This window comes from Falco peregrinus, chromosome 1, assembly GCF_023634155.1.
Source record: "Falco peregrinus isolate bFalPer1 chromosome 1, bFalPer1.pri, whole genome shotgun sequence".
NCBI classification, from domain to species: domain Eukaryota; kingdom Metazoa; phylum Chordata; class Aves; order Falconiformes; family Falconidae; genus Falco; species Falco peregrinus.
Genome location: NC_073721.1, coordinates 86007371 through 86267215, shown reverse-complemented (window position 1 = coordinate 86267215; position 259845 = coordinate 86007371). Strand labels below are relative to the sequence as shown.

At 37.9% G+C, this 259845-nt stretch overlaps 2 protein-coding genes and 1 long non-coding RNA gene across 14 annotated transcripts in view; 1 reads left to right on the top strand and 2 right to left on the bottom strand.

Annotated features, from left to right (window-relative positions):
- C1QTNF4 (C1q and TNF related 4) overlaps positions 1 to 1627 on the bottom strand; it is a 20149-nt gene extending 18522 nt beyond the window's left edge. Inside the window, exon 1 of one of the 2 annotated variants that reach the window (XM_027793247.2) lies at positions 1512 to 1627. The gene's annotated coding sequence lies outside the window, so the exon portion shown is untranslated. Of the gene's footprint in view, positions 1 to 784; positions 1009 to 1511 lie in introns of those variants that run through there. The other variant, XM_055796385.1, reaches the window with a different exon arrangement.
- A 27157-nt stretch (positions 1628 to 28784) lies between these two features.
- FUT8 (fucosyltransferase 8) lies at positions 28785 to 216317 on the top strand. 11 transcript variants are annotated; one of them, XM_055796312.1, is made up of 14 exons: positions 28785 to 29025; positions 73561 to 73719; positions 84921 to 85032; positions 117553 to 117629; positions 123921 to 124091; positions 153100 to 153525; positions 163077 to 163192; positions 163337 to 163502; positions 170444 to 170558; positions 184318 to 184555; positions 202147 to 202393; positions 203609 to 203785; positions 210796 to 210946; positions 215357 to 216317. In XM_055796312.1, the coding sequence occupies exons 6-14, from the start codon at positions 153323 to 153325 to the stop codon at positions 215672 to 215674; spliced, it is 1731 nt and encodes a 576-aa protein (XP_055652287.1). In that variant the 5' UTR covers positions 28785 to 29025; positions 73561 to 73719; positions 84921 to 85032; positions 117553 to 117629; positions 123921 to 124091; positions 153100 to 153322; the 3' UTR covers positions 215675 to 216317. The 11 variants fall into 11 exon arrangements, with proteins under 11 accessions (XP_055652287.1, XP_055652280.1, XP_055652304.1 ...); XM_055796347.1 differs by having other exon boundaries at positions 28786 to 29025; positions 153100 to 153174; XM_055796305.1 differs by lacking the exon at positions 123921 to 124091.
- LOC129783841 (uncharacterized) lies at positions 103725 to 109397 on the bottom strand. Its single transcript, XR_008745867.1, has 2 exons — positions 106074 to 109397; positions 103725 to 105888 (listed from the first exon to the last, which is right to left on the bottom strand). It is a non-coding gene; the product is annotated as an uncharacterized LOC129783841 (long non-coding RNA).
- Positions 216318 to 259845: the final 43528 nt, after the last annotated feature.

Below are 259845 nucleotides of genomic sequence, written 5' to 3'. Positions count from 1 at the left end.
CAGGAACTCACCGAGTGTCTGCAAGAAACATCATTGAGAGACGCTGACCCACTTCCCTGGGAGATTTTAGGGAGCGGGTTGAGATGACTGTGGGGTTGCTAAGTACACAAAGAAGGATTAAACTAGATCATCTGACATAAAATTGTACATTACAGAATCAATTGCACACGTTGCTCTTGGGAGAGCCCTTGGGACGCAGTTCCCCCAGCAAACTGAAGTAGAGATCCATGCGAGGTTAATGCCATTTCCCACCTGAAAAACTGCCCCTGCGGGAATTTTCCAGGACGCCCTTTCTCCCGGCCAGCCCTGGGAGGCTCTCTGACCTCGGCTCCACGTGAAGCGGGTCAGAATGTCATACCGTGCCCTTTCTCACATCGACTCCAGTTATTCAATACTGGAAGCAAAAGAGGCGAGGGAGGGTCGCTCGGCCATTCCTCGCTGCTGTCCGGCCTCTCGCGGGGAACGGAGGGGGAGCGCAGCCCGCCCGGGCGGCCGTCGGCGCCCTGCCCGCCGTCCCGAGGGCCGGGGGCTCGGACACCGCGGCGTGCCCGAGCGCCCGCCCTCCCAGGATCCGCGGCCGCCGCCGCCAGAGCCCCGACGGCCCCTCAGCCGCCGCCCGGGCACCGCTCCGTACCGACGGCCCCCCGCTCCAGCCGCCGCTGGGGCCGGGCCCACCCTCGGCTCCCCCTCCCATCGCCCCGTCCGGCCGAGGAATCCCAGTGCTGGCCCCCGGCCCTTCAGGTGCAGCCCGGCCCCGCCGGCAGCGGCTCCCCCGGCACGGTACCTGCGGCCGCCCCGCGGTGGCGGCTCCGCGGCGGCGGCTGGCGGCCGTTGGCGGCGGTTGGCGGCCGTTGGCGGCGCGGGGCCGTTCGCGGGGCCGCGGCGCTGCCTGCGCACTGACAGCTCGGGAGCCGCGGCGGCGGCGGGGGCCGGTGCTGGGGAGGGGGCTCCGGCACCCGGGGCTCCGGCGCCGAATCAGTGACGGGAGGAGGGCCCGGGGGCGGGCGGGAGAGGGGAAGGGGAGGGGGGCTGCGGGGCGGCGGGGCTGGGAGCCCCTGTTACAGCCGGCGGCAGGTCGGCCTCCGGGAGGCGACGGCGACGGCGGGCGGGGGACGAGTGGCAGCGCCGGCACGGGAAGGGGCGCCGGGGCGATGCGGCGGGGCGAGAAAGCCGGGCCGGCCCCCCCGCTGCCTTCCCGGGAGGGGAGCGCGCTGGAAACCGGCGCCGCGGGATCGTGCACCAGCCGTTCACCGCAGCAGCGCCTGCGGCGGCAGAGCGGGGCCCGGGGAGCGCCCGGCGCCGCCCCCCTCCCGGGGCAGGCCGCGGCGGGGCAGCGGGCGGCGGGAGCGGGCAGGCCGCGGCGGGCGGCGGGGCAGAGCGCAGTCCCCTCCGGTCCCTGGCGAAGCGCCCCCCGGGGCAGCGCGCCCGCCCCGGCGGCCCTCGGGCAGGCGGGTGACGGAGAGGCAACCTCGGGGGAAACGACAGTGCTGTGTTTTTGGTTCATGTCTGACCTTCTGCTCCGGAGACGTGTGAGTCCAAAACCTTCTTTACAGACCGTCTGTGTTACTGGGTCCGGCAAAGGCTCGCATCTCTCTCCAGAAGGCTTGGCTTGCCTTAGATCATCAAGGATCAACAAGGCTGCTACTTGCTCCTTTGAAGGTCAGCATTGATTTTTGCTGACAGCAAAACAGCAGGCTTTTCAGGTTACTGCTCTATGTTTAAGAGCACATTTGGGGTTTTGAAAAGCATGTTTATTGTTAGCCCTGTAAAATCTAATGTTGACTTTGAGAGTGATGTTAAGATCTGAATGTTTAAAAGAAGTACTAGCTCTCCAGCACCAAAGGTCTTTCACTCTCCTATAACCACCTACTACGGAAGAAATCTGGATGCTAGTGTATTCCTCTCAGTACTGATGGGGCACCTGGTAATGCTTCTCCTCGAGGATGGTCCAGCCTTCATTGCCTTGTGTTGGCATGCTCTGCTTTCCAACCCCCACCTCCACTCACCACTCACCACCGGGGCTTTCCCCTGTTGCAGCAAGCACTGGACACATTCGGATCAGTTTTCACACTTTCCACTCCGCTCCCTTCCTCATGGAGTGTCAGGTGCACCCTTGTACCATCCCCACAACAGAAAGCAAAAGAAGGGGTGTGGGGTAGGGGTGTGGGGTGGGGGGTGGGGTAGGGGAAAGAAAGAATAGCTTTCCTCAGCAAGGAAAAGGACTGGCAGATGGAATGACCAGAAAGCCATTTGCTTTTTTGTGCAAGGACACAGTTTATGACATAACAAGAACTTCCTTCCACTCTTCCACAATAGCATGTCTAACGTGGTGTGCGCATCATATCAAATGCCTGCCACCACACAAATCCTGCCTAGCTCTCTATCCACCAGTGTCTGCATCGTCCCTGTATCTTTTTCCTCCCCTCCTACAGAGCAAAACAAAGGGAACGATGACAAGAAGAATGAAACATGAGAGAGTTACAGACTAACCCTCATGTGGTTCTGGTAACAGCTGTCAGCTGAACAGAGTATCCTGGATGGCCTCACATCCAGCTGGTACTGCTGGCTAAACATTTTGTGCTCTCTTTAACAGCTTCTTTACACATTTCAAAGGACAGATTACTCAACACCCAATTTACTGCTCCTGGAGGAGCGAATGGACCACTGACTCCCAGGAGATGAGTATGCTCATCTTGAGCATAGCCCAGACAGACGCATTCCTTTTAATCACCTAGCAATGATAGCAGTGATGACTAATTTTTCAACGGTATGATAGAATTGCCCTTCTAAATACATATGTTGCCTCTGGGGTCAAAGTGATTGAGTACTAAGGTACTACAGTACTATAAACCAGCATACATTTTGCGTTGTCCTCTGTAATCCAGATGGGCTGTGCTCTGCTTTGCCTCTGCCAGTTGTGCCTGTGCCTCTGTGAGATTTTCTTTCTCACTAGGGCAATACTGCTACATGTCTTCTCTGTCCCAGCTGGGGAGAGGCAGAGGGCCGAGAAGTGGGCTGTTTTTCCCTGGAAAAGTGTTGAAACAGAGCAGAGCTGCCTTATCTGTGGGTCCCTAGGAATGAGGCAGGAGAAGGCAGAGCTTTTGTGAGGGGAAAGGAATATGCTTCCCAAAAATGGCAAAGGGAAGAAGGAAAAGCTCCAGAGCTCCTAGACCATCTCATACTGTTGCCTTCACTGCAGGTGAAAGTCTTGCCCACAAGGACATATCCCTTGAAGCCTCGTAGGTGTACTGGAATGCTTTTTTGCTGTTAGTATCATGAAAATTCTTATGGCATAAGTCATTAATAAATGGCAGCCTTAGATGTGTAAGAATCAGTGTTACACAGCTCAGTTCAAGGCTCCATGGAAGAGGATGATCATACTTGTTTTAAAACTGATTTCAGTCACTTGCACTCATGATTTCACTCATTCATTCACTCATACCCACAAGCACCAAAAGGTTTGCTCAGGACTCTGTGTGTGTGACATAAAGGACAAGGGATACTAGCTATTGAATCCTTGGTATGTCTCTTAGGTTTGCTTACAACAAACCGTAATTTGGACAAGCTCTTTACATCCTCTGGGAATCGAGCAGTCACAATGGCATGATTATGGCCTCAGTTTTGCATTCTGCATCCTCCCTAATTCTTAGGCAAGGCTACTGCCCATCATCTTTATTTTCTCATTCTAGGTATCTTTATTTCTGCCTTCCTGTTGAGAGAAAAGGAGCAGCTCGTGTGACATATTGAAACCTTGTTCCCATTCTCCTGTTATCAGACCCCAAGCTTTCTGCTGCTAAGTCATCTTTGATGTGACTTTATTGGGTTGCAGACCTTCTGGTCTTGATGTATGCATATTCCTTATTACCAGTTTTATTTCTGTACCCTTTTTATTGATTGTACTCTTAGTAGTCACTATGTGCCATATTTTTAATCTCTGATCTGTACTGTATCGCTCTAAAGATGAGAATTGTCAAAGTAAATAGTGATTCAAACAAGCCCAAGGATTAAAAAGTTTACCACAAGAATATGTAAAGACTTACCAATAGGTAAACCAACTTACAGTGGGACAGTATAAGGGTAAACAAAATAAACCTATGTGGTCCATTTTTGATGTCGTAACAATTAACAGTGAGGTGCCTCAAAATTCTGTATTAGGCTGCTGCTGGTTTGTTTATTACTAACCTGGAAATGGGATGATCAGCTGTTAGCAGATGGCATCACTTGACTTACAATGAAGTCTCTCAACAGCAAAGAAAAGGCATCATCAATGACTATCATGGGTGAATAACTAACAGGATTTTTTGAGAGACCACGTGCAAATCCTGTTCTTGGAAATGAAGGGATTTGGTGAGCTTCTGTTGGTTTGTTTCTTTTCATGGTCTGGGGTTCTATGATTCTTAGTCTCCTTAGGGGACATAAGCCTGTAATTTCCTTTAGAAGAATTCAAAGCTTGAGCCTTGGGGTCATTGATCGTATCAGGTATCTGGAGTGTGTTGTGATGGCAGAAAGCCAAGAAGGGAGATATTTTGGCTTTGTTGAAATCTGGAGTAGGTCCATCTAGAAAGGTAGGTCAGAGGGAAAGTATGATTACTTATGTAGAGGAGTAGCTCTATGCCATGTGCATGAATGAGGAGAGAAGAACAGATGTGATCAGTACTGGATTTGCTATCATTTCCTTTTTTGCTAATTGAAAGAGACTTTGGGAGCATGTGGTGCAAGCCAGCAGAAATGCAGCATAGGTTATGTTCATGTGATTGAAGTGTAATCCTGGGTACAGTAGGAGCACATTAAAATTCCTTGAATGACTAGGTTGGGAATCATTGGCAGGGGTCACAGAGAAAAGGGTCAGCAGCAGGAAACCACAGAAAAGCAGAAGCCCATGTAGCTGACTAGCAACTTATGACACAAGGTGAAAAAACATCTGGAAACCACTCAACTTATCCCATAGGTGTTAGACTCTCAGCAAGTCACTTGCTGAGGAACTTATCTGGCAAAATGTAACAGAAGATTGCAGGAGATATCTGATAGGAGTTCTTGCAGGAAGGTGAGCAATAGCTGCTGGTGACTTCATGAGAAAAAAGGCAGGTCAAGCCAAAAGCACAGTGATAACAGGGCAGCATGCTGCAATTTTGCTGTACTTGATAGACACAAATGCTGATCTTTTTCACTGGAGAAGCAGCCAGGAAGACACAAAACTGACAACAGGAGAAGAAGGTAGAAAAAATATTGTTGGAACTCAATGTATGGCACACATAAGGTGTCAAAGAATTTAAAGAGAAGAAATATTTTACTTGCTTATCTCCTAATGCTAGAGCCGGGGAAACAAGGACACACAAAAAAAGACAGTTCTTGACGATAAAAAGAAATCTGATATAACTGACAACACTGAAATGTCAGAATGATTCTCATGACTGGAATGTTGAGGGCTCACATAACCTGTGTAGGAAGGAAGGTGTGGTATAATTCCATGAGATGTGAAGTTCTGCCAAGCATTTCACTATGATCAAATGCAAAAAGAATGTCAAAAATCCTGAAATAAACTAAGTATTTTCCCTTATATTTGAAGAAGTTAATATATGTCAGAAAGGTATACAGCTCTGAATACTACTGGGACATCTACAGACACGTACATCTACAGGCCTTGTATATACTCAACAACAGATTAACTGACACCACAATCAAATCTATCTAACTCAGGAGAAACAGGCAAGTAAGCAAACAAACAAACAAAAAGCCAAACAACCGATTTAAAACAGTTTACCTAGAAACTAATCCTTATCCTACTACCAAAGAAGAAAGCACCACCTTTCCAGGTATTGACTTTCCCCTTTATTTTTCAACCTTTGTCCCTTTTCTTTAAAAATATTCTGGAAAATTTAATTCTGTCATATATCAATAAGATACAAGTGAATATCATAACCAAGTCTTAAATGGTTATATTCTATAGTATTGTCCTGGTGTCACCTTCTAAAGATGAAGATCAGTTAGCATATGCAGGTATGAAAGATTAACAATACCATTGTACTTGCATCCATTCAGAAGCCTAAACAAACTCCCACAATTTCTAGATAGTAACTATGTAAACAGAGGTGCAATTATTTCCTTAATGCATAAATATCTTAACTAAAATGGTATGCACTGACAGCTAAGTTCTGAGTGGTTTTAGTGCTAATAAAATCTGCCTGAAATCTAGAAATTACAGATCATTTTACAAAACTATCTTTTATATCCAAATGAAGATAGTGTAATTATTTATTTTAGGCACAGAATAAAACCATATTGAAGTCATCCTGTTCTTGGTGTGTAACTAAATATAGGTACTATTGGTTTTCCTGCAAGTCTCTTGAATTAAATTCTGTATTATGTGGACGTTCACCCACAAAAGGTGAAAGAAATTGTCAACTCTGAGCTGTTTTCCAGAAAATCAGAATGTTAAACTCTTGATCCTCACTCTAAGAGACTAACCAGAATGTGAGAGTCAAAGAAGCTGAGAAAAGTCTTTACAGGATCGATCAACCTTTTCAGTAACTGAGTTTTTCAATATTTCTGTTTGGCAATCTGCATGTTATCAGAATGCTACCATATTCCTCACACCTGTGTGTGTTTAAGATTTGATTCTTCAATTTTTTTAAATTCTGTAAAATTACAATTTTTTATTACTATCAGCTCTCCTTTAGGCATCCTTGGGATTCAAGATCCCTCCTTATCAGTTGAAATTATAAACCAAACATCCTGCCAAGCTATTTTTACCGGTAACAGCACACCTGGGAAGTTCTGAACCTATGTGAATGTAATGGACCAATGGCAAGCAGTGCTGGTCTAAGCAATAAACTCTAACCTTTTGCGATTTTTTTCTTGTCCCTCAGATGTGCTCTTAAAAGCTTCAGGGTGAGTATTTAGGCTGTCATGTTGTAAGCCATGTTAGGAAACGGATTTGTCTGGAAAATAGTCCAAGAAAAAAAAAAAAAAAAAGAGTGTGGTTCATCACCTGGATGAGTTCCCTGGTCCTGCTCATTGAGCATTTCCACAAACTGTTGTCCTGGCATGTCAGAAATCAGGCATGGACAAGGACAGCCTGAGGCAGTGTTGCCAATAGAAGAAATGTTTGTCAACCACCATCGTCAAACAGCCTTCTGGAAATATGTTGGGTCTTTTCATGAGGCTTACATAAATATTCTGGATGTGCTCAGGTTGTTCCTTCAACTGCCTTACATGGCTGCAAAACTACCCTTTCTCTAAATTTGATCACAGGCCGATGATCAGCATGCACAAACACTCCAGCTCTTCAAGACAGTCTTTTTCACTTCCACAGTTCTCAATTTAGCACCTAACTGTGCCTGTTGAAATAAGCTACCAGTCTGCATGTGTGATAAGTCACATTATTTTGAGTGAATAATGACACAACAAAAGTGTCTGCAATAAATCGCCCCTCTACACTACACTGCCCACTCAACAGAACACAGCCATGAAGTCTCATTTCTTGAGTGATGATTTCTTCACTATTTTTGATTTCAAACAGTGCTGTGAAATAGCAGACTCCTCTTTCCCTTTCCTGTTAAATCCAACTTTGATGGAACCCCAGATATTCATAACAAAGTCCAAGTCATTCACCACATGTATGTTTCTGTAAAGAATTGGTGATTGTAGGGCAGCACTAAACTCATTTTTTTTAAAAAAATGTGAACAGTATATTTCTTGATGACATCTCCTAATTTGGAAACTACCTTCTCTGTCATTCTTGAGACTTTGATGCTATGCAAGATGGGTGCAAGTCAGTTTAATCACTCAAAAAATAGTTTTCCTTCAAAAATTCCCTACACAACTGCTATCTGTGGTTATACGTATTTAACTCAAGAGGCAAAAGAAGGTAATTTTGTCTTTCCACCTGTGCCAGCTCCTTTGTCTGCAAATGAGCTTCACTATTTGATTCAAAATATTTTCCTGATATTCAGATCTCTAATTGAAATCATAGGATGAACTTAACACACATTCCATTCAATATAATTTATGAATAACTTTATTTTCTTGTTATTCATTCAAGCAAAAATATTGAAGTACAAACTATATTCCATTTTCTTCTAAATACCCTACATAACTGGACAGAAACTGTCGTCATGCCTTACTTCCTTTGCAATTCTGCCCCTGCTCCCTGCAAAAGACTACTGTGGTTTTGATTTGCTTCTCCATTGGAAAAGGAAGCTTGATCAGATTTCTTCTATTTGGTAGTTTCTAACACTGTATATAGTATTTCCTTGTATTAAGCTGTTTAGAACACTTGCAGTTCTGAAAATCCCAAACCTTCACATTCAAATGTTTAATTCCTTATGCAGAATGCTCCAGTCCCCCTGAAATCTCGCATGTGAATCACGCAGTCTCAGATTGTTAGCTATACAGTTTTCTAAGCAATTTGGACATGCAGAGATTGCATACAAAGAAGTGATAGAAATTATAGTGTGTGTAATTTTACTGTGCACTGCTTAAAACTACAAAGAACTCCATATTTTTCAGAATGCTAAGTGCTTAATATTGAATGAACTGGATGTTTGTTGTAAACGTTTTTCTCAGTAAAAACTCAGTTTCTTTTAAAGAAATAACTAATACCTTGACCTTGAGAGAAACTTCTTTTCTGTTATTGCCATTCTCGAATACATCTCTTGGATATCTGCATTCCTGTTAATTGTTTGGAAATTGTTTCTTCACACCCAAGCATTTAGCCCACAAATTCATGTTTGTATACCCTAAAGCTGTATCATTTTAAGGCAAACCTGTTCTGCTAAACTAAAAAATGCCCATCTCAATGTATACAATGAAGTGCATGTGCAAAGCTATGCATACTACTCCAACCAAAGCTTTATACAGGCTGACTTTAATGTTTCTTCCTGATTATCAACATATTCTACACCTAGCTTCCTCTATAATACTTCAAACTATTGTTCCAATTTACTTAAATACAATGGCCCATAAATCTCAGTCTCTCAACCCAAATGTCTCCAGTGAATTAAAAACAGCCCCCACAGTAGCAATGAAATGTCTCCTGTGACTACTCATCACAGGAAGCAAAGTCATTCTTGATGAATTCTATCAAGTTAAGCTACAGCAACCACCAGCTTCTTTCTCGTCATTCAGCAGCACTTCCATGTTAAAATTCCTGTCAGTTACATGAAAAGTCTGCCCCTCTCCAGGGTGTATCAAAGTTCAAAATAAAACAAAACACATCCAGTTCTTCGATATTTGTCTCCCCAGTTCCATGGCTGCAGGCAATCTCTAAGTTCTGTGTTTTCTCAGTCATTTCCCTTTCTTTTAGATTTCTGTAAAATGCTTTTCCCTCTCTCGCTTCACAGAGACGGTTGTTGGCAGAGGAGCCTAGGTACTTGTTAAGCCCTCCAGCTCTCTATATAACAGGACACTGTAGAGAAAAGCAGGTATTTCATGTGGCAGGACCTTACATGGATTGTTAGAGATAAGTGTTCAAAACTTAGCGATCTGAATTATTATGTACTTCAGTGATTTATCTCTAATAATAGTACAGTGTCTTCCGATACACTTGCATGAAGTTCACGTCCAAAGGGACTCACACATCACAAAACCAGGTTTCAGGCAGACTGCTGGCCTGGCAAGTGGTTCCTGTTCCAGAGAAAGGACGTGTGTTGTTGTCTGAAGTGCTGTGCTTTCTCTTGCCCTCCCTTCTTTCCTCTTGCACGTGGTGACAAAGGTGTGTTTGTTGGTGACTGATGCCAGGGAAACAGAAAAGGATCGGGTGATTCCTGTGTGTTCCTGTTCAAACAGCTGCCCACCCGCTGATTTCTTGTTTTTCTTTGCTGTAATGACTACACAACAACCAACCACACAGCTATGCCTGTATGACTGACACGACTAAATATGCTTCTGCTGAAGTGCTTTGTGCTGATTTATGTGTATGTTCTGGAAGTTTTTCCCCAGCTGTTAGCTTAAGGCACACAAGCCCTGAAGCCTACACCTTGAATCCTGCGTGTCCTGTCTACTTCATGTCCCAGCTGCCGGTTGGGCAGCCTATTCTTAGATCTCCTCTATGCTGCCAAGTCCTGCAATACAATTACCAGTAATGGGTTTTGCCTGTCCTTGAGCCTGCTGTGGAGTGACACGAGAAGCTTCAACTTTCTCACAAAACTCAGCCCTCCTGGGGGAAAAAAGTGTAAGAAAAGCCAAATGGTCTAATTAGCTTCAGCCTCACAGTCTGCAAAGGACAGACATCAGACCTGCTTGCTGCAGGAAGAAAGAAGGTTATTTCTCCATCTCCTCAGGGGCTCATACATTTCCCAAGGGAGCAGAGTTTAAAAAGAGACAGATAAAGAAATAAAGGACAAAGAAAGGCAGCTCAGTTCCCTCTTTTCTACTTTTTCTTTTCTCCTCAGAAGTTGGGATTTCTCCTTCTTGGCTCATCTCCTAGTGGTGCAGCAATTCAGCAAGCAAGTAACAGCTGCAAGATCCAGTGGCTGGAAGGACCACAAGTGCTGGTCTGCTAGCACAGGAGAAAGTCACTAGCTGCCTAGCTTCTGGAGAGGGCTAGCTATGGTCCCACCACTTCAGAGAATGAGATCAAGACTGAGGCAAGCAGGCATTACTCAAGTTTTTTCCACATCCACCTTGGAAAACCTGTTCTCTAGACTCTACTTTCCTTTCAACAGCAAAATATAAACAATGTCTATAAATGCCATGTAGGCATTGCCACTGTTGAAAAATCTTGAACCTTGATATATATGATCAGTAGCATGCTTATTCTGCAAGTAATTCCAAAGGCCTCTGTGGAGGTTTCTTGTGAAATTAGGAGCAAGTCTCCCTGAGTAAGAAAATCAGAATCCATTGCAAAGTAGAAGTGATTATAAAGCTTCCTTTTATAGTCTATAATTAAGGTATGCTTACTCGAGAGAAAGATTAGAAACCTGAGGATCCTGGAAGGTTAATGGAAACTCAGTTATGCCTTTTTCTTTATATATAGTATATTTCATTTCCCTTCTAGTTTTTGTCTTTTTAGTGAAAGGATTTGGCTTCACATATTTACAGCAGACTGGAAACAGGAATAAATGCTTGACAAAGCACAAAACCTAATGCTGTATGTCACAAAATGTAAGTAAATAAATGGTAAATATAGCCAAAGGACTTCTGAAAATGGTCAAACTCACTGAAATGTCAGAGGGTTATGAAAGGTTTATAGTAGGTACTTGAAAGGCTCAACCTTTAGTAACAAAACTGCTTCAGAAAAACAACACGTTCTGAGACTCAGAATCACACATCTTAGAAAAGAGAAAAATTAAAGAGGGCAACTGAAAATTTTATAAATGTCTGGAATGTGACAAACCTACATCTTTTAGCTGGTCATCTTTCCTCTGACTAAAATTGAACAGAGAATAGTTTGTAGTTCATCAGCATCATCTGCTGGATAGAGAAGGGAATACATTTTGGAAACTGCAAAAACTAGATATGATATATAGCAGTATTGTATTTGGCAAGCCATCCAGAATAGGCAGAACAGTTCAAACTCTTTGTTTTATAGTATCTCACATTTGCTTTTCTTTCTGGAATTTTTCCTCTGGTAAAACATGGGGATTAAATAGGGATTTTCTGCCTAAAATTCCTAGCTTCATGTAGCGGAAAGAGCTGCGCAATAACTGTAGGAACAGGAGACATTCTAAAATTACAATATTGGCATTTAATTACAAATGTAACATTTATTAAAAGGAGATTAATTACTTTAGCTGTAGAAACAATTCGAGCATCTTTACAATGAAACCCAGAAAAATAACTCACAGTCAGAAGGCAGCAGTCCAAGTCACCTTAGAAAGAGAAACAGAAACTGGGCTATGCCAGAAAAACGTGAAGCACAGTGGGAAATAGAAGTATTGAATGCCTTGGCTGCAAGGGATGTCAGGTGTTAATTTGGCAGATTGAAAGCGGGATGTACTTCACGTGCACAGAAAAGACAGTTAAACAATAACATCAGCAGAACTCTACAGGGTTTGTTCTAAATCTCTCCAAAACTGAACAGATGTTGAGAATCATGAACAGCTATAATAGACACAGATCAGTTACTATCTTATTACTAGATACATTTTTCTGCAAGGCCAATGCTGTGTTCTCAGCAGAAGGTCCTGTTTCTCACAGAAGGGCAGCCGTGCTGTGGACTGAAAAAGAGTTACCACCCTGCAGCACTCTCTGCCATGCCAGGGCACAGCAGACCCTTCATGAGTGGGGGCCTGCTGCAACATGAAGGTCTTCTGATGCTACAGAGGAGCCAATGGAGCCCCAGTACTGCTGATTCTTGTGAGAGAAATTCTCATTCTTTGGGTTATGCATTAATTACTGTCTAAAATTGTGTAATTCTGAAGGATGGGTCATTTCCTTCTTCCTTGTGTACAAAGAGTCTCTCAGAACTGGGAAGCTATTACTTTGACTCTTCCTTATGCCCATATTGCCATGGCTCATGGGGGTTCAGAGTGAAGAAAAATGTAATTTCAGGAACACAGAGATGTTACAACAGAACAGATGAGGACATCTTTAGTCTGCTGTCCCCTATGACAGGAGACAATTAGTATTGTTACATTTTATACTGTGATTGCATCTAGTACATCCTATGTGGTGTAAAAAAACCCATAAATTGAGTAGTTATTTGAAATACTTTTCTTTCTAAACACAGAAAAAACAAACCCATAAATGCTGGAAAGGAAAATGACATCTTACAAAGTCATAAACTTGCATTATATAACACTGCACCACAGCCCCAGCTACTGATAGCTGTGTATAGATGTGATAGATGAAGCACTGTGGTCCTTTTAAATGCTCATGAATATACATAAATAAACACATACTCTTTTTCTGCATCTTGCAGCAGGAGTTTTGACTATATAAATATATTATGCTTTAATAAAATGATTTTTCTGTATGTTTTTAACTTTTAATTTGTAGGGTTTTTTTATATTTTATTTGTTTATTTCTGTTTATATATGCTGATACTTGCAGCTAAGACAAAAATCTGCAGGAGTTGAGAATGGTGGCTATCCAAGTTCTGGTCCTTTATTAAGTCCCCCAGAGATCCTTGTAAACCTCCCCAGCCTTGACTGACTTAAACAATTGTTCTTTTTCAGCATTTTTGCCACTCCTTCCGCATATGCTTTCCTTCCAAAGCTTGTAGAAGCTTCACAGAGCCTCAATTCTTTTGAGGTGTTTATATACAGCAATATAGCAGGCAGACAGTCTCAAACTTAAAACACTTAGAGCCCTATTGACAATACAGAGTGACAATACAAAAGTGAATTCAAGAAACAAATGGTTGGAGGTGAAGAATAAGGAAGGTCAAGTAATAATAACATGAGCATGTTCTGGTGACTGCCTGTAATTCTATGTAGTTTTTAGTTGCCTAAATGTACTTAGTTGCTATTCTTTCATATAAGGTTGCAGAGGTGAATTGCAAAAAGGGAGCTAAAGGAGACATTCTTTACTTTTTCCATGACTCATCATGTATCAAGGTCAATGTAACAAACCACTGAGATACCAGTACAAGTTACAGAATAAAATAACAGAAGTTGGAGACAATGGTAAAATGAAGGGGTTGATCAGTGATGGTGTATGATAAAAACACCATTATAGAGAAGGGCACTTATAAATAAGTTCATGGAGCTGAGGAACAGAAGTAGAACCTGGAGTAGCAGAGGAAGAATAGCACAAAGGAGATTGGCAGCTGAAGAAGCAAACAGGGAAGATCATGAAGTCATCAACATTTTGAATGACACTGAGCATGTGTGGCTCAGGAGCAGACACTCTAGTTGTAGTGGAATGACTTGTATGACAAATATTGACATTTGGTCAAAGAATATGGGAGCAGATCTTAGATTTATTATGAAGGTAAACAGAGCATGAGAGAGTCATATAAAAATCATGGTCTGTATATAAAATCATGACTATACAGAATGGCTAGGAAAGTGACTGAATCAGTGTGATTGTCAATGAATGATCATTTAGGTCTTGATCAGCTCAGGTTATGAGCAAGCCACGGAGAGGCCAAAGAGAGGACTGCACAGAGGGAGAATGGTGAGGAGATGGGAGCTAGATTTTTGAGTCCCCGAGCTGAAACCATGTCACAAAGAAAAGAGGCAATGTTACAGAAAAGATTCATGTTGGATAATAGTTGAAAAAGAAGGAAAGGAGAAAAATTATTCATATGGTTTAGAGTGGGGAGAAGCATCAAAGAAGGAAAGTAAGGTGAACAAGGGATGCAGGGATTTCAAGAAGCAGGAAACAGTGGTTTTAAAGGCTCAAAACAAGGTGAATAGGGTAGGAGTTGAGACCCTAAGATTTCCTCAGGACAGCTGATCATGTGAGGCTAGAACACAAAGGCTCCCCTTTATGCACCAACTGAAACCTTTCTCTCTTTTCTGAGGGCATGACCCAACGATTCAGTCCTTCCTTTTGTTCAGAAAGGCAACTAGCATGAGAGAACAAAAAGAAAAATAGCTAAAAATATACAGTGAATCATGGAAAATTATATCTGCTAAATTTCACAGTGTACTGCTATTGCCATAGTTACCTTGGTTGCTAGATTACCGCAAGCTGTTTCTTTGCTAAATTTTCCTGGAAGCATTGCCAATTTTCAGTTTGGTTTCAACATAATAGTTTAATAAAGACTAACTCTGAAAACTCACATTGCCTCCTTCTATTTCTTTTTTGCCACCTCCCCCTTTTATTCCCCTTCCTAAGTCCTTAGCAAAGAGTTTTCAAAGGCATCTTTTGCCAAAGGTGCAAATGGACTTAGAGTAGGATTAGCACAATCTGTTAGGTTTCTGGCTCTTGATTTCCAATTCGGTGAAATGTAAGCCTCTGTTGGAAAATGAAGTATTACTTACAGCTGCTTTCTTTGGTGGTTTTTCTCATTCCATCCAACAGAAAAGTCCAGCTTGTCAGTGGTACAGGACCATATATCACAAAGCAAGAAAGTAAACAATAGTATGAGAGGCGAAACATGAAAAGACACTTTACATCTTTGTTTTTCACTGTTTTCCAAAACTAACAGCTTCCAACCGTGATAATAATCCTCAACTTGAGAAAGGTAGAAACTATAAAGAATGAAAGGGACTCAACCAATGAACTTACTTAGTGACAGCTTCTTTCTCACACATTGCAGAGCAGCATTTCACGTGTGCTTTGAAAAACAGAGCTTTGTATTCTGCCTCCAGATGTATATAACTAGTCCTCTTTTTTTTTCCTCTTACCTTGTGAAAATCCCAGAAAATTAGCATAGGTAATGTATAATGCTACAACAGAAGACGATCTGACTAAAAAAGTAGGGAAAACCTTGTGAGTTAGATTCACCATTGCTGTTGATGCCTGCTTGGTAATGCATAATGAAGCACACATGCAGTGTCACGCTTGCAGAGCAATGCTGTTGACCTTTTCCATCTAGAAGTGGAAACACGTCCAAAAGAATGGTATCCTTCTGGCAGATGTACAGGCTCATGAACTAAGTGACATCTTCTAATTGGTATCCTCTGGCCAAGGAGTCATAAAACCACGATGGTCACAACCAGACCACATTTGGAAACAGACAGATGATTTTGTCTGACGTAGCTCCTTAGAATGTAAAAACTGAATGCCTCTCATTGTAGACATCTAGAAGGACCAGCAGTTATTCATGTGGAATATCAAAACTATTCAGGGGAGAACTTTTGACAAGAGAAATACCAGCTTGTTAGAGACAGGGGGAAAAAAACCTGGCTGCAAAACCAGGAAGTCACCGTTTGGCTTGATTCTTGAGCATCTCAAGCCAAAAGCTGACCAGTCAAAGAAACAACTTTACGAGTCATCAGATGCAGAAAGAAACTTTCATGCTTGCCAGCAGCACACACATAAATGCAAAAAGGATGTACAATGGATATGTAATCTCTTGTGCTTTGAGAGACAGAAAAAAACAAGTTAAAAATAGAGCTGAAGGCAGTGCTTCTGGTACAAAGAGCTTTTGGAGTCAAAGCTCTTAACCTCTTAAAATATGATTTAGTCATCTACTTATACTTATTTTGGGTAATACAAATTTAATTCCTGCTGCTACATCATACTTTTGGAGATCCTGTGGTTAAATCATAAATCATTATGTTTCATCTACAAAACAGGTCAGTAATATTCTTTTGTCGCTGTGTACTCCTTCTGGATGGTGAAGAGGAACTCAGTAAGTTCTCTGAAAGTGAAGATGTATTTCCTCTTAATAAACAAACACACAAACTTGTACCAGGAATGAGTATCAGGGAAGACCTGGCAGGAATCAAATACCATGCAATAAGACAGGAAGAGAGAGCAGGTGTACAAAATATACATATAGTGTCCCTTGAAAGTTTCTCTGTAAGAGTGCTTCTTTTGGTGAGGGAATTTGGTATCACCATACAGTTGTACAGTGTACAGTTGTAGACTGAGAGAAACTATGGAGAGTAGGAGTGTGATTGCAGACTGACTGAGCTCTGGGATAGGTTAAAAAAATCATAAAATACTGGAATGATTTTAAAAAGAAACAAAAGTTGTAAGCAAGAAGCATATTCAAATCTGAGCTCTTTCAAAGGAAAATTATAGTATACATCCACAAGTAGGTCAGCTCTGAATCACTAATTTACGAATCTCTCTCTAAACATATTTACACAGGTAGTTTGGTGTAATTTCTATCTCAAATTTCCTCACATCTACTCTCAAAGTAAGTTCATTTACCCTTGAGCAAATGATATACAAGGGCTTACTGTTCCAGTGCTTACACACATGCTGTTTCCTAGGAATAAAGTCTAAGGAACTTCTTCTTAACACAGAAATCTAAAATGAACATTGGATTCAGGTTCCTTAAAGGAGAGGTCATCTTGCATTTAAATTAATCTTTCAAACTCCCCTGCACAGTAAGCATCCATTAATGTTGCAGGATGATGAGCTGTCAGGCAAAATTAAAAATCTCTCCCAGGTCTACAGTACACGATGCAAGACCTGTCCAGAACTATCAGGAAGGAATCCTGGGGTTAAACATTCAGTCATGGCCATCTTTTCATAATGAAACATGTAACAAAATTAGAGAAACATTTCAGATGCTAATATTTAAAGGTGTATTAGAAGTGAAAAGCTAATATTTTCACAAACTTTGATAGTCTGTGCCTTCTTCCTACCCTGTGCAGCCACATAAAATTGTTACAATTCCTCCTACATATTGTCTCCTTCAATCAGTATTTCTTGTCAAACTATGTGGCCAAATGACACACAGTGTGCTGTAAAAGAAAAGGAAGATTTCCAAGAGAATTATCGAGCTGATAGATTGGCACTCCTCCTTTGTCTTTTAGAATTGTGTTGACTTTGAGGGGGAAATCCTATTTATGCAAATGATAGTCAGTGTAATAACATTTCTGAAGTCACACATTTTCGGTATTTTGAGGGACAGAAATGAGGTTTGCGTTCACTGGAATTCTTCCCAACACACCTCAAATCTAAAACTGTGTGGCAACTTTCCTTGCAAGTTACTGGAAAAGGAGAAAACAGAGAACCAGTAAGGTTTCTCCATTTGACCCAATCGAGCCACGTTCCAGGGTGGAATAATTCAGATGGAGGCCTCCAAATTAGTGGCTGCTCTTATTTTTTTTTTTTTTTTATTAGTCTGGTTTGCTTATGCAAGAAAGGTCATGTAGTCATGAGGAGAGGGACAACCCCCCGACCAATTTAAGAGGTGTTAGCTAGCTAGGGAGTCAGCCTGAAGGTCCTGAGCAGAGAGTTGGATCAAATGTAATTGCAAACTACTAACATAGTGAACATGCTGCCCTTTGCTCAGCTTGGCAAGTAGAAACTGGGGGAGCAATCTCTATGTGGAGGTACTGAGGGAGTGGAAGAAAGGAAAAAAATCCAAGGACAGAGTTCTGTACGTCACTATGCTCCATTATTTCTGCTACCAAGAAAACAAGTTATTTGCTAAAAAGATAGCAGGCCAGTGGCTTTTCTTGGCACTTCTCTCACTTTTCAGAGTTCTTTGTTGCAGAGGAGTGAGTAGAAATGCAAAACATTCTGTGCTTAATGGATGGCTCTTACTGACATCCAAAAACGTACAGAAATCCCCAAGCAACCAGATTACCTCTTGAACTGCAGGACAATCACAGTGAGCTACCTTTAACACTGCAACTTGTGTTTTGTTTCTTTCAGTCCTTCAGTCCCTTGGCTAAATAGGTTGCAAATATATGAGGCTTGACCTGATCCAAAATGTTCCCGTCATCAGAGGACAGCAATACATTCAAGCAGGCAGATCTGCACAAGCTCCAACAATGCTTTTTGAATTGCTACTAATTTTAGGCAGTTACAGAATTTACAGGCTTTATAGTCTGATTAAATACTTGAAAAGCTGACATTTTAAGAACAGTATACAAAAGAGCCCTTATAATTACTACAACTTCATCTAACAAATTTTAACCTGGAGAGGGCCTTGCAAGTTTGGATGTTAGAAATGATTCAGTATTGGATTTCTCATTTAGAAACTCAACTAGCAAAATTTTGCTATTAATCAATACTTAAAATTTAGGCTGAAATGCCATTTCATGGCAAAAAGGATTCAAAATACAGAGGAAATCAGGAGGTAAGAAATTCTAATCCCTCTCTCTCTTCCTTAGTCTTGAGAGAACTGTAGTTTATTCATAGGATTTTCTGAGAAGGCTATGTGCAATAGTAAAGACTTGATGATCCATTAAGTCCTTTCTTGTCCTATGCTCATAGGAGTTTAATTTTACCAGAGCCAGGGGACAACATGGAACCTTCAACAAAGTCTAATCTCTGCCTGAAGAGAACCACTTCTGTAGTTGCTTCCAGACCATAGCCCTTGTTAACTGAATCCGTTGTCTAGGAGATGTAAGTCAGCAAAAATATTTTAAAATTTTACCCACAGATGTCAAGCAAGTTTTTAGAGGAGGCACCTACAGCAGAACAGTTAATGCCAATAGGCAATATCATCCCCAAATATTTCCATCATGTATAACATAAATTAACAAAAGGTTCTGTGAGAATTTTCTGAGCTCCAAGTTGAAGAAATCAAGCTTTATTTCTTTCATGGAACTTTAAAAGGGAGATACTGGTTTCTCTCATCCCTTTAACTGCTTCCTGACAGGAGCAGGCAGCAGGGTTTGGCATGTCAGTTTCCAAGGTCATGTGTGGCCTGTGCAGCACAGCATGGTGGCCCTGGCCCAGCCAGGGCTGCCCCCTCACCACAGGGCAGGGGGCAAGGCATGAGCCTGCAGGGCAGAGTACTCAGCAGCCAGGGCCCAGCCCTACAGCACCCAAGCCAGGCAAGCAGGTCAGAGCCAGGGAAAACAGCCAGGCTCAAAGTCAGACCCTGAATGGTGGCTGAGAGCCCAGAGCAAACTCACACCAACATGACAGGCCCAAAGCTGAGCTGTAGAGTCAGTCTGCCATGTCAGGGCCTAAACCAATAATGCTAATAGGCATAGCTATGGCACAAACAAGAAGCAGCACACCTGCAACATAGCCCAAACCAGGACTGAAAGCCCAGGCCTGATATTAAATGCAGACCTCAGGCCCAGGGCAGGGCTGTGGGTGGAGGAGGCCTCAGATGAAGCCTGTCAGAGCCATCAAAGCCTATTAGTGCACTAGGCCTCATAGTGCACAGGCCCTGACAGACCTCAACACAGGACACACCTGAACCATATAGTGTGTTGCCCTGGAAACAGATGTGCTTTTATTGGCACTTTGCATATAAGCAGGAAGATGGCCAGCAGGCTGGATCTCCTCTCCTGTGAAGGCATGCTGAGGCAGCTAGGGTTGCTCAGCATAGAGTAAAGGCCAGGCCCTGCCCTGCCCTGCCCCAGGGAGACCTTACAGCAGCTTTCCAGTACCTAAAGGGGCTGACAAGAAAGCTGGAGAAGGATGTTTTACAAGGGCATGTAGTGATAGGACAAGGGGGAATGGCTTTAAACTAAAAGATGGTAGATTTAGAATAGATATTAGGAAGAAATTCTTTACTGTGAGGGTGCTGTGCTGAGGCACTGGCACAGGCTGCCCAGAGCAGCTGTAGATGCCCCATCCCTGGCGGTGTTCAAGGCCAGGGTGGATGGGGCTTTGGGCAACCTGGTCTAGTGGAAGATGTCCCTGCCCATGTAACTAGATGATCTTTTAGGTCCCAAATGATTCTGTGAACAAAAATTCTTTTACTTTCTTCTGCATGTTTTTCTGGGTGGTTATCAGTCTGAAAGCCTTGGGATCTATCTTCTACCTTTCACGGTGACTATCAGTTAAAGCTGGTTGAAGGTGAGCAGGTGTCACATAAGGACAGGTATGGAAAGGCTACCTGCAAGAGTATGAAAATCTACTGAGGGGTAGGGTTTTAGGCTGGATCACCATTAATTAGATCACAAAAAACTGTTAACATGAATCCTGGATGCCTAACACCACCACTTGTTTTGATAGTGTGGCTCTAAACAGCCAGAGATGTTGCCATCTTTCCTAAAAATGGAATTCACTGGGGCAATGGTTTCCTGAATGAAAAAAAAATTAACTGATCTTACAGGCACTTCCCTTAATAGTTGACACATTTCTGAGATGGATAACATGCAGTGTAAGAGTTTGATTAGAGCAAGATCTCTGGAATTAAGCTTAATCATCTTGCTGAACAAAAGAAGCTGACCCCTTCTTCCCGTGTGTGCTCTGTCTCCATTGCCAAAAAGATGTTGCTCCAAGTGGCCTCACTACAAAGGCTCTCCACGTTCTGCCTTCAAGGCAGCTTTGTCCAGACTGCTCTGCTAAATCACAGTGGGAAGCAGATTAGGTGCAATCAGGCTGAAAAGCTTTGAGCCACGAACATAATCTGAGATTACTGCTGTTCTCCCCAGGACCTGTGCAGCATTAAAGACTGCAGATAGTTTCTTACCCTTCTTCAGCCTTTACGTGGTTTCACTGAGCTGCACCTCACATCGGGGTATGAGAATGACGGATGCACTGAATGGATGAGACACTGGAAAACTAATTTCTGAATCCACAGAGATGGGGAAAGCATGTAATTCAGGGTATTTAAACTTTGGAAGTGTTAGAAAAAAAGGATTATTTCTGTTATGTGGAACTGTCAGTAAATACACTGCATGGTTTTCACATTTCTATGTTGCATTTCCTACTCTATGCAGTAGATGGCAGGAGCCAATCAAAAAAATCTCACTGCAGTAGAAGTAAGTTGATCAGACGTTTGTTAGATTCTCATGGCTAATTTAAAATAATTTTATAGCAGCCTTTTTACAGTTTTGGGCATTCTTAATGCACATAATATTTCCCTTGTTGTAAGGTTTAATTTTTTAATATAACTTGTATTATTAAAAGTTCAATCTTTCAAAATTGTGTTGATATTTCAATTTTTTTTATGAGTGCTGACATTTACTGGACAAGTTTCATAAACTTATTAACTTAAACTACACTTGAGTTTCTGGTTCTATGATGTGAAATATTTACTTACATGTTATTTGCATTTGATTCCATCAGTCATACTACAAACAACAGAAGAGAAACATGCTTAAGGCATTAAAAAAAGAGAAAAAAATAAAAAAGGAGAACTAATCATAGCAAGCATAGGTCCAAAGATTCAGTTGCAATAGATGAACCACTCTCCCCAGATTTAATAAAAAAGAAAATATTTTACTTTCTGACTATCAATCCAGATTCCTAATGAAATATTTAATGTTTTTTTTTTTTTTAAAGTGGTAAGCAAACTTGTAACTATGAGGAGTATAGCAGTCCATTCTCAGAATTAGTTGCTCATTGCATTTTACAATCCAAAGAGATATAGCACAGAAACATAAACAAGGATTCTAAGAATTTCTTCTTTGAATTCAGCATGGTCCAGATGGCAATCCAGGGACTATGTAACACACCCAGCTCATCTCTGCTTCCTGAGAGGAGACAAGCATGTGTTTGATAGTGTGTGCTCTTTGCCCAACTAGCTGAACACCTCAGCTTATGCTTGTAGAAGTCAGAGGCATTAAGACTGAATTTCCATGGGAGAAGAGAGGGAGGCTGCAGCTGTGCCTCTTCTCAAACAGGAGTGTGGCCCAGCACTTAGAACCCCCATGTGGCCTGTGAAACTGCCACCTGTCTTGTGTTGCTGGAGGGATTGAATTGTGTTGCTTTCAGATATCAGAAGAACAGGTGGTTAATTGTGCAAATGTGAAACCAGGCAAGGATTAAAATAAGTGTTACTTTAACTGAATCTGGATGTCTTGTAATGCCATTATTTCCAGCTATCACTGCCTGGATTATTAATTATCTCAGGTGTGACTCAAACATCTGGCTAAAAGGAAGAGATACCACCACCCCTTTTTTTCTGTTAATAAACAAAAGTTCCCATTAAAGTGGATTACCAGGGCATTGACTGTTGATGTAAATTTGCCAATGCAAACTTAACTGATAAATCTGGTTTAACATACATGAGGAGTTCATAAGAAACAATTTCTTCCTCTTAAGTACAAAATTTTGAAACATACTTTCTGTTAAACGCACTTGCACACTTGTAGACAAGCAAGCTCACTCTATGGGCCCCCCCTGGCTTCAGCTGTCAGAGCCTCAGAGCCTTGGACACAGCATTTGTCCCCTGCCAAGGCTTTGGTCTCCTGTGCCCGTGGCCAGCTCTGACATCTGCAGCTGTAACCTGGGACGAGACCACGGTGCAAGGAGCTCTATGAGACAAAGCCGAGAGTAGCCTCACTGGAGGCATCCTCTTTGGCTCAGGCCCTTCCTCAATCCTTGCCTGAGCTATGCTGCAGCTATGTAGACTGGCCACGTACCTTCTGGAGATGGATCCACTGATTAGAATCCCTGGGTTGCCTTTGATCTGTTACATCTCTGAAGACTTGTCTGGCAACCACTGGATTGTCAGCTGACCTTGCGTAGTGTCACCGGAGTTGCTTGGGTACGGTGGGACTGCACCCTTTTTGGTGAGGGCACTGCCCTGCCTGCCTTGCTGTTACCCTCAGCTCCCAGCTCACATTGCCTTGCACAGCAACTCTCATCTGCTTCTCCCTCACACCAGCTCACTGTAACCAACTCTTAAGGGTCTTTTCTAGTGAGACAGTGAAATACAAATATAATCTCAATTACAGAATGTGTAGTTACTTATACCTAATAACTGACATAGTTTCAACAGTGTACCAAAGCAAAACGGTGTTGAGAAAACGCTTGAAAATCTGCTCAAAGTGCTCATCTTACACTGAGTCTGCTAAATCTCTGTGATAAACTGAATAATCCTAGACTGCATCATTTTCCAAGCAGGATCCCAGTACTGTTTTGGCTATTTTGTTGCTCAGCTGCTGAAGGCAGAAATATATTTTGTTTACATTCTCTCTGGCATAGGAAGGTACCTGTTCTCATTGATATGCTATAAAGAAGCTGTAATATATTTAATCTAGGCAAAGGGGAACAAAAGACAAATGTTTAAAGCCATGATTACTTTTCCTCTAACCTTTGCTGGGCATGAAAGAAGCAGTTTGTTTAAATCCTGTATGATAAATTTATTAGACCTTCAATGAATTATTAGCATTATTAACTTTAGCAAGAGAATGTTGGAGTTTTTGGAAGACAAGAGAACAATTTGAGGAACAGTTGGTAACATGATAAAGTGGAGTAGAACTGAAGGCAGACCTCAAAAGCCTCTGATATGTAGCGATGGTATTTCTCCTGGGACGTGTAATCAGTGACAGTCATGTTTATTATATTATTGAATTTCTATTAATTATTGAATGACTTGTAAGCTCAGGAAGCTACTGGGCACTGCCTGGTACGCTGAGTCATATAGACAGTCACTGGTTAAAAAGGTATTTCTCTCATCTCTGCAGCTCCTCTGTTCTAACAAAGCCATACAGGTCTCTGGCCATAGTGCTTTCAAACTCTAAAGCTTGTCCTTCAAAATCAAGCAAATATATACAGATTTCCTTGCAGTCTGTTCAAACATGAGAGCCATCTCGCCCAAAAACTTGCAGTTCCTCACACTGGATCTGTTGCAATGTTGTAAAGATGTAATTTGGGACACTATGATGGGAGCCTATGACCCATGAGACTGAGACACCATGAAGTCTCAAAACTCCAACTAGAGAGTTTGTCTGTTAAAAAGTGAAGTTCAAGCACTTACCATTCCTGTTAGATAAGTCTTCAGAATATAATACTGTTAATCTGATGCCATTTTGGTTTGGAGGCCACTGTCTTGATTCTTATTTTCCAAGATTAAGATAGCCTGGATTGAGAGCTCTTTGATGAGTAAGGCTGGAAATGAAGTGGACCTCTTGTCCCGACCTCTAGCCCCTGGTGTATCACTGCTGTTTGTAAACCCTTCAGCATGGGCCAAGACAAGTGTGGTCCAGAGAGCTATTTCTTCTTCTCAATGGTGAAAGCCAGCCCATTTTGGCCTGACCAGATGGATGTTACTTATTGGCAAACTTGGTGCCAGTCATCTGATTCTTTCTAATAATTGCAGAGTGGCTACCATTATCTCAGTTTTACTATTTTTATGCAACTATATCAAGCAACCAGATATTGTGAAACCTTTTGTTTCCTGAGCTAAACCAAGCAGTCTTGTGGTATGACTGGGTGTGAGATAAATAAAATGTTCCACAAATAGGTCTTCACACTACAGATCCTCCCCAAATCCCTTACATATATATTTCATTTCCTTCCTTTAGTGCTCTGTGAAATACCCTCTACTCAACAGTTTCTTCTTCTGCTACTTTCTCAAAACTATAGTTTGCCTGGACACAAGATGTATTTTTAAAAAGCTTTTTCAAATCACTTAGCTTCCTGAAGCCCTAGTGGAAGTGGGGAAGGCGGTTTTTTAATGAGTCCTGAAGGCAGCATAGAGGCTGCACTGACCAAAAAATCAAATCACATTTTTAACAGAAATTACTTCCTTAGTCTAGCTATGATCTTTTTGTCCATCCTGAACCTTCCTCGCCTATACTCAGGCTCTCTTTCTGTCTCTCTCCACCTTGATCTACTTGCATAGTTCCATCAATTTTAGTTGCAAAACAATATCTACTAATTTAGCCAGACAGTACAATGTTGTATTGAACAGCCTATTATAGCAGCTTTGTGTCAGACTGACAGTATTTCTAAACTTACATCATGAGATCTATTGGAAAACCTTAGAAATTTTGGAGGACGTGATTTTGGGGGTTTATGAGTCGTTAAGTATAGCTCAGATCATGTGAACTTGGAAGAAAAATACGGAAGAAAGCAAGGCCACATGCAATGTATTTGTATTGCTGGACAGAACTTTAAAGAAGCAAAAATAAAATTCTCTATGTTATTTTCAGACAATTTTTTTTCCTGATTTAAAATAGTTTCTTAAATCTACGTCTATGAAACTGAAAGGCTAGTGGATAAATTTCACCTTATGCTTCCATCAAGACTGCTATTCACACAGAAAGAGAATTGAATAGAAGACTGACTATCTCTACTTCAGAGATTTTTGTATTTCTAAACTATCATTAAAATGTCACAATCCCACTGCAGTCCTGTTCATGTCAGGGTTTCCTCTCTTATCACAGCAGTCGGTAGGTTTGGGATCTTTGCTTTTATTGCCATTGTGCACAATTTAATACCATCATCAGAGGAGGATAATGATTGCACATTACAGAAACTTTTTGTGTTTTCAGCTTCATATGCCAGAGTGTAACTGAATCTATTGGTGATTTAAATTATTCCCTTAACTTTTTGAGGTTTCAAAAAGCTGTCTGCTCTTCCTCCAGTAATAATTACAGATATGGCAAATCAGCGCACTTCCTCTGAGTGATCAGAAAGACCATATTTACAGACAAATGCAAGAGAGAAAGGACTAATAAATTTCTGTCAAATTTTCACACCTCGATGCTATGACAGGTCACTGGCAATTTTTAAATGAAAATTTATTATCAAAGTTCATATTAATTTGCCATCTCAGCCCCTGGCAGAGGCCAGAAGATTAACAGATCTTGCAGAACAAACTTTTTTCATGCTCTTACAGGTGATCTCTCCTAATCAGTACAAAAGCTGAAAAAGACTGGATGTGGGGCCCTGCCATCCCAAGGGCCAGTCAGAATAACCTGGGGGAAAGCTGGGCAGGCATGTTCAGTGACACTTCGTGCACTAAGCTGAGATTCAAGCTAACTTCCTTGGGAGCAGCTGGAGGAGCAGTCAGAGTAATTGTAGGGAACTGGGAGGTATTTGTTTAGATGTTCCCTATGCCATTGTCTTGCCTTGGAACTCAGAAGACATTAGACACCATTCTCAGTCCCAGGGCAGAAGGGATGATCCGGAAGACATCAGTACTACATCTTACAAGAGTTATAGGTGCTGTCTTGACACTGTGAGTCAGGAACCTCCCAGTTGCTTCTTTGCCTTTCAGAGGAAATGGGAAAGCCCTTCTGTCATGGTTTAACCCCAGCCAGCAACCAAGTACCACGCAGCCGCTCACTCACTCCCCTCCCAACCCCAGCAGGATGGGGAAGAGAATCTGAAAAAAAGGTAAAACTCATGGGTTGAGGTAAGAACAATTTAGTAATTGAAATAATATAAAATATTATAATAATGATAGTTTTAATAACAACAACAATTGTAATGAAAAGGAGAGGGAAAGAGAGAGAAATAAAATCCAAGGGAAAAAAAGGGAAAAAAAGACTCAAGTGATGCACAAGTGATGCTTGCCACCCACTGACTGATGCCCAGCCAGTCCCTGAGCCGACTGTCCCCAGTTTATATACTGAGCATGCCATTCTATGGTATGGAATATCCCTTTGGCTAGTTCAGGTCAGCTGTCCTGGCTATTCTCCCTCATAGCTTCTTGTGCACCTCCTTCCTGGCAGAGCATGGGAAACTGAAAAGTGCTTGACTTAGGGTGAGCACTACTTAGCAACCACTAAAACATCAGTGTGCTATCAACACTATTTTCATGCTAAGTCCAAAACACAGCACTGTACCAGCTACTAAGAAGAAAATTTAACTCTATCCTAGCTGAAACCAGGACGCCCTTCCTACACCGCAGGAGGTATGTCAGGGAGGCGGCAGCTCAAAACTCCAATTCTCTATTCAGTGGCAGTGAAAGCTTTGAGTTTTCCTGGTGGGGCATCCTGGAGATGTCATTTCCTCTTCTGTGCTTTTCAAAGCCTTGAAACACTTCCATCTTTGTCTGTGGTGGACAAACACAGGAGAACAGCAGAATTTGAACAGTTTGCAGGAGTATACTGTTCTGCAACTTACTGTCATAGCTGTACAAGGGCAGCAAAGTGCACAAGAGACCAGAGGTATGTGCATATTGGAGCAAAAGAATGCCACAGTGCACCTGAGAGCTTTCAGATCAGTAAAGGGACTTTTTGTGTCTGTGCACTTAATGTATTGAAGGTGCAGGCTAAATATGGCTCATGAGCAGTTTCCTGTCTCTGAGACAGGGAAGCATGCTGTGACATTTCTTGTCTTGTATCTACACTGTAGATACCTGAAAAACCAAAGACGTCCAAGGCTTTCTAGCTGCAGTCTTTTTTGGCACCAACTTAATTCTAAATGGCACAGTCTTGAAATCATTGAGAATTATTTTTATAGGTTTAACAGAAATGAGAATCATTATCTCTGGACCTGAGTTTGGACAGAGACTTCTGATTCTGGACTCAGCTGTGGCCTAGTTTGGATCCATGAGCTCATAGTTTTCTAACTATGTTTTGCTAGTAAATTTATGTTTCTTTGTGAGTGTAAGGAAGACTACTTAGCTAGTCCTTGATAGTTTTGTTCCCCGTGTTGTCAGCTTATCTTTCCTCCACCTCTGAAATTGCCCCATCTATTTGATTCCCAGGATTTAATTTGTAAGACTCCCTATTCTTCCGAACAGACAGGTCATTTCTATAGCCAAACTCACTGTTGTTAGAAGACCTTTTCAGAGCTCATTTCCAGTTCTGTTACGAAGAATTTATGGTGCAGGTTTACTTTACGTTTTATTTCCAATTCCAAGCCCTAACTGTTCTCACACAAACCCTTTAGATGCCTAGTTATATGCAAAGCACCTCTGTTTGCGTGCTGATACAAAGCTATGAAATATCACTTAGATTATTCTTAGGGTTCTTATTAATGGAAGGGATCCTCCATTCCTTTGTAGCATTCACTGTCCACAGCTTAGTCTGTGACTCCTCTGCAATGAATGCCTGTCATATGGAGGTGAAATGACCTCTAGCAATTTGACATTTGTTTCCTGTAAGCTTAAACCCTGATTATTCAAAAAGCCCTTGCATTCTTTCCACCCGCATCAAATACTCCTCTCACGTCAGATGACTTCATTTATTTCCATTAAAGATGAAAGCCCCAGCTTTATGAGGATGTGGTTCAACAAACCCTTTTACTAGCATTTTTTTATCCAATGGGTTTGATATAAATGCATGCTCTACGATAGGTACTATCCCCTTTCCTTTTCCTCCACCTTAGTTGCAACTTACCAAAATGGTACAGATCAACCTTTTGCTGTACTTTTTTTTCCCTCTTTACTTCCTACTCACATAGAAATATGGGGCCATGTAATTTTTTATGCATATATTTATGGACACATTTACTTTCTTAATTAAGCTATTATTTTATTTTAAGAGGATGCCATCACTATAAAAATCATACTAAAATGTTAAAGTTACCAGCTAGTACTGAAAGAATGAAAATGATTTACTTATTATTAGCGGTGTTTGTTTTTTCACTCATCTCAGGATATGCATGCTGAAAATAGACTAGTAAGTTTCACTTCTGCTTAAGACTTCACTTTTTCATACTTTTACATTAGAACAAGGCCGCTTTGAATAGGCTGCAAACACAGCAGAAAACAGTATTTGCCTTAGATTCTCTATGGAATTACAGAGTAAGAGCCAGTTCCCAAAAACTGTTCTGTGTATTTTGGGTTTCACAGAACCAAAGACTTGGTGTTCTACCAGAACACTGAGTTTTAAATTATCATCCAAAAGGTGCATCAAGCTGCTTGTTGATATTTTATTTCATTGTACCAGAGGAAAGAAAACAAAGGTAAAGTGAAATAGATTTTAATATTTTCTGACTTCTTACATGTGCCTGAGTTGTAAGATTGTCTATCTGAGAAGTTCCATCCTTTGGATGCTGCTGAGTACAAGTTTGTACTTCATTCAGAATAATCTATGCCTCAATCTGGGTTAGTATTAATTACATCTTCAATCTGGCTTGTGAACGCTAAACCTTGGGTAGCAACTTGGCTGTGTAGTAGGGGCTTATCCAGCCAAGTAAACCCAAATGGCAATAACACCTGTGAGTTTTGGGCTATTACAAATGGCTCATTAAATCTCTGTTAGTGTTGAAATGCATTTCTGATTGTAAGAAAAAGATAGGACATAGGCTGTTGTTGCAGATATAGATTTATCTAAAACTATGTCAGGGTCTGCCTGGAGCAGCATCTCTTCTCTGATGTCTGTTGGCTGCTCTCTGCATGCTGCGAGGGAAAACTAACAGACCTGCAGGTAAGAGGGGGTGATTACTCCTGAAATCTTTTCCTCTGATTTGTTAGTTTAGCACAACGTCTCGCTTTCTTCCCTGCCTATCCTGCAGCTAGCCCTGTCTTTGTAACAGTTGGTTCCCACCACAAGGACAGCACCACAAAACTATTTTGGATCATCTTCATTTAATGATAGTCACTCTGCCCATGGAATCCAAGGAGCCAAAGTAGCTTTAGAAGCTCTTGCATAGTAAAGCAGCAACTAAACCCCCTGGTGCTAAAAAATTTTTGCTTGTGAATATAAAAATAACAATCCCTTTGCAAAACTGATTTTGAAACACATCTGTCTGTGCAAGGACAGTCTTTAATCTCAGCAAGAGCGACAATCTCACATGACATGTAAACCAGTGATGGAAGTGCTGAAACACTTTTTTTTTTGGGTTTTTTTTTTTCTGAAAAGATTGTGTATTTGCCCTTCTGTATAGGCTACTGGAAGGGTAAACTTCACTTATCTGATCCTCTGATCCATCTTATGAACTATATGTTCACAAGCACATATAATAAATTAATTCTTCACATCTTTGCACAGAATGGATGCATCACATGCCATATTAGGAGCTTTGTTGATAGGGAAGACAGATGGAAGATTTACTTAACACATGAGCAAACAGTACATGCAAAGGATCTGCCCCTGTCCAGGTATACTTTCAGCAAAGGCATCTTCTGGAAATACAGATCTGAATATTCTCAAGAACAGTCAGTTGTATATTCCCTGAGATCTCTTTTGCTGTGGAAGAACTATTTCAAGTTTGAAAAGGAATTGGTAAGAACTGGTTCCAATTTGGTTGTTTGAAGTGTACCTACCAAGCCTGCAAGAGTTCCAGATTTGCTCTGGAAGAAACTTCTGTTTACCACCAGCTAAAGTTGTAGATATGATGCTGAAGCTACAGGGACATGATTTTCCCATAGAATATAAATAAGGGAGGAAATATGGATTTCTTGAGTAGGATGATAAACAGATCAATACTACATGAAAGAGATATTGATACGTATGAAATTTATGTAGTGAAGCAAGCTCCTTTTATAATTTCAAAATTAACAGAATTTCACATTGGAACTTAAATAGATTTTATTTAGCATAAACTGAAATTTTACAAGGATGATCAGAAGAAAGCAGAGATTTAGAGCACAAACTGGTATGATGTCAGCACTTCAAGGAAGAAATTATTAAGGCAGGCATTTTACTAAAAGAGGAGTGAGTGATTATCCTAGTAGCACAGACAAGAAGTAACTGCTGACTTATAAACTAGCCATCTACGAAAAAAAATGTAATCAAATGAGAAGTAGCATTTCATTCCACTTGAAAGGAGCATTCAGATAAGATACAGGGCCATTTAATATGATACATGTAATTGCTTCTGAAGAGAATAAACAAAGAACTGATCTATATTAATGAATACCTGCAAAAATCATAGCAAAATCTGGAGAAGGGGTCTTACTTTGAGAATGATAGAGAAATGTATTTATGGCTAATTGAATTATATTCTAAAGTCATGAAGCTGTGAGAACTATTGAATGCTGATTTCTGAGATAAAACCAGAATTTGTAAGGCAGGAAAATTGGAAGGTTCTGAGGACTGACAGGGAGCACCAGCTCTCAGCCAGAATTTCAGACATGCAGTAAGATCTACTGGTTCCAGCACAGCCTTTTCTTGTTAATGTGTCCTCAGAATAATAAGAAAGCTGAGAGAAACATCACTAAAAGAAAACTAAGCACGACAATACAAAATTCAGATTTACTGCTATGTTGATCTGCAAGATGAATATGGATTTTATTTTGCAAGAGATCTCCAAATATTAGGTGTGCACTTAGACATGGAGGAAAAAGAATACACAAAAAATCTTATCTGGCAGATACACCGAATCTTTAAGTCAAACACAGAATTAGAACAAGTTTTTCCAAGAGCTACAGAATAAGTAGAATAAGTCTGATTTCTTATGGTTCTGTATACTTTGTACAACTTCCTCCCCCCAGCAATAGCCCTAGCCATCCCCAAGATCTGTGTCTGGTCCAGAGACTGGCTGGCTTTGAGCCATTTGCTAACAAACAGAATGTGTAATGGTTCAGTTCTTCCTGCCTCTCCCTTGGGTTTCTCCTGCCTACCACAAGACATGTAGAAATGTAATTAACCTTGATACTTCCACCATTCTTTTAAATTTAGACACCAAATCTGAGTCCCAACTTATATAATACTTTGTGGGAGATGGATTAAAGACAAACAAACATCTTAGGGAAGGAGTTGAAAAAAATCTTGGATCATCATAAATATTGTAACATCAGCTGTTGTTCCTGTTGTTAATTAAGAAAGTCAAGGATTATTAGGTACATGGGGAATAACAATTGATTCCTCAGATTCCTGACTGTAGGAAAAAAAACAACACCTACTTTGCAAATTCCTGAGATTCTTGGAACAGATTGTAGCAACAGCAGTGAAAATACTTAGTATATAACTGCATAAGTATATGAAAAGCTATAATAAGTGCCAATGGTTTGTGTTTGTCTTTTCACATTCTTGCCAAAGATCGGTTTTCCCTCCAAGGACATTACTGAAAAAAGCTGACTGTGAATGTTAAGGCCCTACAGCTACTGCTTGGAGGAACAGGCAGAGTAGGAAAGAAAGAGTTTAACATACTCAGTTGATGCCTTGGCTGTTACTCCTACAGAAATGTAAGGAATTTTGTAGTGGGATGCATGCATCATCCCATCACCCTTTCATAATATTGCTTGACTGACTAAGAACTTGTTCCAATAGGTAGATTTTATGTTGCTTACCTTTCAGTTATACTGAGGACTGTTAGGACTTACATGAATTTTCTGGATGTCAAATACCTTGTTAATAAATTACTTTTCACTGGAGAAGTCTTTTCTATTACTCCTGAATTCCCTAAAAAGAAAAAGATTCAGGATTTACCAGATGAGTCACCAGTGAAAAAAAAGAGGACATTCATGACTGGTTAGCATTATACAATGGAGAGCAATCTGCATTTAAAACTTCAGCCATTAGGAGCTTGTATTAATGAAGGGCCCTGATACCCAAGTTGATAAAGGACTGGTCCCAGGCAGATTTTGTAGAGGTGATATATGTACTTTTAGATGTCTTGCCATATATCACAGAGCTAAGCCTTGTATTTCAAGAGCTGGAATTTGACATTGCAATTGTACAGGTGTTAGTAAATCATTGCCTGTCATCTTCAGAGAGAAGTAAAGATGACAGCCACCGTGGGATGGGGAGCAGTCTACTTTACGTTATATACAGTGAATGCAAACTGAATTGAAAACTGATTAAATGGTGCATGGGGTACTTTTCATTCTCTCCTTTTACAAAGCATGGTAGATCTATAGAAGAAATATAATAGGATGTTCAAATCTATAATATTAGCAATTAATGCAGGGTACCCATGTACTCTGTGTAACAAAGCTAGAAAGCCATTTGGAGCATCCTGAGTTTTCATAGCAGGATACCAGGGCAACATGACAACTGGGGGAGAGACTCCCCTTGGAAATGAAGGCCATTGTGTTGCTCAGAGCCTGAAAATGGGATTCCCCCAGCCGTGGGAAATATCTGCATAGTTACCCTCCCCTCCCCTCCCCCCCAATAATAAATCTCAAATAGTGGTAAAGAGTTGCTATTGTGTTTTTTGTGCAACAGAAAGTTCTGAAAAGTCTTCACACACAAACACTGAAACGTTCTGGTGTGGCTTGGCCTGACAGTGAAATACATCTTTTTGGAGTTTCATGTGTCCTTGAGGCATGAAGTTGCAGAAGAGGACAAGAGATCATCTTCAGCAAACATCACCTTCCTACTCTTGTGATCACTTCAGTGCAAAACCCTTAGGAAGCCAAATCAGGGAAGCCAGCCCTTCAGGTTAACATAAAGGTGTGAGATGCCACAGGTGCCATGCCAGCTAAGGCAGATGCAGGAAAGACCCAACAGGGAACATTTTCACTGGAACAGTGCAATCCGGGACTTGCTGGTGAGGGATGAGGGTGGCAGGGTGCTACTGTCAGAAGAGCACAGCAGCTAATGTGGTGTCAGCCCCTGCCATCTGAGACCGAGCTGTGCCTATCTCTGTGGCACTGCCTCGTAGTGGGCCTTTCATATTCCTGACAGCTTCCAAATTCATTGAGCTTAGGTGGTGCTGTCCCCATGCCTGCTCGGCTCACTTGGCACAGCTGTTCATGATGTGCTGCCAACCCTAGCGCATTTTTGCCTCTCTTCTCCCCATCAGCTGCTTCGGTGTAGGTGGGGTGCCCGGTGTGCCCTGTCCCACTCACTTGCCACCACTGTGGCGGGGCTTCACCCTCCTCAGGCCTGGCTGTAGGCAGAGGGAGGGGGCATAGGCGCTCCCTCTTCTCTCGGTCACGCAGCAGTGTGAGGGAAGGAAGAGACAAGGATGAAGAGGCCGTGAGAGGGAGGGAAAAGCCAACTCCTTTTTACCAGAGCAGAGAGAGGGAAGCGCTCCCCTGAGCAACAGGACAGTTCCAGCTCCCCTTCCCTCATGGCTCAGGTGGAAGTGCTCCTGCACCCCACAGGTACCAGAACAGGGAGGCAGGGCAGGCCTGGAGCAGACAAAATTCCTGCAGAAATGGTAGGACCACTGTCTAGTTTGTGGGGAGATCTGGAAAAGCATATGTTTGCACTCTGTGCCCCTTCCCTCAGGGGGCAGGGGTGGCCGGAGGGGAGAGGCCATCTCCCGGACCCTCTGTCCAGCCCCTCTGCCTCGCTGAGCCTCCTGATCTCTTTGCTTCCCAGCAGATCTGAAATCACCCTTTTCCTTTGCAAAGATCACAGAGAAAGACAGGGATAGAGGTAATCAAAACCACAGATGAGGTTTCACTGAAACAAGACGTGCCTCGCCTCCCTCCTGGTTTTCTGAGTGGCTTGCAGATTACTTCTGGGCTCTAGGATTTTCACTTCACAGATTCTAAGGACGTGTCTTTTCATTGCCAACCCTGCAACAGTGTGACCAGAATAGTGCCACTGCTCCTGCTGCCCTTGCATCAGGCCAGCAGTGTCTGCCTGAAGCAGGTCACCCTCTCCCGACTACTGCTGAGTGCGCTGGGCCAGGCTTAAATGAGCTCTGTTGATATGGTGTGGCAGGCACCTTTCCCCAGCTATAAGGAAAATAGGAGTATATTTTAAGAGACACTACCGCAGTGGGCTATAATAATTTCTGCTAAGAAAAAACCACTTTGAATGGCCAAAAGTGGGTAGATATTTTGAAATGGACTTGGTTAGGCTATTGCAAATCTGTGAATAAAAACTGGGCCTAGCAAAAGAGTAGTTTCAAATAATGTGAGATCAGGAGAGGTAGCTGCTTCTTACTGAATGAGTCTCTATAAAAAAAGTAATTGTCATCTGTTTTCTGCTGCTTTCCTACAGAGAGGAAAACATGGCAGTGTTATGGTACAAAGCAAAAAATGTTTCTCGACCAAGCTGAAGGTTTGATTGCAAGCTTTGTGCAGCTGATTGGCACAGACAAGCAAAAACATGCTTAGTGCTGCAGTGGCAAAACCCATGCAATTGATGATTTATGATCCAGATTCAGCCTCTCAGCACAATTTACTTAACTTGCAACCTCATCCCAAATATTTCCTTCCTGAGGACCCCTTGGATACGGCCATGTGCCCCACCTTATGCTACAGAGAGGTGTACCCACTTGGGAAAAACACAAGGACGTGGATGTGAATATTGGTCATGGAATGGGGTATGTCTGGACTGCGTTCAGTGTGCTGGAGATGTTTATGCTGTGGGAAGACTGGCTTTTAGCCAACAGTGGGAGAGCTTTATATCGATTTCCATTGGTAGAGGCTAGTATTTTCACTATCTGTTTTAGCAAAAAGCCCTGATACTGTTAAGGCATCTTGTGTCTGGATATATAGTGTGAGTCTACATTTGTCTTTGGGTTTCAGCTGTCCTGTCAGCTCAGCTGCAGACAACTAATTAGTTATTTGTGGGGGAGAAGGAAAAATCAAAGGTGACTGGACAAGCTGGTGGCTAAAATAGTCCCTTCTGTGCTGCTGGCTGTAAAAACTAGTGTCTCAACTATCACACTGCTTGGGCACAAGATGTGCCTCCAAAGAACAGGAACAAGTAGATTATGACCTCATTTGAGCCTCAGATGGTGGACATTCATGTCTTACACATATGAAAATTTAGTCCAGTTTTTAGAATTATCTCAAAAAATGCAAAGTCTTTGAGTCACTGCGGAGTGAATTGCTTTCTTGCCTCTGAAGCTAGTTATGTCAAATGACAGGTGAGGTTCTCTGTGGGAGGGCAAACTTAGACTCCCGTAGTTCCTGCTGTGCCTAGAAGTCTGCAATTGCAATTATTTTATTCCTGTGTTGTTGATGTCAATAAGGGTGCTCTGTATGAGCACAGGAAGACTTTAGTTGCCTTTACTGCTGTAGATACAAATAAGCACTGATCTGGGGCTGCTGTCACCCACACTAAGCTTCCTGCAGGCCTGCAGGAACAGGGAATTGCTGTAATAATATCTTCTCTCACCTTGGCCACATTCTGCCTCCCAGCCTAGCTCAAGGAAGCTGTTGAAGGTTTAGCAGGCCAGGCTTACACTGGTTGTGGAGACTTGTTATGCAGAAAGCATTTTTGTGGGTTCCTTTTCCACCCATCATTGTGGTCCCACCAAAGATGAGCTGCAGCTGTCAGCAGGTCCCAAAGCTGTAAGAGTAACACTTTCCACCCTTTCTAAGTCTCAGCATGAGAAAGTTTAGAGAAGCAGCGTGGTCTCTTAGACACCATGATATCTAAGAGACATGGATTAATTTTCTGACTTTGTTTTCACTTAGGGCAAAATTTGTCTGTGAGATTTTGATTCTAATCCATGTGTCAAAGACTTTTTTTTAATAACACTCGCAGAGCTGGCACCAACATAATGGAATGTCTAACTGAAAAGGATCTGTATTTCTCTTCTGCTTTATGTATTTTTAAGGCCTATATGATTGCTTGCCTGATGTGTACAAAGAGACCCCTCTATGCTCAGCTGAAGTAAGACACAAGCACACATGTACCTAGTCATGCCTGCTTGGGAGTAGGTGGTTCATCTTCCTCTGCTGGGCACTGCCGCACCACCTGCCTGCTGGCCCTCAGGGTGGCTCTTGGGGCTGTGGAGCCTTTGGCCCTGGTGCTGGGTGGCCAAGGAGGTAGCACATACAGTGAAAACACAGCTTGTAGCACGCTATTGACACAGCAATTTAGTGCACTGGAGATACAGGGCATAATTTTACAATATTTAATTTCCATTAGGTGAGTGTGGCAATAGGAGTGTGATCATTGTTCTTTGCCTGACTAATTATCATCTCCATGTGTCAGCAGCCTGTCTTTTATCCATTCTGACAAAAAATAGAACCATTATTTCCAGAACTTTATCAAATGTATTTCTTAAGGGTGAATAACTTGCTGTCATTCACCCTTCTGATACTTGCCTGTTCCATGATTAAAAAAAAAATAATCCAGACTTTCATGCTAGAAAATAATATGTTGTGCAAATCAGAGATCACCTGGACTGACACATATTGCTTGGGAAATTTCTGTTGGAGTTTTCCATGTATATATCAGGCATTTTGGCTTCCCATTACAGTATTGCCTCCCTTGTATCAGTCTCTTGTCCTCACTTTTTCAAGGTAAAGGACACAAAAGACGCTAAAGCTAAGCAGTCTAGAAGATATTAGAGGGTAGAACACTATAGAAATTCTGGCCAAGTAATTGTAAAAAATCTCAATGTATTTTACTGAAAATCTGCATCAAATTCATATTCTTTGTCCTTGCCTTCGAGGCTGTAAACAACTCTGCCCACACATCTTTCTGCCTACAAGTCCACATGTTGTTTTTGCCAATCTTGTCTCTCAGCTGCTCCTTTTGTGTCTCTCCCACACAGGATTTTGTGCCGGGATTCCTCCACACCCTAGGGCTTCCAACATCTGTGATATAGATGTGTGTGTATATATATATATATATATATATAAAAAACATATATTTACGTATTATCATATGCATGTATCAAATATGATCTCCCTTTCAATTGTTCCTTAAAATTGACATCTTTCTCCAAAGGGGAAGGGTCCACTACTCCCTTCACTTACTTTGTGATACATAAATTTATTCTTGAATGAGAACTTTGCATGTCTGCTTTGTAACTCTGGAGAAAGGTTTGCATTTATTTTTTCTAAACCATCAAATATGCTTAAAGTGACATGTATATGATAAGGCATAATAACAGATGCAAGTGAGTTGCTCACAGTTCCTGAACTTGGAAGGACAACTACAAGTAGCCTGAAGCTAAAACTCAAACAGTTTAGGCTACCAGTCAGGGGAAGTCCTTACAGATGTTTCAAAGCTGTATGTAACATTTTGGTAGTACAGAGAACATGCTGGCAATTGCTCCAGGAGGAATTTATAGAATAAGAAATGTGTGGTATAGTAAGAATCTGTGGAGTGCTTTGCCAGTGACATGCTGATGATGTCAATCCTGATGGGGTATACTGGCAGGGGGACTACCAAGAGGTTATCTATATGATATAGGCATTTCCCCACATACATCTCTAGTATGAAGCTGAAAGAACTGCTGGCTGCTCATTAGGGGTTTTTTTTGTTTGTTTGGTTTTTTGTTTGTTTTTTTTTTTGTGTGGAAGCAAAGTGATCTGGGGTTTCCCACTGCAAGAACATTCAATTATACAATTCTACCTGAATGCTTTCACCTGATGCTAAAAGTACTGCACAAACTGACCAAGAGATTATTACTAAAAAGGACTTCCTCTCACTGATCTTTTCCTCTTCCAGTTTGGTAACACTTCAAATATAATTATCCTTACCGTTTGGCCTATACAATCATTTGTCTTTATGACTTGAAAAAAAACCATTGCTTTTTCATTTATCTGAGCCTCCTAAAGTAGTGAGAAAAATGACAGTAAAGCCAGAAGTTAGACAAGGAGACTGAGGAACCAGTGAAATAGCTTGAAGTGCATCTGCTTTTGCAACATGAAGAATCAGGATGACAGTCTCCCTTTAAGGGCATTGAGAAATATTCCAAACACTTTGTGTTAGAGAGGATATTGTGGTTTTGGCTTTTGCAGAACTGTAATTGCTTTTATTTTTTGTGAAATGAAAACCATGTGAAAATTTGGAGCTGAGCTCCTTGGCATCACTGCCCTCAATTTTTTTGGTAGACTATTTTAAAATTACAGCTTGGGTTTTGTCCCTTTAATTTATTTTTTTACCCTGTCATCATGCTTTACTACAATTTCATGAGATCTGTGCATATGTAATCTTTGTTTTTATGTCAATTTTCCATGAAAAATAATTTTAGAGTTGCAAAGCTAAGCATCCAGAATTAGAAAAAATAAGATTAAATCAATAAATTATTTTTCCAGAATATGTCTCCTCTGCTTTCCCTATTTATTTTCAAGATCTCTTGATTTTAAATTATATGCAAAGTATGCTTTGACTCCATGGGGAAAGATGTGCATCCCTGTGGAGCTGCAGTGAGTCATTGTCAAGAAAAACTGTGCATAGGTCTCCCAAAAACTTGACATCTATTTTTGTATAGAGTAGAGAAATTAGAATGAACTGAAAATGTTACTGTGAGAAAGTACATCATGAAAGTTGTGTTGCTCTTTTTGGGAAGTTAGAGGAAATTCTGGGGTGGATAAAATGATCCTTTGCAGTGTTTGCAGAGGACATTATGCAGCAGTGCATGCTGTGTTTGTGGCACAGGGTGGTTTCTGTAGTGATGCTGCAGCTTGGCCCAGTCCAGTCATGATGGTGCACATTGCAGTAGCTGTGTTAGGTAGCAAGGCAACGACTCGGTTTTGTACCTGTTGGTTCTTAGCCCCTTGCATTCAAATGCGATGTTTCGTGTTACACTGTGACTTAAGAACAATTTCACTTCAAGAAGCTGTCACGTGCCAAAATGCAGTTAAGGTAGGAAATGTAAAGGACGGCTATCTAACAGCAGCAAGGCTGCTGAACTGGCATATTGGAAAGGTTGGTTCCCTTGCACGTGCCAAAAAGGAGAACAGATAACCCTTCAAAGTACTAAACAGTATTATTAAATGATCTGAAAGGACTTACATTTCCTGAAGACCCAGGCAATGGAGACAAGGAAATCCACAACCCACCTGATCAGAGCCATCAGGCATATCAGTTTCTGTAAGGATAGTCAGAAAAGATTGAAATATAACTTATTCCTGGAGGTTTCAACTATCTTTTAATGAATAAATTTATCTCCAGCTGGTGGGTGTAAACAGGCTAGTGGAGCTGAGCTTCAGTACTCTCACCAAGAGGTTCCCACAATTTGAAAAGCTGATAACTTAGGAGCTGATACTAATGCACATATTTCACTGTGGTGCAAAGCAGAAAGCAGTCTGCCAAAGGATATGTGGCTTGTCGTACTGGTCTGAAAGCAGTAAAGGAAAAATACACAGGTTCTTGTAAGAACATTTGTTTTGTTTTTGTCTTGGTCCTTGAGTTGACCAGTGATTGCCTGGAAGGCTCAATATTTCAGTGACATTTCTGTAGCTAATCAAATATCTCTTCAGGGCCTGCCTTTGGGGAAAGCATAAACATTGGCTCATAAAGTTACTTTGTATACCTCATAGATAATGCTTTCTTGCCAGTATTTGAAATGTTAGACTGGGGGGTGGCATATGGAGTGAGCCCCTTCAGAGTGGCATGAAGTCTGTCCATCCAAAAACTGCAACAGCCAGCGGTGGTAACTGCGACTATGATAACTGCTGGTGTTAAATCTGACATTAAAGACTTTATATTTTGATACAGATGGATAACCCACATGATGCTACTACTTTACTATGTGTTTACAGACAGTAGTGCCCTGTGCTTCTGTTTTCCAGCTGTGCAATAGGGTTGTTTTGTACATTATCAGCTTGTTGTGAACTGTAATTCATTCTTTGTGTGAAGAACTTTGAGAGTCTCTTGGAATAACTGAAGAAATGCCAGGTATTAGAAACACTTAACGTGAATTATTTTATCACATCATTGCACTGCCAATTTGGTCATTACCTTGTAGTCTATGCTTAATGCTTTTGAGAGCAAGTTATAATATCCCTGTTAAACGGGAATGGAGAAAGGTGTGAGATCTGAATGCTTTTCTTGCTCAAAATACGTCTGGAAATTATTCAGTTAGTCAATGAATGGTATTGTCAGCTTGCCTTTATGCTAACATACCTTAAATCATTCATTTTTGGTACTCCTTCCTCTCCTTCATCAGGTTTTTCTATAATCAACACTGTCTTAATTGCATTTCTTGCTTCTTACTTGAAATGCCAGTCCTTTTGCCTACTCATTTCTGACCCTGAGGTAAAGGGGAGGTGTCTCAGCTATGAAGCCAGGATCCTCCTATGTAGTGGGTTTGCTGACTTCGTCAGAAAGCCTGGACTTTTGTAACTTATGATCTGTGGTTATGCAGTCAGTTCAAGCTAGCACAGGCCCATGCTTGTCATGGAGAGTGGTAGCCCTCCCATCTTCCATGCTTCTGGAAGTGTTTCTCTGACTCCCTTGATAAGTCACTAGCATTTGTGTGGCCACATAATCTAAATCAGGAAAGTAATCTAGTTTGTCTTTTCCCTCTCCACCCTTTTCCACTCACTCCTCTCTCTTCTCTTCTGTCTCCTTTTCCACTTCTTTTTTTTTTTTTTTTTTTTGCCTTGTTGTGACTTACTTTGTCCCTTTTTCTGCCAGACCAGGTGCCTGATCTAGTTCACCATGTACCTGTGTGGGCTCATATACCAAGACAAGGGACATACCAAGACCCCCACACATGGCAGGACCATCTCATTCAGCACTGGCATACATTTAGGTTACATTAATGTGACTGTGTAATCACAGAGAGAATTGTTATAGGACTAATGCTTTTCCAACCCTGACCTCTTTAGAAGAAGCAGAAAGCTGTAGAAGATGCTGTCACTGGTGACAGGAGTCACCACTTGCTTGACACACGTACTTGCTTTTGAAACCTGGGAGATCCAGGAGTTTCCAGGATGCTGTGGAATATACATATTGATTTAGCCCTGACTTTTTTTCAAACTGCAAAGGCAAGCATAAAAGGAGGGTCCCTAGACTCAACTGGGATAATTGTGATGGTGTGAGGGTGAGCAGCCATTTTAAAATGTGACAATTTGATGTACCCAATGTGCATTGAGAGGCCTTTTCAGATTTCCAGCTTGAAATGCAAAGTTGCCTCCTTCCAGGACAAGACAATGACAAAGGCATGTTACTCAGGAGAAGATTAAATAGGATCTAGAAGAATGGGTTGGAGCCTAATTGTAGCCTTGAAGGATAACACTGAAGATCCTAACCTTCTCATTCCCTTTTATTTCTTCAGGTTTATTTATTAAATTTTCAGTGCAGTGTGGGTAGGTGTGCATATATTGTCAAAGGAGCCATCAAGGACTGAGGGAAAATGAGGGGACTACCACAACAGTCATTAAGGAAAACCGTGAATAATTACAGATCCTGCCCATGAAATATTGAAACATTTCATGCTCCTAAACTGGAGCACCCAGGGTTACAGTGAAACTGATGGAGTAATTAAGAGCTAAGCATGTTGAGGGTGTTTAAATATTAGAATGATATGTATACACAGCTCAAAAGACTAGAACTATTTCCAGAGTGGGAAAGACATAGAGAAGAAGATAGACTCAATTAAGAAAAGTAATGCTTGGGCTAGTTGTCTTTCCTGATGAGCTCTGCTGCGCTGCCAGCAGCCTTTGAAGAGAGGTATTGTTCCTTATATATAGGGCTTAAAAAGCATCAGTGGTCTGGAAGGATCAATAGCAAATGTACAATAGAGAACAGTCTCACAGTAGCAGGGAGCTGGAATGCATCAGCAAATGACTGTTTTCTCACTTTCTGAAATTACAAGCTGCCTGCAAATTTTGGGAGAGGTTGTTAAACAATCCCTAATAGAGTAGTTTCTTCTGTAGCTAGTCAATTTGCTCACCTAATCATGATAAAGGCATGCGGAAATTAAATCCTCAGTTACATGTCTTAATTTTTCTCATCTAGCACACAGCAGCATAGGTTTTTACCTCAGAACTACCGCTGCTACAAGAATTGTAGCGACAGGGAGAAGTCTAACACTTGGGGTACTAATCCCCAAATGTTTCAGTGGATTTTTAAAAAAGGAATTTATCAACCCTACTTCACTTTGTCTTGTTCCCCAATCATAACATTTACACTCTGAAATTGGAAACAAATACTTGAAATTCTACATAATGCTTAAACAACTAATTGACCTGACACTCTGGACTTCCCATGTGCTTTGCCAAGCTATGCTTTTGAATAATTTACAAAAAGAATGGAAATAAACCATAAAATATTAATCAGGCTTTCTACAGGACATAAGTTGAAGGGTTTTATTTAAGTTGCAAGTGTGTTAATTTCTCAGACAATCAGTATAACTCTGTCAACATGACTAAACCTGGTTTGCAAGTCTGCCATCTTTCATCTGAAAGGGGCTTTTTGCTGGAATAGTATGTTACAGCATTCCAGACTTAATGTTGCTCCTGCTCCACTGGCATGGAGCTTGCTGTGTCTGAATATATTGTTGAGTCTAATAAAGTAAATGTAAGAACATAAACCCAGCCATACCTGGGTAGTCCAGTAGTCCAGATAGGTCAATATCCTGTCTTTAACAGTGGTCACAAATAAGTGCTATTTCAGCAAATGACAAGTTCCGTGATCTTGGAGACAGTAGGTGGCTGGACGACATAAATGGCTTACAGTGATAAATGTAAAAAATTATTTTCTCTATTTAGAGAACTACTTTTGGTAGAGGAGCTTGGCATGTTTTAATGTGTTTTCCTATTAGGGAAAAAACTGTTTTAATTGTCATCCCAAATGAATTGATCATTGAAAATCTGTGCAATTGCTAGTTTACTGGAATGTCCCCCTCCAATTCTTGAATGCGTATGTATCTCCCATTTTATATAGAGAGAGTAGTCAACTTCTGTGGTTCGAAATAGCAGCTGGATGCTAAGAGCATGTTTTTTTTTTGAGAAATCAGTGAATATTGACTGTTGGGAAAAAGCGCCTTGCAATCCCAACCTCCGAGTAGTCTGCTTTTGTCCAAAAGTATTAAAGATAGATCCTCTTTATGAATTTACTTTTTGTGTGAATTCCCAGGAACAACTACTGTGAGAGGAATGCTTGTGTTTAGTTAAGTCTGACCAACCTTTTGTTTTTCACTTGTCTTGTGAAATATTGAGAAGGGCACCTGTTTATTCTCTTTCTCAGATAGATAACATCTTATGGGTGGCAGTCATCATAACCTCAAAAATCACTACTCTGTTTAGGAGGCTGAATCAACAATCCTTAGTAGGCATCTCCTAAGACTTTTAAAATTGAATTAATGTAAAGAATGTTGAAAGTATTTCTGATTTTATATAGTTGGTTTATTATTCATGTCCTTTACCTATGTTTGCTTTCACCTTTCATTTTTAGATGGTCAGATACATTGTCTGTGTTCTGTTCTCTGCCCACTCTTTCTCAGACCCCATAGGAGCAGAGCTACAGTAGCAACACTGTACTGATTCTGAACTTAAAACTTACAACCAATAAAAATTTTCACACATGTAGCCTGAAAGCTCAGATTCTCCATCGGTATGTGTAGGGGGACATCAGGAAAGGTGGTGAGAGTTTGAAGTCCCAGTATTCTGTGGATGATACCCCATTCTAGGCTGCCTAATATTAGCTGAAGCTATCATGATCTCATAGCTTTCAGTTGCCCTGAAGAGATGAGCAGCTGGCTCTGGCTGAAGTTAGATAAAAAAGTAATGAAGCTATGGAGAAGAAGTGCTCAGACAGAAATGCTCTTCCCCAATAACAATCACTCCCATTGAATGCAAGCCTTAGGGTCCTCTTAGCCTGTACTACACAATCAATAGCTGTGGAGGTGAAAAATGTTAATTATCATCTGTGGCTGGCAAGGAGATTGTGCTGAATCCTATTAATGTAAAACTGGCCAGTGTGACTGATGTAGTTCTAAGATACAGACTGGAACTATTGTAAGTATTAATATATAGGAGCAATTTGTCATGGAATGAAAGGGAAAGATTGAAAAGGGCAAAAATCTTTGAATATGCAAAAATTTGAAGGAGCGGGAGACTGATTAACTAGACTGTATATCCATTAAAACTGTGATAAAAAGTTATTGTGATGGAAGAACCAGCTTAGAGGGAGATTAGTGATGGAGCTTCCAAAGGAACAGTTCTGGGACCAATCCAATTTGTTGTTTTCCTTATGATATTGACATAAACCCAAAATTATGCTGATGAAATTACTGGTGGCCCAAAGTAGGGAGATACCATCAGATAACAAACTGGGAGATGGTACAGAAAGAACCATATGACCTTAAGGATCTGAGTCTGAGGAACAGGCTGATTTTAAATATTTCTAAGTATTGAGATCATTGCATAGAATTAATATGTTGGGGTCTGCAGCGGGTCTGCAGATAAGTTAGTTGACCTCAAAGACTTAGCCGTGTACCTTTAAGACAGCCACAAATTGTCAGGTATGTAAACAGGATGTGAAAAATCGGAACTTAGAACTGCAGCATACGGGCACCTACAGCAACAGCAAACAGCAAGCAAGAAGAAGGACACAAAAACCTAGCAGGGTCTAACACCTGCACTGTCTAAGATATATAAATAGTTTGCATAAACAATAAAGGCCATTTTGTCCGAACCCAGCCACGCAGACATAGTGTTTCTTTTAAGTCCACCTCGACTTGCGTCACCACATTAATAACCAGAAATTTTGGGACATGCTCAGAGTCCGTGAGTTGGAAATGACAAAGGGGCAGAAAGATGAAGGATATCTGTCAGCTGCCAGTGTAATAGAAATAAAAAAAGTAAGTGCAATCTTAGGACTGGTATCAAGCAAACAAAAGAAGAAATAAAGTACTAGGAGTAAAGGACAGGGCATGACTGTGTAGACTTCTGAGCGAGCATGTTCAGGAGACAAGAATGAAAGCAAAACAGATGATAATGGGAATGGAGGCTTTATAATACAAAGAGGATTAACAGAGTTTGTCTGGTTTAGCCTCAGTAAGCCAAGGGTGAGAGGGCAGAGGTTCTGGAAACTGATAATGGACTCTAGGGAAGGCAGACATGAGAGAAGAAGAGATCTTCCAGCTAAAGGGCAATGTTTGCATTGGAACAGATAATACAAACCTGCCAAGAAAAACTGAATGTCCTTCTAATTTCCTGACTTCTGACAATCAGAACAGTGACATTCTGGGACAGAATTTCAAATGGACTTGTGGGACAAGAAACACAAATGGTTTTACAGAATCACAGAATCACAGAATGGTTGGGGTTGGAAGGGACCTCTGGAGATCATCTAGTCTAACCCCCTGCTAAAGCAGGTTCACCTAGAGCAGGCTGCACAGAATTGTGTCCCCGCTGGTTTTGAATGTTTTTAGAGAAGGAGACTCCACAACCTCTCTGTTCCAGTGTTCTGTCGCCCTCAAACTTCCTTCTTCTTTTTGAGTTTTGCCAGAAGCTCCTTGATTACCCATGCAGGCCTCCTGCCCCCTTTGCTTGATTTCTTACTCCTAGGGATGCACTGATCTTGAGCTTGGAGGAAGCGATGCTTGAATATTAATCAGCTCTCTTGGAGCCCCCTACCTTCTAGAGCCCTAATCCATGGGATTCCTCCAAGTAGGTCCTTGAAGAGGCCAAAGTTAGCTCTCCTGAGGTCCAGGGTTGTAATCCAACTTGATGCCCTGCTTCCTCCATGCAGGATCTGTTCAGGTGGGAGATAAAAAGGCTGTTAATGATCCCTGTTATTGCAAGAACCATATAATACAACCTTCTCCTAAATGGATCACAGTCCTTCGTAAACTGTACTGTGATCCGTTTAGGAGAAGGTTGTATTATATGGTTCTTGCAATAACAGGGATCATTAACAGCCTTTTTATCTCTCATCTGACATTAAAAGGTCAAATTTGTGTTTCCAGCAGCAGTGGAAGCAATAAAACCTGAGATTTTTGTCTTGGGGTAGGACTCTCCTGTAGACCCTTTGGTGTCTGAAAAGAGGCTACTTCCTGCATTCCTGCATTTCTCTACCTGGCTGCCTAGTTTCACAGTCCTAGTAAGGAATCTATACTCTTTGATGGATTTGGTTGAAACTGGCTAACAGGTTTTTGGCAGAGATTTGTAATAGTACGAAGAAAATGACTCATTTCCTTTGAAAAACAGGCCAAACCCCAAAGCTGTTGGGGGAATAGATTTCTTATGTTAGGGGTGATTCAGTTGGAGGGCTTAAACGTCATCAGACCCAATTTGCCTTCCAGTAGAATAAACACCTCACTGCTCTGACAGACTCTCTGGTAATGGGAAATTGTATAAGCAGCCTACTGCTCCCCACTGGATCCCTTGTCCTGTCCACCTGGTTTGCTCTTCAGATGCACAGGAAGAAGCAAACTGTTCCATAATAAAGCTGAGTAGCTTACTTTCTTGTCAGAGGAGGAGTGGTACTCATTGTTCTCTGGATCATGCTTTATCTTCAGGGCTAAGAAACACAAAATCCAGGAAATGCAAGGTGGAAGGAGAAGTAATTAGTAAGTTACTGTACTTGACTCTCTTTATTATTTACAAGCAAAGGCTCATGAATGAAGCTGCCCAGAAGCTGGCTGCATTTTCATTCTGAATGAAAAATATAACCTTTAAAAAACTGATTTTGGGGTTTGTCTTCTTCTAGTCCCCTTTAATTTAAAAATTACTATTTGAAATTTATGGTCATGTGATCCTAGCCTAAATCCCAGGTAGAGACTGGTTGTCATTTTTTGTGCTCTTAAATGAAGCCTCTGTTATTTTTCGAATCTCCTGAACTTTACACCAAGGGAAGCAGATGGAGAAAACATTACTTCAAAAGCATTGACATCCAGCACAGACACTGAAATACTGAATCCTGAAGAATATGCATTTGTGGCTTTTCAGTTTGCTGCCCAACCTGTCTTCTTGCCTCCTCATCCCTGTGACAAACGCTCTCAACCATAAACCCATAAATGTATGGCTGTTATGTGTGGGAGGGAGCATGGAAGGAAGAAGTAGTTAAAGGAAGTGTTTGAAGGGACCTGGATTTATTCCTTTGTTGGTGTAACTGTGGAATGTAGGAATGATAGATGAATGTCAAATTAGAATGGAAAGAATGCAGGTGGAAAAACAAATGGGTTGGGTAGGATTGGTTGTGAATACAGGTATGTGAATACATACCTTCCTGGCTTGGAGATTACCAAGCATCCTGAAGTACTGCTTAGTCAGGTCTTTGTGAGCCTGGAATGCAACTCATCGGCTGTTCTAAGTAGGCAGTGATAACATGCACAGCATGGAGCTGCTGTACGCCTGACAACCGGTTTAACTTTTGGTGCTGTTTGTGAGTAAAGCAAAGGAAGTATTTGTGCTCACACAGGAAAGGTGCTATATGGATGGAGATGATATGCATGGTTTAGGCCGCAGTTTCAGAGTGTCTATGCATAAGATCTGTTTCTGCTGCCAGTACAGTTGTGGTAAAAACTTCACAGGCTTCATTACTATAGGAGCAGCTTCTTTCTGAGAACAATAAGAATTATTAGTAAATTGCCACTCAAGCCAATATAACTAGGTATTATTAATGACTGATTTTGCATGTCATGTTTACAAAGTAGTCCAAAGAGTTTTGAGATTCTAAGCAGCAAAACCAAGCCCTTCAATTATTCTTTTCTGTCATTCACTTAGAATAATGTTGGAATACAGCAGTCTAGTTGTGAAAGACCTTCTAGGAGATACTGCAAAATACTTTAAGGACACAACAGACTACACTGGCTCCAGTTGGTGATGGATTCTGATGCTGTCTGAATGCTTTAGCTAAGGCCTCCTCAAGCGCCTTAATCCTAGTGCCTTTAACAACAGCTCCAGCTCTTGAATCAGCCTTGTATCCACATTCCATCCTTGAATATCAGCTCCCCCAGAAATGTGTTTTAATCAAAGCCTCTTCTCAAAATAATAATAAAAAAATTGGTCATTTTTCTATTTTTCTTCCAAAGATAATTGCCTACACGTAGGCTGCAAAATGTCACATTACCATACAAAGACCCTTTAAGAAAACACTGAGCCTTGTGGAAAGCACAGTCTGTTAAGGAATTCAGCTGTCTTCTGTCTTTAATAACATTTAAACCTAGTTCTGGGAGCCTGAAAACACTTAAACAATGCCCAATTTATAAGCCCTGTCTTGAGACGGAAACAGAACACCCTTGTCAGGACTACTTTGTCTCTGCTTTGCAACTGAGAAGCCTGAGATATGGTGAAGTTAAATGGCTTGGTCAAAGTGCTGTGACAGCTCTGGGTAGACAGATTTGGGATACTGCCTGCAAATTCTGTGGTTTTATTGGAGAGACATTCCTTCCTGCTGATTTCTCAGCATTCCTCTGTCTTTCTAGAAGGACTCTGCATGGAAATAAACTATTCTTTTCAAGATCATTCATTCTTGCCACGGGGCACTACCCACTGCCAGAACCTTTCTGGTCACATAATTATCCCTGAAACTTCCAGCAGTCTATTACAGAGGATTATGCAGCAGGAGCAGATGAACTGCTAAACAGATCCTGTTTTCCTATAGATGGTATCAGAAAGGAATAAAGACAAGGAGTAAAATGGGAATATCACAGAAAGAGGCACAGAATCATAGAATCATTTAGTTGAGATCATCAAGTCCAACCATTAACCCAGGACTGCCAAGTCCATCCCTAAACCCTGTCCCTAAGCACTGCATCTACACGTTTTTTTAAATGCCTCCAGGGATAGTGATTCAACCACCTCCCTGGGCAGCCTGTTCCAATGCTTCACCATCCTTTCAGTGAAGAAATTTTTCCTAATATCCAATGTAAACCTCCCCTAATGAAACTTGAGGCCGTTTCCTTTTGTCCTGTTGGTTGTTACCTGGGAGATGAGACCTACCCCCACCTGCCTACAGCCTCCTTTCAGGGAGCTGTAGAGAGAGATAAGATTCCCCCTGAGCCTCCTCCAGATTAAACAGCCCCAGTTCCCTCAGCTGCTCCTCGTAAGACTTGTTCTCTAGACCCTTCACCAGCACCTCAGTATTAGTCTTGTAGTAAGGAGACCCAAAATGAACACAGCATTCAAGGTGCGGCCTCACCAGTGCCATGTACAGGGGGACAATCACCCCCCTAGTCCTGCTGGTCACACTGTGTCTGATACAAGCCAGGATGCTGTTGGCCTTCTTTGGCCACCTGGGCACACTGCTGGCTCATGTTCAGCTGGCCACCAGCCAGCACCCCAGGTCCTTTTCCACCAGGCAGCTCTCCAGCTGCTCTGCCCCCAGCCTGTAGCGCTGTGTGGGGCTGGTGTGACCCACGTGCAGGACCCGGCACTGAGCCTTGTGGAACCTCATACAACTGGCTTTAGCCCATGGGTCCAGCCTGTCCAGATCCCTCTGCAGAGCCGTCCTGCCCTCCAGCAGATCAACACTCCCTACCAACTTGCTGTCATCTGCAAACTCACTGAGGGTGCACTCAATCCCCTCACTCAGATTGTTGATAAAGATATTAAACAGGACTGGCCCCAATACTGAGCCCTGGGGAGCACCACTTGTGAATGGCCACCAGCCAGATGTAACTCCACTTACTACCACTCTTTGGGCTCGGCCGACCAGGCAGCTTTTAACCCAGCGTAGTGTACACACGTCTAAGGTGTGAGCAGCCAGTTTCTCCAGGGGAATGCTGTGGGAGATGGTGTCAAAGGCTTTACTAAGGTCCAGGTAGACAACGTCCACAGCCTTTCCCTCATCCACTAGGCACATCATCTTGTCACAGAAGAAGATCAGGTTTGAAAGGCAGGTTTTGCCTTTCATAACCCCATGCTGGCTGGGCCTGAACCTTGGCTGTCCTGCACGTGCCATGTGATGGCACTCAGGCTGATCTGCTCCATAACCTTCCCCGGCACTGAGATCAGGCTGACAGGCCTGTAGTTCCCCAGATCCTCCTTCTTGCCCTTCTTGTAGATAGGTGTCACATTGGCTAACTTCCAGTTTGCTCGGACCTCCCCAATTCACCAGGACTTGTTAAATGATGGAGAGTGACTTCGTGAGCTCCTCCATCAACTCCCTCAGCACCCTCTGGTGGATCCCACCTGGCTCCACAGACTTGTGTACATCTAAGTGGAGCAGCAGGTCACTAACCATTTCCTCCTGGACTGTGGGGACTTCATTCTGCTCCTCCTCATCCACACCTTCCAGCTCAGGGGGCTGGGTACCCAGAGGGAAGCTGGTCTTGCTATTAAAGACTGAGGCAAAGGAGGCATTAATTACCTCAGCCTTTTCCTTATTCTTTGTGGCAACGTTTCCCGCTGCATCCAGTCATGGATGGGGGTTATCCGGGTTATCCTTGGCCCTCCTTTTGTTTCTATGTATTGGTAAAAATATCTTTTGTTATCTTTTACGGCAATGGCCAGCCTGAGTTCTAGCTGGGCTTTCACCTCTCTAATCTTTGCCCTGCACAACCTCACAGCATCCTTATAGTCCTTCAGAGTTTCCTTCCCCTTCTTCCAAAGGTGGTAAACTCTCCTTTTTGCCCTGAGTTCCAGCCAAAGCTGTCTGTTCAGCCAGGGTGGTCTTCTTCCCCACCGGCTTGTCTTTTGGCGTATGGGGACAGCCTGCTCCTGTGCCTTTAAGACTACCTTCCTGAAGAATGCCCAGCCTTCCTGGACCCCTTGGCCCTTCAGAACTATCTCACAAGGGACTCTGTCAATGAGGCTCTAAAACAGGCCAATGTTGGCCCTCTGGAAGTCCAAGGTAGTGGTTCTGCTGACTCTCCTTCTTACTTCTTTAAGAACCAAAAACTATCATCCCATGATCGCTATGCCCAATACATCCTCTGACCATCACATCACCCACCAGTCCTTCCCTGTTTATAAACAGCAGGTCCAGTGGGGCATCTCCCCTAGCTGGCTCACTGAGCAGCTGTGTCAAGAAGTTTTCTTCAACACACTCCAGGAACCTCCAAGACAGTTTCCTCTGTGCTGTGTTGTATTTCTAGCAGACATCTGGTAAGTTGAAGTCACCCATGAGAACAAGGGCTTAAGCATAGCTGCTCCTCAGCTTGTGTCTTTCCCTGGTTTTGAGTTGATGGCTGCAATGCTGTAGAGGCAGCACAGAATTGAAATTAACTCTCCAGAGCTGTAAATTAACATTAATTAGAGCTCATTTGCAATGAAATGGGTTATCCTTATTCATCTTAAAACTAGATGAATCAATCCCCAGAAAAAGGAATGAAAATAATTCCTTCTTTGGCCAACATATAGGCAAGATGTCAATTAATAGGGCTTATAATTTTAATGATTCTTTGACAGTGCCCTTCAAACCCCTGCAGGATTAATCAGTAAAAGGCCTGTAGTTCTATTGCTTGGGAGTCTTACAGAATACATTTACTGGGTATGCAGTTGCCAGGAGGAAATGTCCAGACGTGAATGCTTCATCAGCAAGATGTGAATACAGCACTCTTGTTTCTGATTCTACCTCTGGGTTTTCAATTGAGGTCAGTATTTTTCAAGTCAGAAGCTAACATTAAGCAACCTACATTTTGAGAAGTCTCCTGCATGGAAATCTTGCTACGTTTATGTAGAAGCCCTTCACGCAGATTGAAAGACCAACACTAGGTACCTAGGTTTTGTTATTATTGGCACAAATTATTTTTTCCCACAGACCACTCAGATTAATGATGACACTACTTGAATAATTGCCATTTGGCCAGAGTTAGGGTTTGTGGCAGATTCTGTTCTCATGGAGGGATTTGAGCACAACAAGTGACAACAGGAAGGTATTCTTGCCACGCTGAGTATACAGCCTTCCCACTGACTACCACAAATGTCTTCTTCGGATCTCTTTCTCTGCAACAGAAGCCAGTGTATTCTTTTGTGTACAGCATTTCTGCAGTGTGATAATCCCTAGTTGTTTTCCTTTCTTTGGATCTGGACTGAGAGCTGAGATGAAGGTGTCTGACTAAATTATACCAAAAGAAAGAGAAAATCCTTCAAAGTTGATGGTAAAGATGAAGAAGATAAGAGTAAGTCTTTCCTTGTAAAGGATTGCACTTATTCTCAAAATGTTGGTTTTGTGTCTTCTACAAAGTAGATTCTGCACTGAATGGGAATAGCGTCCTGAAGGTATTTTCAGACACATTGTATCTGTTACATTGCTATACATTGCTATAGCTGCAAAAGAGTTTGGATTTTTGTTACAGTAAATGCTGGAGTTGGTTCTGCCTTGACATACAGTTTAAATGAACGTGAAAATCTGGTTCTTGCTTTACATGTGGTGATCATTCAGACATACATGAAGATGAATGCAGATATAATCACTCTTTGCATGATAGTACCAGCCATTTAAAGCCCCAAAAGGATGACGGTGCGGGAAGCTAGTGTCTGAGAACTTCCCTCTTCTCTGCCTTTTCAGAGACTGGCTGACAGCATATACACTAACACTTCACTTTGTAAGAATTAATGCTTTTTTAAAAAAATAAAGCAGATGGCAACATCAACAGTGTTTATGAAGTGCAGTTTGCAAAGACTACAGTTCCCAGTATGTGGTATCACATATGTGTTCAAGTGGAGGATCCTTAGAGAGTAATAACCAAGCAGGAGCAGCCACATATACCACACATCTAGTACAGAAGCACTTTTTCAGTAACCTCAATGGAAGCTTGCAAGTTGGTTTCCATCTAACCATTTAAATATAAACAGAATATAAACATTCTGTGTGCCAATAGCTTGATGTATTGGTAAAGCAGAATTCCCCTCTGTCTGGTCCTGTCTCCCTGCTGTTCTGATAGCTTAGAAGTTAAGGCCCATATCTAAATAGGATTTTTATAATAGAAACTAGAAATAACAAAATGTATTTTGCTAGAAATAACAAAACAAATCTAGGACTCTAATAGGAAATATGAAAGAGACATCTGATGAAGTAAGAGGTTTTCAGCCAAACAGATTTGCTAAGAGTTTATTTTTGCAGACAACTTCCATTGAGAGGGAAAAAAAGCAAACGGCTGAACATTTTTTCAAGCAATAAAATGGATTTAGAAAGTTATTTTCAATCCCTGGATTGGTCTGTCAAACTTGATGGCACCTACACTATGGAAAAGAGCAAGAAGGGAGGTCACCATGCCTCACAAAAGGTGTGGGATGATGGAGAGCTTAGCCTCCAGGGCAGAATGTGGGCATGAAGCCTGTGCTAGTTTAGGGAATTGTGGTTTGATGTTATGCTGAGACCAAGCAAAATACTCTGCTTCAGTTTTGTGTTTTTGAACTTACGATTTCACTTTGGCAACAGTGAAATGGTTAATATTTTCACCTTTAAGGAAAAAAAAAAAAAAAGCAGGACTATTAGTCTGGCAATTCTGAAAGTCCCTGTTCTCCATGAAAAAAAAACCACCCCAAACCTCATTATATAGAAATTTATTCAAAAAAGAAACAATGTTCTGTCCAGCCTTTATTGCAGTAGGAAACTGTTGTTAGCTTGTGTTCAGGAGAGTAAGAGATGTGCTAAAGGTGTTTCAACCTTCAGAAAGTGTTTCTGCAACTTGGAAAAAAGCACTATGGGGAAACATCTAGAACTAACAGGCAGGTATTAGAAAAAAGTCTGGCAATACTGCATCATATTCCCCCCTCCCCTCCTCCTCCTCAAAAAAAAAAAAAAAAAAAAAGGCAAAAAAAAAGGCAAAAGGAAGAGGAGGCCTCTAATCAGGTTTTGTCTGCGTAGGATGAAATCTTGTAGACACTGATGGAGCACCAGCATAGTAACCCAAACCCAGTGGGGCTGTTTTTCTCAGAACAAAGCTTCTTTCATCAAGGTATTACTTCTGTTTGAGAATATTGTGCTCTGGCAATGAAATCTTCTTGTGTTTTATGCATTCTGCTGTTTGTCAGTCAAAGTGCTTGATCACACGTTTGTCACCCAGCAGGACTCAGGCCCAGCTCTCCTCTAAGTGGCTAATGCTATCACCTTTCGGTCCGTGTCTGACAAACTCACAATCCTGTATTAGTGTCAGTGTTGTGGGTATGCTGGAGTATTAAAAGCTCTTTCTTGTTCCATCAAAGGAAGAATTAACCTTTTGATCTACTTTGCAGCATTCTGAACTCTGGGTTGTTTGTTTCATGTTAATGAAATTCAATCTCTGTGCAACAGCAGAGGCTTCTTAAGTCTTTACAATTCTTTAGCAGAGGCTGGGAACAGAAACCTGATCTCACAAGTATGGTCTGGAGCCTTGTTGTCAAGGTCATTCAGCCTTTCCTGTACAGAAAGAAACAGCAGGAAAAAGAATGTAAACTGTTTTCTAATTTATTTTTGACCATTTATTAGATAGAAGTTTTTTTTCCCCCTGCATCTTAATATTAGGTCTATACCAGTCCTATATACAACCTCTTGTCAAATAATTGTCTCGCAGCAGTCCTGTGAAACAGTCTTCTATTCTTAACTCTGCATTGGAGAATAGCTGGGAGGTCTGTAATGGATTAATTGTATTAGAGATTATTCTAGGTATTTCTAAGCTATGTATGAATTTGGTTCAGCTCTATGTATCAAGAATGTGTGTAGAATAGGATTACTGGTAGCTTTCTTGAAGAATCCTTATGGATGGTCTTTAGTTTGAGAGTTGAGGATGACAGAGAGGAAAAGTGATAATGACACTAGATTCCTTATTAACCATTAAAATAGTAGAGCCGGGCAGGAAAGATGCTAGCACACCAGCTGATAGCACAGGGTTGTTTTCCAAAGCATAGTTTGCAGTGCTTTGCCATGAAATATGATGTATGAGGAAAAGACACTGGTTTGCTGTTTGCAGCAATTTTCAACAGCCGTTTTACTTGTTTGGGTCCCTTGGGTGGGAGACATGCAATTCTCATGATGTCAGAGCATGTATCTTATTGCTTAAAGCAGATCAGTTCTGCGCTTATGTGGGGAATGCACTATACTTGCAGGATGGTGATCTCATAAACCTTTTTGATTCCTTTTTTATTTTTGGTAAGCTGTACAGAAGGCAACTTGCAGTTTATGGACTCGTAAATCCTTGTGCTTGTAATAAAAATATTGAAACGAAGCTTTCACAAGATACGGTTCAGATAATCCCAGAAGAATTTGGGAGCTTTTTTGGAACTTCCTTTGGCTGTCAGACTTGTGCAAACAGGTGTCTTAGTGTGCATGCATGTGAGTGGGCAAGGGAGGAAGAGAGGGATGGAGTTTCTAATATGATTCTAGGTGTCACCTAATTCTAGACAGGCTGGCAGTGCTGAGATTAGCTTTCATCCGTGTATATTGGCACTTGCAGTTCAGACTCTGAGCGCAAATACGGAGGCACAGCAGACAGCAAAATTCTTTGAACAGCAGCAAGACAGAAATAGGATTGTTTTGGTGTCTACATGAACAGGCAGCAAGACTCAGTCTCTGCCTTACAATTTAAAATGTAATAAATTGTATGCAGTTGAGTATGACTGTCATATTACTGCTTCTGTACAGACAGAAATTGAGGCCATGAAGAGGGAAAGTGACTTACTCGATGATACAGCAGTTCTTCCGCAGAGGCTGGGAATGGAAACCTGATCTCACAAATATGGTTTGGAGTCTTAATAACAAGGTCACTTGGCCTCATCGGAACAGAAAGAAACTGCAGAAAAGAGAACATACATAAACTATTTCCCATTTAATTTTGAATTGTTTATTGGACAGAACTGCATGTTTGCCTTACCATTAATACTGCTTCTTCAGCAGTACTGTGAAACACAAAATACTTAAAGACATGGAAACTCTGAAATTGAGAACTATTTTTTTATTTCATTGCCTTGAATCACTATTTTTTCCCCTTCTTTTTGGTTTGTTTCTGTGTGGAAAGATACATTTAAAAGCTGGTATAAATGCTTAATTTGTATACTGTAAAGAAAAGATATTTGGATGGTTACATCGATACTGTGTGGGATTGTGTTATTCCCAGTGCAGTTCATTCTTGCATAGAAAACTAAACTCTGAATGCACAGAGGATACCAATTCCTTGTTTCACTGATGGCAGGATTTTGCAGCCATATAATAGCATGGCATTTAGCCTGCATGGACCTGAGCTGCAGAGCAGAGGTGCCTCACACGTTTTAATGCCTCTTCATGCCTCTTGGAAGCAAATTCACAGGTAGAGAGGCTGGATGTGGTACAACGGGCTTCCACTCATCTCTGCTCTCATTCCAACCCAGGTCTGGACTTTTGCCTCTCTTGACTCAAGCAAGGGAAGATCACAGATGGGAAAGATTAGTTCTAAAATGAGATTTCCAACAAAATTTAGTAAAAGTTTCTGACAAGTGTGCTTTCTACTGACAGAAGTTAGAGTCCTCTTTCTCCCGGTCACATGTAGCTTTTTAGCCAGGCTGTGTTTGCTTCTTTATTTTCACCTAACAACTCAATTTCTTAAATAATTACAGAAGCTTTACTGACTTGATTTGTACTAGTTACTTTGAAAGTGTATATACAACTGCAATTTACACCTGCAAACCTTGGAATAAGTAAGGGTGTAGTGCCTCTGAACAGTTTCACCCATGTGATAACCTAGTTCTAAATTAATCTGAGCAGCCAGGGTGCTGGACGAAGAAAGTTGGTTTTGATCTGCCTCACTATGTTAATTTTTCTTTGCATCTCTTTGCATATTAACTGTCTATTGGTCCTCTGTAAATTGAAGCTCTTGAGTAGGAAAATACAACAGTGAAACCAAGAAAAGAATGCTTTGGTTGGGAAATCAGAAAAAAAATGTTTTCAAAATAAAAAGTATATAATTTTAGCCATTTGCAATAAACTATCTCCATTGTAGTAACTGTGGCAGGCATTAAGACAACTTTCTAAATGATTAAGAATACCTAACTGTATATTGAGTGTAGATCTTCTGTTTTCAAATTATATGAATACTACCATAACTTGGTATGAATATTTAACCTGTTCTCTTAGCTTTCTGAGACCTTTATTGTGGTGCTGACTATTTGCTAGTATGGAGGAGGTGAAAATGCTTTGGAAGAGAGGCAGTATGGAATATCAGAGAAGGAGGACTATCCAATTAAATTATTTTGCCCTTGGAATGTTCTTTGTTTCTTTTCATTTCACAAGGTTATACTATCTATATAAAAGCTTCCCATAAGCTTAGTATTTCTGCTGTGTCATCTTTTCTTTGCAAGGTATACCACTACTTTTGTCCGTTTTGGAGAGTTTGCTTGGCACTATTCTTACAGAATATGTCAAGTCTTCTGTTATTAGATACTGTACTAATAGTTTTTTTTCCAGCAATATATAGTGGGAGCTGTTGCCTGGGTCCATGGTTATAAGATTGCTTTTTTTTCCCCCTACAAAGAACAACAAGACTAGCTTCCCTCTGCCCATCTTAAATCTTCCGAATGGACCAAATCCCAATACACGTGTCTATAAGTCCTGTTCAAGTTCTGTCTCTAGCCATTTTTTATTGCTTTCAAGATGGATTTTCAAAGTATTTTTACCATCTAGTATTCCCATATTGTATGTATGAAGGAAAACCAGACTGTTTTGCATTTCATATAGACATCTGGGGCAATATTATATATTTTGTGAGATAACAATGGAGAAATACATGTTCTGTAAACTAGATAGTACTGAATTCTGTGTGATGGTTAGTTTGGGAGCAAGTATTTATCATCTGCATGATCTTGTCTCAGTCTTTTGCTGTTATTTCATATTTACAGTCCAGACTAAATAACTTAATGGTTTTTATGCAGTTTGTCTTTTAAAAACAGCAATGAATCATATATTCTATACATAATCTTGATCATGGAAACTTCAGCCTTTGCATTATACTTTCTAATGAAGCTAGCCTACTTTGTTTCTTGTCTGGAAATATTATAAATAAAATAAGCAAAGAGCATACATTTATATTGAATGTCCCCCTTTCTCCTTCCCTTGCCTTTCCCCTTCCTCCTGGTAGGAAATCATCTATTTACTACACTTTCTTTCAATCAAGATATGAAATTATTTTTATTTTCCTGTTGATTAAGATACATTTCTGAGATCTGTTATAATTTTTATTCAATAGCTTGTCTCTTCTGTGACCAATTAGTAAATACAGTTTTAATTACTAGGTGATATTTCATGGGTGCCAGAATCTTGGAGGAAAAGTCTTGTAATTGTTAAAATGAGAATTAGCTTGTCATTTTATGATCCAGTCATAATTGCCTCTTAATGCCTCATTCCATAGGGTATCTGACACACATGACCCTAACATACTGTTTAAAAGATGCTGCCACTGGATTTTCCATCTTATCCCCTCTCCTTTTATGTGTTCTAGGTTACTATGTTTTATTCTTAGCCATTGGAATCCTTCTGAAAATTGTTTTCTTACTTTTTTGCTTGTTTGGTTTGTTTTGACCAGAGAGGCAAGAAGTTCCATTTAGAGTTTCTGGATTTTACCAGATAATTCCACCTGCCTGAGCTACCGCACAGGGTTCTAAAGAATGGCTTAATACTTCATTTAAGTTCTTCTTACTATAAACAGTGAAATGCTGCTTAAATGTTTCATTTTATTATCGACTACATTCAGTAAGCGTTCACTGTTTTTTAAGCATTTCATGGACCCAAGATTAGAGTACTGCAACATATATCTGCTGAGGGTTTTTTGTTCAATTATTACTTACAACCTTTTAAGAATTATTTCTGTGCTCACTGTGCTCATTTCATGATTTTATTCAATATCTCTGAATTTTAATGATAATGGTTGGGTAACCAAATCAAAACATGAAGATAATAAGGGTCATTTTTTTCTTGTTCTACCATACAATGATTTTTGAAAGTTTTTTGGATTTTTTCCCTTCCAGGATAAGCGAGAGGATTTTTATAGATAATTTTGATCCTCATTTGAAAATGTCTCCCAAAATAATTTCTTCAAAATATGAAGCACTTAGCATTGATAGCTAAACTGTTAAAGTTTTCTTCTTCATACTCTAGGTGCTATTCCATATGGAGCAATCCTCTTTTATGTTAACCAAAGAGATTCTTTCTTCTATAAAGCCTTTTGGGTGCTGTTTCAGCTGTGTAAGTATTATTACGTACAAACCTCAACAGCAGCATTTTAGTCTCTCTCATTTACATTAAAGAAGGAGGTCTATAAGACTCTGGATTTTTAAAAAAATCCATGTTTGATTTAAGTTTTAAAACTGCATCTTTGTGACAAGTTGATGATCAGCAAACCTTCTGTCACCAGAGTGAAATGTTCTTACAACCAGGGAGCTGATCGTATCTCATACATTTTATAACATTTACCAGCATATCTATTTGTTCAAGAGTAACCTCTGTTTTTCACAATTTTATTGTCTTGCTGAGATGACCTAGTAGCTCTTTCATTATATTAGAATCAGGACATTTTGAAATCTGTTTCATATTACCTCTTGCAGCATAACAAAACTTCTTGATTTTTTTGTCCCTAAAATGCTCTAGAGTTGTGAATAGCCTTACTTTTTTAATATACCATTTTTTTTTTATAATATGGTTGGCTGGAGACATTTGTTTGAAATCACTCAAACTCATAATCTCTGTGACTTCTTGCCCACTTAGAGAGTCCTTCTTTGCTAAATAGGTGAGCTGTCTGGGATTTTCCTGATATCAGTGGTTTTTATGTGATCTTCACTTTCTTCACCTCTTGCAATAAGTCTGTATCATTCTGTAGTCATCTTGCATTTTTGCACAGCCCATGGTGAGGTACTGGGAGGTCTCAGGCAGCACCTGGATCCCAACTAGAGAAACAAAATGGGACAAGACCAATACAAAATAGTGTGAGGTTAAAATTAAGCCCTACTGTTTATCTAAGAAAGTGTTGAGTTTTCTTGCATACCGAAAATGAAATAATTTTTGTGAATCATTATGTATGATACAGTGGTGAAACTTTATTTAAGTAGAATTTGTGAGCACCGACAGGGAAAAAATGGGTTTATGAATAGGAATCACTTGCGTCCATTGGTATCCGGTATTTTGGAACAAATATCTGGTTAATTGCAATTGACAAAGACCATCAGAATTATTCAGAAGGCTGAAATGAAAATATTTAACATTAATCAGTAATCACTGCAGTGGCAATTAAACACTGTTTTGTCTTCAAGTGACAGTTAAATGGACAGGTGGCAAAAGCTGTCCATGATTTTCTTTGTATTAGCTTCTCTATGCCTCTTCACAATAGCTCTTATAAATGAAGAATTTGCTTCCTTAACTAAATATTATTTCAAATGAAAAGTGCAAGCTGCTTTGTTATACAGCTCTGGGCTTGTCAGTCAGCTAGTCAGATTGCTTTGGGAAGTTGAAACACGAAGCACATTAAGCTTCTAGTAAAGACCGAATCTGGGTAATCAGTTTGGGTAAATCTGCAGAGCTCATTTGACTTCAGTAAAAGTCTTGCTGTCTAAGTCTGATTCTCATAGATGCCCTTGTATTTACATGTCTAAAACCTGGGAGTTGCAGAATCCTACCTCATCACGGTAGTAGTGGTTTTTCCCTGTTAAATGCAAAGCAGTGGAGAATGCACAGTCCCACCTTCCAGTCAAATTTGGAAAATGGGAACAGTAGTGGGAGACAGCTTTTAAATATATTACAAAGTAAAATAACTATAATGCACTCTTCATTTATTTTTCATCACCTTCCTTGTATGTGTGAATAGTCACACCGAGGCACAACTATATTTAATCCTTTTTAAAGTCAGCTTCTGTCAACATAAACTGTAGAGCAAGGCCAAGACAGTAAAACCTCATCCAGGATCGGAAGCGACTGTAGCATGAATTGCATCAACTCCCCGGCTTTTCCAGGCACAAAAAGAAAACCAATGCTGCAGTGCCTGGGACCTGACCAGAACCAGCTCTAGGGCAACCAAGGAGGGCATTCTTCAGTGGGCTTTTGGTTCATAACACAGTGTCCTCTCCCAGCAGAAAGTCAAGTAACAAAGCAACCTCTCACTCTTGTGAGGGCAAAACCCCATTGTGACCAAGGGCACTGTTGACAGAAGGAAGTATGATTCATATTTTGGCCTCAGTAACCTGGAATACCAACAGGGTATTTCTGTTCCTACCACAGCAAGGACTGAAAGTCTTAGGAACTCTAGGTCTTAGTAGCATTTTTATCTTCATACACCGGTAAATGTAAAAGAGACGTTATGAACTGCAAGTCAGTTAAGTCTTGACCTAAATAAGAAAATGGTAATTTATGATGGTATGGAAGCAGTGTAACAGATTCTTAATCATCTGATGTACAGTTATTATGAGATATGTAAAGAATAATTGACTGTCTTAACTTTGTGGCTTTGTTCTTCATGTTCCTCTACATGAAACAGCATGCAAAACAATTAGTGAATGAGACATTAGCAAAAAGAAAACTTCATAGGTCTGAGAGAGGTGTTTGAATTGCAGGTCTAATACTGCTGCATTCATACAGAGCCTCTCACAAATCCTGACTGATGTCATGAGGTAACATCATAGTGGAACATTATACAAAGCTATTTCAAATGTTGTAAAGTCCCAAAGTAGTAGTGCACTAGCCCAGAATAAAACCTCAGGACATCCAGTCATTTTTTTCCACAGACTTCCTGTGGAAAAGATCCCTTCAGCTCTGTTTGCAGCTCTTTAGTTTGCTCTTCTCGTAGTGAGGATAATGTTTTCCCTAGCCCACCATGAGCAGGCAAAAATGTTACTTTGTGTATTAACATAGTTTTGAAGACACAGAATGGTGCATGTTATTATGCTAATATTACTTTGCAACATCTTACTCTTTTATTTTTTTAATCGGTGAGTTTGTCTATTTCAAGACTCTCCCAAAAGAGTTAAAGGCAAGAATGCCTCTGTGCCCTTATGCAATCCTACCATTGTTTCTGTAAAGGTCATCCCATTAAATAGAAGCTGCAGTGATCTTTATGAAGGCAAGGGAACCTGCCTAAAAATGATAAAACAGCAGCCACACACAGAGCCTTTGGTAACTCTGTCATCCAGCGAATGAGTTCCTTGACCTCTTGGGATTACTTCAGCATATTTTTGCCTTGGAGTGAGGCTTGGTTTAAACCATAAACTAGTTTTGTCAGTGTAGTTACTCAAAATGTAGAAAAAATCAGAAAGATATATCCCAGTCAAAGAAGCATGGCTACTAAAAGCCTTCGTAGCTATACACTTCTGTGTAAGGGACAAGGATGTCAGTTCTACTCAGCTGCTGCTAAAGCTGCTGAGACTGTGGCTATCTTCCCTGGAAACAGACCAAGGCATAAAACCACTGGGCTCTGCTGCTCCTTGTTTGTATGGCTCTCCAGATAGACCAGGACTCCTCAAGACAGGGTATCTCTGGTCTGCCCTGTGAGCCTGCCGTGGAGCCTGGGACACTGACCCATGGCTTCAGGCTTTGGGGGCTATGCCAAGCTCTGGCACAGCTTGCTGCTTCCAAACCTAAGAATCTGGGAGCACTGTGGTCACTTGAAGACCTTCATGAGTCCAGAAATTGATTAATGCCCATCTGTAGAGCATAAAGGGTTTACAAGCAACTGTTTGGGAATCAATGAATGACTTTTTTTTTTCAATTTAAATGCTGTTTTGTAAAGAAAATTCTGCCCTGCTCAAGGGACAGTCGGTCAGACCGGCATCGTTAGGAGCCCTGAGTTGTTCCACGCTGGAGACAGTGCCTAGATCTCAGGTATATCTAGAGCTTGTTTGCTTTCCTGACACCCCACACTGACTGGGTATCAAGAGGCAGGAAGAGACAAGCAGGCAGGAGTAGGTCTGCATCTCATCTTGTCGGCCACTTGCCCTGACATTTAGACTCTTGTTTACCATTTGGTCAGCTTGTGTGCACTATTTAGAGAAGATGTGAAGACTGCATCTCTATTTCACTTGCAAGGGATACCAAATTTGGAAATCTTTCAAAGACAACACTAATATTGTTAGATTTACGGAATTCCAGGATACTGTTTACTACCACAGAAGGGTACCTACTTCATGCCTCAGTTTACCTCCAGTACAGGTAGTCTACCTCTAAGATGTGTGCTAATGGATGTTTGGAGGCATATGTCAAATGGTACAGAGCAGAACTGGGACCTTCACCATCTTCAGAGAAGTGTCTGTAGGTAGTAGATGCTCCCCATACCTAGCTTTGAACTTGGCATGAGACAAGAGCTGCTACTAATCATTTGCCTTTAAGAGGCAAAATTGCTGTTGAGCTTCTAGCAACATGCCTAACCTCTAAGTTTGGAATAACTGATTTCAATACAGCTAGAAAGCTGAACGAGGACTTCTCCACTTCCATCCAGGATGTGACACTTCACATAAGGGTCTGTGAAGTAAAATACCAGAGAAGTCTATAGATGAGGAATTGGCCAGAAAGTGTAATTAGAACAGTTTGGCAGAAAAATATTTCAAAAGAACATTTTTTGTGAACTTACACATTTCAGTAAATACTCCTCTGGAAAACTGAATAAAATGAAAACTAAATAAAATAAAATGAATAAGTTCATTTCAGAATTTCAACATGTCACTTAGCGTAGGATGTTTTTACTTTAACACTTTGGTTGTTTTCTAAGCTTTAACTACTGGTGAAGATTTTATGTTACTACTGCCATGTGCCATGATCTGATAGAAGAGCTGCATTTATTTAAAAAATAATGAATTGAGGTTGCTACTTTGTAATGGTTGAAATATTTTATCTTCTTTCTAGATCAGAGTATTTTCTGTTTGCATCATAATGAAAGGAGTAATGAAAACAGACAGCACTTTGATCTCGAAAAAGTACTTGTTCCAACGAGTAGGAACTTACTGTTATTACAGATTTTTAAAATGCAGGAGTATCTGTGTTTCTCCAGGAAACTTTTCCTGACTTCCTTTAGAATTAAACTGTAAAATAAATACACTATTTTTCTAGCACAGCATAATGTCAGTGAGACAAAGGTTAAGAAGAATTTTGCACTAGTAAAAATGCTGCATTTGCAGCTCATCTCAGCATTTCTGCAAGAAGCAGAGATCAGGGAGATGAAATGCCGGTGTCTTTTTCTGATCAGATGCATGTGACCAAAGCCCAGGTGTCTCACGCTTTTGACATCTTGCCTGCTGTTGTGAGAGACAGTGCTTGCTATGCGTCTGACCCAGCTATACTGCCCCGTTTTCCCCAGCCCCACAGCCAGGTTGTGGAGGGGTGGGGGTTGTTTCTGTTTATGAATCAGCACAACCGGCCAGCCACTGCGTTGGGTAAAAAAGACTTTTTTCAGAGGCTGCTGCAGAGTGCAACAGACTGTGCTAGTGGACTCTGGACATGGCTTGCTGCAATATTGGAAAGAAAGCAAGAGGGCTGAACAGGGTAGCAGGAGAAAGGGAGGATGGATTTCTGAACTGCCCCAAACTGGGGTAAGAGGCAAATGTTACTGTTTTTTCAATGAAGGAGGAAGTCATTCTTGAAGCATCAGCTAGCTGAAATGCAAACCAAGCCTCTTGTACAATTCTGGGAAAGAGAATATTGCTAAAGAGAAACTTAGCATTAAAAAGGTTCATGGCTTCTGACAACGATGGCTATAGAGAATGATTAGGAGATCTTGTGTGGAGCTGAATATGAGACCCAACTAAGCAGAACCACAGAAAATGCTGACAGAGAAGATATGTGCAAGATTAAAAGTAAGCACTGCTTTTTTCTGAGTGATTTTTGCCAACTGCTGGGAGTAGCTCCCTATCCCTGCTGGAAAATATTTCAGGATGTTCTCATCTGCTTCGCTTTTTCCCAGCAGGTTAGATTACTAGAAGGCATATATCTGTCTTGGTATATGATTATGCAAGGCATTTTCTAGTGGTTAGAAACTAGTAGTATCAAGATTACATTTGTTAACCAAGGGAAGATGTCAAGGTTTATATGTATGTCTTTCACCCGCAGAATTATCTCATGCAGATCAATGTAGAAGAACAACAATTACGAAGTCTGGAGGGAAGCTTGTACAATTGCTGTCACACGTCTGTGGTTATGTTGAAGATTTCAGCCTCAGCAACCACCAACTGTCACCACCACCCTCTCTGCCATTACACAATATATCTTTTTCTTTTGTTCAGACTGGTGTGAGCAAGGTGCTGTTTGCAGAATTCTGTGTACTATTCGTAGGTAAAGGACTTCTACAGTTGAATCTATTCATAGCTAATCCAGTTAGTGTCATCTTGAAAACAAGGAGAAAAGCAATATAGACAGTAGCAGGTGTGACACTAATATATTTAGCAATCATATTCTCTTCTAACATGCTGTTTATTAAATGTCATGGTTGCACACAATTACTCACTTTTTTGTTACTGGCTATTGGTCATCTATTCCTTGTTTAATTTTGCAGACTTGTTAATAGTTACTTGCAACTTCATTCAGGGAGCTTAACCTAGTTTATCCAAATGTCCATAGTCCTGACTCTATTTTCTTGGGGTTTTTATAATGTTCAACCTCCATTTCCTCACAGCTGTGCACACTTCTTGCAGATGAAAGTTCTGTACCATCCTATCTACTTATTGATTATAAGACTCTCATTGCTTGGGAACAGGAAGGAAAACAGCAGTCAGTGGCAGGTGAAACACTTTTTTCCAGTTACAGTTGAAATGTCTTTGTCATTAGTTCAGTTATACCCACCACATCTCTCTTTCTTTTAGAGCATTCTGGACTGACCTGCCAGCGTAGCTTCCTTGGAAAGTTTTCTCATCCACAGCTGCATACTGAACAAGACTGTGAAGACTGCATACAGCATCATGTGTTCCTCTGAACTGTCTAAACACTTTTCTCCTACATGTATGAAATCAAGAGCTGCAGATTCATTACTGGGTTTGACTGTGAGACCTGTGAGAGAAAGCACAAGTGGTTGTTTCAGCAAGTTGATGTCTTTTAGATGACCCTTTCTGAGTAAAGGACTGTATGCTTGGTCATTATTTCTATTTTTCATAGGCCGGAAACTTGCTATAAAACCCTTGTCCCAAAGCTCATCTTTATATAACTCCATACACATAAATAATATAGGGAAAATATTTATATCTCTAAGAATGATTGTATCTTATAGATACCTGAAATGTGAGATAATAATGATAGGCACTAGATGGTACTAGTAAAGATAAGCTTACAGTTACATAGTACTCACATTTAAGGATTGAATATTTTTCCTGTATTTTCCATTTTGTGATTACATCCTAAAAACAGATAAAGAAGGCCATTTTTCCTTGTAATAGAAATATTTCTTTCTAAACTACAACATGTGACATGATAAGATGACATTTTAGACTTGGTCTATGTCAGAAAGATACTGAAAGAACAGTTAAGAAAACAGCAAGGAGAGATTGTGTTAAAAGCAGCTAACTTCTTTCTGATAAGTAATAAGGAAAGGAGCTCCTGCCAGCTTGTCACTACAAGAAACAAACCCTATGATCTTAAACAGTTTTCAGCTTCTGTGTTTCAGCAGTGGCTGACAGAGAAGCAATCCTGGTTTTATCGTCCTTGTGCAGGCTGCTGTAACATCACTGTGGCTAACCTCTGATTGTGTCAAGGACAGGACATGCCAGTAACCTCAGGACAGAGAAATGCAACAGAGAAAGTCAAATGCTATAAATAGGGAGAGAGAGGAAAGCTTTTAGAAGAAAAGTAACTTTTTAATTTTGTGTTGTCTTTTGCATGCTCAGAAAGTTTGGTTTTTAGTTAAGCTGTGTCTGAACAAAGAAGGATTATTTTTCTCCTACATGCTGTTTCCAAGAAAAGACCCATAGGCATTTTCTGACCTATGTATATGTTAAAATTATTGGCATTGCCTCTAGGATTATAGAAGCCTGTTCCCTATTTACAGATGGTCAAACAGAAGTGCAGCAAGTTGTAGGCTGAAAATTTCAAAACTTCCCTTGAATTGAGTTACCAATGTTCACTCACTAAACATCAGTGATGAATGTTTGCAGCTTATTGACTTGGTTTGTAGTTGCATCTGTTCTGCACTTTTGCTGACGTGGCCCAGAGGCAGGCAGAGGGTCTTTCCTCCTTTACATGAAGTTTGTTTCAGAAGACTCAAGTCATGGTGGGCTGTTTTTATGTTCATTATCAAATCAGTGATATATGTGGGAGAATGATGCACAAATTATCAAGTACAAAAACTTTAAGAATTCAACATGACTAGGAAACCTATGATCCTGCAAGCAGCAAATTCACATGGCAAGCAAGTTGGCCAAATCTTAGAAATACTGATACATTTTATGCAGACTGGGAAAGACAATATTTTTTGATGTTTTGTGAAAGCTGGAATTTCTGTTGAAAAAGAAAGTCTGCGAATACCAACACATGGGATTTTTGAAATGAAGTATGATCCTGGGCAGCTGCTGGCTGAAATTGATATGGTGCTCATCAGGCTCAGTGCTGCCCACCTCCTGAACAGCAGATGTGATTTTCACTTGCGCATTAATTTTGCTCAGTGTCTGCTCCCTTCCCAGGTCTGGATCGCTGGGATGGGTCTGCCCTCTGGGTTGCCCTGTGGTTTCAGAATTTCTAGGTCCCCGAGCCAGCTGGCTCCCTTGCTCGAATGGGCTGGATACCTGGCAGTCCCCTGGAATTCTACTCCACAGTTCATCAAAGATGCTGATCCCGGTGCTGATACCAGCTTCCTCTGATGAAGCCATGTCTTGCTGGAGAGTTCACAACCAGCTTTGACTCGTACGATGATTAATCGATACTTCCAGAGACACTGACGCACAGGCAAACCATTATTTTTAGTTCCCTTGTTGTATAATTACCAGATGTAATTCAATACTTCTCTGATGAACAAAGCATTTACGAGTTATGCTCCACCTGCCCCTTTGGCAGCATTCACAAAACAAAATAGCTGAGCAGGCATGCCAGCCCCTCTTCCAGCCTTCCTCCTCAAGCTCTGGCACACACAGTTGCAAAGCAGAAGTGATCTAATGCCCATTACTCAATTTTCTTCACACAGTTCATCCTTATGTCAGATTATCCTTTACCCATATCCACATCTCTGTCCTTGGCCGCCTGTGCCCACTGGCTTCTGTCCCTTCAGTCAGATGGCACTGCTGTATTTCCCACTGCTGCATATGCTCACTATTCTTCTCATCTCATTATCTCCTCCTTCAGTTTACTGACCTCTCTCCTGCCTTCAAACATCTTCTTCCATATTGCCTGTCACTAGGGAGCGGTGGAGAGTGAGAGCAGGAGTGGGAGAGGCTCCTCTTCCTCTTCTTCAGAACCTGCCAGCCACAGCCTTTTCACATCCTATCCCTTCCTCTCCTGCTTTTCAATAAATTGCTCTCTTCTGCCTTCTTCGTGGTTCTCTTTCTGTTAAACGCCATCTCAATATATTTTACCTCCTCTTTTACCATTTTTCCTGAAGCCATGACAATGTCAGCTTTCTCTGTGTCTTGCCTCATTCATCTCCTTTCCACTCAATAACCACAGCTCTTCTTCTGGGATTTGTTCCACCCAATTTGTCTTATTTCTTAAGGCTTATTTGATTCAGCTATGTGTATATTTTGTGAGCATCTAAACCTAATGACCCATTTTTGAACCCATTGGTAAGCTGAAACCTCAGTGATAACAGAGTAAAGGTCTTAAAAATACCAACTTCCTGCAGTTTTCATGAAGATTGATGACTGGTTAAAGAAGAGAGATCTGCACTTGCCTTTACTGCTGGAAAGACTGCAACAGGTGCTCTGTCCAGTTAATGCACAATTATTAATTATTATTAATGCTCAACACCAGGAAAATCTTCAATCAGCATTCACATTTTCCTGGACAACAGAAAATGAAATCACAAACCACAAATTTGTAAGAAACCAGACATCAGGAATTCTGTTGCTCACAAAACTGCTGATTTTTCACTCTTTCACATGACCTAATACTCAGCATTTCATTGTTTAACAGTGAGATTTGTCTTTCTTTGTTATTTCAGATTTCCTTTTATCTTGGTTGACTTCCTGAATCAAAATGTCTCATACAGATTTCTAGTCACTCAGGTTTCTGGTTTGACCTCCATTTGTGAATCCATTATTTCTGCATCTTGGCTTCACCTTCTTCAAGGAATCACGCTTCAAGTCTCCAGGTCCTCCTTTATACAATGTCTTCTCCCGTAGTGTTTCTTCCTTTTCTCTTGTTTTCTGTTTGACCACTCTTCTCATGAATGTCAGTTCTTTAGTTTTGTAGCTGCTGGTGACCGCCATCATCCCTGAGCACTCTTATTATAATGTGGCCCTCTGTAATTGAGAAAATCGAGGTGGGAAAAAAAAAAAAAAGAAAACCCCTAGATTTTTCTAGAAGGGAAGGGAAGAATATAGCATCTTTCTGAAACTTCATAAAATTAATTCATAGCCACAGTGAAAATTCAGCTGCCCTTTTATCAGCCTTGATAAATTTTCATATAAGTGTTCACATTTCTGTCACATACATAAGAAATATTTCTCTTGTTACAGGTTAAGATGCAAATTTATTTCTGAGCCATGTAAAGTTATTCTGTACTAGAGTTCATGTAATGAAGGGGCTGTATGACTTACAAGTCATACAAATCTGATTTTGCTTATTTTATTCTCAATGACCTTTCATTGGTAGCTAATATTTTAAAAAAACAGTGGGCAATGATGTTGGGACCTTTTGAACAGAGGAATATCAACACTTCACACGGATAGCAAAAAATTACAAGAATAGAAATGGGGGGGGGGGGGCGGAGAAAGCAGGATGAATTGTTCTTTCACCCTAGACTTTCAGCCAAATTGTTTCAGAAATACCAACAATGAATTAAAGTCAGCATTTCAGAAGCAAGATCCTAAATCAAATATTGGCAGAGAGAATTTCTTACATCCCTAAATAAAAATACAACTGATGCAAGAAATCAAGTATAGAAGTCTTTTATAATTGAGTGACAGATAATGAAAGGCAGTAGAGAAGAAAAGTGCTCTCTAGCGGGCCTGATTATGAGGGATGCTACTCATTTTCAATCCAGGAGCATATAGAGCCATCTCTCCAGAAGAGTTTTCAATCACTGTATTTCATAAATCCCAGAGACCACTGCCTGCATAGGAGTGAAAGTAAGATCCTGTACCAAGTGAGGATTTGATTTTACTCTAAGCAATTTCTGCAGAAAAATTTTGTTATTAATTTTCAGACTGTGAAGCATTACAGGTATAGCACTACAACAGACAGCTTCATTTCCACAACCAGTAACAGCTCCTGAGTGACAGCAGGTGCAGCACCCAGTTTCAGACCTAAATCAAGCAAAAAGAAATCAAGCAAATAGGAGTAAGGAAATCACAACTTACTTGCGTACTATCAGATCAGATCATGACTCTTACACTACCATGAGATAAATGGGCACATCGTACTTGACAGGCAATAACCCAATAACCTCAGTCCTGACCAACAGGTGATGAGTTTTGAAATACTGTTTTTGTTACCTGGATCTTTATACATGTCTTTATGTCATGCCTAGGCTAGAACAAGAAAGCTTCTCAAAAAATGTTATATACCATATGTGTCAAAACCTACTGTGCAGGTAGTAGTTTGTTTTAAATTTGTAATGGCTGGCTGCCTTGTAGTGTACTACTGTTCATGTAATTGCTATCAAACCCTACTGTTTTGGTCGAACAGTTAATTGCTGTTAAGTCACAATCTGCTTCTTATGTGTTGCTTGCAGGGAACTACGAAATTATCGGTCTATGGTAAAACAGCTTATGGAAGTGGATTGCAGTTGAGGCTAATAGTAATAGTGATATAATTGCAGTACAGTCTAGAGAGCTTCATCAGGTCACTACTTTTCTAGAGACTGTACAAACAAGTAGTTAAAATGTGCCTACTTCAGTTACAAGAAACATTAACTACACAAAACATGCAGGAGAAAGGGAAAGCAATTATCAGTATACTTAAACATAGCTTAAAAAGAAAAACATCTACCTGTTTTGTCAGTGAGAATCTTCCAAATCCAAATGTTTCAAGTGAATTCCACCAGATGCTGCAGACAGCCTGAATCAACTACTGGGAGAAAAGTATAAATTGCTTCATATTGTCTCAGCAGCATTGATTTTATACCTCAGTTATCACAATGTTCATTCTTTCCTCCAGACTATTCTAGTGAAAACACTTTAGAAGCACACTTGCCCTATTACCTTAAATTCTTAGGTATCCCCAAAACCTCCCTTGCCCCTGGATTAAATGCCAAACCTTCCCTCACTTGACTTATTTTGCTTTTCTTCAGTTGTCTGTTATTGATTCCAATTTGCTAACATTTCTTTTTAAATTTGTGGGATTTTATTCAATGAAAGATCTCCAGGAAAGCAAGTGAAATGCAACCACTTAGGTGGAATATTTTCCCCCAGATCTTCAGTAGAAGAAAATAAAAGCAGTGTAAAACTCTGCCATTATCTCATTAAAATCTGTTTCTGCTTTCAGCTTATAACCTCACTAAATTAGCATAAGAGGAACAGACCTTTATGTTAAATTCATTGCAAACTTGTGCCAGCAGGACTAGCTGCGTTTTAGTGGTCCCTCATTGCCTGTTTGCACAAAATTATAGCAAAAGCCTGAACAGTAAATTAAAATGGAACACAACCTTTTTACGTTGAACTTAGAGTTGAAAGCTTAAGCTTCTGTAGAACTCTATTATTATTGCATAAAGCATGTTTTCCATATTTAAAATTCTGAATGATTTATTAATTAAAAACACTTGCACTAATTAACATGCATGCTACAGGAAAGCCAGAAATTATTTATACAAAATTGCTTATGGTTTATTTTAGTGTACATAAAAGAAAACTCGAGATACTGACTTTCTTCTAGGACTTCTGACTCCATGAACTAACACTGTCTGGGTGCCTGATTTTAAATTATTCCTTGCAGTAGATTTTTCTCGTACAGGCAGCTTCTTCAAGTAGAGTTCTGCCTTGTATGTATTTCATCTCTCCTATTTGTGACCCAGCAGTTTGTGACCATGTTCTCCTCTTGCTTACTACCTCTACCTTTCTTTGGCAACGAGCCCTTCTTTTCCTCCTGACATGTGTTAATGTATTAGTATCATACAATACATTAAGACACGGTAGGAAACATAATGCCTGTCTTATAACTTTTGCTACAAACTACAGCATAACCCAGGTTGTTGAAAAATGTTGCCAATGTGGTGAATGCAATGGCACTTAACAGTAACCCACCCTGTTTGGCTCTCACCTTGTTGCAGGCCATGCACTTCCCTCACAACAAGGGTTCTCCAGGCCATAATAAGATGAAGTGTCTATACATAATTTAGGACTACAAATTGCTAAAAGTATATATAAAAAAAATCAGTTTTATAGCCCCACATCCATGTCAGCTCCTGTTTTACCTGGCAGTCTGAGCAAGAGCAAGGGTTACCAAAGGCAATTTAAACAGTAAAGATACAGTGCTGGTTTGTGCAGTGTTTTAAAAAAATCTGCTCTGTAAAACTGATTTAATTTGACAGCTAAAGTGCAAATGGACACTGACTGGAAGGTAAGATGTCTGAAATGGCTTTAATTTTTTTTCTAATTATAAATAAGTTTATGGTCTATATAAGCTTGTACCAGAAGAAGGGCAAAGATTTTAATTCACAGTTTGGTTTGTTCTTGCTTGTGTCTGGACTATTCAGGAACATACGATTGTATGGGGACCAGGAAGACCACTGAACCTGCTTCACTATCATCATATCTCTTTGTGTAATCTACATTTTGAGTGGATCAGTTGCTTTTGATGAGACCTGCAAAAGACACCGTACAGTCTGTGGGAGATCAGTTTGTTCAGAGTGCATGTGTCCAAGCACCTATGCTAAACGGAGTTTGTCCATGTCATAAAACTGGCAGAAGGCAGATCCTGAGTCTGCAGCTCCCCTGAAAACTCACCCAGAGTTGCAGAGGCAAGTCCACCCGCAAAGACTGCCTTTGTGGATCTGGGCCTTCTACCTATTCCTACTGATGTAAATTCAGTGTAGTGCTGTTAGATGGAAGTCCTTGTTATTCTTCTCCCCCAGATTCCTAACCAGGGAACCACTCTGTGCATGGATATGCTACTTATGGAAGAACAGTCTATAGAAGACAAGCTTGATGACTTTTAAAGATGTTTTAAAGATGTTTGCATTCTTCCAGTTAAACCCAGCACAGCCCCCATGAACTTTACAATTAAGAGTTGTGTAAGTATTTCAAAGGAAAATGTTTCTTCTTTATATGCAGGATTTCCTCTTAAAATTACCTCTGCCGAGTGCCTCATACAGGCAACTATATATATACACATATAGGAAAAAGACTTTATGGGACTAAAGATGATTTTTAGGCAATTGGTCTTTAGCAGTTGGAAAGGAGAGATCATGATGATTCTCCCAGTGCCTGTGACTTATAACTTTGGAGGAGTCTAAGTTGTCAGGTGTAAGATACCGTGACATTGGGTTTTTCCTGCATGTAGAAAAGGACCATAATAGTTATTGCAAGCTGGCTAGCGTGCTTTGAATTTATCTCCTGCTTTATCACGCACTGATTACCCCTTGCGGACAAGCCCATTAGTCTCTGTTAGTGTGTTTATGGTTTCCCCAGAACACTCTGCAGCGGGACTTGTGATGATGAAGTCGCCTCACTTTACAAGTGAAGCAATTTGAAACATCAGCCCCAGTGCATTTAAAAAACCCAGCCCAACCCAAACCTTTCCTAGAGTAATTACTTATCCCTCCTCAGTCTTTTCTCCTGGAAGTGTATGAAGATGATTTTATACCACATCACCACATAAGTTTCTCTCAATGTCTGCGTAATTGCATAATTCAGTCATGAATAATGTAACCAGGATAAACTCAAGGTGATGATGCCTTGTAATACTAAACTGTTATGTCTTCGATGCATTATGCAAAGTATGATTAACTCCTTGGGGTTATGTAGAAATCAGTTAGCCAGACTGTAAAGGTGTGAGACTACTAGGCTAGGTATTTGCTGGTATTTCAAATTGGCAACTGAGGTTAATTTGTTTGATTAAAAAATTAGCATTTCCAAGTTTTGCTGTGCTGTGGTTGTGAGGGCTCATTTAGCAAAAAATTGAGAAACAGGTTTATTTGTAGAGTGCTGCCCTAGAATAGGCAGGGAGAGATGGTTAAGCTTAATATTACATGGAGTGGAGGAGGCAAGGCTTCATTTACTCCGAAAGGCATCACTGATGCTTTTCTTTCACCTAAGAATCTGTATTGGATGTACTGGGTCAGACAAAAGGCCCAGTTAGCCCAGTGTTTCATGTCCAGTGCTGGCCATAGACACCTAGGGAAGAATAAGAACAAGGCAAACAGGAGTGATACTTCCCCCTAATACATTCCTGCGTTCCAGCTGTTTTCAGCTCCAACACTTCTTGGGCTGCATGTGGTTTTGAGGTGTAATGCTTAGGAGACCTCTCCTTTGAGCTCAAGTGAGCTTTATGATCTGCAATGTCTTTCCAGCAAGAAGTTGCACAGGTCCACCACCTGTCATATGAAAAACCACCTTTCTTGTTTGCTTTGAACCTGGCTGCTGCCAGCTTATTCTCTTTTCCAGACCTACGAGTTCTAGCTAACTTAAATCATTCTCCGAATGGAAACCTTTCCTTTCACCTTTTAACATCACTGCTAGATTAGACCCTTTTGCCCTTTGATAGTACAAATTATTTAGTAGCTTTTCCAACAGTTAACCCCACAACTTCTATTGCATGGAAACGTTTCATTTCTTTGTATTCCTATATATTCATATATACCTGTCTGTCAGATTCTGAACTGGTGCAAACCTGTCAATTTGCTATTTCAAAGAAGCTCTATCTGTTTAGACCAAATGAAGCTGTGATCCAAGATTTGTTTTTCTTTTCACAGAAACACAGGTTTGTGATCCAAGATTATATTGCCAGTGATATAAATGTAATAAGCGTCTGAAGATTTTTACAACCTTAGTAGCCTATCTCAAAAATAATCAGTGATTTATGTGTTCAAAATAATCTCCCTACAGAATTAAATGATAAAGAGAAGTTTGTAAAACAAAGTAGAACTGTGTTTTTTCCTGTTTGAATTTAGACCTACTTCCCAGTCAAATTTAGTCCAGTGTCACTGCTTTGGTGAGAATTAGGATTATGAAGACAGTATACGCCCTAAAAGTGCCTTATGTAGCTTATTCTGTGGAACACTGAATATTTCAATAGTGAATACTTAAATGTGAGTACGTTCGCAATGGCTAGGGTGGACAAGTAACCTCTACAAATGAAAAGTCCCGTAAATTGTGCACATTTAGGAGGAACATTCAGTAGCATTCAAAGTAAATGAACTTTTATGAACTGAGACAAAGAAAGATTGTAAAATAAGCAAAGTGGAGCTAATTAAATACTTTATACAAGGAGTCTGTGGAAGAAACAGGAAAAGGTGTAGGTGCAGCCTGCCTTTCTAACCACTGTGTTAAAAATCAACATGCAAATTGTTTACGCAGAAGTCAAAACCAAAGCAAGCAAACTGCTTCAGAGCTGGGCAGCATTCCACCCACGTAAGTCTTGTTACATCATGCCTTAAAACTGCCAGTGAGAGCTTCAGGGTATATTAAGATTGCAATGTTGCAATAATCCAAGCACCAGCTAATGAACCAAAACATGGAGCACACAGCTGGGGTTACTTTGCTTTGTAGAGTTGGTCACACTCTTATTGTATGCTGTCACTATATAAATATTAACTTTGATACAGACATATGCAATTTTTTAATAGTTTGATGAGTCCTCTGAGTCAATCATGCAATAAAGAGTTTGTTTATGAATTCCAAGCATGATAGCATTTAACAGGAAGTAAGTTACACAGCTGACTTTTGTGTTCAAACCTGCCAGGTGACGAACTGTATTTCACATTTAAGATATTAAACAGCTCTGTCATTCCTGGTAACCTTTGTGCCTTTATGAGAGTGGATTTTAGCTTCTTTTTGGCCTAATAAACTTTGGGCAGAAGGTAGCAAAGTGAAAAATTTGCTGATATAATTTAGTTTCCTCTCCTTCAGAGATCCAGAAGTCCAGTTTCAACCAGCTGATTTTGTTAAAGCAATTAATTTAAAGGTTGATCAGTGATATAGAATCATATACTTCACTAACTAAATACCTTTAATTACAGAAAAGTGAATGGCGACACTTGCTGTGGGAGGCAGGTTATTTGGTAACTGTTAGTGGCAGAACCTTCTTAGGCTTTTCTATAAAGTATCTAGTGTACAATTCCTGTGCTCCTGAGAAAGATGAAATATATTTCTGTGTTGCAGAAGCAGAGCAAGTATGTTTCTTTAGAATAGGTCTATTAGTCTCAGCTTACAGGGAACCATAGAGCCCTCAGCATAGTTTTCAGCAGACACAAGGAATGCCGAGACGCTACAGCAAGTCACAGTATGGGCAGAGCACTGGATTGTGGATGGCATGCTTCCAGAACCGTTGCACTGCTTCTGTGCTGTTTCATAGTGCCAGCTTTAGACCTAGGTGCCTCTGCTGCTGTCCACTAGTTACTTAATCAATAAGCTGATTTATCAAATAAGATTGTTTTCTACCAGTTTGCCTCAATTCTGCAGGGCCACAGGGTGCAAAATTTTTCTAAACTATTTATTCCTAACTTCCTTCAGCGTGGATTCTGGGCCATATCTTCCTCTTGATGTCAAGGAATAGGACCAATTCATAGAACCATAGAATGTTTTGTGTTGGAAGGGACCTTAAAGATCACCTAGTTCCAACCCCCGGCCATGGGCAGGGACACCTGCCACTAAACCAGGTTGCCCAAAGCTCCACCCAGCCTGGCCTGGAACACTGCCGGGGATGGGGCATCCACAGCTGCTCTGGGCAGCCTGTGCCAGTGCCTCAGCACCCTCACAGTAAAGAATTTCTTCCTTATATCTAATCTAAATCTACCCTCTTTCAGTTTAAAGTCATTCCTCCTTGTCCTATTACCCTTGTAAAAGGTCCCTCTCCAGCTTTCTTGTCAGCCCCTTTAGGTACTGGAAGGCTGCTGTAAGGTCTCCCCGGGGCCTCTTCTCCAGGTTGAATGACCCTGACTGCCTCAGCCTATCTTCACAGGAGACGTGCTCCAACCCTATGATCATCTGTGTGGCCCTCCTCTGGACTTGCACCAACAGATCCATGCCCTTTTTATGTTGGGGGCCCCAGAGCTGAACGCAGTACTCTAGGTGGGGTCTCACAAGAGCAGAGTAGAGGGGGAGAATCACCACCCCGGACCTGCTGGCCATGCTTCTTTTAATGCAGCCCAGGATTTGGTTGGCTTTCTGGGCTGTAAGTGCACCTTGCTGGGCCATGCTGAGCTTCTTGTTAACCATCACCCCCAAGTCCTTCTCCTCAAGGCTTCTCTCAATCCATTCTCTGCCCAGCTGGTATTGATACCAGGGGTTGTCCCGACCCAGGTGCAGGAATTTGTACTTGGCCTTGTTCAACTTCATGAGGTTCGCATAGGCCCACCTCTCAAGCTTGTCAAGGTTCCTCTGGATGCATCCCTTCCCTCCAGCATGTCAACTGCACCACTCAGCTTGGTGTCATTGGCAATTCTGCTGAGGGTGCACTCAGTCCCAATGTCCATGTCAGTGACAAAAATGAGGAGCGTCATTCATCAGTTCTTTATGGAAGTACTGCCAGTAGCATACCGTCAGCTGGAAGTAAGCTAGGTAGCCTCCTGCAATGAACTGCCTTCTGTTCTACATGATCTTTTAATTCGTGAGACCTTATTTTAAATCGCACGTGGTGTGCCAGTTGAAAACAGTTGCATGGGGCTCAGCACCCTTCGCACTTACATGAACACTGGGATTATATTTACATTATTCTGCATCCACATTCATGCCATTTTCCTTAAGAAAGCTGGTAGCCAGGGAGTTTTCCCTTGGTGTGTACACAGCAGCATTTTGGGAAGTGTAGCTTTGTATTCTCTTTCAACTTCTAAACCAGCTCAGTAGTACCTGAGGTGTACTACACCACACCATCTGTGTAACAGCTAATATTTTCAACTATTCACCCTCCAGGATCCCAGGGCATTTTCCAAAATAATATACAAGTGCCATTTCCTGAGAACTGTATGAGGCTTATTAAATAAATGACATCTGAATCTTACAGCTGAGTAAATATTCCACCCATTCGATAAAGCCTAAAGTGACAGTCTACATAGGGCGGGTCTCAGTAAGAGTTGAGGAGAGTCAGTATTACCAGAGAATATAAAACCTACTGAAATGAAATTTGAACCAATAGGTCTGTTAACAGCCAGAAAGAACACCCAGGAATAGTGGGTGTGATGAAATCTTATCATAAAAAAGCAGCTCACCTGAATTCACTACCAGTTTGAACTTTAAAACAAAAAACTTCAATGCAATTAACCCCCTGCCACCAAGATACCAAGAAAAGAACAAATTTGTCATGCCAACAGAGAAACAAAACTTTGCAATGAATTTTGACAAAAACACGGTAGTGTCCAATATTATTTAAAAAGAAACTATAACATCAGTACTTGTTACATGCCATTGCTTTCCTCTGAAAGCCACCACCTATGTAATGATCTCAGAGCTCTCTTGCAAACGTTGGCTCATTGCCTTTGAGAAAGTTATCTTGCCATTCAGCAGATAAGGGTGGGAAAGGTAATGATGAACAGACTCATAAAGCTCATCAAAGTTCACACAACAAATCAACAGGAGAGCTTATAGGAGAAACATCTTCATTCCAGTTCATCCACTGTAGCTGTATTCAACTACATTTATAAGGTATTTCTAACACTGAGTTTATCCTGCTAGGTTAATATATACAAAATGTGTTAGGTTTTGAACAGCTGCCCTGCCAGAAGTTTGGGTTAATCCAGCACAGCCACACTTCTATAGGACAGCATTGTACACTTCTTCTTCAGAGTAATGAAGTTGAATTTTACCATTTACTTTGCACAAAATTTCAACAGTAGCCATAAAATTAATTTAAAATCTGGACAGAATAAACTGGAGAAGAGTAGATTGAAGAAAAGTACCAGGACAGGAAATCCAGATCAGTTTTACTGTGCTGGTGAAGCTGATAGGCACTCGCTGGTCTTACTGAAAGACAGATTGCATGATTATCCAACAAAACTAGCAAAACCCACTTCACATGTTTATCTTTCAGCCACTTCCCATATTTCTCTTTCTTGTAGGAAGAAGACTACTGGCACTTAAGAGTAACAAAATAGCTTGAAGGTTTCTCTCCACTATCCACCAATAATAATTTCTGGCAATAGCAGCTATTTGGTTCATGTCAATTGACATTTTGAAACATTTAAAAATATCACAGTAGAGATTTAAAATGTTCTTTTACATGTGTTTTTTCTAGCTAAGAATATTTAGAAAGTTGTCTGTTTGTGACAACAGCCCTACCATTTCAAGAGGTGAAATGGTCAAAGGTTTTGTATGTTTTCTTATAGCTGTATTGATATTGAGAGAATGAGGTATGGCTGGCTGTAATGCAGAACTCAGAGGAAGTCATTGTCAGATGACACATGACCTGCATAATTTGTTAGGTGGGAGCAGAAGCTGCTTTGCTCTTCCTGGATGTGCAGAATATAATGCCAATCAAATGGGCACAGGCATTTCTTTCCAATAGGTGCTGTTGGTCAACTTTTAGGACTCTGCCTCTAGAAAATGCTTCTTAGTTGCTTATGCCTCCAAATCTTTTTCAGGTTTTTACAGACTGATATGTTTGCAGTATGCACAAAAATGTACTTCATAATAAAACAATTACGTAATTCTCTAATTCCATTATTTTATCTGTGTAAAGTTTTGTGTTACAGAAGTGTGAAAGAGAGAATAAAAATATAACGCTTATAATAATTATTATTATTATTGAAGCTGTCCTGGATAGTGACTGTTCTTTATGGAGTGGCTATAGAGGAACTCTGGAATGATTAAAAACTGCTATATAAATCCTGCTGCTCCAAGATCTGTGTTGCCATTAACATGCTTTTGACTTCTCCGTGCTTAAGAAGTCTCTACATATGTCAGTTCTCACCAGTTCCCTCTCATGCCATTCCTGTTTCTGTTATCACACATGAACTTGGCTGTAGGACCAACAGGAAACAGAAACATCAAAGGAAATAATAATTTGTTTTAAATTATGTTTGTAAAAGATTATGTAAACTTTTCATGCTTGATACCTCCAATGACAGAGGATCTAATCCGTCTTCAACCCTTCCCTGGAGGTAACTCTGAGAGTTCAAACAAATAGCAAGTCTCATTTGAACATAATGTAAATATATAACATACAGACTGTGTAAGATTTCTTTGGTGCACTAACCATGGTAAAGGGTAGTGTAAAATATGTTGCCGCCTATCAGCTGTTCTGTGGCCACCCTGCAAAGGTAAATTCAGTTAGGTGGAATTGATAGAGAATCTTTGCTAATATAAGACTGGATAGGTTATATATAAGATAGATTATATATGAGAGAGATAGGAAACTACTGGAAGGCTATGAAGATGGCTTTGGGCCTGGAGCATGCCTCTTGTGAGGAAAGGCTGGGAGAGCTGGGCCTGTTTAGGCTGGAGAAGACTGACAGGGGATCTCATCAATGTCTACAAATATCTTAAGGGCGGGTGCCAAGAGGATGGGCCAGGCTCTGTTCAGTGGTGCCCAGTGACCGGACAAGGGGAAATGGGCACAAACTGCAACACAAGAAGTTCCATCTGAGTGTGAGGAAAAACTTTACTCTGAGGGTGCCAGAGCACTGGGACAGGCTGCCCAGAGAGGGTGTGGAGCCTCCTTGTCTGGAGGTGTTCAAAACCCATCGGGACATGACTCTGTGGCACCTGCTCTAGGAGAACCTGCTTTAGCAAGGGGTTGGACTAGGTGGTCTCCAGAGGTCCCTTCCAACCCCAAATATTCTGTGATTCTGTTGTTTAGTCTACCACCTGCAGTATACATGAGAAGAGAAGAGCACAAAAAGAGGCTCACCCGTTTTGAGTCCTTATGATAAAGGAATTCTCATATGCTTCATCCTTTTGGCATAATCCTGAAATTAATAAAGCATTTCTCCCTAGATTCTCTGTGCAAATAAAAATGTTGTGGTACCATTTAAATAAGATGAAATTTAATCTCACACATGCACCGGCTTCACATACAAATTTTACTTCAGAACTGAAAAAAGTTTGCCTGCAGTAGATATCTTACGATTACTACAAAAAAACACTACTACAGTAGTTAAGCACAGATTTGCTTAAAAAGAGAAAGTGGGTCTTTTAGCCCTCTTTAGTAATGGCCAAGTCAGTAACTGCCTTTCGTAGTAACCAGGTCCTAAACTGGGCAGAGCTCTGCTGATTTTTTTGTTGCTAAAAGGCATTGCAGCAAGTCAGCTTAATCTGGCCCAAGTGGCAGAAGAGAAAGCTGCTGTGAACAATGGTTGAATACTTCATCTAAGAACTATCAGACTTTTCAAAAATAGTAACTGTACATTACAATGTCGAACAAAGTCTGGCTGATTGTCACAGATACAACATAAATATATTTCAAAATTACTAGAGATGTCTGAATAATTTGGCTTTTCTAACTATATTGAATCGTATTTTCCTTCTTTAAGGTTAGAACTAATTGATTATCAAAAGAATCTAGAGAAAGAAATGAGATAGCCAGTTCCGAAACTTAGTAACAGTGCAGTGACTCTCAGTGTTACTGCCAAAAGCTTTGTTTCTCCCCACTAGCTGACAGTTTCCTGGTTACAGTGGGACACCAAGGGAGCTGCCATCAAGTGGGAATGTTTGTTAGATGTTAGAAGCAAAACCTCAAACAACCTTGGCATTTGGCGGAGAACACACACAGACAGGCATGCCAGAGCAGCGTGCTGACAACAGCCCTTCGTTCCCAACAGCCCTTCGCTTCCAGCAAAGAGCCTGGTATGCTTTGAACCAGCTGGAGTTTTTTCCAGGCATGGTGGAGTTAAATAAGTGAGAAAGAAAGTCCTGAGTACACCTATCACTGTAGCTGCAAGTAGATGTTTTACCTCAATTGTAAGGGAAAGGCTTGTTCTAGTTCCTGCTGGTGGAAGTGAAGGCTGTATTTCTTTTCTGGTAGATACTTTATGACTGTGGGGAGGTTATTTTATTTCATGAGGTACAAAGTCGCGCTTTATACTTGTTTGTTAGCCAGTCTTTGCTTTGCGCCCATGCTGCTAGAAACAGTAACGAAATTCAGCTGAAGGCCCTGCATAACTTTTTAATTTCCAGGTAGGATACAGTATCTGGTTTATCAGGCACTTGCTAGGGAGGTAGATCCTTTTTCTTAATGTACTTGCTAGTGGAAGGAAAAACTGGTCATTCAAGTTACATGCAGCACATGTGATTTGAGAACGGGCTGATAAGTAAACGGTACTGATAATTGATTTTGCTTGCTTATTAGCTGTTTTTCCATTTGTGGCAAATACTAGTAGATCTAATAACAAAGAAATGCTCTTGGGACATTTAAAGAACTATTTCACCTGTAGCTACTGATGTAATAATAAATTAACAGAAATTAGTCAAAACCAAAATAAAATAAAGTTAATGAAAGCTTCATTGAATAAAATGTGCATGTCTTGTGTGGTTTTGGTTTACAGAAGCATTTATGTTGAGAACTCAGCAGTTTCATGTGACTTGCTGGGGCCGGTGATATGGACTGTCTTTCTCTGGCAGATCTTTTATTAGCTGATCATCCTTTGAAAGCATGTGCATAAACCATTTGCAAAGACAATGCTGAGAAAGAGGACAGCTGGGGTCATTATTTGAAAAGGCGCTAGTATTTTTCCTATGAGCCACAGATAAAATGTTCCAGATTTCTGTTTCAGGCTGTAAAGCAGACCAGGCTGCTCTTGAGTGTAAGTTTACCTTCACAGGAAATCCATTGTTTGGAAAGCTAATGGAGCCACCACACCCCTGTGTGCACACAGATGGGCTCTCGGATAAGTTCTTGTTCTCCAAGGGACACGAATATCTAGAAATTATCTGATAATGTTATTGTTCAAGTTCCAATAATTGAAAATCCTACAAGAAATGATACATTAATTTGCATGAATTTATTGGAGTAGGGAACTTGATCTGAGTGAGGAAGGGAATTAGCAAATAGGAATTACAATGCCCAGTCCAATGCAAAGTCCAATCCAAATTCAGTTTCAGATTAGGTCCTACTGAAACAGTAGATCATGTGCAATACATTCAGCATCTTTGGGCAATTCAGTTGGAAAACATAGTTGCGAAACTCAATTTGTTTATATGACACTTCTGATGGTTTGAAAAAGGTAGTTTTCAGTCATACACTTCCCTTGCTCTTTATACAAATAGCCTGGCTAAATACAAGTAGATTTTTAGAGGAAAAGCTAAAGGCACATTCTTACCACCAGCATAATCCTGAAAAATTTGAAACTCTTACCTCAAAATTTAAAGCACATGAAAGAAAAGAGATGGAGCTTTAAAAATGCTGGTTCAAATGGGTGGTAGTTTATGAAATCAAATATTTCTGCTATAAGGAACTGAAATGGGTTCTTAAAGTGGGAAGTGCTGGGCCGACTTCAGGTGACAGTGTCCATGCTGCAGCTAGCCCAGCTAGTAATGCAGGTTGCATTGTTGGATTTTAATTCTGAAGCAGCTTTTACTATCCATAGTTTTGGATGATCCAAATCACACTTTTGGATAATTTGTATTTTACTGATTCATCTGCAGGGACAAATGATTGTGCTTACATAGCTGTGCTACTTGCAGCACAATTTTTAAAAATATACAGGGAGAAGATCCTTTTGTCTTTGCATTTACAGTGCTGTCTTTCCAATATTATGAACACACCGTCTGTACTCTGCAGAGATGCGCAGACTGCTGCTGTGACAGTGAAGCTGCCCCTGTTTCATTCACTCAGAAGAGATACCACAGTGCAGCAATATTTTCCACATAACCACAGGCATCTCTGATGTTTATTGAACATTCACAATGTGATTTTTTTGACTATGTGACCTGCCTGGCTCATTTTAAGTGTTTGTACTTCGCTCCTTTTGACATTTAAGTCTGCTTGTTACAAAAACAGTGTGTGGACAGAAACAAACTGGTATGACACATTAAACCCCATCATAACTCAAAGGGAAGTGTTGTAAAAGTGGAAGTGTCAAGAAAGTACAGGTTTACACAGATTTGTGTAAACACTTTATTCAAATGCTTTGGATACAGATAAACAGTCCTTGTGCAATATTTGTTATGGCTTCACCTGCTTTCAGCTGGAAACTGAAAGTGTTTTGATAAATGGGACAGAAAAGTTTGTTGAGTTGCTCTGCAGCTGCAAGTACTTCTGTACGTTATGCCGAAGTGCTATCTTACAATTTGTAACAGCAGTCTTGGTAATACATTTATTTTATTTTATTTTATTTTTTTCCAGAGAGGAGGAACCATTACCTTGTACTGCACTTGTGATGATTGGCTGGACCTGCTGGCATTTCCTGAAAAACGAGAAATAGGGGTTTTGGTGATATTCTTTAATGGGCACAGATGTAAGTCTTAGTTAAGATGTTTTAGAAAGTTTTCTATTATTGAAGTCCTATTTTAACTGAAACTGAGACTTAACAAGTACAAGATCAGATTTCAAATGGGTGGAAAAGGCAGGGAAAATTGAGGGCTACAAAATAAATATTTGATGGACCCTTTAAAACATTCTTTGGAATTTAAGAAATTTGGTTTTATATCAAATGGTTGATAATATTCTTAGGCATTTTTTAAAAAGTTATATTCAACTTTGTCAGTTTCTGTAATCTCACTGCTAATTGTGATATGATTTTCCTTTAACCCTCATGACATGTTTTCTTTAATTCTTATTTTCTGGTTGCATTTCTGCAGATAAAAGCATCTGGCTTTCCTGACTGGTACAGTGTCTGGGTACTCATAATGAGTTGACTTCTAAATGGAGGATAAATGAACTCATTTACATGTCTATATTCTTTCCCAGCTTCTCCTCCTCCCCAATATATGCGATTTTTATATAGGAGGGACAATGGTGTAACACCCGCCTACTCCAGTTCCATTTTTTCAAATGTAATTTCTAAATTTGTTTATTAAATATACTGGCTCTAAAGCTGTTCCTACCCATGCCTTATTCCTACTTTATATGAGGAAATAACATTTGGATAAATTATGCTAAAAAGTATATCATTCTTTGTAGCAGCAAGAAAAAAAATGCCTGTAACCCTCTCCTGTTGTGATTTTGGTTTTAGTGGTACTTGTGCTCTACTCTTTTATAGTGGTTTGCAATAGGTAATATAGAATAGCTGGCATGAAGTAAGCTGGTTTACACGCCCAAGCTGCACATGCAGGAATTCAGATGAATGTGTGGTTTAACTCTGGTGTCACCTGTAGAACTGGAGGTCTTTATAAGTGAAGTATTTGCGAGGTACAGTTATACTGCAATAAATAAAAAGTGTTTAGAAAACCTATGGAAACCAAAACCCCAAACTGATGCTTAATAAAAATACCCAAATCAATTCCAGAATTAGCTTTTAAAATGCATTCCAGCTCTGTTGATTCCTCCTTTCAAGCATACTTCTACTACTGTGATAGATAAAAATTCAATCTGCTTCTACAGTTTTTGAGGCCATCATACAACTCTATAGGATAAGGATTTAAGAAGTCAGGTATCTTTATAGAAGTTGGTGGTATCCATTAAGGCTGCTGTATGACACTGGGGTCTGGACCTAGTGAAGAAGAGGAGACAGCTAACATTGCATGGAGAAAGAATTTGTTCACAGAAGTAAAGTTTTGTTTCCTGGGAGGGTCAAATGTGGACTCCAGAAGGTGTTTGTGTATTTGGGGGTGGGTGGGTGGGGGTGGAGCTGGGGCTGCAAAGTTAAAATATCTTTTCATTTTAACTCAAATGCTACTCAGAGTAACTTCTGAGACAGGTGGCAGGATGTCTCATCAAAGTGAAACTAGAGTTGCCCTGCTGAGACTCCACCTGCTATGTAAAAGTACTACCACCTTCCTGCCAAATGGAGAGAATTACCTGACTCCAGCAGACTTTAAGTCTGTGTCAGTTAAAAGTGATTCATTAGGGCTGTGAGATTAAGCACTACAAAATTACAAAAAATCTACTGGACAACTAGAACTAGAACCCTCCACCTTGAAACTGCAGAATTAACGTAATCAGTTTCTTAATTATAGGAGTAAAAAGTGTCCCATGTTCTGGTGTAAATTTCCCTTCCCAAGGGTTTCAGAGCATCCACAAACCAAGGCTCTGACCCTTGGCCACCTGATGAAGGAGTTGGTGGAGTCAAGAGTGAGGTTCTACATTTAACAATGAGATTTTTGTGATAAAAAAAAAAAATTAGCTACTGGCCCTTTAGTCTGGTTTGGGAAATGTCCTTCTAAACATTACGTACCTGCTGCATTTAGCATTTGTAAAAAGTTAGTGCTCTGTAAGAGCACGACCCTCTGAAGCTTTTCATCTCTCTCACTAGTCATTTAATTAGTCACTAGTCACTGCTCAGGTCACCAATTCCTCAAAATAAAAATGCGGCTGATAGCAGTAGCTGCTATAGCATGGTTAGAACCAGAACACAAATAAAAATAACTCATAACTGTACAAGTTATGGGCAGATTGACCACATCTCATCCACTGGTATCTCCAGTGGATACTGGGTCAATCCTAGTACTATAATGTTTTCTTTAAGATAATATGCCTATAGCACAGAGTATCATGGACTTGAAAGCAAATAAACCAGCAGTAATATCCTCATTGCATTAAGCAATCACTTGAAATGCATTTAATTTCACACCATGGTAAGTACAACTGAAATCATCACAAGCGTATTAATGAAATAGCCACTTTTATTTTAGTCCTGATTTTCATTCAGTTTGCGGACATTGTATCTCAGAACTGTTTGCATTGAAAGTACCCTAATATTTTGTGGGTTAGTAGACAGATTAATGTCTATAAAAGTGTTTTCCTGTTAGACAGGGAAGACATATCAGAAGCAGCTCTTCAGTTTTCAGATGATTCCCTGACATTTTGTTTTCTTTCAGAATGTTTCTTTAGGTGAGATCCTCCAAGCAAAAGCAACATGCAGTTAAAAGTGTAATTTGGAAAGCTGTGCCTCAGTTATGGTTCATCTTGATGCAGCTTAGAATCATAGAATGGTTTGGGTTGGGAGGGACCTTTAAAGGTCATCTAGTTCCACCTCCTCTACAACGAGCAGGGGACATCTTCAACTAGAACAGGTTCCTCAGAGTCTGGACCAACCTGACCTTGAGTGTTTCTAGGGATGGGGGCTTCCTTCCCTTACTTGTACTGCATGCACTTTTGGCCTTTTTGCATGTATTTAGACTTTGCAAATGTTTTTGATTTGTGGTACTGTGGTTTCTCCCCCGTCAAGAGATGGTAGGATAGCAAGTTTAATGTTTTTCATAATACTTTAATTTTTCTTACTTTTTTCCTATGCATGCCTTAGCAATAGATCACTAGTGGATTTATATCACAAATGGAAAATGTCTCTAAGCTGTTCTGAAACAATAACTTTTTTTTTCTTTTACCTGTGTAAATATTATACCTAACCCAATGGGTTTCTGAATCCAAATCCCTGACTCTGTTTGAAGGTGTGATCACAATGTAAGTGTTACTTGCAACAACTATGATAGTAATAGGGGCTAGCAGCAGCAACTCAATACTTGACAGCCATTGGCAATCTGCTTACAATTTCAATTTCTAAACTAATCTCTAGTGCTGTTAGTTAGGAATTAAAACCTTAGGGAAAATAGATATATTCATTATTTTTGCATTTCCAGATCTCTCTGGAAGGTTGCTATGGGCACAGAATATTATAATTCTTCTTTCTGTCCCCCAGACGATGCTTGCAGCAGCTGTGCCCCAAGCTCCACGTTAGCAGGTAGCTGACCCATAACACAGAAAGTCGAAAGAAAAACCAAGAGACGCTTGCATAGGCCTTATAAGCACATTTGTGAATGTTTACAGTTCTGGGGAAAAAGAAGAAAGAAAAAGAAAAAAAAGAGGGCTTGTGGAACAAGCTGGAGAAGACAAGTGTGAACGAATACGTGACAGATCACTGATACGCAGGACAGCTCTTCTGAGACTGGTAGGGGGTGTAAGAAGGATGCGATAGTTACAAAAAAATCCATCCCTATCAGGTCTGGCTTTTACACAAATTGTAGCAGACTGAAACACACTCCTGCTGTGAGTCCCACTCCACATGCTACCTTGCCACCTCTGCCATTTCATCTCCCAAGAACACTGGAACATTCCCAGCGCATGTAACAAACTCTGAAAACGTGTATAGTTTTCCCATGTGAACGCTTAGGATATTAAGTTACATTAAATGCCCTGAAATCTTGCATCTACCTCAGTTCACCTGTGCTTATGTGCACTTTCATGAAGTATTCTGATAAGCAACAGGAACAGAGGAAGCCATAGGTGCTAAGGCGGCGGTCAGGCAGGGGTGCCAAGACAGCGCAGGCCTCCTGCTCTCGCCCAGCAGCCGCGGAGCACGCCTTTTACTCTCTTAACCCGGCACCGTACCGGATTTCTCTCCTTTGCAGGGACCAGCGGATCAGGAAAAAACCAAACACACCACACTAAGCCGCTCCCGCGGGCAGGGTGCGACGGCACCGCGGGCGGCGATGCGCCTGTTGCGGCGGCCGCTCCGGCGGGGGGCTCCGGGCAGCGCCTGCCACCTACCCGCCGCGCCCGGCCCAACCCGCCGCCCGGGAGCGAGGCCGGCCCCGGCGGAGGGATGTCTCACGGCAGGGCCCGACCGGCACCGAAGGGCCGCCCCGCCCGCCGGCGCCTCACCCCTCGGCACTGCCCCTCGGGAAGGGGCACCGCAGCGGCGGCGGCTCAGCCGGGCGCCGCTCCCCTCACACGCCCGTCGCCGGGATGAGCGCCGGCGCTCCCCCCCCCCCGCCCCCCCCGCGGGCCCTCGCCGCCGCCCCGCGGCCCCGCGGCCGGCAGGGGAGGTGCGGCGGGCGCCCCCGCCCGGTCCCCGCCGGGGGGTGTTGGGGGGCACGGACACACCAGCCCCGTCCCGCAGGCCCCGGGCCGCCCGCTCCCGCCGGGCCGCGGGGTGCGGGGCGCGCGGCGGCGGGCGGCGGGGGCGCTCCGGGAGGCGCTCCCCCCACGCGCATGCGCAGCGCGCGCGCCAGCGCTCCGTGACGAGAGCACTCCGGCGGCACCAGGAGCCCGACGCGCGCGCTCATAGGCTGCCTGGCCCCGGCCGGCGCGCGCCCGCGGCGCGGCTCTTCCTAGTGCGCTCGCGGGGGCGCGCGCGCCGTCGCTGGCGCCGTCGGTTGCTGTCGCCGCTCGCTGCACGGCGTACGCTGCTCCTCGCTGTCAGCTGCTCGCGCGGCGCTCCCCGCCCTCGGCGCGCGCGCTGTCCGCGTCTCGCGCTCCGTCGCCTCAGTCCGCCGGCGGCTCCGTTAAGCGGCGGCGGGTTCCTGCTTCCGTCTCCTCGCCGCGGTGTCCCCCCGCCCTCCCCTCCCCCTCGCCGCCCCGCCGCTCGCCCCGGCGTCTCCCCGCGCCCGGCACCCTCGGCGACGGCAGCGCGGGCCCTGCCAGCGGCGCCGGCACTCGGGTAAGGGGATGCGGGGGCTGAGCGGGAGCCACGGCGGCGGGGAAGCGGGTGCCGAGCCGAGACCGCGACCGCGCCGCTCCGGGCAGCGCTCCCCATCCCTCCCCCCGGGCCTGGCGCCGCCGCCGCTGCGACTCGGGCGCTGCTCGGCAACGGCTGCCGCCGGGGTGGCGGTGGCAGGGAGGGGGCCGGTCCCCCCGCCCTGTGCCGGGGTCCCCCCGCCCTGTGCCGGGGACCCCGTGGGCTCCCTCGCCTGAGGGGCGCTGGCGGGGCCTGAAGCCGCCGGCGAGCGCGGCGAGGGAAGGGGAGGCCGGGACTCGGTGGGCGGCCGGGGCATCACCATCGGCAGCGGGGCCGGGCCGGGCCCAGGCGGGAGGTGTTGCCCTGGGGAGCGGCGCGGGCGGCGGGGTCCGGCGGCGGGGAGCGCGGCCGCCGCCGTCCTGCGCGTCGCGGCCGCAGGGCGGGGGGGGCGGCCTCCAACTTTCCTTGTCCCGGGAGCTGGGGCCGCCCGGGGGCCGCCCGGGTTTGGCAGAGGGAGACGCACGGGAAGCGTGGGCTTCGTGCACAGACCTTACGCTCCAGGGCCCCTCGGTAGCTCGAGGAAGTGCTGGGCTTACAAGGGTGCGGAGCCATCGGTTGTTGCCTGGGGCTTTTCCCACGGCGACCCTTGCAGCATCTCGGCACGTTTAACCGCTTTGGTCTTGGATTCTGTTACTGATAAGGCGCCGGCGATTTTTCCTCTAGTCAAGTGTGTGCACAATGTATGCTCGGGTCTTTCACACGCATGTGCGGGTGTGTACCTGCTGTGTTGTAGATGCTCTCCAAAGACCATGCTGTGACCCTCTGCTTTCAGAAACTCATGACTGGGGGTACAGGAATAGGTAGACTGTAATGCCGTGGTGGAGGTTGTACCAAAAAGCCTACGGGCATAGACATCTGCTGAAAAATTGCTTGTTGAAAGACCGTAAGTTCTTTGGGGCTGTACCTGCTGTCCTTGTGTCCTCAATGCACACATGGTGCACTGTGATACACATGCTGTGCGTGTGTGGATGTGGAAAACCACAGTGTGTTCAGAAGGTTCTTCACTTCCTGTGATCTTGTATTAGCACTTCCCACTGCCTTTGTGTGTGTGTACTGAAATATACAAGTCTGTTGAAATGCGTATGTTTCAGTATAAACATGTATACTGAAACATACAAGTCCACTGAAATGTGTTTCAGTATCTGCATGTACACATGTAATTTCTCTACCCCAAAATGCAGCATTTTAATGTCTAGACCTTAACTGAAAGCTGATAGAATAAATACTTCAGAAAGGGTGCTTAGGCATGAATTTTTTTTATTATTATTTTATAGTATTAATCTTTTTTTTCCTCTTTTTCTAAGTCATTTTCCACTGTAAATTGTCAAAAACTTTAGAATCTGAACTGCAAAAGCAAACAAATGGCCAACATTGCCTGTGCTGCTGGTGCTTGGGGTAGTTTTACAGAAGGCTCTGTTACAGTTCCTTCCATTATTAAAGCAAGCTAGTTAGCAGGAGTTTGTGGCTATGCTTTGATGTATTTCCAGCAGCGTCTGTTTCACTGGTTATTACAGGTATGCCTACTGCCAGACTCTTATTGATACTTGTTAGGGTTTCATGAATGTGTGTAGCTGAAACTGACAAACTAGTGTACTGCAAAGTTTGCATATTTTCCCATCAACATGTAATGAGACAACCTTTTTTCAGTGGTGAAAGTGTAATTAATTATTCATATTTTCTGAGCAAGCAGTTCAGTAATGAGGGAAGGGTAGGAATCAACTTGGAGAGTTGCATCATGCAAATTCACTCTTTTAGTGATGCAGCTGCCAGGACATTTGACAACTGGGAAATACAGAGGGTCAGATTAGAAGTTGTAGCTTGCTTTCTCTTTTACTCTTGCGTCTTTGTTTAGTATCTTTTAAACCGTCAAGATTTTAGTTCTAGCTAATATTAGAACAAGAAAAAAATGTTAAGTATACTTGCTGGAGTAGAAATGGAGCTAATTCACCGTAAGTGAATTAGTAAGGGTAGTACTAAACCACATAGGGACTTCCTTTTGTTTTGGAACCTGTGGTTTACGATCACTTTATTGGGACTGCAAACAGAGGCTTCATTGTGTAGTGGAATGTTTATATACTACAAATATTGCACACCATTGATAGGATTAAACAGGAAAATTGTAATTTTGGTCCATTCCAGTTTCTCTGTAGCTGTATAGAATTGTTGCTTTATCTGTCAGATCTGTTCTAAACCAAATGATTTTTCCAGTCTTGGAATTTATGTACAGTAAAAAATAATCAACAATAATTTGACTTATACATTATGTGATTAGCCTGTTCATTGACATTTAAGGGGATAAAGATGAAGAAGATTTGGACTTCAGTATTTAAATCTTGTTGGAGAATCAGAATGTAAAATAAAAAGTAATTACTATAATCTTAGGCTGGTCTGGAGGGGGAGCTAGTGTCAAAGCAAAATGTGACCATTTTTTTCCAGAGGTATTCAAAAGCTTGCTGTTTGGTCATAGAGTATGCTTCTACTACAATAACAAAAACAAATGTAGATGATGCATGCTATGTATGATTGCATTAATATGCATCTCTTATATGATAAACATAATCTTCAAGTGAAGTGATGTGTGTATTTTTTAGGGAAATTGTGCGTATGTTTTGCTACTATGCGACAAAAACTATCTTCAAAGAACTTTGAAGTTGTGAGATCAAGCTCTGATAAATCATCAAATGCCAAAGTAGGGATTCTTTTAAGAACTGTAGCTTGGCCTGTACATGGCTAAATGTTACACTTTCCCCTACAATGTTTCTTTTAGTATACAGCATGGAATGACATAATTGTGTTCAGTTAGCAATATTGAATCTTTTTCCTTGGTATAGGATGAGGTGTGGCCTTACTATTTGTTATGTGCTGTTCATACTGAACCTTCATCATTTCCTCTTGCTGTTTCATTACCTTCAGTCTCTAGTGCTTGCATGTTTTGCTAGTAATATTTTCACAGAAGTCTCTGGAGATGTTATGTGTCCCTTCATGCTGAATATCCAGTTTAGGGCCTTTATGATACTATTTTTCAAAATAATCTATCAAGTGTTTTAATGATTTGCATGTTCTAAAATGTTTTCTCATAAAGGTCTGTCTCTATATGTAATTTACTCTAACAATAACCTGGCTTTTTTTTTCTTTTTTTTTTTTTTTACAGATCCCTTAACAGGGATCCATGAATGCATACGCTAGAGAAGACTTCATTGTTTTAGTGTTTTAGTATGGTGTCTGTTGATTTAGACTGCAAGTATAAATAGTTAGATCTGCTGCAGCATTAACCCTGAGATAATAAGTCCAAAATTTTGATAAAGAGTGGATTGCCCATTGAAAGTGTGTGTGTATGTGGAGGGGTTTGTGGTGGTGTTTTTTTGGTTTGTTTTTTTGTTTTGTTTTTTTTTTTTTTTTTTTTTTTTTTTAGAGGTGAATTGCTTGCAAGGGACAAGAAGAAAATCAGATTTCTCTGGGACAATATTAATTCCCTTTCTTTTCCTGCAAGACCTGTCTTATTAACAGCACACTTGCCAACATTTGCAGTGTACATAGCAAAGTCCTTTTATATTATAGTGTCATTATTTAAATATTTTGTGATATCTTGTTCAGTAATACACCAAGAGTACCTTGTGCACAAGGGCACAGAGAACAAGATATAATTTTAAATTTTTGTGATGTGACTATAATTTATTTTTTTAAACCAAGGGCTAGTTTTTTGGTACTTACCTGTTTAAAAAAAATAAAATTCTTTGCGCATAAACAAAATGTTTCAACATGCTAGATCAAAAAATGCAGCAACCCTGATGGACAGGAGGAAGCCTATTAAGTGGGATTGCATTATAGCATGTAAGTCTTTAGAAAGGCTGAAATTTGTATGTTTTTCCATGAGACTTACGCCACTTGAGCTAGCAGAGAATGTGATACTAGTAGTTTCTAATTCATCTGTGGTCGAAGTGCTATGGTCTTGACATGGTTTTCTAAGATTTTCAAGTGTTTCAAGGCAGTGATGAAACTTGGGCATCTTGGGTTCTATTCCAGGCTCTGGGAATGAACATGTTCTGGTTGTTGCTGACTTTTCTGCTTATTTCTTCTGTGATACCTACTTAAATATCTTCCTGTCCCAGTCTTTTTTGCCCTATTCCAAAATTTTTGTTTCTTGCTAAAGGGCTTCTTATCTGAGATCCAGAACTGTTGTGCAGGAAGAGTCTAACTAGTAAATTGTTTAGCCCAGTGTTCTTCCACTGTTTGAATCCTAACTAGCTATTTGCACTCCTATCTGCTGGTCTCAGGCTTCAGTCCACTATCCTCAGCTTCACACCCAGTTCTCTTATTATGGCTAGGATCTGTCCTCTCTGTGTTCTGCATTTCCACTGGCTTCTGTTCTATTTTCTGAAGTTTTTCAACTTCAGTGTTGTACTTCATTCTGGTTTTCCGGCCTAGCTGGTCTCTCATCCAAATTTGTTTTTTTCCTTTCTTGCTGGTCTTCTCACCCATATCAGATTTGGTTTGTATCCCAAATTCAAGATTCTGTTCACAGTGTCAACTGTATTGGCTTTTTCCCTGCATTGCAGATCTTTCTTCAGTCAAGTCCAGTTGGTCCTCCTCTTTTCCACCCTTTTGTTCATGTGTATAGCTTATCTCTTCATGCTTGCTGGGTCCAGCAGGATATCACTGAGAAGCAATTTAGATGCCAGTGGTCCATCCTGATACTCAGGGAAACAAACAGGCCTATCAAGAGATGAGCTTTGCTCGGCAGGGAACTCATGTCTGAAGCTCCAGTGCAAAAATAGTATATACAAGCAGTGGAAGCTGGGATGGGCTACAGAGGAGAAATTTAGAAACATTGTCCTGGTATTTGGGGATGACATCAATGCTTACCTAGAGATGACACTTGCAGGGGAGGTCAAGGGCAGCAAGAAGAGTTTCTTCTAGTACTTTAGTAGTAAAAAGCTGGACTAGTAAAATATGGGCTTCTTTCTGAGTGTGATGTGTCATTTAGTGACAGTGGACAAGGGTAAGGCTGAAGTATGCAATGCCCTTTTTTCCTTAGTGAGTCTTCACTGACAAGGTCTCCCCGGGTCTCTGTGCTTAATGGCAGGGTTTTGAGAAGAGTAGCTACCAGCAGTGGATGAGGATTGAGTCAGGGCTTATTGAGAGAACTCAAATCATACAAGTCCAAATGGATTGTGTCTGAGGCTGCTGATTGTGCTGGACAGAGACACAGTGGGATCCCTCCCCATCATCTTTGAAACAACTTGGATATCAGGAGAGCTTCCCGATGACTGGAGAAAGGCATATGTTTTACCTTTCAAAAAAAAGCCAAAATACAGTCCAAGGAGGTACAAAGCTGGCTAGCTTCCTTTTCATCCCCGAGAAAATAAAGGCATGGATATTCTTGGAATATGTTTCTGGGTACAAGAAGTAGTTGGGAACAATTGGCATGGATTTATCAAAGGTAAATCATGCATGTCTAGCCTGACTGCCTTCTGTGGTAAAATGGCTGAATTTTTGGATGAGGGGAGAGCGGTGGATTTCCTTTACCTGGACTTTAGCAAGGCTTTCAACTCTGTCTCCAGCAATGTTCTTGTGTTCATATTTGGACGTAACAGTCTGAGTGGATGGAACACTAGATGAGTAAAAGACTGGTTGGATGGATAGACTTAGAGAGTAGTGCTTAAATATGTCTTACAGAGAGGTTGGTAACAAGTGGGGTACTGCAGGGGTTCAACCTGAGAAGGTGATAGAGTATGCAGTTGTGCTTGCAGGTGACACCAAACTGGGGAGAATAGGTGGTATGCATGAGGATGGGGCTGCTATTCAAGGGGACTTCGGTACTGTGAACAGAAGGCTCATCTGGAGCCTTATGAAATTCAAGGACAAATGCAAAGCTCTGCAGCTGGGAAGGAAGAGCACCTTGGAGTGATGCAAGCTGGGGACTGACTGGCTGGGAAGCAGTGCTGCAGGAGAAACCTGGGGTCCTGGTGGACAGCACTCTAACTGTGGGCCAGCAGCAGCATGCCCCTGCAGAAAAGAAGGGCAACAACATCCTGGGCTCTATTAACAGGAACATAGCCAGTAGATGGAGGGAAGTGATTATCACTCTACATTAGACCACATCTAGAGTACTGCACCCAGTTTTGGGACCCTCAATACAGGAAAGACATCAATAAACAGAATTTAATTTGGTGAAGGGCTACCAAGATGGTTAGGGACCTGGAGCACTTGCCCTGTGAGGAAGGCTGAGAGAGCTTCGTTTTTTTTCCGCTGGAGAAGAGGTGGCTTCAGGGGATCTAACAACCACCTCCTGGTGTCTTTGAGATCTCTGAGAACATGGAGTCAGGCTCTTTACTGAGGTGCATGGGAGGACACGAGGCAGTGGTCGTAAATTGAAACAAAGTTAGTTCAGACTGGATATAAAGGAAAACTTTATCAGTGTAAGCATAGTCAAGCTGTGGAAGAGGTTGCCCAGAGAAGCTGTGTAGGCTCTGTATTAGAGGTTTTCAAGACTCAAGTGGATAAAGCTCAGAAATCTGGTCTGTTCTCATCGTTGACACTGAGCAGGAGGTTGGAGTGTGGACATCTGGAGGTCCTTTCTAGCCTGTGTTATCCTATTAGTCTACAACTGCAGGTGCTTAGCTTCCAGAAGCCTTATACTGGAATGGAATCAGTACAGACAGAATGTGTAGGTGACTCAGCTATTGTATATCAAAACAAAATCAATAATAGTAACATTACAGTGAGCTTGACAAAAGCATCATTTGTGTGTCAAGATATGCATTTTACTTCTCTTGGGAAGATGCATGTCGAGCTTAAAACATGCAAGTGATTAAATTTTTAAAGAAAAAAACAGTCTTTTGTAATGGGGCAAAAGTGGTTTTTTGTAGCTTTCCTCAGAAAGGGGAAAAATATGTTTTGCATACAGTGAAAACATTGAAGTAGTAGCTCAGCTTTGATGTGGATGCCTGGCACAGAATGGGTCATCTTGGAAAGCCTTTGGTAACTTAAAAGAAACTGAAAAATGAATCTTCAACAAGGAAGTATCTGGCAACCTTAAAAATAGGTGATCTTTCTGGGTCAATTGTCATGATATGAATTTAAATTCATATTATGTAGCTCATAATGCATCATTTCAAGGTGGTGATATTCTGACTTAGCTGTAGAATCAGTTGCAATCAATTCTAATTTCCCCCCCTGCCCCAAATACATGATATACTAGCTCCCTCACATGATTATTGTTTCTTCCTGTTCTTTTCTGCTCTCTTTCCCTCCGTCTCTATGTTTTCAGAGTGGGAATGGAGAATAAATAAAGGAGGAGAAGCAGTCTTAAGATATGAGGAGCCCAGTAACTGTTTTGGAAGACTTTTGGCTACAAGCCATCAAATCAGAAGAGTTGCCTGTAGCAAAGAGCTACTGTTAAGTGGCAGGCTGGGGACTTTTTTTTCTTTATTTTTCATTTTTCTTATTCAAGTATGAGATGCTACATGAGGAAATTTTTGAATGACCCTTTTCTGAGGTTTTTGCTCCTTTATTTGTTTTTGCTAACCTGTAGTCTTTAGGGATCTTCCCTAAGACAAGTGGTGATGCCTGTAGAAAATTGTAGTTTCCAGTGAATCAACCATTTTACTTAGTTCCTTCAAATATTTGATATTAAAAACCCATATATTATATTGCTCATTTTCAGGTATAATACTTTCAAAATGAAATGAAGCACTTCAGGTTTTGGTCATTCTAGAATTTGGTGCAGTTAGTGCTGCTACAGTTGCTTTATGGCAGCAATACTAATTCTGAATGTAAATGCTTTTTAGGAGTTTACTTTCATTTTGTGTTTGTTTCACAACCTTATAGTGGGAAGGTGAATAGTTTTCTGTAGTATCAGGATGTTTCTCCTGTAAGTCAGTTAATAACAATGAGTATCACCATGACATCATTAATAAAAAGATAAAGACTGTTTTTAGAAGTTTGTGGAACATTGCTGTGAATCTCTTATGGAAGTTAATTCTCACTTGCTGTGTTTTAAAATCTTTCTTCAAAGTATTGATCTTCCAAAAGGTTTTGTAAAATGAGTAAGAATTCTGTTCAAACAGCCTCCCAATGTTCATCTTTAGTTATTAAAATACTTATGTTGAACTTCACCATAATTTGATTAGAACTTGCACAGTGTCATAATAACTTTACGGTAAGTCTGATTTGTATGGGAACATACATTTGTTAAGCTTCTTGGATATTTTTTAAAAAAAATTTGGAGGTGTTCATGTGCATGTATGTAACATTAAAGTGTTTATCTGACATGCTGTTTATTGAACAGTGCATAAAACTTTTTTATTTTTAAATAATTCTTTTAAATTGTTAATCTATACAATTACATAGATGTCTTCTTTCACCTCTTTACCTGTAAGGAGATTTCTGTTGACCAAGTGACTTGTTTCAAAATGTGAGCTTTCAGATTGCCTGAAACCTTTGTCTTTAGCTCTGTGCCTCTATTTGTGATGGTAAAATACATCATATACTTGAAACACATATACAGGTTTCTAATATGCTGTACTTAGCTGACATCTTGTCTCTTTTTGGGTGTTTGCTAAGCAACTTCCTCTGTTTGACAATCAGTATGGATATTCACATGTTAAATGATTGTATATGTGACACTGAATGGTTTTTGCTGTTGCAGTGTATGTGGTGTGTTGATGGTCTCTTTTTCTTTCTCTCATTTTTCTCCTACCCCAAGTTGTGTGAGCATGGCAGGGCACGTTGTGTCTTTAGCTTTCTCTCAGCTGCCTAGGCAAGCATTTGCTCCTTATTTAAGGCAAGGTTTCAATGCACAGAAGAAATATATTTTTAAATAAAAATATATTGTTTCCCCTACTTAAGGTTTTGTTTCACTGAGGTACCTTTGTGGTGTTGTGCTATGCCTTGGATAGTCTCTGTACTTCCTTTTTCTGTGGTCTGGGATTTTTAGCTTTTACAAAGGTTTGGAAAGACTTGCTTACAGTTTACTATCTTCTGGATGCGTGTCTTCACATTTCTGTCCATTAAATAAGTCTGTTTCACAGTTCTGTTGGGATTTTTTTTTTGTTAATATTACAACTTCTTTTTGATTGGTCTGTTGCTTGGGGTGTTTTTGAATAATAGCAGTTAGGACAGTATGAATTACACCTTTTTCCTGATGTGGCCCACTGTTTAGGACACGATGATGTTGAAAGATGTTCTCCTTGAGTTGTTCTTCATTGTAGATGACTATTCAACACTCTGGATTTTGGGTTGAACTGCTAGACATTCTCTCTACAACTTTTGTTGTCTTTTAACTTCAGTGAGGTAGTGCTGGACTAGATATCAATACTCTTTAAGTTTGCCCTACCAGACTGTAAAGATGGATGTCAATTTGGGTAATGTGACAGCTTACGTTATACCCTAAGACAACATCTTCAAACTGCAGATATGGGCGTGCTTTGTGTACTTCCTAGGGAGCAGGTGATGCTGTCCCTTAACAAGTTGTTGATGTTTTTTTCTGATAAAATTTTTCTCCTTCAGTGGCAGCTAGACTCATGGAATGCATGTGAGAAATCTCTTTTATCCTTCTTCTCCACTTGATTACAATGGATATTGCTTTTACAGGATGAGGAGTTCGGTATAACCTAGAGCAAAGAAATGATGGTCTCTCGAAGAGCTAGACATACATATGAGATACAGAGAGTGCAGCATAATTTAAGATGCTTGTTTGATTTTCCTGTACAACGTATTGCAGTGTCATGCATAGGTAATGACAGATAATAATTTTGCAGATTCTGTGTCTATGGAAGTGCTGAGAGAACATTCTCTCTATTCAGTGGGTTGCTCTTCAGACCTCTCTGTGGGTGCATAAAGTTACTTGCTTGTAGTTTATCCTTGGGCATGCTGAACACATCTCTGGTATACCCCAGTTGCTTCAAGCTATTGGGCCCAGAATAGGAAATATCCCAAGTATTGAAATCTGTCAGTAAGGTCATAAAACTGTGTCTTGAGATGTAATGGGACATGCTGGTATCTCTCAGCCAGAGATTTTTTGATTCTAGACTTTCCACAGAATGAGTTTGATACACCATTTTACAGAGCGTTGATTTTTGCTTACTTCCAAGTCCACTGTTTTCTAAGTCCTACAGGAGATAAGATCCTGCTTTTGTGTGACCAACAATATCTTCAGTTAGAACTTTCAGGACTCTGCCTTTCATGGCATGTTTTCTTATATAGATTGTGAGTGCATATACTATTCCAAGCGTATCGATCTCAGGTTCATGATTTGAATGTTGTGGCTGTTTAGGGTAGGCTTGCTCATTCTTCACAAGTGTAGAAGGGGAACTGTCAGATTTGTATGCCTGCCTAAGTGGGTTAGTCAGCCAGATGCATGTCTCCAGTGCTGGTCTGTTCATAGTCACAGTTGACTCCCTGCTTAAGCAAATGCAAACAATTTTTTTTTTTCTGTGTAACAATTTTTTCTCATTGGTTTGACTTTGTGAGTTTGTCTGTGCTCTCTCACTCTACGGTTCTGGTATTCAAGCAGGTAACATTCATGCCATTTTCCCCATAAAAAAGCTCCATTTATGGGGATACCAGAGTCTGCTGCCCTTTTATAAAGACGTTCTTTGTGTTTTGGCAACTTGCTCTCTTTCTTCCCTTCCATAAGTTATTTTTTTGGCTACTTGTAGACAGTATGGAGGGTCAACCATTGCAAGGCCACTCTCAGTAATCTTTGAATGATCATGGCAATTGGGAGAAGTGCCTAGGGACTGGAGGAAAGCGAATGTCACTCTGATCTTCAAGAAGGATAAGAAGGATGATAGAGGGAACTACAGGCTGGTCAGCCTTACCTTGATCCCAGGAAGGGTGATCAAATAACTAATCCAGGAAACCATTTCCAGGCACACAAAGGACAAGAAAGTAATTGGGAGTGGTCAGCATGGAGTCACCAAGGGGAAGTCATGCTTGACCAACTTTAACCTTCTGTGATGAAGTGACTGGCTTGGTAGAGAGTGGGAGAGCAGTGAACGTTGTCTGTCTAGACTTCAGTAAGGCTTTTGTCACTGTCTCCCATAAGACTGTCTGAGAAACTGATGAAGTATGGGGCTGGATGAGCAGGTAGTGAGGTAGGTTGAGAACTGGCTTGATGGCTGAGCCTAGAGGGTGGCAATCAGTGGCACAAAGTCTAGTTGAAGGCCAATAACTAGCAGTGTACCCCAGGGTACTGGGTCCAGTCCTGTTTAACTTCTTCATGAATGACTTGGATGTCGGGGATGGAGTGCCTACTTAGCAAGTTTGCTGATGACACAAAACTGGGAGGAGTGGCTAATATGCCAAGAGGACTGTCCTGCTATTCAGAGGGATCTTGACTGGCTGGAGAAATGATGATGGGAACCTCATGAAGTTGAACAAGTGGAAATACCAAGTCCTGCACCTGGGGAGGAACAACCCGATTTGCTGGGCACTGACTGACTTGAATTACCTTTGCAGAAAAGGACCTGGGGTTTCTGGTGGACAAAGTGTGAACATGAGCCATCAATGTGCCCTTGCAGCTAAAAATTTTGGCTAACAGCATCTTGGGCTGCATTGGGATTAGTGTTGCCAGCAGTTTGAGGGAGGTGATCTTTCCCTTCTGCTCAGCACTGGTGCAGCCACACCTGGAGTACTGCATCCATTTCTGGGCTCCTTGGTGCAATAGAGACAAGAATGTACTGGAGAGAGTCCAGCAAATAGCCACAAAGATGATGAAGGAGCTGGAACTCTCTCCTGTGAGGAAAGACAGAGAGTTGGGGACTGTTTAACCCAGAGAAGAGAGAGCTCACAAGAAATCTTACCAATGTATATAAATGCCTGAAAGTGGGTACCAGAGTGGGGGTGAGGTAAGAGAGACAGTGCAGCGTACTTTCTGGATCTTAGTCAGAGAGGTCCAACAACAAATGGCTTAAGATAACTGCAGGTGGCCCTGCTTGAGCAGGGGGTTGGACAAGATGACTTCCAGAGGTCCCTTGCTAGTTCACCCATTCTGTGATTCATTGCAGTGTTGTGGTTTGATGTTTATTTTCTCAAGGGAGGATGCTCTTCTGTTGGCTTTGAACACTTTTCCTTGTAGTTGAGACTGGATTCCAAAAAGAGTTGTGTCAAAACCAATATTGAGACTATTCATCTCATGAGTGTGCAGGGCACTAGAGTTTAAGCTGTGTATGGGTCTTAATTACAAAATAGCTTCTTAGGTTTCAGTTGTGCTTTTGACAAGCATTTTGTTATTTATTGCATAAGCACCAGGAATGATTCTCTCTTTAACTGAATGTCTTCTGATACCTACCAGCTTCTTTCCATTGTCCTGTCTCTGTCATAGCCTTGCTGCTTTTTTTTTTTTTTTTTTAAAAAAAAAAAACCAAAACCCAAAACTTATGGAAAGAATCTGAGGATGTTAATGTTCTTTACCTTATGTCAGATGCAGGATGGAAAGCAGTAGACCTGAGAAAGGGTTAAATGAGTTATGAGGGCAGAGGGAGCACAAAATTATTAGTTGAAATGCCTGAAGCATTTAGTTGCTGAAGGTCTGAATGTGTAACAGAATTCTGATTATTGGTTGGCAGTTTTTACTATTATGGTTAGCTTTTGTGAAATAATGTTTGATAAATACATTAACATGTAATAGGACTTGATTTTCCTTTGCTTTTGTCATCAATTGTAATAATTGTAAAGGAGTTTTTATACTAGGTTAGACCTATTGGCAATAGCCACTAGTTCAGGAGCTAGTGACACCTTTGCAAAAGATAGGGAACTGGTAGGCAGCAGTGTGGCATTTCTGTAGGGGTGATGTAATCTTGTTCAGGTAAGTAGAATGATTGAAATTAATTTTTTTAAATAAGAGTCTCATTAGTTTTTGTCTGAAGACATAATTGCAGTGTTTTCTATATTATTACTTGGGAAAGTTCTTTAGTTTTTGAGGGAGTTTTAACTGAATTCTCAGGTTAAGTGCCTGAATTGTTGAAATTAACCCGTGCTAAGTACTTGGGGATACTATTCCTTCTGGACAGTAATTTAGGCAACTAAATATTTTGAGTTTTATCTGACATTAAGATAGCCTTTAATCAAACTTTTTATGTCACGTTGACATCAGTTGACCAAATATAAATCCTTTTTATCTGCAGTTTTTGTTGATGTGATGTGTTTTCCCTGCTGACCAATGTTTGATCGGTCCTTTAATATAATGTAAATTTTTCTTGTTTGTTAACTTTGGGGATCCCTTCTGTAGTACTTTGACCTGATTCAAGGTCAAGGTTCAAGGTTTGCTCTTAGTTAAATAACATCCTGCTTTCTCAGGCAGGGTGCCCTCTCCTTGTAGTAGAGACTTGTGAGAGAATTACGTATTTTGGAAGACAAGCATAAAATTGGCTATGATACAGTGTAGTGAAGCTTTTCAAGTACTGTCAAGTCATGCCATGTTGGTTAAGGCATTCATGTGGTATTTTGAGTGTATTTTGCTACAGATTGTTTAGGAAAATAAAAGATTAATCTTGATGGCTTTTTGCTGTGATGGAGAGACGGGACACTGATGCAAGCAAATGTTGATTTATTGTACAGAAACACGAGTTTATATATACTTTTGGAAGCTTCACGTTTTAAACAGATTGGTTCTTGAAGCTAAGCATTGCATCCTAGGCAGTCCCCAATTGGTGGTTAACTACCATCAATTAACAGCAAGGTGTGACCTTTCTTTGGCGCCATCCTTGACGCCATCCGTCCCCCACTCCCCTATGCTCTCTCAGCATGACTCATCATGTTAATTGTTGTGTCTGTGCAAGCTTGAGCACGTTCCCCTCAGCTAACTGATTGCCACGCATGGTCCTAATTTCCAGCCCACTCCTGCATCTCCCCCTTCCTGTTGCACAAAAAGAACCTATGAAACCGAACGAGTCATTAGTTTTCATAAGCATTGTAAAAAACAAGGTATAAGTAATAGAACAAATAAAAAAAGCAACTAAGACATATTATCAATGTCAAAATAACCCACCGTCTTTGTTCCGTACAATTTTACAATTTCCCCTTTTTGTTTTTTGAACAGCTAGTACCAGGTTTGCCATGTTCTGCAGGGCCCTTGCAAACATGACAGCAACCAAGGTAATAGCAAACAAACAATACTGCCAATTGAGTGAATGGATGCCAAAAAGGCTGACATTTTCTCAGATTCTGATAACATGTTGCTGCAATGGGGTGCCTAAAACCCACGCAGCACATACCATCAAAATCCTCATAGCCATGTCCTTGAACCACCAACAAAAAGCAGTGGCAATTTTGACCCACATTCTTAATTGCCTACCAAACAAGGTGATTTAACTCTTTAATGCTTTCCCTGCTGTTATTCCGGATAAGAGAAGAACCAATCTACAGAAAGACAATTATCGACATTCAAAGTGTAAACAATATCAACTTCTTTTGGATTAACATTATACATAGGTGGAAGGGCACACCAAACAAGAACTGGTTCAGTCAAAAAGTTTGAAACATAGTGTCCTTTCTCTGAACATACTTCTGGGGTCATTCCCTTCATTCCCTCTTTTTTTATGCAACCAGAGACACTTTACCATAGCAGAGAAGCCCATATTTACATCTCTGAGCCCGGACACAAACCACAGCTGTATGCACCACCAGGCTCAGGGCAAAAACCATTCATGTAGTTACATAGCTATATATCTCTACAAGCATGCAGACACCTATTAAACACTAGATAACCATGTTTATCATAGCGACTCCCCAAACCCCTCACTTAAGTGTTTCCCACTTGCATTCCTGCCACCAATCCCTCAGACCCCCTTTCACCCTCCCCAAAAATACAATCAATGCATCGGGAGAGGGGGGGTGGGGTGGGTGGGTGAGTGGGGGGGAAGGTCTAGCTTCTTTTCCAGATCTATAGGACCTGGATCAAAAGGTTTATCAGTGTCAATGGAATCCTTGTCCGAGTTGTCCTGTTCCCGTGTTTGGTCCTGTGTTGTGAGGGTCGCTGCAATCAGTGACAGAAGCTTTGGGGGCAGAGGAGGTGTGGACAGAATTGCCATCATTGACAGTGTTTTGAGAAGAGTTGCGCTGTCGGTGGAATTTACAGCTTCCTCTGGTTTAGCACCGTTAGTAGAATTGGTCCACACTTGGCAAAGAGTAGTCAGAATTTGCCACCAAGGTGCTACATGCATTCCCGACACGGAGCTCCCCTCCGCGGCAGCATCATACAATTGGCTGCTGTATGAACACACTTTCATTTCTTTCAAAGTCTCTAAAGTTTCTTGGCTGCTCACCTGTCTCGATGCAGGTTGTCTGCCTGGTCCAGCCAGCAAGATGATTGTTCAGCCAAGCCGTCTCCTCCGGAACGCAGCCCTCTTCCACGAGCTGTCTTTTTTATCGACCATTTCCGTCCTTATTCTTGCAAGGCTTCAGAACACTACCATAGGAGTCACCATTTGAGGAGATTGAGGCACGGACTCTCGGATCTGACTAGAAGACCCTTCATGAGTCCATATGCGTCTCTTATAGGGGAAGACACCTGTTGCCCAAGTTTCCCACAGCTCACCTCTCAATTCCAGAGGGACCTTTTTTTTTTTCAATTCCTGCTTCCTTTTAGCAGCTCATTCAGCGTTCTGTGGGACTCGCAGCCTGCCGCTCAGCCTGGCGGTTCTTAAACCCATCACGTCAGATCCTTAAACGGATCATGTCGGGGTCACCAGTTTGCTGCGATGGAGAGACGGGACACAGCTTGATGCAAGCAAATGTCGATTTATTGTACAGAAGCACGAGTTTATATATACTTTCAGAAGCTGCGCGTTTTAAACAGATTGGTTCTTGAAGCTAAGCATTGCATCCTAGGCAATCCCCGATTGGTGGTTAACTACCATCAATTAACAGCAAGATGTGACCTTTCTTTGGCGCCATCCTTGACGCCATCCGTCCCCCACTCCCCTATGCTCTCTCAGCATGACTCATCATGTTAATTGTTGTGTCTGTGCAAGCTTGAGCACGTTCCCCTCAGCTAACTGATTGCCACGCATGGTCCTAATTTCCAGCTCGCTCTTGCAGCTTTCTGTTTTTATGGATTTAAAAACATAAAAAAATTAGTTATATAAGAATATGAGCTAGTAGATGGAGATGTGGTTTAGTGGCCCATCAGAAATGTTAACCAAGGTGTCAATTATGTGGTTATTTTTGAAAATAAATGTGAAAAATAGTACACAGAATTGTATCTTGTTCATTTGAGAGTGCTATCTCAAAAGTGCATATTGAACAGCTTTCCTCTTAATGTTTATATAGCTAATATAAACACGGAAACACTTTTTCACAGTTTTTCAGCATTTATTTAAATGTATTTTCTCATGACACTGATGTGAACTGTTGCAATATGCTCACAGTGTGCTAGACAGTAAAGGTGCATCCTGGGATTTAATGAAGATTATTGTTTCTTGCTGAGAAGTTTGTAAATAATGGCTGCAATTCAGTGGCAACTGCAAGTTAAATGTATTTATCCAATACAGTTTTTTGTTTATTGAGGGGGTTTCCATTGATCTGACTTCTGGGACAGTAAGGAACTACTTGTGTACTTAATGTTTCTCTGTGCCATTTCAGTTCTTCAAGTGCTCCTCAAAGTCATAAACAGAGAAACTTTAGGTTAATAACCTTTGTTAGTGGCTTTTCTCCTGAAGTCTCTTAGAAATATATGGTATTGATGCTCAAACTTCTTACCTTCCCTGGCAGAAGCAACCACAAGGAGACTGATTATTTATCTGGCTTAGACATATTGAAAGAGGTGATAGCTTTAACTGTGTCTTTTGAAATCATGAGTGCTTTGGAATGGAAACACATGGAATGTTCCTTTGGACAGTTCTTTTCTTGATTGTTGCTTGAAAACGTTGTATCTGTGGTGTTTATTAACGGCCATCACCTGGTGTTGAAAGCTATCTAGAGCTCAGAGCCTTTATGTTATGGTATGCTTATATTTATATGTTAGGTCAAATGTGATGATAGAGGAAAAAAGTGCTGTGAACTGTGGTTTCCTATCTGAGAGTTCTTCAGCTGTGTTTGCATGTGCTGTGTGAAGACTTACTGTTATTTTGAAGGTGGATAGTCCCAAGTGTGCACAGTTGGTATGTACTAACATTAAAAGAACCCCAAAATACAGTGTGACGGTATTTAATAATCAGCGTAAACAATTTTTGTGGTGTATTAGTAGCACATATGTCAGTGTGAAAAGTTTTTGCTGGAATGTAGTAAACCAAAATGGAGTATTGTCTTTTGAACTGTGATTTCTAATGGCATTTACAATATTGTGGGGACCCATCTTCAAGCTGCACTTATTACATAGGTGTAATTGGTGGCAGTTACTTGGTCAGCATGTGTAGTGTGTGGAGAAAGATACTTGGAAGGAAGAGTCGTCAGTTCTTGAGGATGCGGTTTGAGCCTCAGCAAAACAGTTGTCTCTCAGCTATCTTTTATCTTGCTCTTTTTTAGCTTTCCTGATGGAGTTGTATGAAGCATAGTGACAAGTTTGTCCTTCTTTATCCAGTAGACTCTCTAATGAGTTCAATGATGGGCAGCACTGATTTCAAACCATCTCTGTAAAGATATCTCCTGTGTAGTGGAAGCTGCTACAAAATGTGCTTTTAAAACAGGCTTAAGGGTACATCTCAATGTTTTTTAACATTGTCTCAATACTTTTTCTTTCATGCTTCCTGGAGTTCTTACGTATACTGCCTTTTCCTTTCCAGCTGTCCTCTTACTGGGATCAGGGTTTAGCAGAAAACCCAATTTCATGATTCTCTATCCGTTGGTGTTTGAATACTGCCTTGTCTTCCTTGCACGGTGTCTGTCAGCACCTCTTGACTGCTGTGGGAAACTGATCTAGGGCTAAATGTAGCTGCTGTTAGGAAGGAAAACAGAAATTGTTTGGTATAATTTGTAAAGTTCTTTGCATATGAAAAGTAGCTTATACATATAGTATAGATTATACATTTCCATATTATATCTATAGATATACGTGTATACAAATCTGTATAATTACGCTAGATTATATCTAATACTGGTCACATAGGGTAGCTTGTAGCACAGTCATTGGGTAGTGTAGGGAAACCTGAATTGCTACCAGTATATACTTGTTCTGGGAATGAATGAAGAGCTTTAAGTTGTGGAGCCTTTAACCCACAGTAAATTCATTGCAATGAGTCTGTTTGCTCTTTCATATATTATAGACTGAAAGAGGTAAAAAGATGAAATTCAGCTTAATTAAACTCAACATCTAACTTTAAAAATGATATTTGCTTTTTATCTCTAAGTAGGGAACACATATGTATGATTTTCTAAAAATTTCCTTTATAAATTAAGCATCAGAGGAACGAGAGAGGAATGCAAGATTGCCTAATGGGTAGTAAAAATGGGTGATATGAAAATAACCACTTCAGGAGGAACCTTCATGCATACATTTAGCAATAGCCTCTTCTTAATATCACACTATTTTAGTCTGTGTGGTGAAGCACGCTTAAGGAAAAGATGCATCAAAAATTATTCAAATATGAGCAACTTAAAAGACCTGAAACTTCTCTGAAATTAAATGTACCAATGTGTTAGTACATGATTTTCCCCTAACATTTAGGCTCTATAAAGCTTGGTGTGTAGTATCAAGGAATAGTTTCAAAGGCATTTCCTCGTGTGCTGTGAAGTACATACATTGTGTATTTTTTTTGTGTAACATTCATGCTAATGGAATTATAGTCAAAACAAATTTTCAGCTTCCTTTATTGTCAGGCACCACCAGCCATGAACAGACAAATTTCAAAAAGGTCTTTCAGATTTTTCTTATTGAAAATCCCTGACCGCTTCTTTGATCTGAATAGCTAGAATCTCAGCTTTGATAGTCTTCTTGACCTTTGTTTGAAGATCTACCTTTGATTAGCCTGTGTCTGATAAACATGAAAGCTGCAGTGCTGTCTTGCCTCAGGGGAAGCAGTGTTGTGTCTTCCTTTTCTCTCAATCTTCCAGGATGCTGAATGCTGCTTGCATCTGTTCATAGCCTTCCCATGGAGCAGCAATGGCAGCAGTATGAAGTTGATACTATCTTTGAAATATGCACAACTGCTGATGTGGTTCTGAGTCACAGCAGTGAAGTTGACCACAGTTGTGTTAATGTCACCTTACTGCTATTTGACCAATCAGTTAATAAAAACAGAATTACTCAAGCTGTTTGAGGATAGACTTTGGACTAAAATGCTATGATTTTTATTTGGTTCTTTGAAAAACTTAAAATAAAAGATGAAATTATGTATGAATTCCTAATGTAATTTCCATAGCGGTATCAAACTGTGTGCTCACTGTGGGCAGGTTTGAAGAATTCACCTTTTCAAGAAGGAAGGAAAAAAAAAGAGAAGGAACAGGGTAGGCATCTAAGGCACAATAGAAGGTGCTGTTTCTTTTAATCTGCTACTACATGAATTGTCTCAATACATGCATAAAGGATTCTTAGTAATTCTGTTGGTGTTCCTATTTCTCTTGTGTGTTCACTTCTCTTTCAATATAAATTTCTTGAACTAAAAGAATGTGTAATGGTATCTGTAGGAGTAGCTGTTACTTGTAGTGGGTAGTAAGGTATACATTTTTTCATTATTTTAAAAACTTTACCTCCTTTATGTCTGAAGTTTGATAGTCTGAATTAAATCCCGCAGTTTAAAATAATCCCTCATAATTAATAGCAAGGTCCTCTATTTTTTTAATATAAATATGAAATAGAAACAAAAGAATTGTGGTGGTGTGTGTTTTTTTTTTTTTAGCTTACAGCCGTGTTCCTTTTTGTTGTGTTTTCAACATCACAATTGTTTTTCAGTGACATCCATAGTACTGTTTTACTTCTTCTGTAAAGCTTACTGATTTAGATATTTTCTTTTGCTGGGACTGTCAAACATTGTATTCATAGCCTTGTCTTTTGATAGGATGGGTTTTCTCTTTTGAACTAATTACTGGAAACCATAACAAATAATCATGAGGCTGTACTGCACAAGCCATTTCCTTCCTCAAATTCAAACACAGGTTTGTTTCTTACTGAGTTTCAGACCTTATTTCAAGAGAACAGGTTTTGCCAGCATTTCAGCCTTTATTTCTTCTTCGTGTTGTCTGTATTCTCACTTACCACCTTTCTCAATTGGGCTTTTCTGAGAGCTTTTTCAGTTTCTTCTCTCAGTAGCCTGTGTCTAGAGAGAGCGTTCTCTGTGTGTGATTTCCTTGCCTCTAAATGTCCTCATTATTTTGGTTAAATTTCTAAAGACTGTTACTACTTTCCCCTTTTCTTAGTTTTGTGTACTCTTGCAGACTTTATCTACACTTAGGTTTTGTTTCCTTAAGCTGGTTTGATTTCAAATCCCTTTTGTCTGCATCAACACCGATAAAGTGGACCATTGTCTAATATTGAGGACAACTGGCAGGGACTGAGATTTGTCCTTTATGCTAATCTCCCAGCCTTCAAAACAGGTAGCTACATGCGTGGTAACATTTGGAAGTTTTCCCGGCCATGTGATAACGCTCAGACTGTTCCCAGAGGTTGGAAGTGTGCAGATGGCCTTTATCAGAAGTATTTCAGGGCTCGTTCTAACATGATAATTTGCATTTCAGTGTCTGGGAAAGTTTCAGGCATTAGTATATTGATGTAAGCTTTTAGGTTAACTTTTGTAAAGCAATAGTCAAGCCAGTTACCAAACAGAGGTTAACTGAGTTATATCTGTGATCTGCTTCCTGAAAGGCCTATCCTGTGAATTATTAATATTAAATCTTGTGCTTTGAATGATTCTGTTAGCCGTCTAGAAAGAATCCCGCAAACCAAAAGAACCAAAAAGAAAAAACAGGTTCTCTCAACAGTCCCTCCAAACCCTCATCCACTAAAATTTTCTTGTTTAGTAATTTATAGGAGATCTATACTTCCTTCTTACTGTAGCTTTCTCATTTTAATGTTCCATGGAGTGTTTGGCTTCTGGATCTCAGAACAACTCTACAAACCTTAGATATTTAAGACAAGATCTCCTGCTCCGCCACCTGTATCGTCCTTCCTGAGCCAAGTACACCCTCTAACTTTATGTAGTATCCCACTAAATATGTTGTGGCAGTTGAGTCATATTTTTATTTTCTTTCTGAGATTTGCAGCTCGTCTTGTTTTATTCCTCATAGTTTTTGCATTAGTTTACAGAGATTAAGGAAGCTCTGAAGATAGTCTACTGTTTGCCACCTTTTCCTCCCTGTGACCCTTTAACTAGCCATGCTTGCCACTCGTCACTGTGGAGCCATGATCTAGATTACCATTTCTAAGTCTTGTTATTTTATTAAAGAGGACAGTCTTTACCTTTAATTTGCTCACTGGTGATATAAATGACAGCAGATTTTTAAGTTGCCAGGCTGAGAAGCACAGATGGCTTCACATGGCTGAGAAGAAGTGGGACTCTGGGGAAAAGAAACATAATGTATGTTTTCCTGGATTTGGGAGAGCTAAAAGAGGTGCAGTGCTTGGACTGTTTCCTCAAATTTTACCCAAATTTGCACTACACATGGAAGCGTGTAATGTGTTAGCAATGTCACGGTTACATACATGAAACTTTGTAAAGGCAAAAATGTAGGGCTGGGGGCACTGAACAACGTGACCCATCTTCTGGGAATATTGGGGATGTGTCAGCTAGGGTCATGTATTTTTTAAATAAAAGGGAAAAATGAATCAAGTGGTTGGGCCAATGTGTCTTGGAGGAGGGGAGCAGGAAAGAACTTTGAGAACTGCGTTGTTTTTTTTACATTCTGGGTGACCTACCTTCTAGCAAGTGAATAGTTTAAGTGTGATTATATTTGGGATGTTATTAAATAATATAATTGTTTGGCCCTTTAATATGTCCATGAAATAAATCAGATTATGTACTGTTCTGTGTATTGTATCGGTTTTGTAGACTGTTCTTGATTTATACCTTGAGAAACCAAAATCACAGTATCACAAAGGGACTTTATAATTATAGCAGCTGTTTTATATTTTCTTCTGGTACTGAAACTCTTAAATACAATTTGTGCCATTAAAAATGGTGTACTCTTAGAACAAGGTCTAAGTGGCAAAGTCCTATCTGATACGGAAAAAGAAGTGTGAGGAAATCTTTGTCTTTTAGTCTTGTTTTAAGGATTTCTGAGGAATAGTGCTTCCAAATATGTATCTTGTGTGATTAAAGTAGAATTTCATTGAACAATTTTATGTCCTTCTGAAAACTGTGGTAGTCAAAGCTTGTTTGAAGGGGAATCTTCTCTACAAATTTGAACTGCAGAAAGAATCTTGTGCACTTAACTGCAAAACAGTTAATTCCTGAGAGCCTTTCTTCTGTGTGCAGTAGAAGTTAGATAATTTGGCTTTGATCCTTGCATATTATGGATTAAGTATATTCCAGCTTTTCTTTAGCTCTTAGCAGTAAGGAATCTCAAGGTAAAACTAGAAAAAGACATTTTATAATATATAGAATTTATCTATATCTAGATAAATTTTTATTTATCTATCTATATATATATATATAAGATTATCTTTCCCTCTGTTCCCCTCAGATGTTCGTTCTTCCCATATTTAAGGAAACTTGCTTAGTATTAGCAACTAACAACGATGCCAGACAGATGGATTGATGGGCTTTTCAGCTAAATAACCATTTCTTCATTAGAAAACCACATTCTCTCTTGGCTTAGAACTGGGAAACACTTTTTCTGCACTTCACTTGGCTTACAGAAGGAATTATTTTTCATTTGTTTTTTTTCTTTATTAATAATGAAAAAACATTCAGTGTAACATTTTAGCTGGTTTTGTTGTTTGTTTGTTTTAAGTGGTTCTGATGTTTAAACAGATTCTTTTCATATATATTTCCCCTAACATAGGTTCAGGCACTTCTTTGCCAGCTACTTGAAACAGTAGAGCCAGCACTGAAATAAGCAAGTGACTTCACTAAAAAGCTGGTCTGGTTACTTCTGAAATTGCTGATACTGGAGAATGCAGGATTATCACACTTAGTAGTAGAGGATGGTTTATGTGTTTGGAGTTATAGACAATGATTTAAGTTTAATTAAAAAAATAATAATTGCAAATTCACATACTCGAGTGCTGTTAAGAGCTTCTGGTATAACTAGACTGCTAATCAAAGGTAGATTGTTGTTTGACCCAGATCCTGATCTGTTCTCTTCTCAGATCATGTGGCTCTGTGACAGTAACATGATTCTAAGACACACCAGCTGGTTTCTAGCTTTCAAAAAAGATTGTTAGGACCAGCCAATAAAGCATCGGTTGATTTGCATTTAGGATGGTATATAGCTCTGATTACAGTCATACTCGGAAAAGATTAAGTCATTTGGAAAATAAAGAATTGTTATGTGATTATGTTGAAGTTGAACTTGCCTTCTCAAAGGAAAGTGAAAGAATTTGGCATGTAAAGCCTGGGAAGAAATAAGAATAGTCTTTCTTGGGTGTGAGTGCACATATGGGAGAGAAATGACTGAAAATAAATACATCTGAGGGATAAACGTAATACCAAATCTTGTTTGAAAATCAGAGAGTGAGGTCTAGTCTTACAGAATCAGTAATGGGGAGAAAGAAACTTAGTGGTTCAAGACGGTGTTTTATATGTTTATACAAAAGACTGTGTAAGATGATAGGGTTGATCCTGGAGTCAGAAATTAAAAATGAGCATATGAGATTTCTTGGTACTGGAATAAAAGAAATACCTGAGAAAGAAGATAAAATAGCCAAGAAAATACTTGTTTGTTATTCATCATAAAGTTTACAATTTTACAAATTTTGTTATTCAGGGCTGTTGCTGGTATCCAGTAGAGATCAGAAGGGAATATTTATTTTTTTATTTTTCTGTTCTTGGTGCATAATTTATATTCTTCTGAAGTAGAGGCAATTTGCCAATGACTAAAGGTGGGATTCTGACTGATGTATCTGATTCTTCCTGTGGTATTGGGAAAGTAGTCTTGGCCTGGCATATGGGTCTAGTGTATGTATTTAAAATTAAATCAGTTTGCCCCAGTCAAATGGGGAAGGGAAGGGGGAAGTGTTTCTTTTTTTTTCTTCCCCCTACCTCACCCCTCTGTATTCCTGAGGTGATGTAAGTATTTTCATCTAACACTTCTGTAGTTGAAGGCACTTAGAGTGTGGCTGGTATCCTTGAATTTTATTCTCTTGCTGTTGTGCATTCAAGTTTTGAGTCTCTTTAAAATTCAACTTTAATTACATGAAAAGTGTTGATAAAATGTTTTGGACTTTGTTTTGAATGGGTTCTTGTAATGCAGGAGACTGGATTAAACACACCAGGTGGTATCTGAACCCTTTGTAAGGATATATTTATTTCATAAATAGATTAATTTTTCTAAAAAGAAAAGGTAGTGACTAGTCCATGTTCACCCAGCAATTCAAAGTCAGAATTAGGCATATAGCTAAAATTTCCTATCTGCAATGACCTTTCATGATCTCTATTTCCAAAAAGATCTCTGCAAGAGGTGCAGACTTACCTGGAAGGCACCATTGTCTAATTAATCTAGAGATATTTGTAATACTGTTGAGGTGGTTGAATAACAAAGGCAAAGATTTTTTTAAATAATTGTAATTTTTACGCTATATATAGAATTGCATCGTCAGGGATATATTAGCAATAGTACGTTGGAAAATCGTAAGGATTTTCATGGTTTTAAAGTTTTGAATGACTCGGAGTAGGTTGACTGTTTTTTCCCATGGTTCCATAAAAAGATGCTGGAATAGACAGTCACTTTACACTAGTTGCGATGATCTTGAAACAGAGGGCTTTATTTCTTTCCTTTTATTAATAATTTGCAGACCAAAAAAATAATTGCTGGTCTCCTGCATCTTTATTTCAGTACAGCATTTCTTCTTTGTGAGTAGTACTCTGAGCACACTATGTGTTACAAGCAAATATTTGAAAACCAGTGCATAATTGGTTGCAAAACAATACTTGGAACTCAGATTAAATTTTCATTATCATATAGGTGGAATCTGTTGAGTGGAGCTACAGATGACTTGACCAGGCTAGGTTGGACTGTTATGTTAAACCAACATAACGTATCTCACCGTTTGGTTATGTGTATATATATATGTGTGTGTGTATATTATATATATTTATTTATTCATGTTGTGGACAAATTTTGCATTGGAACTATGGTTTTTTCCCTTTTACTTTGTCAACAACTGTTAAGTAGCTACTTCACTCTGATGGTACGTTAGTACGGAAAAAAGACCCAGATATTCATGCTTTCTTTTTATTGTTCTGTGTGCTTATATATATTTTAAGATACCACAGTTTAAGATTTTTGGGGAGCTACCTGTAGGGCATGGTGAATTGCCCAGGCTGATAGGACTCTGGCCTTTTTGTACTGTCTGTAGTTCTGTTGCTTAAAGATAAATCAACTTGTAAATCTAGCAATAGTTCTTTTCATTACATGAAATGTACACTTCATGTTTGCTAGAGTCAATCTGTCTAAATCTATTTTCCATACATATGACTCGGATAATATGCTGCCTTCTACCTGTTATTGGGGTTGCAAATACGGTTTTGTAAGAAGATACAGCGTGATACTTCATATAAATGAAAAGTAACCATCATTCTAGACTGTGCTTTAATGGATTCACTGTAGGGCTACCTCTTGGAACAGGTGGGCTCCATGTTCAGTTTTGCTTGGCTTCCTGACTCTCTCCTTCAGCTGTTAGTTTCACCTCTCCATGTTTGTGAAACAGATGGTATAACTGATTTGATGAGAGGTACAATAAAAGTTTTTCTGGAAAGCTAAACCCCTGATATTACTTTTTATACATGGGGTAACAGTGTTGTATTTTTTTGTTGTTGTTGTTTTGTTTGTATTTCTGAGATGCTTTATCACAGGGAAAACTATATCCTTTATATTGAGTGCAACCCTAGCTGAAGTATACCCAAATTACCAATCTAAAATGGAAATAAAAATAGGCTATCTCACTCTGTCCTCAGAAGTTTAAGTTTTGAAAGTTCATGGGCTCTGACCTTGTAGGTGCTGATTATTTTAAATAATTTGTTACATAAAAAAGAAAATACAGAATTTCATCTTTTTTCCATTTTTATCACTGTTGCTTTTGAGAGTTTTAGAGTTGCTGGTTCACCTTGTTCATTTAATAGTACAGCTGCTGAAGCTTCTCTTTGAAATACAGTCACTTATTTTTCATTCAAACATAAAGAGTGATGTGGCATAATTCTCATTGCAGTAAAACACAATTATCTGAAGCATTTATAATTTTTAATTCACTCCTATTCCTGGTGCTATTGTTGCTTTAATTGATTTCCTATTTATTTTTCTTCCCCAGTTTTATCCCTTTCCTAGAAGTGAGGTTCTCAAATTAGCCTTTTCAACATCCAATTTACTGCTGTTTCAGAGTCTGGTATGTGTAGCTTTTGCTTGCTTTTCTGTTAAATGACCAAGAATCAACACTTAGTTCAGTAGTATACAGGCATTCTGAGTTAGTGAGATCAGTGTTATAAAATGATGTAACTCCATACCTTGATAACTCAAAAGGAAGAGTTTGTTTAAAACAATCTTTTCTTCACCGAAAGGGTTGTGAAGCATTGGGACAGGCTGCCCAGAGAAGTGGGTCAGTCACCATCCTTGGAGTTACTTGAAAGACGTGTAGATGTGGCGTGGCACTCAGGGACATGATTTAGCACTGGACTTGGCAGTGTTAGGTTTGCGGTTGGACTCAATGATCTTAAGGGTCTTTTCCAATCTTGGATTCTCTGATTCTAGGTCTACTATGTATGTTATGTTGTGTTATGTGTAAACATAAATATACAAGTGGTACAAACCAAATTAATTTGCTTACATCTATTTGAAAGGTAGAACCTATTCTTTTCCAACTCTGGCAACTATTTCAGCTGGAGGAGTTTGCTATTTTAGTTTTTGGCATCTGGTTTTAGGATCTTGATCGTATAAGTTTTCTCAGCTTTTTATTCCTAAACCCTGGCTATATATATATCCCAGGAATAAATCGACTGCTTTCCCTCCCTGCCCCTTGCTTGCTTTATTTGTTTTCACAGACACCTTGAGGGTCCATGCTTAACATTTGTTGATGTTTTTGGCAGCAAAGCAGGCAGTTTCTATTTCTTTGGACCTCAGTATAAATAGAGGTTGTTCATATATATAAATTTCTGTTTTCATAATGGTTTTGCTACAAGTAATCTAACCACAAATCATAAAATTCTGAACAATATTTTTAATAAAAGTGTTCGCATGCATCTTTTGAGTGCTGCATGTAATAGTCAAAGGATGAAAACATGAGTAAGATAAAAAAGGATAAAACCTAATGGTTGTCATCTCCTCTTCTACTTTCAGAGAATTTCATAGGCTTCAAAATGAAAGTGAGGAAGAAGAGTCCCCAAAAGTATTAATTTGAAGGATAATTATTGCTGGTAAGTAAGTACTTCTCTTCCTCTGTGATGTTGCCTCCGCTGGGATGAAAACTAGATGTAAAGAATCTATATGAAGACCTGTGCTACTTAAACAGCAACTGAAAACTGCCTTTCTGTTCATAAATTCTTGTCAGCTGGGTGAAGCAAACTTTGCAAAAGAGAGGTCAGGTCCTTTGCATTTATGTCAGATCACTGACAAAACTGGGTCAATAAACCACCTGTTTCATCTTTCTTTTCTCCTTACACCCATTTCTCTTCCTTCTTTTTGCCTCTCATCTCTAAAAAGAGAAATTATTTGATAGATTCATTATGTGTTCTCTGTCTTATGTACAAAGCCTTTTCCTTGGCACTATTTTTGGGCCCTTTCATCTGTATTGCAGATACTACATGTATTTCTCAGAGGTGAGCGCTGCTTCTCTAGAAGCTGGGTGCAGGCCCTGTTTGATGAAGTTCCTCGTGAGAGAAACTAAACTGTTGTGGCTGAATATTATTGTGTGATCTGGGATATTCTAGATCAAATGCTAGATTTTCTCAAATGGTCACGAGTATTAAAATCCTAATACTACAGATTCTAACAGTTTTGAAGGTCCAAGCAAGTACCATAATACTCAAATAATTAAATGTATCATAAAAGATACATCTTAGAAGAACAGTAACTCTCTTCTTTTTGAGAAGTTGATTAATGAATGAAGAAAACTTCACTGAAACGTGAATTCAAGTGTGAATTTGGAAACCAAACATGTTATGATGTTATTCTGTTTTAATGCAATTGCAGGAAAGACTTATAAGCAGTGTTGTTAATTATGGTAAGGATAAGAAGGTTGTGAAAGTTTATTGAACTTTCACAGTTAAACAAATTAGACTGTCAGCTCAAGTGAATTTGTTGCAGATGAGATGCTTTTACTGTTTGCCCAACTTCAGTAATGGTTGTCAAGCTGTAGACATCTAAAGTATTCTCAATTATTATGATTTTTTTATGAAGTTATAGCTCTTGAAGTACTTTGTTAGCTTATGAATTTAACTGATGGGTTTTTTTTGTTTTTTAAAAAAAAGGGGGGGGAGGATTTCAAATGATGTTCTTTCTGAGGACCTCATGGCCAGGACAGAACAAAGAATATGGTGGTAGCTTTCCAAACATCCAGTTTCCAGTTAGGTTTCTTGGAACTGGGTTAGCTGTTGTAACTGCTTACTGTTGCTGAAAGGGGTTGTTTCCATTTCCCAAACCCTGCTCTCTTCTGTATCTGACGTCTGCTGAAACCAGTTAACTGATTTATCTCAGAAATGTGTGGAAAAGATGGCTAGTTTGTTTCTTGATTTCTGGGTTGAATCAACTCAGATAAGCATTCAGAAAGTGTTAAAGAGGTGCAGAGGAAGAAATGAGACTCTGCTGGCAGGAGCGAAGAGTGTGGGAGTATGGCCTGACCATTCAGCAGCAGCCAGTCAGTGGATCTGTCCAGCAGTTTGAGGTTAACGCTGTGTTGAAGTTGCCAGACTGGAAATTGATTTGACTTTGGAGAACAGATGGTGGCCTCTGTGAGAGCTTTAGACTGGAAATGGCTAACCTCGCCAGATTCTTCCCAGCTTTTGCTATTAGTAGGAGTGACCTGTCCGTACCGAATAGAAAGAATGATTTAGAGGGGAAAAAAATCTCACCAGATAACTAGAAAATCTGTAGTAGTCTTCTCTCCAGGTGGTGGAAATGAATGAAAAGTATGTATGAAGAACTTGCACAAATTGTCCAAACCTCACTTCTTATCAGAATTGTCTGGTCTGTTGTACATGATGTTACATAACACAGCAATTTGTCTTAGTTTACGGTTTTGTAAACTAATTTTTCTTTTTTGGTCTAGGTGTGAGCTTGGATGCATGCATATATGCTTGCTTGTACTTAGTTTTTATCCTTCATTTTGTACTGTGTTCACTCTGCCTTGATTTGTCTGTAAACTGTGGTGATGGTTGCATCTTTTGTAGAGTTGCAGTCCTTCCTTTAGCAGTGATGACAAAGCACAGTGGTTGAGAACTGCATGAAACCTCTTTTTGCCTTCTCTGTTCAATTTGTGTGGGAGGATAATCAAACGGATTTGTGCAGGTCTGTATAGTTAAGTCAGTGGTTTTTGTATGCATTGCTCAACTATTAAGGGAGATTGAGCAGTGGAGGAAAGCTCATTTGAGCTTAATATCTAGGTGAGATCTAGGTAGTGCTGGTAGGTTGAGGCAAGTAACTAAGTAATAGAGCAAAGGCGATACCTTTCCCATATTACTTGATCATGGCTTGTGTTGGATTCCTGCCTCCTGTCAGAGTGTATAACAAACTGCATGTGGAACTATTTTCTGTTATCAAAGTCCAGCTGGGAAAAACTGTATTTAATCTATCTACCTATTAATACGTTTTTCTTGATGCTTCTCACATGTAAAAACTTTCTAGTGGTAGTCGTTCATCCTCCCCCCCCCCCCCCCTTTTTTTTTCTTTCTTTTTTTCTCATATCATATTTCACACTTGATCTAATCCATTCCATCTACGAACTGTGGTTTTCTAGTTTACTAAAAAAGAAAGATCAACTGAGCATTTTTTATTAGATTCTAAAACACTTTCTTATCCTTTATTGGATATACTGTTAGATTTACCAGTGGTAGGCTTTTGAAGATAAACTATTCTCTGCAGAAGGCTTTTATATTTTTAAAGTTTGTTGTAGGGACACCTGAAACCTTGGATAGTTATTTTTTTATTTCTTCATATCGAAATCATTCAACATATGATTCCTGATGGAAAAGGAAAATATTTTTTCAGAAGGGTATGTTGCTGATCTAGCCCTGCCCTTTATATCAGGATCAAAGCTGGACCATCCCTCTGTGTTTCTGGAGTATCTACTATCTTTCATGCTTACTACTTCCCCCCTCACCTGAGGATCAGCGAAGTCTGTTTCTTGTTCTAATACAACTTCAGTTCACTGTTTCATTCTGGTAGTCATTTAGCTTGGATTCTTGTTTGAAAGATGGCTTGTTGCTTGGCTGGCTCGCTGAAATACGTTCTTTATTAAAAGTGTGTTCTCTGTCTAAGTCAGTTCTGCTGCAGTAGTACAAACAACAGTCTTTCATGTCTTTTTTTTTTTCTCAAGAGAAGAGGTTACTAATGTATCCATTGACTTGAACGTTTGCTGCAGTGAAAAATGATACCAGGCTGAAAGACTGCAGAGAAGTTGGAAGATTGGATAAGAATTTAAAATGAACCAACAAATTAGAAAGACCTAAGAAAAATGGGATACAAGCCATTGAGGGCAAGCTCAAAATACTTCTTTTAAATTAAAGAAAATAAGCAAAAGGCTGAGAGTTCTGAAGAAAAAAAGGGTTAAGAGCTGACCTTAGGTCAATGGTATCATACACAAAAAAGGTTCTGAAAATGTAACATCATACCAGGATATATAAATGGAAGCACTGTCAGAAAACACTGTGTAAACGCCTCTGCTCAGCTTAGGGTAGAAATGGAGTCAGCTAGCTGATTGTGTCCAGTTTTGAGCCATGCACTTAATACATGCAAACAAATCAAAATTACCTTGCCAAATTGGGAAGTCCAGAAGACAACAGTGATTGGAACACTGGATCCGTGACCTATGAGGAGAGGCTGAAAAAATTGAGGTTGATTTAATGTAGAGAGTAAGTGCTGTTCTAGGTCTTTTGGAACACACCAAATCTAATAAGCTTAATGTTTTTACCAGCAGAGATTAATGTAGTGTGGCTTGTGAAGTGCTGCAATAGACTGGGAAGTCCATAAAATGTAGTAATACACACGAGTATGTGTGACCTCATCTTAGAAGGGAGGGGTGGTCTAATAACCTTCTGATAACCTTACTACATTTTATGATTTAATGTCTAGTTTCTGGCTGTGTTAGTCTTGCCTTTTTGTTGTTTATTAGAAGAAATTTTAGTTGTCATGGAGAGAACAGGATGTGGATAAGTGCCAAGGGTACATCTACTGTATAGAAATATTCTGCAATTGGTTTGGTTTTACCTTTTTTTTTTTTTTTTTAATCTTGTAATCAAGCTACACTGATAACTCAGTACTTCTTTATTGTGTCTATGTTTGGATTATGTTAAATAGTGGCTAATAAACATTTCAGATATCGGCAGAACCTGTTAGCATAGGGTAATCTTAATTGTTTTTACAGTTCAGTTGAGGCTTTTTTTTTTATTTTGGCGACCTCTTTTTTTGTTTTTAAACAAATATTGAAATAGCCGAAGTCTAAAGTGAATGAGAAAAATTAGATGCCTTGCCAGTATGTAGAAAAACCAAGAAAAAACCTTGAGTTAATTATAGGGTAATTCCCTTGAAATTGATCCTAATGATACTGTCTTTTAATCAGATTGATTTTTCCTAAAGATATTTGTTGTAACTCATGTTAATTGTATTAAAATCAGTTAATGAAACCTAAAAACTGTCAGCAAACTGGTAACTTTCAAACACTAAGGAAGGGTCCCTTAAGGCTGCATGGCAGGGGGTTCTTGGTCATCGTCTTTGGCTCTTAAGGAGAATATATTGTTTCTAATAAAGCTCTAAAAGTTGTAGTTTTAAAGATGCAGTGATTTTAATGATAGAAAGAGATCACTACCTTAAAGTGCTTGGCAAGTTGAACTTACTTGAGTAACTTGTGTTTTGATTGAGCCAAATTATGCCATCCCAGGTCTAGAGACCAGTATTGTAGATGGCACTTACAGGTTAGAGACTAGTTTTGAATGAACTACCAGGAGGAGGCATGTAGGGGAGGTGATATTTCTGCTTTATGCAATATGAATGGACTGTTGTGGGTGTACTATGGTTAGCTTGAAGGTCTAGTCTTCAGAAACCATCTTAGGAAGTAGGGAGGGGTTTAGAAAAGAGCTATAAAAATAATTTAGATTCTGGGAAAGCATCTTATTTTAGTACTTGAGAAAACTTGAGAAGTTTTGAAGATTTCTTCTTCAGTCCTATATGAAAAGGCATTGGTAAAAAGCTGAAAAAAAAGTGTTTCATAACTAGTTGAGCAGTTTTTCTGGGATTCATTCATTCTCTCTCATTTAATGTGTTGGAATCACGTGAATGGCTTTAGTAAAAGATGCATTGCTTTGGACAAAATGTGTGGTTCTGATAGGAAAAAGTTTTCGTGATCATTTGATTTCAGTGATCAGTTTGTGGGATGTCAGATTATGTTGGAGACAGTATTAATAAAGTCTGTATAGACATAATCCCCCCCTTCCCCCCCGCTTTTAAAATTAACCCTAATGGTACTTAGTTCATCAGAAAATTCAGAAAGCATAGAGACTACTGCAGTTGGTCTTCATTCATACTATATAAAAATAGGCTTGTAAGTGGTTGAACTTGAATAGGCTTTTTATTAAAATGGCTTCCTTCGTGGTATGGCCATAATTTTTAAACCAATTTATTGCAACTGGAAGAATGTAGATTTGTAGCAAAGCACGCAATTCAACACTTGCCTTTTAGGAATAACAATTATTTATGGTAGCTTTGCGTGTCTCAGTTTCAAAATTCAGCTTTTTCTGATAAAGCCTAATCTAGTATTTAAATTGTTTTGTAGATTAAAAAAAGTCTTCTGCTAACATTGTTTCACTCTGTAGATGACACATTCCCTGTCTTGTGAAATAATTGTTCCTTGATGTTCCTCACAGTGTAGTTTGTCAGCAATTGGCTACAACTTCAATTACCTAATGGTGACTGTGACTGGAATCAAGCTGTTGTCTTTAAAATGAACCGATGTGTTTTGGGTAACCTTTTTCATGCTGCAGTCTGTGTAATGTAAACTGCACAGATCTTTTTAGCATGTGTGAATTGTAGAATCGTGCTGGTTGGAAGGGATTTCCATTTAGTCCAGCTTCTCAATAGCAGCTCCAGTTAGAGCAGCTTGCTCAGATCTGGTTTTGTATATTTTTAAGAGTGGAGAGTCCATATCATCTGAGACCTACTCCAGTGTTTGACAATCCTTACTTACAGGTTTGGTTGGTTTGGGTTTTTTCTTCTTTCTTTTATTGAGCTGGAATTTACCGTGTTCCAATTTTTATTTGTTGCCTCTTGTCCTTCCACTGGGCAGAAAAAGAGTGCAACCCCATCTGCTGAGTACTTGCAGGAATACCTCTGTGTATATCATAGTTAAACAAGAGGAGAACCAAGACAAGGATGAAAAGTTGGGTGATAAGGTCGCTTCTACCACAAGAGGAAAAAAGAATACTAAAATGTTGGTGCTGCTGTCCATGCTTTTGACTTTCTGATGCAGTTTCATGCTATCCCTGTTTGGAATACATTAGGAACATTACTACTGGAAAGTAGATTTCTTTCAAGACTCAGAAGAGGATACCGTAATAACATCTGTGAAAATTCACTGAAAGGGCGTGTACCAGAGGACACAGGCTCTTAGAGAAAGCAAGGAGACTTTGGATACCAACATGAGGCCTGATGAATGGGTGAAGTGAGTTCAGGTAGGTAGCTTGTGTTTATTGTTTTTATGTTCTTGCGGAAGCTCGACATTCTCCCTTCCCTCCCTGGCAACATCTTATGGTTGTAGCTTTGAGTATATGATAAAGAAAGGAAACAATAGAACTAGGTCTCTAAGCATCTTAAAAACATAGTTGGCCATAAAAAGCGCATGAAACTAAATAAGCTATTGTGTTCTGACAACCAGATAGAGTTTCTGGTTTAATTAATTAAATTAATTAATTGCAAACAGAAATATGTTACAACTAAACAATAAAAATAAAATACATCGGAGATGTGAAATACTCTTTGAAAGCAAGATAGTACTTAGTTGGCCAAACTAACTAGTTGGCCAGATTTGGGAGGTAGATGGGAAATATAAATGGTACAAAAGGCATTTCTTAATTTTTTTTCTTTGATTTTTTTCCCTTTCTTATCCTGTTTTCCCTTTTTTATTCCCTTTTTTATTCTGTTTAAGTTTTGAGCAAATGTCTTTTCCATGCCATAGGATCGTTTAGGTTGGAAAAGACCCTTAAGACCGTTGAGTGCAACCAATAACCTAGCACTGCCAAGTCTACTACCTAAGCACCACATCTACATGTCTTTCATACCTCCAGGGGTGGTGACTCAACTACTTCCTTGGGTGGCCTGTTCCAATGCTTGCCAACCCTTCTGGTGAAAAAATATCCAATCTAAACCTTCCCTGGCACAACTTGAGGCAGTTTCATCTTGTCCTATCACTTGTTACTCAGGAGAAGGGACCAATATCCACCTCACTACAGCCTCCTTTCAGGTAGTTTGTGAAGAGTGATAAGTTTTCCCCTGAGCTTCCTTTTCACCACACTAAACAACCCTAGTTCCCTCAGCCGCCTCTTATAGGGCTTATTCTCTTAGACTCTTCACCAGCTTTGTTGCTTTTCTGTGGATGTGCTCCAGCACCTCGGTGTCTGTCTTGTAGTGAGGGGCCCCAAAGTGAACACAGTATTCAAGATGGTGGGCTCACCAGTGCTGAGTGTAATGCTTGCCATGCCTGCCTTCAGTGTCATCCAGCAGCCATAATCACTCTTGCCTCTGAAATTCAGCCATTTTTAGTGTGCTGTTTCTATGTTGGTATTTTCAGCTACTCAGAAGTTCACCCTGCAGACGTTTGGTATCTTTGAGCTATGATGAGTAATATACAGTTCTCTTGATGGTGGTAACAAACCACTCCTGAAGCAAACTGATGTAATTTGGAGAGATTCTCCTAGGAAAAATGCAATGGTACTTGTGTTGTCCCCCACACTCCCCCTTGTTTAATGTGAACAAAATAAATCTGTGCTTTCCATTAGTGGCCTTTGGTTGAGTTGTTGGATACCTGGAAGACTGACTTTGATTAGGAGAAGGGAAAACATAACTTAGGAGATGATTTTATGAGCTTCTCTGGTGGTAAAAAGGCTACTTGGCCAGCAGAGATGGGAGGCACAGTGTATTAGAGGCAATACATCAAGACTAGAAGAATGGCCACATTAGATGGAAAAAAGGAAGAAGGATTGCCATTGGCTTTGCAGACAGAACTGAGACCTCAATTTATTGCTCAGGGAACAAATATGTTAAGAGTATTGCAGAGGAATCCAAGTTCAGTTCTCAGTCTTTCATACCTTTACCAAAGTCAGCATATTACTGGTAACATTTTTGTCACAAATACTATGTAAAATGGAATGTGTAACAGTAACAGGAATATTAAATTCTGTAAAATCCATTCTTGTCTTAAAGCATTACCAGCTCCTTTTCAGCTCACGAAATGCATATTCAAGGGTCATGTTGTATCTTCTTATGTGGTAGTTCTATCATTCCTTTCTCCTCTTTAGACACCGTGTAGAATTTCACCTGTCAGGCTAAAGGTAGAATCTTTCAAGATAAATGTTGTCATTGTGTTTCTGCCACTGAATATGTGCCTTTCCAGGAAAAATGATAATGTTTTCACAAAGTTCCTATTTTTTGAAGACCACTTTTTGCACCTCACTGCCCAACCAGGTTAATATGGATGGTATGCTTTTTTTTTTTTTTTTTTAACTATAGAAAAGTACTTCTTTCCCTTCTATGTTTAAGACTGGGTGAGGAAAGCAGAACTGCTATATGTCTCTTTCCTCTTGATTGATCACATCTTAGAAATTCCATTGTCTTAAAGTGACCTTTTTCCTACTCATTACAGTTGCAGTGCTGTGCAGAAGGTCATGTTTTTAGCTATTTACTTTGTGTTTCGCTTGAAGGAGATGATCTGGTGACTGATAGTAGTCTGGGACTGTAATCTTCCGAAGGGCATTCATTCCATTTTGCCCTGTTAAATGCTTTTAATTTTGTTGTTAGTGGTGTTATGTAGCACTTGTGTTTGGCATGAACGTAATTTGAAGGGCGTGAGGAGGTTGCCAATTGTCCTATAACTGTAACACTGAATGATCTTACAACTCGGTGCTTTTTTTCACAGATGCAAAAGCACCACTTGACACTCTGCAGCTGGTCAATGAATGCTTGCAGCAGTTGGTGATTTTGCTGCCCCATCTGTATCATGCATCCTTTCATCTTGTCTTAGTTTCAGCGTGATTTGGTAGTTGTTGAAATCGAACAACTATGGAAAAATTATGTATGCTATTGTTATATGTGGATAACACTCATCTGAGAAGAATTTATGTTTCTTCTGGATGGTGGCAGAATGAAAACTGGTATGGTGAGCTGCAGGTATTATCAAAAGGGGACACTAAAAAGCTACAAATGGAGCTGTGGGAAGTGGACTCTGAGTTTTCATAGTTCCCTGAATGTTTGGGTTAGCATCCTACAGAGCACTATAAAACAGTCCATTAATCGTATCTTAGGCAGTGATAAAGAAGGCTCTGGAATTTCAGCTGTATTGTGCACCTTCCTGTGGTTGCAGGGTTTTGTGAACAGGAGCCAGGATATTTACAAAAACAAATGTATGTATGCTGTGATATGCCACTGTTAGCAGCAGTATGACAACTGATGCTTTCTGGAATAAAACATTTCTAGCGTAGCAACACTGTTAGAATAGGTTCTTAACTTACTTGGTGGAAGTGTTTTATGATGTATGTATTTCTCTGTTACTAAACCATTGCTATTTTAATCCAGATCAAAGATGCTTACACTAATTTTGTCCCACTGGTTCCATTCAAACAATTCATCTAGTTGTTCTCAGTCTTCTGGTCTCCATGTTTTCTTATTGTTTTATAATGTTGTTTCCTGTTTTTCCTGGGATATTCCAGAAAACTAATTTGCATATACATGGAATCTATGTTTTTCAATTCATTATTGTTGCTATTAACTAATACATAATTCTTAAAATGTGTTATGATATGAAAAGATTTGTATGATGAACCTGAATTACTAAACTCTGTTGGAGGGGAGAAGTTAATTAATGCTGATACTTCTGAAGTTATTATGCAAGGACTGAAAACTGAACATTCATTCTATGTGAAATGTACATTTCTGAAAACCGCTTCTTTTCTGACGCATACACTTTAAGTCAAAAGTAATGGCATTTAGATGTACTCTGAACATAGTACAAAATCACCAAATCAGAACTATTCAACTGATCCCTAGATTTTTCAGCTACCAGTTTATATTTAGTTTTGGCTGTTCAGTACAATAGCAGTATTCCAGGGAACACTGCTGGGATGTGACCAGTGCAAAATAATCTCTGCGTTTGGGAGCATTTTACAGCAACATATGTTAGAGCAGATTATTATTTTGATGCCTCATTAGATCAGGGAGCATAGCACACAGCAAGGTCAAGAAAAAGGAAAACTCCAGCTCTGTTTAGTGGAATGCAGATCATACATTTTAATATCTTCAGAGATTATTTAAATATCATGCTCTCCACCCTTCACTCTGCTTTTTTTTTCTTCTATGCACCTTTTTGAAGCAATGATCTTTCAGGCTTGAACGCCACAAATCCCTCAAATTTGGCAGTACTTGTGGGTTTTCCCCGTTTGCCATATATCAAAGGATTGCTTATTGCTTGCATTTCATTTATTCCTTTGCATCAACTTTTTCATAATTTAATAACAGTTGTAAACATGTCACCTGGAGATGGAGTTGATGGCAGAGAGCATGTGATCTTTTCCTAGCCCGTGGCAAAAATAATCAGTAAGTTCTGTGGGATTTCCTAAAATCTATGGATTTTCTCCAGCTTTGTATGTACTGAGATTCAAAACAGGCTGTCAAGAAGCATCAGAATTAACTTAGCTGATAATTTGATATAGAAAATAATCAGGACTTTGTTGCAATTTGGTACTTCCATACATGTATGCGTCTTCCAAATCTCCTTTCCCTGTAGACACTCACAAAGTCATTGCCAGCTACTTGTGCTAGTGGCTTGTATTTCAACAGGATCTTAATCTGTGCCATTTCTTTTAGTGACCTTAAAAGGATGTCATGTGCCCATATGCACACAGGAAAAGTGTTTTAGTTGGGTGTGGGTTTTTTTTTTTCATTTTTAATCTATATTCTTTTAGCAGGCATAGTATAAATAAATGCTTTTTCCTCTTTTCGTTTTTGTACACACCTACATTATTTTTTGTGAAACACAATTTATTCTGTTACTCTGCTTAATGCTGTAACTTCTTTTGATTTCAGTCTAATTCCTGGCCTGTTATGATGAGTAATCAAGTGTTTCTTTCATCGAGAAAGATTGTTGTGTTTATGAATTGATTATCGTTCTTCAGCAGCTAAATTGCTCAGCGTGACTGCTTGTTCAGAGTTTTTGAAGGCAAGAAGTATTTTGCCATGTTTTTCACCCTGTTCCTTTGGACCAGTTCATGCAGTCACATTGTGGAGAGGATTATAGGTTTTTCTGTAACAACAGTGGGTTTTTTTGTTTGGTTTGTTGTTTTTTTTTTTTTTTTAATCTTTCCCCACCTGTCATTTAAGTATACAAGATTAAGGAATGAACTATAAAAATATGTTTTTCCTTGGCAAGTTATTTTATGACAAGCTAAGAACCAAGTCATTGCTAAAATTTTATTTGTTAATATCAAATATGAGAATTATTTTGGGATAATTTTGGTAGAACTGGTTGCAGTATAAAGTGTTTGAAAGAGTCTAATATTTTTCTTTCTTTATTGCCAGACTAAGTTGATTCCCCCTGCCTCATTTTATTATTGATAATAGTCTCCTGACATTTTTAAATGATCTTCATTTCTAGAATCACCGGAACTATGAATATGTAAAGAATATTTTTATGGTGTGTGATTGTAATGATTTGTTGGGTTTAATGCCTTTTTATTTATATCCTACTGTTCTGCAGTTTTGATCTAGAATATATGTTTTTGTTAAGCAGAGAAAATCTGAGAGAATGGGGCATGAGAGAAAAGCGTAACACAGCAATAAAATGCCCCAAACCAACAAACAAGCAAACTAACAAGAAAAGCTAAGGAAAAAAAGCTTAGGCCAAACTATTCCAAAAGCCTGTATTGCATATGGGAAAGCTTCCTCACCAGAACCGTGACATGATGTGAACCACACTGCTCCTTGGTTATGTGCTTTTGTCATAGGATATAGCTTTATCTTGGTTGACTACAGTTCTATACTAGGACCAAATCCTATTCATATGTGTATATATAGAACTGGCTTTGTTGTGTAACTACAGCTTATGTTGGTCTCTGTACCAGGAAAATAGAAGGTGGTGTATTTAAGAGAACCTTATTTTAAAAGGATTCCAAAGCTGTCTTTGAGGCAAAAGATTTCAAAGTTTAACTTCTGTACCAAGCAAATCTGAAGAGACTGTGAAAATAGAGTTACTGGATATGTGCTGAAGTGTGGGATATTGAAGATGCCAATGTAAAGGTGTGACCTGATCAATAAACTGTAATGAAATTACCTGTTTTTGGCAAGGCTCTTCCACAATCACTTTTAGAAAAATGGAAGTCTGCTGGGAAAAGAGAAAAAGTCTTTTTGCAAATTTGTAACTCAGTAAGGGAATAGAAAAATAGGAATATATGGTTATTTTTCATAATAGAAACAGCGTAATGCAAGGATTCATCTTATCCTGCTCAGGGGTCTGTGCTGGGTCATGTGTAATTCATCATAAGAATAAATTACCAGGAAAACAGAGTCTCCTGGGATTTTCTGAATAGAATCTGTATGGGGAAACTTTAGCATTATATTTGGTTCTAAATAATCTTGATATAATGTTTACATTTTAAGTGCCAGTTTTTTTGTTCACTTCTCTAACATAGATTAGGAGTGAAGAAAGTTAGAAATGGGTACATATTGAGATTTGGGAAAAGATCTTTCTGTGGTCAGGTAACATGTAAAAAATAAATAAATCTGAATGGTACTAAATGAACCTTGCATGTATAATTTAAGGATGATATGACTATTTGTGTTACTCGGTACAGTATGTGGAAGCCTTTTGGAATACTATGTGAAAAGACTAAAAAAAAATATTTTGCACTCCTTAAACATAAAGCTGAACTTGGTAGTAAAGAATTTTTTGGGGCCTCCCCCTTGTCTTGTTCTGTATTTGATGGATATTGTTTTATCTGCACTTAAATAGCAACCAGCAGCTTTTTCAGTTTAGTTCAATTTGTTCTGGTTTAGGTTTAACAATAGGTTTAACAATAAAAAAGTCAGAATACTGCTTTAGGTTAATTTCTGGTTCAAGGAAAACTAAGATTTTGGGTGAGGTTTTTAGATGAAGTTAAATTTAACTGGCTGTATTAAAAGTAAAATTCAAAGCAGTGGCCTTTTTCCTGTATATGATCTTAATATGCATTGCTTAAGAAAAAGAACCAGCAATTGTAGCTGTTTATTGCACACATTTCTTTTTGTATATTGCAATATGAATATACTAATAATAATTTTTTTAGAGCTTGTTCTGGCATTTGACAACACAGATATTTTTTTTTTTCTTGTACTTATGACTGAATTTCTTTGGTAACTTACTATCATTTAGTGGTCTGAAACAGATGAAAACATTCTGCTTGTTTGTAGATCTGGTTGTCAATACACTGTTAATTTTGCTAACATCAGGAATCTCTTTTGCAGTTTGGAAAAGGTTAATAGATCCATTAAAAGCAAATCAGGACAGTGGAGATTTTTAAAAATACTGGAGTTGAATTTTTGATCACCCAATGCTATTGCAGACTTTGTCTAAAATCATTGCTATAAAAAGCAAGGTATACTGGTGTATTTAAAATATGTATTCCATTGTATGTGTGTTTTTAAAAGTTTAACTTTTTGTGTACAACTGAAAGATCCCCATACTTAAGATTTTTTGGGCTAATGAGAACTGAATCTGAAATCTTTTATTTCTCTCTGGAGCCATCTATGCAGATCAGTGGCATAAACTCAGTGTACATAATTTCTCATCCCCCCATATTTGCACAGAGAGTTTTCCCTAGAGAGCTGTCTTATGAAATCTATTACTAAATATTTAGACCATTTCTAAATGATTCTGTATGAAGTATGGTTCTTGCATATGTCAATTAAAGAACTTTTTTGTAATGTTATATATATTTCTGTGAAATAACCAGGGTCATTTTGCAATCATAACTTACATGCCAATCACTCCCTTTTTTCTGAAGAAAACCAAAAATACTCTGCCCAATATCTGGTAGTTGTAAATAAGTTTCTGTAAATCATTACCTGGGCTACCAGTAGTAGAGTGACATGATATTGCATGTTTTTTTTCATACAAGCCTGGTTACATTCCTCTTTACTCTCTTGCCCTCAATATTTCTGTCTTTAGTATCGATTTGAAATGTGTTTAGTAAATAGATAACAAAATTAATCTGTCATATGCAGGTAACTTCTTTTTAGTTTTGTTTATTTAAGAAAGCTTACATCAGTTTTGACCTCCTGATGTATGGACACTGATGTCCATCATCACTTATGCTTCTGAAGGCTGATGATTATAGTGAAGTAGAATATCTTGCTGCCAGTCCTGTAAATATTTAAACTGCTAAAGCATTACACTGACCATAGCAAAAGACTTAACATTCACTTGTGTTGAGCAGATACTGTAGTAGCGAACGGTAAGATAGCAATGACAGAATTGATTAGTAGTGCCACTGAAGTAAAAATGAAAAAGCGCAACATTCTCATTGAACCTAGGCATTATAATTCAGTGAAGGAATTTAGCACTTTTTATTTTGTTCTAAATTTAAAAAGAAGAAAGGTTATCACAAAATTGTGACACATTTTCAGAAAGAAATTCAGTGTGACTGTTCCTTTTGCCATACAAGATACTTAACTACATAAAGGGAAGGGCTAAGATTCCACTCCAAGTAAATGCAGTGGCAGCTGCTAACAGTCTTGAAGTCATATATGTGGTGTTAATCGACACCTGAAAAGGTGGCCTAAGAAGCAATAAAACTTTTTTAGAGGAACTAATTGTCATAGCACTTGTTATTGCTATGTTAATTGTTAGATGCAATTGTTATTTTTCAGCATCTCAAAAACTGGATCCAATCTACAAGTGTTCAAATTAGTGTTACATTTCATTTCCAGTTGATGCCACCGCATGTATGTTGTCCAAGTTTATTTAAGTTTGAATAAACTATGAGCAGAAGAGGCAGGGTTAGAATTCATCTGAGATACTGGAATGATATGCTTAGATATTTTGATTCTGATGTCTTTGCAAGTCGATGTTTACAAGTTATGCAGGTTGAGAACAAGAAGACTGAAATACAGTTCAGTCAGAATTTTGGTGGCTGTTTGATTTAGTCTTTATAAAAGATACATATTGGCAGAAGGCAAAAGCCATTGGAGAACTGGTATATCTAAGAAATTCAGTTGAGCATAAGGATTCCTTTCTAAAGAAAGAATTTCAGTGCTCATTATGTTAATAGCTTTGTGTTAAAACTGTGGTGATGGATGGAGAGTGGGGAGAAAATCAGTTACCACTTCATTAATGTTATTTGTCTAATTTTCAGTTTCTGCTTCTCCATGTACGACACTTCTGGGATATTTGAATAGCAGACATTAAGAATTTTTAGAAACTGAAGCATATAGTGTTCTGTGAACTTTAAAAACAAGTTTTAGTATCTTTACTTTTTTCCCCACTGACAGACTTGAAATGTAATGCTTTATGGTTACTTAAATTTTAAATGAAGCCTGTGGGTTTTGATGTTTTGGCAGTCTCAGTCTTTTACTCTGTATAACATGATTAGGAAATAGGCCAGGCACTTCTGCACTGAGAAAGCTGTGTTGGCATTCTGTCGCTTTCCCCCCCCACTCTGATAAGTGAATTTAGTGAATGATTTATTTATTTGACATCACTGACACAAATGCATGTAAATAAAAAAAATAAATATAAAAATGAATAGTTCTCTTCCAAACTGGTGACTGAATAGCATTCTGAAAAGATTAGAAATACCTAAGATCAGTTTTGGAAAATGAAAATGTGTGAAATAGTGTAGGTTATCAGGGGTTCTATTTTGTTTGTTTCTGATAATTCTTGTATGTGGATTGCAGCTGACATTTTGGGTATGTATGGATGCTTCTGTGAACGCATCAGGATCTGAGTTAGGGGTGCAAAGCAGGGACAGTAAGTCCTTTGAATATGGTAGGATTAAATTATACCAGCAGCAGCATGTGACACTGAGCACAGTTTTATTTATTACATTGTTTTGAAAAATGCAGTCTGCCTATGCTTTAAACAGTAAATGTAAACATGAAATGGTGTGATTTGTAAATTAAAACATGAACACAAAGTATTCACATGCACGGATTTCATTAGGATACAACAATCTCAGAAAAATAAGTTTACCTCTTGTAAGTCAGGAGGCCAACTAATCCATCTTTCCTGCTCAAACATGTAATCGGTTTGTATGTATGCGTACTTTATTACGAAGAAGTATTTGGTTCATCTGCAAGGGCCTGCATGTGTGCAGAAAGGACATTTTGAAGCAGACCATAGGAACTGTTCAGGAAGAAATAGCGATGTTTCAAACATTCAGTATATATTATAATGTCACTATTTTTTCTGTAGTACTTAATGTTCTCAGATTGCTTCTGTGTTTTAAAGGATATAATTTTTTTGGTAAACTATATTGGTTGGAAATGAACAGTTACAAATTTTCTTTGATCTTGTTTTCCAAATAGCCTGCTTTTTGGAGCCCTTAACTGTGTTTGTCCTAGTAATGCCCTATTATTTAGTAGAAAAACATAGTAATTACTGCATTTACAAAACTATTTACTGAGATTTTTCAATCAATTTGCTACGAGGAATGGCTAGCCCTCTGATTAGAACAAAATTGTCAGACAAAATATCTTTTGTAATAGTTCGTTTCCTGTAAGCACAGATACTTAAAAATAAGCCATTTAATAAACTACAGGTAAAAGGTTATGTTTCATGTTTTATTTTACCATCCAAACAACTTTCATAACATTTCTTCTGTAGAAGTGCTTAGGCTGTATGATATCCCCTCGTCTTTCTCTGTTTTTGCATGACTTGTCACACATTGTGGCTTCTTTCTATGGCTAGCTGCTGCTTTTCATAAAGAGAAGATTGTGAGAGAAAATGGTCTTACAAGTAAAATTTATTTTTGTGACTAACTTTTAATCTCTATTAGCATTGACACAGTAAGACTTAGTTTTGCAAAAGGCAGCCCTAAATTCTGCAGCAGTGTGGGTTTGTTGTAGATCTGCAGAATTCCACTCGTGCTGCCTACTTCCAAATGCATATACATGGACTATATATCATTCTAGCCAACTCCCTTATAATTACTTTTGAAATTGTTACAACACAAGTAGTCTCCCTAACTTTGGTGCTTCAGAAGTTCATGATCATTATGTTTGGTATCTTGAAAGCCCTTAAGAACTATATCACAACTGTATCAGAATGGGCTGAATACTGTGACAGTGTTGCTTTACTGCTTGTTTTGTTGCAGTTCCCTTCACTTTTATTCTTCACTTATCTGAAAAGATTTTCAGTAATGTCCAGGGCTACGTGAGATCCAGACAGAAACAGTCAACTGTAAAATTAATTTGGTATGAACTTTTGTCTGAAAAACTTTCCTGTCCTTTTGAAATCTCAGTAGCAGTTCTCTGTGGAAGAAGTGGAAGCAAGCTGCCATGATCCTTCTATTTTCTGAGCTTCCAGAACCTGGGTTGTTCTAAGACTGGTGCAGTATAATATCCATGGATGGATTTTTCTAGCAAGAATATTTAAGTCTATTTTTTAACATATCCAATTTGTAAAACTCAAACACATTTTACAGTGAATTTCATAATTTAATTGTGCCTTCTGAAAATCCGGATATGTGACATCAACCAGGTCTCCTTTAGTTTCATGCAAATTTAATTGTATGTAAACTTCACCTTCTGAGGCATGACTTCATTCAAAACCCATGCTGATTATTTCCCAGGATCTGGTGTTTATCCATGTATCTACTGTTTCTGCTGTGTATTGTAGTTTCCTCTTATTTATCTGTTGTAGACGTCTTAGTTACTGATCTGTTGTTTCTCTGATCCTACTCAGAGCCTTTTTAAAAAACTGATGGTTATATTCTGTTCCCTTATCATGGAATCTTAAGTGATAAGACACTGTGAAACTCTTAAAGGTTTTGTATTACTTGAGTTCTATTAGAATAGGTATGTGGATACAGTTTGGTCCTGATGGTTTGTTATTGGTCATTTTACTGACATTTCAAGCTGCAAGAATTCTTCTATTGTCTTCTTTGTGAAGAAAAATTTCAGTTTTGATTTAAATCCCTTTCTAGTAACTGGTAATGCATGTACTTCATTTAGCTTATTGCTGTGGTCCTGTATTTTAAATTGTGCTGTTAAAATTCAAACATCATTTGGCCCTACAGAATCTCTGTCAAGTCTTTTAGTTCTATCATGGTTTTAATAAGTTTTGCTGTAGTTTTATGCATGTAAGAATTTGCTTCTAAAAAATTCTATAGCCTACCAATTTCGTATCTTCCAATTAAGCTTCGTCACCACCTCTGTACTTAGCTTATAAGTGTCACAGGGAGCAAACCCTGAATCATTATAATCTTATGAAGCAGCTTAAGTTGTATTCCAGACTTCTTCTGCTGCTTCTTGTGTTGTTTCTCGAGTGGGTGTGGATTTGGTCACCAGCTCCTTCCCAGTGTTTTCTAAAAGACTGTCTCGTTCTGTTATAAAATCCTCTGTCTTTGTATTCAGCAGTCATGTCACCACAGAGCCTTCACTCACATTAAACAACGTGTTCTCTTACACTGGTGATATTTTAATGCCTCGCTGTTGTAACCTTCCTTCTTCTATCCTTTAGAATCTGTGTCATCAAAAAGTTAATCTCCATGTAAGGATATGTTTGTATCATCTACCATCAGATTTATGGGACCATTTCTGTCTCAGAATTTTCTTTATTCTCATTGCCCCTTGACTTATAAGCCTGGAGATGGAGTTGCTCAAGGTCTTTAAAAGTCTGTTCAGTGCACTTCTGCTGTCTAAAATCTTCTGAATTTAGCAAAACCAACTTCAAAAAAAGGTACTTCACTTCTGAACACCTCAAGGTAGATAATCATATATATATATGTAGTGTTTGGGGTATTACAGGGAAGCCCCTGCCCTCCACTTAGCTTCTGATGCCATTTGTTTTAATTGTAAGTTCGTAATTTTTCAAGGGGCATAGCGGACTGATTTACTTACTGTTTTCTTGATTTTTTGTTGATTTTTGATTATATGAATAACTTAAAGGATCTACATCTCTACTCCTTATCCTCCTCCCTTTCTGCGGAGCTCAACTCAGATGCCATCCAGACTTCACCTTACCTTTCTAGGTTCTGTCCTGAGGCTCACTGTGCTGAAACAAGAATCCACCAGACTGGCACTAGGTTTGTTACCTGTGGCTGGGTCTTAACCAGACTGTTCAGCAAAAGCATTCCTGGAGTGCTTGACTCCCATGGGAGGCTGCTACAGGACCATGGAGAGCTCTCCCACAGACCGGCCTGGGGATAATGGGCATCTTTTGTTTGTTTTCTTGGTATGTTGCTAAAATTAGGTTGAACTATTCAGAAATAAAGGAGGTTGAAGGGAAGGGCTAAACCCCCTGCAATGGGAGCAGGAATACAAATATGTGGCATTAAAAGGGAGTAGATGGAAAAAGCTTAACCTGCAAGTTCAAGAAACTGTGAAACTGCTAAACATAGGAGCAGCTGCCATGATATAGTCACATCCTTATTACAAAGTGTTCACCACAAAGGAAAATATTGCTTTTCTGCCAAATAATGAGTGTATGTACAGTGATTCTGTGAATGCAGTGGCTTTCTTGGTGGAGATAATTGTAAGCTTGCCTAGGAAACAGTAAGAAAAACACATGACGGTAGGTTTTTCCTAGTGCTTGATCTTTTTAAAAAGGCTATTTCAAATGCTGCATTGTATTCCTTATTACCAGTCCAAAATACTTGAATGGGATTTCACTAGAAATACATATGAGAAAAAAAAGCAAATTTAGCTTTTAAGTCTATTTTTACTATACAGTATTCATATTGTTTTAATAATTACAGACTTTATATGACAGTGTAATTGGTCTTATTTTTAGAATGTTTAGCTTATAAAATATTCTTTTTTTAAAAAACAGCTTTCTTTTGTTTCTATTGGTAAAGTTATTTTACATGTATATGCGCACACACACACACAACCCCCCCATCTTGCATATTAAAGAAAATAGCTCACTAATTAAGGCTGGTATTTTCTAACGCCATGATTTGACAGCAAATCTATGAATTAGTGGTAATTATTTTATAAATAAAAATGGGAATTCTGATTAACAGTGTAATCTTAAAACTTGACATAAAGTTAAACATAAAGCTAATACCTTCAAAGGTGTTTTAAACTCATCTGTCATTTTCCCTTAATAATATGTCACAGAAATTTTGAGAGAAGAAGCCATTTGGAAGCTTTATGTGAGGCTTTGACTTGCAGCTTTCACAGTCCTGTTTTATTCATACCCTTACTATTGTATGAAGTACTTTTGAGTTTTTCAGTTCCTTCAGTTTTAAATAAAAAAATAGATCTTACATCAGCCATGCACTTGAGCTGTGGTGATGGTGAGGGTCAGATACAGGAAGCAATCAAGTTTTGGTGGCATGGAGCTCTATGAAAGCTGTAAACCAATGTAAATTAGACACTATGAACCTATATGCTAATGCACATAAATTGCTTCCCATACTTGAATTAGTTCATTAGATCTCTTTGTTGTGCTTTGTAGTGTGTAAAGTTCTAAAGTAAAAGGTTTTTATCTATGAAAATAGAATAGTGTTTAGAAGAGAACTGGAGTGCCAAGAGACATTTTTACAGGTTAAGATACATAAATGGTGGCACAGTAGAATTAAACTTCAGGCAAATACTTTATCATATGGCAATATTGGTATTTACAGTCTTCAGTAAAATTTGTCTTGTTCCAATAAAAGCACTAGAGAAAACACAGTTCAAGTAAAATTAGAAAATGGTGATACAAAACAAGACTGATTATTTACATAAGGATCACTTCAGACATTCTTTCCCTGATGTGGCCAACTCAAAGTTGTATTCTGGCATTTCTGTTACTGGGTTGTCAATTCACCCAGTCTCCAAGCTACCAGTATGTAACAAGGAAGGCTCTTAGCTCAGTTCTGTGACTCTTTTTTCCAGAAGATTTCCTGAATATTGTATAGCCTTGACTGTGCTTTGTTCACAAAACCTCCTGGTTGCAAATAACACTCTGGTTTTCTTATGGCTGCCAAGTGTTGTGCATTTTTGCATAACTATTACAAACTCAGCAGCTCTTTCATCTGCCTGTTTTTCATCTTGATTTATAAACATCCAGCTGAGTTGTGAACAGGCTGATGTTAAGTTTCTTGGTTATTAGATTTTGCATGTTGTTTTCATTCCAGCCAAAAGAAGAAAGATCTTACCTCTTATCTTGCTTCTGATGTTTCCAGCCATTAAGGAATGACATAAGGAAGCTGGTGGAAAAGAAGATTTAGTGGAGAGCTTCAGCACCAACAAGAGTGGAAAGATCAAATATTAGCTAAACGTTGTCCATCTTTTTTGTCCCACTCTGTTCCTTCCCCAAGGATCATGCTACCAATAGGAAACTTCACTTCCCCCACACAGAAGAGACAGCTGTGCTTTGGTCCCAGAAAGCACTGAAACAAAGCAAAACATTTGTATGTCTTATTCTGATAACGTGGACTCTAATGCAAAACTATGGAACAGAGTCACATCTTGGGAGTGGGTGAACGTCCTTGTGAATTTCTTGGCTGTGGAACCACATGCAGTATGAAAGATGTTACCTTTAGTGTTGTTTATTCTAAGTGATGATAGAAAATTAGCTGTTTTCTTATTTAAGCTTCTAATGAGAAGTTCAGTGTGATTTAAAGTGAAATGTCCAGTAAAATGTGGAGAGCATTAGCTTATTTTTAAAATCGGGCTTTTTTTGTCTTTTGGAGAAAAGAAAATGAAATGTTTGGCTGTTGTGGATAAAAGGTTGTCTGAAAGATTTGCCAGATCAGTAAGCATGTTTGAATACTTTTTAATTAGGTCATGCTAGAGTGCCTTGGGGTCCATTCTTCTAGAAAAGTGATGGTAAATCTGTAGCTTATGTGCAGTTTGAATGCAACTCATGTTTTAGAATCACATCATGTGACCAGTAGTGGGGTCATGCTGACACAGGCTGTTGGTTAACAGAAATGCCCAGCTATTGGAAGAAATCCACCAGGAGCAGTGAAGTTCAGCAGGATGTTCTACTGAGTCTGGTTCAGGGAAGCTTCTGAGCACTTGATCTTTTCAGGATATGTGCTCTGCTGTGTGGCTATTGACCATGTTGAGATTTTGGTATGCAGCTTAGTGGGCTAAGAAGATTAGCCTTCTTTTATTCTAGAGGTTTACTGATCTCCAGAAGTATTTCACAGAATTAGGGATATTAAGCTCTGTGCTCTATTAAGGACATAGTAAGTTCTAAGTTCTGTTAAGAAAGGGATGTTCATCAACTCTTATCTGAACTAATGCAGGGCAGGAAACCCAATTCTTTTTAAGCTTTTGATTAAACATGTATATATTTGTAAGCATTTTTGGTGCTTCGATTTAAAGGGAATGAGTGGCCAAGAATCTGTTACCACATTAAGTCATGTTTCAATGGCTGAATGCTTTAGCTGTTACACACTTACAGGTTTAGGAACTCTTTTCCCCTTCTTCATGAGCTGAATTTATCTAAGTTAATCCTCAGATTTTGTTATGCCTTGGTTTGCAAGTGTAAGAAGCAATTAACTGTCAGAAATCCATTCATTTTTAATATGTTATCTCCTGCTAACTTCCATAGTCTGTTCTTTTACTATATTGCTTCCACAGATTTTCAGTCTTCCCATTTTCTTTTGGCAAGAGGTTTCTACAAGGGTTATCAGTAGTTTATTAACTTATTACTCTGGAGGAAGCTCATGCTTGATGTTAGAATTGATATACGAATTTATATTATTCATTCTTGACTGTGGCTATGTTAGATTAGGGTTGTATGGAGTCAATACAGTAAATAAACAAGAATAAATAAACCTGTACTCTTATATAATTGTCCTGTTCGTTTGCTAAGTTAATTTTTATCTTAGAGACATTTGGTTAGTTCAGATAAGACTAAAGGTAACTTCTCACTTTGCTGTGTTTCTGGTTAATGTATTATCTTAATAGTTAAAAGGGACTAAAACTGAATACTGCTTTATCCGTTGCTTATTGAAATGGGCCCGTATATATAATTGCCGTGGAGGAGTGTATTGTTTCTGCAATTGACTCTTTTTTTTCTTATCTTTCTGAAAGAAGAATCAGCAGTTACTTTTTGTCTAAGTGTTTGACAGAGAATCTTGCATATATTTGACAAGTAAGCTGCTCTTTTCCTTTCAATGTACAATTCCCTCTTTTGTGTAAAATTGCATCAATTGTAAAAAAAAAATAAAATTACTGTATTATTTTAGGCTTTCTAATGTAATATGTTACAAAAATTGTAAGTACTTGTATTTATTACTGTATCTAAGACAAAGGAGTGCTTAGTATTTTCAGACAGTATTTGTTTTTACAGTTGATGTTTATCTAGTTCAAGAAAGTTCTTAATTGTGAGTAGTTCATAACTCCTGTTAAACTGTTTCAAGGTCAGTGTTCTATGTATATTTTCAGCTTAGAAAACCCAGGTACTGTGGGTATGGATCTCTGAACCACTGCCATTGTGGTAAAGGAACCACTTGGCCGTTCATATAGCATCATTTTGAGAATGTTTGGTCTGTGATATTAAAATTACTTAAATTTTTGGGGTGTTTTGGGGTCCTTATTATTTTTTTGATCTCTAACCAGAAACTATATAGTAGAAGTAGGATTGTAGTAATGCTTTGTTCTCCATTCCTATTTTATTTTATTGTTTTTCTAGAAATTTAATAAGTACAGGGGCATGTTGGACATAATTTTGATGTGGTTCTGCCTAGGCTTTCTCCTTATAATTGGCTCCTCAAAGGAGACCAAATGTTTTTTGACTAAAGAAGTACCATGTTTTATTAGAATAACAGTTAGGATAATTAACATTTTAAGTATTGAAAGCTCAGTGAATAGGGAAAACAGAAGAAAAGTAAATTTTTTTTAAACTGCTTTTTCTCTCTCCGCGTTGTCAGTGTGAGTATACTGTTGTTTCCACTTGCTTACAGTTAATTTAGTGACTATAAGCTGTAAAATGCACAGTGCCTTCTGATCTGGTGGAATTTTTTCCTATCATGTGCAAGGTCAGGTATCCTGCTCCCTGCTCCTTACTGCAATTTCATTGCTTGGACTGCAAGCTCCTGTACTGGAATTTTCTCGGCTCCCATACTCTATAGTTTCTCGAACCTCCTGAACCTGAGCATAGTCAGGATATCTCCAAGGAATGCAGATGGTCCCTATTACTCTGAGAGGCCCTACCTGACCCAGTCATATTACAGAAGCATTAAGATGATTGTGAACAAGCAACCAGAATGCTTCCTGCCTCCCTAATACTGTCTGTCAAAAAGAATGGAGGGCACTTCTAAAAAGTATGAAGTTATATGCATCTAAAGGTATTACTAGAATTCATAAAAGGCAGGGCTTGGATCAATATATTTGTTGTCTGTAATAAATACTAAAATGAACAGAGAATTTTGTTACGAGAGCTGAAATATGTTTTTACACTCAGAAATTATAAAGAGAGCTTATGTTTTTGCAAGTTGGCAGGAATTTTGTCGAAATTTTGAGAGTTGTATTCTTCTGCTATGGAATCCTTTTAAAGGGCTATTCAATTTATTTGTATTTTGTTTTCCCTACCTCTCAAGATCTGTGATATCTCCAGTTAAGTGGTTATTCTAGTGACTTTTAATATTTTGATTAAAATAAAATTCATTTTCTTTGCAAGGTTTTCTTAACATACTTATATTTTTGTAGAAACCATAATGTACATGAAAGAATATACATGAATACTCTTCTATTAATTTTATAAAAAATAGGTTTTAAAATAAATACTCTAACCTTGATTATTTTTTTTTTCCATTTTCAAAGTTGTGACTGGTGTTTTGAACAAGTAGTGCTTAAAGATGGGGAAACAATTATTTGACAAAACTGCTAAATGACTGAATGACTTTAATTGATTACACAGATTTGTATCTTCCATTCAAAATATGTAACATCTTTCAGCTGCAAATTTAATAGTATCTGTAAATATTAATGAATTCAATTTCAAAAAACATTTTGAGATTGGCAAATATTAACAAAGGAAACTGGGGCCTGGTGAGACTGGCTTGTACAAATTACTCATTAAATCAATACAGAGCCTGAAATATTCTTTGATTGCTAGATCACATTGTATCTCATCTAGGTACAATGAAAGATGGTAGCTGAAAATATTCAGATTAAGTGAGTGATCTTTGTGGAAAATCCATTATTAGTTAAATAAAAAGTAGGAAATGTGATATTTTAAGATTAATTAGGTTCTCTCTGTGTTGTGATTCAAGGGCAAATGAAAAGGAAGATGTTCTTATGTTTTTTCTCTGTTCTTTGAATGTGAAACTAAAGGGACTTTCTTATTTTAAACAGTTGTTACTTTCACTGGCTACTGGACTAGTGGAATTACTTGTTAGTCTCCAAGCCCATGATGCAGTTGTGTTTATTTCCTCCTGTCATGTAGAGGGTAAACTGTTCTTCAGATATGTTATGAAATTTTGATATTTAAAAATTTACTGCTATTCATGTGAAAGATAATATATGTTGTACACTTGCATGTTATGCCTTTTAGATATTTTTTTTCACACCAAAAGCTGTAAAAAAAATGCTGATTAGATTTAATTCCTGAGGAGTTCTGTTATTTCATGGAATCACAGAATAGCTGACTTTGGAAAGTACCTCTGGAGATCTTCTAGTCCAACCCTGCTGCTCAAAGTAGAGTCTACTGGAGCAGGTTGCTCAGGTCTGTGTCTCAGTCTCCAGGGATAAGACACTTTACTGACCTGCCCAGCCTGTTCCAGTGTTTGATGACCCTCACATTAAATAGTATGTTCTTAGGCTTAAATGGAATTTTGTGGTTTAGATTGTACCCATTAAATAGAATAGAGTATTTCAGTTGGAAAGGACCTACAATGATCATCTAGTCCAACTGCCTCACCACTTTAGGGCTGAGCAAAAGCTAAAGCATAGTATTAAGGGCACTGTCCAAGGGGCATCAACCAGCTTTCTAGAAAGGTGGTTCCAGTGTTTGGTGTTTGACCACCCTCTCTATAAAGAAATGCTTCCTAATGTCCAGTCTAAACCTCCCCTGGTGCAGCTTCGCACCATTCCATGCATCCTACCACTGGGTCCCAGGAAGAAGAGATCAGCACCTCCTTCTCTGCTTCCCTTCCTCAGGAAGCTGTGAAGAGTAATGAGGTCGCCCATCAGCCTCCTTTTCTCCAAACCAGACAAGCCCCAAGTCCTTAGCTGCTCATCGCAGGACATTCCTTCCAGCCCTTTCACCAGCTTTGTTGCACTTCTCTGGATGCATTTAATGACCTTCACATCTTTCTTAAGTTGTGGGACCCAGAAGTGCACACAGTGCTCAAGGTGAGGCTGCAGCCATGCTGGATACAGTGGATTAATCACCTCTTCTGACCGGCTGGTTATACTGTGTTTGATGCACCCCAGGGTGCACGTCACCCTCTTGGTTGACAGCAAGCCTAATACAAGTCAGCAGTGTGCCCTGGCAGCCAGTGCCCCCAGATCCCTTTCTGCAGGGCTGCTCTTCAGCCGCTCCTCTCCCAGTTTGTACTTGTGCCTGCCATTACTCCATCCTCGGTGCAGAATCCGGCATTTTGACTTGATAAATTTCAACTTATTAATGCTCCAATCTAGATCCCTCTGCAAGGCAACTTGTTCCTCAAGAGAATCAACAGCACCTCCCAGTTTGGTATTGTCAGCAAACTTGCTAATGGTACATTCAACTCCTGCATCCAGATCATTGATATTGAACAGAACTAGCCCTAGAATTGAACCCCGCGGAACACCACCGGTGACCGGTCCCCGGCCAGATGTAGCCTAATTCCCTGCTGTGCTTTGAGCCCTGCCCTTCAGCCAGTTCTTCACCCAGCACACCATGAACCCGCTCACCCCACAGCCGGACAACTTGTCCAGAAGGATGCTGTGAGGGACAGCATCAAAAGCCTTACTAAAATACAGAAAATCTACATCCAATGCTTCCCCTTTATCCACTAGTCAGGTGAACTTACCATAGAAGGATATCAAATTAGTTAAACGGGACTTTCCCTTTATGAACACATGTTGATTGCCTGATGATTGCACTATTCTTTAAATGCTTTTCAATAGTACCCAGTATATTCTTCTCCATAATTTTCCCAGGAACTGGTGTTAAACCAACAGGTTTGTATTTCCCTGGGTCTTCCCTCACACCCTTTTTGTAAATGGGGATAACGCTGGCTAGCTTCCACTTTGCAGGGACCTCCCCAGACTCCCAAGACCTTTGGCAGATGATCGAGAGGGGTCCTACCATTAACATCTGCTAGTTGAGCTGTTAGCGGGTACCACTGATGAGTCTTACTCTGTTGTCTTTACTTCCTGCCTATCAGGTATTTTTATATCTTGACATATATAAATATTTATATGGAATACATTAATCATATATATGTAATGTGTATATATGATATATATCCTGCCCAAACTTTCTCTTCTACTTGCTGAACAATCCCAGCTCTCTCAACCTCTCATTGTATGGGCACATTCTTCAATCTCATAATAATCTTTGTCACCCTTTGCTGCACCTGCTCCAGTACAACCATGTGATGTACTAAAAAGAACTTCATCCAATATGGCATGTTGTACAGAATAAACTATCACGGGAACTTTTAATAGTGAACTATTTATTTGATCATGAAAAAGAAATAGTAGTCTTTAGTTTTCTACATATCCTATTGAATCTATTTTCTCTGTCTTTTACTTTTCACTTTATAAAATATTTTGAATCAAATATTTGTATCTTCTATGAACAGATTTTTGGAGTTTTTTTAGGAAACATTTGCAGTAACGTCTCCTGATTGACATGAAACTTCCTCAGCTTTTCCTGGTGGATGATGTTTAGACCTGTGGTAGATAAAAATCCAGAAAGTTTTAAAGATTGTTTTGTTTTGTTTTAAACTTAGCTTAACACTGATGGGCTGAGGGTCTGACAGTAATTGAGGTCGCTACACAAAATGCTGTATAAGTACTAAAGTAAAATGAGAGTTCATGTCTTAGGGAAGGGCAACCTAGGTAACAACCAAAGGGATACACAGAAGAGAATGAGGAGATACTAAAGCATATTTAATGCAGTAGTATTTAGTCATGGTAGTATGCTTTCTAAGAAGATGATTTTTGTTAGTGAAATCTTAAAAATACTAAACTAACTTTACTTCACTTTTAGGCAAAACTAACAGTGATGTGCAGGCTCAATCTAAGTTGCGCATACAGTGTAACAAGTTTTTGGAGTGTTTCACATTTAGTGGTAAGTCATTTTGAGTGAATCTAGGTCAGTAGGTGATTGAGCCAAAAGTAGACTTGCTTAGCTTGCTTTGAATGGAATCTAAAATAACTTGAAGCTGTATATTGCCAAGAAAAAGCATAATGCTATTCTGGGGTCATAATTCTGGATAGGAAGCAAAAATACGCATGGAGAAAATCTCCACTCCGTCACTGAATTTGTTACTGAAAGTGTGTTGGGAATAGTAAGTGAATAAGTCATGGAAAATATCCTTTCTTTGAAACGATGGTACTGGGCTATTCAGGTTTCTAATTTCTAAGTACCTTTTACAATAAACAGAAGGCATTATGGGTCAAGATGAGGAAAGATAGTATATATTTATTTTTTCATTGATTATTCATTTTTGCTATAGCAAAATAACTTAGGGGATGTACATCATTTGTCCAGATGATGTTGGAGCTACTCTTCAGCTGCTCTTTTTATTATCATTTTAATTAAGTTAGTGTTCTCTTTACTGTTTCCTTTAGTTGTTTTGTAAACACTGCATTGCATTGTATTGAAGCAATGGTTTTTAACCAAAACTTCCCTGTTAAGCTGATAAATATTTTTATATGCTTACAATCAATTGTGGCTTACATGTATAATATACACAGTTTGATTTCCTGATTAAGGCATTGAAGCAGTCCCTTGTTGTTATGTAAATATTCTGTGTTATCTTTAATGGGGTCTAAATAAATCTGTGACACTGACCACATTTTCTGTGCATTGAATTTAGCAGTAAATAAATTTTAATTTGACTTCCTTTCTCACAATGTTAGTTTCCATTCAACTGATGCATTAGAGATTGCCTATTCCTAATGATTTATAATAGCAAGTATTTAACAGAACTTTTTTGTTTGATTAAATAATACTGCATATTTTGTATTGAATTTTTATGATAGAGCTACTGGATTAAATTAAACCTGAAAAATAACTTAGTGTAGGTCATACTTTCCTTTCAACTTAGTATTTGCTTTTAAATTACTTTGTTCTTATTTGCAAAACTTTTTCCTGATACTGGTTTGATTTCTTTAGTAGCTGAAACAGAAGTTTGAAATAACAAGTGAATTTATAAGGTGTGACAGAAAACTCCTACATTTAAATACAAACCCCCTTGATGTTAATTACCACCAACATCTATTTGTTTCTTATTGTTTTGAGAAGGTTTCATAGCTGTCTGTAGTCTCTTCTTTTTCAGTCTCCTATGCAACCAGGAGTCCCTTTGCATTCATATGCACAAGATTTTTTCCATTGTTTCTATGTGCGAACTGCTCTATTTCAGATAGATAAAAGCAGTGTCTTTACAAGCCTGCATTCAAGAATCCCTGAAGGTTACCAACTTATCTGTGGCATCTGCAGCCCCATGCTGATAGTGGCATTTTTTGCTTCTTTTGCCACTATGCTGTTGTGTGCTGCTGCTTCTACTGAACTTTGTGTCTTTCAGTCCACGCCTAGCACCTACATCAGTGCTGTGACTGGGATTTCTGTGGATGTTAACTGGGTTCTTCTGAATGGGAGATGATTTCCCTGAGAGATCAGATTGAAACCCTCCTAACTGGGTGTGGTGATAAAATTTAAAAAGAAAATTAGCTTCAGAGATTGCTGCAGAGATAATTCCAACAGCTGTTGGAGGGAATAGAGGAATACATTCTTTTTCACCCCAAACATCTAGGGTAAGCCCTTCCAAAGAGATAAAAGAGGTATCTTACTACACTATTTTAGAAGGTGACATTATAAAAATGTAGTCAACCATTCTCAGAATCCCCTAGAAGGGAGACAAGAACTAAACTAAAATTGCATGGAAGAAAATGCAAATTAGCTAATTGTCAATACACTGTTTTAATGTGCTTATGCACTGGAAAATACAAGGGTATGGGTAAATCCAATAAAATATAACACAAGAAATCATGGTAAATCTCAAGGGATAATTAGTAAATTAAAATACATGGCTTCCTACGGTAAAAGAAATTAACATAGTATTTTGCATGTGGAGATCTTTCAGAAACTGGTTATAAGCTGTAGAAATTGAAGTTTAAAAAATGTGATAATTTTGCCTTTTCATGTCCCTATTTGCTCTTTTATTTCTGGTAGTCTTATATTTATTATAATTTAATTTATTTTAAAGGTCTCTATGGACTTTGAAATATTGAAGTACTTTGACACCTTGCATTCCCAGAACAGTAATGAAATGGAAGAAAAAATGTAAAAGGCACATGACAGTATAAGTCAGTAGTTAAGAGTAGTTAAAACTCATGTATAATTAGAAATACCACATCTGAGATACAGGCTGACTGTTTAATGTTAGTTCAGAATGTTCTTCCTATTTATTCAGTTTGGCATCTTTGTATTTAACTGTACTATGACCTAACTTATAAAAAGAACAATGACATCATTAGAGATTCATAGGAATCAGGTAAAACATGCTATCTTTTGTGTATTATATAAAATGTTTGAGTAGTTTCAGAACTCTGTATTCTTTAATATATGAAGTCCTGACATAATTTTATACATTTTCAGGAAGTAAAAAACAGTTTACTATTAAAGAAAGTTAAATTTAAAGGGTCGGTACTTTAAAATCACTTGTATAAAAGCAATGTGAAGGTGCTACAAGAACAATGTACTTGAAAATAATTACTGTACACCATTAATTGCTTGAGATATATGGTGATGTAAATAAAAATATTAGTGATTTTTTCCCCCATATATACTTGAAAATTGTATAAGCTTTTGAGAGTCAGAGGTACTTGACAATTATATCCTCAGAGCCACAGACAAGTACTTGATGAAGCTATCATTCCATTCTCTCCCTCAAAGATTGTCTGTTAGTTCTCCTGTCTGAGTTTCTATTTATCATTTTAAACCAAACACTCAAGAAGTTACTTTTTTTTTTAATAATGAGTTCTACATTTTTTTTTAATGAAGTATATATAGGATGCTTTAACCCTTTTAAGATGTGATCTTTTTTGTGTTTGATAACACAAACCCTTCAATAATACTTAAAATACTGGGTTTTTAACATTTTAAATATTGTCAAAGTATTTGCATCATATCAGATCAAAGGCTTATCTAGCCTGATTTCTCTCCAAGACTGGCTTGTAGTGGATGTCTAGGGAAAACTGTAAGAACCGGGATACTATGGTGATACTACCCTGGTATATTCTCTGGTTTCCAACAATATGTGACTTGGGATTCTGAGAGTATTGGGTGGTATCTTTGTGGCAGTCTTTGAGTTTTAATCTTCCTTGAAATGGTCTAATGGCCTTTTAAATGTAAACTTTTAACACCTACAGTGTTTGATTAAACTGAGTTTCACGCTGGAATTACACAGTTTGAGAAATACCTTCTTTGGTTTTGAATCTATTAAACCAGAATGTTTTATTAATTACCTCCTTGTACTAAAAGTAGCAACAGACAATTATACGCTCTTTACTTTCTCATACCATTGATGATTTTTATAGATTTACCATGTTAATTCCTCAGTTGTCATTTCTACTAATCTCTTTACTCACACATAGTTACTGAGGGCCATTCTTGTGTCTGTGGGTTTTTGGTTGGTTTGTTTAGTGTGGTTTTCTGTTTGTTGTTGTTTTTTTTTAAAAAAAAAAAAAAAACAAACAACAAAACAACAAACACAAACTGTGAGGACTTTGTTGCTTTTTGCCCAATGTTGAGCTGATATTTTGTAGAATTACCTATCACGGCTAAAATCCATTCCTGATGGATAATGATTCAAAGGTCATCTATACACAACTCTACACACTGATATAAACTGATTTTTAATTTTATTTCTTCACTAGACAGTGTCTTGATATATTTCAGTTTGTTGCTATCACCTGTTGTACTACATGTACAGACTTTGTTACCTCCATTTTCACCTTGTTTTCCAAATAATTTATAAATATATTAAACTGTATGAATTCTGCCATGAGTCCCAGTGAGGTCCATGATCATTCTTTCTACTTTGATTGCCTAGCCTTACTGTACGTTTATTTTTTAATGATGTGGTGACTCACATGATGAATGGCCTTCCAGGCAGTTTAGTTTCTTTGAAAATATCAACTACATAACAATTAGAACTGGTTCTCTCTTGGTTGTGTGTTTATTTGCATCTTCAAAAGGACTTTAATAAATTTATGAAGCACAATTTCTTTTTCCAAAAGCTGTCTTAGTACTTTTTTACTTTGGTTACATTCATCCTTACGTCTGCAGTTTTATTTCCTGTTATTTCTAGCAGTTTCCCTGGCCTGTAGTTGTTGGGATGTCTGCTGTAGCCCTTACGAAGAATTCAGTTTACTGTTTTCATTTTCCATTCCTTTGGTACAAAGTGATTATAATTGAGAGGTTAATTATTAAACTATTGCATCCTTTAACTTCTTTAGAACTGTTGGAAGAATACCATGTGTTCCTGACGACTTGCTGTATTAATTTTGTGGATGTATTTGGTAGCCTGACTAACACTATTGTTTGAGACAGACCAATGCATCCTCTTACAAAGGAGATACCTGATTTGTGAATCTGCTTAAGCTCCTGTGTTATGAAAAAAAGAAAGGCAGTATTTTCCTTGCAAAGTACTCTAAACAGTTCTTATATACTTGCATTGTTTGTTGACCTTGGAGACCCTAGTAAGCCATGTGCTTTGGATGAAAGGTTCAGTATTACTTTTTATGTCTTTAATCATTTGGTCATGCTTGTAACTTTTAAAAAGGATACTTTCTTTGCTCATTATAATAGTCACCTTTACCTACTGTTTTAGTTAAGGCCATGATATCTTTCCAGGTGGCATGGAATACACTTCTTTTTTAAAATACTTCCTCTTCTTGAAATTAATCACAGCTGTAGTGAATATTTTACTTTGTTGCTCCTAAAAGGAGATGATATCTGATTATATTATGCAGACCGTTAGGAAGTAGTCCTCCAGTGGAAACTTTTTGATCTAAGTTCTGCAAACTGCTTGTGATTAATTAAGCAGTAATTTTGTGTCTGTAGCATCTATTTATTCTCATCACAATTCCCAGCATAATACTTAGCCAATCAGCAGAGGAATATTTGAAGTCCCCTATTATTTTTTCTTTCCTTGCCTTCACAGACTTTGTGATTTCACTTACCCTGTTGCAGCCACAATCAACCATTTTGTGGGTGATTGGTAGTATAGATTTAAGAATACACTTTCCCACTTAAATGTCAGTCCATTGGGGTTTTATATTAATCACTCCTGCAAGTAACCAGGCTTGGTTTGCATATAGCCCCAATCACTTGTGGGTTGTGCATGGCTTATTCTGTTTCATATAATGTGGGTTCTTTTTATTTGTGCTGTGATCTGTAAAGACTGTTGAAGAAACCACTATTTTCTTGAAGGCAGTCCCAAACTTTTTTGAAGCTAAAGCAAAGCTACATAAAGCTTTCTTAGAAATCTGTAGAAAATGACATGCTCCTAGTGTGGGATTACGTTAAAAAAGAAAACTGATCTGCTTATAACACCTTGACACAGATACATTCGATGGAAAAGCCCGAGAGAGGTACTACAAATGTTTTCCATTTCATTAGTAATACTCAGTTTACAAATAAATTATCTTGTGTATCATCTTACTAGTCTTAAGTGGAATTTTTCTGCCTCTTTCAAAAATATGCAAACAAAACCACTTCTGCAAGATAACTAGAGAAATTTTTCAGCATTTTTAATAGTGTTTTAGATTTTTTGTAACTGGAAGTGTGTGCTCCAGGCATATCTCTGTGACTGGGTGAGTTCTTGCAAGTTGGCAAGTCTTGAAATGAGTTGGAAGAGAATAAAAAACCCAAATGAAATAAAAAAGAAAGTGAAAGAAACATTAACCAGAGAAGAATGACTTGGGAGGAGGTGGGTATGGATAGCATCTCAGAGGAAATATGGTGGATTTTACAGAGTTGAGAATTGAAAATAGGTTATTTTGGAAATTGAGTATAAAGAGCAAATATATGCCTTTTACAGAAGGTAGAAATGTTATATTGCAAAGAAAGAGGAAAAGAGGTGAGAAGTACTTCAGATTTTGGATGTGCTGATCAGTTAAATTTTGAAGTGTGTTCTAGATAGAATGAGGAGACTCTTAACATTCATTGAATGATGTTTTGACAAGTAGAAAAGGAGTTGAGGTGAGTTTGCATTTTTTAAAATGCTGTGGTGTTCTTAGATGAGAGAAAATAATACCTTCAGACCATTTTTTTCCAAATGGGTTTGATAGTTTTTAAAGCAGAAGAAAAATGTTTCTAAAAGCCAGGTTTCTAAAGTCATGCCTGGTTTTCAAATGTGTGAGCATAGCAGTGCCAAATAAATTCTACTTGAAATCCCTCTTAAATGTTCAGTGTTCCTGTCTGTTTTAACAAGTACAGTGGAAGGGTAAAGAGAGAAGTTGTGATGTCTTGCAATTTTAATCAAGACATAAAGTTTTGGGTTTAATTTTAGGTGGGCATTTTAGAGGCTACTATAGATTTAAGAGTAAGATACGCAATGGGTTGTTTGTTTAAAAATTATTGCTTAAACTTTTTGCAGTGCTTGGAAGTTGCTTAATTGGTATTACAGCTGCTACTAGGCCAATCTACTTGCAAATAGTAGGATACGTTATTAGAATGGCTGTAACTTCTGTTACAGTGTGGGAGTCATGATAGCAATGGAGAAGAGAGTTCATAAAAGTGGAAAAAAAGGTGAATTTGTGATTGAATAGAAGCTCTTTGTTGGTACTAAAGGAGACTAAGTTTAGCACAGAATGATTTTTGAACTATTTTAATGTGTGAAATGACACGACTTGTAAATATTTCTCTTACAAAAAACCGGCCATTTCAAAACCAAAATTAATTGCATATTCCTTAGTGGTTCATACTTGGACTCAGCATATTTTTTGTGGGAAGTTAAAAGCTTTTCTCTTTTTCTCCTTGACAGAAAGTAGTAAAGTTGTCTATCATCATTCTTGAATGTTTATGACAATACATTTAGCTTAATTGCAATCTAATATATTTTTATGTATCAGAATTATAATTTCAGATTTTTTTTATTCTTTTCACAGAATATAAATGAAGAATGATGCAGTATTAATGCTATCTATGTACAGCCCCATAAGGATCTTCTCTAAGGAGTTGCAGTAAGATAAATATTGCGAATAATTTTTCTCTGGTACAATGTGGTGAAGCAGAGGAACTGAAATTGTCTGCTCTTGTACAGGCTAAGGACTTAAAATGTTTGTTATTTTGTGAGCAGAAGTAGTTCTGGAGTGAATTGAACTTCTGAAAATGCGGCCATGGACTGGTTCCTGGCGTTGGATTATGCTTATCCTCTTTGCTTGGGGAACTTTACTCTTTTATATTGGTGGACACCTGGTACGAGACAGTGAGCACCCAGATCACTCTAGTCGTGAATTATCCAAGATACTTGCTAAACTTGAACGTTTAAAGCAGCAAAATGAAGACTTAAGGAGGATGGCAGAATCTCTCAGGTAGGATCTAAAAGTAATTAAAACTTTTCAGAAAATGGTTGAAATATGAAATACCAGAAATTAAATTGAAAGGGCTGCTTGTGGGTTTTTTTTGTAAAATCATGTTTAATATTTAAAAGTACAGATACGTGTTTTAATCGGTGCTATAAGTAACTGAAAATACATTGCAAAACCTTTAAACAAATAATGTACATCTAGTTTTGGTCTAATATAGTTATTATTTAACAGTCATTATTTAATGGTGTCCAAGTGTTACTGTGTCACAATAACAGAGTTCTGTAGGTGATTAACTTCTCAAGGCCAGCTTCAAACATGTGCAATTATGATGTTCAAACCAATTAGAACAGCTAGTGACTTTTCCACACTTCTGCATGCAGTAGCTGGAAAAACTTGTTTTAAAGGTGCTAAAAACATTTGTACAGCTTGTTGAAGATAAATGTGGACTTGCTGAAGATGCAGTAGACTGCTGCATCATATGAATTCTTTTAACTATTTTTTTCCTTGTCTTGCTGCTAAACTTGAAACAATAATTGTAAAGTAGTAGGAACATCTCCCTTCTTATAATTATTTGTATTGTTATAGATGGGTACAATTATGTGGTATATACAGTTTTATGAGTACGAGTATTTTCAGACAGACATATACTTCTGGTCTTTCCTAAGAACTTGGAAAGGAGAGCTTTTTAGGCAGGGTACATGCCAGAGTTAGATTGGACCTAAGTATGTGGACATCACCACGTGCGACCTAAAAGTCCTGATGGATCATGGGGACAAGTACAGAGGCTTCATATGTTGTAGGAAGCTAGAGATGAGCAAAACTCAATACAAGATTTTACAGTAATGTGTGGTGATGATTATTGGTCAAAAAGCTCTTAAGTGAGATAAATTAATTTACGGTCTCTTTCACAACTACATGCTCACAAGCACCAGGATGTGTGTGTACCAGTAGACTGGACAGGATCTCCTGTGTAGAACATGGAGAGTGAGGGGCACTGGCAGCTGAGACTTCATCATGTTTCTTGGGTGGTTCTTGCTTGGCAGGGGTACACTGATTTTGGACTTGCCTTTTAATATGCTTTAGGAGAAGATGCCGGTTTGGATCTTCTATCTTGCTATTTTTCTTCATAAATCATAGGAAGAATGATGGAATTGCAGAAATCTGTTTACCTTATTAGGATGTTTTATGGTTCTAGTCCTGCTCTGGTTGCCTTATCTTTAAGTGAGTTTGTTTCTTCCCTTCATTGAAATGAAATCACACATATGGATGCTGTAGCAGTGAAATTAATACTTTTCCTCTTAACCCTGTTGTGTTGTTTATTCTGGTGCATGCTCTCTCTTTCATGCATAGCCAGGGGTATTTGATCTGGTAGGCTGGCTACACTGCCTGAAATTTCTTTTCACTGAACTCCATTCCTTGTTTCTGGAATGCACTGTAGGTATGGCTGTGCGCTGGTGAGGCTTTTTAGAACAAATACCTTAGTTTTGAACGTGTCAGCCCTGAAGAAGTACCTCAGCATTCATGTGATGCTGCACAGAGGTGGAGAAATGCTGCTGACCCAAGTGCCCTCTACATGACATATAAATAATCTTCACCTTGAGCAGTGTGGCCATTAATTGCTGAGTGGGCTGTAGTTTTCTGAGCTCAATTTATTAATACGTGATAGCAACTGCACTGGGAAAAAGCTTAATATGTTTTTGTTGACAGAATGGTGTAATGTAGCATATGCTGCTATGAAGAAACTTAAGCAAGATCCTATATTTGAATGAATACAATATCTTTAAATTCCTTAATTTTAGACAATAATAGTCAACCTTAGGGTTTGTTGCCTTAGAGGGGGAAATAGTTGGCCTTTAATGTAGAGATTACTGCCCTCCATGCTTTCAGCCCCCATGTTTGGCTGACTTGAATAAATGGTAATGTGATATATTGCACAGTCATTGAAATGTAACCACTTCAAAGTACACAGTGATTAGAAGAGAGTAAACATTCTTGATTTTACTGATGAGGGTACTTTTTTTTGAGGGTAGCTTCTTTTTTGTGAATACGTTGCTTAAAAATATTTCTGAGACTTTTCTTCGAAGTCTTGTATGTCACCACAGACGAATGTATGTAACCACAGGAGAATCTGAAACTCTTGCATGAGAAAGCCTGAAATGCCTTTATTAATGATTAAATGCCTATATAAATGACTTTAAATGCCAATTTTAACAGCAGCACAGCTCCAGGTTCAGTAGTCGGTGCTGGCCAGAAATGAGCCAGCTTGGGACTGGAAGATATTCAGGCATAGTTGTTTTGCTGAAAGTGAGCTGAGATTAGTGAGGTCCTAGACTTTGAGGGAAGTGCTGTATTGCAATGCAGAACGTTTTCATTATTTTTATTGAGCAAAATCCATGATACTTTATAGAGGCTTCACACATAGGTTTGAGAAATATCCTTGTCAACCTGCATCATTTAAAGTATTAAATGATAAATGTGAGATAGAATTTCTGTATGTCATTTCTTTGTTTGCCAGGTGGAAAAAGGGGTGTTAAAAATAACTGTCAGCTTTAAAATTGTCCCATTCAGAGTTGTATAACAATATGGCTATCTAAAATGAGGCATTAGCCAATAGTCCATGGTTTCAGTATCTGTGTCCTGGAAGAAATCACTGCTTCTATGAATATACATTAAAGAAGCATAAAAGTTAAGAGTGTTTTAACTTCAGAAATTTAATTAGAATTAGACAGAAAAGATTACTTTTGCTCCAGTTAACATCTTAAAGTGAAGACATAATTTATTTTAGGCTTTACTGATCAAAGGCAGAAAGGCTGGAACTATTATCTGAATATTATTGAATTGCTAGAGTTTTTGCTTTTTATACTGAAAACTCTAATTACTGATACTGGCTGTGAAATTTGAGTGGCTAAGACTACAGTCTTTATGTCAGGTTTAGCTCGTAAAGATAAACCCTATTGCCAAGTTGGGTTTTGTTACACTAAGGTAAAAAATTGTTTTTGCTGCCCTTCTCCACTGAGATTTTATTTCTAGAGAACTAGAGTGTTTGGGTTTTTATTTCAACAGAAAAGCAGCAGACTTGTTGTGGTAAAGCTATAGAATATATTATGGTATGTGAAAGGGTTAAGCTAATGCACAAATTTAAGCATATTTCTGTAACTAACTTACAGTTAGTTTGGCAAGAGTTTAAAAAAGACCAGAGTTCCTACTTGGAAAATTGTAACAGTAAACAGGCATCTGATTAACTCTGCTAATTAAAGTATTTTGACATAATTGATAAAACTTTTGGATGGTAGAAAGCTCCAAGTTAACAGAATTTATTTTAGTGGGCAAAGGAGCTTTGTAAATGGTAGAATATTAACATAATATCTACCTGTGCCATTAATAATAGCTAGTTAGGGCAGGGACAAAGGGACAAAAACCAGGTATGATTACAAGAATTGAGTAGATGAATAAAGTTGTAACAAATTCCATTTTGAAGTTAAAGAAAATTGGTATTTCATCTTTAATTACCTTGGGACCTGAGTTAATATGGTAAAATACATTTCAATTGCCTAGCATTTCCCATTATAACGGATTCTTGTGACTTCTCTGACTTCCTTCTCACCTTATAAAAGTGTCAGGCCTCTGGGAATGTTTGAAAATAGGATCTGGGCTCTGCTTAGTTTCGTCCAGGTGTCCATGAATGCCAATGTACAATGACAAGAAGTGATCTTTCCACTCCTAGCTTTGAATGCTCTTTGGTTGCCAATTTATATAGCGGCTCCGCGTCCCCAAAGGGAACAGAAACAACAAAAAACCCAAAACCATGCCTTATGAAATATGCCTATGTGCATGCAAAGTCAAGCATTCAAAAACTGAAAAATGTCCTATCTGTGACAAAGCTTTATAAAATCTTGCTTCGCCCTTTCTTGTTGTATGATACTTAAATCATATTTGATCTTGTAATTCTTTTTGTCCTGGTTGCTTCTTTTCACACAAGATGCATGAGAAGTAGAATTAAGGTTTCAGGGCAGTAAAGAGGTCTGTAGTGGTGTTTTGGTTTTGATTTCCCCCACCCCCAGCATTTGTTTGATTTCAAGAACTACCTCATGTTCTTCTTATTTTTTTTTCTTTTAAATATTTGTAATTTTTTACCCATATTGGTTAAGAATAGTTCGTATTTTTGTAAGGATTTTGGTGAGGTTATTTTGAGATATGTTTTTTTTTAATATATGTACCTTCACAACAGTGCAAGTTGGAACAGTCACATATTTTTGAAAATTGCCTGAAATAGAAATATTCCTTTAGGAGCTGAGTACACTTTTGTGGTGCACTTCTGATGACTTGAAATGACTTCAGGCACCACTTAGTTTTTACAGTGCATTTGGGAAGCCTTAGGTGAGAAGCTACTGTAGTTTTTCTTTTGCCAATATGATGCTTTGTAAAAACCTTACTTGTGGGCTGTAAAGAGGCACAGAGGTATATTAATGATGCAGAAGACTAACGAAATTAAAGGTGTTTTGTATTGCCTGAGTTTTAGAAATTATGTGCATGAATATTGTGGTATAATGAGATTTGGAGAGTTACCATAGTCCTTACATGCTTATTAAAAATTTTGTGTGAGCGAATCTGGGTTGATTGTGGAAGTGGCCTAGATCCCATTGGTGCAAAATTGTAATATAACTGATTTTTTATATAGATTGTTATTTTACTATTCTGTATCCAGTAGGATTGGAAGAGCCCTTTTAAGTAAACTTATTACAGATGTCACAGGTCTCGCAGCAAAAAGGGAAATCTTTACTGCAATTTTTTTAGTTATTTAGGGGAAACTCAATAGGGAGTAATAATCGAATGGGGGTATTACATAATGTTTCATTGTTTGCCTGTAATGTTGTTTTACCAGAAAGTTTTGTTTACTATCAGGATTATGATATGACTGCTACGGGCTGTCACTGTTGCATCTAGATGATACAAGGCTTTTAGGAGGAGGAGGAGGGCTTAAAATTACTACTCTCATAATGTCTGATTTTCTTAAATGGAAACTGGACAAGTTGTGTGTATGCCTTCATCTGTGTCCTAGACTTCCTTTTTTGCAATACATGAATGGTTCATAGTATTCATGTGCTTCTTTGTGTCCTGCTGGATGATAGTCAAATTTTTATCATTTATGGTATATTAGTGGTATCATCTCCTGGAAGATAAGCCTGGCAGTATAGGAAACAGTGGTTTCAGAGTTCTCTTCAGGAAAAGAGAATCTTGTTAAATGCATTCATATTGTGTTCATATTAGTAATACATCACATCCCATATATATTTACATCATAGAGTCTATTAAATATTACGTTTTGTAGAACCTGCAATTCTTCTAATAAATACAATAACCTGTTTTTTAATCTGAATAGGAGCATGCGTTAGAACAGGAATGGAAAAGGGCAAAATGTAATCCAATAAACCCAAGCACCAGTATTTGTAGACATTATTCTCATTGTTCTGTGTGTAGCTTCAGAAAGAAGAGGTAAGATTTTAATTTTGGAAGAGCGCTATAATTGCTTTAATGTAGTTGGTGCTGAGGCTGGTATAGATTCCAAACTCTGGATCAATTAACCATAAGCAAATCTATTGAAGTACTTCTATCAATTACTGTGGGTAGTTGCTGGGCCCAGTAAGCCTGTAGTAAGCACAGAAAGGGAGTTTGATACAAGAATAGCTTTGGGTTGATAAAAATTTAAATACATATAATAGAAAACTGTACTTTAAAATAATACTTGACATGTCTTAAGTTTTAAGCTGAGGGTACTGCACAGGCCAATGAGTGAGGGAGGAACTATAAAACTATATGGTCTGCATCTCTGCTCTTACTGGTTTTTGTGCAGTTCTCAAATTAAAGGGAAGGGACACATTTTCAGTGGATATAAATCAGGACTGATCAGGGCTGTGCTGATTTATTTTAGTTTGTGATGCTGCTTGCTCTTTATTTGTGGGTGACATTTTTATGCAGTGTTTTCTTTCAGTTTTATTTACTTAGGAGGTTTTATTTTAGAAGGGTGAAGTGACAACTTACATTCTTTTTGTGTGTGTGTTAGTGGTCATTAATAATTAAACATGATTTTCTTCTTGGGGGAAAAAAAATGTGAAACAAAAGTTAGTCATAATGTGTCTTTAGTCAATTGTAAACCTTCCAGCCCCATACAAGGAACTCAGGGAGACATTAATGAAGGAATGAGAAAATACATGAGTGTGAACTTGTAAAATCTTACATTTTTCCTTTTGCTGATAAATTAGTGTAACCTTTTAAATACAGAATGGGTTTTATAATTTATTTCTTGTTCTAAGTTTTTTTACAATTATTTTACACAGAATGGCAATTCTTCCAGCTAAACTGAATGTCACTACAATTAATTTTTGAGTGTTTCTTTTTGCCTTCAGAGAATGAGATTAGAGATCGCTACTTTGCCATTGCCCATCTGTTACCTGAAGGTGATGAGAAAGTGGCCTCAGTGTCATGGCTGATGTACACAGAATTCTTTTTTCTGTCTTCAAGTGTAGATGTTTTACTAAACAAGGGACAAAGCAGAAACAGATTATCCCTACAACATAATCTTTTTGATGTTTAAAATTACACAGTATTATCTTTATTTGATGTGAATTCATTATGGAAAATATGATTTATATTTACTATAAAATGGTAGTAAACAGCATGCAAAAATCATGTCTTGTAAATAGTAAGAAAATTAATTCAAACAAAACCACTGTTTGGTCTATTATCATGGCTGCCCCTGTAAATGGATTATGATTTTGTTTATTTTGTATTTATAACTTAATTTACAATGTTTTCATAGCAATAAGTGAAGGATATTCTGTGCTAGATGCTTACTGACATGTTCTTTTATTGTTCATTAGAATCATCATAGCTTAGATGAACTTACTTTAAACTCACTTCTCAAATTTTAAGGAGCAAGTCAGTTTTCAGGACTTAATTTGGTTTGAAAACTTACGTATATGTTTTTCAACAGGAATTCTTACTCATAACAGTGCATTTTTCCTAGGATATTCTGCACTAGAAGTTATCTAGATTGATGGATGTCATGAGTACAGATAAGGATTTTAATTCAGACACTTTTCCCTCAAATATTGCCTTATCTCCAACTCAGATGATATAGAGGGCAGTAACAAGCAAGCTGTGCTGGTTTCAGAAAAGAACCTTTTCCTTAATTTTGAGACTGGATGAAAGTGAGGAAGACAGCAATTCCATATCTGATGAGTTAACAGATGTAGAGACAAAACTGCAAAAAGAATAAGTTATATTAGTTTTATCCTAAATTTATATAATTTTTGGAAGTCCAAACAACTAGATGAGGAGAATGCCTTCCACCCCCATCCTAGCTCCTTTTATCTAAGTATGTTATTCCAAAGTATGTTGAATGTTAAATGGGATGTACTTTTCTTTTTTAAAAAAACTTAATCATATCAAATGGTCAGAAATATTGTCTTTCATATCATCCACACCCATGCTTCTGTAGAATTCTGTAATTGCTACTTTAACAGACTTTCCTTATGTTCAGAGGATGTCTGTGCTGGCTGAAGATTTCTTATGGTAATTTTTTTGTATCCTTTTACCTTATTGTTATTCACAAATTCTACCTTTAAGCAATGTGACTTATACAAGATAAGCCATTCCATTTTCCTGATAATTTTGTGTTTAGTTGTCCTGTCACAACTGAAATTGAGATACCAAGTTGGCAAATCACGAATATATTTCAACCTTGTGGTTTTAAACTCATGCAAGTGCTTAGATGTGTTTTAATATGATTTTTAAAGTTTTATTGGTACTTTCTTGTACATGGCAATACAGTACCATGTCTCAGTTTGATATCATACTGTGCGTTTGTTGCAGAAGCAAATTCATAAATGGATTGTTCATACAGAGGGAATGTATTTATGGAGTGCACGTGTTTAAGATTAAAATATTTTCCTCAGTTTCGTTGTGCTTGTTCCTCAGTGTATAAAAGAAAAGATTATATGAGCAATTACTGTTAATTCTTTTTTATTTACCATGGTAGTTTTAAAACACAATAGTTTTGTAATAATTTAATTATTTCTAATTTGCTTTCAATAGAGAGCTTTAAGAATGCAGGATTTTTTACTAAATTTCTGTCAGGCTAGGTAGCTTCCTTTTCCACCTCTCCCACCCACCTCTGAAAAAAGGGGCTTAAATTCTGTGCTTCCTGTTATATACCTTTCTGATGCTCATACTAGGTATTTAGTCTCTTCAAATGGAAATTTCATCAGTTCATAAGTTTTTATTGGTATTTAATTATCCAGATCTGAGAGACGTTAAAGACATCTCAGTAGCATCTTTAGAATGCTGTCATTTCATCTTTAGGGTGAAGATACTGCTTCTGACCAGTACTTTATGCTAGATGTCTGGCAAGGAGTCTTCCTGTATGGTGCCTTGAATCTCCATGTGTATGTGTGTGGAGAGAATATTCCTTTCTTTTTATGCTCACATTCCATTATGAATGAAGAATCGTCTTCATGGTCTGAAAGAATTCTGTATTCTTTACAGTCCATAAGACTTTTCCTTACACATCTGCTTCCTCTTTTCCATTTCAGGGCCAGGTGTTATAAAAGTCTTAATAAAATGTGGAATAATTTTTAATCCTTGGATCCACCAGAAGTATCATTTCTCTAGATATGAAAGGGGGTTTTATTTTCACTGCATTGATTTTTACTTAGTGAGGCAAATAGAAGATAGCCTCTTATTTCTATACTTCAATGTTTTCAGTGTATTAGTATGTGGTTTCAAGCTGAGATTATGAGCAAACCTCAGTAATAGCTTCAGGGCTGATTTATGGCTCATAGATTTCTGGATACGTGTTTCCATACTTCTCCTGTGCTCACACAGTTGTTATAGTTGCTGGTGTTGTTTAAGGTGATCAACAGTTTAGAATACTAGAGTTGTCATAAAAAAAATCATGATTGTATATTTAAGAAGCCAAGATTTTGTTCCGAGTCCAGTAAATACAGTGAAATCATCTTGTGCCAATATGTAGGAAGATTTAACTTGAAAGTGGAGTTCCAGTGCTGGACCTCTGCTTCTCTAAGAATATATGGCCAGCATTCAAGACCAGAATGTATTTCATGTGTGAATATAAAAAGTAGCTAGAACTTGAGTTTTGTGAAGGAACATCCTTCAATTAGGCTTTGCTTGTGTGCCAGTCGGCCCATCAAGTGGTCTCAGTTAAGCTGCTGCAAATACTATTTTCACAAGTAGAGCCTAGGATTGATCTTGTCAATGAGTGGAAGTCTTGTAAACAGCACAGTTTAGCACCAGGTTGAGTCTGTGTGCTGTAACTGTGTTATGCAATGTTTTTCTTCTATGGAATTGCCTTTCAAAAATCTATATTTATGTTAATATGTTTAATATCTTCTGTTTTTTAAAAATTGCCAAGAAAGCCTATCAGCAAAGCAGTGTAGAACAAATATGAGAGGAGAACTGAGCTGTTAATGCAAGTAATTTATCAAATAACCAATATATTTCTAAGTCATGTAATTTCTTTATTTTCTATTTCCTAGGATACCAGATGGTCCCATTGATCAAGGACCAGCTGCAGGAAAGGTACATGCTTTAGAGGAGCAACTTTTAAAGGCCAAAGAACAGATAGAGAACTATAAGAAGCGGACAGGAGATGGTTGGTAGATAAGTTTTTCTTTTCCTTCTAAACAAGTTTTAGTATTCCATATCACAAATACATTGGTTTCTTAACAATAATCCAGCTACAAGTGATTATGCTTTTCTGGTGTTGTTTTTTTTTGTTGTTGTTGCTTTTTAATAGGAGGCCTTGGAAAAGACCATGAAATACTGAGAAGGAGGATTGAAAATGGTGCTAAGGAACTTTGGTTTTTCCTCCAGAGTGAATTGAAGAAGTTGAAAAATCTAGAAGGAAGTGAACTGCAAAGACGCATTGATGAATTTCTGTCTGATTTGGGTCATCAGGAAAGGTACATGTATTAGTTGATTATGCATATATGTTCTAAGGATTGTGTATTGATTTAAGTAAACTACTGATATACTGCTTAAAAATAAATCTCTTGGGATAAATTACTGGTATGTGGGCTAAAATATCTTGCCTGAAACATGGATATAAAAGTATTACTTGTGTTTCATGGGACATAAAGTTTATAACCAACTTATGACACTACAGCTTAGAGTATCACCCTTTGACTTGATACATTTTAATTTTTTTTTTAATCAGAAGACCTGGGTACTGGATGCTAGTTGCTGCTTTTCAATTGCATCCATCTATATATGTGCATATTTGTACATATAACAAAAGCATTAAAAAATCAAGTTACATTTATCAATGGGCTATTTTATAATTTGGATTACTTTAAAATTGGATAATATCTTAGTTTCAGGACTAATTTTCATTTGGAAAAGTCACTACTTTTTGTAATCAGAATTTTAACAGAGTATTTCAGATAGAAATGACCTTTAATTACACTGTCAGGTCATTCAAAGATGTATTGGGATTGTATTTTCATTTGTTGTTGGTTGATCTTCTGGCCCCCCATTGTTGAAGTACCTTTTATGTTACACTAAAACATTCTGTATGGGTTTTGTTCAGACTGAACAAAATTAATCCTGGCACTGTTAAAAATTCAGTAAAATCTGTCTGTAAGCCTAGTATATTTATAACTCTGTTTCTAACAGAATTGCAATGGCAATTTGTGTCTCTTTAGTAAACAGTCATAAGAAAATAGTTGAATTAACTGAATTACCACCTTAAACAAGTATCTCTTTCCCCCAAAAAGCTGAGATCTGCATGTGTGAACATCAGTAGTAAAGCATCAAGAATAATATTGTAATAAAAGAAAAAAAATATAATTTTCTGTTCTTTGGAAAGAATATAAACACTATTTAAAATACAGTTGAAAAATAATATGTATTTTATTATTAATATGGACAAATAATATAGTCCATTAAATTTTGTAATTTAATATTCTACAACTCCAAAACCCAGTTTCTCACAGATTGATGGAGTTTAAAGTGAGAAGGGACTACTCTATCAAGAGTTATTATCTATATAAAATAAGCTATTACATTTAATCCAATTATTTCTCTGCTGAGTACAGTTATGTATGTTTGGCTGAAATAAAAGTATGCTTGGCTGAGGCAGATTTTTCCAAAAGACAGGTCTTCGGTTAAACAGTCAACTGACAGAGAAGCTGTTACTTCCCTGGACAGTTTCTTTCAATAGTTAACTCAATTTAGAAATACTTGTTCTCCAGAGGAGTTATTTCCGTTTGGGTTTCTTAGACTTCAGGTCATTGATTCCTGATGTACCTTTTAAACTATCTCTGCCAAAACAGGAGCAAGTAGTCTGATGCCAGACTTACTGATGTCCATTATGGGAACAAAATAACTTGTGTACACATGACTTCTCTGTTTATATAGCGAGGATCACATCAGGCAGTTGCCACAGTGGAACCTTGAATGATATTGTATGTTTAATGTGAGAAGTTTTTGTCCCTGCCTCCCAGAATTAATCCGTTTCTTCTCCCTTTCCTTCCTACACCAATACTTTTAATTCATTAAGCCCAGGTTGCAAGTTTCTGTATTTTTGACAGCCTTATTATCACATCTGTCTGTACTTTAGGATGAGGTGAAACCCATACTAGAAATGCACACTCCTTTGCATTGAATAATGAAAGTCTGCTGGGTAGACCTCTGGAAGTTATGAGGTGAGCCCCATTGTGAAAGTCTGAAACCACTGTGGTACGCTAAGGAGTTTGTATGATGCAGGCAATCACACATGCTCTTTTTTTTCCCCCTGTACTTAAGAACTTTCTTGTTGAATAAAAGTATTCTTTAGACTGACACAGCAGTTATCAAAAGCAGAATGTCTTGGAGTCTGCTGAGTTTTAGTACTAGTAGATTTGTGTAGACCTTTCTGTGTGGTGAGGTTCCCAAAGAAGTCTGAAGTCATTTAAGTTAAAACCAAACAGCCAGGAGCTAGGTTTTACCAAAATAAAATGTAGACAGGTATTTTTTTTACAGTATGGAAATTGAAAGGACTTGCATAAAAGAAAACAGATACAAAAATTTCTACAACATTCAGGCTGTGTTCTTGGTGTATTTACAACAGTGGCTTCAAGTAATCAAATAGTCTTATATTGCAGAATGCTCTTCTCGGTTGCCTCTAGTCCCGAGGAGGTTCACTCTTTCATCTTTGAGGTCAGGCTGCCTGCTTCTTTCCCTCTAATCTTTCAGTCTTGCTGAGTGAGCTGCAGGAAAACTCCCAGCTACTTGTGGGCACATCCTTTGACCTTTGGTGTATTGCTGCTTCTGGGGTGTTCTTTTCCCTTAGGATGCACAGTAGCTCCCCAGTGAAGGAGCAGTCTCTTTTTACCTCCACACGGTCTACCTGAAAGGAAAATAACATAAGTTTAGAATGAGCAAATCAGATGCTCTCATTCACTCTGAGAATCATAGCTTTCTGGAGCAGTGTTTTTGTTATTGCTGTTACGTTTTGTGGGTGGATGGGTTTGCTTGCTTGGTTGGTTTTTTCATTTTTCAAAGTACAGGTGCACTTGTTTCTTTTTTTAAGGGATTTAACAAGTTGCTGAATGCCCTTCTGTTGATGGTGTTGTCTTAAAAAGTTGTTACCTATGTATCTTAGATAAATAGAACACAGCGTGTGAAGCTGGTATTGCTTATTTTTATATATTTTTATATATATATTAAATACATAAACATGCATTTTAAATATTTTAATATATATTATAAACTAATACTTGGATTAGATAGATTAGTGTTAATTATAAGTACTTAAAGCAGTTTGTAATGCCCTCCTTATCTGCTTTCCCACATCAAGTGATGAGAGAGTTGTGTAGGGAAAGTGGCTAATATTTTTGTTTGTTGTGAGGGAAGTCTGTTGTATCATAGAGAAGACTTGCTTTTTAAGAGATGATAGACAGTCTCTGTGACTCTGAATAAGTAGTATTAGTTAGTCCTTGTACTGTTAGGCAAATGGTCTGCTACTAATATGACAGTACTTCTTGCTGGATGCCTTAATTCTGTGTCCTAGGGGTTGTGTGGGTTTTCTCCCAGAGTGTGCTGGTGTTGGCAGATGTTTTTGTCCAGTATTTCACTGCTGATTCTGTTTAAGAAACAATGTAGCCCAAGGCGGAGCTTCTTGCAGTATGGAATATGTAATTGTGTTCTTGTCCTTGCCATAGGGAAGAGGCTTTTTGAGAGTAACTTCATCTTAACTGTGGAAAGACTATTTGATACAAAGTTATCAAAAAAGAACACATTAATTGCCTAGTGATCATTGTTGTTTTTTATGTTTGTGTTACATTATTTGCAAACTGGCAGTTACTGAGATAGTTTCATTCCTTTTCCTGCTGGGGAACAGCTGTCTCCAGGGCTTTTGTGGTAGCTGGCCAAGGTTTGAGGCATAGTGTTTGGGTGGATTTTCACATTATTTCCTTTAAATTTGGTGGAACACATCAACATTTTTTTCCTTCGAGTTTTTATTTGTTGATGTAAAGTTTCTAGGAGGTTTAAATTTTGTCATATGGCTGGAATAAATGTCTAGACTGATCTTTAAAAATGTGTTTAAAATGCCCATCCTCCACTCTTTATTTGTGAGTCAAACGCAGGTGAAATACAGGGCCAGATTCTTTACTTCATTCTGCTTTCCAGAAGCAAAATGCTTTTAAGAGCACCTCAAAGAATTAGTTTGTGGTATGAAACAGAAATAACAAGTTGATATTATTGATTAGAAACATAATGAAAGACCAAGTTTGACTTACTAAATTTCCATGAGTGCCACTGTATGAAATCCTTTCTGCCATTTTACTACCCGCAGTAGCCTCTAATAATCCTGTGAGGCTGGTCTTTTGTCTGCATGTTGCTGTCTTGGGCTGGTGGATCGTCAGTCCCTCTACTTTTTAGCTCCCCACATGGACTCTGGTCTTTGGTATTACTGTGTCTATTCTAAATCTGTATCAGTAAGCCATCATGATGGTCTGTGACACTCAAAAGAAGCTAGCAGATGTAAACCTAAAAAATGCACATTTCCCAGCAGTAGCAATCAAAGAAAGAAGGTGTATGTGACTGAAAGTGTCTTAAAATTGCACTACCCTGTAACAATTTCTGTGTAATAACACCTGAGAATTTTTCAGTTCCTGGTTTACTTCAGTTTTGTAAGAGTAAATATTTTTTTAAAAAAAGATTGTGGATACTGTCTGAAAACTCTTTCATTAATTCATAAAATTTCCCACAAATTATTTGTTTTTCTTTATGGTTTGTACTGAGCTAAGCTGCTGCCTTTCCCTGAAGTGTTGAGTCATTCAGGCTGTGTAAGGACTCTCTCATCATTCTTTTTACGTCAAAAGTGATGGAGAAGAATTATATTTCACCTGTTAGGTGGATTATTTAAATTTACCTACTGCCTTTGCTTTGTCATGGTCACCATGGCCAGTAATATAATAAATAAAATTTGGACCAGACTTTTTTTTCCATAGAAATAGGAAAAATTAATTAACTGCTGAGAGTTTTGTGGTTTGGGTTGGGTTTTTTTGTTTTTGGTTTTTTTTGTTGTTGGTAGGTTTTATATTTTCAGTTATTTTATGCCAACATTTAATAGGAATATATTTCTATGAAGTGAGAGTATACTGATTACTTACAAGTACAGAAAAGACTTTTTTAAGACCAGTGAAAGAGTATTTGAAAATTGTTTAAAATGTGGCTGTGGTTGTGAAGCTGCTTTTAATGCTAGTAGAGAATTTTTTTTAATGTTTAGACCTGAATTTTATAGTTTTTCTTTAAACATCCAACATGATTGCATCCTGATTAGGAAGAAAAATATATTTAAACTCCCAAGAAAATGCATGGGTTTCCTTTTTTAATTTGCCTACTAGCCTGTAATGCTTTCTATAAATTGAAAAACACTGCTTTAAGAGGAGCAGACTCTTTTATCTGTTCAGTTATTTGTATATAATACATTGTGTTAGATCTACAGCATCATTAATTTTTAATTTGGTTCTTATTGTCCCTAAACTGTGTTAACATGTTACTTTGAGTATGAAGTGTCTTTAATAGTTTGTCATTTGGATCTAGTTACCTGATGATACTTTGAATTGTTTAAATTGTTCATACAAAGCCAGAATAGTGTGTTTCAAGCTCAGTTACCTTGTAAAAGAAAATTCAACTTATACAACTTGAGATCAGAATATAAATATGGTACTACCAATTGATTGACAGAAGGTGAACACTAGGGCTGCTGAACAACTTGGGTATAGTATTTAATACAGCAACAGTAGATGATACAGTAAATCATTGTCACTGTGATCCTGTGTAGAAGTATGGGCATGAAAACCAGAATGAGTGTATAAGAGTGGAAAGCTATAGATCCATAGATCGTTATTAGCAAGAGAAGGTTGTCTGATAACTCTGCTGATAAAAGTGGCTCTGCCGAGTTTTATTTATCTCAGTATTTACTGTTTAAATACCGTGTCAATGGAAATAGTTATCTAGCAGAGATATGTCATCTGCTCCTTTCTCACTTGCTAGCCTTGTTTTCAGGGGATAAGCTTAGCTAATGGAGTTTGTGGTTCTAGTACTAAGTGCTGACAACAATGGTGTCTTATATTACTTCACTAACGAGACCACTTCAAAGGTTTTTAGGAAATATTCTTATCTTGGCTCACACTCTTTTTTGTCACCTCCCAAATTTCTCTGCTTTTGTTCTGTTGCAGCTCTTCCTAGTGATCAAGCTTTTCAGGCAATAAATTGCAACATCTGAAGTCCAGATGAAAGAATTAAGAAAACTGATTCAAACTTAGAACCTCAGCATTGTTATGGAGAAATGTTTAGCCATTTTAAATATTCTCCATCTGTAAAGCCAACTCTGAAATTATTGGTTCTGAGTTGAACTACTGGTTACTTGTAGACTAGCCATTAATGTTTTTATAAATATTTTTAATAGTTTGTCTCTAGTTTTCTTTTTCCTCCCAAAACAATAGACATAAAATCTTTTCCTGGCTGGTACTGTTTGGGCTGTTTTTCACAAAATTCCTGGCTAATCTTAGCAAATATATGTCATATACCATCTTTCTTGTCATGACAAGGAGTTCTTTATCCTCTTATTTGGCCATTGAGATGTGTTAACCCAAAGAAAAACAATCTTTAGTGTAGTAGGTAACCTCAATTTAATATTTGATAGTTTCATAAAATTCACATTCTGTAGTCTAGACTTGTAATACGGCCATGAGTCTGTTTTAGATTTTGAATTTTTATTTTTTTTCCATGTGGGTATTAGTAGCGTGCAGTCATTCTAAGCAGGCAGAAGGCTTATCTTGTTCCAGAGCCAGAAGGAGCTCCATACTGTAGAAAATACTGTTTACTAAATGTAAACCTTGTAATAATGTTCTATAGTTAGCTTTAACTGACAAAAATAGAAGGATTACTGTCGTTGCTGTGCTAAAGACACTTGTAATATTACATTGTATAGAAGCATAGTAAGATGATTGTAGGAGGCAAAGTAATAATGCACTAAAATAGAAACCACTGTAGGAATCACTGTTGCACTTTCATCTGGAGCCACTGGATAATGTATCTAGCACAGAACTATTCTTTCTTTTTAGTTTCCTTTAGTATATACCAGAAACAAATGCTTTATAGCAGGCCCAAGAGTTTTTCTAATTCATCTTCTGTTTAATACTGTAATTGGTGTGGAACATATGTTAAATAGAGGACAGAGTCTTTCTTCGCTGTTGTTTGGATTGTGGGGTGGGAGGTGGCATGAAGAAACTGTTTTTGAAGCTATAATTGAAATACCTGTTTAATTTGTCTTTGTTTTCATCTAATCCAATTTAGTAATGTTAAAATTGTTTCCCATTTTTTTAAGATGGCTTTCCATTGTTGCTTACAGGTCAATAATGACTGACTTGTACTACCTCAGTCAAACAGATGGAGCAGGAGATTGGCGAGAAAAAGAGGCCAAAGATCTAACAGATTTGGTACAGAGGAGAATAACTTATCTACAGGTAAGAGGGTAGAGCTTTTAAATCAAGGTAAACATTTTTTATTTTAGCAATATGCTTGCAATAGAATTGCATGACAATTTTAAGTGAATGTATGTAAATGAATTACAAAAGAAATTAGAACATATGTTTCAAACATTATTTTATATGTATATTGAATGACAGTATTTCAAGCAAATATTTGGGTTTTGGGTTTTGTTGTTGGTTGATTTTGTTTATTTGTGGGTTTTTGATTATTGGTTGGTATTGTTGTTTTTTTATCTGTGGTTTTCACTGGGCTGATTTTACCTGTTTGGATTCTTTGTTTTATTATAAAAGATAGGTCTCTGGTTCCTGGTTTTTTATGCTTCAGAGTATCAGAATGCATACATATGTTTGCATAGTGTTAAAAATGAAAATATGAAAGTCCTTGTATGGAACTTCCGAACACGCAGCCATTTTAAAAAATATAAGTATGCAAAATTGGAGTGCTTGTATAGTATATTGTCCAGTCCTTGACTGTTTCAACAGATGAGTGAGACTTCTCATAGATGCTCATATTAGCCTTTTTAAAAATGTCCTATTGTGTGGCTATAAAATTTAAACAGATGTTGATCTGAAGGTTTTGGGACTTAAATTCATGTATGAATGCATACACCTATTAATATAGTGATCAAAAATGTTAGATGTAGTCAATTTTATTTTTACTTGGTTTGTTTTTCCTTGCATGTATGCAAGTATTTCCTTGCACCTCTCTACTCTGTTTTGTATGGTCACCCCTAATTCTCTATGTAAATAGCTGAATGAGGTTCTCAGATTTTCATTATTTCACAGTTCAGCTATTGAAACCTCTTCTGTGATCAAGCTGTGTATTTGCTGCTTGTTAAATAAAAAAAGACACCCTTCCGTGGAAAAAACTCCCTGTAAATTTTACAGGAGACATCATGTTATTATCTTCCTTCAGCTCCTTGAGAACTGTTCCTTAGTCTTTCATTTTTGATGTCACTGTTTGGCAATGTTGTACTGTAACTGCTTTTCATGCTGATAAATATGGTCTGTCTGTACCTTTTTCTCTTCTTCCATTGCATCCATTTGTTGTCTTATCTAAGTGTGTATATGTCTCTGGAGAGTGATTGTCTTCCTGTTGCACATTTTACAGTGTTCAGGGCCTTAGTTCAAAACTAGGACCTCCAAGTCCGTACAATGAATAATAAAAGTCAAAGGAGGTTAGGAGAACAAAAGCTCAAAATTAAAGCATTAAATAAATGCTTACATTGTTTTCTAGTGAATTTGAAAAAAATTTACTTACTGAGCGAAGAGCTGAGAGCCTAATTAGCTGCTTCTAAAATTTATTTAGATGCCTGTAGTCTGATAAAAGGCTTTCTTTTGTATAGTGGTAATTTATTCTCATTTAAAAAAAGTAGTAGAAACAATATCAAGAATGAAACCAATGCCAAGTCACAACACATATATAATCTTAATATTTCATATTTGTAGCACAATCAAATAAAGCCTTTCAGAAACTGTATTATATAGTCAGGCACTTTACCAAGAAAGGTAACTATCTTTATCCTCATTCCCTAATAAGGAAACATGATGATTAATGTGAGCAGGTAATTTACAGAAAGTTGTGGCATTAGGTGCAGAATTAGAACAGGTCTAACATGCTTGGCTCAATTTCCATCATACAGGCCACTTTTGTTTCTGGTTTATTTATAAATTTCAGAAATCAATAAAATAATGTCATGGGAAGAACTGAGCTTTTTTCATATTTATGCATTTAAAATATGAAATTAATCATTATGGGTTCATCCTATCACACTGAGAAACACAAGAAAATGAGTATTTCCCTCATTATTTATTTATTAAAGTTCTAGTATTTTCTATATTACATTGGAAATTACTTTGATTTTTGTTTTTAATAAGCCATTACTGGTAGATTATAGAAATTAGAAACATATAAATGTATTACTGCTGCACATCAAGTTGCATATGACTGTTTCACATGGAAGGATATAGAAATTATACAGGAAGGACTTGTATTTCCTTAGTAACTATCTCGGAGGTTTAAGTTGAGGAATGGTGATACATATTTTCCAATTCTAGCTTCTATAGTTGTTGACATTTTTAGCATTATAATTGTGCAGGTCATCAAAAACAGCACTAAATTCTTGGGGATAGCAAATATGCAACAACATATTCAAAATTATTTGGGTATTTCATGAACAAATAGTATTACCCTGTTAATATGTCTTTCAAGTTAGTTGAAACATTTTAGCTGTATTGGATGCTCGGTTTTTATTGTAATAAAATATGAAACAGACATAAGTGATGAGCCTTCTCTTGCTAAACTATTCTTTCTTTTATATGCTTACAGTGTTTCTTTTTATTAATACCTTTTCAGGTTAAACATACCTAACATTTTCAATCATTCTTTGTGTATGAGAATTTATAATACCTTTCATTTTTTCTTCCCGATGTCTTCCCTTAACACTAATTCTTCACCAGGCTATTAGAAGTGAGCATCCACTAGCTGAGAAATTACAATAGACTATTGATTTATAGAATAGCACCAAAATACATTTTTTTCTTATCTTCCTGGGGTTTTTTGGGGTTTTTTTTCAGTCTAAGGTATTAGCTAGTAATAGGTCTGTCCCCCTTGAGTTCATGTCACCATGGAGCTATTGAAAATGATGCCCAAAATTTTTAATTCAGCTGAATTTTGAAACTTGAGTATTTTTTTCTTCCACCATGATTACTTTAATTTTAGTTATCAATACAAAATTTCATTTGTCATAAGTCATGCTGTTTACTTTGATTAGTTTCTTCTGGAATTCATGACAATCTTCTCTAGGCTTGACTAATTAAAATGTCTTAGACTTTTAATTTAATGGCTTTGCCTTTTACCAGTTCTTCCATGTTTCATGCAAGGTGCTAGTCCTGCTAAGATAACTAGAAACAACTTCTCTGTGTATTTGCCACTTCTTGCTCATTTTTTATAATCTGGATTTGATCTTTGTCCCTTACTCCATGACTACTTTGTTTCTTTGAAGGTTGTTAAAAGACCCAAAGAAACCCCAAAAACAAAACCCCAGAAAAATTACACTGTAGCAGGAAATTGGATAGGATGGTTTGATGCCTACGTATGTTTATGGATGCTCATTTACCTCCAGGTGTATACTATTGCCATCAGTCATATAAAAGATTCAAACCTGAAGGTGTGGTAATTCTCAGTGTGCCACATTACTCAAAGTTGGTTTGGAAACTTAGCCAACTCTTCAAAGATAGAAAATACTCTTTTTTTATGAGCAGTTACAGTCTTTGAGATGGGTCACTCATATATACAATTACTACCATCTCTGTTTTCCTTTTTATTATTATTCCTCTGTCTGAAAACAATGAAGGATCCACTCTTGCCTATATGCCTCTAAGCCAGACATAAGCTTTTGGAGCCCTTCTAAAGACTGAATTATCTCCGTGTTGAATCATAGTTGCAAGTAATCATGCAAAACTAGAATATGTCTGTGACTACACATTTGGAAGCCAAGTTGACTTATTTTCTAGTGTGGGTTTCAGGATGCTGAAGAGTACAGGGCTGACTGTGAGTATGCAATGTAAAGCAGTCCGTGGTCTGAAATTAAACATATACACCTCTATTCCTAATGTAACTGTACTATCAAATCAACTAAAATAATAAAAAAATTAATAACCCGTGCCCCCCAATTCCATGCCAAAAAGAACCGTGTGGAACATATTTGTAATTTTTTGTTGTTGTTGTGAAGAATAAAATTACTGTATATCTGGTACATGTTGAACAGTGACAGCTGCTTTATTTTGGGACAGCTCCCTGGGAAATCATTTAGCTGAATGATTGTGAATAATGATGACTGCTACTTCATTTAGATAACATTACCATAAAATTGATTTAATGAGACTACATTTGGCTAGTTCCCTGTAGTTAGAGCAACACTTAAAAAGCTAGGACCTTTACATTTAACCAAAAGACCTTATTTTCAGAGATGTTCATTATGAAATGACTGAAGAGAATGTGTAAGAGAAGTCAGACAAGGCCTTCTGTAGTAGTATATGTTCTGGAAGTGGTAGAGTAAGTGATTATGAGGGCAGCAGTTTGTTTTCTTCCCCTTTTGTGCTTATTTTTGTTCTGTTTAATTTAGGAAGTTCGTGATTCAGCATACATTCTCCCAATAGCAGAATATTTTTGCCTCTAATTTTTTTAAAAAAAACCCAAACCCATTTTGTTTAACTTTGAAGGTTAAAAATATGAGCAGGTGAGAAAGGTTACTAAGTACTTAACAACATCATGAATTATAATAGTTTGCCATATTCATACTATTTAGTTGGGATTGTATATGTATGCGAGGAAAAGAAAGTTGCTTACAGGACTTTATTCTGAGGTTTCTGGATTTTGCAGTATTTTTGGTGATTTAATATGTCACAATGATCTTTAAGACAAAACAATTTAAATTCTCTCTTCTTTTCTTCCCATCAAAATAAATAATATGTATTTCTAATAAAAGTACTCATACTAAAATAACAACAACAATAAAAGAAGCTCTGGGCATTCTGCATATATACAAATGACTTCACAACTGTCAGTCTTGAAAAGTGTAAACTTGTATCCTTCAATAATTTAAATCTAATGTATTATATCTTTTCCCAGTAATTCAGTGTCACTCATGAGGAACAAATTGTAGTGTGTTGTGGCAATTGTAGTGTATTGTTGGTGTTGAGAAATTCAAAATAATTTGAAACAAAGGCAAAAGTAAATTCCAGAGAGGAAAAAATCTCATAGAAAATTCTCCATCAGTATTTACTTTTTTTTTTAGGGAGGAGGAAGACACTAGCTGAGGGACTTCAGCTATATGTCTGTATGGGCACTGTTTTGGGAGAAGAGATGATTTCTTTAATGAGCAGACTTTGCAGACTTTTTTCTATTTTCCTGTGGTAGACTCAGCATCCTCAGGTTTATTTGAAAGCTTTCTGGCTTTTAGTCCAAATACATAGAACCCTAATAAATCACTTAAGGAGAAAAATGTAATTAATGCTAGTTCCAATTTCTGAATAGAATTAAGTAGTAGACCTAGGAATAGTGTTGGACAAGGTGACCTTTAAAGGTCCCTTCCAACGCAAACTGTTCTATGATTCTATGAATAGCATACTTTAATAATCTCATCTTGTAATGATAAAAGCAAGATTAGATACTGGCAAGGCAAACGGTTGAAAAACACCATACCCTTAAGCTTAACTGAAGGGTTCCTGGCCACAAGTGCTACTTGCTTAGCTAGGTAGCATAGATCCAGTCAAGATTTATGGTTATGAATTCGTAATGTTGACACATTTGGCTATGTCTTATGATTGTCTTAAACTTGACAACTATGTCTATTAGTAATTTGATTAAACTTCAGTCATTTGACTTTCATACACTCATTCATTTAATTGTAAAAGAATCAGTGCCACTAGTGGTCAACAGAATTGAAAGGAGATAATGACAGTCATGTGGTTGTCTAAGGGGAAGTCACTGAACAGAACAATTAATAGATTCTGTCTCAGATCCAGGTTTACTGAGAGACTAGTAATGCCTAAAAATGTAGCATCTAGCAGATGGTTATTGTTACCTTGTTACATTCTTTTCTACAGCACCATCAGTTTAACATTTTCTTAATGCGGTTTTTTCTGTTGAAATCAGTGGGGAAGGTGAAGGTGAGAAACTCCTAGTGCATCAACTGGAGAAGACTGAAGTTTGCACTTGCCTTTCTTTAGGCAGCAAAGAATCCATGTAGGAGGAATCCAACAGTTAAAAATAAATAGGAAACTTGTTTGATTAGTTTTAGTACTTCCAGAATTACTTGAATTGTCTTGGGAAATGATGTCATTTAAATAGTTAATTAAAAAATGAAACTGTCTTTAAGACACATTTTGTCAAGTAAGGTTACTGTAACTGGCCTACTTCAGGTTTGGATGTGTGGCTTGAACTGAAAATTTCTTACAAAGCCACAGGAGCTCAGTTCACTGGTTGGAGGGCTGTGCCCGGTTCTCCACCCTCCCGTGCAATCCAAAACCTACTTATTGAAAGATTTAGTTATACTTTTGATGGATTCGCAGGAATGTTTGTAATTTAATGTGCATTTTCTTTCTATTTTACTACTTATATTTTAATAGTTCTGAATTACCTACTGAAAGTCTTTGATTTTTTTTTTTTTTGTAGTTGTGCGTCACTGGTGTTTATTCATGTTTTTTGTGAACAGCTTCTTTCATTGTGTATTGAACCATCTTTACTGTTTGATAGTGTAAGCTCATCTGTATTTTGCAGTTCTTTTCCCATTTTTGCCAGGTTTCTGAATTAATTGCCCAGCACTGGAAGAGTGATTTGATTCCTTCCCAGTAACGCTAGAAAAGAAAATGTAGGCATATGAATGAATCTAAGCATTTAGAAATTTAATCTTTTGGTCAAAACAGATTTAAAAGTAGAATGAACTGAAGAGAAAATAGCAGACAACAAGCCAATTTTTCTGATTTTTTTGAAAAGGTTTAGAAAGGGACTGAATAGTTTCTATCACATGTTAAATGTAGAAATTATTTGATTTTTGAATATGTCAAGAAATGTCTTGGGTCATCTTCATTAAGTTACCTAGTAAATTCAGTATCTGAAAGTATGGTATTAGTGTAATAACCGCTGAATCAAGTGTGATTGCTGCTGATATCTATATTAGGTTTTCTTTAGAATTTCTATATAGTGGACTGAGGAGTGTAGTGTGGTTAGTCCGTCTGCATGCTGGGATGTTTTACTCATCTGTAAGTTGATAATAATAAGCTGAAGCTTGTGTATTGTAGGAGGGTAGGTGCAAGCTAGAGGAATTAACATTAGAGGCAAGTAAGTCTTCCTCTCTCAAATCAAATACATAATATTTCTGACTAGGGAAGGAAGACAATTATTTTTTTTGTTGATGGTTGGTTGTGTCATTCCCCACCCCCCCACAAGTATTGAGGGGAGCTGGTAAGAAAAGGAACCATTACAAGTGGCATCAAAAAAAAAGGGGGATAGAAAATGGTGTGAATTAGATGTATGACCACTAGAATGAGAAACACCTCTCATTGACACCATTCTCTCAAAAAATGGGATTTTCCACAGAATTCGGGTGGGACTGTCTCCTCCAGCATACTGTGTACCATTAAGGAATAAAATATTTATTGAAAATATAAAAAGTAACACCTTTGTTAGTAAGCATATGCTGAGAGTACATTTCTCTAAACTTTTTAAAATTTGAGGTTGTCCTGCACCTGGGTTGGGGCAACCCCTGGTATTCATAAAGGCTGGGGGATGAAATGATTGAGAGCAGCCCTGCTGAGAAAGACTTGGGGGTACAGGTGGATGAAAAGCTGGATGTGAGCCAGCAATGTGTGCTCACAGTCCAGAAGGCCAACCGTATCCTGGGCTGCATCACAAGTAGCATGGCCAGCAGGTCAGGGGAGGTGATTCTGCCCCTCTGCTCTGCTCTGATGAGACCCCACCTTGGAGTACTGTATCCAACATAAAAAGGACATTGACCTGTTTGAGCAGGTCCAGAGGAGGGCCGTGGAGATGGTCACAGGGCTGGAGCACCTCTCCTAGGAAGACAGGCTGAGGCAGTTGGGGTTGTTCATTCTGGAGAAGAGAAAGGGGCCCCAGGGAGACCCTACAGCAGCCTTCCAGTAGCTAAAAGGGCTGACAAGAAAGCTGGAGAGGGATGTTTTACAAGGGTGCATAGTGATAGGACAAGAGAGAATGGCTTTAAACAGAGAAAGGATAGGTTTAGGTTAGATAGAAGGAAGAAATTCTTCAATATGAGCATAATGAGGCACTGGCACAGGTTGCCCAGAGAAATTGTGCATGCCCATCCCTGGCAGCGTTCAAGACCAGGTTGGATGGGGCTTTGAGCAACCTGGTCTAGTGGAAGGTGTCCCTGTCTATGGTGTGGGGGTTGGAACTACATGATCTTTAAGGCCCCTTCTAACCCAAACCATTCTATGATTCTCTGTTATGATTCTATGAAATTTACAATCACCACGGTCATTTATCTTATAGTAAAAGTAAAATGTATGTTAAACAGCGGTTTACTTTTGCCATTGTCATGAGTTTTGATGGTTAACTGCACTCTTGAAAACGGTGGAAGATAGACATTTAGGCAGCACTTCTGACATCTTTCCCATCTGGTCCTATTGACTCTTGTAAACAGGCTAATGAATAGCCCTGAAGAAGAAGGTTCTTTGAGCACCAAGAGAAGTAGAAGATGGAGACCTGGAAATAGTTCTAAGACTATTTGTACTGTAGTCAAACAATGGCAGGGAATGTTCCTAGGCACTGGAACATAATATTCTATACTGTTAAGTTCTTAACTGTAAACAGTTCCTGGCATGGTTTTGACTCACATCAAGTAGCCTTCTCACAAACAATTCTTTGGTTGTGTTTGAGATTTAGCACAATACACTCTTCATAAATCTGCTGTGAGTGGCTACCCTGTTTTAAGAGGTTTAGCAAGTTTAATAGCATGGATGCAGTCATTTCTGTGCCAGCTAGAATAAGTCTTGGGCACATTTGATTTGCTACTAAAAATTTTGCCTATGTTTATATGTTTCAAATTATCATGTTTCTAACAATTTTGATTTTATTTGATTTTTGTTGCTATTGTTGTATGCTAGTAATCTGAATGTAAAAATACCACATGTAATTTTGCAGCCACACATTACATTAAGAAAGTACTGTGGTGTTTCATTATCTTTCAGTAGTTTATGGAGTTAGTGAAGTGTATTTTACTCAAGAGTCCTTAGTCACCCGATAGGAATAAGAAAGAAGAATGAACTCATGGTACCAATAATTTGCTAGAGAGCATTATACTTATTAACTCTTTTGTTTAATATGTAGAATTATGTGAACAGAGATATGGTCTGTTCTCATGATTCTTGCTGATGGTTCCATTTAAAATGTTGCTGCTTACAGGAGAAATAAACACCCACTTTTTAGTAATGGGTATTTCCCACTATAGCTATAATTTACCCTCAAAACTTTTTCCAGGTCTTCAGATCTTTTACAAAAAAGTCCTGATTTATTCTATTACTTCCCAGGATTTCAGTCTCTCTGTTGTTGTTGTTTTCTATTTAATTAGAGGTAGAAAATTAAGACCATAAAATCATTGCATTTCAAATGAATTATTTGAAATGTCTGTCTTTAATACCGCCAGTATTCTGTAAACTTTCTGCTAAACAGCTTGAGACTAACAGTTGCAGAATTTTATGCTATTAGCTATAACCTCAGTTGTGTTATCTTTGACTGGATATTAATATTGTAGTTTACAGTCATCTGCACCAAATTTTGAGTTATGTACATGGGGGAAGAGAGTCTTCAATGCACATACACATACACAGTTGATTAATACCATCAATTAACAAGATCTTGGAGTTACCACAGACAATTCTGTGAAAATATAATCTCAGTACTCAACAGTATTTAAACAGTAGGTCTGCCTCAAGGATAGACTGTGCGGTTCTAGTCCCTTACTGTCAGAAAGGCTATAATAAAACTAGAAAACTTGAAGAGGAAAGTAATGTGGATGATCAGATACATGAACTTGATACCTCTGAGAGTTAAAATTAGATGAAGATTTCATTCTGCTAGCAGAAATGAGAAGGGGATGTGATACACAGAGGTCTACAAAAATCTTGAGTGCCCTGGAGAACTTGAGTAGGGAATGACAGTCCTGTATTTTGAAGTATGCCTTCTTTAGAAGAGACAAGGCTCATACTGTGCTGCTTTTGCAGAGTGAAGTTGAAGGTTGAATTTCACAGGGCATACATGTTTGGGGCAGTCAGTTATAATAGCACAGAATCTGCTTCAGTGTCATTAATCTTGTAAAGTTTTATAATGGCAGCATTCCTTTGGCGGACCATAGGTACTAAAAATAACTTCTGAATAATTTTTATTTAAAGGCTAGTGGTTCCTGTTTGGTTAAAATAGTTGTTAAATAGATGCAGGAGAACAATTTTGAATCTTAGGAAGATCAGGTCAGTTATTCAAAATCAGCCATTCCTTCAAACAGGCAAACCAACGAATGTTAATTAAATCCGAGGCTAACACTACTTACTATTTCTCTCATTGCTAATGCAGTTTTGTAGGTCTGCAATATAATAGGTGATTTTCCAGCTCTATTAGTAAAGGAGATGTCAACCAGACTTCTGTAACTCTGCTACAGTCATGTGGCCTGCATACCTCATTACAAAGGTTGTGGTGTACTACAGAAGAATGAGGGAGATACATTCTTGAAGAGAAAACCTGGATGCACTACTTCCCTTGTAACCTAGGCAGGAGAGGTAATTTGTAGCCCAAAGGACTGTAAAACTTCTTAAGAGGAGGAGCTGGGATCTGCCAGTGCTTAGAATAGGAGGGAGTGGCATATTGCATTTATTTGAGACTTTAACTGTATCAATTTAGTGGAAACCCTGAATTTTGTGAGAGCAATGGTGTATGCCCATGGTACTAGTGATGAAAGATGATCAAATCAATTTTGCCTGTTATAAAAATCCACTGTTATTTTAGGTGACATGCAACATTCTCTTCCAGAAAAATACATGATTTTAACCATTTTACAGTTCTAAAAATTTGTTACTGTATTCGGTTGCAGTGTCCATAGAAGTAATTCTGAGAAAAATAAAAAGTGTAACCTCTGGCATGGCTTGATAATCTACAGTTCTGTATATTGAAGTATGTTTTGTGTGCTTCGTTGGGTGTTTGGTTTTTTTTTTTTTTGTGGGTTTTTGTTAAGTTTTTTAGTGCAGTTTTATGGCTGTTACATTACAGGGCTTGACAATCCTGGAGGTCCCTTCCATCCCTCTCTTGATTATGTAGACAACTCAGTTGTGTGTGTGGTGAGCAGTGCAGTTAAGGATGAGAACAGAGTGCACTGCTCATTCAAATCAGAGATTTATAATGCTTTTCTGTGACTTTGTGCCAGGAGGAAAAATCTTGGCAGTCTTCACTGGATTTGAAATTGGCTGTTATTATCCTTTATCAACTCAATGCCTTTATGGGTTGCTTTGGTTGGCAATTTTGGCTTATGAGCACACAAGCTATTATGATACATGCAATGTGATTGTAATTTGCATTCCTTCTCAACAGTTATTAATTCTACCTTTTTTCAGGAAATGCCAGTTGAAACTGCAGTACATCTAAGTATCTCCACTTTTTTTTTTTTTAAGTTCTAAAGAAATGATTTAAGCTCAAATACTGCATTGTCTTAAAATTTCAGTATAGAAATCTGAAAAAAACCACAGTCATAAAGAAATTAGCTTAACTAGCTTTCTATTCAAGTCACAAACTAATATTAATATATATACTTTCTAGTTAAGTCTCCAAGTAGTTAGAACCCAAGTGAGTGCATTATATTAGCATTAGTAAGCAGTCATGGTATCAAGTTATGTTTCTTTATGTGATTCCTACTTGATTTCCATAATATTAATAAGCTATTATATGAAACTGCATTTGCATGTAAGAATGTTAGAAGGGCACACCTTACCTAAGTTTACACAACTTCAGATATGGCGTCAACTAAATGCTTTCAGTTTGAAGAGGACACAGGCATTTAAAGGTAATAGAAAGTGTAGACAACATTATTAGTATTTTCTAAACATTCTCATAGATTACCCCTTCCAAAATAGTTACAAAAAGATTAGTTTCTGTGACAGTTTTTGCTATGTGGAAAAAAATGGGAAGACAGTCTTAATAAAATGCTTTATGGTTCTGTTGACATCTCTAATGTATCTGTTGTCCCTGTTTATGTGCTTTCTTTAAAAAAAAAAATCTTGATTTTAAATGTCTCAACAAAATTATATTGCAAAATCATTAATTAATTTTATAAATAAATAAAATTCTAAGTCAATTGATACCTTGTGACAGGCTTGTATGTCCTGCTTTTTGGTAAATACAGTTTGCTAATGGTTTACTTTTGTCCATGATAGTTCTTTTTCAATCTGGTTATAGTATGTTACACAAAGGTATTAAAACTCTCCTGAGATAGTCTATATAATGCATGAATTATTTTTAAGTAGCAGTTAAAACATCTAGATACATCTTTCAAAAACACATAAACACAAAGTACAAATTTTCAACTTCTGCAACTGAATACTTCTGTCTGCTTCTGACAGTTCTCTAAATGACAGAAAGAAGCTTCTTATATTTTTTTATTAGACCATATTTCAGTTGTAAAATTAGCAACATAACAATAGACACCATTTTCTGGGTTTTGAGCTGAAGTATTTTCTGCACAGGAACAGTTAACAGCTGAAAATGACTACTTGCACCTGCTATTATTGCACTTCATTGAGTGGTGGAAATATGTCTGTAGATTTAGGGAGGAGATATTTTTTCATGGAATTCTTGCTTTGTGGACTTGCACACAATACTAGAAAACCCTTTTTCTCTCCTAAAAGACTATGGGAAGTAGATTCGTTATAGTCTCAAAGATACCTGTTAGGTTTAGTCTCAAGTTACTCATCGGATGTTGTGATAGCAAGAGTACTGCTATCTGAGCAACAAAAATTAGGAACAGAAATTTTGATTTATTGCTTTTCATAGCTAATTATGCTTTGAATAATTTTTTTTTCCTTAAAATGAAAAAAAACCCCAAATATTGAAGTAACACATTATAGGGTTTGTTTTTTCTCTTTTTTTTTTTTTTTCCCAGATCTGAACTATTTTCCCCTCTTTTACACACCTGAATGAACAAATTACTAATTTTTTTAAAGTATTTTACGAATCAGACTATTCAGATGGAGAGATCTCAGTTCTCTGGATGGTGGTTGTTGGTTTTTGGAAAAACCTGATTTGTTGCAAATTTATGAAAAAAAAAACATTTAAAGTTGCTTAGATGTAAGAGAAACAATTTTTGTTGACACTCAAATATCAGTAGTCTTGCAGCCGAACTGAAAACTGACTTTTCATCCTTGAGATTTTATAGAAAACCTTTTTGGAATGCAGAAGTATGTCTAGAGGCATGCAGGTATGAATGTGTACAGCAAAGTACTGTATTTTACAGAAAGAAGAACTTCTGTAGATTCTGTGGTTGTGTTGTCCACATACATTAAAATGTTTATTAGTTTGTACTTCTAAACATAACATTCACATCATGTAGACATTTACCTCCTTTGTTGTTTCTTGGATTGTGGAAGTGTTGTATATTATTCTATTGAGAGTGCATCCAGATTAAAATACTGTCTTTTTATCAGTCTGCTCAGTTATCTGTTCCATATTCTGTATTTGGTATGTGGTCAGTTAGTCTGGGAAGCAGTCCATTAATAAGCGTTAGCTTTATTCTGTATCTAGTAGACAGGTGGAAATTTTCTTTTGTTGAGTGACATGCATGCTCATTGAAAGAGAACTAACAAACTTGGAAAAATGCCAAAGGAAAAAGCATTGCAGCACTGAAAATCATGTTGATGAAATGTGAACCTTGAGTCCAAATGTTAGGTTATTCTGACAGATTTACAAATGAGAATGTAATTTAAAATCTTGAAGGTACTCTATTTTCTGTTAGGATAGTGAAGTATGTTCAATAACTGTTCATGTTCACAGTGAAGAATTCACATAAAATTTTCATGGAGCTGAAGCTTACTCATCCATTTTAATATGAGATGTATTATAGCAGGATGGCTGGTGTGATTTATGACAGTTTTTCAGAAAAAGTATGCCTTCGTGTATATCTTCTCTTCAGCTTCACTTTTTCATCCATACTTACAGAACCCAAAGGATTGCAGCAAAGCTAAGAAACTTGTGTGTAATATTAACAAAGGCTGTGGCTATGGCTGTCAACTTCATCATGTAGTCTACTGCTTCATGATTGCTTATGGCACTCAGAGAACGCTTATTTTAGAGTCTCAGAATTGGCGCTATGCTACTGGTGGCTGGGAGACTGTATTTAGGCCTGTAAGCGAGACATGTACTGACAGATCAGGCACCACCACTGGACACTGGTCAGGTAAGATTTAATAATTCAAATATCTTCTCCCTGTTTTTTTCAGCTTCATTTACAAACTATTTTGATACCTCTTTTTTAATGTTCTGTACTGTGTAATAACTATTGACTGCAATTGTATATGCAAGCCTCTTCTAAATTTTATTTTTGCATTGTATTGAAAACCTATTATTGTTATTAAGATATCTCTGTTTTGGAAGAGACTTTTAAAATATAAAAATTCTGTATTTCAGATTTAAATCATAATCCTTCAGCAGTCTGCCACTGTGTTATGTGCCAGATATGAATTCAATTTTTATGGGAACAAAGTATTAAATACAGACTGTTGTTGGTAAACTTTAAAACAATAAAGCATGTTTCAAATACAAAGCAAAAGAAATACAAAGAAAATGGTATCAAATAGTCATTCACATACCAACAAAATAATGAAATTGAAATAGTTTTTAATGTAAACTTAACTGACTTGAAATTCAGGGTGTAAAAACAGTGGTGATGTTAAATACCTTTTTATTTGTAGTTCAGTAAGTTGGTCCATTCTTAAACTAGGCTGAACAATTTTGCTACAATGCTTAGGTGGACATTCATGTTTGGAGGATCAGATAGCTTCGTCTCAAAGTAAATAAGTGTTCATTTTAATGGAATTCTCATGGTCAGCGTGTTGAAAAGTTGTGAACATCTGCATGTTTTTATATTTTTTTCTCTATATTTTAAACAGTTTTCAGGTATTGGTCAAACTGAGTAGGTATACAGCTCAACTGGAGATGCCTGGCAGTATGCTGACATTTTGCTTTCAATTTATAATAAATACTATGAGTAATGTTTTAAAATTAAATTTCTGCACAGGTAATTCTTATGTGAATAATTGTCAGCTTTTTAAAACACAGATTTTGTTGATTCTTCCTCTGGTTTTAGATATACTTATTTTCTCTAAATCTGTAAGTGGGATTACAGTGGGCATTTATAAATGTTACAATGACTGCAGGGAAGACACAGTTGATCAAAAATTATACAACTGCCTGTTCTTACCCAAGATCAGATGAATTTAGTGAGAAGTGAGATGTCTTCATTGATAAAAGGAGGTTCTTGGAAAAAAGCATAATTAAACAATTGGGTTACAGACAGATGGAATGTTAATTTTAATAATATTTTTTATTATTGACAGTTATAGTCCATGTAAGTATTGCGTGAATAGGTAAGCTAACAATGGGTAGAGAATGGGCTAAGCTATGGACAAGGCAAGTAAGGGGTAAGCTGTGTCAAAGAGAAATTCCTTCAAAGGGTTGGGTTTTCCTGTTTTGATAACAACTATGAATCTTCATATGTGCAAGTGAATCTTACGTCTTCCTATGCGGTTGATAGTCAGAACATATCAGAATCTCCAGTCTTTTCAGTAGGATACTGCATACCTGGTGCATGTGGAATCTTCAACAGTTTCACTGTTAATGTGTTAGAAATCACGAATTAACTTTTCCAGATTTACAAAATCCAATTTACAGATTGGTGTGTAAGCGTACTTGTGTGTTTACGCATTGAAACAACATCTGCGCATTGAAGTAATGTCTGTTCCTCAAAGTTTCAAGATGCTGCAGAACTTTTCTTCGAAAATTCTAGAAGTTTTTGTGAATGAGAATATTTTCCAAAAATTAAATTTTAGAAGTGGTTGAATGTTTTCTAAGAATAAGTAGAAATGGAAAACTGATATTTGAAACTCCAGCTGAAGTTTTATTCATGTTTGGCAAAATTAGCAATTGAAACTGCCATCTGGTCATGGTTCTGGGCAGACTGCTCTATGTGATCCCAGAATTTAGTTGCAGGCAGTTCTGTGTGTCTTGCATTTAGCATAATAAGCTGTAAACCACTGTTCTGGAGCACTTATGCACACATGCCTTAAAGACTATATATTTTCATGAAAATCTGTTAAAGTAGAACATGATTTCCTGCAATATGGGCTGTTGCTGATAAACGTACAAACAATGTTTGCTTTTAGCTCTCTACAGTTTTGTTTTGTTTTGAGATTAGTTTCTAGATGAGAATGAATGGTTTGAAGGCTGAACTCATGCAATATCTTGATCAACTTTTTAAAAAAATTAACTAATGCCACTAATTTGCATTTTGATATTCTAGAGATATAAGATATTCAGCTATGAAAGACAGTGTCTATGGTAAGCCTACTGGGTAGCCACACACACTGTAAACGTGTTAAATTCCGGTCTTCTGCAGTGGACTGATCACTGAAGGCGGCTACTGACAGTTGATTGCTTTTACTAGCTTCAGTGTGGCTTCAGTAGGAGTCTTCACTGGATACTTAATTGCCAGTAAATCTGAAAGACACTCTTTCTTGTCAAAGATTTGTATGTGCTTTTTATGTCTTTATAAATTTATACAGATTTTGATTTTTTTTAATTTTGTTTTTATTCCCTGTACCTTTACAGGGACAAATTAAGAAGAGTTTGTGTGCAAACCCACACCTTTAATTTTTTTTTCTACCGTTTCTGAAATCTGTCTTCTTTTTAATTATATTGCATCTGTTTGACAATTATTTTAGTTGTATGAGCAACATAAAGTTTTGAGGTTTCTGAAGTCTATCTTCAGCAAAATAATTGAGATAATAGTAATCTCTTCTACAAAAGATTGAGGCTTACGTGAGCTGAGAATATATATTATAGGTCCAGTCCTTTCCTAACTAGGCATAAAAGCTAAGCTTGTCTGTTTCAAAAGAAATTAGCATATTTTGAGAATTCGGGAAGTAGGGTGAATTTTAATAAGCAAGCTGACATTAGTCTGATAGCAAAAGATTAGTAAGGCATGTTCTCATCTGCGCAGAGAATTAGGGGTCATCTCATCCCTTGTCATCTCTGGCAGGAGTTGTTCTTTTTGTTTGACATGGTATTCCTACAAGTCAAGTTCAGTTTTTCTAGCTTAAATATGTTAAAAGACTGAGAAATCTGTTTCAGGTTTTGGCAAATACAAGAGTTATTTTACACTGTGGCGTAATTTTTCCTCTTCCTTTCACTTGCTTTCATACTGTCATTCTAAAGGGAAAAAAAATCTTAAGAGATGGTTGTATGCCTGTTCTTTTTCAATTTTAAAGTCGTTCCTTGCCTGTAACTGTAACTTACTCATAGTTCATTTTTCCTTTATATCTGTGGCCAAACTATTTATGTAATTTAGGTAGGAAGTGTTATAAGAAGCATGTATGACTCCCTAGTAATAAGAACCAAAGTTCAGAGAACTTGTGAAGACATGTTTATCATTAAATTTTTGATTAATTTTCTTTAAAATAGCTATATTGAGCATGGATATTTTTAATTGGCAGTTCATAATATTCTGTTATCATTCCAACATGCTGAAACAGGTTAGACCATTTTTTTTGTCATTTTTTACTAGCCGATTTATGGTAACGTTGTGTTATTCCCCACAATACATTGAAGGAGGGCTAGAAAATAACTAGATAAAAAAGCGGGACCATATGATAAATGTGAAAAGAAAACAGATTAATAGAAATCACAGATTAGTATATGGTTAGAAGTCATATCTGCATTACATGATGGGAGAATGAAGGGATATGGAGGTAAAGAAGCCACGTACATGTTTTAAATAACAGCATGTGCTCCTTTCCATGAAGGCTGCAAACCAGTAAAATGAAAGATAACTTGAAAAACCAAACCCGAAATAGTTTCCTGCAGTTACCTTTGAATATTGACTTTGCCTCTACCTGTGGTTTGAGGAATGAATGCTTTTAAGGCAGATGTATCCAGAGGGGGAAAAACGGCATAGCTCTTTATTAGGTGGTAGTGCCAGCTTTTAAGTATTGATCGAACTGTAATGTTAAAATACGAATCAACTAATATGTTTATATATATAATTAAAGTGGATGCTGTGGTTTCACAAAATTAATGTTTAATTTATTAAAGCTAATCAGGCCACAGTAATCAAAAGACTAAATGAAATTTGCAAACCCAAACCATAAAAGTTCTGCAGAATTTATTGCAGTAAGTAAGGAAGTTTAATTCCATGAACTAGATCTTCCTTGACAGTAGTTTTTCTTTTATGTAAATCAGATTAATATTTAGTATTATACTAAAAAAAAAACTTTAACTTGCATGTGGTTCTGTGAATTATATTTTGCTCCCATATCTCACTCTTCCTTATAAAGTCCTGCAGAAAAATTTGATCCATTTCTGTTTCTAATTCTTAGTATCTTTTTCAATACTCATTTTCATTTATATCTATATGTATCTATCACATTTCGCATATATATATGTATCTTACACATTTATGTGATTGTGAAGCATACTGAGGAATGGTGATTTGAGAGAACAGAGCAGAACAGCAATGTCTGGTATTTGTTTCAATTGTGTTCATCTTGAAATCAAGTACTGATATTGCGTAGAGTTTTTGTTGTGAAGGTGTGTTGTAAGATGCACTATATGAAGACATTTCTGTATGTAAACATGACAAAATATTTAGAAAGTTGTAACTCCTAAAGGACTATAGAATTCTAATGAGATAGATCTGTGTTTTCAGAGCAATGCAGTAGTCTAAGAGAGCAAAGTGTGATCCATATTTCTGTCTACATGGTAGAAAATAGCAGCAAGAAGCTATTTTCACCTTGCAGAGCAATGGCCAGGCTGCAGCACACTGTCTATCGAGTTTTGTTATCTGGCCTTGAGAATGGAAATTGATAAATATGAAAAGATTCTCAGAAAGTACTACATTGATTCAAGGCCAGAAAAGTCTGCTTTACAGTTAGTGATTAAAGAACGTAATTCAATTTAAAAATGAAGCAAGTTTAAAAAGCTCATCCTGCCACATTTTATAGGCATATCTATATGGGAAAAATTTCTACTTTTAGATAAAAGCATCTGGTTGGACAATTCAGATTGGAAATAAGGTCTGTTTTCTGCAGAAAGATTGGCTGACTACTGTAATTTATTCAGGCGATATGGTACATTCTCCATCAGTAAGTCTTAATTTCATAAAGATTCTGTATGTTCTTGAAAACTGAGTATCTATGCCTTGCATGAGGACAAGTAGACTCATTTATTTTAAACAGTCCTTTACCTGCTATTACTCAAGAGATTGGAACAGCAGAAAAACAAAAGGAAAAAGAAGTTGACATGTTTTTTAAAATGTGATTTTACTTTTTTGAGTGAGGTGAGTCAATCCATAAAAGGTATAACTAAAACGTTAGTTGTTATCTTTGAGTGCATGGCAATTATTTTTTTTTTTTCACTTTCAAATATCAGATCAGCGCTTAACTTCATGAACAAAACTGCTACTGGAATAAAAGAAGCAAAGTCTGAGAAAAACGAAAGTCAAGTTCATTTAATCAGCTGATCTTACACTGAGGGAAAACATGTATTTAGTGTCAGTATTTAGTGTTTTTTATGAAACTTTCATAGTTTATAAATATAAGTTGGTGCTTTCTCACCATGCTTTGTTGTAGCTTTACTAGTAATTTAAAAGACGGTTTGTGATCCTGTTTTGACTCATGGATAGAGAAGATTGTAGTTTTTGCTTTACTCTGAACCGATTCTCAATAACATATTCACATAAAAAATAGTTTCTGGAAAGGTGAGTTGTTCCCATGTATGTAAAAAAAAAGATCTTCAGAATACTGTAAAGAGAGTTGTATTTAGAAGATATCTGGTAATGTAATTGAACTTAGTTCCAACATCCATGTGTAATAAAAAAAACCCTGTTCAATATATTCCTGGGTTTTTTTTTTCCCCTTTGCCTTTTAAAAAGGGTTTACTTCTATAGATCATCTCCCCATTGCAGTACAAGGGAAGAGACAGCCTTCCGTTAGCCCTAAAATAAGTTAAATTGTAGCCTAAGAGTACATTATTTATTTTTAATTACTTTAAAATTCTTGCTACAGCTTTTTCTTGTTATGAAAATGTGGCTCTCCAAAATCAGGAAAAGAAGTATCTAGAGTTCATCTTAAGAACATATTAGTTATTGTCATAGTTGCATTTATGTAATATAGGTTGTTATCTGAAAATTGGAAAATGGTAATTATTGTTGCTGTTCCTGAAGCTCCTAAAAGCCTTGTTGCAACAGGTATTTTCCAGGGAGATAGTGTTATAGACTGTAGAATGTTGCAATTGGAATTAGGACCAGTAAGATAGACACAGCAGAAGATATTAGGAGTGTGAGTAATTTTATGCATAGTGAAATTCGCATGAAGACATTTAACTCTGCTTGATTTTTAAATATAGTATGCAGCAAAGTTATTTATGGTTATAATCCTGTCGTGCTGTTTTAGCAGCCTGGCATCATTTCAGACATAGCAGAGAAATGAAGATACCTGCAAAAGTAATTTCTATACCTGGTAGGAAGCAGGATCAAGTACTAAAATAGAGAAGCAGGCTTTAAAAAGAACAGCATTGTTCTGTTCAGAGACCTGAGAATACAATGAAATCTTCAAAAGAACTTTTAGTTTGGAGGGACTACAGGCAGAAGGAGTAGAAGTGTTACAGTCAGAAAAAGTCTAGATGATGTCACAACATTAACTTAAATGTTGTGAGTATTATCATAAAGTTATTAGTTATCTCCTTAACAATTCATAATTAACGTGGTGTACTCAACTTGTCTGGAAGAATATTACTTCGTTAACAGAATAAACAGAACATTAATGTTATGTAGTACCCATTCATTGGATTAAGCTTCGTATGTAAAGAATATTACCAGTTGTAGTTAGCTAATTATTTGTTGATAGTGACAGATGTTGAAAGATTTTGGTTTTAGCTATGGGTCTAAACCAAAGCTGCTTAGGAAGTCAAGCGTGCTGTTGGAAATTACATTTTGAGGAAGAATACAATTTTTAAATTGTTATTATTTACATCATTAACTTTTTCAGAAATTGTCATAAACCCCAATGTACAATACAAAATACTCAGATATTACTGCAGAATACCTTCATTAATATATTGTATGAATAGATAATAGTTTAATGTTGTAAGAAAATGTTTATTACATAGTTTCATATTTCTTGTCATTACATGTCTGTGAATGCCATCTCATCTAACGTGTTAAATTGCAGTTCCTTATGCAAGTGAAACCCATAATCATGCAAAACAATATGAGATTAGTGTACATGGCAAGACAGGATAGTATCTCTCATGACATGTCTTGCAACGTGCCTTGAAGTTTGGGTTTAATACTCTGCATTCCAATGAACGTTTTAGTTTTGTAATTTTACTTTTTCCCACTATTTGACATAAAAAACAGCTATAGTTATCTTAAATAATGTAAATTAACCCAGTGTGTGCTCTAAAGAGATTATACGCACATTTTAGTTATTTCACAACCTTGATTTTATTTTATTAATGCATCTACATACAGTATCTTGTCAATAGTTGACATGTTCCAGTGGAAATGTGTTAGGACAGTTGGCTTACTTTATTGGTACACCACTCTTCAACATTTTGTAGCTACAGTGGAAATTTAGTTAGGTAGGAAGACTAAATAAGAGAAACCAGATAAGTGAATTTGGTAGGGGAAAAAAAATCTGAAGTGGCCATCTGCTTATCTAAGAGAAAATATAACAGTTAACCCTGCATCTCAGAGATTTTGGAAAGCAGCATCCAGGTAAATTAAATTTAGCTTGCATGAAGGTAGGGATTTCTCAGTCCACTACACTATGTATCATTTGTAAGGTTATATGCTGTGTGTGCATCTCAGCCCTCAGAAACAAAGTTCTGTCTTTCAGGCAGAGGGATGGAACTGAGGAAAAAAGAGGGTGGAAGCATAATTGAGACTTTCAGTGATATCACAGAGTTGTCCTGCCTTCAGCTTGCAATTCTCGTCTTGGGGAAGAACATTTTCTGCTAGGGTGATAAGAAGGTACCAGAAGAAACAAGTCTACAAATAGCATGGGGGGCTGAAATTCCTGATTTGAAGTGTGTGCGTGGTCACAACAGTGTACCATAAACTTATAGGATGTTTCAGTACTCACAGTAATTTATGTGAGAATAACAGCTGATATCATGCAGCAGAGGTATAGCTATGTCTGCTTTAAATAACAGTAAATAAAAGGAATCCAAACAATCCACTACAACGTTTCATTGAAAAGAAGAGAGCTACCAAAAAAAAAGCAAAACAAAAAATGAGAATGCTTACAAGAAAGGACTAAATGCTTGCAAACAGCATGGACATTGCATAAAACATGGACCAAACTCATACCACCAGTAAACCCCCTTTTTTTCAAAAAGGCAAATGTGATGAACTTGCTCAATATTGTTAGGCATTTAAACTCCACCCCCCCCCCCCCCCCCCCAACCAAAAACCCCAAACCAATTTTGTACAAATAAGAAAATAAGCAAGAATATAATCTCTAGCAAACTACATATGAAAGCATGGGAAGAAAGGCCAAAAAAGGTTCTGAGGAGAGGTTTGCTACAGGCAACAAAACCTGATAATAAGTCCTTTTTAAAATACATCATAATAAGGAAGCCTGCTGGCAAGTCTGGAGAGCCACTAGATGATCGAGGGATGAAAGGAGCACTGAAAAAAGTCAAGACTGTAGTACAAACCATAAAAATCTTTCATATCTGCATTCATTTTAGAAATGCTTAGGGAGGCTTCCGTGCTTTGACCTTTCTTCACAGCGGACACTCTAGATGCTCTTTCTCAAACAAGTGTCATTGAAAGTGTTTTACAAAAAAACATTTTGTTTATAATCGCTATTTTCTTATAATCACTTTTGTTTATAATTGCTGTTGTACACAACAATTGCTGTTCTACAAGAAAGTAGCTGAAGGAATACCGATTTTCAGAAAGGGTTCCAGCAAATCACACATTCTGTATTGGACGAATTGACAGACATTGTCACGAAGAATCAATTTAGGGAATACACAGAAAAATATGTTACAGTGGAGTAGAGTAAATCAGAGTTTTATAGAAAGAATAAATTTAGTAGCTTTATTTGAAAGAGGCAAAAAATATGTAGGTATGGAAGACTGAGTACACTTAATATCTTGCACTTCAAGAAGGCGCTTCAGAAGGCTTCCCCAGATGTAAACTACCATGAGACAGAAGTGAAGCTCCTGATGTATATAAAATTGGGTTAAAAGAAACTTCAGAGAGAAAGGGTAGAAATTAATGGTTAATATTTTAGAGGAGTAAGTCACCAGCAGAGACCAATGCAAACTTTACACTTCAACATACTCATATGTTACACTTCATTATACTCACATGTCACCTGGCAAAGAGAGAGAACATGAGATGGCAGTATTTCTAATGATAATAAGGTATTTTGGTTAGTGAAGGTGAGAATTCTTTGTGAAGAGTTGCGGAAGATACTTGCAGTAGTAAGCAACTGCAAACTAAAATAGCAGATAGAAGTCTGTGTAGATAAAGACCCAGGTAATGGGGAACAACCACCCTGAAATATACACTCAGTATTGAGATCTGACTGTATTGCTATTTAGGAACTGTGGAGGGGCATATCCAGTGGTCAGTATACTGTAGTAACATGTTTGCGTAAAAACTTGGGCTTAAACTTAGCACGTGATTAAGATTTGCTTTTCAATATTTCAGCTTCAGGATTACAGAGTCCCTGTTTAAATGGTTGTACTAAAGGAACTGGGTGGCTCAATTAATGTGCAGTGAGATCTTTTTTCAGATCACAAGTTTGTATCTATGGTTCAAAACCAGTCTGACGGGTGTTTTATTGCATCTCTGAAATAAGTATAGGGACTTCTTGAGCCACTGCTGCTGTTGACCCCTAGTTTGGCAGCCTTTCCAGAAGCGGAAAGCCTTGCATGAACAAAGCAAGTTGAATTCTATTGTCCTCTCTCTCCCAAGTTCAGAGTAAAGTCCTGTTGATGATGTGGTGGTTTTGCCAGTATTTAGCATTTTTTGTGTGTAAATAGAAAACTACGGTTTTCTGCACAGCTGTTTTCACAAGAATACTATTTTCTTTCTTAAAAATATAAAAATATAAAAAGGAGAAAGTATATACAATAAAACTTTTTCACAAAGCATGTTATTTGTTCTCAGTATTAAAATCAAGTAACTGTACAATGTCATTCTGCTTATTCCTGAAAGACCTAATGATCTGAAATTAGAGTTATGGGAAATGCAGTTATTTCTTGTAACTAGCTTTATTTCTTTTGTTTCTACATAGAGGAATGTTTGCCTTTGGTCTTTCAGTGTGTTTGGTTTGTTTGGGGTTTTTTTCTTTTTTTTAATTTTATTGTTTTGTAGCAATACTTTTTACATTGCTTTACTTGTGACACATAGTTCACTTCTGTAATCCCTAATGTGCCATACTAAAGTAAATCCACTTTTATTTTAATAAGTATCTGTGTGCTCTTTCACACTGTATCAGTCAAGCCCACAATATTGAATGCTGATTCTGATTAAGCCATTTATATAGGCTAGGTGTATTCTTGGTTCTCATTTAATTGTATGAGGAGTTACATTAAATCTATTCTTGATAAAGGAATGATGTTCTTAGAGGTTGTTTTCCATGTCAGCAGCTTTTTGTAGCAGGATGGATGGTTAATGTGGAATACATTGCTTTTAAATACATCCATTGTTAAGTAAATTTTCCAGTGGCAGAAGTAAGGATGTATATGTTTCTTGAATGTTTGATGTATATAATTGTGCTGTCTATCCAATAACGTTCAAGGGGCAAAAATGCAGATATTTTATATAATGACTTCTCCTTATGTCATTGTTAACTTAGATTAAGATTTGACATCTGTATAAAATGCAATTGACTCCTTGATAATAGTTCCATGCATGGGAAGGACTATAAGCAGACTAGCAAACACGTTGTTCACTGAGAATTACGTAATAAGTATGTTGAAGTGAATGAAGGTAACCTAGAACAGGGGATTTTTATTCATGAATAAATGTGTCTACTGAAATAATTATGTTCAAAATAGTAGGGGCTTATTTCCCTACATTTCGTGATTAGGGGAAGCTGAAGCACTGCTGTTACTTTGTAGACATGGAAATCTAAGGAGTGCATGAAGCGGGGAAAAAAGGAGTCCTGGCTCTGTTCTCTGCAGTGGTACCAACAGCTGATCACGTATTTGATCAGATATGTTGTTCATATGAAATATCTTGTGAAGCAAAGCTTTCCCATTTCCCTAAAAGGTTGATGTTGTCTCAATATACTAACAAAACTAGTACTAGTAGTTAAACTTGTACAAACTTTTTTTTAACTTGTAGTTAAAAAAGTACAAATTTTTCTCACGAGCATTGAATCATGGACAATAAATTGTAATTTGTAAATAAATGTCAAGTTTCCATTACAAACTGTAAAGCTTTTACTTAACTGTCAGTCTTCTAAGAATTGTTCCATAAGCAAAAATATAAAAATTGGCCTAATATTAGAGTTTATTTGATGTAAGGTAACTGTTCTGTACTTGAAAAGCTGTACTCTGTGTGTGTGCACACTAGGGAAAAATACAAGTGTGTTTTTTTGTTCAGATGAAAAAAACCAGTGTTTTTGGAATATCAGGAGACAGCATTAGGCAAATTGAGAGTAAAATTGCCTCAGAAGTATGTTAGGTCTCAAACAGTCATTACAAAATTGCATATGTTAATCTGAGTCCTTTGTTTGGCTGCATAAATTTCCATCCAAACTGAAACATTCTCAGATTTTGAGGAAATTATCACCCGCATTCAAATTTTGAGTTACTTCCTAATGTATTGCACTAGTCATTATAATGTCAGCAATGTTAGGATTAAATAATAATACGTATTTTTAAGTAATATTTAAACAAGGGTAATCTGAACTGGCAGTTGTGGGGTCGAATTCAAGTCATGAAAACTTTTCATCCAAACCCTTCCTATGTCTTGAAAATGGGAATTTATCATCTAGTATGGGCTCATCCTTTCTATTAATACAGATACTATTAATACTGTACAGAAAGGCGGTAGTTCAAGGCTGGATGTTTCATTCATTTCAGTATAATTTTGCCAAATCCTAAAGGGTTCTTGTCTTTTTGCATTTGAGAAATGAATTTTAAAAACCCTAAAAATATCAGTGAATTATTCAAGATCTGTTTCTTTTATAGATTCAGAAGGTCATACTGAAGAAATTCTTTTATTGTTACAGATTTTGTTAGACATGAAGAATCATCTGAGTAGGCAAATAGTACTGAATATTTTTTCCACCATACAAAATAACTGAAAGCTATACCAAGACTTTTAAGGCAGAAATAATTTCTTAGGTTTTATATTTCTGTTTCTCAATTTTCAGACCCTCAGCCCACTGATTTCTTCCTAGTGTTGAGAACAGATAAGAAATTTGAAAACCTGCATTTTGTTACATTGGTCTTCTACCTACATTGGAAGACAACATATTTCTTTTTTTAACATTTCATGAAACAATAAATATTTAATAATCCAAGAAAAAATCTTTACTATGATCTCATGTTTTTGGCATTACATGTCCATGAATGCCATCTAACACATTTTGTAGAGAAATCATTAGAACCTTTTATGGAGAAAACTTTTGTATTTATATGTGAGTTATCTTGGGAGTTTTGTTGATTCTTCCATTACAGTCCCATTATTTTCTTCGGAAAATGCTAAATTCTGTCTTCAGATTATAGACCACTCGAAAATGGGCAGACATGCTATGACTGAAGGCCAGGAAAATTTCCTTTTCTATTATTGCAGGGTTACACTCTTGTTTTTTCCCCTTGTATGTTAGGAGACTATGTGAAGTAGAGTATATCCCTTTTTCTCTCTGTTTCCTTCAGGTGCACTGTTAAGGTGAACTGTGCCTCACTGCTATGAATATCCAACAGCATAGCAGTTTTATTCTCTGCTGTTTTATTTACGGCTAACTAAAACATCTTTTTGTCTACATGCACTTTGAGGGTTGTGTTCCATCTGGACTTGCATATGAAGGTATTTTTACTAATTCATTGAAAGAAGAGTCTTCCAAGTGTTCAAATTAGGACAAGACAGGATTGGGAGCTCAAGTTACAGACCAGTAAGTAGCTCAAAAAGACAGTAAATGTCTAAACTGGGAGCCCTTCTCCACTAGATGCCTGGACAGACAACTCCGAATATTAAGCTCCATTCTCATAACCTGCTGGAAACTTTTAAGTCGCCTAAAATAGTGTTTTGAGGTTGTCTTGTTTTTTGCATGCTTATACATGCTTGTTAAAGGCTCATGCATATGTCCAGTTAGCATATGCATGCCAGAGATCAGTCCCTGCAGATAAGTCCCTGAAGCTGTTGAAGGATTATTATAAAAGCAAGCTGTTTATCTTGTGTTCCAGCAGACAACCTAATACTCAAAGCAAGTATTTGGAAGTATCTTCAGGTATATAGTAATTAACATTACACTGAACTAGAGAATAAGCTTCAGTGGAAATGTTTCAAATCAACCCCCAAAATAGTTTTTCTTTGATATTGCTGTAAAGATCTTTTCTGTATATTTCCTAAGTTATTCCATCTATCCTTATGTAAGATCTTACTTTTAAATCATCAACTCTGACTACTGTTTGCATGAATGACTAAACCTGGATAACATGGCAAAACCTCTTTCATTTGTAAAAGTGTATTTGCCATTGCAAATACATTTAATGGTATTTTTTGGTAGCCAGGTAGCTGGAGCTCTTCTTGGACAGGTACCCATTTCATGTAAGGTGTTTAGATGAAATGTGGCATTGTTCAAAAGCATTTTGAGTATATAAAGATAAAAGGAAAAATAAATTACTAGTAAGCACTTGATTTTTATACTTAATTGGACAGTCTGCTGAAAAAGCCTTCACTAATTGTTATATGAAGTTAATTTGTGCAATCACACACTTCATCTGTATACTTTCCAGCTGGCATGCTGGGTATCTAAACAATTCAGGAAGGGAAAAAATCTTTACATTTTAATGTTCTCTGAAGGTGACATGACAATGGACATAAAAAGCTTCTAATAAGTGATGAGTAATTTCCAATACAGCGAAACCGAAATATAGGTCTTTATAAAGCATCTTACCTGAGCTAACTCAAAAGAAAATGCAGTCCCTAAAGGCATCAGCAGATATTACTGTTTTAGTTGTGATAGGCTATTTCAAATGCAGAAATAGATGCGCTCAGCTCATGCTTTCATTAGGTCCAAGAGGGATAATATTCACTGACATCTCATTACTTACTAGGACAGTTAAGAGCACTGTTTATGTTGTGGTTTTGATTATGAGTAGGATTTTCAAAGAACCAGAATGACATGGGAAAATAAATACTATTGGAAGACGGTGGAACTTGCATTACAAAGACATGTTGGTAGTTGAGCAGCTCTGGAAGTTAGGGGTTTTGATGGAGCAGAAATAAAACTACCGTCAAAGTTTTATTTTGGGGGGAGAGCTGATAAAACGGTGTCTTTGGCAGAAAATTACTTTAGCTGAGTTTCTTGTGAGAACAAAAGTTTCGTCATCATACTGTACCTTTCTATCTGCTCCCTTTTTTCCCCCTAACTTAGTACAAGTTCTGAATATTGGATTAATTTTGGCCAGATTTGACCAAAAGAAATCTAAGAAATTAAGGTCTATCAAAAGTCCTTAAAACAGATAGCCTGGGTATGTGTATACAGCTGCTGAAGTCAATATTCAGGCCTACCAGCAAGTGAGAAGCAGTGGATGATCACAGATGTCACTTTCCAACAGGCAAACAGTACTAGGAGTGGTAAGAGACATGGGAGTATGTGAGGGTAGTTGCAAGAGTTGTGCAGGAGAGGAGAGTAAAGGATGTAGGAAAAAAGCCTTGGGGGCTGCTGGGTTGAGAAAAGTAATAGAAGGCGTGTTGGCATGTTTGCAAACATTTTCAAACAAATAGCACCTGGAGAATCCTGTGAACATTAAACAAGCTATAAATAGAATTACAGAGGCAAATTTTGGCACCCGTAAAAGCAAAACAAATTACATTGGAAGAAGTAGCTTAAAATATTGCTGAAATGTAAATGACATGTAACAACTCTAGAGGTATCATCCAATGTAAATAATGCCATGATTCTGTGATCAAATGTCAAAGTTGGACCTATGCTGAGAGGGAATTGGACCTGATTGCCATGATGGTACTGTGATTTGAGCTACCAACATGAGAAAAAGATAAAAGCATTAGTATGGATTATTACCTTTTATGGCTTATCTATTAGTTAGGAAAATACAGCTGGGAAGTGGAAAAACTGAAGTATTTTAAAATTTAGGGAATGCATAGCTAAAAACTGAAGAAATGTGTGGATAAAAAGATCATTCCATATTTATAACCCGACTTCACTGTGTTCAGTTGAACAGCTACAATTCATATCAGTCAAGGGTGTGATTTAATGTTTTTGTAATATATGTGCTTGCCTATCAATCAGACTTGAGTTTTGATTATCTACTGTATCATTAATTTTTATTGCAGCTTATTTCTGAGTAAACTAAAACAATATCCTGCTATCTATAATTTCAGTTAAAGATTTTTAAATTATGCCTGTTGAAAATAAGACAAGATCATTGCCTATTAGGAATTTTTCAATGAACACTGAAAAAAATAATAAAAAAAGTGATCAGTTGGATAAGAAAGCTGTCACTTGCCTATATGGCTGTTGCAAAGAGTTGTTTACTCCTTCAGGTTACCAGAGACTTACTCTTCACTGTTTTTATCCAAGCAAACAGTTGCTCTAAGTTTTACTGCATTTGCTACGTCATACTTTTTAAAGTGAGTGAAGACTAACAGGAAGTTTTTTTTCCATTGTACAGAATGATAATAAAGGTGATAAAAACTAGAAAGCTGTCAAAAAGTTTCCTAGAATTGTTCACACATCTGCATGTTTGATTACACAGTTGTGCTTAATCAGTGACGTCAAATGGCTGTGCTTTATCAGAAGTTTGTGTGTTTGGATTAAGTAGACTTATGCACCTTGCCCACTTCTAATTTTATGTAAACTGTTAACAAAATAGAACGTTGTTAAAAACAGTGATAATCACATTGATTCTTCGGGGTTTTTTTCATTTAAAAAAAAAACCCCACAGTTTAGGCATTGTCTGAACGCAACACTGTGTCTGTCAATTACGTTGTCAACAGTAACTGGCAAAAATCCTGAAGCATGAGGGGCTTCTGTAACCATTTCAAAATTCTAATTATAATAACAAGACATTCTTTGATCTGCATTTGTGAATATTTCACTTGATTTTCCATTTGTTAGCCATACTTTCAGTAGTAGTTCCCTTGTTGGGTCTCATACTGTGTAGTTTTACAAAGTAAGGAACTCTTAATCTTCTATATGAAATAACCATGATATTTTCAGTTCCTTTTCAAAAAGTAGTTTTTCATATATTAAAGTGCACTCATTAACACACCTGACAGTTAATTTTGCACAACCATAGAATTTAGGTAGACTCACTGGTATTAATGCAGCATTCTTGGCAATGTATGATGTAATCATGCGATAGTCATGATATTTCTAGGATTTTGTCACAAATATACTGAAATGTCTTTTAATGCATGTGAAAGTGTTCTAACCTTAGGGCTTTAAAACTGTTTTTAAAATAAAAATAGTTATCCTTGCACTTCAATGATTTTTTTCAGCCATTAGATTTACTTGATCATCAACAGTTGCATGAGTTTGATTTGCTTGTATTTAAAACAGTTTTCTCTCCTGGCTCTTGAGCATTAAACAGAGAACTAGCCACCTTTGCCAGTAAGCTCTGCAGACAATGAAAATATTCTTTTGGAGGAAATGAGTACACTAGAAATCTTATCTGAAATGTTCAGTTTTTCACAAATGTAATGCTTGGTATTATGTTTTCATGTATTATGATTCATTACAGTATATGAAAATAGCTTCAAATTATCAATTATGCAGACATGTTCGTGTAATTTGTAAAAACACTTAAAAATATTGAGTGCCTATTGAGCCTTGAATGAAAGTCCCATCTAAAACATCTGTATATTACAGTTTAGTTAGTATTTAAAAGGTGAGAAATTCTTACCTGTATGTAAATCACACGCTTGTATAGTGCTTGGCTGTTTTCCTTGATCTATTTAATTTTATATTTATCTTCATAGTTTAACTTTCAAGACAGGAATTGTTTCTCTTCATGTCCTTTCTCCCCTTCTGTCAGTAGAGTGGCTAATTCAGTGGTTCAAATGATGTCTGAAATGCTGAGATTTACTGCAAGAAAATGTACTCAAAAGAGCAGCAGAGTTGTATATTTTTTAGCAACTTCTTATGCCTTAAAATATTTATTTGTTTATTTTTTAAACAAGTAACTGATTTTTAAGCATTTTAGGTAACAAGTCTGTCCAAGTGAGCCTTAGCACATAGTAATGATGTATATAAAAAGGTATGAATATATAACGAGGTACACTTTTTATATTTTATTAACTACTAGCTGCTAAGAATTCAAGGACCTTCAACTTCATTCTACTGGAGTAGATTGTTAGATACAGTTTGTACATAAATCTAGTCTAAAACTGATTTTTATTAATTTTTTTAATGCTATTTGAAAAAGTAGAGCAAGGGTTTTTAGGTAGTCCTTTTGAAGTTGAAGATACAGTTTAGCTGATATGTTTGGGATGTTACTTGCCAATGGTAAAAGTAAACTACTTGACTCATCCTAGTATGTATTTTCAAACAGGTGAGGCTAATGATAAGGATGTTCAGGTGGTGGAACTTCCCATTGTTGACAGCTTACACCCACGGCCACCTTATCTACCCTTGGCTATCCCTGAAGACCTGGCTGATAGGCTAATTCGTGTACATGGGGATCCTGCAGTGTGGTGGGTCTCACAGTTTGTGAAATACTTGATTCGTCCACAGCCCTGGTTAGAAAAAGAAATAGAGGAAGCTACAAGGAAACTTGGTTTCAAACATCCAGTGATCGGGTGGGTATTTAGTTTTCTTTTTAACTGCCTGTGCTTTAATATGTGCATATAGTGATTCCTGTTCAGGACAAACTGTTTTACGATGGTTATCCAAGAGTCTCAAACATTTTGTGGGGAGAGAGGATGCTTTCTAGATGAAGCTGTTATTTTTTAACTGTGCATAATACAAGCTGATCACAAGGACTTCTTATGCATACTTGCCTATGTATAGCTGGACAGATGTATGTACAGGGCAGCTCAACAGAAGGTTTTTTTTTTCATATGTCCTTCCACACCTAGTAATGTAATACGGAATTCCATTCATGTAATTGCCTTACAGCTTGTACTCCAGATGTTTTTCTGTCTGAGTCTTCTTTTCGAGTGTGTATAGCCTTTGCCTTTGAGGAAAAAAGGCTAAGCCTACATTTTACATGCCACAATCCACAACTAATGTTTGTTGTTGGCTGCACTGAACATGGTATGTGCCTTTCCTTTTCCTGCTGATGTTTTCACTATTGTTGTTTCTTACAGTAGCTATGAATTGGAAAGGTCTATATAGGGACATGTGGGGAGAAACAAGGAAAGCACCTATGGGCAGTAAAGAGCAGCTTGTGGAAGAAAGGTTTTACTGTCACGTAATGTGAAAAATATTGCTGCCGCTGTCTGCTTCCCTTGCCAGAATTTTCCTTCAATCCTTAATCTTTCTTTTGTAGGAGTACACAATATATCTGTCTTAAAGTTAGTTGGCTTTTGACCATTCAGTTGGTAGGCTGCTTCACCACTGGCAGATCTGAAGACTTGTTAGGTTTCAAGCATATTTTTAACTACCTTCATTCAAATGCAGCATTGTAGCTGGTGTCCCAATATATCCATGATGCAAACATTCTGATTTTGCTTTTGAGCTATATTGATCAAGCATTATCTAACTACACTGGATAGCTTAACCTTCTGCACAAAAGGAATACTTTGTGTGCTATAATTAAATCTCTTTTATTCTTATCTTTCAGTTACCCTTTGACTTCCTTGCAAGTTTATTATATTGCTTTCAAGAACAGGCTGACACCTAACTTCATGTTGTCAGTGTGTCAATGAGTTTAAATCCTTCCTCGTTTTGTGTAGGGATTCAATTTAGTATGTATTCTAAAAGTACAGGCATGAAACTTAAATTTAAAATTTCAGTTGCTAAATTATGTATTGTACTCATAAATTGAATTCCTAGTTTCTGCCTTTTTTCAGTGTTCACGTCCGAAGGACAGACAAAGTAGGGACAGAAGCAGCATTTCATCCCATTGAAGAATATATGGTACATGTTGAAGAGCGGTTTGAACTTCTTGCTCGCAGAATGCATGTTGATAAAAAAAGAGTTTATTTGGCTACAGATGACCCTTCATTATTGCAAGAGGCAAAATCCAAGTAAGATGACTTATGTTTTTATTACAATTTTTCTCCTTCTGGTTAGCTTTATATTTTCTGACTATTGTGTATATCTTAGTACCTAAATTTTGTTGTTATTATTTATACAGTTAGGATTGCATTTCAGCTTTCAGTGATTTTGACTTTTCTCTCAGATATTCTCTTTTTTTTGATGATTGTTTTTCCCAAGTATGATTTTCAAACCATAATGTTAGAAATCTAGAAGGTTGAGCAAGATACCTGTGACTAAATAAACCGATTCTGTAAAAGGGAAGTGAAAATACAAATAATTACGTCAAACTTCTTATAGAACATATGTATTGAGAAGAAACTATTCAGAAATAATGTAAAAACTAGTTCATGTATTAAGAAGTTTCACCTGTCCAAACAATAATAATCTATTATTTCACTGTATTTTTCTTAGGTTATGATGTTTATGATGTATAAACAATTTCAAAAATGCTTATTGCCATGACTATGGAAACTTGGATGGATATTTCAGATACCTTGAACTTAATCATATTCATTACTGAGTACAAATCAGCATGTTTTCAATTTCAGTACCGTGTATTTGTCTCCTGAATAACTCCTATTTCTGTTTCCAACATTTTATATCCCTTGAGCAGAATAATACGTATTTTTTTTCATTTAAGCAGGGAATTTAATACTTTTTAAAAGTAAGGTAACTCAGAAGTGGCAATTTTTTGAGCTGTTTTGCTCTTGGTAGACTTGCTTAGAAAAATTGTAAGAGAACATACTGGATTACAAAGTTTCTTTGGCAGATACAAGGTAAGCAGAAAATGTTATTTTGTGGTAGAGGAATTTTCTACAGCATTGCGAACCTGCCTATTTCAATTGTGATATTTTTATTTGTCTTTCAGCCTGTAAAGGGCTGCTATTTAAAATTACGGAGTTTTGAAAAAAACTAAATGAACATACACAACTCCAGATGATGACAATCTAATCCTTCCTTTTTTGTATATGTAGAGACAAGAACAGTAGCAGAAACAATTATGATAACATAATATTTAAAGTGCAAATCTGAACAATGAAAAGACAGGTAATACAAAATTGAGGCTATAGTATTTAATTTGTTACATTGTCCTAAATAATTTTAATTACTGTTTGTAACATATTCGAATTCAATATTGCTTTAACAGCTTTAGTTATGCATTTGTTTTTTATTTATGTTCAATTTATAATCCTTAGCACTGTATACAATAGCTTTGTGAATAATAGAGATGTACTACTTACGTAAATATATCATCCCAAGATTCCAATAGTAACAAAATCTAATAGTCAAATTGTGACTTGCTCAGTAGAACAGTACTGAATTTTATTAAGCATTGCAGTTTCTGTGGCAGTTTGAAGTCCATTCCAAATCATACTTTTATTGAAGTATGATAAGATACAGCTCATTACAGGTTGCCCAGAAAAGTTCTGGATGCCCCTTTCCCTGGAAGTGTTCAAGGCCAGGCTGGATGGGGGTTTGAGGAACCTGATCTGGTGGAAGGTGTCCCTGCCCATAGCAGGGGGGTGGAACTAGATGATCTGTAATGTCCATTCCAACCCAAACCTTTCTGTGATTCTGTGGTTACTACAGCATTGATTTTTACGTATTCTGAAGAAAAGCCATAGAATCTAAGTAGTGAAGAATTTTTATGTGTTGCTGTTGAGTTTTCACATCATAGTTTATACTGACACTAATTTCCTAAATTGCTTGCACTCTACTGTTGCTTACAATTGAGTAGGCGGCTTTTGAAACTTCCTGTGATTTCGTAGAACACAGGATGTGATTTGTTGCTTCAGCATCGAAGGGCATCTGAAGACAGGTTAAGGTCAGGTTTTGGGGAATAAAGAACATTTTGTTCCTCCTCTTGTGAAGAAAACTACGAATCAGTTTACATTTCTGACAAAGTTCTAGTCACATTGAACTACCAAGCTTTGATAGAAACAGCTGTCACATTGTAGCGCAGTAGCTTATGTTGCATTCAGTATTGGGAGCAGTAATATTAGTAAGTACTAGATATTTTATGTCTCTCTACATGAGAGTGGCTGTCAAGCAAAACTGGCATTTAAATAATGAAAAATTAGCCAACATTTGCATGAATAGGCATGTTCTTTCTATTAAGAGAAGTATTTCAAACTATTCATAGTCATGAAAACAGAAATGTTTTGACTTAAGTTTCAGAAATTTCCTTTGCAGTCTGATGTCTACCAACTGCAAGTACAGTAGTAAAGATAGTGGAGTCAGTACTATCAGTTTGTAGAGTATTTTTGTTTGTTTTGTTTTTAAAAATATAGTGATACATTTTCAGGATTAGGATGATACAGAGCAACATGATTAGAGAGGAACATGGTTAAGAGTTGAACAGCTGTATGATTATATGATTGAAGCACTTGACAACTTCTGGTAAGCAGAGGTCATTGTCTTAGATAAGTGATATGTTAGTGATGGTGTAAATTTCTTTTTACTTGATTCATTTAATAGTTTCCAAACACAAATTTTTGAATTGCTAGTATATGTGTTTCTTGTCTATAATGTTATTTTAGAATCTTCTCTCTTTAAAGGTAGAGTATTCAAAATAATGTAGCTGAACAACATACACATACATTTTTGAGAAACTGTATTTAATGTCTTTTCTGTTTATGTATGAATCTCTTTAGGTCTTTTTCTCATGTATATTCAAGAAATTACATTCTTCCTTTCAGGATGTCTACCTGTGAAGTCATCTGTATTTTTTTTTTCAGTAATTTGCCTCCTTTATGAGCTTTTTTCCAGCACTTATGAAAGCTTTTTTTCTACCCTATTTCACTGTTTACTTCCACAATAGCAAGTTAATGTCTCTTCTCCCTGTGTACTATCGGTAGTTTAGCTGTTGCAACCCTCCTTGCCCCCAAGTCATAGTATATCTGATATATAGAATTCAGTAGTGCTTCAAAATTCTTCAGTCTGATGAACAGCTCATACATTTTCCAATTATTTTTAGAGCAAGATTTGAGCAAACATTATTTCTTACTTCATCTGTTTACACACATCCTCACAAGTTCTTTCAGAGGGAAGAAAACTCACATTGCCCATTCTGGACACTTCCCCAGTCCTAGTGAATTGAAAACAGGAGCTTGGGACTCATCTTGGTTTGCACCTGCTGCACAGCATAGCAATGAGTTGTAGTTACACAACTAGTTGATCAGCTTCTGAAACCAATTGGAACTTGAAATAGTGTCATAACTGTGATTGGTTTGTATCCTTATCTGAGGCTGGTAGGTGCAGGATGGAAAGATTTTGAGCTATCCCTTCCCCACCTTCTTCTGACTTTTTCTTATCCCCTTTTCCTTGTGGGAAAAAATAAAATCCTTCCTGGCCTGTATATGTGTTTCAAAAATCTGTTAGTAGCTTTAGAAGAATTACATATTGGTTTTAGATATGTGGAGGAGATACTAGGGACAGACTTTTTAGTAGGGCATGTAGTGATAGGACAAGGGGTAATGGCTTTAAAAGAGTGTAGATTTAGATCAGCTATTAGGAAGATATTCTTTACTGTGAGGGTGCTGAGGCGCTGCCACAGGCTGCCCAGAGCAGCTGTGGATGCCCCATCCCTGGCAGTGCTCAAGGCCAGGCTGGATGAGGCTCTGGGCAACCTGGTCTAGTGGCAGGTGTCCCTGTCCATGGCTGGGGGCTTGGAACTAGATGATCTTTAAGGTCCCTTTCAGCCCATTCTGTGGTTCTGTTATAATACTACATATACGTAGTCAGATACAAAGAAAACAGTATTCTGCCAGTTTCCATTCTTTGCTTTTATCTTAACAGTCTCGTTGCTTCCTGTTATAGGGAAGAGAATGTGTGGGCAATTTCTTTGGAAAGCTAGTAAGGATCCTACAAAATACTGTATTTAGATGATTCTGTCGGTAAGAATATGACATCTTATTATTTAATATTCATTTACCATGCATTCAGGAACCCTAGTAATAGGATCATGCCTGAGTTCTGCTTAAAAAGAAAAAAAAAAAATCCCCCAAAGCTTACAATGTAAGTATTGCATTAATCATAATATAAATACAAATGGAAAAGGGAATAGAAGGAAGCAAGAGCTAACTATAGAGCTTTAGAAGTTTCATTTCCTTTATTCTTCGTAGTCGTTGTGGTAAGAATAGGTTTAAATAGAATCTAAAGCACTATAGTGAGTGGGAAGGAGAATTAAACCTTACCTGATGCAGTAAGTTCAGGGGGCCACATATGGCTAAACTTGAGAGGGGTATTGGCTTGGCCTTTTACTGTATTTTTATCTTCTGCTTTCAGCCTGTGTTGGAGACAGGATGGTAGACCAGAAGATTTTTGGTCACGCTGGGTATGGCTGCTGTTATACTCACATGTTAGGGTGTTTAAAAGAAACCTCTTTTCCCAGGCATGAATAATGCATTTTGTATGTGGGGCAGTGTAAAAGTACTTGTGTGAAAACTTAAACATGTGAGTAGATAAAAGCTAAGCTTGGATCACTGGTTTGAAGAAATAGGTTCTGAAACTGTTGGTTAGGTGAATTTGGATCAACTTTACAAAGTGGAATTAAAAGCATCTCAAAGACTGTTTCCAGGAAAAAAAGGGGAGGAAGGAGAAAATTTTAAATGTATGCATAAGAAGATGTATAAATAATTTTGATGATTTTTATTTTTTTTTTACCAGATCCAGTATAACACATTTTGGTGTGCTTCGTTTGTTAAGTTATTAGACTGATCTTTTGCTAGTAAGAAACCAGATTCTTCAAGAAACGTTCTTTTTTCTCTACTCAGGATGTGGATTATGATTTTTGAAGTCTGAAGAAGTGATTCATTTTAGCAGTATTCCTGACGTGATGAACTTGCAAAGGGATATGCAAATATCTTTACTATGTTCACTTTCCCTAGGAGTGACATCTTCTGTTAAACTTTCTTCATGTTGCTTGTTGCCTCCTGCTCAAATTTGTGTCATGGAAATAAGACTGATGCCCATTTCTGTTCCTCAGCTAGTTTTCCCAGCAGAGTATGACAGATGGGTTTGGTCTGTACTTTTTGTTTTTAAAAAGTACTAATGTGCCACACAATAGAAACAGAAATAGAATGTGTCACTAATATTGTGTTGTATTTTGTTGTATTTTGAGAGCTGGTTAAATATTGAAAAAAACAGACATGAGAAGATAAGAAAGAAAATTATCGTCGTGATAGAGTTTATCTTGAAAAAGTCTTTATTGATCCATATGCTCCTGTAATTTCTCAGAAGAGGTTTTATCAGTTATTCCAGATGAATAATATTTCCGCCTTTTTTGGCTGGTTTCTTTTGTTTTGTCTAGTTCTTAACTTAACATGAACTTTCCCTGACTTTCATGATTGGATGCACACTTCAAAGTTGTCATGCGATCTCTGGGAAACTTACCATACGTGTATTTTTTCTTAGAGCAGGTGTTTCTCTTCGTAAGAAAAAATCTATTAAAATCACTGTGATGATAAATTAAAATTCTTCCTCAGATTTCCAAGTTTTGCACACAACTGCCTGATATGCTCTTGAGATAAATTTCCTGACTTGGTAGCATGGCTAGTGAATGTTAGATGGAAAAGCCCGCTATCTTTTCCCTTTTCACTTTCGAAAACAGTTTTCCCATTGTTTTAACATTAAAATTGAGTAAATTAGGCATATTCTTACAAGACTTTGTCATAGTCATGTCTACCATGTGTCCAGACTGTATCCACGTGCTGCACTGCTGTACTGAAGTGTGTGCTAACTTTTCCAGAACCCGTGAGTGTAAACCTTATTTTGAACAATGTTCAGTATAGGACCGTCAGGCTTTGAAGCATCCAGTTACAGGTCTAAGTTATTGTTGCTCCAGCATTACAGCCTGCTCTATATTCTGATTATCTTTATTAAACAGTATAAGAAAGTTTAATTCTTACAAATGTAATATTAGCTGCCTTACTATCGTATGTAATATATTGCTTTATAATTGCTGTGGAGTTGTAAATTTGAAAAATAGATTTTAATTATTTTATAATTAGTCCTGTAGTTGAAATTTTGTAGTTGGCAGGTTAGTCTTATGAAATGCACTTCATGATTAGATTATAGTTATTGTGTGACAGCAATGTCATTATCACCATTTTTACATCTACCTGGATTTTTTCTTATAAAACTTATTTTTGTTAGGAGGCTGACTGAAAATTTAATGAATTTGTGCTACATTTTATAGTTTATTTCAGTTTTTCAGCAAAGGGGTACAAATGTTTTGAGAAAGATCATTCCTTTTCAGAATTCTAAAAAGTGGGGCTTTTTTCCTTTAAAGATCATTGTTTTAAAAAGTGAATTTTATTTTTAAAATAATATAAACCAAAGTTTTATATTTCAAATAAAACTATTTTGACTTAAAGTATTACTATTTTATGATACGTCAAGAAAGGCATGCTGACATGAAATTTTACATTTCTTTTATTTCCTTGTGACCAGTAAATTGCAAAAGTAGTTCTCCATGCAGCCTTAATATCTGTGAAAGACTACTTTTTTTTTTTTTTTTTAAATTTAGCTTAGTTTATTTAATATGTCCCTTTTACAGGTGACTGTTCTCGTACAGTGTCATAATCGGTATGTAACGGAGTATGGTAGTAAGGAAAATGTAGTCTAGTAAAGACACAATTCTGTGTTCTGTTTAGTAGTAGAGAACTTAAAGTGATCTGAGTATATTTCATCTAAAATCAGTAGTGTTAGCAGAATGTGGTGTATACTTCCTGATACTTTTTCACTTCCTTTACAGTGTTGAATCTCAGACAGACTTACAGCATCTTTTTATTTAATTTTCTTTTTTTCTGGATAAAGGCATCCTTGGAGGCAGCAGAAACATTCTAGAGCGTTCAACAAAATTATAATTAATTCCCTGTAAAGCAGAGACTCACTTAAAACAAATTAACAACCTTGTCTTGCAGCAAACATGATGATGCTTTAAAAAAAAAAAAAAGACAACTTTGCTTTTTAACAATTTATTATATTTTTACAGGTATCCAAATTATGAATTTATCAGTGATAACTCCATATCCTGGTCAGCAGGACTTCATAACCGGTACACTGAAAACTCCCTAAGAGGTGTTATTCTGGATATTCACTTTTTGTCTCAGGCAGACTTCCTGGTCTGTACATTTTCATCCCAGGTAAACTGCAATGCAAATACAATATACAGTATATATACCAATTCTAATCTTAGTTTTCTTTCATGCCTCTTTATCTTATTCTCAGTGCACTCTCATGAAAATTTCAGGGAAGGATTAAAGGCTTGGTGTGCTATGTGAAAATTTAGAGGATTGTAAGCAGTGGTTGATTACTTCAGTTGAAGTTACTGGCTTAATTAAGACTTTTGAAATAAGCAGGAAATAATAAACATTTTAAGAGTTCCTTGCTTTGCATAAAGTTAATGTATAACTTGAATCCATCCATTTCTGTGCAGCTTAGTTAAGGCATCTAAACTTTTAAGCATGTTTAACACTTTTAAATTTTGCATAAAATTAATATATGACTTGTGTCCATTCATTTCTACACATCATTTCACTCTAGTGGAGCTCAAACATGTCTGCTGTTGCCTTAGTTGATTGTCGGAATGGAAAGAATGAAAAAAGCAGACCTTTAGTTTCTCTTAAGTCTGTTGTGTTTATAGCAATCCAGCAGCAGCACAATAAATATGAATTCTGACCACTGTAATCTGTAGAGACTTCTTGTTGCAGATAAATTATATGCTACAAGCTTTCTTTCTTGAGTGATCTGATGAAGCAAGTTGGAGTCCATTAGAAAACTAAATCATGTAATGTCATGGTTGGCATTTTCTTCTTTGTTACGTCATATTGTATATTAATAAACTATATAATGTAAAGCTGTTGTAAGATTACAGTAGATCAGAAAGCAGTATTTTGTGACTGATATGCTGATTCACCTGATTGAAGTATAGCAAAATATGACTGAAACCAAAGAGAGTGAATGTTTTTTACCTGCTCTTGTCATACATGCTCTTAGTTGACACTCGTAGTTAGGAAAGCATTCAACTATAGAAGGTGATTATGATCACCCATGATCATACTGTTACACAGAAGTAGACGCAAAATGGAATGTTAAAATTCACTTTAAAAAGACATGTTATCCACAGTCTCAAACGTCATTACAGTGCAGAAGACAATTTGCAATTAGATAGGTAATAAGCATAATAGTAATGCTAATATATGGTTAATACAGTGATACATTGACCTTGACAGCCAGAATTTGTAGTAACATTACTATTGCAAGAAGACAGCAAAACCAGAAAAAGTATAGAGAAGCCTCTTATCCCTCAATCATGCTCGTGGATACATTCTTTTTTTTTTCACTGTTAACCAAACCCAGTGAAGAAAATTACATTTTATAGTATATTTAGAAGGTTATATAATATAAGCTACATCAAGATATGAATAAATTCCAAAGTAAGAAGCCTAAGAAAAGCTTGTGAGGAGCCATCCACTTTTGTAATAATGTTTAATCCAGCTGAAGTATATCCACTGAATGCATATCACAATGAAAGAGGTGATTGTCAGTTAAGACCTAGGGCTGTATATCTTAAATGCAGCACATGCATTGGTGTAGAGACAGTTACTATTCTGAAGGAAGAGTTACGTGCTCTTGGATAAAAGCTTAATAAGAAACCTGTAACATTTTCTCCTGTTATTATATTCAGATAGTTGGTTTAAGTGGTAAATATTTGCTTTAAAGAAAACACTGCGTGTAGACATAGAAGAAACATTTAAATATAGGTCAGACTGCTTGGACAGAATATATTGTAAGTGGTGGAGTCATTTCAAAAGAAGAATATATGTTAAAATACATTGACAAATTTAAGGTAATATAGGTTGATGCCCAGAGGTCATCTGGTACAACCCCCTTTGAGGGTACCTCTGAGGTACCTGGTATCTCTGAGCTTGTTTCTCATTCTGCACCTCCCTGCATTTGACAATAGACATGTTTGCTGGATGACATACTTGGTTTTCCAGAGTTGCAGAAAATTCTACTGAAGTCTAGGAAATCCTGTATTAGACTCTCAATAGCTGGGACTGTGAATTTGGACCAACCATCTCTTAATTTATTCTGGGCAATTTCTTGTACTTTAATAACTCAAATTCTTCAAAAATCATTTTGCACCAGTTTTGCTGGTCATATGGCAATGTGAATCTCTACAGTATCTTCATATATTGGGCTTTTCTAAGGTCTTTTGCAAGTTTTCCCACTGTTCAGAGAGATTTCTCTTTTATGCATTTAAAATTTGATCCTCTGATCTCTAACATTTGAACTACCATCTCCTTTCATCAATGAAATAAACAGCTTGGTAATTACTTTGGCATTGAAGGTAAGCAAAATCAGGCTGTTAATGACAGTCTTTTGTCCAGTCTGTATGAAGATAAAGGATAAGAGTGTAGTCTAATTTATTTCCAGTGTGATTTTGGACTTTCACATTAATCAATTGTATGCTGACTTTTTTTCCATTTTCTGTTCCTTGCCAAAGTGAGTCAAAACTTCATTACAGAGGTGTTAAGGGAAAATTACAGTATATGTGAATAGAATCAGGCTCTTTAGGAAGTCACCTATATTAATTATTACTTTTGCTACCAAAACTAAATGAATACTGATATAAGATGAAGAATAGATATTTCATTAAAATACTGTTGTTAAAGCAATTAGGCCCATCAAGTGATGTGGAGTCAAGGAAACAGTCTACCTTGGCACTGTATTTTGGCAACGTTGCCTTAATTGAGATGCATGGAAAAACCACATTGTAGTTACACAAATCATGACACAGTAGCAGAATTAAGATTACACATTAAAGCAAAAGAGGTTTTTTGTCTCTTCAGTCTTAATTTAGATGAAATTGTAGCTCCCTCTGCCCGATTTTTCTTCATAATCTCATTTCCTTCTAGGACTTATTAGTCTTTGTATTTTGCATTGTACATGTAAGTATGCAGGCTGGAAGACAAATGAACCTGTAAATAAAAAACGGGAGGCTGGCTTTAACTGTAGTTCTCTATGTGGATTCTTTGCCTACTGCCTTCAACAGCTTACAGTTTAGTTACTGAGGTTTGGCACTACAAAGGAAACAGTTGCCAAGAGGAGATGTTGTATGTTTTGTATCAGGTATGCAGAACACTTACACTCACTAAAAACTATTTCTAATGAAAAGATTTAAAATTTCTTACGGAGTGTTTGTGTATCCTCCTCCTGGGGTGCACATGCGTGCAGAGAAAAAAAACATCAGAAACAATTGAAGAAGCTATAAAATAAACTCTTGCCAATGTATGGGTAATCAAATTTGTTTCTATATTATGGGGTGTAACAAGTACTTTGAAATAATTAACTTCAACCTTATTTTCTGAAAGCTATTTCTTCAAAGTTATTTCCAAGAATAGGGAGGGTTAAAAGGTATTATTACATTTTTAAAGTAAATGCCTCTCTCGTGCTAGGAAAGTACAAATATGTCTAGTCTGAATGATTAAAGTTCTATTCACCATATCTTCAGAGGGAGAAGAGTAAAATAAAGCTTTACTGTATTTACCTAAAGTGAAAATTATGAAAAAGCTCAAATGCTTCTTCATATTAAAGAAGCACCTTCTACTGTACTGTTAGTTTATGAGGCTTACACAAAATCAGAGAAAGATATAGTGATGTAGGTTAGAAGCCAGAAAGTTAACAGTGGCCAAATCAGACACCTTACAGAGAAGAGCTTTCTAGCCAACTGTTGAAAAGCGCTTTGTTTAAAATAGCGGCAGCCTTTTGTGTGTCTGGCAGCTCTTAAGAGATACAATGTGATTCTGATGTGGGGTCCTGTTTTCAATCGGAAGAAAATTCCCTTCATAAAATGTGATACAATGACACTTCAAAATACATATATCTCCTCACCATCATTATTGTCTTGCTGGAATTCAGTTTCGTTTAGTTGTCTTCCAAGTTGCCAACAGTCATAATTCTATTACTGTTCTAATATTAACAGCATTTTAAAGCCTTGGACTTCTGGAACTGCTTGATTGTGAAAATTGGAGCTTGCTTTAGAAAAGTAAATATAAAGCCTCTTTATTGCAGAATAAATTTTGAAAATGTAAGTTCTAAAGTTTTGAAGGAAAGTAAAATACATTTTTTATTAGTAGTAGAAAAGGAAAACAGGTTGCTTTTACATTTGATTGGCTACATATTCATTTTAGAAATCAGGATGGCTAGTGTTCATATAGATGTTACCAGTTTTTACTCAAAGTAAACTGTTCTAATTATCTGTTTGTTTATTTACCAGATCTGATCACCAGAGTACTAATTGAAATAAGCAAAATTGAATGCCTCTTGTTAGTAAATATGCAGGCTTTTTGTGTGGGTTTTTTTTTTCTGGTTGGTTTGGTTTTGGGGGGGTTTTGGGTGGTAGTGGTGGAAGGTGTGTGAATCTTTTTTTATTTTAATTCAACTTGATCCTTTTGCGTGTCCCTTTGTTACACACTGGTTGCTGACTTCTGTGGTTTATTGCAGGCATACACAATATTTATAACTTCTCTTTTGTTTTTATTTCTAAGGTTTGTCGAGTTGCCTATGAAATTATGCAGACATTGCATCCAGATGCTTCAGCGTATTTCCATTCTTTGGATGATATCTACTACTTTGGGGGACAGAATGCCCACAACCAGATTGCTATTTATGCTCATCATCCACGAACTGCTGATGAAATTCCTATGGAACCTGGAGATATAATTGGAGTAGCTGGAAACCACTGGGATGGTTATTCAAAAGGCATCAATAGGAAATTAGGAAGAACAGGCCTGTACCCATCCTATAAAGTTAAGGAGAAAATTGAGACAGTCAAGTATCCTACATACCCAGAGGCTGACAAGTAGATTAAAAAGAAGACATTTGGTGGTAATTGTCAATTTTGATTGGTTGAAACCAGTCAACACACTAACTAATGGCTTATATGGGATTTCGATTTGCATTTTAACATGCAGTTAAAATCAAAGCCTTTAGCAATGAAACTGGATAAGAAGCTGAGAACAAATGGATGGGCTATTATCTGGACTTACTCTTAAACATTTTTTGTTATATGCACTCTCACACATGCACACACAAACCCACGTACAACAGGAAAACTGTTGTTTTATACTTTTTGTCTCTTTTCAGGATTTGTCCCAGTCATTAGTCTTACATGAGCTTTGGGCTCTTTTCTCTGTCTTTAATTGACAATAATGTTCAGATTTATAACACTGCCACATTGTGTAATTTGAGTGATATGAACATATTTTGTATGTGCAAAATTTAAAACATGGTGCCTATATTTGAAAAAATTGTGACCTTTTTAGAAGAGCCATGCCTATTTCACAGTGGGCAAGAGTCAATCTTCAACTGGTGTTACCGTGACCACTGAACTTGCTTCAGACAACAGATTCAGATTTCAGACTAGATTTCTTTACACGTTTATTTTTAGCATTCCATTGATTACTTCTCATCATTAATAAAATAAAGGATACATCCAACAATAAAATAGTCACTGTCTGTTAGGAGCTTTTGTAAACAATACCATGAACAGATTCTTTAGTACTGATGGTGTTCTGGACATTGCCTTTGAGGAAAAAACAACCAAGCAAACCACAAAACCTACAGAGAAAAAAATAGCTCAAGTTTCACTGAATTTTTAAACACTTGCTATGTAGTAAACAAATGCTTAGTGACACAGTGGTGCTCAGCTCTCTGGACAGTGAGTTCCAGCAGAATGACTTCAGTTGCTCAGTTCCTTACACTTACTCGCTAGCTCTGTTCTTTTACTTTCTGTGTTTCTTTTCTGAAAATACTTTTTTTAGAGTATGATAGATGTCCATTTATCACTGTGGCATTGAATGTAGTTACTTTTAAGTAAAATACTTAAGGTTATCCCATTTATAGAAGATGCCAATCTAGAGTGCTCTAAAAAATTTGAACAATTTACCCCAAAAATAGTAGGCTCCAAGAAAACATAGGCAAGGATTAATTTTTATGCATGACATAAAATTTTTACTAATTCTTAGTTTTTTGAAATCTGTTGCTGGTCTGCTCTTTATTAAGGAAAGAGATAATTTACAAAACAATTTTACAAACACATTTGTAGATTTGGGGGGTTGTGTGTATATATACATATTAAAAAAAAATGTATAAGATATGAAGAGATTGTTTCCAAATGGGAAGAATATTAATAGCATTATGCAGATTCCAGTACAATCCAGTCTAGAGTACTGGAAGTGCAGAAAATGTTTGATGATCAGATACCAAGAAAATGCCATACGTGTAAAGACTAAAAAAGCATGGTTGGTTGACCTTAACAAACCAAAAGTTATAAGGATATTTAATTATATTTATGAATAGACTAAAGACGGTGTTGACAGAAAGAATGGATGCACTTGACCATGAATATATTTTAGACTGAAAAGTGAAAGGAAATCTTTTGCAGTATGAAATTCAGCAACAGTCTTCCAATTGAAATAGTGGTGAGTAAGATGGAATTTGCTGGGTATGTAAAGGAATTAACAAAGTAGTTCTCTCTGAAATTACTTGCAGGACTGATCCTGTAGATCCCTTTCACTTTTGTGTTCCTCAACTGAAAAACTATTTTGTGTCTTGCAAAAGAATAACAAAATCAAAGTTAAAAACTGCTGGGGGGGTGGGGGGGTGGGGTTGGCGGGGGGGCGGCGGGGAGTTCAGTTGCCTGTTAGTAGTATTAAATAGATGTATCAGTAAAAATGAGCATAGATACCAAATGAGATTTAAAGATGAATTGAAGGATGAAGGCAAATGAGTAAAAGTGGCTGAGAAATGCTAAGGACGAATTTTTGTAACTAAAGATGGCTAAAGTTAACTGGTGGTTCTGTACTTTGGAACTGCTAAAGAAACTGTTTGATGTTAGTTTCCTGTCTAAGTGATTCTGATAAATTTTCCACTAACTTAGCCAAACTTCTTGTATTTCAGAGACGCAAGTGTAAGATGAATTATAACTTATTTACTTAAATTTGAATTGTACATATAAAGCTATTGTTACTTAATGCATTTTATCTTTGGGAAAACTAATTTAATTATTTCTCCACAAATACTACATTATCTATTTGATATTTATAGATTTTGAAAATGTTTTGGTTTTGAAGCTCTGTACTTACAGCTTCAGAGCTCATAATTTCTTAGCACGTGATGCAGAAATAGTATTCGTAAATGAATTAATGTATGAAAATTCCTCCATAGTCAGGTTAACTCAAATGAAGATATCACTAAAGAAGATAAGTAACAAAACATCTCAGATGAGCCCAAAGGCAAGAGCAGATCTTCTGATGTAGTAATGAGAGACCTGAAAACTCTGATGTTATAGAAGAGATACCTATATAATGTGTCAGTTCCTTGACAGACTATATCTGACAAAACACTGGCAAGGTACATGTGCCTCCTTATATATATTCTAAGTACCTAATAAATAATTACCTTATCATCTTTAAGAAAATGATCATGAAATGGTATGGAATTATAAAATTATCATTAATAATTAAGAAATGTACTAATGTAGATGCTATGACCTTATTCCCCTGGGCCGTATGATCCTTTAGTGTTTATAATGCATTACTTTTCAGAGGAAGAAACATAGCAATAGGCTGCTTGCTAGATGCTTCTGTTTCTAGAGGTTTGTTTCCTTTAAGACTACCAGTTAGTTACATCTTGAAATTCTGGGACCTTGGGACATTAAAACTGGATTTGTTTTATATTAAACAAAATTAGTATTAGAGGCTTTATTCTCAGTTACAGTGGAGTCAGTATCCTTCAGTATGGAAGGATCCATGGATAAATGAAAATAAGACCCCCAGATTTTTATTGTAGTTCGCAGAAAAGTGAAATAACAAAAAATTAATACCTGTCTTAAATACCTGAAAGAAAGCTGAATCTTTTAAAAGTTGTAAACTCGTTAAAATACTAGCCAGAATGCTTGCAAGCAAGCAAGTATATATCTTGTTTCTTCCGTTCACCTTGTAGCTCTGCAGCAGTCCAGTCATGTAATTTTTGCCTCATACCAAACCACCATGTCTGACATCCGTAAAACACTCAGCCTTCATACTCTCTTAAGCAATCTAATATTTAATTAAATTTTTCCTCTTTAAGAAGCATTTGTGTGTGTGTGTGTGTGTGTGTGTGTGTGTGTGTGTGCGCGCGCGTGCTGTGTTCATAGAAAAAGAATACGAACTGTACTCTTCTTGGGTATTTTACATTATCATTATCACGTTCTCTGTAGTAACTGATTTGCCAGGTAAGTGATTTGCCTCTGGAAACTGAACAGTCTACTTGCTTCTTACCAGCTGGGCTAAGAAATTTATTCTGAGTAGTTCAGAGTTAACTAGTCTTCTGTGGCATTGGTGTACCTAGAGACTGGGACCATCTGCTGTGATTACAACAACCTGAGTTATGTCCTTGATTTTCAGTCCAGCCTATGGTCAGATGCATGGGATTCCCAAGCCTCCTCTTCCAACATCCTGTCCCTGTGTACTGCAGGGTATTATGGATTTGTTTGTGAAGGATGATGTTTTATTTCAGATTTTTTTAATATTTAAAATATATTCTTCTTCAGAAGTCTTTTTTCTTTTCTTCAGAGAAGTCTTTTGTCTACCCCTTCTGCCACTGAATTTTCAGAAAACTTGGAATTATGAGAAAGATTTCTCTCCTTTACCAGTTTTTCAGAAAAGAGAAATTATGATACCCTCTTATGGAGATATAGTAACATTGTAAAAGTTTCCTGCATAATGGGTGTTACGTTTCTTTGGTATGCAATTAAGGTCTTGTCTTCTGAACTAGGAATGTAATAGAATATAAAATAGAAAATTTTCATTACAAATTCTTGGTAAGGGGAGGGAGATTTTCCTTCATGTCAGTGGAGTAGCAGCTACCATTTGGAACTATTTTGAAACTGTGAACAGAACTTTTGTTTTTCCAGTTCATAAGTTTCTTTGCAATGTAATCTCTCAAATGTCTGAAGAATCCAGGTAAAAATAATTTGCTTAGTTTGGGAGGTGGGAAGGAGAGAATCTAATAACACATGATATTGTACTTGTAATTTAAGTTGCTGTATCAGTTTATAAAACCACAAACTTTTCAATGCTGGGTTAAGGACCTCTGTCAGCAACATCTTTCTACTGTCTGCCAGAAATACTTAAAATTTGCAACCCCTCTTCTAATTTTGCCTAATACCAGTCCCAGTCATGTATAAGTAGCATGCTGGTCATAGTCTGATCATTGATTGTTACTGTATTGCAGTTTTGGTTCCTATTTGGGCGTCTTGGGAGCAGGCTGTCAAAGGGCACAAACTTTGGTTTTGTTATCGTGTTGAATTAAAATTGCATTTAAAACTTACAAAAACGCCATTTCCCTAAGGCACCATTAGAATTCTAATTGTAGCGTACAGACTTTTGTCAAGTTTCTCTATATGTACCTGCAAGCTTATCAGGAGTAAGACTGAAGCAAAGCAAATTATGTGTAAATATCAACCACAAACAGATTGGGTTGGATTTCATAGTATCCTGTTCGTTTCTAAAAAGCGTGAGATGTGGCACTGTATGATACAAATAAGGGGATAGTATGAAGTTTCCAAGCCTGGAAAAAAAAATGCTAGTCTACTTGCCTGCATCACTCATTGCATTCACTGTGTGTACAGGATTATTTCAGAATCAAAGTACATAAGGTGGAAGTCTTTACTACAGGCATCTGAGAATCCCTTCCATTGATGTGCTTTCTCGTCTTTACCTGTTTGGTACCATGTACAAATGCCTAACAATGTTGATGATTGCTACTCAGTGGAACCTTCCTTTTTTTTTTGTATGCTTATTCCCTTTGACTCAACTTACTTGTCAGCAGAATCCTAATGCCACTGCAATTCAAGCACATGTGGATTAATGCAAAGGCATGCCAGTTTGCACCAAAATGCCTCTACTGTTGCTGAAATTAACTTCACGCTCTTAAGCTGAATCCTAATGAGATGCTGGTGAGAGAAGAAGCTATCTCCACTCAACTATACTGTCCATATTATATAACTGCTGACACATACATGTACTGGCTTTACTTTGAATTTTGCATGATTTTTCCACTTTATACAGACTCAATAATTTGTTTTTATTTTAGTGTATTTATGAAGGCTTTTCTTGAGCATGGTGAGACTAAGTCCTAACTATACTACATTTTCTTCAAGAAGTATTTCTGACCTCACCCCATTTTCTCCAGTTTTCTTGAAGGCATCCTCCAGTCACACCATTTTGGTAGAATCATCTGGATTGATGTTTACTGAGAACTATGGCATTTTAATGCTTTTCTATCAGCCCCACTGCCTACTTATATCTGAGCCTGGTCTACCGTGGCTGTATGAATCTTCTTCAAACCTTTCTGCTTAGTGTGTTTTGATTTCCTTGCCTAGTGGCTAGTAATCATTACTTGACCAGGAATCCAAGGGATAGCAAGTGTCTATATTTTCCATGATAACGTGTGAAATTCTATTTCTTGCAGGTTATTTTTTTTTTTTACAAAATACATTTTTATATTTTCACTAACTGATATAGTCAAGGATTCAAAGAGAAAACACTATAATCAGATGTGCCTAGTAAGTCTTTAGGAGGCTTACAAGGCACAGAAGTTCCTTATCTAATAAGATTTACAGCTCACACTGTGGCAAGTTTTTGACCAGATGAAAGATGTATTCTCATAGCATTCCCTATCCATTTTGGCTGGCACTTATATGCTGATGCCCACAGCTTAATTTACAAGCAATAGGGACACAATCTGAATACAGTCTTTTTACAGGTAATTTTCTTCTCTTCAGTCTTAGACTATTTTAGCTTAGGTTTAGTGTTCCTGTTCTCTTTCTTTGGCAAGTTTTTTCATACAATACAGCTGCGCAATTCTCAGTTACTCCAGTACAGGTGTAGCCACAAGAATATTGCATCCAGCTGTGAGAATCCACTGAATGTAGAGATTGCTGGCCAGTTAGGCTGTCTATAAAAGAGCTATCTCTTAAAAAGCTTGAGTGTGCTTGCTATCTTTCCAAACAGTAGCAACCTGCAAGAATGGAAGGAGACCAAAAAGCAGGACATCGTACTTCCTTCTTTGTGAATGAGCAGGAATCAGGCATCTGTTATGTCCAACCAAGACGCTGGAAAGCAATTGACTAGTTGATGGGTGTAGTTTTCTTCACTACTTCAGTTTATTGCTGGAGAATGAACTGTTACGAGTTTATAATGTTAAATCTGTGGTCACTTTGTAACATCTATAAAATTTTATTTGTTTTCACTTGAGAATAAAAATGTTATATGCAAAGAATAAGTTCAGATTTGTGGGATTAAACTGACAGTTTTTCTTCTTGCCTCAGATGGAGTTCATTGTACACTAGTGTTTCTTATTTTTGCTTATGACTAAACTTCAATTATTCAGCAAAGATAGTCAAATCTCATTAGGCTGGCTTGACCACTTTGTTAATTTATGTGTCACTAGACCTTACACAGAGGCTAGCACTAATGAACCTTCACATAGTAGATTTAGGAATGATCAATTTGTTTAAGTTTTTCTTTTGTTTATATACAACAGAAAAAAATGTTCTGTAAATATTAAAAAATGATGGGATGTACCTGCCTGCTAAAAATGCATTTCCCTAGGGCTGCTGCTGTGTTATGACTACACTCATTCATACTAGCTCATGTTCTCATGTTGCTGAGTGTGTTGCTCATTTCTTTTGTCCTATGTTTAGATTATAAAATTTATTATCAAGGAGTCTCCTTTTTTGTGTGTTTCCAGCACTCTTGTCACAGTGGGATTCTTGTCATTCAGTAGGATCCTTAGACAGTACAGAAATATGAATAATAAATATGGGTTAAACATTTAATCTACAATGCTAAATTCAATATGATTTTGTAGTGCTTGCTTTTTATTTCTGTTGCATTAATAGTTTTAGTTATAGGTATTGCTTATTTGCCATCATGTGTGTATGAAAAGAAATTCTTACAAAAAACAACACCAAATCCAATCTCAAATATTAGAAGTCAGATTCAGGAAGTATTCTTAGTTCCTTCCTATGTGCTGATGACCTTTGTTATTGGTATGTTTGGTTCTGAAGCAGCAGATTTAAGAAACTACCTTGTGTACTTTGCCGTCATTCCTTCTCTTGGGTCTTAGTAACTGACCATGTGTATGCTAAATCTACTTGTGTGAGTTGAAATGGTTTCATATCTATGTCACTGCTGATTGGGTTGGTATATATTAGTCAATGAGAGTTTTGAAAGTAAACATGAATGTATATGCTTAATTTCTGTGGTTTTAAAATTGAATGTAGGAGAGTAAGTGTAAGAACCATCGGAGTAATAGGCGTTTGTCACCTTCTGTTGAACTTCCTAGAGTTTGCTCATGCCCTTTTTCCTTCTCAAGATAACATATTGCAGGAATATGCTATGGAGAGAAATATGGACACCATAGACAATTATGTGTCTAATAGGAAGGGATAAAATCTGTTGAAGAACATGAAGAAACTTCTGGAAGATGAGAATGTTACCAAGGTAATGGTTGGCTTGACATGAAGTTGTTCCAATCTTTGCTTTACCTGCTGATGTGATTGGAGGTTGTTGTCATCATCGTTGTCTTGTCTTCCTGGGCTGCCCCTTCAGACTTACACTATTTTCTCATGGCTTCATGCTGGATGGATGTTGGTTCCAGAACATGCTGTTCCTTTCTAATAAGATGCATCAAGGTAACACAGGTGCCCTGCTGTATTACCTCTGTAGTGAAATGGTCTAGATTTTCTCAGTGCAGTGTTTAGTTGAAGTGTCTTCAGAGTTTCCTTTGAAGTCTTTCCTTTCAGTAAAGCCATACACAATGGTTGACAAAAAGAAAAGAATACTTTTCTTTGCTTGAGTCTGATATCTTATTTGAGATACCTGTAATTTGCCTTGTTGACCTACAAAACCACAAGGTAGATTTTAAGTCCTTTTTTGTGGCAGGTAGCTTACTACTGTTGACTGTAGCCTACAATTTGGTGCTTTAAGCCTCTGCAAATATTTCTGGCTCTCATTGTTGTCTGTGAGAGTGGTGACCCTCCTGACAGTAGATATTGGGCCAATTCTATGTGATACACTTTTTCCTACCAACATTCCCACTCTTTTGCCTAAGTCTGTTTTATCCAACTTGACTTTGTTTTAGAATTTATCTTGCAGTTGCAGGGGTACAGGACAATAGTGCTGTCTGTACCTGAAAAGCAGTTGTAAATGAATTTTCTAAGCATGCTGCTAGTAAAAGGCACAACAGTGTCCATTAATCTCTTCAATTAAGCAATATTTTTTCTAGCAACTTCTCTACCTGTGGTACCAATTAATTTTCTGGTTTCCAACTGATTTCCTCCCTGTCTCTTGTCTTACAAGTCAAATGGTTGTCTGCTCATTCAGATCTCTCGAAAAACTGCGTATGAAGAAAAAATGAAAACAAAATTAAATACAATTAAATTATAAACACATCTGCTTTTTAAATCAAATTTTACCTTCTATATATGGCATTTTTGAATTTTAAGTTCTCAGAAGTTTGAAAATTATTTTTTTATTGTTCAGACTTGTTAATCCTGAAACAATAAATAATAGACAAAAAGGTTTCTAGGAGTAAAGCTTATCCAGAAGCAGTAGGTTGTTTAGGCCTAGTACACACATAAAAAATAGAAATCACATTAGATTCCAAAAAGTAGAACTACATGAAAGATCACTCTGAATGACAGAGTAAGAAACACACAGGTTTATAATTCTTTTTTACTGATGTTCTGCTGTTGTTTTAACTGGCTCATCTAAGTTGCTGCTTATCTGTGAGGAGTCAGCATTAATTAGCATCTGGTGAACTGAACAGACTCTTCGATGTACAGACTGCCTATCAGAAAAACTATGTGAAATTTTATCTCAAGGCATTTTTAATCTTAATGCAAAATCACCTTGATGTTCTGTTATAGCTTTTAATATTTTTGCATCTTGAGGCTTTCAGAAAACCACTAGTGGGTGGTATATAACATGAATGATAGAGCTTTAAGTATATCCATCTGGAAAGGGTAGGAACAGCTGTCTATGCATAAGGCAATACGTTAATATGTCATGTTAGTTAATCATTTTAATTTCAGTTACAGGATGTGCAAAGTGTATCACTGTTTACTTCACAGTAGTAAGTCTAACAAATGATTTGTAAAATCGTTGTCCATTCTGAGATGTTTTTATTGGAGAACAGTAGCTACGACTAACAAAAGGTTTTCATATTGTTTTGGTTTGAGGTCTGTCACTTGTTTATCATGGCACACAATGACTGAATAATTACATTTTAATATTGCAGACAGATTCAAAGGGTAGTTTATTCCCACCCAGCAGCCAAACAAATTGCTTTGGGGAAACTCCCCAAATTACTTAATTTAAGGAAAGAGTAAGTTACTAGATAAAAATGCTCATACTGAGTTGAGAAAAAAGTCTTTGCTCTGGAGTCTTCAAATGTTCCATCTAGGGAAGTTAGTTTTCAAAGAGTGCATCAGAACAGTACACTGTGCCCATGTTTTCTCATTATTACTATTTCTATGAGGATCTATTAATTTTATGTTACTTTGACCTTACGCTTTTTCAGAATTCCTTATATTTGTCAAGATTGTATTTGTAGATGGCAATATAACAGTATATTACATAAACAAAGGAGTGTTTCCCAAATTTCCAAATGCTTTTTCTTTCTATATACATTCTTATTAGTGTTCTGGAATTGATGCATGCATGCATCATCAGATTACCATGTCGATACTAGAGTTAACTATCTCTAGCATGCTTACAATTGCAGACAACTTTTTTCCGGGAATCTCAAATGGAAACCCCTTAGATGAGCAATCCTTATTTTCAGTGATAGTATCATTTAGCTGCATGTCTGTTTGCAATGAAAGGAAACAAGCCTTTTTTCAAAGATCGTTGGAATATGTGTTTTCCTGAGGATGCCTTCTTGATTCCAAAGTCAGGTGTACTTGTAGGTGCATTCCTTACAATACTCTTGTTTATGAGACTTCTTAAAAAATTAGGTAAAGCATTTTATACTGGTAATTTCTACATGGAGAAGACAAAGTTAGTTTGCAGTGTTGTTCAAATTCTTTGCCAGTTTTCTGGCAAAAAAAAATGGTGATTTTTTCGACTAGACAACAAAATATTAGTTTCACACATTAATCTTTTTCAACTGTACCTAGTAAGATTGCTTTCATATGCATTTCTGGCCTAAACAGACTGTGCTTAATAAAAGGTTAATCTGAATACCCGGAAAGAAATCTACAAAGAAAATTTAGGTATGGAAATAAAATCGGGGGGGTGTTTGGGGTTTTTTTGGGTGGTGGTGGTTGTTTTTTGGTTTGTTTTTGTTTTGGTTTGGTTTTTTGTGGGGGTTTTTTTTTGGGGGGGGGATGTTTTATTTCAGCTACTGAAAATAATGGGTGTAATTTTCTTTGCGAGCTTTGGGCCACTCCCAGGATTTACTTTGTACTTGCCAGCAATTAATCTTCTGTCCTTTAAAAAGCAGTATCCTTTGTCTTTATATTCTTTAATTAAACTAAATTTTAACCTTGCTGTGTGCTTCAGTCATATGTTGCCTTTCTTAATAATGTTGTGGTATGTATGTTTTTTAAGTCTGAAACAGCTGGAACAGACTTTTGAAAGTTTTGGTATCAGAACCCCCCGATACACATGCACATATACTCTGTGTTTCATCATTGCAAGGTTTCCATTAAGTCATAATCAAAGCTTTTAAAAATACTGATAAATATACACAGCTCAGGTGACATAATGGTCCTAATACTGACTTGGTTTTGAATTAAGCTGTTCCAAATTTGTCTCTTTTGGGGGACTGACAAATTCCCTAGTATGCACCAGAAATTTTCTAACTAGATACGCAGTAGGGTGCCCTGCTATGGATGGTCAGAGACAGCCATGCTCATAATTCCAGCATGTTCAAAAATTTTCACCATCTTTGCTCATTGGCCAGTACAAGAAAACATGTACTTCTCTATAGTTCTTACACAAAGCATTTTGGACAAGTACTGTTCTGGGTATGTTTTCTAGCTAGTCATTCCTTCCATCAGTACTGAAAAGGGACTGATTACTTACTTCATTTATTTATTATGTGGGAGAAAATGACGACTGAATAGGAATAAACACATGAAGAAAAAGTTAATTGCCTCTATCTAATGGATTTACCGTTGAAACATGCTGTTCCCATATGTGTTCCACTTTTTTCCATCTTTCCCCTTTGTTTCAGATTTCTGTATATGTCATGAAGTCTTTAATGGAAAAGAAATAAGAGTAGAATGTTTCCTTTACGCTGTGTGTAAATGACTGGTGTATTTATGAACTGAAGGGTCTCAATTCTCTGACCTTAGGTGCAGGAATATATGCCCAGCACCAGTGGAATGCACACAGTGACAATACATCTGGAAAACATAAGCTACCATATGGGTATGTATTCTTTAATTGTTAAGGAGTTTATGTTGAGAGACTTGTGCATCAGTTTTTCTCTCAATAGTTGTCTTACATATGTATTCTGCACTTCAGTATGTGGTGTCATGGCTGTTATCAGCTGCTACACTCTTGGACTTTAATACCTCTTATGGCTGCTGTTCTTGAGGGTTTAGGGCAAGAAGACTAGACCAGTCCTGTCAGTTCTTTCCCTGACAGTGTTGGTTAAGAGATGGAATAACTAGCAGTGGTTTTCCCCAAATGCATAGTTCCCAAATTCATAGTGACATTTTTCTTTCCTAGAATTATTTATCCATTTTCTAGAAAGTGTATATATATAATTCTATTATATTTTTAGGCATTTTATTTTGAGACAACATTGTCAGAGCAGATTGAGTGCTTTTATGAGAAACCTTCAAGTCACTCATTTTAGGATTTGTTCCCTTATCATCCAGGTATTCACAAACCATGATGACCGCTCTAGATGTGCAGATGACAGTGTAAATGGTGGATCAGATAGCAGTGTAAATGGTGGATCTTCATTACCATTTATCCCTGATCCTTCTGGTTCCAAGATCCCTATAGTTTCATACTTTTATCTTGCCAGAGCTTGGGGCCGGCTCAATTTTTTCTTGAAAACAGTTAGTTTTTCTTCTTCATTAAATTAGAAGTAATGCTATCATGAGATCCTAAGGAGACCTGAAATGCAGGTCTCAAGATTTTGGACTAGCTGTAAGGTTTAGCTTTTGTTGGTGCTTCGAGTAATTGCAGTGATTCTAGCACTGCTGCAGAATGTAGTCTAATCAGGATCAGCTACATACTAGCTGTAGCTATTATTGCAATGTAGTCCTTTCTCTGAGAGAAGTCACAGAATTCATTCTCTGGCTCAGCAGGATTAAACAATGCATATTAGTGAGACACAAGACAGTTATCTCTGAGCATTTAACTGCTTGGAGGTAAAAATTAGTTTAATCTTAATCCAACTTTGGGGGACATGCTAAATGCCACTCAGCTAGCAATTTGCTTTGTTGTGCAGTAAAATCCACACATTCAGCACAGGTACATATATTCTTTTGGTTAGAGATACCAGATACTTGTTTTCCATGTGGATATATCAGTAGCCTGTGCATACATGATGCTGGAGTTACAGTCTCTTGATAGATGACTATGCTTAGACAGTATGGTATCTGAAGTAGTAGTTGAAATCTAGCAGTATATTTAATGAGGGTCTTGGGGTTTTGCGTGTATTGTTAAGAGGTTTACAATAAAACACTAGTGTTAAGCAGCCTCACTCAAGTGAAGAAAGGGGATAAAGGAACCGGAGGGAGGTAGAGGGGTCAGTCACTTAGCCATCCCCACCTTTAAACACAAAGATAGTGTGCATGGCACTGTGGGGGCTGAGGGTACATGTGGCTGGAGCAAGCTGTTAATTTTTAGTGAATAAAATGTCTAAAATAAGTTGTGGTTTATGACATCAAGAATGTATAACCTCTATATATGCCAAGCTGTTCCTGTAGGTAGGGTATTAACCATCTGTTGCAGCTTGTTAATTTCTTTACTGAATTTATCACAGTCGCTCTCATATTCAGATTGATTCACCACTTCTCCACTACTATTTATTCAACTGCATTATCATTTATGCATGCTGTGGTTCTCTCTTTATTGCTCCATTTTCAGGAGCCATGTTGGTCTCTAGAAATTGATACTGATAAAACTATAACAGCTGGGAAATTAGTCTAATTTGAGCATATATATTCTGAACAGGGGCTGTTACTAACCGACCTAAGTGTTACTAATAAAAATGTCATCAGCTGGTGATCTCTGTTTGCTTTTGCCCTGACATCATTTAGATTAGAGCAGTGTCAGGACCCTCAGCCTCCAACCTACCAGTGTGCAATAAAAGCCTTAAAATATGTGGAACATAGGAAACTCATGTTTGAGTTTATACTGTGTCACCATTTATTGACATTAATGATTTAGTAAGTTTTTCTTTAAACAAAATATTGCTGTTTTCGAAGTTTAGTAATGTACATTTAATCTATTTTCAATCTGAATAATTGACAATTTGTTATAAAAATGTGGTAGCATTTCTATATTGGAAATGAGAATAGAAAATCTAGACTGAATTGCACATCTCAAAAAATGGCCCCAAAAAAGCAGAAAACATTTAAACTTCTCTGATATATTTGCATTCTGATTTTATAGAAAATGAAACCTGTCAAAGAAAAGAAGGAATTCTGAAAACTGAAGATTGACAATACACTTTCTTTCAGATAAAAAACCTTGTCATTTGTTCTTGATCCTTATTCTGAAGGCTTCAAGTGGCTCATCTCATTTAGTTTGAAAGAGAAATTACGTTTACATTTCATCTTCCAAGAGCTGTTAGCTGTTTGGTTTTTTTGTTTTTGTATTGTTACATCTTTCCTTGTTAATTAAAGGCACATATACTCATTCCCATTTCAGCATGTATTAAACCCCTGTTGGAGAGTGATTCCCCACAGCATCACAGCTCAGAGAAGCAGGTGTTTGACTAATGTTCAGTGAAGATGAAAACGTTTTGTGACAGATGTTCAGAGAAAAAGAAAACATAATCGTTATTGCTTGGTAATTATAAATTAATTGAGTTTTGCTTTAATTGTGCCTTAGTCCATGGGTGTTGGAACATGGCAAACTATAGGAGAAGTCCTTATCATCATGTATGTCTGTGTCTGAATGGTCTGCTGCCTGTACTCCAGTGGAATATAGTCAGACATACTTCAGATAGTTTTAATACACCAGTGTGGGTAACAGCAGCAATATAACCATAGTAAAGTGAAACTCATCATAGCCTAATTAAACCAAAGTTTAACCTAAGATTAAACAACCCTACACAATGTGGAAGTCCTAATTGTAGATGCACTTGTGAAAAATTAGGTAAGCTGACTTGGCATTCAAGAGCTTGCTAGTTGCTCTCTTGAGAATATGACTTGAAGAGTAAGATTGATGTAAGATACATTTTCTTTTAAACTCCTGATGGCTATCAAACCTAATGAAAGCTGTTTGAAGCATCCAGATATGGCTACCTAATAGTGCTTTAAATGCTAATTAAACATACTTATCCGGAATGGGGAATGATAGATTTATTAAAATACCGTAACCATGGGGGAGGTTTTTGTTTGCTTTCTTTTCCTAGAGAGAAAAATGACATCTTAGTAGATTAACTTGGCAAACAACATTCTGTGCTGTGAAAAGATCCTAAGTCAATGTTTTGTTTGAAAATGTGAAGGTTTCTCAAGTCTGTTTACTTGTGACAACTGTCTCTCAGAAATAAATTTTAAGGGAACAGTTAAGGCTATTTAATGGATGTTGTATTTTGGATTGAGTAGAATCTTTCTCCATATTTGCGCTTCATTCTCCTGTGACTTCTGAAGATAAAGTGTGACAGAATAAAACATTTTCTTTTTGTTTGCTACCTGTCATTTTTAACCTGTTATGCCTTGATGGTAGATCCGTTGTAAGATAAAACTTTTCAGCATGTTCTGTTACCCCTGCTTCTTAACTGCTCGGATGCTTGCTATTTGAATAATGTTAATTATGGCTGTTCTGAGAACATGAAAACAATTTCTTCTGCAGAACAGAAACCACTATAGAAGGAATCTCCTCCCCTGCCCTGAGGCAATGGCTGTTTTCTGCTTTGCCAATCCAAAAGGATCTGGCTTCTGACACACCCTTCATTTTTATCAAGTTTTTAAATACTTATTTATTTTTTATTTAGGCCATACAAGTTTTCTGCAAATACTGCTGTATTATTTCCCTGACAAAGACAAGATTCTTCTTTTACTGATGCTACTCTTCATAGCATAAGTGGAAGGCCCACTGAGGTAACGTAATTTGACCATGATAATGCTCTCTGCACTATTTAACACCGAGGATTTAATTCCTGATCATGATATCCTCAGTCCAGAAGAAACAAAAGTGCTAATCAGTTTTCCTTCTTTACTCTCATCCATGGAAATGGTATTGCAATGAACATGTTCCAGAAGGTTCACTGAGACTGTGTTTCCTTTTCTGATCATTGTATTTGTCATTCAGGTGAATCTGGTGTAAACAAGACAGGATTAGCAGATTCCCATTCAAGGTTCATTCAGACAGCTAGCATGAGTATTGGTATCTTCAGTCATTGACTGGTTCAAGAAAGTCATACCTTCTTGAATTTTAAATGCAAATGTGTTCTCTGAAACTGGTCTCTCACTGGCCTGAGACTAGTGGGAAGTTTTAGGGCAAGGAAGACTTGCCCTTAGTGGAGGAGAGTTATGTTAGCGAAGATTTAAACACACTGGGCTTATGCGAGTCTGTGAGTGGACCTGACTCAGTAAGTGCTAATGGAGCTGGCTGATGTCATTGCAAGGTCACTCTTAATTCTTTTTCAACAGTCATTGTGTTTGGGGGAGGTTCCTAAGGACTACAAGAAAGCAAATGTCAGTCTTATCTTCAGGAAAGGCAAGAAAGAGGATCTTGGTAGCTACAAACTCTTCAGCCTTATATCAGTCCTTGGGAAGCTGTGGAGCAAATAATAATCAGAAACCATTTCAAAACATATTAAAGACAGAAGGGGATTTAGAGTAGTTGGCATGCATTTACGGAATTCATGCTTGACCAGCCTGACAGCCTTCTGTGAAAGGTTGGCTGGTGCGGTAGATGAGGAGAGCTGCGAATGTTGTTTACCTTGACCTTGGTAAGGCTTTTGACACAGTCTCCGGATTGTATCTTCTAGACAAACTTACAAAGTAAGTTATGACTAGAGAAGTGGACAGTGGGGTGGACTGAAAATTAGCTGAACTTCTGGGTTTAAAGGTTTTTTATCAGCAGTGTGAAGTCCAGCTGGAAGCCAGTCGCTGGTGGTGTATGTAAGCACTGATATTATGATCAACACTGTTTAGCATCTTCATTGCTGACTTGGACGGTGGGGATAGAGTGCACCCTCAAGTTTGCAAGTGATACAAAACTGAGAGGAGGGGCTCACGCACCAGATGGTTGTACTGTTATTCAAAGGGACCTTGACAGACTGGAGAAATAGGCTGATGGGAACTTCATGCAGTTCAGCAAAGGGAAGTGCCAAATCCTGCACCTGAGGAGGAACAACCCCAGGCACCAGAGCAGGGCTGGGGACCAAGTGGCTGGAAAAGAGTTTGGCAGGAAAGGTCTAGGGGTTCCTGGTGGACAGCAAGCTGAGTATGAGTCAGCTCATACAGCAATAAACATCAACAGCATCCTGAGCTGTATTAGGAAAAGCATTCCCAGCAGGTCAAGACAATCAAAAAAATTTATATAGCCAGGTTGGTCTGATAATTTGTGTAGCCTGATCATACGTTAACTGTACATAGTTACACATTAGGTTGCTTCTGAGTTTAGCTGAATAATGCAGGTGACAAGCTTGCTTATTCTGTGGATCTGCAGCACTTTTTATGACTTCTGATACTCTTGACCACAAGAGTATTGTCCTGAATTTCCTTGTGAACTGAGTATAATGTATCTGGGAGAAAAGATTTAAGCACTTCTGACATTTCTTGTAGCATATTTTTTTGCCTTCCTGAGCCAGAAATTCTAAGCTCTTAAATCATTATCTAAAGTTAGAGCTTCTACAGACTTACGAAGCTGCTTCCTTTCCTTCCACTTCATGAATTTTGCTTCTTTAATGGTATTAACATATGCACTCATCTCGCTGTGTTAGTCAGAGTAAATGTTCCATCACTAACTATCTTCTCTCTGTCTGCTTTCAGCTAAAACTTAAACTGATCAGGCAAAAAAAATAGAGAGCTTTTTAGCATGCATTTTAGTGTTTAAGTAATTTTCACTTTAACATATTACTTGGGATTTAATTTGAAAAACTTCAAATGATCTTGTTTTTTCCTGTAATAGGAGCCAGAGCAATTTCCAGGAAAAGTATAAGTAGAAAATGCAGAATGATATTTTCAATGGATAACTAAAATAACAACTTATTAATAAATGGTGATAATGGCATTTGTGAGATCACTGAAGGGAAATGGAAAAGGCTTTGTGTGGTATCCCATTGTGTTTGTAGAGCTCATTGAGTTTAGGCTTTTTAATTTTTTTTTACCATTGTAAGGCCATCTAGAAGTTTGCCTTTGGGGTTTTGGGAACTGTGTACACATGCAACAAAAATATATCAAGAAACCTCATATAAACTCCATTGATAAGTATAAAGTAACAGTTTCAGAATAGAGATAATTTTGTTGGATAGTTATAATGACCAAAAGCATACTTATTACACCAGATGCATGTTTAATTGTCAGATCGAAAAGCCTGAGTTCTTTCTATCTGCACTGTAAGCAAGTATGAGTGCTGGGAGTTGAAAACTTACTTATTCTGGTACGGTCTTTAAAAGACTTCCAATTCTTTTAACTGCTAGGGAAGAATAGACCTCATTAGCTAAAGAGTAAAAATGAACACGGAACTCCTAATGTAGTTATAAAAGAAACAAAATAAAACATGTGGAATCATTATTAGGAGAGCAAATAGTGAACCCTCTCTTAAGATTGCCTAACATCTTCCATTATGTAAGACTTCTGTAATACATTGGGGATTTTTCCTCAAAGCTTTAATACCTTTTTTTTTTTTCACCAACCTTTGAAGTTTGTCAGGATCAAAGACCTGGAGGTAGACAGGTCATGGAATCATAAAATGTTACAAATTGTTATTTCCCTTATTTCATTTGCATTTCTGAACGAGGTTTTTGTAGGCTGCCAAAAGTGACTGGATATAAAGACTACAAGTCCATGGTGCTGCTGTGATAGAACAATGTGTATTGGAAACATTCAGGACCTGCCAGAGCACCAGAAAGTAATGGTGCTGAAAGTAAAGTGTGATTGATTCATGATTGATCATCTGACCCAACAATGCATCCATTTTTCCTGAGGCTTCTTAAGGGGTGAAAGAGGAGGGGAGAAAAAGTTCCATGTATTTCCTCTGTCCTAGCACACCGAGCACATGACACACTATCCCATCTCCCCATGTAGTGTGAAAACCTTTGTTCAAAAGCGAACATTATTTTGATTCTAAGGTCATGTTCTCAGACATTATACTACTTTCCTAGTTGCTCATGTGAATTTTATGCTTTTCCTTTGAATCTCTGTATTCTAATAGTTATGAATTGCATGATGACATCATTGTTATGTAAGAGTTGTGCATCATTTAATACATGAGAATTTTACATAAGGCAAAAGATTAAAGCTTGATTAGGAACTTCTTCTGTAAGGTATTATTTTTCATACAATATTTAATGTAAAGAAGGAGCAATAATGGCATATTTGGAATATTGCTTTGTTTAAAATACCAATTCTAAAGGAAGAGTCAGCATGAGGAAAGTAACAACCGTATTTTTCTAAGAAAGAAACATCACTGTTCAGTTGGAAGGTTTGCTCCTTTCCAAAAGGAAAATAGTCTAGAGATGTGGTCACCTGAGCTGGTAGGGATATCATTCTGCATACTTATTTGCTACTTTTTCAGTTTTAGAACTGTGCAAAATAATTTCACAAAGTAGTTTGAAAATGTAGGGAGAGGTAGGCATGCTAAGGGAAACCTGTTGAGTTTCTAGAAGGAGTTAGAGGCAAGGAAAGGAAATATCAAGAATTAAGATAAAAGAAACAGCAGTCTATGAGCATTTAAAGAAAAAGCGATGTGATAATAGGGTAAATTACTGTTATAAACATTTGCAAGTAATCAGCCATTAGATTAAATACATATCAGGATCTTAAATTTTTAATGATTATAAATAATATATAGCTAATTCAGGTAGGTAGAAATCATAGAAATTTACAGAAAAATTAAACACAGCCATGTATATTGTAACACTTTTATGCTATTTACTTAAAAAATATGCTTAGTGAAATACTTGCAGGACTATAGTCAAATACTTTTTTTCTTTTCCCCTAATAACCCACAGCTACAAATCATGGAAGACTTAAGACCATGACTGGTAAGGCTGGAGAATCCTCAGAAGGTAGGTGTGGTTACTGGGTAAGACTAATGTGTGGTGGTGTCTGGCACTTTAATCTTCAGTTATTGGTATTAGTGTTTATGAAACAGAGAATGCAAGCAAAGCAGTGGATAAAGTCAGGATTCCCATATTTACTTACTTGATCGTATTAGACCTACTAGTAATGACACTTATATGTGAAATGCCTGATGGAATCTAAGCAGAGAAAACATACATATAGAGAGGCTTGGTGTGATATACTGTTTGCACTAATTCAAGCAATTTTATATTTATCTCTAAATTTGACACAGATGCTGTGAAGGTTGAATAATTGATGCAGACATTTTACATCTTTCTGTTATGCAGAAATAGGGCCCTAAAAATGGATAATGTTTGAGAGGACAAATGTAGGGTTTTTCCCTTATTTTGTTAGTCATGTATAATGTAAATAGTAGTAAGTTATAAAGAATGTATACTGTCTTGATGCTGATTAGGTTATCATTTGCCATGCACTTTGAGAAACAAAATCACGAACTGCATAAATACCTATGATGCACACTTTTTTTCTGGGGACTGTACGTTTTTGACATGATAGAGGCCAAATTTTCAGGTAAATGGAATGAAAACACTTCCTGATATAATGTCCTGGGTTTGGCTGGGATGGTATTAATTTTCTTGTTAGTAGCTGGTACAGTGCTGTGTTTTGAATTTAATATGAGAACAATGTTGACAGCACACTGATGTTTTAGTCATTGCTAAGTAGTGCTCACCCTAAGTCAAGCACTTTTCAGTTTCCCATGCTCTGCCAGGGAGGAGGTGCAGAAGCTGGGAGGGAGCAGAGCCAGGACAGCTGACCCAAACTAGCCAAAGGGGTGTTCCATACCATAGAACGTCATGCTCAGTGTATAAACTGGGGGGGGGCTGGCTGGGAGGGGCCGATCACTGCCTAGGGACTGGCTGGGTACCAGTCAACAGGTGGTGAGCACTTGTGTTGTTCATCACTTGTTTTTTTTTTCCTTGGGTTTTATTTCTCTTTCCCTCTCTTCTTCATTACTATTATTATAGTTGTTGTTGTTATTGTTAATATAATTATTCTGTACTTTATTTCAGTTATTAAATTGTTCTTATCTCAACCCACAGATTTTATCTTGTTCTGAATCTTCTTCCCATCCCACCTAGGTGAGGCGGAGGAGTGGGGAATGAGCGAGCAGCTGCATGGTACTTACTTGCTAGCTGTGATTAAACCACAATGTACAGTTAGTAATTTAAAGCAAGAAATATGTCTGGGTGGTCTATCAGACATGCAGTTAGTACTTGCATATGCTGATATGCAGCTATGCTTATTTTAGCTATGTCTACTATGCTGTCTCTGCAGCTCGGTCAGGAGTAGCTGAGCCAACACTAAGGTATATAGGAAAGAAAGTGGGTAAGAGAGGAGCTGCAGAATCAAATAATGCAGTGTATACCATTGGCCTAAGTATTTTCACAGCTCCTTAAGTGGGATTTTAGCCATGCATTCTGTATTGGAATTTGTTTTATACTTAGCAAATAGCAAGGGCCTATTGTTTTGGAGTTTTAGTCTTTATTACAGTTTACGAATACCCTGGTATTAATATAGAGCTGTTGATGATTAATTGTCTGTCTCTCAGGATCATCATGTCATTTGTTATAACTGATTTACACATTCTGGAATAGTCCTAGGACTTGGATATTAGTGTGCCATGGTGCAAAGCTGCACGTATAGTTTTCAACTGGAAGAGAGGAGGATATATATGTCATTCTTGTGGTTCATTTGCAGAATCTCTGTGAAGATGATCGATAATTTTAAGTCAGAACACAAGTATATGCATTACCAGGGCTTCACAGAGTTGTGATTTGAACTTTGGGAGGAATAAAAACATGGACTATAGTAGCTCAGAAGCTCAGCATGTATTTACATACTACAATAGTTGCAGAGGTTCTGCCTGTAAATGATTCTAGATAGCACTAGCACATAATTACATTTTCTAAGTCTGTTCTTGTCAGAAAAGTAATCAGTTGGTACTGTTCATGTAAAAAACCTAAACCATACACACCGCTAATTTAAAACGTACTTACTTTCTAAATTAAATCAAAGGTACAGATCTACATACCTTTCATATTTCTATGCAGAAATGCTTGACATGAGCACTGGCCTTAGAGGGCATAATACTTGAGTATGGGAGATTGTTTAAAAATAAACAAATGTTAGGTAGCCTCCCTGACATTAGTTTTATAAACTGCTGCTGATACTGCAATGACTTGTGTATTTCAAATGAAACCCAGTTTAGGATAACTTCTTTTTCTACTGTTCAGACCCATCAAGTCAGCGTAATTGTCACAGCAGGGTACTAGTGATACAGTGAGAATGTCCAGACTTGTTTTCTCTGGAAGGAATAAATGATAAATAGAAGAACTCCTAGCAATTCTAATGTAATCCAGAGATTTTGAAGAAAAAACATTTTTAATAGGATCCACTTAATTTTCTGGTCCTTGTTTATCCTCACTGGATTAAAATTTAATCCAATTGATTAATTAGCATATATCATAACAATATCATGCACAATTGATATATAATCAACAAATATATACATTGTGTAAACAGTATTATGGTCTGTGTTTCTTTCTATCTCCACTTGAAGATATCAGAGACCTACAGATATTAAATGAAAATAGATGAGTTAATTTGTGTGGGATTTATAATTAATACCTGAAAATCCCATGTTCTGTCCACAATTTTGAGAATGGGAATGCTTTGTGCATCAGATTGGGAGGAGCAGACAGCTTTTTTAATCTTCTGATTTTAGTTTTTCTTGAATACCTGTTAATGTGCTGTTTTTGAGATCAAGCATTACGATATTAACCTTTAGCCTTTCAACCCCCCTGATTTTTGTACCCATAACAAAACAAATAGCTGTCCTCTGAGGAAGTGTCACTTTCGTTTAAGTTATTTAGACTGCAACAGCTTTGTTTTCAATCTTTAGAGGATGTAAAGTATCTGTAAAACAGAAACCAGTTTGTTTTGTCCATATCTGAATTGATCCTTTTCCATCCGAGATGCTACAAATGTGAAAATTTAATGAAGTATGGAAAGAACAGCAGTACTATAAATGTCATTACTTACCTATACCTGATGCATCTTCTGTGTTCTTGTTACAAAACTGTTCAGGTTCTTTCTGAAGTAAGCTAGAAATTTTCAGTGAGTGAGTTGAAGAAAAGTCAGAAAGTAGCAATGTTGATTCCAACAGCCTGGATTTTAGACAAAGGCTCTGGTGAGTACCCACAGTAGTGCCAAAATATTTCTGACCTTTTCAAGTTAATTGTCTTGAAATTCACTGGTATTCTGTTTTTGTTACTAAATCTTTCCCCTTCCAGTGTTCATAATGTAAATGTTCTCGGAGTTATTTAGTTTAAAAAATCTGAGATTGTACAATGTGATAATCTAGAAAGGACCTTGATATGAACTAAGGTAATGATTAGGTAATAGCTGGTTACTTTTCTTCTGGTTGATCTCTCTTCTCAGTATTTCTATTACCTCTCTTCTTAAAAATCTTACTGGACTGTTCTACCCGGGGAAGGTTTTTTTTAGGGAGTAAGGCAGTAACTAAGGCTGTGGTAAACAGGAATATCTGAAAATAGGGGACAGTATGGAAAACTAGATTTAACTCAGCCCAAGACAGTCAAAGACTGAGATGAAGACAGCATTCAGTACCTCAGACTTTTCTATGACCTGTGTCACCAGGGCCCCTGCTCCATTCAGCAGTGGGTCCACACATGTCCTAGTCTTCCTTTAGCTACTTAGGCACTTCTAAAACACTTCACCATGTCCAACATCACGTGAGCTTTCCTAACTGTGCCTCTGCATGCTTAGGACAGTCTCAGACAGTTACCCATCCCTGTTTCCGCCTTCTGTATTTGTCTTTCTTTTTGTCTGAGTTTTGCCAGGAACTCCTTGTTCATCTCATGTGCAGACCTTATGAAACTTTTTGCCTGGCTTCCTGCTCTTGGCCTTGGAGGAGGTGTTCCTTGAATATCAACCAGCTTTCGTGGACCACTCTTTCCTCAAGGGCTTTATCCCATGGGACTCTGTGAAGCAGATACCTGAAGAGGCCAAAATCTGTTCTCTTGAAATCCAGGGTTGTGATCGTGCTTTTTGCCATGCTTCTTCCTCTTAAGGTCACTGCAGGCCAGCCAGCCTTCAACCTTCACATGCCCTTCTTTGTAAACAAGGTCCAGCTGAACACCTTGTTTACAATGTACATACCAACCCCATTAAGAAGGCAAGATGTGCAGTTTATTGTTCAAAGAAAACATCTAAAGTTGACAGATTCCCCTCCCCTTACCCTTGTCCACCAGAAACTCTTCAGACCCCTTTATTCCAATTCTGTTGTAACTTTCAGACCTCTGTGTGGTTCACAGGGCTGCTTAATGAATACATGTCACATAGGACATCAGTTAGCAAGGCAGAGATCACGTATATCTTCTGGCTGCTGTTACTAGAGTCATACTGAAAGGAGCTATTCTTTGGGGCTTTTAGTGCTCTCTGTGTGAGTGTATGAGAACTTTAATATTTATAAGTCATGTATACACCTGAAGTTACAATTTATGTCAAATCAAGAATTAGAAGATAGGTAGATGAGAATTTTTAAAGTCATCTTAAAGCAGGGGAATGTGTATATTTTTTCAGAGCTTTTTTTCTGGGGAGTTTCAGGGCACATTGTCAGGCTGTACATAAAAGCTAACACTTGGCCATGGTTTTCTCAAGAAATTTCAGATAGGATAAATACCCTGTGTACCAAGGAGAAAAGCTAAAATGATGGAGCTGAGACAGACGTGCTGTATGTAATATGAGATGTGGGTGGGGAGGAACCTGTACCTGACAATACAGTTTGAACAACGGAAAGCAAGACAGCACACGATGAACTTCAAGGAGGTCCATCAACATGTCAAATTGTGTGCTTTGTGAAGCTATGGGAGTAAGTACTGTCTGAATAACTATTGAGTTTTTTCTGTGGTTCCCTCCTCCCCCCGCCCTCATTTCTGAAACAAATTTCTCCTGAGTGGCTGACTGAATGTTACTCAGGTTGAATGTCTCATTGATAAAGAAGTCGTTCCAGGTATAGCTAAGTGCTGCTTGCTCAAAATTATCAGCCAGGAGTATCAACTTCACAAGACTGGATAGGATGCAGTGCTTGCTGACAGTAATGGTAAATTAGGAATTGGAAAGTGAGTGTCTTTTGAAACTTCTTTTTACTGTATAAAGGAATGGAAGCCAGACAGACAAGTTTTTGTCTGATTCAGTCTTCAGATTGTATAATAAATAATAAAAAAAAAATGACCCCACCCTCCCTAAATCTCTAGTAGAGTAATAAGAAGAGAAATCTAGGAACTAATTTAGAAATTAGTTTTTCAAGGATTTAATGATAAGGAATGTGGAGAAGACAGACAGAAGTGATATCCATTGTCACAGTTTCTGGGATACCTCTGCCCAAGGTCCTGAAGGGCTGGCCATCAGGATGGGTAGGGTGTGTTGTGTTTCGTTTAACTGCTGTGAAGTTAAAAGGACACAGTTCTGCACAATAAACTTTCTGAAAATCTTGGTCTAACCTGATACGCCTCTGTTGAGTAAGCACAAAATTTGTTCACAATTTCATTTATGAAGAATAACAAAACATGTTTGAGAGAGGAGCAGGAAAGACTGAGATATTGTGATATAGTTCCTTAAAATCTACAAAGCAAGCAGAAGAGAATTTGTGATGTACTTGATTTATTGATTTTAATCTACAGTGAACTGGCAGAACACTTTGGTCCTGCAGTGTATCTGTTAAAGAAAATATAATTGCAGAGAAGTATATGAAATAGATCACGGAAATGTTTCCTTCTGGTGTTTCTTCTTGGCAGATGTGCTAAATGGTTATTCCTTTCATCAGATGGTTCTCGCACTGTAAAATATGACCTGCTTTTTCTCTACTACATAAGCCAGGCAAGGTGTCCATGCACTAGCAGAAACAAAATAGGTGACCTTTCTGAAACACTGGAATTTATCAAGCTATTTAACTGGCACTTAATTTGTGTGTGCTGCAGACATTTGAATTGGCAGGTTTTGTGACTTCACACTTCTGTTTCTCCACATAAAATATAATTTGTTGGAAATTAGCAGACAGTAAGAATTAATACTGGGGCTTTATTAATCTTTAAAGGGATGAGATCCAGGATTTTTTATAACTGGGGCAACTGTGGTATCTCTAGTTGAAGCCATTGCAAGCTAATTAGAATCACGCCAATAATTCTGTAGAGGGCAATGGTTGTAATAAGGTAAATCATGGGAGTGGAACACTTCTAAACAATACCATTAGGGTTCTTCTAACAGGAGCAAGTTAATGATATGGAAAGAGGACGAAAATAGATGTTATGTTAGACTTAGAAAAGTCCAAAGCTGGCCTAAAAATAGCATACGCATTTGCATTGGGATACTGGGGACATAGTCCTCTTGCCATCTCCTCCCTTTCAGCAATATTTTACTGTTTTGAGACACTGATATAACTTTAATAAAGAAGCAGCTGTGGAAATAAAAAAAATATTACCCTGAATATATACTTTGGAGTTTCAATTGAGTGACCTAGCTGCTTTTTCTGTCTAACTCAATCCTGTTTCTTATTCATTAAAACTTTGGAATTTGTAGATGAATGAACATAGGCATAATAACTTAGAGGAGTTGGTTCATTTAAATTTCTAAATGGGATTGTATGTGTTGTTTACTGCCCTCTAAAGATCAAAAAAATCTAATAACACGAGTGTGAGTGATGACAAAATACTACGCTTGCATTGTTGAAGGCAGATATTCTTTAAAAAATATTCAAGAAAAAATAATTAGCTCATGTCTAGGGACTGCTACACAAACATACTTCAGTGAAAAATTACTTAGACATTCAACACGTTTTGAAAGGCTTTATCAAAGCATAATACAAAATTCTTTCAGAGCACTGACACATGCCAGAGGGCAGATTAATGAGAACTCGATAGCCAAGCCACCTGCCTGATTTCTGTACTGACAATTTGCTGGGGTTTTAAGAAATTGCTGAATGAGTCTGTAATTTTTCATTGCCAGAAGTACAGACTCTTAAGACTTTCATTGACTTCCTGTTCAATATAAAGGGTAACAAGAGAGAAGCAGACTTCGCTGCAGGGACACTTGTACCACTTCTGGCTGTAATATCAGTGTAGCTGTCACATTGTCACCTGACATGGTAATTATGTGTATCTCAAGGGTGAGGCACTTGGTGTGCTGTAGAGTATTATGGTTCCATATTCACAGCTGCTTAGCTAGAGTCAGAAAGATTATTATAGAAAATAGCAATTAATTACAAAATTGATACATAGCATATCATGATCAAAACTGATATCTCTCACTAGTTTTCTGAGCTCTTAAATAATTAATAAAGCTACGCTGGTTTGAAGAGGTACACTAGTAAAACACTTCCTTTACTGTGGCTTGTTGTATCATAATATATTCCGTTTCAAAGAAAAAAAAAAAAGTCTAAAAGTCTTGCAGGTTTCAGTGATTCTTATTTCTCAACTTTTCAGAGTTGTCTCTGGTAAAATGCGATGAAAATGTTAATTTTCCTCCTAGAGAAGCACTGTGTTCCTGTCTTGCATTTACTCAGCTCTTCATGTTCAGTTGTTGATGGAAGGGTCCTTTTGCATCTCTCCTAATTATTGACTAATGCTAACTGGTCACAATCCATAGTAAAGAAAGATACCTCTCAATGCTGCTTGTCAGGTTATCAAAATCAGCCATCTTCAGTCCTGCTGCAGTCTGCAGGCTGTCTCAGTATCATCATCTGGCTGGCATGGTAAAAGGTTTGGCTGAGACAGAAGCTTTATCTGTGGTAGCTGGTCTTGGAAATGTTTTGACAAACTAGCGGCTAATGTCTGTCTACTACTACTGAGCGTTTATAGGGTTGTTACTCTATCAGGAATGGCAGTAGCTATCCGGGTCTCAGTCTAATTCATGTAGTGGTTATAAGGTGATAGAGATGAACAGACTTTTAAATAGAAATATTTGGGGACAGACAGCTGATGAAACCTTTCTGCTGCATAGTTAATGAGACTCCTTAGAGTATTTTATGGCAGTTTAAAGTACTGAGAATGACAAATACAAGAAATTTACCTTTAAATACGCTGGTTAGAGGTCTACTCCTCATTTTCTCAGTTTTACAGATGTGATGGCTTGCTGAATATCCTGTATAGAATGATCTGAGGAGACTTATAACCTATGTCCTACTACACAAGTCATCATATTGAAAAAAACCTGTAATTGGCACAAAGTGCTGTCGTAGACAGCTGTCTCAGTAGAGACTCTAGGAGGAAACGAAAAACTAAGATACCTTCTCAATTCAAGCTGCAGTTCTTCTGTGCATCTACATTATTGGCATATTTCCATTTCCATATCTTTATTTTAAAGCACAAAGTCAGTGCTGTCAGTAGTTTACTGATATGCCAGGCTTGCAGATCATTTCCTGGAACCATTACTTCACCAACAATTTTGAATGGTCTTGTTTTTCTACTGGAGTTCCATTTATGTGTGATCCTCTCTGTGGAGTTTTCCTGCATGATACTTGTCATCCACCTTTTCTTTTACTACTGCTACCTTTGTTTTTTCAAAGAGTAGAAGTCCTATTGATCACAGTTGTTGAAAAAGGTTTGATTGAGGTGAAAATACTCAAATTGTTTACTAAAGACATCTCAGTGGCCAGAAATCAGGCAGATAATAGAAGTTGCCATCCCTTTGTAATTCAGTTGTACAGTGTGAAATCAGGGTATGACTCCCTACAAAAGGGGGAAATTCTATCTGGAAGAAGATTCAAACTCATGCAACCTTAGGTACAGAACTTTAGAAAATTGAAAAAAAATGAAAGCATTTAAACTCAAGTAGGTCATCACTGCCCACAATCTGGAATAGAGTGTGCCAAAGATTTTGTCTTCTAATTTAAGGACTATTTAGGTGTACCCCCATCTACAACTTCCAAAAAAGAACTGGCTTCCTTATCCCAACTTTCCAGAAAATCTGGCATCTTTCATTCTTTAAGTGCAGGAGATATATAATAGGTTTCATCCCAGGAAACCTGAATTTGAAGATTTTTTTTTTTTTACTTTCTTTTCAGGATTGTCTGTGATTTGGTGCAATGGGGCTTTTTCCTCACTTTGCTACCTCTATTGAATTCATCACTTGCTGGGAAGCCATTCTGATTGAATACACTGTAGGGAATTCAAACTGAATTATAGCACATTCATTCTCACCACAGAGCAGGGTGAGAAGCTTCCATCATGCAGACCAAATCCATCATACCAGAACAATTAATCTGGCTTGCTCCCACCAGTCATCTTCTCAGAAGCCCCTCAGAGAACAAGAGTCAATGGGCTACAGGCATTGTGCTGGCAGTGTATTGCTTGTCACCCTGCTCCTCAGAAACCTTGCTCTCTGAGATCCTCCCGTCCCCATCACACAACTGACGGGTGATATGACAGCCATCCTAAAACTGCAGTTCAGGTGATAGGTGTAGATTTGGCTATGTGAGAAGACTGGTTGTCAAGCTGTGATGTAGGAACACTCTGATATGTTCCTGTTACATGATCAACATAGCATATTCTTCATTATTTGATACGCTGATATTTTTAGCATAATTGTGGTGTAACTTCACCTGTGTAAGAGGGGATGGATGGGGAGATCTGGCCCCAGGTGCTTCTGTCAAAGCCTTTGTGGCTTGCTTGCTCCAAAAATAATTCACCTTGTTGTAGAATATAAGGTCAGCAGAAACTGTTTTCTTCCTGTATTTACTAGGAGATCTGAACAATGTGGCTTACAGGGAGCAAATTTATTACTGTTCCTCTCAGCTCAGCCAGAGAAATTGCATGTAGTTCAGTTCTTGCCTACAGAGCTTGTCTCAGGTCAATGCATACACAAATTAAAATTCCCAAATGTGACAGATGGTATTTGTTTTGCGTGCGTGTTCTCAGTTGCATGCTGTGTCCCTTCAAGAATTAGATGCAAAAGGGGAGCCCTTGGAAAGAACAGGAGGGGGTGGGTGCAGCTTTGGGGAGCTATGGAGCCTGTTTGGGGGAGAATGTTCCAGGGCTGGCAGGAGAGTCACTGTGCAGCCTGGGAGGCTGCAGCCTACAGGGACAGAGGCCACTCAGAGGAGCAGTCATCAGGACCCAGAGATAATGGAATGAACTTCCTTGGGATCAGAGGAGACTGGCAAAGTTTGATGCAGTTCAGAAAGCTACTGAGCTATCCAAAGCTGTGCCTGCAAGCATGGAGCTGTCTCGAAGGACACAAGGAGCAGAGGGGAGAGTTTATGAAACTGTTCCGGTTTCATTCTGTTTAATGTGGTCACTTTGAATTCTTTGCACTTTAAAAGCTGGATTACTAATGTTTTTCTATATAACTTGTCCCTTCTTCAGTTTAAAAGTCTTTTGTCTTCTTATGTTGCAGATCATCTTATGTTACAGATGGCAGATCCAGATCAAATCTCTAACCAGTACTAGCTTCCTACAAATCAATCATTTCTGGGCGTTTCTTATTTGTATAGTTCCTGTCCTGTAAAGGACACCCTCAGCTGAGCTTTGCTATGTCTTTCTGTTGGTTTTGGCAGGATGGTGGAACTAAGAATAACTTCCTGAAAGTGAAACCTTTGCTCTGCAGCTTCTGCTTAGTGCTTCCTTCTACACCAATACCGTGTCTGGTTTCAATGACTTACAGAAAATGCATATTTTTTTCTTTTTCTGGCCTCTGTATTTTTCTTAGCTACTCTTCTGCTTATGTGCTTAAGTCTCTAAAGCATTTGATGACTCAGTTTATTTGAAATATGAGGTTCTTCATGGTGCAAGTAGGAAGAGACCTAAGCAATATAGTTGACTTTGACTTGATTGTGGGCAGCGGGGTTCTTCCTGTGCTTCACAAAATCTGCTAGGATGCGTGGATTGTGGGAGGAAATGGAGTCCAATGTCTTGGGGGTAGATTTCTCAACTGTGTGTGGGACTCAAGAAGTATTTATATTGTCACTTAGGACTAATCAATTTTTTAAATTATTATTATTATTATTTTTCCCAGCTCATTCCGATTCTTTCTGCTAAGCTCTGGGGTTTTTTCGTACCCACTCGTAGTGTTCACAGACTTGCACAATCACACACAAGTGAGACAACCTGCATGAAAAACTAATAGTAGTTTTTTAGATCACGACATTATTTAGGACTTTAGGGAATGTGATTTAGTCACTTGTTATGCAGAAGTGCATCTTATCAGCAGGTGCCCTTGCCATGTTCAGCAAATGATACTTCTATTCTTTCACTGGCAGGTGGTCTCAGAACTACAAGTGTTCAACACATCTGGCCCTAGTGCTTGGGGACCACATCAGCATAAGGACTGCCATTTCTAATTACTAGCAAATCAGAAAGTGCAGCAGGAGGATCCTTCCAGTCCTGACTTACTTTTGAGTTATGTGCTACTCCTGAGCTGTAGCAATGTGTAATTAGCCAGACGGTGTTTGTTCTCTGCAAAGCTGCCTTCATAGAACCTTTCAAAAAAGGCTCTGCCTCATATTTAAGTATATTCTTACTGGGCTTTTTTCATCAAAAGGAAATACGGCAGGAAGATAAAGAAGTAGAGCTATAAAATACCCAGATAAGGAGACAAAAGACAGTGAGTAAATCATCAGTGTTGCTTGTTGATTCAGACAGGTAGGACAATAGCAAGAGACTGTGTTTTACAGTCATTGTCAGTCTTAGGGTTGAAAAGCCGTAAGCCAGGGGTATAAAAGGCACATCCAAACATTAGACCATAATTTCCAATGTGAGAAGGACCTGGAAGACATTCTGAGGACTTGACTACTATCCTTGTCCATCATGGCCAGATGACTTAGTACTTGTGAATATATCAATATGAGCGAATGATCATAAAAGAATGAATGAGTTAAATTCACGAGAGGACTGTAAATGAAATTATTTTTGCGTGAAATAAAATTCCCCTTCCTTCTTTTTATGGTCTGTCACTGAGTTTAATCACCACACTTGTGCAACATCAGCACCGTAAGTTAAATGCAGTAACATGTAACCATTTTTACATCATATTAGTGATCTTATGACATTTAGAGGAGGCAGGAGAAACAGCTCAAAATATTTGAATATTGAGTAAGTATAATTCAAAGCTTAAGAATGAGAAGCAGGAAAACAGCATTATTATTCCTTTCCTTGATATGTCAGTAGGTGGGTAAGCAGGTCCTGTCACTATTAATTCAAATTAAAAATATATATTCTGTTGAGAGGTGGCTGCTCTTATTAACAGCAGTTACAGTTTATGAAGTTCATTTCTGAGGAGAAGCAATGTTACATTTCCAAAAGTGCATTGCTTATGATTATGTGCATTGTTTGTGTAGTATTTAATTCTCAGTGCTACATTTCTCAGTTTGAACATAGTCTTAGACTGTAGTGTCAAATCCACAGTTTTCAGTTTGCTTTTGGGTCAAATACTAGCATAAAGTAGATCTGTTCAGCCACAGCTTTAGAATGTTCTCACTGCTTGGCATTCATTGAGGCTCTAATTTCATGTTATTTGCGTGCAGAAAAGGAGACATGTCTGCATTCACACACTGAAGCAAGAGAGAAGTGGGATCCTGAACTGGGAAACACAAGGGTGTTACATCTTGACCGCTGCCCTAGGCTGATGAATTTCCCCTAAGCACAGTGGAAAGGACACTATTGTGGTGCTCAGTACTGGTCTATGAAATGCCATTTGATCTTTACAATGTCACAAACCCCTCTGTGGCAATAGGAATTTTACCTGCTATGAGCCATTAATACTGAGGTCACCATCTGCTTGTTTCTGTTTCTGGGTGAAAGCAAGGACTATCTTTTTTCACAAGGTGGATCTGTAGCCAACATTTGGGTTTTTAATATCTTTATTAAAGGAAGAGAAAGAACCTGCATCAAAGGAATAGTTACCCTAGAGGCTTTGTGCCCGTTAGTGACACAGGAAAGGTTGTCAGACTGCAATCCTGAAACCAATAGTGGGAGTTCGTAGCCTTTGTAAAGGTGACAGCCCAAACTCTTCCTCTGTACAGCTCTGTGAATGTGCTGATGTGGTTTTACGCAGAAAAGCATTGCCTTCAAAATATTAGTCACTGGCACTTCATGTAGTACCTTCTACAACACAAAGCATAATGCTGCTTTCTGATACAGTGTATCTGAGTCTTCTCTGTATGGCCATTAGCACTCTCCTTGCAGATGTTTAAAACATAACCATTTTTATTTTCTAATGTTGCATCTTGTTTGTGCAGGAACACTAACTATAAAAGATGCAGAGCAATTGAGAATGAGTTTGTCTAAGTCAAAATGTCAGTGACTGTCATCATCTTGGAGAGACATGCAGTCTCCACTTAAAGTATCATTAGCCTTCAACTAAATCCAGGACCAAACCATCATGAAATAGGTATTAACAGGAAGCTTGCAAAATGAAATGCTGGACAGTCCTGCCACTTTTTCCAGGAAGAAATTAGCAAAATTGTACCTTGTAGCACAAACCAATATGATTAAACGAACTATATACTGTTTCGTTGTTGCAGTGTACTTGTAGCAATTAAGTTATTTAACCATCCAATAAGAAATTGTTATATTAATTTTGTAAGTTTAACTGTGTTTTGGTTTTCTTAAACCAACTGCTGAGGTTTTATTATATTAAAAATATTAGAGAAGTTTGAAACATTTGCTTCCTACAGAATCTGCAATTTCTCATGTTCTTTTTGATGTTTGCCATCATATTACTGAAGAGGATAAACTGGGAACAGAAACATGTTCCCTATTACAAGGGCCATTCTAAGTCTAAGAAAAAAGATGGGTGTTGAAGGGAAGGAGGTTCAGGAGATGAAAATGTAGTAGGCTACATAAGAATTAGTAGCTAAATTCAAGTTAAGATTTCTATGGCATAAAAAATAAAAAAAATTAAGAGAAGATTTTGCAAACATTTAAAAAACCCTCCTCAAATATTAGAGGAAATGTGAAAGGAAGTATAAAAAATAGTTGGCATCATTAAGTAGTTGTTAATCTTTTAATGATGAATAAATGATTGCAGAATCACAGAATGGTTGGAAGGGACCTCTGGAGATCATCTAGTCCAACCCCCTGCTAAAGCAGGTTCTCCTAGAGCAGGTTGCACATTATCGCATCCAGGCAGGTTTTGAACATCTCCAGAAAAGGAGGCTCCATCTAGTTACAAGTAAGAGTCATTAACAGAGTTATGGCTGATATTAGGGTTAAGATAGGTGGGGAGTAATTTTCAGGTACCATGGAATATGGCCACAAGTTCTTAGTAAAAGGAGAATGTCCAAAGTACCAATGCACACCGTGGCTTTTGTACCTCCATTTGGGAGCACAGAGAAAGGTCAATTTGTTACCTCTATAGGCTATGCTGGGTAGAGGACTGACACTACTGATGTGCTCTGTAACTAGGATCCACGAAGTGTGCTGCTTTGCTTTTCTGACTCCACCTTATCACTGTACAGCACAGTTCTGGCAGCTAATAGGACTCAAACTATGATCTTTATTTTTAATCAAAACAGCTTTTGCCTTTTTTTTTTTTTTTTAACAGAGGATCCTAGCTAGTAGATGTGTAAAGAGCCATAGCAGATCCCCATTACTTCTGTTTTTTCATTTGGAAGCACAGGTGTGTTTCATGTGTATGAAAAGGTAGTTCAGTGCATTGTTCAAGCTATTTTTCACATGCATTTAGCAGGACTAGGCTTATCAAGTAATAATGTACACTTTTATTGGTAAACTGAGCACTTTTAATATAGGTAGCGAGACACAGTAAGCATGCAGGTCCCTCATACAGTTTTTCTTACTGCTTTCCACATTAAATCAGCAGCATGAATTCTTCTTTCTTTTCTGTTGTAGTGGAATGTTTAATATAAGTCTGAGTACTGCTTCGAGATGCATTTTGCATGAAGGATCTTTCACAGAGTAACATTGTTGTATTTTTACACTGTCAGGTCTAAGAAACAAATGGACAACCAGGAGATATAACACAGAGGTTGCTTGAGGTGAAAGCTGAATAAAGTAAATAGCAGAGCTAGTGTTCAATTACTTGGATTAAACAAACACTGGATGCCTGGGACAAAAACTGGGGAAGTCCATTTTCCTTTGACTGTTGAGAGCTGCACTGCTAGTTTTAACCTAATCTTTCCTGCTGCAGTTTCTGTTTGTTTTAAGAACTGTCTAATTGAGGTTTTAATGTGTCCCCTACTCCTTTTCAGATGAATGTTTATTGGCTTGTTACAGCAATTTTACAGGTAAAAACATTGTTGGGGATTATTCACTATTTTCTATCATGTTCTAAAACTGCTTAAATGATCAACAAAGAATTTTAATATTTCAGCTGACATTTAGCTTTTGAATGATTTCATGAAACAGCCAAACATTTCTTCTAATGACTTGTCTGGGAATCCCAGATAAATAATGTCAGGGATGAAATACATTATACTGTGTAGTCTGTTTGCTTATTTGTTTAGACAGATAAAACTGAGTAGTTTAAACAATATGCATCACTGTAGAACCAATATTCCACCAAATCTGACTATTTTACTGCTTTCCAGATGTCATTTTCAGAAATTTAGTACCTGTCATTGCTAGCTGGGGTGAAAGAGAAAGGTTTTCAGTGGTATCAGACAGAACTACATTATGTCTTTTGTGCCAACAGAAATTCCGTTTAAGATGAATGTGGCCAGTACGTCTCAGTTTTGTGACTGGCTGGAAAGCAGGGCTGTTCCCAAGTTAAGCTAGAGCAGTTGGGGCTCCTTGTATAAAAGCTGGGTTCTTGTTTTTCTGCCAAGTCCCACCTGTCCCCAGGAGGTGGGGTACCATCAGCGAGACCAGTACAAGTCATCAGTACTCGTAACATCTCTACATTGCACTGTACTCCTCTCAAACACAGGAATGTAGATGATGGAAAAATTAAGCCTCTGTTGTATATTCTTACTTGATGTCTCTGAGAAGTCAGATGATGGCTTTTCACACTTTGCTGTCTTTTTATGCTATGCGTATCACCTTATGACCATATGGCTGACAAGAACTTCTGATAGCAGTAGTAGTAATGATAGTAGTAGTATTAATGATAGTAACAATTTCTATTTCACAGAATGTTTGAGGTTGGAAGGGGACCTCTGGATATCATCTAATCCAATCCCCCTACTCAAGCAGGGCCACCTAAAGGCAGTTGCTTGGGAACAAGTCTAGAAGACTTTTGAATATCTCCAAGGATGGTGACTCCACAACCTCTCTTGGTAACCTGTGCCAGAGCTTGGTCACCTCCACAGTAAAAAAGTGTTTCATGATGTTCAGACATAACCTCCTGTGTTGAAGTTTGCGCACATTGCTTCCTGTTCAGTGGGCACCATTGAAAAGAGCCTGAGTTCATCTGCTTTGCACCCTCACTTGAGGTATTTATATAGATTGATGACACCCCCTTGAGCCTTGTCTTCTCTAAGCTAAACAGTCCTAGATGTCTCAGTTTGATCTGGTAGGAGAGATGTTCCAGTTCCTTAATCATCTTTGTGGCCCTTTGTTGGACTCTCTGCAGTATGTTCCTGTCCTTCTTGTACTGCAGAACACCGAACTGGACACAGTACTCCAGGTGTGGCCACACCAGTGTCAAGTAGAAATGATCACCTACCTCAACCTGATGGCAATACTTTATCTAATGCAGTCCAAGGTACCATTAGCCACCTTTGCTGCAAGGGCACATTGCTGGCTCATGTTCAACTTGGTGTCCACCACGACACCCAGGTCCTTTTCTGCAAAATTCTTTTCCAGTAGGGTGGCTCCCAGCACGGACTGGTGCCTAGGATTGTTCCTCCCTAGGTGCAGGACATGGTAATTCTCCTTGTTAAACTTTGTGAGGTTCCTGTCAGCTCATTTCTCCAGCTGATCAAGGTCCCTCTGAATAGCAGCGCAATCCTCTGGCTTATCAGCCACTCATCCCAGTTTTGTGTCATCAGTGAACTTGCTGAGGGTGCACTCTGCCCCATCATCCAGACCATTAGTGAAGATGTCAAAGTGTTTTGGACCCAGTATTGACCCTTGGGCTGCACCACTAGTTACTGGCCTTGAACTCAACTTTGTGCCACTGATCACTGCTCTCTGGGCCCTGCCATTCAGGCAGTTTTCAATTCACCTCAGTTTGCTTCTGATTTTCTTCATACTGAGTATGGTTTATTACTCAAATATAAGAGGAGCTGAAACAATGATATATCAAGAGAAAAAGTTTGGTCTTAATATATTTAATTTTAGTCTTGTAGTGGTTGGGTAATATAAATGAATGTTCAGATCTGTCACTTCATCTTTTTGTGCAAATTCCTGTAAGAGTTTTCTTTTAGATAACTTCTGGTAGGTTTTAAAATAGTATTGCTTTATATTTAATTTTCTTTCTTCACCTGACTACTTTGCTACTAAGTAGTGTTAAATTTAGTTACCTTTTTTCTTTGCTGAAGGAATATGGGAAGTACTTATAGACACCCATGCTGATACTTTCATTACAGCCTGCAGAGATGAGAAGGTAAGCTTCTGCTACTCATTCTGTTCTTCGTTCTCTAGCAGTTCATGCTAGGTATGGATAACTGGGCATTTTAAGATGTCCCCAAACATTGAATTTTGAAATTTAGAAATTATGAGAAGACAGTTCTCTTCAGCAATAAGTTGTGTTCAGAATAGTGTCCTCTTGCTTATTCCAGAAGTATTGGACTAACTCCTGTACTTGTTGGTGGATTTCATCTGAACATTCAGCTTTCTGCATCAAGATGAAATTAGATAGTGTGAACTAACTTGTAATACTAAAGTGTTACTATGAGCTTTGCTGAACAAAATCTGGAACCACCAACATCCTGTATCTGTGCTTTCAAATTAACAGAGACTGTTGATGATTGAATTCTAGTAGCATAATTTTCAGTCTACTCACATGAATAAAAAATTACACAAACCATCTCTAAAATAGGAACGTGATTTGGTCTTTGGAGGAGATAAGGGAATAGCTGTGTACTTTTATTTTGTTCCTAAACATTTCATTTTCAGTGTCCCTTTTACAGATGAAATGCTTTTGTGACAGGTATTGTCAAATACTGAGAGAACACCTTTTTTTTTTTTTCTGAGAAGTTGCTTTTATTTTTATTTATTTCCCCCCACCCCCAGTATTTCTGGCCAGAGCACAGAAGAGCTTGCTTTGCATGGCCAATCACAAAAATCCAGGATTCATTAAAATATCAAGGTTTCTGAGGGCACCATAAACCCTTTGAATCTTTTGAGTTTTGTCTAAAATTTATAATATATCTCAGTCATTAGATTGTGCGGGGTGTCAATGGAAATACCACAATTAAGATGACAATACTTATTTTTAAACCAGCCTTTTGTCAACACAAACCCCCTTAGAGCTGCTCATTTTGCTTGTCGGCTGTCATGCCTCTTTTCCCAGGAGAAAACATCCTGGGCTGGTTGCGTTGTGCTGTGACACTGACAGCCTTTTGCTGCAGGGAATCTTCACATATTTTCCCCAGGTAAAGAGACAGCAATATGATGTCATTTTAGCTGTTTTGGGGAACAGATGCAAGTAAGAAAGGCAAACGCAAAAAGTGGAACTGTGGGGCTCACAGGATTAACAAGTAGCTATGAGGTGCCTGTATTCTGTTCCTACCTCTGTCATAGTCTCGTGCTGTTGTGAACTAGTAGAATTAACCTTGCTCCGTGACTGCAGCACCATTTGTAAAGTGGAAATGATAATGCTTAGTACCACAAAGGGGCAGTGTAATTCTTTGCTAATTAATATTTATAAAGTGCCACATTCTCCATTGCTCTGCACCTTTGCAGTCATTTACATCTGTGCAAAATGAAGACAAAGTGGCTGAAAAGTGCTGCAGTATTTTATACCTACTCTGTGCCAGTGCGAAGGGCTGTACAAGCATTACAGTGCTGGAGAATCTGTCTGAAGTAATTTTCAAGATACTTTTGCCTATAGGCATAGACCTACTAATTCAGGAGTGAAAGCACTGATAATAGATCCACCGTTCCCCTTCTTAGAATATGGCACACAAAAAAGTTACTGTGGTGTTAGTTAAGGTACAAACTTGGCGGGACACTACTTCACAGCAAGCTGCTTGTTCTTAGATCCTAATATAGCTGTGAAGAATCTGCTAGTGAAAGAGGATCAAAGTGTATTTTATTTACTATGCAAATGTAAAAATTAATACCCTAGCTTAACTTTGCAATAACTATTTCATACCTTCAAATATTTTTATAAGCTTAATGATCACATATTTTTATGTCTCTTGCTGCAATATCGTAGCAAGTGTTTTAGGGGTGGTAAGGAACACAGGAGATCAGTGACCCAAAGGAAGTCAAAACTTTTGGGGTTTGGTCCTTTACCTGCTTTCTTCTCTTTGTGAGAGAAGCTTTTGGATGTGAGCATACCAGTAATGTTTCCTTTTGGAGTTCTTCCAGGTGTCCCTGACAGGTGAATAGAATCACTACTCTGTCCTGATTCTTGGTTAGGCTGCCTGGAAGACAGCAAGACATACTGCCATCTTAATTAATTGATGAAAACGAACACAGAGAACAGGTAACAAAATCATCAAGTCAGCACAGTATGAAGATGTATTTTTTGTCATATGGCAAGAAGATCTTTGCAGACCCCTTTTGGCAGGTTGGTACTGATCAATGCCTGTTCGCCATGCCTAGCCCAGCTTTTCTTGCAACTAAAGAGAAAACGTCTTTTGAAATCTTAGTATATGACATATTCTAGGCTATGAGGTAATGAATAAGGAGTGTCAGTAGTTTTGGAATTAGGAAAAGGAAATTTATTACTTACTAGGTTGTGCACCTAGTGCTCTCATAGGCTGAAGGCAGAAGGTGATTGCAGCTTTATTCCTGCTCAGTTCAGGTTTCATTTGAAAAATTATGGAAATAAGAAATTTTGTTCACTTTGTCTGCTTGTTCTCAACACTTTGCTTTGCATGCAGCAGTGGCCGGTATCAAGTATGTGTTAATCACAAAATTGCTTTAGTGCATTTTTTTTTTAATTGTCTCTTCGATTATGGGCCTGTCACCAAAAGCCTAGCTGTTCGGGATACTTTCTGATTAATCATGCTCTTCTCATCAGACACTTCACTTGTAGAGTATCAGATAATGATCCTTCTCACTGAGAGTTAAAAGTTTCCCAATAAATAGAAACTGTGACTGTTGGGAACTCCAGACAGCGTGGTATCCATTAATTAAAGTGATGGGAAACTATTCCATCTGCGGCTTGTCTCTAGAAGATTAGCACATTAAAATATACACTCTATGATTCCAAGCAAAAAAAATTAGGGTAAGAGAAACACCGGATGAGGTGATAGGAAGTAAGTGTGAGCATGATCAGGAAGTATGAGCCAGTATTAAATGAATGCCCTACCTTGCAGGCTCTATGATGATCCTCCATCTGCTGTTACTGCACAAACAGAAATGTGTTTTCTTTTGACATCTGTTTGTGTTTATGTTTGCTCATAGAAAGCATCATGTAACTGAAATAATCCAACTTGTCCTGTCATAAATCCAGGGACAGAGAGGCCTCCACCCTATTCAGTCTGTCTGTTAGCCACTGTAATGTGTTCTGTAGTTCTTGGTCCACATTGTAGCTCAGGAAACAGGAGTTCTACTGTTGCCCTGTGGAGAGTCCTCTACAGTCTGATACTGTGGGTAACAGGCGTTTTTTATTACAGATTAAAATGGACCAGCTAGAAATAGCTCTTGATATCTTTTAGTATGAAAAGTAAAACAGGTTCCAGAAGGCAAAACTGGATAAATTCAGGAGGCAGGAGGGACAGAGCTAAAATCTGCTTTTGGGCCTTGTCTGCTACATAAATATTTTGAAGATTTAAATCTTTGTGTTGTATGCCCCCCTTGATATTTACCATCTGCTGGAATGTTTCCTTGTTCTCTAAGGCTGCAAGATGTAGAGGCATAAAAAAATCTGGGACTGCTATTTTCAATGATGTGGTGATGGGTGCATCATGGATGGATAAGTCAGTAATCAGTAAAAAAAAAATATTTTACATATTATGTGTGTGTGTGCATATATATATATATGGTCGTGCTTTGGTAAGGTTTTTTAGGTCTTGGGCAAAGTGAGATTTATCTAATTGAAATATAAGGGTTTATCCTAGTAACCAAGTTATTGTGGTTTACCAAGTTACTGCATAATGCCTGACTTTCAGTATTGTTTATGATTTACCAAATTGCCACACAGATCCTGACTTGTACTATTGTTTATGAGTTCACTCTTAGCCCATGGCAATCATAAAGCAAATTTGATTTAGTTTAGTCAGCAATGAAGGAATCCTAAACAGAATCAGACTTCCGCATATTGAGATCAAAATAAAGGTAATTACTCACAGTGTGGTTCAGTTGAGTTGTGGTGACCTGTTAGACCACAGCAAGGTGACTGTATACATTATTCCTTACTCTGCTCTAAGGTGCAGACCACACAGAGAACAGAGAAGTGATGAACACAATAGCTGATAAAAGGCTCCTGAATTTCAGGACACTGTCGTTTGGTCTCTGCTTTTCTACTGACTTGAAACATGACACTGAAAAAATCATTACAGACTCCACACTTTAGCTTCTCCAAATGTTGGCGGTGAATGATAATTCTCAGCTACTCTTGTAAGACATTTTTATATCCTCTGATTAAAGGTTGAATTTAAAGGTATAGCCTTCCATAAAGACAAATTAGGTCAGGCTTTGTTATGTAGCAGATTTTTTATGAATAGGACCCTTAACTGAGAAAAATCCTCTATGTTATCAAGTAACTGACTAAACATAAAATGCTTTTTAAGTGCAGCTAAAACCAGGTATTCCTTTAATCAGACGAGTGAAAACTGTTCAGGAGGGTGAAACTGAGTCCTAAATGTCCAGTGTGTGCAAGACTTACTTAACTCTGTTGAGATTTAATTTTTGCAGCACAGTGGCTTCCTGAAAGCACGGGGAATCATTCCATGCGTGTTTCCTTGACCAGAGTTAAAGTTCACGGGGTGGAACCTGTTCTGCTCTAGACATGATGTTAACCCCAGTCAGAGCTAATATTCCTTTGCGCTAAGCTAGGTAACAGGACTGTCATGCACAAATGCTTACCTCCTTTCTGGGGGAGCTGGAAATCACACGAGTGATTTGTTTCTGTTCTCACAGGGCACACAGGAGGAAAGATGGCCTGTTTCTTTAAATGTACACCCCCTAACATCTTTTCCTGAGAGGAGGAATTCTACAGATCTATGCCTGGCAATTTGAGCAGAAAATGGTAGTTCTGTAATAAGTCTTACGTTCTTTGGGAGGTGGTTGCACAATCTCATGATGACTGCTAAAAAGCCTCTGACTTCTCCACAGGTGAAAATTTCTGTTTGGTAGTGAGCATTTGTGTGTGTGGGCTGTTGGCCCTGGACTTTCTCTGGTACATGGCAACATCTAGCATGGTCCCTGAGCACCTTACAGGTAGGAACAGAGACTTTGAACGTGGCTGTCATGTGGAGCTAGGAGAGACAGTGGGTCAGATGTATCTGTGGAATAAGATTGTAATTTTCTGAAATGGAAAGGAGCAAGAAAATGAAAACTCAGGGGCAAAGGTTTAATTTAGGAGTTATCATTGGAAGCAGCATTAATTTAAACAAATATATTCTCCCTTAAATATTTGCAAGTTTCAATCCAATGATTGTAAGTTGGAATTTACTGTTTAAATTACACTAACACATTTTAATTCATTTTATGCTAATTCATTAAAGTCTTTATATGTAAAATTGCCGTTAAGTTTAATCTGAAACTCAGCCTTAACAAAATCATTGCTTAGCAAATCTCTGCAGTCTGCCCAGATTCGTTGAAACAAGGAAAATACCATTTCAGCTGCTACATTTGAGGTAGGAATGGACTGAGTAAGTTTCTGAAACTTTAAGAGAGAGAACTAAGAATTGGATGTAGAACTACATTAGTTCCTACAAGCCTCTTGAGGAACATTCAGGCTCATTACTGAGTCTCTCAGTATCCCACAATGAGCTGCTTCAGGGAGTTAAACTCATTAGGAACAAATCGAAGAGTTCAGATTTCCTTTTCAGAATATATCTTTTTTACAAACAGTGGATTGGATGATCAGTGCTGGCAAGTGGGAGTGAAAGGAGGACATGACTGAGAGTGAGGGAGACACGGCTCCTCTTAGCAGTAATGCTAAATTTGATTGCCTCAGTCATATCATAAACCCACCAGCAGCCAAATGAAGTTACTGTGATTTTATTCACTGAAGTCAAAGAGTGAAGTATTTCAAGCAAAGTGCACACTGGCAAATTAAATCTTTTTCAAGTTTTTCCCCTTTTAATAAGTTTTTTAGATAAGAATTACACTTATGCCAAAATGTTGTCATCAAGCTTTTGTTTTAATTTACCTTTTAATCAGGTTATTATGTCATAAAGTTCCGCATGCATGGTTCAGCTTTCCATTGTTTTATTTCATACATTATTAAAAAAATTACTAGAAACATTCTAGTGAAACAGAACATTCAGTAAAAAAGCTGTTCCTGTCTTCAGCATAAAATGAGATTTGAAGGGACACAGTGTTGTATGATATTATATGTGTTTGTTAAAGGGAAGAACTGCTCATTTCAAATAGTTTAAACCAACTAGGATGGAACTGGTTTGTTGATTTATTAACGACATGTAGTTAAAAAGCAATTATTGAACTACACACTCAGGAGCTGTCTCAGCAATGCAACACAATATCAGGCACTTTAAAAATGTTAATGAACATCTGCAAATGCCAAAATACTCTTCTGTAGCTAATCCTAAAAGTTCTAATGCATCCTACCCATCCACTAGAATGGCTGGGTGCATGTGGGCTGTCTGGGTTACCGGCACATGTCGCTCATTGGGGCACGGAGGGTTCCCCTACGTACTCACCCCTCCTGTGGGAGCTGTGGTCCTCTATGTGGACCTGTGCTACTTGCTAGAATCCACTGGTGCACATGCTGGTGAGAAAACACCTCATGAGTTCATGTGTGCACACCCCATGTATGGGTCCCTCCTTGTTGCAGCCCATACTGACGGCCCGTGAGCTGCATGCCGGCTGCCCGTGGTGTCCGGGAGGCAGCTCTGGAAGGGCCCGGTGGTGCCAGGAGGGCAGTTTCTGGCAGTGACAGACAAGGTTTGACTGCTGCTGTATTCACTCCAGTGTATGTTTCATATGCTACAAGTGCTTCTATTATACTTCCTCCTTTGTTTCAAAAGTCTCTTTGTAATTCCTTAGTTATTTTTCTGGTTGATGCTTGTCTTCCTCTTTAACATGACCATATTTGATGGCCCTCATCTTCTTTAGCATGACCACTTTTGGGCACATGGCCTCCAGATACTTTTGTGTGTTTGGTACGTACACACGCATGCTCTATCTACATTTATATTTTAACAAGTGTTGTTATCCAAGCCGTTTGCCAAGGTGGGCCATGCAGGCACCCCCA

What these genes read in the sequence shown, in the direction of transcription:
- FUT8 (XM_055796329.1), top strand. Translation starts at nt 153,323, where the DNA reads ATGCGGCCATGGACTGGTTCCTGGCGTTGGATTATGCTTATCCTCTTT. An exon ending in GGAGAATAACTTATCTACAG is followed by an intron (nt 170,559 to 184,317) that starts GTAAGAGGGTAG and finishes CCATACTTACAG; the next exon opens with AACCCAAAGGATTGCAGCAA. An exon ending in CACCACTGGACACTGGTCAG is followed by an intron (nt 184,556 to 202,146) that starts GTAAGATTTAAT and finishes ATTTTCAAACAG; the next exon opens with GTGAGGCTAATGATAAGGAT.